The sequence below is a fragment of the Rhinoraja longicauda genome, chromosome 4 (genome assembly GCF_053455715.1).
Source record: "Rhinoraja longicauda isolate Sanriku21f chromosome 4, sRhiLon1.1, whole genome shotgun sequence".
Taxonomy (NCBI): Eukaryota; Metazoa; Chordata; class Chondrichthyes; order Rajiformes; family Arhynchobatidae; genus Rhinoraja; species Rhinoraja longicauda.
Window position 1 is genome coordinate 26,551,302 of NC_135956.1, and position 288,358 is coordinate 26,839,659.

Consider the following 288,358-nt stretch of genomic DNA (forward strand, 5'->3'; position numbering starts at 1 on the left):
GACTGTACGAAGTTTGTACATTCTCCCAGTGACCTGCATGGGTTTTCACCGAGATCTTCGGTTTCCTCCCACACTACAAAGACGTACAGGTGTGTAGGTTAATTGGCTTGCTATAATTGTATACATGTAAAATGGTCCCTAGTGTGTAGGGTAGTGCTAATGTGTGGGGATCGCTGGTCAGTGTGGACTCAATGGGCCGAAGGGCCTGTTTCCACGATGTATCTCTAAACTAAAATCAAGTTGAGTTTATTATCATATGCCCAAGTACAGTGAGGTACAGGTACAATGAAAATCCTGCATGATGCAGCATCACAAGTGCATAGATAACACGCAGAAACATGAATGAATTAAACATAAATTATACAAAACAGTGAAAAGAAACAAAGAACCATACAACAACATGACATTAATGCAAAACACAATTACATAAACAAATCCATGTTAGTGCAAGTGGTTGTGTATAGGGTTTTATAACTGAGGTAGTGTAAAAGTTGAGCAGGACTTTTCAAGACCTGATGGTTGTGGGAAATTAACTGTTTCTGAACCTGGTAGTGTGGGCTCCTGGGATGATCTGAATGGAGAAAGACCCGGCGGGCTGCTGCAAAGAAGGACCGACAGGCCGCTACATGCAGGGGGAAGCTCCGAGCTTGTCCCTGGAGACGGGAGAGTCGAGGAGGAGGTAGCCGTTGGCGATGATGGAAGCAAGGAGTGGGTCGCTAGGAGTGGGACCGTGGTATTGCTTCCAATGCCTTCAAGGTCAGCTGCAGGAGATGCCCCGGGACACAAAGGCGGTCGGGTGAGGAGCGGGAAATTGATTTGCGTGCCGAGCCGGTCTATAATGATGGAAGAGTCCCTACGGCAGCCTGGGGCTTACCTGGGCTTACCTGGATAGGGGGCATTCAGTACATCGAACACATGGACCGGACTTTGGACTTTTTAAATATTGTAAATGGCGTGAAAATATGACGACCTGTGCATATATGAACTATCCAAAAAAAATATTTCACTGTGCAGTGTTACGTGACAATAAAGACAATTGGGACTTCAGGCTTCTCTACTTCCTGCCCAATGGTAAGAGGTATGACCCGATTGGTGTGGGTCTTTTATGATTGATGCAGCCTCCTTGAGGGAGTGCCTCACGTGGATGTTTTCATGATGGGGAGATGGCGAGCATGTCAGTGTCATGTCCATTTGTCACAAAACCGTTTTAAACATCTGATCTCATATTGCTAACAAGTAAAACAGCAAGCAATGTACCAGTAAACAGGTATACAAGCAAGTGAGTGTGCTCCCTCATTGATAATATGTACATTTTATTCCAATTCAATTTTCATTATATGAAAGTTTAAAATGGAATATTAATTAAATTTGTCAGAACACAACAAACAATTTGATAATTGGTGGAACGACAATCATAATGTTTTGCTCTGTGTAATAAAAGTCAAAATATCTAGACACTATACATATTTTCATAACCCTGTTATTTCTCCTCTTGCCTTTATATTTTAGAAACATAGAAAACATAGGATGCTATTTGGTCCTTTGAGCCAGCACCGCTATTCATTGTGATCATGGCTGATCATCCACAATCAGTAACATGTGCCTGCCTTCTCCCCATATCCCTTGATTCCGTTAGCCCCTAGAGCTCTGTCTAACTCTCTTATAAATTCATCCAGTGAATTGGCCTCTACTGCCTTCTGTGGCAGAGAATTCCACAAATTCAAAACTCTCTGGGTGAAAAAGATTATTCTCATCTCAGTTTCAAATGGCCTCCCCTTTATTCTTAGACTGTGTCCCCTGGTTCTGGACTCCCCCACCAATGGGAACATTTTTCCTACATCTAGCTTGTCTCGTCCTTTTATAATTTTGATGTGTTTCCATTCTGTTCATTATTAAATGAAATTCTAAAGTAATAGTTGTTTCAGTATATTTTGCACAGTGCTGTGTCCATTACCAAATTGTGCTCTAACTGTTCTGTGTCTAGGATATTATTTGATATTATTACTTGCTACAGTTTATTAGGTTTATTTGGTTGTATATATCTGGTTAAACATGCACAATAAATGACACTGATTTCCGCATCATGTCATTTACAACAACAATTTGTCTGTTTAATTCCTCCTGGTAAGTCTTTGCCACATGTGTATAAAAGTATTGTACATAGAAACATAAAAAATAGGTGCAGGAGGAGGCCATTCGGCCCTTCGAGCCAGCACCGCCATTCATTGTGATCATGGCTGATCATCCACATTTTCATATTAAATTTTAATTGGATATTTTTGTGGAAGAAAGAGACCACTATTATGGCAAAATCTCTTGATTCAATTGCTTGTGATTTGCACTTATCAATTGGTTCTGTAGTTGTCATGGATATGATTTCAGAGAATCATTGGATATATTAAACTGTGCAGCAGAATTTTCATAATAACGTTGCTATGGAAATATTCATTATTTAGAAAAACTATTTCATGGGTAGTCAGAGGCTTTGTCATAGAATCATAGAACAATCTATGCCTATCTGTCACTTTCATATAGGAGAAGAAAATTCTGAGTATTTGTGTGTGTGTGTGTTAAAATCATAATATGGCGAGTCTGGAAACTTGTTCTTTGTTGAAGTTTATTGCGACAGCAATATCCGATTACAAAGTTTTCTTAACAAGATTACAGACAACCATTAAAAATAACTGTTCTCTTCGAAGACGTCTCCCAACTGACTCTTTTCGGGCGCCAAAAATGCACATGACCACGCTGTCCAATCAGCGGTGTCGCTCTCTGGACCAATCCCTACGGTCGCACCCACACGTGACCTTGCTGGCCAATCTGAGGGTTCGACAACTAGGACCACTCTCTATGGTCGCTACAATAAACTCATTAATAATGTTGTTAGCAATTACACACAGTGGGAATCTTCCCCCATCAACAATTAAAAAAATCTGTGAAAATGTATAATATTGATACAATTTTATAGAGGTGAACTGTGTAATGTACAAAAACATCATGTTTCTACTTCTAAAAAGATATTTAAATAACATAAAACAGAGACATTTGGAAATATAAGTTGGATATTTCATTGTAAAATGAAGTGCAATATCTACATCCCCAAACATTTCTAACAATTAGTACTACTACAATTAAAGCGTAGGAGTAATTTGAATACAGTAACATTTCTGGGAACCCTCAGCATGCACTTCAAAAAATATATAATTATAATACATGTCATAATTTAACTTCTCTCCAGAGATGCTGCCTGTCCCGCTGAGTTACTTCAGTTTTTTGTGTCTATCATCATTTAACTAATATTTTTACTGTACGCTACCAACAACTAATTCATTTTCTTTATAACCTCTTTTCTAAAATCCTAATTTAATTATTTTTCCCTGATTTACTTAATAATCCTATGCAATAATAAAAATGGTTGTTGTAAAAATTACAAATGTTGAATTTTTAACATGACATTGAACCATTGTAGTTTCAGGAGGAAAGAAACATCTTGAAGTTGGAATGCTTAAGAATACTTGGGTAGAAATTATTGAAAGTGACCTTGACAATATAAGTAGCTCAAAAGTAAGGAGTTTGGAGAATGCCATCATGATATTTCTGATGTACCGGGTTAAGACTTTTTGATTGAAGGTGAATTTTACATCCATATTAATCACTACAATGGTACAAGAACTGTAGCCCATTGCCTGGCAATATTGCAACAGAACAGAGCACACCACTCGGTATCAAAGTCCTTTGAGCTGATTCATTTCTTTACCTTGACCAATTAGAGCCGAATAGTAAGTGACAGATTTCAGAATTGTTGACCTTTCTCTTCATCTTGGAAAGGGCTTTGGGGTGGACATAATTATTAAGGTGAGAGAGACAAAGGATCCCAAGATCCTTCAGTACACCAATGCTGCTAAGGATCATGCCACTAATTGTTTTGTATATTTTCCCCTTACATTCAAGCTCCCAAAGTGCAATATCTTCTGAAGAGTCAGCAGATAGAGGATTATTTGAGATTCATTGTATATGCATTCTGGTTGTCATTTTTGGTCCACATTAGGGCGGTACAGTGGCGCAGCAGTAGAGTTGCTGCCTTAGAGTGCCAGAGACCCTGGTTCGATCATGACTAGGGGTGCTGTCTGTATGGTGTTCATATGTTCTCCCCGTGACCTGCGTGGGTTTTCTCTAGGTGCTCTGGTTTCCTCCCACACTCGTACAGGTTTGTGGGTTAATTGGCTTGGTAAAATTATAAATTGCCCTTCGTGTGGGGTAAGATAGTGTTTGTGTGCAGGGATCGCTGGTTGGCTCGGACTTGGTGTGCTGAAAGGTCTATTTCCGTGCTGTACCTCTAAACTAAACTAAATTAAATGAGTACCAGAAGCCATGTCTGTACCATTACCAAAATCTTTGTTACCACCTCTGTAACTTCACCCAGTTGCACCCTGCCTCAGTTTAACCAAAGCCCTCATCTATTTTGGATACCTCTTTCACATATTATTCCTTTACCCTCCCGGCAGCCCCCTTGTGCAACCTTCCATGGGAATTGTAGACCCAACAAAATGGTAAGTGACAGTGCAACCCAACTTCTGTCACCAACTGGCAGGCCTTCCCCAAATTTGTTTGAGAGACAATTAAGCATCACTGCTGCATTGTCATGAAGTCAGTTTGATCTCCCATGTTGACTTAACAACTTCACTTGTTGACCATAATCAGCTGTCAGCATCGTCAGGGAGGTTGAATGTTTGTGATCGTCTCCCATCAAAAGACCAGATGTACCGTGCATATCACAGTCCTTTCGAAGTGGTCAGAGAGTCATAGAGTGATAGTGTGGAAGCAGGCCCTTTGGCCCAAATTGCCCACACCGGCCAACATTGTCCCACTACACTAGTCTCACCTGCCCACGTTTGGTCCATATTACTCCAAACCTATCCTATCCATGTCCCTGTCTAACTGTTTCTTAAATGTTGGATAGTCACTGCCTCAACTACCTCCTCTGGCAGCTTGTTCTATGCACCCATCACCCTTTGTGTGAAAATTAGTTTTCATTATTTGCAATACATCGTATAGATAACTCAAACATGAATATACTTCCAACACAGATTTTGGCTACAAATAACTGGTACACAACAATAACACTGTAGCAGGGTGCTAATACCCATCATGGTCATGGGCTCCCATGGTGCCATGGCCTAAATTATCATGTTAAAAATTGTAATTGTGTGTCTTGTGTTCTTTATTGTCTACTGCCGGACCCTGACGTGAGAGGACGCTGGCGCTATTTGTTCGCCGCTTCTCCGTCAGGACAGTTCGTCTGTTTGTTTTTATGTCTTGACTGTTTTTGTAAAGCGTCTTTGAGCATTTGGAAAAGCGCTATAAAAAATAAATGTTTATTATTATTATTATTATTATTATTATTATTATTATTATGTATGACTAGACAGGTGGCCCATTTTGGGGAAATGGGCCACCTGGGACTGAGGTCAAGATCCAGTGTAGGGTGGGAGAAAGGCAGTGGACGGTATGGACCTCAGGTGTGATCATGAGTGAAAAGGGCAGTTGAACCAACTAGGGTCTACAATCTAAGTCGAGAATGGGACCAAGGATAGGTTTAACATCAGTGTTGAAGATGGGAGTATTAGCGCAGTGAACAGACAAGTGGCATGGTGGATGGACTGATAGAGGTTGGGGGCAAGCTGGATCAGGGACCAAGAGAATTAATAGGAACCTTAATGGGGTTGGAGTTTTGTGAGGATCTGAGAAGTCTTGATGTAGGATGAAGAAGAGGGAGTGGGGCGTGCAATCCATATTAGTAGGGTTGAGGCCTGTGGAGTGGTGGGATTGTAGGGGGGGAGCCTGGAAAGGGCCATCATCTCATTTCATTCTGAATAAAAGATATTCAACAGCAAACTATTCAACAGCAAAGGAAAATCATAATTATGCAATTGAAGATCTAGGGAGGTCTCAAGTAAAATTCAAATTATCCTTTGTGCATCTTGAATGTATGGATTCCCGCTGCTTGCTACATCTTCATTGTACTTGTTGATTGAATTAAACTGCTTGAAGTAAGTTTGGTCTCGCACGTTGGACCATGTTGGGTTAATCACTTCTCTTGACATAATCAGAAAGACTGATGGCGTGTAATTAGACTTCATTTACCTGTAAAAGACAAGCTGCTGTGCTTATCATGATATTTGATGGTAGGAAACTCTCTGGGGACCCACTAATGGGAGGAAATGTCAGAAAATGGAAGCAGTAGGAGAACATTTTAAAGGACATACAATAGCATGAAATTGCATGGAAGCTTTAAAGGTTGGATGGACAAGAAGATGCAGTATTATATGCCTGACCTCCATCCAGTTTGTCTCAACAGCAAAAAAGAGTCCTTTCTAATACCACAATGTAATTAGAAAGTCCTTAGATTCTAAATTTAAGTTTTCCTTAGATTTAAGCAACATCTTTGTTCCACGAACATTGTGTGTGAAAGCTTGAATTGCGAGTTTCATAGCAGTGTTTTTGATTTCACTGCCTTCCACAATGTGTGGCTTTTCCTTTTGTTACATGGTCCTGCAATGCCATGATGTAGCACAGCAGGTGTGACCTTTGCAGGCAACTCTTAATGGAACCCACCACAATACGCGCTGCACTCATCCAGCTGCTGTGGAGTTACGTTAATCAATGAAATTATGTTACAATGATGAATTGAGGTGGGGAAGAGAGACCTGGATAGGCTGGTGAAAAATAGTCAACACAAAGCATGTTATAGGACGGTACGGTTCGATCCTGACCGTGGGTGCTGTCTGTACAGAGTTTGTATGTTCTCCCCATGACCTGCGTGGGTTTTCCCCAGGTGCTCCGGTTTCCTCCCACAGTCCAAAGACGTACAGGTTTGTAGTTGAATTAGCTTGGTAAAATTGTAAATTTACTGTGAAAAAGTATCTCCACAACAAGGAAAGAGATAAATAGATTCCCCCACCACAACATGGTGCAATAAACTAACTAACTAACCAAAAAAAAACAAAATAAATAGGAATAAAATAAGTAAAAATAAAGGGAAAGACGATTGACTGTTGGCTGGCTGCCATGTGCACAGCACATTCCAACAGCCAGCCAACAGTCCGTTGTCTTTTCCATTACTTTTACTTATTTAATTCCAATTTATTTTGTATTTTTGACATTGGACTGATGGCTGTGGGTCTCTGTCCATACTATATGCCCAGGGAATTCTCAAACGCCATTGTGGTGGTGGCTGTTTATATTCTTCCGTCCGCCAACCCGCAGCGCGGGAGGGTCGTCATCCACGCAATCACCGCGAGACTCCAGGCACAAAACCCGAGTGCTTTCATTGCAATCTCGGGGGATTTTAACCATGTGACTTTGGACGCTATCCAACCCACTTTCACGCAGTTTGTTAACTGTCCCACCAGGGATATGAAAGCATTGGACCTGCTGTATGCCAATGTTAAAGAGGCGTACAGCTCCTTAGCCCTTCCATCACTGGGAAGTTCCGACCACAACCTGGTTCACCTCCTACCCAGGTATGTCAATGGCCTGAGACCACAAGGTCAGTAAGGAGGTGGTCACAGGAGGCCTGTGATGCTCTGCAGGGCTGATTTAAGGTCACTGACTGGGACACACTCTGCAGTCCCCATGGAGAGGACATTGCTGGACCTACAGACTGTGTTATCAGCTACATAAATTTCTGTGTGGATAACGTTGTCCCTGAGAAGACTGTACACCATTTCCCCAACATCAAGCCCTGGGTCACCAGTGACTTAAAGGCCCTTCTCAACCAGAAGAAGGGGGCCTTTAGGAATGGTGACAGGGAGGAGGTGAAACGGGTGCAGAAAGACCTGAAGGCAAGACTGAGACAGGGCAAGGATGATTACAGGAGGAAGCTGGAGCATAAACTTCAGCTGAACAGCATGAAGGATTTGTGGAGCTGTATGAAAAGTATTATAGGCTACAATAAGACCAGTGGCCTGGGAATAGAAAGCAATGGGGACTGGATTAACGAGCAAAACCTGTTTTTTAATTGATTTGATGGCGGGGCCACTGCCCACTCTCCCCCCTGCTCCCTGACAGACTCTCCCCCTCAATCCCCTGGTCCACTTCCTCTGCCCTTTCTTTGCCGAGCCTGACCATCAATGCTGAGCAGGTGAGGAAGCTGAGCAGACTACGTCCAGGCAAAGCCACAGGTCTCGATGGTATCAGCCCTAGGGTACTCAAGGTGTGTGCCAGCCAGCTGTGCGGTACCCCAGCATAACCTCAACCTGAGACTGAGCCTGCAGAGGGTTCCTGTGATGTGGGAGACATCCTGCCGGGTACCTGTACCAAAGAGGACGCGCCCCAGCTCCTCCAATAACTACAGACCGGTGGCACTGACTTCACACATCATGAAGTCCCTGGAGAGGCTGGTCTCACTCACCTGCGACCCCTGGTTAAACCCTACCTGGACCCCCTGCAGTTTGCTAACCAAACAAAGATGGGGGTTGAAGACGCCTTCATCCACCTGCTCCATCGTTCCTACACTCACCTGGATAAGCTGGGAAGCATTATGAGAGTTGTTTTTTGACTTCTCCAGTGCTTTTAACACCATCCGGCCTGCACTGCTAGGAAGCAAATAGATGGCAATGCGGGTGGATGCTCCATTGGTGTCCTGAATCATCAACTACCTGACTGGACAACCACAATTTGTCAGGCTATGTGTCTTGGACATGGTGGTGAGCAACACAGGGCCGCACAGGGGACGGTCCTCTCTCCCTTCCTGTTCACCATCTACACCTCGGACTTCAGAATTAACACGGACTCCTGCCACCTGCAGAAATTTTCACATGACTTTGCAATTGTGGGCTGCATCAGTGAGGGGAGGGAAGCTGAATACAGAGGTGTAGTCAACGACTTTGTTGAGTGGTGTGGGCTGAATCGTCTGTAGCTCAACACTGACAAGACTAAGGAGTTAATGGTGGACTTTAGGAGGAGAGGAACACCCCTGTCCCCTTTCTCCATCAATGGTGTGGATGTGCAATTTACCAGGGAGTACAAATACCTTGGAGTGTACCTGGACAGTAAACTGGACTGGTCTAGGAATGCTGCGGCCCTGTACAAGAAGGGATAGAGCCAACTGTACTTTTTGAGAAGTCTCTGCTCCTTCAACATCTGCAGTAAGATGCTACAGATGTTCTACCAATCGGTGGTAGCCAGTGCCATCTTCTTCGCTGCCGTGTGCTGGGGCAGCAGGGCAATGGCCACGGGCACCAATAGGATTAACAAGCTCATCAGGAAGGCTGGCTTCATCCTGGGGGCGGAGTTGGATTCATGGGAAGTGGTCTTGGAGGGAAGGATGCTCCTCAAACTGCGGAGCATCTTAGACAATACACCTCACCTCCTCCACGACACACTGGTCAACCAGAGGAGCACCTTCAGCAAAAGACTTGTTCCAACAAGATGCAGGACAGAACATCACAGGAAATCCTTCTTCCCTGTGGCTATCAAACTGTACAACTCCTCCCCTTCTGTCATAGGGTAGACAGAGACTGACTCCCTCTCTCTCTCCCCCCCCCCCCCCCCCGCCCCCCGCAAACTTTGCACATCCCCAATCCTTTCCACTCGTCGCTTTAATTTCATGTTTCATGTATTTTGTGTTTTAATGACTGTTGGCAGATCAATTTCCCTCCTGGGATACATAAAGTTCCATCATTTCTATCATATCGTATCATAGTGCGCATTGGATTGTGTTAGTGTATGGGAATCGTTGGTCAACACAGTCTTGGTGTGCCAAAGGGCCGGTTTCTGCACTGTATCTCTAAACTAAACTAAATTTAAAATGTTCTTTGCATGCAAGGGCCATTGTATGAAGAAGACTTTTAGGGTTAAACTTGGGTGTCAGGGTGTTGCCAGGGAGGTCCTAATAAGAAAAAGAGTGCAGACTCTGAATGCTTGTATCATGGAAAAACTTGCCATGCAAGCCAAAGCTGATGCCTGCTCCAAAAGGTTGAAGGAAATTTAGATAATGTCTTTCTTCTGTGATTATGAATGCTCTCCCTGATGTAGGCTAATTGTGAGCAAATTATGGCCGGGATCATCAGCAACAGACTGATATGATCAAAAGTTCATAAAGTTGCGAATTACCATGATCTTGGCCTTCATGAGTAAAGTCAAGGTACACGTCTGAGGTTATATTTGAGGGTGTAGGAGAATGCCAGGGAGAGAACGTTTGAGTTTTGATTTGGTTATTCCGCAAATAGATAAGAGTTTTTTTTTTTTAGAGAGATTGAAAGCCTCTTTTTTTAAACCAAAAGTAATTGTACCCTCCACCCCAGATCCCCGATGTAGAGGGGCAGAATTCCTGTGTGGTGGGATCCCCACTGGGATCCAAAGCCTCATTGGAGACAGATGGAGTGTTTTTCACATGTCTTTTGATGTTATTTAGGGATTTTTTAATATCTGAGAATAGGTGATAGAGTGAGTGAAAATCCTGCTGAAAATGAAGAGATCAAGTTTCTAACAGGTAGCAAAATCATAAATCTGCACAAATTACTGTAGATTAGGCCAAACTGATTTTCGGTTGCATTGCACCTTGTTTGTATGGAGATGTGTGAACTAATCTCTGGCCCATTGTGGGCAATAGTATTAGCTGATAAGCTCCTGACAAAAGTGCTATTCAAAATGCTCCATGTTGACACTGAAGAAAGGAATGGGCAATCTTACAGCAGTAAAGGATAGAACGGGCTGAACTACAGGGAAGCATCGCATTGAGCAGTCCAATTGTGACACAGAAATAACAGGCATATTCCTTGTAATTACTGTTAATATCTGCATGTTTCTAGTTATAATCATGAATCATAGACAGCGAAGATGCAGGAATGATTGATATCACATAATGAAGGCATGATGAGTGGCACCGAATAGTGCACGGTAACATGCTTCAAAACATTTCCAGAATCAGATGTTACCCAGTTTTTTAACCCCAAAAAACTGAAATGTTTAAAATATTAAACATTTGAAAAGGAAGCCAATCTGTTTCAAACATGCCATTTTGCGTGTTTCACAGAGTCAGGATGCAAGACACAGAACCAATTTTCTTGCAAAAGACAAACTGGTGTCCTAAAAACGATATTAAGACGGTGCACTTCAGATTTAACCCATCTTTCAAGATAAACTGTGAATGAAGAGATAAGCAAGTCTCAGGAAACAGAGCAGCTTGAAGGGAGGTGAGGACATGAACAATGGTGCATCCTCCAAGACGATCAAGCTGATCTAAAATACAAGGTGCAGGAGTAACTCAGCAGTTCAGGCAGCATCTGTGGATGGAACGGACAGGTGACCTTTCTGGTCAGGGCCCTTCTTCAGATGGGAAGATTGGTTCTGACCCAAAACGTTGCCTATCCATTCCCTCCTCAGATATTGCCTGAGTTACTCCTGCACTTTGTGTTTTACTCAAGATTCCAGCATCTGCAGTTCCTTGTGTCTACCTCACTGTTTCTTCATTTCCTCACTCCCAGCAGAAATGCCCACAATCACCCAAATCACCTTACACGGCAGAGATCACAGAGTACCTTCCACACACAGTGAACACGTAACCTTCCCATCACAATCAGAATCCTTAAACTCAGTCACCGTGATTGGAAAACCTGCAGGCCAGAAACCTAATGCTTCTTGCAAATTGTTATCATCCCACCAAAGTCTAGTCCCCTCTTTCTCCATGCCACTAGTAAGCAGCTGCAGGTTATTTACCCACTTTTAGCTTGTGGCTTCCTCTGGAGTTTTCCATACCCAACATTGAGCCCATCAGCCAAGCTGGCTTTTCATCAAGCCAGGAAATGGCTGAAACAAAAGACGAAAAATAATAACAATAAAACAACCCAGGACATTTCCTCACATGACCTACTGCAATGTTACATCAAGTCCTGAAAATCCAATTGCAACTTTCCAATACCAGGTTTAATTTGTCTTTCAAAACCAAGATGACATCTGCTTTCCTGGACATGGATAAAAGATTATTATTTCAGAGAATAGGAAAATTATCACTGATAATCTGGATAGTTTACTCCTCATTCAAATAAACATTTTAATGGGTAATTATCTGATTGGTGTTTGTAAAAGTTTGATGTGCCTATATTGGCTGCTACTTTTTTTCTACAATAACCATATTTAAAATAGTACTTTATTAGCTTTAAAGCACCTTGTGAAGTTTTGGGAATGAGAAAGTTATATATCTGTCCTAATTTTTACTTACCTTCACAAAGCAAAGGGAGCTCTGTCATCTGAGCTTCAAAGTTTAGATAGCACAGTGGTGCAGCAGTAGGCCTGCTGCCTCACAGCGCCACAGGATGCTGAATGTGTGGACTTTGTACTTTCTCCCTGTGACCACGTGGGTTTTCTCTGGGTGCTCTGGTTTCCTTCCACATCCCAAAGACGTGCAGGGTTTGTAGGTTAATTGTTTCTGTGAATTGCCCCTCATGTGTAGGATAAAACTAGTGCATACGTGATCGTTGGTTGGGACGAACGATACTAGAGGAGCAAGATGAAGCACTCCGTCGAAATCGCCTAGACTGAAATGTAGTACGCAAAGGGGCATAACGTCCGCCATTTTAGTAGGCAAAACCCACCTCTCGCAGTGTAATCAGTGTTTTGGGGGAACAATATGTGTTCAAAGAATAGGGAAATTTTTACCATTATAATTATACCATTAAAATGCAGAATATACCTCATCTATCAATTCACAGATTTTTGTTATTTTTCTTTTAAAATCTTTCTGCAAGTTTCTGCCTACTAAAATGGCGCCATGACATACTACAGTTTTTAGGGTCGAGTGGTCTATCTTGCTTTGCTCTATTATCTTTGGTTGGGATGGACTCGGTGGAACGAAGGGCCTGTTTCCAGGTTGTATCTTTAAACTAAACTCTAAATTAAAGTTTAGCAGGATGAATTTTAGTCTGGTTTACAATTAACATATCCCCTTCACAAGGATGTTGCCTCCCTTCAAGGCACGGTTTAAATTGTGGGATCCAATTTAAATTCCTAGCCTGGGCACATAATGAGAAGAATTCAACAAAAAGGAACACAAAATGGTAAGGAAAAATCTGCAAAATATCACATGCTGCAGGTAAGCAGGGCTGCGTGATGGAAATTAATATTTATAACATTATATCTGCATGTAACTAAAACAGGGATTGATATTTACCCTTTAGAGCATGAAACTGCAGATGAAAAATTAAATTTGCTAGCTAGTCTGAGGAGAACTATTTTCCCGGTTCATTAAGTTGAAAAATGCATGTACTCACCAGCATACAAGTAGCAAAATATCATATATCCATTGTTTGTGACTTTTGTGATCTGATTCACAACTTTCATATTTCAACTTTCTCATTCACTAAAAATGTCCTTTTCCTTCATAAATTTCAATAGCTTATGCTACGTGAAAAGCTAACATCAGCAAGGTTGTTTGCACAAGCAATAGTGGGGAAGGAATCCGAGCTGTAAACAGAACATGGTATTACCATGGCGGCACAAGAGACTGGAGGGACTGGAATCGTGAGTAAAAACAAAGTGCTGGAGGAACTCAGCAGGTCAGGCAGCACCTAAATTGTTAGGCAACCATTCTTCAGTCCCGAGCTGAAATATTATCTGTCCATTTCCCATCCACAGATGCTGCTGGACCTACTGAGTTCCACCAGCACTTTGTTTATTTTAATGATTATTATCATACATAGTAAGTTCTTACCACAACATGGATTTTTAGTGTACTATTTATAGAGTAATGGTAATCAGATATCTTTTTTAGCAATTTTGATATGGAACTTTAGTTTAGTTTAGTTTAGAAATGCAGCATGAAAACTGGCCTTTACTGACCATCGATCACTTGTACACTAGTTCTATCCTACACCCCAGGGACAATTTAGAGAAGCCAATTAACCTACAACCTGCACGTCTTTGGAATGTGGGAGGAAACCGGAGCATCCGGAAAACACCCAACACAGTCACAGGGAGAGCATGCAAACTCCCTACAGACACCAGCCATCGTCAGGATCGAACCAGGGTCTCTAAGGCAGTAACTCTACTGCTGCGCCACTGTGTCGCCCTGAGACCGCTGAAAGGATGCAAAATGAAATCTGATATGAAAATGTAAAATGGCCCAATAGATAGCAGGTGAATCCACACCAGGTTTGAGAAGGTGAGTTTAACATTTTTATTGGGATCATCCATGCAAAAGTTTCACACCATATGTTACCCTCAAGTATTAAGAGCGTGTAATTGTCATGTGACCAGGACCAGAACATTAACAGGTACATTAAATGCAAAAACACAACAAATAAATGCACAATAAATTGTCAGTCATACTATGTAAGCCGTAACACTAATTCTAAAAGTGCAATCCAAACAATACACATCACAACCATATACAAAGTTCAATGCTGAAGAGGCCTTTTGATTGAAGATCAAGATGCTAGATAGGAAGCTTTTCTTGAAACGAGTAATAACAGTTCTCAGGCTTCTGAACATTCTTCCCAATGGCACCATTCAGATGAAAGCGTGGCCAGGGTAATGTGGGTCTTTAATAACATTAACTGCCTTCTTGAGGCAATGCTTCCTGTAGATCCCTTTGATGGTAGGGAGGTCAATTCCCTTGATTGACCAAGCAATGTCCATCAGCTTGTCCAACCTGCCTTTCCTTGTATGTTTCTTTGAGTTTTATTCAATTTTTGTTTTTATTTCAGACTTCTAGGACATGATATTTCATTTAAATTTTGGCTATGAATGTGATCTTACTAGCAAAATTATTTACGTGCTGTTGTCAGTCAAGTGAACCATTCTATCAACAACTAGAGAGCAGTCTTGAGCACCTATCTACCAAATTGGAGACCCCCAGACTATCTTTAAACGACCTTTCCGAGACTTTATCTTGCACTAAACTTTATTCCTTTTATCATGTATCTGTATACTGTGGATGGCTCGATTGTAATCGGGTATTGTCTTTCCGCTGACTGTGTCTTTCCGCACACAACAAATCTTTTCACTCACACATGGTAATAAACTAAACTAACTAACTACTTATTATATCAAATTATAGGAACATCAGAAATCATTTTGATAGCATGTGAATTTTGGATGCTCAGCATATCAATACAATGTGGAATTAAATAACCAGATTTATTTTTTACAGAGTTCTCAGCTTGGAATATCAACAAGTTAACATCAATTGATTCTCGTCATCACATAATTGAGTTCAAAGATTTAACTAATGTCTTACCTTAAATTCCTATAGTTAAAAGTGCATAATTAACAGGAACTTTCCTTTTCCCACTTCTTCCACCAATCCTAATTAAGGGGATCAGCAACCATTTCAGATTATTTGCTGATTGATTTCTGCTGGTTGTTGCTATGATTTCATAAGGGTTTGTTATGAAGAATGTTACACTGCCTCAGGAAATCCAGAAACAAGGAGTAGACGATGTCTTTGTATTGATTTCAAGGCTTCTGCATAAGCCTGTTCCTTACAGCTATGAATGCGTTTTTAAGAACTATTGATAACATTGGGACAAAGAGCAGTTCCAGAAGACTGAGGAGTATGCTGGTTCTCAGAAGTTCAGAGATCAATTATTCTACCTAGCTCTCAATAAAGGAACACTTTCTAAGGCCATTCACGCTGAAATGGGCCACCTTTTGGAGCGATGACCACAATCTCATAACCTTTCAAGGCCTACGTTGTCAAAGGAAGTGATTATGTCTCTACATATTTCTGTGTTGTGTTCTTTCTAAGTTGGAACTTGACGTAGTTTTAACATCTCCCATTTAATCATCAGTTACTAGATTAGTGAATCACTGATGCTCAATATTTCCAACAAGTTGAGCACATTTCAGAAAACAACAGACAGAATAGGTTGTGTAGGAAGGAACCACAGATGCTGGTTTATACCAAGGATAGACACAAAATGCTGGAGTAACTCAGCAGGTCAGGCAACGTCTCTGGAGAAAAGGAATAGGTGATGTTTCGGGTCAGAACCCTTGAAGAAGGGTTTCAACCTGTAACGTCACCTATTCCTTTGGACAGAACAGGTTTGTGACATTGTAAGTTTAGGATGTTTCCCTGTGAGGCAGGGTACATTTGATTCAATGCATGCCACTCTGTGATAAGGTTAGATTTGTCGTTACAATAACAAAGACGAAGTAGATTGAACTTTATTGCCTTCCATCACAGTGAAGAATGTGGATCCACTGTGGTGGATGTTTATGTTAACTTTTATGTGGTTGTGTGTCTTGTTGCTTTTTCACTTAGTATGGCTGTATAGTAACTCAAATTTCACTGTATCTTAACTGGTACATGTGACAATAAACTGACCTTGAAACCTTGAAGTGCATCAACGGCATCCTTACTGAAGCTCAGAAGTTTCAAATACTGTTTGTTCCTGCAGGTTATGCTGAAGAACCTCTCTGAAACCTTGGTTAGATATGGCCATCTGCCAGGAGCTTTTTTCTCAATTTTCTTTGCTTTGTATAAACTCTGTGCATTTATTCCGTCATGCTGCATTCCACAAAGGATGCAGGCCAATTAACCCCATGTCTGTGCAGAAAGCTGCTTTGAGATAAAGTCCTTCAACACCTGGAAGACTTGGCAATCATTGTAGACTTTTGCAACTTTAAAAAAACTGTAAGAGCATCATACTTTTGTAAAACCATAGCAACAGCCATGGTAATTAATCCAGCCTCAAGTATTCAGTGACCACTTTCGAAGGCAGGGAAGGAGAGCACTTTTTTTTGTGTTTTGAATCCTTTCTCAGCTGTGTCAACTCAGAAGAGCGTGTTTGTTTGATCATTGCAGCTAATTTGGCAGCACTGGTGCCAAATCAATATTGATTGTCAATTGATGACATAATCTGCCAATTCTGCATACTTCCAGCCCTCATTAGGGCAAACAAACCAGTGCTCTTAACAATAAAATGCTGGTGTGACAACAAATGTGCTTGCATGCATAGGTTTCGATATATGAACGAGCAATGTTCAAGAAAAATGGTGAAATGGTGACATTTTACAATCATTTCAGTTACATGTTATTCTGCCTTTCTTATGCCATTTAACATTTATTTTGTTTTTAAAACATGTCTTATTCCCTTTTAAATTATGTCGTTCATGATTTAACAAACATAGTCACAGAGTAATACAGTGTGGAAACAGGCCCTTTGGCCCAATTTGCCCACACCAGCCAACATGCCCCAGCTACACTAGTCCCACGTGCCTGCGCTTGGTCCATAGCTCTCCAAACCTGTCCTATCCATGTCCTGTCCAACTGTTTCTTAAACGTTGCGATAGTCCCAGCCTCAACTTCCTCATATGGCAGCTTGTTCCATACACCCACCACCTTTGTGTGAAAAAGTTACCCCTCAGATTCCTATTAAATCTTTTCCCCTTCACCTTGAACTTATGTCCTCTGGGATAGTGGTAAATGAATCCATATTCTACCAGCTGTCTGTATGAAAAATAATCTTCCAACTTTTCGTTCAATGATTCTGTAGTTTCAATTTTGTGTCTTCTTTTCACTGATTTACAAACCCATGAAATAAATCATTAACAGACTGCAAGGGTATTTGTTAACTTGGAAACAGCAATCAGATAAGGTTTCAATTTCATTATTTTCCGTAACATAAAACCTTTTTTTTCTCTATAATGCTTATTTGCTTTAAGGGAACCTTTATTATACCTTTTCCGTTTTCCTTAATGGGGAATCCAGAGCTTCATGTAACATATTAATTGCAACCTAACCAATGCGTTGGAGAATATTGTGTTTTGCTTCCTTGATGTTATTTAGATGCCTTATGTATAACATAATGGGATAAATTTGAACTTGCAAAACTGTGTTGATTGATGTGGCAAAATATTAAAACTTTACAGATCTGAAAATTAGACCCCATGTAGGTACTAAAGGCAATTGAATAATTATGCTCTTTACAGTAGTAGGTGCTAAAGGCAATTGAATAATTATGCTCTTTACAGTAGTTACAAAGATCAATTAGAAGTTTATGAGTTTTAACATGGACGAAAGAGTGAGCTGGCTGTAGGTGAACGTTTAAATGCGTGAAAATGTATATTATCAGGAATAGACATGTTGGGAATTAACAAATTGTTCATTACAACAATTTGATAATTTTGATTTAAACATGATTTTTACGTGTTTCCAGAGCTTTGTAAAAAGTACCATTGCATGTAAAGTGAGAATTTGGAAGTAAATGAGAAGGTTAATCCACCTCATGGAAAGATGGGTCTTTATCAAGCCCACTGCCTTGGACTGGATGGAAAACCCACAATTAAGGTGATAATCATAGTTCTGGTTTCCTGGGTGATCTCAATCAGTGGATTTCATCACTTACTGAAGGAGAAAAGTCCTTTAAAAAAAATAGTTGTTGATGGAATTCTTTACAGCCACACGAGACTGGAGATGCTGGGATTTTGAACAAAAAACAAACCGCAGGTGGAACTCTGCATGTCAAGCAGCAAACTTGGTCAGGTGACATTTTCGGTTGGGACCTTTCTTTGGACTGACGAAGGGTCCCGACCCGAAATGTCACCTGTCCATTCCATCCATAGATGCTGCCTGACATGCAGAGTTCCTCTTGCACTTTGTGTTTTGCGATGGAATTGTTTAGTTGCCTGGAGGCAGGACAAATAGGTATCCAACAGTGATAGTCACTTTTCTGTGTAACAGGGTAGGATTCCAGCTGGTAGATTCCCAATTGATTTTCTTTTTACAAAGGTATCTTGATCAACCAAATATTAGCCTGATGTCAAGGTGGTTACTCTCATTCCATTTTATGAATTAAATTCTTCTGTCATATTTAAATCAATACTGTAATGTGGTTCGGAGCCAAATGGTTTTGCTGAAAACCAAACTGAACACCAATGAGCAGATCCATGGTGAGTAGGTGTAGGTCATAAGGTCATTATGGTTAGGAGTAGAATTAGACCATTCGGCCCTTCAAGTCTACTCCACCATTCAATCATGGCTGATCTATCTCTCTCTCCTCACCACATTCTCCTGGCTTCTCCCCATAACCTCTGACACCTGTACTAATCAAGAATCTATCTATCTCTGCCTTGAAAATATCCAATGAATTGGCCTCCACAGCCCTGTGGCAAAGAATTCTATAGATTCCCCACTTGTAGCTTGATGAATCTGTTGAAACCACCTTTTACATTTGACTGCAGATTCATGAGATGGTAATTCGCAAGATGGAGTGGTCGAGTTTCTTTTGTAGCCTAGATATAAGTGGTAGACACTGAAGAAGGATCTCAACCCGAAATGTCACCCATTCCTTCTCTCCAGAGATGCTGCCTGACCCACTGAGTTACTCCAACATTTTGTGTCTACCTTCGATTTAAACCAGTATCTGCAGTTTTCTTTCCTAGATATAAGTGTGTGACTTTGGATAGTTGCAGGTTTTGTACTTCTGGTGGACCAGCACCATTGAAACTATTGCTATTATGGATATACTGCTTCTTAGCATCACAGCAAGAATATTGTTGAGGCCCATAACACTTTCAGCATCCAATGCACTTATCTATTCATTTGCACCCAGTAGAGTAGGTCAACTTGGCTAAAAGACAGTTGAGACCTAATGAAGATGTCAAAATATTTAATCGCCTTTGGCTGAAGATGCTGTACATAAAGCAACCTTTTTTGTACCTGCTTGATGAACTCAAAGAGGATGGATATTTCCATGAAGCCCCTTTCATTTTCCCATCAGCTGTTTGATTGTACTCCACCACCTGTAATCGGATGTGGAAAGACTGTAGAGATTTATTCTAAGCAACTGACGTAGGATCGCTTAGCTCTCTGCAGTATGATACTTCCGTTCTTTATCATAAATATAATCCCAGGTTGTAGTTTATGGATCAGCACTTCATTTTTAATCATGTGTAAAGCTATTGACATGCTATATTACACTTCTCACTGACACTGCTTGAAGGCCGTCTCACTTCCCAGCTTGAAGGCCGTCATAGAATGAGATTAAACACAAAATGCAGGGGTTAATCAGTGAGACAGGCAGCATCTCTGGAGAGAAGAAATGGGTAATGTTTTAGGTCTCGACCCAAAACATTACCTATTCCCCTCTAGAGATGCTGTCTGTTCTGCTGAGTTACTCCAGCATTTTGTGGCCATCTTCGGTGTAAATCATCTGCAGTTCCTTCCCTCACATAGAGATTACATTGCTAATGGCCACAGCAATTTATGTATGCACGGCTTTGAGCTGCCAGATTTGTTTGGTGCCTGTTCTCCTTCCCATGGTGATAGTGCCATATAAATGGAGTCCTAAGAAGATGGAACATTCATTCCCCTAGGTCACTGTTGTTGATACAAATGTGGACAGATGTTAGGTGCTGCAGATAGATCGATTAAGATGGTCAAATAGGTTCCTCTCTTGCATTATTTCTCTTACCACTTATTGCAGACCAGATTTGGTAACTGTATCCTTCAGGACCTGGTCAGTTCCTTCATCTGTCTCAGAGCAGATCTTTGGGCAAACTAATATTTATAGAATGTGGTTTATTTGGTTTGCTAAATTGGGAGGAAGCTTGCCAAAGATAGACACATATCACACTCAATAGTGCTGAAGGATTATGAATGGACAGACCATCTGTTCTTGGGATTCTAATAACTGCTAATACTAAAGCTATTCATTAGTCTCCAGGAGCACTGCTCTCAAAAAAGGGATTAATTCTTTTCTTACTATTTAAATGCTGCGGAAGATGATTGAATGCGAAATTGGCTTATGAACACATGAATTCAGATGAAGGAATGTTGTGTATTTTTTATTTGTCTCCACAACGGAGATATAAAAATTATAGATAATCTGTCAACCCAAATACACATAGGATAAGACCCATTGTTATTGACTGTAGATAATCCTTTGTTATTACTTCACTGATAAACAGGTTATGAACATAGATGAACCTCTTGCAAGAAAGAGAAAATACAGACAGCTATCTACAGGTGAAAATTAATGTCCAGCTGCAAGATAAATAAGTATATTCTCATCAATCAAAAGAAGATTATATCTGGAGTCCAGATTTCCATCTTCCTTCAATGCAGAGAAGCTTTTTCACTGAGTTCAGAGCTCAGCACTATGCAGAAGGTTGCCAAGCAACAGAAATCATCCAAATTGAAAATGAGCAGAAAAATGAAGAGCTGCGACTACTTAAGGTAAATGTTTTGCAAGACCACTCTAGAAATTTATATGTGCGGTGTTGCCTGCTTGTAACAACTAAATGATGACATTTGATAAAATACTGTTTTCACATTGCTGCGCAGTCAATTATATTTAAAACCACTAAAATCTACTTACTTCAATAATGTTAACAAAGTTGCAAGTTAAAAATGGTGAAATGGTGATAGAAAGTACCACTGTCAGCCCAGTTGAAGCTGATCAGGGAATCATTAGTGGTGGAGAAGAGGATGTGTCTTTCGGGGTGGGTGGGTTAGTGTGAGAAGGGAGTTCAGTGTGGGAGATCTGCCATCTGTGGCTGGGAGCATGGGAGTGGGCACGAGATGTCCTGTGACTGGACTTTGGGAGATTATTGGGTGTGTTTGGGTAGTGAGCTTGGATTGGGGACGGTGGGGGGGGGGGGGGGGGAAGGTAGTTAGAGAGAAGTTGTGATCTGTAGTGTGTGAGGGAGAGGGGCCTCATTTTTCTCATTAGAAAAATAGTGATCATGTAGAGGTGTACAAAATCACGAGATAGATAGATCAGGTAAGCGCATAGAGTCTCTTGCCCAGAGTAGGGGAATCAAGATGCAGAGGATGTAACTTTAAGGTGAGGGGAGAAAGATTTAATAGGAACCTGAGGGGTAACTTTTTTACACAAAGGGTGGTGGGTGTATGGAATGAGCTGCCAGAGGTGGTAGTTGAGGAAGGTACTATCGCAACATTTAAGAAATATTTATAATGGTACATGGATGGGATAGGTTTAGAGGGATATGGACCAAACACAGACAGGTTTCTACGAGTGTAGATGGGGCATGTTGGTCGGTGTGGGCAAGTTGTGCCGAAGAGTCTGCTTGCACGCTGTGTGACTCCATGACTCTATAACTGTTGCTTAACTCTGGTAACCCAGGTTCAAACCTCATTTCCAATGCTGTTCGTGTGGAAATGGCACATTCTCCCTGTGACAACATGTGTTTCCTTCATGAGCTCCATTTCCTTGCCTGCTCCAAAGATATATGGGTGGTAGGCTAACTGGCTAGTGTAAATTTCCCTTGCGTCAGATCTGTGAGGTGATTGCCTGAGGGAAGGGAATTGATGGAAATTTAGGATGAGTGAAACGAGATTAAGGCAGGATCAATGATCAAGTTTAACTCAGTGGGTTAAAGGGTCTATTTCTGTGCTGTATGATTCTGTGAATCTTTAAGTGAATAGCTGATATGTGAAAATATGATTTGTGAGAGTTGAATTTTTGCTTGAATTTTTGCAATCATATAACCACATCAACTTTCCAGATCACCATTTTATACGTATTCAGGGTACGCTATGGAATATCATAGCGATATGGATCGTCCATCTCATGCTAAACCTGACATCTGTGAACTTAATAAATATAATTATTTTGGATTGCCACCAGAGTAAATGCATCAGAAAGTAGAGAGAGGTTTTTGGCTCCAGACCATACGGGCGATGATTATGTCACAGCAATAAAGACATAGTTATTCTATGGAGACATCACAGGCAATAATATATAACTGATAATGTATTCCCAGCATAGCAAATAGTGCAGTGACCATCTCAACACCCAAAAGAGATGATGATCCATAATACTGCAAAAATGCACTGAGAGTACAAATCGAATTCCAAATGACTGCTGGCTTTGTAACGTCTTTATTTTCTCCAAATTTAAGATGGCAGATACAGAATTTATTCTGAGTATTTAGTATTTATTAGGGTGGCACGGTGGCGCAGCGGTAGAGTTGCTGCCTTACAGCAAATGCAGCGCCGGAGACTCAGGTTCGATCCTGACTACGGGCGCCGTCTGTACGGAGTTTGTACGTTCTCCCCGTGACCTGCGTGGGTTTTCTCCGAGATCTTCAGTTTCCTCCCACACTCCAAAGACGTACAGGTATGTAGGTTAATTGACTGGGTAATATGTAAAAAAAATTGTCCCTGGTGTGTGTAGGATAGTGTTAATGTGCGGGGATCACTGGGCAGTGCGGACTCAGTGGGCCGAAGGGCCTGTCTCCGTGCTGTATCTCTAAATCTAAAAAAAATCTTTTAAAAATGGCAGCAAAATAAAGATAATCCTGCAGGGGAGTTCTGTGAAAATGTTAGGTCTTCACCATCATTCACGTTCAGTATTTGTCTATCCTTCAGTATTTCAGGGGGGGATAAACAGTCTGTATCTTGATTTTCCACAATATTAACTTGATTTTCCACAATATTAACTTTAGTTGCATATGTTCAATGAGAGATAATTTTGTTCTATATCTCAAATTTTTGGGTAATGATTTGTGGATTCGGTAAGGATGAATTTCCATGACGCAAATGGCCAGAACATAAGGGTTGTCTGTATCGGTTGACTTCAAAGCCCATTATTTCTGTGGCAGTGGACTGGGAAAAGTTTTATTCCATTTACTCCTGAACCAGATGGTAAATTAGTAAGCTGCATATGAAGATATTTTTTTCAGAGCAGCCTGTTGAATAAACTTTTTTTTGTTGTTATGTGCAACAGACATTTTTTTGCTGATTACATCTGCTATTTGTTCCATGTTGGGCAGATATTTTACCGGCACAGCTTGTCAGATAGGAACGTTTTGGATTACGATAAGATGATTAAGCTTCTGGGAATTCCTTGCACTATATATAATGCCCTATAATTATCATAATCCTGCTAATTGCATTTGTACAACCTTACATGTAGCATCCTTGATAATATTTCTCCTTAGGACTACAACATTTTTACATTAATAGTCAGTGATTGTTTTCATTTCTGGACATTTGTCCATGTGATAATGCAGCTTGATATACTGGAGCCAGGATTTTCTGTGGGTTTGTTTGGGTCACACTATTAATATTCTGTTGTACTTGAGGATGCTTTTTTCATACACTAATAATTTTGCTGAGGTAAAAATTCATCTTCACATTGGTCCTGACCTGAGAGGGGGACTGGGAGTACTAATGGGGTTGTGGATGGGGAACAAGATGCCTGCCTTTTATAAAGCTGGGCGAATGTTCATTATATTTATTTCAAAGGAAGGACAAGCAGGAGGTTGCTACGATTTACTGTACCAAATAATTTTCAAGGCTCTGAACATTTAACCCATTCTCTTTTTACAATATCCAAAGACTTGCTAATTTTTTTTTTAAACCTGTGAACGTTTGCCAATTCCTAAATGGGGAAATGTCTGGGAACAGTGTTTTATCAGCATTGATATTCAATGAATAGTGTTACAGTGTATCAAAAGGTTTAACATAGCAATGTAAAAGTCAGAGCAATCGAAGCAAAAAAAAGATTAAGTTAGAGGTGAACCATTTTTTAAAGAGGACAGAATAGATTTGGCCCTGATTTATCAGAATCAAAGATTGACAGGCAAATCTGTAAATGAACAATGGGAAGCATTGAGAAGCAAAAATAAACTGCCCGAGGAACTCAGCAGATCAACCGGCATCTGTGGAGAGAGAGGGATAGTTGATATTTTGGTCCGGGACCCTGTATCGGGGCGGAGACTGTACAGGAGATAAGCCCAGTGTAAAGAGGTGGGGGGAGAGGGGTGCGATAAGAGCTGGCAGGCAGTAGGTGGAATCAGGCAAGGAGGGGAATGATGAGCAGATGAAGCCAGGTAGGGAGAGAATGGGGGAAGGTGGAGTCGGAGGCTGGAAAGTGATAAGTGGAGACAACAAAAGATTGTAGATTCGTGAATCTGATAAGTAGGGAAGGTGAGCTAAATAAAGAAAGGGTAATGGGAAGAAGCAACCGGTTGAAGGAGGGAATGGAAGGCCAATGGGCTAAGTATATGGATGATGGATTGGTGGAACCAGGTTGGGAAGGGGAAAAAACGTGTTGCCAAGGGGCTGAGGATTTGGGGGAGGGGGGGGAATTGGAAAGAACGCAATAGACCAGAAGGATTGAGAAATGAATGAAAATGCGACAGGTTACCTGAAATTGGAAAATTCCACGTTCTTACCTAACCAGGTGAAATATGGAGCCTAGTTCTTCTAGTTTGTTGAGGCCTCACCCTAACAGGTAGAGGGCCAAGGCCAGGTAGGGTAGTATGAAAAAGGGAAGGGGAATTGAAGTGGCATGTGATTGGGATCTCAAGATGACCATTGTGGACTGAGTGCAGGTGCTTGGCGTTGCCTATTGTTGGTCATGCCAATGTAGAGGAGGCCACGTTTGGAGCACTAATGCATTTGAAGGTTGGGGATCAGCTATGAATGCAATAAATTACAAAGCAGGCTTTGAAGGCCAAATTGCATACTGCTGATCCAATTTTCTGTACTTCAATCTCAGGCAGTTAGCTGAAGGTAAGCTTTGATTTCTTATTTGTGCATAGAATCATAAAGCATGGGAAACAGGCCCTTTGGCCCAGAAAGTCCGCGCTGACCAGCGATCACCCTGTACATTAACATTATCCTACACAACAGGGACAATTTACAATTTTGCCGAAGCCAATTAACCTCCAAACCTGCCCGTCTTTGGAATTTGGGAGGAAACCAGAGTACCTAGAGAAAACCCATGCGGTCACAGGGAGAACGTACAAACTCTGTACAGACCTGTATTCAGACCTTGTCTCTGGCACTGTAAGGCAGCAGCTCTACCACTATGCTAATGTGCTGCGCCTGTGCTACCTGCACTAATCCAATTTTCAGCACCCATCTCGTAACATTTTATACCATGGTGTTTCAAGTGTTTATTTAAATATCACTTCAGTGTTGCCTTTACCATATCATCGGAAGGGTGTATAAGATTTCAACCATTTGTTCTAAAAAAAAAACACTTCCTCAATTATTTACGTTAAACGTATTCCCTCTGGTTCGACATCTCTGCTATGAAAAAGGGTTTCTCGTTATTTATCCTACCTTTGCTTCATTAGAATGTTCCTTAGTTTACTTTAGTTACAGCCTGGAATAGCCCTTCATGTCCACGCAAATGATCGATCACCTGTTCACACTTCTTCTATGCTATCCCACTTTCTCTTCCACTCTGTACACATTAGGAGAAATTTACAGAGGGCAATCAACCTACAAAACAACAGTCCTTTGGGATGTGGGAGGAAACCTGAATACCCGGAGGAAACCCATGCAGTCACAGAGAGAAGGTGCAAACTCCACACAGACAGCACCAGTGGTCAGGATCGAACCCGAATCTCTGGCGCTGTGAGGCAGCAGCTGTGCCACTGTCCCACCTACTCGCCAGCTCCACACCCCCTTAGCCTCTCCAACTTGAAAGAAACCTAATCTGTTCTCTGCAATCGCACCTTCTCACTGAAACACTCCATCTAAGGCCACATCCTGTTGAATCTCCTGTGCACGTACACCAGCGTGACCACATTCTTACTGCTGGTGCTGCTTAATTATATTAATATTTTCTAAGTCTTGGTACCACATATTTTTTTAATAGATTCCTGCATTATTCCAATAACCAATGTCAAGCTAACAAGTCGAATATTCCCAGTGTTGTCTCTCCCACCTTCTTAAATGGTGGGTCTGCAACTGATCCTATGCAATCTGCAGGAAACATTCCACTTTGTATGGAATTCCTGAAGCTATATGCAAAACATCCATTGTCACCCGTCATTTCATTCAAAACTCTAGAACGAAGATCATTAGGTCCTTAGAATTTATCAATTTTCAGGTACATTAACTTCTCTTGGTCATACTTCAGCAGTAAATTCTTGTACTTCATTTGTTCTAGAAACCTCCAGTATCTTTTGCTTTTTCACGCATGAGCACACTGTGTAAAATATTTGTGTTAGTCCTCTGCCATTTCCATATTCCCATCATAAATTCTGCACAGTGGAATCTAAATGATGTAAAATTACTTTGTGCAAAATTAGCTTCAATTTAATTGTTACTTTGACCTGAAATGATAAGTTATCATTTCTTTCAATAGATTATTAGGACAAATTTGAATGTGTTGCTGCAACTTAATGTAATTTTGTCAGTGAAATTTCACATGCATGACGTTTATAAAATAAAGTGTTTAAAAGAGTCTCAATTACTGACATTTAAAATGCATTTTCTTAAATTACCAACCAGTTAGAAAGATAACTTGAGTCAGTTTTAATAGCAAGGCATAATCCATTTGCTTTTTTGAACAGACAAGCTGGAATTGGAAAGCAGTAATCCAATAGTCAGAGATATTCATACAAACTGAACGAGCTGTAGAAACTAGTCTATTTTTGATATTGCATTATTTCTTGATAATTGTCAGTAGCTACTGATAATATTGCATTGCAGTGAGAATTGATCAGAGTAATAATTTCCCTGTGACTCAATTTACTATCCTGAAAATTCTACAAGATTATTAAATTAGATGCGAGGAGCCCCAATCAGAATTTCCTAGATTGAATAATAACAGCAAACCCTGCATAAATTACTCTTAAGTTTGCGATACCTCAGCAATCTCATTCAAAGAATAACTCGAGATGGTGAAAATACCACTGTAGAAAAAAGAGTGGAGGGGGTTTTAAGGTGACGGAGTACGTGCTTGAGAGTGGGTGGGGAGTGAACATGCTGAAACTGATAATGCACAAGAACTCAGTTCCAACTCGTTAACTTCCAGTTTTACTCCAGTTCACTAGGTTGCAAATATACAAACTCCTTGTCAAAAGCAACTCGACATCAGACAATAGACAATAGATGCAGGAGGAGGCCATTCAGCCCTTTGAGCCAGCACCGTATTTCACTGTGATCATGGCTGGTCATCCACAATCACTACCTCGTTCCTGCCTTCTCCCCATATCTCTTGACTCCGCTATCTTTAAGTGCTCTATCTAACTCTCTTTTGAAAGCATCCAGAGAATCGGCCTCCACTGCCTTCTGAGGCAGAGACTTCCACAGATTCACAACTCTCTGGGTAAAAAAGTTTTTCCTCATCTCCGTTCTAAATGGACTATCCCTTATTCTTAAACTGTGGCCCCTGGTTCTGCACTTCCCCAACATTGGGAACATGTTTCCTGCCTCTAGTGTGTCCAATCCCTTAATAATCTTACATGTTTCAATAAGATCCCCTCTCATCCTTCTAAATTCCAGTGTATACAAGCCCAATCGCTTCATTCTTTCAACATATGACAGTCCAGCCATCCCGGGAATTAACTTCGTGAACCTACGCTGCACTCCCTCAATAGCAAGAATGTACTTCCTCAAATTTGGAGAGCAAAACTGCACACAATACTCCAGGTGTGGTCTCACCAGGGCCCTGTACAACTGCAAAAGTACCTCTTTGCTCCAACAGTATATTCAACTCCTCTTGTTATGAAGGCCAACATTCCATTAGCTTTCTTCGCTGCCTGCTGTACCTGCATGCTTCCTTTCAGTGACTGATGAACAAGGATACCCAGATCTCATTGTACATCCCCTTTTCCTAACTTGACACTATTCAGATAATAATCTGCCTTCCTGTTCTTGCCACCAAAGGGGATAACCTCACATTTATCCATATTAAACTGCATCTGCCATGCATCTGCCCACTCACACAACCTGTCCAAGTCACCCTGCATCCTCATAGCATCCTCCTCACAGTTCACACTGTCACACAGCTTTGTGTCATCTGCAAATTTGCTAATGTTACTTATAATCTCTTCATCTAAGTCATTAATGTATATTGTAAATAGCTGCGGTCCCTGCACCAAGCTTTGCGGTACCCCACTAGTCACTGCCTGCCATTCTGAAAGGGACCCGTTTATCCCTACTCTTTGTTTCCTGTCTGCCAACAAATGTTCTATCCATGTCAGTACCCTACCCCCAATACCATGTGCTCTAATTTTGCCCATTAATCTCCGATGTGGGACCTTATCAAAGGCTTTCTGAAAGTCCAGGTACAGTGCATTCAGAACGTATTCAGACCCCTTCATTTTTTCCACATTTTGCTACGTTACAGCCTTATTTTAAAATGGATTCAATTCTTTTTTTTTATCACCAATCCACACACAATATCCCATAATGAAAAAGCGAAAACAGGTGTTTAGAAATTTTTGCAAAGTAATTAAAAAGAAATAACTGAAATATCACATTTACATGAGTATTCAGACCCTTTACTCAGTACTTTGTTGAAGCACCTTGGGCAGCAATTACAGCCTTAAGTCTTCTTGGATATGATGCTACAAGCTTGGCACACCGGTATTTGGGTAATTTCTCCCATTCTTCTCTGCAGATCCTCTCAAGCTCTGTCAGGTTGGATGGGGAATGTCGATGCACAGCTATTTTCAGGTCCCTCCAGAAATGTTCAATTGGGTTCAAGTCCAGGCTCTGGCTGGGCCACTCAAGGACATTCACAGACTTGTCCTGCATTGTCTTGGCTGTGTGCTTAGGGTCATTGACCTGTGTGAAGGTGAACATCCGCCCCAGTCTGAGATCCAGAACGCTCCGGAGCAGGTTTTCACAAGAATCTCTCTGTACTTTGCTCCATTCATCTTTCCCTCAATCCTGACTAGTCTCCCAGTTCCTGCCGCTGAAAAACATCCCCACAGCATGTTGCTGCCACCACCATGCTTCACCGTAGGTATGGTATTGGCCAGGTGATGAGCGGTGCCGCTTGGCATTCAAGCCAAAGAGTTCAATCTTGGTTTCATCAGACTAGAGAATCCTGTTTCTCGGTCTGAGAGTCCTTTAGGTACCTTATGGCAAACTCCAAGCGGGCGGTCAAGTGCCTTTTACTGAGGAGTGGCTTCTATCTGGCCACTCTACCATAAAGGCCTAATTGGTGGAGTGCTGCAGATATAGTTGTCCTTCTGGAAGGTTCTCCATCTTCACAGAGGAACTCTGGAGCTCTGTCAGAGTGACCATCGGGTTCTTGGTCACCTCCCTGACCAAGGCCCTTCTCCCCCGATTGCTCAGTTTGGCCGGGCGGCCAGTTCTATGAAGAGTCTTGGTGGTCCCAAAGTTCTTCCATTTAGGAATGACGGAGGCCACTGTGCTCTTTGGGACCTGCAATGCTGCAGAAATTGTTTTATACCCTTCCCCAGAACTATGTCTCGACACCATCCTGTCTCGGAGGTCTAGGGACAATTCCTTCGTCTTCATGGCTTGGTTTTTGCTCTGACATGCACTGTCAACTGTGCAACCTTATATAGACAGATGTATGCCTTTCCGAATCATGTCCAATCAATTTAATTTACCACTGGTGGACTCCAACCAAGTTGTAGAAACATCTCAAGGATAATCAATGGAAACAGGATGAATCTAAGCTCAATTTTGAGTGTCATAGCAAAGGGTCAGAATACGTATGTAAATGTGATATTTCAGTTATTTCTTTTTAATTACTTTGCAAAAATTTCTAAACACCTGTTTTCACTTTTTTATAATGGGGTATTGTGTGTAGATTGATGATAAAATAAATGAATTTAATCCATTTTAAAATAAGGCTGTAATGTAGCAAAATGTGGAAAAGGTGAAGGGGTCTGAATACTTTCTGAATGCATTGTACACTACATCCACTGGCCCTCCCTTGTTCATTTTCCTAGTTACATCCTCAAAAAATTCCAGAAGATTAGTCAAGCATGATTTCCCCTTCGTAAATCCATGCTGACTTGGACCGATCCTATTACTGCTATCTAAATGTGCCGCTATTAATTGCTCAGTTAGAGATAAATTGGCACAGATTTATGTGTTTTATGTCTTTCACATGCATCCTAAGCTCCTTGAGGTTAAAAATCACAATCGAGTCAAAATCGAGACAAGAGTGCAGCAGAGATCAGTCAATGTCAGGGAAGCTCAGCATTCAATTCACAATACAGCCATTTTCTTACCTGTTAGAGGAAAACGCTGCTTGCAGGACTTTGGCTAAGTATTTACATTTTATACTTTGGAGGCTTTATTTACTTGTTTGTGGTTTGATTCATCTGATTAGGGTGGTGGGAGGAGGTTACAGCCAGCTGGAACAGGACTGCTGCCAGCTGGGTCTCGTAGATCCATTTTACAAGGTCACTGCTCCCGTCAATTTCTTTAGAAGCTTCCTGGATTCTCCTCGAGATGTATCCTGAACCTCCCAGTTAATGGCTCGCAATTAGTAATCAATGGCTCGTTTGCCAGAGCTGGCAATTATGTCAGTTTAGTCTGCAATTTGCAAAGGATGGAATTACCAAATAACCAAAATGGGTTACATTTTAACATTTACTTTTTACATTTATTTTTTAATATAATTTACTGCAATATAATACACACGACATAGGTTATTTTTCATAGGTTAGGGCATTGTCCAATTCACCTTTGCAGACATTGGACGTTGTCTCTGGAACTGGTGCATTACAACGCTGTGAATATTGTAACACTATTCTCATACTATACTCTAAACTTTGTACATTCCCCTTTGTTCTACCTATTGTACCTTGAGTTTGACTTGATTGTATTTATGTATAGCATTATCTGATTTGATTGGATAGCATGCAAAACAAAGCTTTTCATTGGACCTCGATGCACATGGCAATAATAAACTTAAACATAAGCCTAATGTTGATGTTCAATATTTAACAGTGTTACCAGGTAGCTGGGGAGTTCCCCTGTCCTAAGTTCCATCAACTATTCCTTTTGTGAATTTGTGAGTGATGAGAGTACTATGTTTACAGCGTACCATGTTTACATATCTGTTGTGCAAGTCTGACTGCAAGCCAGAATTTCATTGTTCTGTCTTGGGACATATGACAATCAAACACTCTTGACTCTCGATTCTTCACTAATTGGAGGGCCACTTCTGGTTTCTCTCTCTTTCCACTCTCTTTCTGTGCACAAAGGGAAAGAACGATATGTGAGTGTGTGTAAGGACACCACTTGGTAAAAGTAAGAATCAGAAAGATGTGGCATTGTTGAACAATAAAGTAAATTGTCCATGGCGATGAAGTTGTGACAATGGTAGGATAGGAGCAAAGTGTAGATACGAGAGGGGATGCAATGCCATAGTGTAATATGCAGAGCAGAGTGATGGTCTTAGAAGGATGTCATGGGTAATGCTTACTCTTCCTGACAGGGTGGTTAATGTTCCACTCAAGATTTGGAATCATAGAATCATAGAATTATATAGCATGAAAACAGGACCTTTGGTTCACAATGTCCATGATGCTTGTAAAGTACACTAATCCGATTTTCTGTACACCCTTTGGCCTTCCATGCTTTAACAATTCAAGTGCTCAACTACATACTTCTTAAATGTTCTGGGTGGTTCGGTCTCCATTACTCCTCAGGCAATGTGTTCTTTTTTTTCTTCTTTTTTTAATTTAAATTTTAACAAAGCACATACATGTTACAACTCATAGTACCCAATGATGGCAATGTGTTCTTGATTCCAATCACTTCCGGGTGAAACAAATCTTCCTCAGATCGCCTTTAAACCTTCTACGCATTACCTAGAATCCATGTTTCCTTTTTTCTGTTTATCCAGCTCTGAATATTTCCTTGAGATCCAGGATTCCTTATATCTGCCGTAGGATATGTTAGCCCTGATCTCTGACTAATTCATTTTGAATCACTCACACTTGTCACAGGTAGATGTACCTATAAGCAGCTGCTCCCTGTTTATTTTTGTCTGATCCTATCATATAGCTTTTCACCAATTCAAGATCTTAATTGTGGGGCTAATCCTGCCTCTTTCCACAGCTACCTTGAAACTTAGATTTATGATTTTCAGCAAAATGTTTTGCCATTGACACAGAACCTTATTGCCTAGTTACATTCCCTAAAATTAGGTCCAGTAGAACTATTTGCATGCCTGCTCTAAAGGCTCTCCTGGACACACTTTAAGAAGTATATCTTTCTATGTCTTTCATGCTTTCACAATTAATAGTGGGGAAGCTGAAACTCACACTATAACACAATTATTCTTACATTTCTCTGTGATTTGCCTCCATATTTGCTCTTTTATCTTCTGCTGATTGTGAGGGAGCCAGCAATAAACTCCATGCAAAGTGTAGGGTTCAAAAGGCCTAATCCAGCTCCTACTTATGTTGTATAATTAGACACAAACTACTCTACCTCCTTAAGCAGCAATTAAATAAATGACCAGAGCTTCAGTTGCTGATGGAGGAATTAAAAATAGATCAGGATATTATGAGAATACCTCTGTTCTTCTTTATATTGCACAGAGGCAATTATTATAATGATCTAAAGGGGAAAGCAGAGGTTTAGAATAACATCAAGTCAACATTCACAACTATGAAGAACTCTCTATGCTGCACTAATGTACCCATGTACAGCTAGTCAATGGATCTCAGCTTGCATCTACTCATTTTTGTATTCAGGGACAAGAATGCAACCACTGAGCTCTGCATGCACTACTGATATAATAATTACAAGTAGCAGCAAGATCAATCGATCGTCAAGGCAGCTTCATTTTCCCTATTTCTGTGTTAGTGCAAGGATCTGTTATGTCAGAATGACATGAAATCAGATCAGTGGGAAACTGGCCATACCGATCTATTTATTACTTTACCCTTTCATCTTTAGTCAATTTAGTTCATTTTTTTCAATAAAGGCAAAGCTGAAAAAAACCATAGAATATTCTCATCTTGTGATAACATTTTTCTTAAAATAATTGAAGCCATAATTATAATCTAACTTTTGCAAGCAAGTTACCCCTCAGGTTCCTATTAATTTTTTTGCCAAATTCTAATTTTTGCCAAACTCCCTTTGGTCTGACACCACTAATGATATTTCTTACTATTTTCCATGGCAACAAATGAAACACCAACTGCATTCGAAGAATAAAGTCCCTGCTGTGGAGTCGAAGGAACAGAATAACAATAGTTTTTTTTCCACAGAGAAATCTATCTAGAGGTAATGTCACGCTGTGGCCAATCCAGACAGTCAATTAAAACATCCTTCTGTTGCATCTCAAAAATAATGCAGAGCTATAAATTTCTCTTCTGATGCACTCTAAGCTTCTGAGTGTAACTGTTGAATAACCAAAACATCCAGTTGTATTGAAAGTTGACTATGCAAAAAATTAAATTGAATTCAAATTCAGGCCAATCATTGTGCCAATGGTTCAAATGGTTATCAGGGCCTGAAACAGGACTGAACGACACAGTGAAGGAAATGTTGCCGGTCATAACGTTACATTTATTCAGATATCCCCTCACTTTCTTTACAGCTTTCAAAAATACAAAATACAGGCATCTATTGGAAATTCTGAAAGTGGGAGTTTATTTAGGGGAACAACATATCATTTACCTCGAAGAATACCAGATGCTAACAGTGCTTCCCTCTCCATACATAGATTAAATATGTAGATGTGAATATAACTGGTTGTCAATACAACCAGGGCCGGATTAAGCTAGTGCGGGACCCGTAGCATATGTTATGAAGGGGCCTTAAATATGGGACAAGGTGACGCGACCGCCCGCGCCCCACGTGACCTCACCCAGCCAGCGGCCATGTGCCCCCGCTCCACTAATGGCGGCCTCCCGGGCCTGGAGATGGGTTGCTACACAACCTATGTTAGGGGCTCCCAGAAATCCCAACAAAATGCAGCAACAATTAGCGAGGTCCCAAAATCCAGGGTTCAAATGCACAGGCTTGGGCCAACTTGGTGCAAAACTCAACAGAAATGTCGTGGGGATTTCTGCAGAGTATGGGGAGGAAACACACCATGCCCCTGCACTAGGCGGCGATCACAGTGCGAGCGAGTGCGGCCAGCGCATGCTCCAGATGTTCAATGGCACTGGAGACACCAAGGGCAGCTCTCCCAGTGTCAACAACACTGGCTGCACACCATGCTCCCATCGGGGCAGCCCAGTTCCTCCCAATGGCTGACGCCACCCTCTCCCACAAGCCGGGCCCGCCCACCTCAACCACAAACTCCACCGGCATTGTGTGCAGGTTTACCAAGGACGCTGCCCCAGCCTGCAAGCTCTGGGGAGGGGAAAGGAATCGAAAAACCCGGAGACTTCCCGTCCACCCACCCAACTAATCAAACATGCCCTCCAAGACAGCAGAGTCCGGCTCGTTACACCGTCTTCCGCAAGGAACTAAACTGGATTAACAGCTCAAAAGTGACATTATTTTATTTTATCAGGTTTCCTAAAATCTAATCTAGAGCACTCTTAAAATACAATGGACTGTTCAATCTGAATTTGGTGAAGCATTGGATAGCACACATCACAAAATAAGGCTATAATTTGTCAGTAGCACAAAGGTGAAACAAAATTGTTTGCTTCTTTATTTTGTGTCTTTGAAAACCTTTCCATCATTTAGAAAGATCACACAAAAAAACTTGTTCTGCTGATGCAATGGAACAAATATTTGACGCATTCAGTTTCCTGCCTGAACTAATTTTACATAAGTGTCGGTCTATTTAGGTAGATTAATTCCTCCCTTAAAATATCAGAGATGAAGTTAGTGCAAGTATGCTAAATATTCATGTAATTACCTTGGCAATGGTGTTTGGTACCTCACTATCTTAAAGTTAGTTACTAAATTATACAGATTTATTGAAAGTAACTTCATAAGAACAATTCTCATTTAAAGCTCTGAAAACCTAGGTTTGACTTCAGTGCTGTCTGCGTGGTTTGCACATTCTCACTGTGATTTCTTAGTTTCTTCCGGATGCTCCAGTTTTCTCCCATGTGGAGCTTCACAGCTTTTTCGGTGAATGGATGGGACATGAATTTTAATAGATTGAAGGACAGGTTGGAGAAAATAAGAAGATTGATTAAATTAATATAGCAGACCATAACTAGACTTTGTTTGACCATGAACCTTGGCCAGACCTTGTCTGAAGAAGGGTCTCAACCCAAAATGTCACCTATTCCTTTTCTCCAGAGATGTTGACTGACCCATTTTGACTGACTGACTCCAGCATTTTGTGTCTATCTTTGTTTGACCATGATGTGTCAGAAAGAGCGTATAAAATTGCCTCTAGTGCAGGTTGATGGTGGGAGAATCAGGGAAGAGTTGATGGGCTCGTGGAAACATGTAAGTTGCAGGGAAAAAGAAAGGGGGAATGTGACGGAGTATGCTCTGAAAACAAGCACCTGATGGACTGAATGGTCTCCTGTGTCAAAAGAAAACATGAAAAATACAATATGAAAAAGTATAATATTTCTTCCCTCTGTTCATTGATCAAAACATTCAAGGTTGTGCTCCTGTGAAATTTCCCCTATTGAATTTCTGTTTAGATATAAAAATACAATTTTATACGCTCTTTCTATCCACATCGTGGTCAAACAATGATAGACACAAAATGCTGGAGTAACTCAGCGGGTCAGGCAGCAACTCTGGAGAAAAGGAATAGGTGACGTTTTGGGTTGAGACCCGTCTTTAGACAAGGTCTGGTCAAGGCTCATGGTCAAAGAAAGGTCTGCTACATTAATTCAATCAATCTTCTTATTTCCTCCAACCTGTCCTTCAATCTATTAAAACTCATGTATAGAAACACCTAATCAATATTTGAAACATCCTATGTGATCCTCAAATGCTGCAGCTGTATTCTTGGTCTCCTAATTTATCTTGTTGCAGCCCTTGCTCATGTTTTTGTCTGCACTTTCTTTGTAACTGTTTTTGCACTACCTGCTGCACTCATGTATGGTATAATTGTATTCATGTATAGTTTGACTAGCCTGGATTGCAGCAAAAACAAAGATTGTTTTAACTGTGTCTCGGTACATGTGACTATAATCAATTAATTAATACCACCACCAATACTAGAGGTTGGTCGGTGGAATAAGTATGAAAAAATATTCAATAGCTTTGAAATTAAACCATTGGCATCTAAGAACCCAAATGTTGCCTCATGCTGTCGTTTTCAGCTCGTCATGCTGTCGTTTTCAGCTTGTCAATGCAGGTGGCATTATTTTCACTTATCGGACCAAGGATCTGCTGAGAATGAATATAATATCAGTGATTTTACTGCATGATAAGAATCACTTGAAATAATCAGCATTTTTAAGTCCAGAGTACAAGAACCCATGTAGATTCCTGGGAAGGAGAGTATTAAGTTTCCTTAATTATGTGGTGGAGTAAAGGATGAAGGCAGATATAAATGGGGGTCCTAAAATTCCACAGATCTAGTTTGTCTCTTTGATGGTAATTTGACATTTCCATAAAGATTGGAATACATTTCTGAAAATGGGCTATTTCTCTGGAGTTACTCTGTGCACACTGTCCATACTGGTTTTTTTGCGTAGTTTAGAGATACAGAATGGCACCAGGCCCTTTGGCCCACCGTGTCCGCACCAACCAGAAGTCAACCTGTACACGAGCACTATCCTACACACTGGGGACAATTTTCAATTTTACTGAAGATAATCAACCAAAAAACCTACATGTCTTTGGAGTGTGTGAGGAAACAGGAGCACCCGGAGAAAACCCATGAAGTCACAGGGAGAATGTACAAACTCCGTACAGACAGCACCCGGGGTCAGAATCAAACTCGATTCTCAGGCGCTGTAAGGCAGCAACTCTACCGCTGCGTCACTGTGCTGCAGTTCACCCAAACCAAACTCTTCCTCAAAGGAATGAAATCTGACATCCTGACTGGGTGTGGTACACACTTGGCTTCAAACTCCCCAATTTGTTTGATTATTAGAGACACGAGAGACTGTAGATACTGGAATCTTGAGCAAAACACAACATGCTGGATAATCAGTCTCTAGCATTATCCCCTTGACATTTCAACAGGTTATAAGGGCAGTTGACTACACACATATTGGATGGAGTCTGTTTGATTCAATGTCTGTTATTTAAAATTGTTATAATGATGTGGGAATTGCTGGCGCAGCTGGCATTTGTTAATCATTCCTGCTGTTTGATCCTGTCTTTCTAGAGGAAACTACCACATATATCATATTTTTTGGAAAATTAGAAAACAATGTGATTGGATTGACTCATGACACTGACTTGTTTTGCATTGATTGCTCTGAGGATGGCCCATGTCATATTTCCTGACACATTTCCTGCCCTCCTGACACATCAATAACTTGCCAGAATTGAAAACGTGACTGGAATGTGAAAAAAGTGGCAAGCTGGCAATTTTGCCAAGACGCAACTTACAATTGAATAGAGAAATGGAGCTTTGGTAAAAATGTTTTTGATAAAGTCATGGTAAAAGGCAGTGGACAATGGTGCTCCCTGTAGTTGAAGAATGAAGCAAAGGAGCATCAATGAACAAAAATCCTTGAAATTCAATCTGCAACTGCAAACTTCCCCACCACACAAGCTAACCAATGGAACAAAATAAAAATATTTGAAAATATGAAAACAAAAACATTTGTTGTATATCAATTTAAAAAGTAGTTCCATAATTTATTATTAGTTTAGTTTAGTTTAGTTTCATCAGGTTCATCGACAAAGTCCAATATCCACAATGGGGTAGAGCTGAATAGGAAACAAGGTTTAAATTTTGACCAGAGGTCATGGCCAACTGGGTGGCCATGGCAGAGAATCCATAGGTTCTCAGCAAAGTGTAGGTTTACTAGGTTAATTCCCGGAATGGCGGGACTATCATATGTTGAAAGACTGGAGCGACTAGGCTTGTATACACTGGAATTTAGAAGGATGAGAGGAGATCTTATCGAAACGTATAAGATTATTAAGGGGTTGGACACGTTAGAGGCAGGAAACATGTTCCCAATGTTGGGGGAGTCCAGAACAAGGGGCCACAGTTTAAGAATAAGGGGTAGGCCATTTAGCACTGAGATGAGGAAAAACTTTTTCAGTCAGAGAGTTGTGAATCTGTGGAATTCTCTGCCTCAGAAGGCAATGGAGGCCAATTCTCTGAATGCATTCAAGAGAGAGCTGGATAGAGCTCTTAAGGATAGCGGAGTCAGGGGGGTATTGGGAGAAGGCAGGAATGGGGTACTGATTGAGAATGATCAGCCATGATCACATTGAATGGCGGTGCTGGCTCGAAGGGCCGAATGGCCTCCTCCTGCATCTATTGTCTATTGATGGTCTAGTCTGTGCTTGGTCTCATTGATGTAGAGGAGGCCATATCAATGGCACCTAATGCAATAGACTCCCACTCGGTCCCTCTTTCCCTTCTTATTTATCCAGATCCTACATACCCATCTTCCCCACAAACATCTGTGCCTCTAACCTGACTTCTTCCCACCATTTGCCGACCACCCACACATTCCTCTCATCAGGCCTCCTGCCCACCATATCCTCATTTCCCTTTACCCACCTCACGTCCCTTATTTGGTCCCACACTCTATCTTCCCTTCCCATCAGATTCCAGCATCATCAGCCCCTGGTTTCCTCCATCAACCACGTCACAGCCTCTGTTAATATTCTCGACCCTTCTCTCCCCCACCTGACCCCATTCACCGATCCATCCCTCCTCACCTGAATACACATATCATGTGTTAGTTGTTACCCACTTCCACCCCCTCCTCCTCTTTTACAAGTCCCCTCTGACACCCCCTCCCCCACTCTTCCACTCATATGCACAGTGCTAAGAAAATATAATGCAGAGTTGAATCATTTAATGATTTCTAAACTATTCCCATCGGACCAGAACAAAAATTGAAGGACTGTGAAGGGCAATAATTGGAAATCAGTATTCATTTTTTCTATTCTACCCCAAAACTGCCCATGGTAGCAGATTTAAGGTCAATTCAGAAGGGGCAGAGTGCACTGAATATGCCAGATCATATTATGCAGGATTTGGACTTACTTGGCAAAAACGTTGAAGGTGTAACCGTCTTTGTAAATGACCGACGTGTTAGCTTGTCTTTCCAGTGTTATTGAAACTATGAGCATTGTGGAATGGGGAGTGGACAACCTGTGGAGTTTATTAGAATTCAGCAAGTGTGATGACATTTCTCCATAGATCAGAGAAAGCTGAATCAGCAAGGAAAGGGCTGTACAGAGCTAATGGGGTTTGAGTGACTATGTAAACATCATCTAATCTTATTGCACAGGTATAAAAGCTTATCACAAAGTTTTTATTCCTGTGGGATGAAACGGAAAAGTACAGCTCTCATGTATCAGTTTTATGAAACCTTGGAGGAAACCAATTGAAGATTTGCTTTCAGATTTGAGCATCAAACCTCAGGAAAGATACACTGTGATGTTGTGCAAAGAAGAGTCATCAGAATAACACTTTAGTTTAGTTTAGTTTTGAGATGCAACATGGAACCAGGCCCTTCGGCCCACCGAGTCCATGCCGACAATCAATCACCCGTTCACACTAGTTCTATATTACCCGACTTTCTCATCCAATCCCTGCACAATAAGGGGAATTTTGCAGAGGCCAATTGACCTACAAATTCACATGTCCTTGGGATGTGGGAGAAAGCCAAAGTACCCAGAGGAAACTCATGTGGTCAGAGGGAAAATGTGCAAACTCCACACGTTCAGCGACCGAGATCACGATCGAACCTGGGTCTCTGATGCTGTGAGGCAGCATCTCTTGACCTGTAACATCACCTATCCATGTTTTCTGGAGATGCTGCCTGACCTGCTGAATTACTCCAGCAATTTGTGCCCATTTGCCATATTTTGTAATCCCTTGAGGTGTGAAAGTTGAAAGTTAAATTGGTTAAGGGAGTTGATGGATAAAATTGGTTCCTTTGATGGGAGCAATTTTGGAACAGGCGTGCAGGATCTTAAAATAAGATTGAGACCATTTTATGGTGAGAAAACCCAGGACGAGTCGCAACCTGGCCACTCCCATTTCTCCCTTCTCCCATCGGGAAAAAGGTATAGATGTGTGAAAACGCACACATCCAAATTCAGGGACAGTTTTTTCCCAGCTGTAATCAGGCAACTGAACCATCCTACCAACAACTAGAGAGCAGTCCTGAACTACTATCTACCTCATTGCAGAACCTCATTGCAGAACCTCGGACTTTACTGGCTTTACCTTGCACTAAATATTATTCACGTTATTCCCTTTATCATCGGGTGGAGCCACCAGCAGTGGCTGCCCCGCCAACAGTCTGTCTGTCCTTTCTTCTTTTTTGTTATTTTTAGTATGTGTTAAAAGTATGTTTTAGGGTTCCTTGGTTTGTTTTATGTGGGGTGGGGAGTGGGGATGGGGGAAGCTTTGTTTTCAATCTCTTACCTCGATAGAGTTGCGATTTTTTTCCATATTGTATCTCCGTCCCCACTGCGGCCTAACATCGTGGAGTTGGCGGCCTTTCCTGGAGACCAACGGGTGCTCCAAGCCGCGGGAGTCTGGGGTACTTTAACATCACAGAGCTTACGATCCCTTTGCCGGGGATCAAAGCTCCAACCGTGGGGCCTGTGAACTTTAACATCATGAAGCCCACGGATTCTGGTTAGAAGTGACCGACTCAGGAGTTCCATGCCACTGAGAGAGTTTCAACCTCCCCGATGCAGGAGTTTCGATCTCCTCGACGGGGGCTTCGATCGTCGGCTGAGGGGGCTTTGATGGCCCAGACTGCGGATGGTTCGACTGCCCCGACCGCGGGAGAACAAAGAGGAAGAGGGTTAAACTTTATTGCCCTCCATCACAATGAGGAATGTGGAATCCACTGTGGTGGATGTTTATGTTAATTTTTATGTGGTTGTGTGTCTTGTTGCTTTTCACTCAGTATGGCTGTATGGTAACTCAAATTTCATTGTACCTGAATTGGGACATGTGACAATAAACTGACCTTGAAACCTTGACCTTGACCTTGATCATGTATCTGTGCACTGTGGATGGCTCGATTGTAATCAGGTATTGTCTTTCCACTGATTGATTAGCAGGCAACAAAAGCTTTTCATTGTACCTCTGTACATGTGACAATAAACTCAACTAAACTAAACTAACTAACTAACTAAAGAAAATAGGCTGAAAGTAATTCAGAGAGCAGCAACAGAATTCTCCAGATCTCATTATTCTGCGAAAAGAGGAGGCAAGGGACCTCATGAGGAAACTCCAGTAAAATGTACTTCGATAAATTATTAAACAATTAAAATATAAACTGGTGCCAGTGGGATTAGGTACTCTCCTGCATGGAAATAGCCATAAACCTAATGCTTACTGGGAATAGTGCTTCAAAACTGAATGGTTAACATCTATATACTAAAACTCAATTCTATATACTAAAACTCAGATCTTGTGAATATATACATATGTTTGTATATATATTTCACTGATTTCTGCTGATTTCGGAAAAACGGTAAACCGTAGCGCAACGATTTTTGCACCATCATAATCACCACGCGGTTCACTGCTGGAAAATGATGTTTTTATTTAATTCGGTCGCATATTTTTTAAGTTACAGAGGTTTTTAAAGCGCTGCCCCCCCCCCCCCCTGATTTATTGAAGGTTTTCAGGGGGGCGCTGTGGTGCGGATTTAGTCTTCAGCGTGTGTATGTCTGTGATTTCGGCTGATTTTGGGAAAACGGTAAACCATAGCACCACGATTTTTGCACCGCCTTAATCACACCGCTGGACGCTAGCCGAAAATGATATTTTTATTTAATTCGGTCGTATATTTGTTAAGGTTTAAAAGTCAAGACTTTTTTTTCTCAGTTATTTCGGATGATTTCGGCAAAAACGGTGAACCGTAGCGCCACGATTTTTGCACCGCCTTAATCACCGCGCTGAACGCTGCTGGAAAATGATTTTTTTATTTGATTCGGTAGCTTGTTTTTTAAGTTACAGAGGTTTTAGTTTTAAAAAAAACCCAGCCGTTTTTTCAATTGCCTTCAGCGTGTGACGTCAAAAAATCGCGCAACCCCCCTCCTACTGATTTATTGAAGGCTTTCAGCGTGGCGCTGCTGTGAGTCTGTGCGTATGGGCTCACCTCTCCTCTCTCCCCTTGCTTCTCTCCTCTCTCCCACACCCAGGAGACCATCTCCGCGCTATCCCCCCCCCCCGGACCTTTCACTGATGCGCTCCCCGCCCCCCCCCCCCCCCCCCCAGCCTTTCACTGATGCGCTCCCCCGCCCCTCACGGACCTTTCACTAATGCGCACCCCCCCCCCCCCCCCAGGAACTTTCACTGATGCGCCCCCCCCCGGGACCTGTTGGTGCTGGGGGCAAGAGAGAGTAGGGGAAAGGGGTGTGCTGGGGAAAGGGGGGAGAGTAAGAGTGTGTCTGGGAGAGAGAGAATGGTGGCGGGGTCTGAGAATGGGGACTGGGGAGGGGGAAAACAGGGGTTGTCCGGAGGGGGCTTGGTGGTGGGGGAAATAGGGGTACTGGGAAAAGGGGAGGTCATGGGGAAAGGGGGTGGGTGGGGAGAGTAAGATTGGGGTTGGGGGAGGAGAGAATGGGGCGTGTGGGAATGGGCCCAACGGGGGAGAGAATGGTGGCGGGGTTTGAGAATGGGGACTGGGGAGGGGGACAACAGGGGTTGTCCGGAGGGGGCTTGGTGGTGGGGAAAATAGGGGTACTGGGAAAAGGGGAGGTCATGGGGAAAGGGGGGTGTGGGGAGAGTAAGATTGGGGTTGGGGGAGGAGAGAATGGGGGGTGTGGGAATGGGCCCAACAGGCCCTCTTCGCTAGTAATATGATAAAACACGTGTTTCTGAGAGAAAATTGTACATCAAATAAGCTTGGAGATAATGCATAAAAGCTAAAGGGAAGATGCTGCCACCCACTGATTTAATTATCTGTACAAAATCCTAATGCCACAGGAGGATGCCAAAGGAGATGGGAAGGAATTTATTTAATCAGAGATTGGTGAATCTCTGGAATTCATTGCCATAGACGGCTGGGGTGGCCAAATCAATAGATATTTTAAAGGCGGAAATTGACAGATTCTTGATTAATGAAGGTGTCAGGGGTGATGGAGCGAAGGCAGAATGGGGTTGAGAGGAAAAGATAGATCAGCCATGATTGAATGGCAGAGTAGACTTGATGGGCTGAATGGCCTAATTCTGCTCCTAGAACATATGGACTTATGAACACACAAACCTGTGTTGTTTACCTTTCAGTCAATGTATTTGGACATTACAAACTTTTATATGTGTATTTAGGCCAAGAATTAACTCATATTTGTGGAACAATAACTAGTCAGACCTGAGCGGATAAGGGCTATTCAACCTCTCCCAGTTGGTATAAATTAAGTGCACTATGGTCCTGTTCCACTTCAGAAATTCAACTTTATTGAAGTGAATGGAACTGAATTTCAGAAATTAAGTAGATCAGGAAGCCATTGCCTCAGAATATATTTAATGTTATCAACTGGGGATAATTTTCAGAAATGAAGTAGAACATGCAGCTGTTGCTTTTCAATGTATTTAATGCTGCCAACTGAGGATCATTTTGAGCATATTTCAGTAGAACCTTTTGAAATTTTGCTTTAATTCTGCAAAGATTGCTGTCTCTCGTGATACTAGGAAATCAAATTCAATACTCCCAAAACAGAAAATGCGATGAGTAATTCATCTATCTGCTTTCAGTACATTGTAGATGGCAAGCAAACTTTGTGAAGGCTGTTAACTAGAATGAGTGAAGCCAGATGAACCACACTGGTCAATGCCTAAACATTTGGCAAGGGCCAATCTGGTCAATGTTGGGCACCTAACTGAAGAATGGTCTCGACCCGAAACGTCACCCATTCCTTCTCTCCTGAGATGCTGCCTGACCTGCTGAGTTACTCTAACATTTTGTGAAATAAATACCTTCGATTTGTACCAGCATCTGCAGTTATTTTCTCACACTGACTGAAGAAGGGTCTCGACCCAAAACGTCACCCATTCTTTCTCTCCAGAGATGCTGCCTGTCCCACTGAGTTACTCCAGCTTTATGTCTATCTTTGACTTTCTGTCTCTCTCCTGTCTTGAAATGTGGCATTATATTTGTGATTTTCCATTCTTCTGATCCCTATGGAATCCAGAGAATGTTGTTAGCAAGTTTATAACCAATGCATCCACCGTCTCTGCAACAACTTCCTTTAAGCCCCAGAGATTCAGGTCATTGCACATACGATATTTATTGTCCTTTAGCCCTATTAATTGCCTTGTACATTTTTATTCAGGTGATAAGGACTCTTTAATTTCCTCCCTTGCTATAGACCCTTAATTATTGATCATTTTAGAGATATTTTTAATGCCATCTTATATGAAGACAGATACAAAATAATTGTTTAAAACCAGTCATATCTACATTTCACTATATTAATATTAACAATATTACCCTGCTGCACAAAGGAGCAAAGGAGAATAGTGGGAACTAGAGGCCAGTTAATCTGACTTCGGTGGTTGGTAAGATTTTAGAGTCCTTTAAAAAGGATGAGGTTACGGAGTACTTAGAAGTTCACAATAAAATAGGTCGAAGTCAGCATGGCTTTGTGAAGGGGAGGTCTTGCTTGCCAAATTTGCTGGAATTCTTTGAAGAAGTAAATAGCAGGACAGACAAAGGAGAGTCAGTGGATGTTGTTTACTTAGATTTTTAGAAAGCCGCCGATAAGGTGCCACACGTGAGGCTGCTGAGGAAGATGAGAGCCCACGGTATCAAAGGGCAGATACTAGCATGGATAGCAAGCTGGCTGGATGGCAGAAGACAAAGAGTGACAATAAAGGGGGCTTTTTCTAGTTGGCTGCCAGTGACTAGAGGAGTTCTGCAGGGGTCGGTGCAGAGTCCTACTCTTCACATTGTATATTAATGATTCAGATGAGGGGATTGAAGGCTTTGTGGCCCAGTTTGTGGATGATATGAAAATAGGTGGAATGGCAGGTAGTGTAGAGAAAGCAGGGACTCTGCAGAAGGACAAGGTCAGGTTGGGAGAGTGGGTGGAGAAGTGGCAGATGGAATGTAGTGGAGCAAAGTATGGAGTCATGCATTTTGGTAGTAGAAATAAAGGTGTAAACTATTTTCTAATGAGAAGAGAATCCAGAATTCGAAGGTGCAAAGGGACTTGGGAGTGCTGGTGCAGGATTCCAAAAAACTTAATAGAAACATAGAAAATAGGTGCAGGAGGAGGCCATTTGGCCCTTCGAGCCAGTACCGCCATTCATTGTGATCATGGCTGATCATCCACGATCTGCAAATCGAATCAGTAGTAAAGAAAGCAAACTTAATGCATTTATTTCAAGAGGGCTGTATACAAAAACAGGGATGTAATGCTGAGGCTCTATAAGGCGCTGGTAAGTGGAATATTGTCTGCAATTATGGACACCATATCAGAGGAAGGATGTGCTGGTTCTGGAGAGGGTCCAGAGGAGGTTTACAACAAATGATCCCAGGAATGAGTAGGATAACCGATGATGAGTGTTTGTCGGCAATGGGCCTGTACTCGCTGAAGTTTAAAAGAATGAGGGGGGACCTAATTGAAACATACAGAATGGTGAAAGGCTTGGATAGAGTGAATGTGGAGAGGATGTTTCCACTAGCGGGAGAGTCTAGGACTAGAGGTCATAGCCTCAGAATTACAGGATGTTGTTTTAGGAAGGAGATGAGGAGAAATTTCTTTAGTCAAAGGATGGTGAATCTGGAATTCTTTGCCACAGAAGGCTGTGGAGTCCGTCAGTGCATATTTTTAAGGCAGAGATAGATAGATTCTTGATGGGGTTAGGAGGGAGAGATCGATCAGCCATGATTGAATGGGGGAGTATATTTGATGGGCCGAATGGCCAAATCCCACTCCTATCACCTATGACCTTATGATCTTATTACTAATTCCCCCGTCCCTTGAGTAGATCAACAATAGTCAATAGTCGTTTATTTGTCACATACACACAAGTGTGTAGTGAAATGAAACATTACCCGCAGTTGAAACACTAAGACCAATAAGAATAATCAATAAAAAATGCAATAACACATACAATCATACACTAACACTAAACAAAAGAAACATCCATCACAGTGAGTCTCCTCCAGTCCCTTCTCACTGTGATGGAAGGCCAAAATGTATTTTCTCTTCCCTGCCGTCTTCTCCCGAGGTCAGGCGGTTGAACTTGCCACGTCGGGGCGGTCGGGGCTCCCGACATTGGAGCGCCGCGCCGGACAGTGAAAGGTCCACGGCCTATTCCAGGCCGCGCCGGACGGTGAAAGGTCCGCGGCGGGCCGACCCAAGCCCCGCGATTCGGGGTGGGCGAACACGCTGCCTCTGCCGCTGCCGGAGCTCCCGATGTCGGCCCCCATCCAGGGGCCTGCGGGCTGGACTTTAGCAGCATTCTTGTTTCTTTCATGTGGATGCAGCCCAGAAAATCGCACAAACCAACCTCCCTTCCATTGAAGGTAGACACAAAATGCTGGAGTAACTCAGTGGGTCAGGCAGCATTTCGGGAGAGAAGAAATGGGTGACGTTTCGGGTCGAGACCCTTCTTCAGACTGATGTCAGGGGAGGGGGCGGGACAAAGATAGAATGTAGTTGGAGACAGGAAGACTAGTGGGAGAACTGGGAAGGGGGAGGGGATAGAGAGGGAAAGCAGGGACTATCTGAAGTTAGAGAAGTCAATGTTCATACCGTTGGGGTGTAAACTATCCAAGCGTAATATGAGGTGCTGTTCCTCCAATTTGCGCTGGGCCTTACTCTGGCAATGGAGGAGGCCCAGGCCAGAAATGTCAGACTGGGAATGGGAGAGGGAGTTGAAGTGCTGAAGCACCGGGAGATCAGGTAGGTTAAGACAGACTGAACGGAGGTGTTCAGCAAAACGGGCGCCGAGCCTGCGCTTGGTCTCACCGATGTAGTGAAATTGACACCTGGAACAGCGGATACAGTGGATGAGGTTGGAGGAGGTGCAGGTGAACCTCTGCCTCACCTGAAAAGACTGTTTGGGTCCTTGGATGGAATCGGAGGGGAGGGGGGGGGGGGGGAGTAAAGGGACAGGTGTTGCATCTCCTGCGGTTGCAGGGGAAAGTATTTGGGGAGGGGAGGGGAGGGGAGGGGGTTTGGATGGGAAGGGACGAGTGGACCAGGGAGTTTTGGAGGGAACGCTCTCTGCGGAAAGCGGAAAGGGGTGGAGGTGGGAAGATGTGGCCAGTAGTGGGATCCCGTTGGAGGTGGTGAAAATGTTGGGGGATAATATGTTGTATGCGACGGCTAATGGGGTGGAAGGTGAGGACAAGCGGGACTCTATCCTTGTTACGAATAGAGGAAAGGGGAGCAAGAGCGGAGCTGCGGGATATTGAGGAGACCCTAGTGAGAGCCTCATCTATAATGGGAACCCCCATTTCCTAAAGAATGAGGTAATCTCCGATGCCCTTGTATGGAACACCTCATCCTGGATGCAGATGCGGCATAGACGGAGAAATTGGGAGTAGGGGATAGAGTTTTTACAGGAAACAGAATGGGAAGAAGTGTAGTCGAGATAGCTATGGGAGTCAGTGGGTTTGTAGTAGATGTCGGTCAATAGTCTGTCTCCTATGATGGAGATGGTGAGATCCAGAAACGGTAGGGAGATGTCGGAGATGGTCCAAGTATATTTAAGAGCAGGATGGAGATTAGTGGTGAAGCTGATGAAGTCAGTGAGTTCTGCATGGGTGCAGGAGGTAGCACCAATGCAGTCGTCAATGTAGCGGAGGTAGAGTTCGGGGATAGGGCCAGTGTACGCCTGGAACAGGGATTGTTCAACATATCCTACAAAGAGGCAGGCGTAGCTAGGGCCCATGCGAGTGCCCATAGCTACGCCTTGGATTTGGAGGAAGTGGGAGGAGTCGAAGGAGAAGTTGTTGAGGTTAACGACCAGCTCTGCTAGGCAGAGGAGAGTATTGGTAGATGGAAATTGGCTAGTTCTGCAATCAAGGAAGAAAAGGAGGGCTTTAAGACCCTCCCGGTGGGGGATGGAGGTGTAGAGTGACTGAGCATCCTTAGTAAAGATGAGGGTGTGGGGGTCTGGAAAACTGTAGTTATTGAGGAGACGGAGAGCATGTGAGGTGTCTTGGGCATAGGTAGGGAAGGATTGGACCAGGGGAGATAGGGTAGAGTCGAGGTAGGGGGAAATTAATTTGGTTGGACATGAACAGGCAGAAACAATAGATCTGCCAGGACAGTTCTGTTTGTGGATTTTGGGGAGAAGGTAAAATCGGGCCATGCTGGGCTGGGGAACGGTAAGGTTGGAGGCTTTAGAGGTCAGAAAGCTGGAAGTGATGAAATCGGTAATGGTGTTTGAGTTTAAGGCCTGGTGCTCGTATGTGGGGTTCAAGGATAAGTAGGATAAGGTGTCTGACAGTTGACAGCTGGCCTCAGTCCGGTAGAGGTCAGCGCACCAGACTACCACGGCACCTCCCTTGTCGGCGGGTTTGATTATCAAGTCGGCATAATCAGGGAGGAGTCACACCCTGGCCACTCCCTCTTCTCCCCTCTCCCATCGGGCAAAAGATATAGAAGTGTGAAAACATACACCTCCAGATTCAGGGACAGTTTCTTCACAGCTGTTATCAGGCAAATTAACTATCCTACCACAACTAGAGAGTAGTCCTGAACTACTAGGAACCCACGGACTAATTTTGATTGGACTTTACTGGCTTGTGTAAGGAGACAAGGTTAATTTGTAACCGCACTGGGAAAGGCTTGACCTTGCACTAAACGTTATTCCCTTTTCATGTATTTGTACACTGTGGTTGACTCGATTGTAATCATGTATGGTCTTTCCACAGACTGGTTAGCATGCAACAAAAGCTTTTCATTGTACCTCGGTACTCGTGCGTACAAAACCAAAACTGACAATAAACTAAAACTGAACTGAACTGATCTTCAAACTGCATCTGAAATTCTACCATGCTCTCTTTCCCAGTGCGGTTACCAATGAACCCTGCCTCATTACACAAGATAGGCGATGAAGAGCTTAATAACTTAGTGATAAGACTCCTCCATCAATGTCAGCAAGATGAAGGACATAGCATTGACAACAGGAAGCGAGGTGGTGTGTCTGCGCCTGTCAGCATCACTGGTGCCAAAGAGGAGATGGTTGAGAGTTTCAACTTTCTTGTTGTCGATGGTGCGGAGGCTGGTTTGTGTGATGGAGTCGGTTGCATCCACAACTCTGCAAATTCTTCAGGCCTTTGCCAGAGTAGTTGGAAAACCAAGCTATGATGCATTCCGATAGGATGCTTTCTACGGTGCACCTGTAGATGTTGGTAAGAGTTGTTAAAGATATTCTGAACTATCTTCGTTTTCTGAGGAATTGGGTGAACTTTGGTGAGCTTTCTTGGCTGTCGCTTCAATGTGGTAAGTCCAGGACAAACTGTTGGTGATATTTTTGCCGAATAACCATTTCTTTAAACATACCCAAAGTGTTCAGCCATTCTCAGTTGTTTTGCTCCTCGGCGACTTTGCTGGTTGCTTTGAAGTGCAAATTTTATGCAAGCCGTTTAAAAGAAAAGGGTGGCAGAGTGGCGCAGCGATAGAGTTGCTGCCACACAGCGCCAGAGACCCGGGTTCCATCCTGACTATGAGTGCTGTCTGTACAGAGTTTGTACTTTCTCCCCGTGACCTGCGTGGGTTTTCGCCGAGATCCTCGGTTTCCTCCCACACTCCAAAGACGTACAGGTATGTAGGTTAATTGGCTTGGTAAAATAGTAAATTGTCCTTAGTGTGTGTAGGATAGTGTTAATGTGTGGGGATTGCTGGTCGGCGTGGACTCGGTGGGCTGAAGGGCCTGTTTCCGCTCTGTAACTCTAAACTAAACTAAACTAAACCTTGCAGATGCCCAACAGTGATTCCAGCTGCTGGACTCCAGAGTTGGAGCTGCTGTTGCTGGAAAAACTTGCCATGTCTGTTGTTGCCAAGGCAACTGGGAGCTTTCTACTGTTTCCAAATTTACGGGACCTGTATTCCTTTCATGTTTACATTTTCTGGGCCTCTTTTCTTGCTTGGAAAATTCAACATGAAAGAAAGTAGAGTTGTTGGCTACACAAGGTAATATAGATTTGTTAGCAACATTTCTTCTCTCTGGAGATACTGCCTGACCCGCTGAGATACTCCAGCATTTTGTGTCTACCTTTGATTTAAACCAGCATCTGCAGTTCTTTCCTACACATAGATTTGTTAGCATTTCTTGTGGGCCAAGATTGCTTCCCTGCCTCCCCTGCTCCCAATTCCTGAGATGCCTCCTCTGCACAGACCCTGACCCAAGGTCTGATTGCTGGCCTTTTCCCCTCCTGATTACCAAGAAGCATCTATCATCTATCACCTACCCCCCCTCCCCCCCAGGTAAACAGACAGCCTATCACTATGGCTTAAGCCACCCAACTACAACCCTTGGATGTGGAAATGATGTTTTCACTGGTGAGAGAGTCTTGGACCAGAGGTCATAGCCTAAGAATTAATGGGCGCTGTTTTAGAAAGGAAGTGAGGAGGAACTTCTTTAGTCAGAGGGTTGTTAACCTGTGGAACTCATTGCCACAGAGGGCTGTGAAGCCGTCAGTGGATATTTGTCAGGCAGAGATAGACAAATTCTTGATTAGAACGGGTGCCAAAGCTTGTGGGGAGAAGGCAGGAAAATGGGATTAGGAGGCAGAGATCAGCTATGATTGAATGGCGGAGTGGACTCGAAAGGTCGAATGGCCTAATTCTACTCCAGTAACTTGTGAACTTGTGAACTTCCCCTTCCCACTTGGTTTCATCCCTTCCCCCCTCCCTCACCTGTTCCATCTACCCTTTGCCAGATCCTACCTCATCTCTTCCACTGACTTCTTTGTTCTGGCTATTGCCCTTCTGCACTCTCAGTCCTGGCTTGAAAAGTCAACCATCCCGCTGCCCCCACAGATGCTGCCTAACCTGCTGAGTTCCTCCAGCAGTTTGTTTATTTCTCCAGATCCCAGCATCTGCAGTCTCATGTAATTCCAGCAGAACATCACACCAGTCTCAACCCCCTTCTTATTACCTTGTACCCATGCAAAATATTCTTCTCACATGCCCATCAGCTTCACTTGGATTCTTTTGCAATGTACCTACACTAAATAGCAATTTACAGTTGTTGATTAACATACCAACCAAACTTTAGGTTAAATTAGAAAGCAATATTTTTATATGTTGTGCATTTACACCTGTTTTTATTAGCTGGTTCAAATTCTGACAATATATAACAAATTCTGAAGGGAATTTTTATTATTTAATATTATAACAAAAATTAAGGTGGAAGTAAGTACTTTCTTGTTGTGTAACATTGCTTAGGTACATCAGGAAGAACTGTGTTGCATTGCCACCTCCTGGTAGCCACCAGCATCCTATTATTTCTGATGAAATAACTGAAATCTGTTAATGGTGGTTTTTAGCTAAAACTTGCAGGAGAACTTCAAGTTCAGATAGAACTGCATTAATTTGTGATACGATATTAATGTAAGGAATTTGTTTCAATTTTTGTACCTTTGATTTTTTTTTACTGTCAATTTTGCATGTTGAAATTGCAGATCTTATCATTTAACACTTGTGCCCAGCACCTTTTATTATAATTTTAATGATTGTTTGAGCAACTAATTAATTTACTGCAATCTTCTAACATAATGAAAGCACAATACAGAGAGAGTCAGAGGTGGGGAATCATTTAATTGAGATCTCAACGTTTACACTTTCTCCAGAACATATCTGAATAGATATAATCTTTTGCAATAATTATCTGCCCATTGTCAACAAAGCATTAAGTGGGGTCAAGGAAAGAGCATTTACTTCACGGCCCTGTTTCCACCAATACACACAAGAAGTACAAGATGCAATTGTATACAGAAGTTGGTGAAGGTTGTTGGGGACATGCCTGTTTTAATATGTTTTAAAACGCACAATACCTCCTCTTTTATAATTCATACCTGCTCTAAAACATCACAACTCTTATGCTTCATTTTTTAAGCTTCCATGATCTTCTCTTAGTAAAAAAGATGATTTGTTTAATTTATACTTGTGGAGGTATTCGCTTGATTCCGACTGCTTAAATCTGACATATACCTCCTTCTTTTTCCTGACCAGAGCCTCAATATCTCCCATCAACCAAGGTGCCCTAAACTTGTCAACCTTGCCCTTCACACTCTCAGCAACATGCTACCCCTATACTCTTGCAATCTCACTTTTGAAAGCCTCACACTTGCCAGCTGTCCCCTTGCCTGCAAGCAGACTCTCCTAAGTTAGCTCTGTAGGTTTCCACATGCCTGCGAAATCGACCTTGCCCCAATTTATGGTATGGGGAGAAGGCAGGAACAGGGTACTGATTGAGAGTGATCAGCCATGATCGCATTGAATGGCGGTGCTGGCTCGAAGGGCTGAATGGCCTACTCCTGCACCTATTGTCTATTTAGACCTCAGCATGTCCTATTCCTCTCCATAACTATCTCAAAACGGATAAAATTATGGTTACTAGTCTCAAAGTGTTCTCCCACTGACACCAGTAATTTACCCTATCATGTTCTGTGAGAAGATGCCCAGTATAGTGGCTTTTCAGTAATGTCCCCTATTTATGGATTGGGGAAACTTTCATGGACACATTGAACAAATTCTATCCTACCCAAGCCCTTTGCACCGTGGCTCACCCAGTCAATTTTAGGTAAGTTTAAATCTCACACTAATACTACCCCATTGTTCCTATACCTATCTGCAATCTCCTACATCCCAGCTCCTCTACTTGCTTTTGACTATTGGGGGAGTACAATATGGCCCCCATCAAAGTAGTCATACCCTTCATGTTTATAAGTTCTACCCATGTAGCCTCATTGGACAATCACCCAAAAATATCCGCTCTAAACAATGTTGTTATGTCCTCCCTCATCAATGCATCACGGGCGGCACTGCGGTTGAGTTGCTGCCTTACAGCGTCAGAGACCTAGATTTGATCCTGACGTTGGGTGCTATCTGTACGGAGTTTGTACATTCTCCCCCTAACCTGTGTGGGTTTTCTCCGAGATCTCCGGTTTCTTTCCGCACTCCAAAGACGTACAGGTTTTCAGGTTAATTGGCTTGGTATAAAAGTAAATTGTCCCCAGTGTGTGTAGGATAGTTTTAGTGTGTGGGGATCACTGGTCGGCACGGGCTCGGTGGACCGAAGGGCCTGTTTCTGCGCTGTATCTCTATACTAAACTAAACTAAACTAAACTAAAAAGCAAGTTTCTCCACCTCCTCTTGCACCTGTCCCTCTATTACACCTGTAGCATCTGCACCCTGCAACATTGAGCTGGCTGTCCTGCCCTTCTCTCAGTGATGCATAGCTTTTCTTTTGTCTGACTGCCTTTCCCTTCTGTCTCTATCACTGTCACTGTCTCCTTTCTGGATCTGTCCTTAACAGTGCCTCTGCCTGTACAAACGTTGAAAATCAAAATAAATTGTGAAGCAATGATCGGCAATTTTGGCAGTCATATTGAAAGCTGCTTTGGGGGTCTTCTCCCATATGTCACCTTCTGTAGTAGTCAGTATGCTGCTACGTTACTGAACGTTTTGTTCTATCCTTTTCTCATCCCTCAGATACACTCAGTTTCAAGCAATTTATTTGAATGGCTGGATAAATGAGCTCTGAACAGCTGTGACTTTTAGCACTGATCTCTGAGCTACTGTTTAATCAGCTGATGAAAAAAATATGTTTGGCAGGCCAGAGATTTAAATTTCAAGCTTCCCTATTAGTTTTTTTTGTTAGTTATTCATGGGATGTGGACATAACTAATAATGCCAGCATTTATTGTTCTTCCTTAATGACCCCCAAACTGCATTAATTTGGACTAAGGGTGACCCGGTCAATATTAGGGAATGTTCAGGATTGATCACTTCAGATTAAGTTAAGCATCAACCACAGGGACACTAAGTACTGGAGTAACTCAACGGGCCAATCAGTCTGAAGAAGGGTTCCGACCTGAAACGTCATCTATCGATGATCTCCAGAGATGCTGCCTGACCTGCTGAGTAACACGAGCACTTTGTGTCCTTTTATGTGAATCAGCATCTGCAGTTCCTGATTTCTTCATTAAGAATCAACCGCTTTGGTGGGTCTGGAGTCAAATAAAAACCAAGTATGTTTAAAAATGTCTATTTCATTCCTGGAGGGACATTGGTGAACCAAATATCTTTTTTTAGATTGTAATCCTTAGTTTTATGGTTACCACCACTGACTATTCCATCTTGTCCTGAGTAATCTCCTGGACAAGTTTCGATCGCCTAGCTTGGGGTCGGAGAGGAATTTCCCGGATTTTTTTCCCAAATTGGCATGGGTTTTTATCCGGTTTTTCGCCTCTCCCAGGAGATCACACGGTTCTTTTGGGTGGGAAGAAGGGCGATAGTGGGAAGGGGGTTGGGGTAGGATCAGCCATGATCGTATTGAATGGCGGGACGGGCTCGAGGGGCCGGTTGGCCTACTCCTGCTCCTATTTTCTTGTGTTCTTGTATGCCTCTGGATCTCTAGTCTTGGCCTCTGAATTAGTCCAGTAGCTCAAAATTATGCTACTACATTCACCAATAGTCAGACAGGGCAAATTAGACACCTCTCTGATATCCCATCTACACATTCAGAATAATAATTAATATACTGTTGGTTGGTTCAATCTTCAGTGTACTGCCTTAGGACAAGACTCAGAAATATTCTGCACCCACAGGTAAAATAAATCACATCAAGTAAAGTGATGAGAAATGGCATCCTGGAATTCATAATGTATATCCACGATTGGATGAGAAAAACATATGTAGCAAAGTAGATAACATAGCTGAGGGAAATGTGAGATGGGAGGAGAATGTAAAAGAGGGTCCAACAGAGACACAAGTGACTGCAAATGCTGGAATCTTGAGCAAAAAGCAAAGTTCTGGAGGAACCCGTGGTGTCAGGCAACATCGGAGGAGGGAATGGACTAATGATGTTTTTGATCGGGACCGTTCTTCAGACTCAGAGAGGCTCCATTATGATTTAGATAAGTTGGGTGAAGGGGTAAATGCACAACTAAGCAAATATAATTATATGATACAATACAATACCACTTGGATAACATGGATATACAGTATGTGTGGTTTGGCTCACGACTTTGGGTCTAAAAACTGAAAGCAGATTATTTTCTGAATGGTGTTAGCTTGTAAAAAGGGAAAATGCAATGAGACCTGTTGTAGAGTGTGAGCACTTGGTCGTAGCAACATCTGTCTGTAATTCTGTACAATGGAGAGAGTGCAATGAAGATTCACTAGACATAGGGAGGTCAGAAATGAACTCTGAGGGGAGACTGTGACAATTTGATCTACAGTATATCCTTTGGAGTTTCAAAAAATGAAAGGTGGTTGCATAGAATCCCGAAAACCATAACAGGTCGAGATACAATGAGGATGTTCCCAAAGGCTGGAGATTTCAGACCCAGGGGTGACTAATTCAGAAGACATGAATACCTCGGCTTTTATTTTCAGGATTTTTATCAATTGGAACACTCTAATGCAAATACGAAATTTGCTTAATATCGTATAAAATATTGTTGTGAACAAGTTCAATATGCCAAATCACTATCCTGAAGCAGTCGGAGGAATGGAGTTTTTTAATGATTCCAGTATTGACCAAAATAAACAAATGTGACATTAATTTTAGCTTTATGGTGCTTCATTAAACTCATATGCTAAATCAATAAACGACTTAACTTTATGATCCTTTAAATTTCAGTTAAATTTCAGATGTTAAAAGAGTTGAGGTTGATATGCAGCCAATTGGAATTACTGGAGTAGATAAGTTGAATTAAAGGCAGGAAAAGGAAAGTAGAGTAGTCACAGGAGGTTTGATTCAACATAGTAAAGTCACAGCTGTTAGCAGAAACCATGATGTTGGTAAAAGAAGATAGTTTAAATTGGATGAAGATGTCTGGGTTGCCGTGACCTTTAACTAACGGAGTAACTGACCTTGAAGAGGGAATAAGAGAGGCAATTTGAAGTGGGTGGCAACAAGGCCTCTGATGTTCAAATCACTATGCCATTCTGCATACCCTTCTTCTGATCTCCAGACTGCAAAACAGACAGGCTTCTTAATATGGTTGGGAAACATGAAGATGATATCACCACAAGGAAAGCTCTAGACAAAACAGCCAGTGAGCGAGTTTGTGTGTAATAATCTAAACTATTTAACTGGAAATAAATTGAAAACAAAAAATATTCATGGCTGAAAAATTCCTTGCAGTCGCCTCCATTTCTTTACTGTGGTTGCCATTGATTTGATGAATGCAGCAAAATTAGTTTACCACTGCTGAGAATGTAACACCGACTGTGTGCAGCCCTTGGAAATTTCTCATCAGAAGGTTAATGGAAAGGGAATGATGCAGAAAACACAAGGAATGAGCAATAGAAATGAAATGATACAGAAGTGGCCTGCAAAAACAAACAGCTGCTTGTATTTATGCAGCGCTTTTAACAAAGCATTAATAATCCAAAGCATTTTTATGGTAATATTCTCAAGCAAAAATTTGAAAACAGAAGAATAGATAGGGTAGATACACAGTCTTTTACCCAGAGTTGGGGAATCAAGAACCAGGAGACAGGTTTTAGATGAGAGGGCAACCATTTAATAGAAATCTAAGGGGCAACATTTTCACACAGGCAGTGTTGGGTAGACAGAATAAGCTGCCAGATGAGGTAGTTGAGGCAGGTACTATAACAACATTTCAAAGGCATTTGAACAGGTACATGGATAGGAAAAGTTCAGAGGGATATGGGACAAACACAAGAATGTGTGACTAGTTTAGATGGTGGCATCTTGGTTGGTATGGGCAAGTTGCCCCAGAAGGCCAGTTTCCATGCTGAATGACTCTATGACTCTATGACACAATATTTAACAATGAAATGAATAAAGAATTATTGGCCCAACATTTCTTGGGACCAGCAAACTGCTGAACTCATTAATCACCTAACTGCTAAGGTCCCCCAGCAAGCACTTTTTTGCAACGATGTCCTGATTCTCACTGGCAAAACCCTGCACTCCAAATGTAAATACCATCAAGGCAAGAACATGAATTCCAGCCCCAGAAATGGTGTGAAATTCCTTTACAGCCTGCAAGTGATGCAGTTCTTTCCCCCAATTGCTTTACTGACCTAGCCGACTGTCCAAAATGTCTTTGACATTCACAAACGTTCTACACAATTTTCGGAAGTGTTACTGCCACACTGCGCTCAATTGCTTGCTGTGGAGTATTGAACTGCCGTCAAAGTTTCAAAATAAAGGGTAGAGCATTTAGAGCTGAAATGAAGACCTATTTCTTCACTCATTAAGTGATGAGGCTTTGGAATTCTCCATTCTGGAGGGCTGTGGACGTTCAATCGTTGAATTCATTCAGGTTTAGGTTTAGGTTTAGAGATACAGCACGGAAACCGGCCCTTGGGCCCACCAAGTTTGGCTACTAGTAACCCCCACACACTAACACCATTTTACACGTAGTAGCGACAATTTTACAATTATACAAAGGCAATTAGCTGACAAACCTGTATGTCTCTGCTATGTGGGTGGAAACCGGAGATCCCGGAGAAACCCAAGCGGTCTCGGGGAGAACGTATAAACTCCATTCAGATTGCACCCGTAATCAGGATCGAACCCGGGTCTCTGGCACTGTAAGGTAGCCACCCTACCAATGTGCCACACGTCACGCAACAGAGAGATGGCCCAGTTAGTGTGATATTAAAGGAAAATGGATTATGGTTTAGTACTGATATCATCCTTATAAATCTTTTTTGCACCCACCTCCATTTCTTTTTTTTCATCCTACATGTTGCACTGACCAAGTTGATCTGGATGTTAACGATAACTTCATCTTTGAAATAAAATAATCTGCGACGGGAGGAATGCAAAAAGAGAACATAAATGCTGGCAATATATAGTGGATCACACAGCAACCATGGAGATTGTAACCATGTATAGTGTTTCCACTGACTGGTTAGCACGCAACAAAAACTTTTTGCTGTACCTCCCGACACATGACAATAAAATAAACGAAGAAAGAAACGTTTCAAGAAACATGTTAGCATTTCAAGCAAATTACCTTTCATTAAAACTCTTCTTTTCTCTCCACTGATGCTGAATATTTTCAAGATGTTCTATTTTTATTTTAGGAAGAGGGCAATCTATGCTGGGCTATTTTGTGTGCTGGAGGAAACTGGAATCTCAATGCAGAAAGTGTAACCTGTTTATTATCTTTTTAACCTATGTGAATCTGATTATATTTGTTACAGTGTGTTGACAAAAAGTAAAATAAAACTGGCAATTATATCGGGACCAGTCTGATTTATGAAAAGCAGCTCTGCTGGAAGGGCGGTTCACTGGCGTAGCAGTAGAGTAGCAGCCAGAGATCCTGAGTGCTTCGGTTTTCTCCCACACTCCAAAGACGTACAGGTTTGCAGGTTAATTGGCCTCAGTAAAAAATTGTAAATTGTCCCTTTCTTGTAGGATAGTGTTGGTGTACGGGGTCACTGGTCGGCGCGTACCCGGTGGGCCGAAGGGCCTGTTTCCACGCTGTATCTCTAAAGTAATCTAAAGTAAAAGAACTGGTCAGCCATTTGGTTTCTTCCCACATGCCACAGATGATCAATACAATTTTTTACATATTATTTTTCATTTTCAGTGTTGCATTCTACTAATCTCTGTGGAAATTCGAGTAAATCTGCTTCTCCAGGTTCTCATCATGCTTCTTTGTAGTTAGATTGAAGCAGACTAATAGTATTGTTCAGATTGGAGAGATCTCTGTATTTTCCCTCACTTCTTCTTCCCACCTTCCTGCTGAGATGTCAAATATATAATTCTTTGAGGATAGCAGGATAGACCAAGGAGGCTCGGTGGATGCTGTTTACTTGGATTTTCAGAAGGCCTACAATAAGGGGTGTCAGAGGTTACGGGTAGAAGTCAAGACAATGGGATTGAGAGGGAAAAATAGATCAGCCATGATGGGAATGGCGGAACTGACACAGTGGGGCTGAATGGCCTAATTCTGCTCCTATGTTTAATAATCCTTTGATAAACATCTTCTATTAGCTTTAACAGAATGAGACTATGATTTGTCTGGTAGCAAATGACGTGAAGGATGATTGATGCAATGGTCAGCTAGAAAGACTCGGAACATTTACATTGAAACATAGAAAACAGGTGCAGGAGTAGGGCATTCAGACCTTCGAGCCAGCACCGCCATTCAATATGATCATGGCTGATCAATCAAAATCAGTATCCCATTCCTGCTTTCACCCATATCCCTTGATTCCATTAGCCCTAGGAGCTATATCCAACTCTCTCTTGAATACATCCAGTGAATTGGCCTCCACTACCTTCTGTGGCAGAGAATTCCCCAGATTCACAACTCTCTGGGTGAAAAGATTTTTCTTCATCTCAGTCCTAAATGGCCTACCCCTTATTCTTAAACTGTGACGCCTAGTTCTGGACTCCCCCAACATCGGGAACATTTTTCCTGCATCCAGCCTGTCCAATTCCATAAGACTTTTATATGTTTCTCCAAGATCCCCTCACATCCTTCTAAATTCCAGTAAATATAGGCCCAGCCGATCCATTCTTTCATCATAAAATGCTTGGAGTAACTCAGCGGGTCAGGCAGCATCTCTGGAGAGAAGGAATGGGTGATGTTTCGGGTCGAGACCCTTCTTCAGACGAAGAAGAGACCCTTCTGAAGAAGGGTCTCGACCCGAAACGTCACCCATTCCTTCTCTCCAGAGATGCTGTCTGACCCGCTGAGTTACTCCAGCATTTTGTGATACCTTCGATTTGTACCAGCATCTGCAGTTATTTTCCTACAATCTTTCATCATATGTCAGTCCCGCCATCCCATTAATCTGGTTTAATTTTTAAATAGCACAAAAATGGACAATTTAAAAAAAAAAAATTACTTAAAATATTCTGTTTGAATATTTTGTGTTTGTAACTAGCAGAATAAATAACCAGGAACTAGTGAATATGCTCTAAAATTAAGATTGAGTTTGAGTTTAGTTTATTGTCACTTGTACAGTGAAAGGCTTTTGTTGCATGCTAACCAGTCAGCGGAAAGACAATTCATGATTACAATCCAGCCATCCACAGTGTACAGATTCATGACAAGGGGAATAACTTGAATAACAATTAATGCAAGATAAAGTCAGTAAACTCCAATCAAAGAGAGTCTGAGGGTCTCCAATAAGGTGGATAGTAGTTCAAGACTGCTTTGCAGTTGCTGGTTCAGTTACCTAATAGCAGCTAGGAAGAAACTGTCCCTGAAACTGAAGGTGTGTGTTTTCACTGTTCTATACCTTTTGCCAGATGGGAGTGGGAAGAAGAGGGAGTGACCAGGGTGTGACTCATCCGTGATACTGCTGGCAGCCATGCCGCGGCAGCGTGAGGTATAAATGGAGTCAATGGAAGAGAAGTTGGTTTGTGTGATGGTCTGGGCTGCGTCCACAATTCTCTGCAATTTCTTGCGGTCATGGATGAAGTTGTTCCCAAACCATGCCTTGATGTGTCCCGATAATTGCTTTCTACAGCGCATCTGACTTGGTCTATGGCTTTTTAAATGGCATTCCGATAGAAGACAGAGGGTTGTGGTGGAAGGATGATATTCAGGCTAGAGGTATGCAACAAGTGAAGTTCCGTAGGGAGTTGTGTTGGGACCTCTGTTGTTTGTGATCCGTCCGGCACAGCCTGGAACGTGGCAACTTCAACAGCCTGACCGCAGGAGAAGATGGCAGGGGAAGAGAAAAGACATTCTGGCCTTCCATCACAGTGAGGAGGTGACTGGAGGAGACTCACTGTGATGGATGTTTCTTTTTTTTGTTTTGTATTGGTTTGTGATTGTGTGTGAAATTACTTTTTTTTATTGCTCTTATTGTTGGACTGTGGGTAACTGAATTTCGTTCAAAAGACTTGTTTTTTTGGATGACAATAAAGGCTATTCTGATTCTGATTCTGATATATATATAAATTACTTAGGTTAGTTTTAGTTTAGAGATACAGTACGGAAACAGGCCCTTCGGCCCACCGAGTCCGCACAGACCAGCAATCCCCACATATTAACGCTATCCTACACACACTAGGGACAATTTACACATACACCAAGCCATTTAACCTACATCCCTGTACATCTTTGGAGTAGAAACATAGAAACATATAAAATAGGTGCAGGAGGAGGCCATTCGGCCCTTCGAGCCAACACCGCCATTCATTGTGATCATGGCCGATCATCCCCATCAATACCTTCTTGCCTTCTCACAATATCCCTTGATTCCACTAGCCCCTAGAGCTCTATCTAACTCTCTCTTAAATCCATCCAGTGATTTGGCTTCCACTGCCCTCTGTGGCAGAGAATTCCACAAATTCGCAACTCTCTGGGTGAAAAACTTTTTTCTCACCTCAGTTTTAAATGGCCTTCCCTTTATTCTAAGACTGTGGCCCCTGGTTCTGGACTCGCCCAACATTGGGAACATTTTTCCTGCATCTAGCTTGTCCAGTCCTTTTATAATTTTATATATTTCTATAAGATAGAGTGTGGGAAGGAACCGAAGATCTCGGAGAAAAACCACGCGGTCACAGGGAGAACATACAAAAACTCCGTACAGACAGCACCCGTAGTCGGGATTGCACCCGGGTCTCCAGCGCTGCAAGCACTGTAAGGCAGCAACTCTACCGCTGCACCACCATGGCCATTGTTTTTGTGCTGTAAGATTTTGAAACCTCAAATGTATGTGGCCTAGTTAGTAAGTTTGCAGATGACACAAGCTGGGGCCGTGGACTGAGGATGGAAATATCAAATACTAAAGGGTGTAACTTTAAAGAAAGAGGGGAAAAAAGAAGATGTGTGGGGTAAGTTGTTTCATAAAGGGTGGTGAGTGGCTAGAATGCACTGCCAGAGGTGGTTGTGCAGGCAGATACAATAGTGACATTTAAGAGACTTCTGGATAAGCACGTAGATATGCAGGAATTGGAGGGATATGGATTATGTGCAGACAGATAAGAGTTGGTCTTGGCATCATGTGTTCTGTACAGATGTACGGAACTTGATGCCAACTTTGAGGGTATGAGAGAAGGTCTCGCTCAAATTGACTGGAGCAGGTTATTTGAGGGGAAAGGAACATCAGCCAAGTGGGATGTTTTTAAAAGTTTACTGAAGGAGCTCAGGATGTGTACGTCCCCGTTAGAGTGAAAGGCAAAGCAGGCAAACGTAAGGAAGCTTGGCTGACGAGGGAAATTGAGACATTAGTCAAAAACAAGGATGCATGGGACAGGTATAGGCAGCTGAGATCAAGTGCATCCCTGGAGAAGTTTTGGAAACTAAGGAGCAAACTAAAAAAGGAGATCAGAAGGGCAAAAAGGGGCCAGGAGATAGCTCTGGCAAGTAGCATAAAAGACAATCCCAAAAGAAGGGGGAAAAGGGTAACTAGAGGGAGAGTGGGACCTCTCAGGAATAAAAGCAGTCACCTCTGTGTGGAGCCACAGGAGATGGGCAAGGTCCTCAATGAGTATTTCTCCTCTGTATTTACTGAGGAGAAAGACAGTAGGACGGAGGAAATTGGAGCAGTCACTAGAAGTGTCTTGAGAGCAGTCAGGGTTACTGTCGAGGAAGTACTAAAGGTACTGTCGTGTTTGAAGTTAGGCAAATCTCCGGGGCCTGATCAGATATATCCGAGGACATTGTGGGAAACTAGAGAGGAAATTGCGGGAGCCCTGGTTGAAATTTATGAGTCATCCTTAAATACAGGAGAGGTGCCGGAGGATTGGAGGGTGGCAAATGTTGTGCCTCTTTTCAAGAAGGGCTGCAGGGAAAATGCTGGGAATATAGGCCGGTGAGATTAACATCTGTAGTTGGTAGTTACTGGAGAGTATTCTAAGGGATAGGATATTCAGACATTTGGATTCATTAAGGACAGTCAGCATGGTTTTGAACGTGGGAGGTCGTGTCTCACAAATCTGATTGATTTTTTGAAGATGTGACCAAAAAGGTTGATGAGAGCAGAGCTTTAGATGTTGTGTACATGGACTTTAGTAAGGCATTCGACAAGGTTCTGCCTGATAGGCTGCTCTGAAAGGTTAGATCTCATGGGATCTAAGGAGAGATAGCTGAATGGATAGCAAATTGGCTCCATGGAGAGAAGCAGAGGGTGATGGTGGAAGGTTGCTTCTCAGAATGGAGGCCTGTGACTAGTGATGTGCCTCAAGGTTCGGTGCTGGGCCTGTTACTGTTTGCTGTCATCTACATGTTTGCGCCCGTTTACTGTCATCTACATCAATGATTTGGATGAGAAATACAGGGCAAGATTAGCAAGTTTGCTGATGATACAAAAGTGGGAGGTTTTGCAGATAGTGAAGATGGTTGTGAACGATTGCAGCAGGATCTGGATCAACTGGCCAGGTGGGTGGAGGAATGGTTGATGGAATTTAATAGAGAAGTGTGAGGTGTTGCAATTTGGGACTTCAAACAAGGGCAGGGCCTATACAGTGAATGGTAGGCCTCTGGGTAGTGTTGTAGAGCAGAGGGATCTAGGAGTACAGGTGCATAGTTCCTTGAAGGTCGAGTCGCAGGTAGATAAGGTTGTCACAAAGGCTTTTGGCACTTTGGCCTTCATCAGTCAGAGTATTGAGTATAGAAGTTGGGAGGTCATGTTGCAGTTGTATAAGATGTTGGTGAGTCCGCATTTAGAATATTGTGTTCAGTTCTGGGCACCATATTATAGGAAAGTTATTGCTAAGCTTGAAAGGGTTCAGAAAAGATTTACGAGGATGTCGCCAGGACTAAAGGGTATGAGCTACAGGGAGAGGTTAAGTAGGCTGGGCCTCTATTCCATGGGGCTTTGAGGGAGAGGGGAGATCTTTTAGAGGTATACAAAATCATGAGAGGAATAGATTGGGTAGATGCACAGTCTTTTACCCAGAGTTTGGAAATCAAGGACCAGAGGACATAGGTTCATGGTGAAGGGGAAAAGATTTAATAGGAATCCGAGGGGTAATGTTTTCACACTGAGGGTGGTGGGTGTATGGAACAAGCTGCCAGAGGAGGTAGTTGAGGTTGGGACTGTCCCATTGTTTAAGAAACAGTTGGACAGGTACATGGATAGGACAGGTTTGGAGGGTTATGGACCAAGCGCAGGCTAGGGTAGCTGGGACATTGTTGGCCGGTGTGGGCGAGTTGAGCCGAAGGGCCTGTTCCATACTGTATAAATCTATGACTCTATGACTCTATGATGTAGTGGGCCAAAGGGCCTGTTCCTGTGCTGTGTGGTTGTGTGTCCTATGTTTTAACTCACAATAAACTGTTGAGACTGCGAAATTTACAAAATAACAGAGAACAAATTGTTTTTTGCTTTTTCCAAAGTATTTTTACAAATGGCACTGCCTCATAAGGCAGTCAAATGTTAAGTATTCATAATTGTTTAATATGTTAAATGTTGTTTATTGATTGCATTATTCTGACAGCCCAAGCATTATCTTTCAGTGTATGGGAAATAATTATCAGTTCATAAGCAGTTATTCATAGTCAATGATTCAAAAGAGGAATATTGCCAGCAGCTATACTATTATATCTGTCTCTAACAGTGAATATAACTCTGACTATGCAAGAGGCGTCCAGTGCCAATTATGGTTCTTTTTGCTGTGTGGTTGATTTTTTTTCCTTGTCTTGGCAGAGACACTGTGTTGATTCAAAATTTTGCTTTCTGAAAAAAAGGAGTATAAGATAGGGTCCATGTTACTATCTCCTTATGTAGAAATAAGGAACTGCAGATGCTGCTTTACACACAAAGACACAATGTGCTGGAGTAACTCAGCCAGTCAGGCAGCATCTCTGGAGAACATGGATAGGTGACATTTCAGTTCGGGACCCTTCTTCAGACTGATTCATAATCTTTCGGGTCAGGAGACTTATTCAGAGTGATTGAAGAATCAGTCTTAAAAAGGGTCCTGACCCGAAACGTCACCTATCCATGTTCTCCTGAGATGTTGCCTGACCCACTGAGTTACTTCAGCACTTTGGATCCTTTTATTATTTCACCTAATTTGTTTCTTGATTGCAGGTTGAATTTCACCCTCCACACTGTATTATCATTCTTAGTAGCATATATTAATTTCCATCAAATTGACACTATTTTTGCATTTTGAACACTCGTCAAAGTACTCTGAGAAGCTGATCGTGGAATGGTTGAACTCTATGTGGATGGTAATTGACAATCAGATTTTGCCACCATCAATGAGAATATTACAAAGAGGAAAGAAATCATAGCGCGTTCATGATTTCAGTATACTCTCTCTGGCAATCAACTAAGGCATAGAGTATTATTCTCCACATACCCAGCAAGGTGATAATCAAGCATTGATTTTCATGTACAACCAAAGATGACGAATGTTTGAAAATCAAGGTTTGATTTGGTAGAAACCTAGGTCAAAGAGTTGAACCAAATATGGTGGAAGTTAGGGAATGGAGAGTACATGCTAATTGGAGTTTTCAAAGACTGCAGTGTTGGGATGGGAAGTGTACTATAGCTCCATTTCTGATGGTGAAAGTAGGACAACATTTGCAAACATTGACCTCTATCATCCTGCAAAAAATTCAAGTGAAAGATTGTAAGTAAGAAGATTCAAATCTCATTAATAAACTATTTTGTCAAAATGTAAAAGTACAAATTGATTCTCATATTTATATTGACTATGTCGCTGAAAAGATCAGTTTTGACTTTTCTCTACAATATATTTACCTCAAATTGTCAAAATGGTGATTTTATCAATGTAAGCCTGTAGAATCGATAAATAACCTACAACCTTTCGAGACATGGCGAGAATAATCCTCTTTGTCTTATGTTAATTGCCGGTGAGAGCATGCTAAAATCATGAAATGTGCAGCAAAACACAAAATAAAAACTGCATATACTAGAAATCTGGAAATAAAACATTACTGGCCAGGGATACTCAGCAGGTCAGGCAGCATCTGTACAGCGAGAGAGAGAGAGGGAGAGAGAGAGAGAGAGCGAGAGAGTTAATGTTTCAGATCAATGTTTCTTCCTCAGAACTGCCATGTTACATAAAGTTATGTGATGTGCCAATATGATGGCACTTTTTAACATCACAAGATCTTGAAACAAATTGTTTCTTTGTACAGCTAACAATCGGTGGCTCTCGTCCAGTCAGAAAACCTAAATTGGGAAGCTCATGAGAACAGTATACCCATGCACTCACACAACGTTGTGTGGCTATTTTGATGCGTAAAAAACTGTCTTGGAAACTGTCAGCTGATAGAATAGATGCAAGATACATTTCGAGAAATAACCTTTGTGGAAAGAAAATCTGCCTGGGGTATGAAACGATGTCAATTTAATATCACCAGTTCGATATCCTCATCCTGAGAAAAAAATCCCTCTCATATATACCTACAAAATTGCACATCTGATCTGGGCAGCGCATATCAGAAACTTGATATTATTTATTAAAATAACCTCAATAATTTTACACTCATTCAATTAAAGAAGGTAACAATAAGTTATTTGCAATTAGCACATGAATGTTTTGTTCTGTAGCTATGTTAGAACTAAGTTAAAGTCATAGGTTCAATGGCAAACATGATGGAACATGTTAAATCCATTGTATAAAGACTTTATTTTTTTCATAAATGACGATCATAAAAAACATTTTATTTGGTTATCACAGAAATCGGCAACAATTACTCTAAATAGTTTACAGAGAAACTAGATACAATCTTTGACAACAATGAATGTATTACTTTTCTGCATGATATGCAGATTCAGACATGATCTGCTTTGCAATGTGTTATGACTTACTCATTCATGTGATATAGGCACCTCTGGCAAAGTGGGTATTCTTGCACATTTCTAATCCCCTTGGGAAGATGATCAATTATTTCATGAATCATGACAGTCTATCAGTTGAATTAACATTCACAGACTTTTTAGCTAAAGAGTCATAGTGTCATACAGCATGGAAACCCAAAGCCCTCGGTCCAACTCGTCTCTGTTGATCAAGATGCCCCATCTAAGATGGTCCCATTTGCCCGCATTTGGCCCATATCCTTCACAGCATTTCCTATCCAAGTGCTTGTCCAAAAGGTTTTTCAATATTGTTATAGTACCTGCCTCAACTATCTCCGTAGGCATCTCATTTCACATACCCACCACTGTCCGTATAAAAATGTTGCCCCCAGAAGATTTTCTATTAAATCTTCTGCTCTCACCTTAAACCTATGTCCTCTGGTTCTTGATCTCCACACTCTGCATAATAGACTCTGTGCATCCACCCTATCTATTCCCCTCATGATTTTGTACACCTCCATACAATCACCTCTCAGCTTCATGATTTCCAAGGAATTAATTAATTCCGAGGAATTAAGTCCTAGCATGTCCAACCTCACCTTCTCGCTCAGGCCCTCTAGTCCTGAGAACATCCTCATAAATCTACTCTGTGCTCTTTCTCGCTTAATGGGATCTTTCCGATAGCAGGGCGACCAAAATTGAACACAATACTCCAAATACAGCCTCCCCACCATCTGATACAAGGGCAGCACAGTGGTGCAGCTGGTAGAGCTGCTGCCTCACAGTGCCGGATACCCAGGTTCAATCCTGACCAGTGGAGTTTGCACACTCTCCCTGTGACTACATGGGTTTTCTCCCAAATCCCAGAGGCGGACAGGTTTGTTGGTTAATTGGCCTCTGTAAATTGCCAATATTGTGTGGAGCATGGATGAGAACACACACACACACACGTGCGCACACGCGCGCACACACGCACACACGCACACACACACGAAAGGAGAGCTGTTAGAGGAACAGGTAGCATCTGTGAAGGGAAATGGACAATTGACATTTGGATTGTGATCTTTCATCTTGACTGAAAGAAACAAGGGGAAGTAATCAGTCTAAAGACATGGGTGAGAGGAGAGGGGTAAGGCCTAGAAGCAATAGATGAGGACAGGTTGGTTGGCAGATAATAGTCAGGTGGGAGATGGAAAATTGGAGATAGCGACAGAGGCTGGGAGATGATAAGTGGAGAACAAGGCTTTAGTTCTGTCTGACAACGTCCTGGTGAATTTCTTTTGCACCCTCTCCAGTTCAATCACACCGTTCTTATAGTATGGCAACCAGAAATGTACAAAGTTGTCTACGTCTGACCAAGCCAATATTTTGTAAAGTTCCCTCCCTGCTCTATTCTGAGTAGAACTGATCAAAAAATATTTTGAAGCAGTGTGCTGTGCAGTGTGTCCAAATATCACACTCATTTTACCAAAGTGTGTGATATAATGGAATTGATTATGATCTACTGACATGACCTCTGAAATATTTGAATAGAGATGAAAGGCACTAAATTCTTTTCATAGGTTTCATAGGTTTCATAGGCACGGTAGCGCAGCGGTAGAGTTGCTGCTTTACAGCGAATGCAGCGCCAGAGACTCAGGTTCGATCCTGACTACGGGTGCTGCACTGTAAGGAGTTTGTACGTTCTCCCCGTGACCTGCGTGGGTTTTCTCCGAGATCTTCGGTTTCCTCCCACACTCCAAAGACGTACAGGTATGTAGGTTAATTGGCTGGGTAAATGTAAAAATTGTCCCTAGTGGGGTGTAGGATAGTGTTAATGTACGGGGATCGCTGGGCGGCACGGACTTGGAGGGCCGAAAAGGCCTGTTTCCGGCTGTATATATATGATATGATATGATAGGCGCTCTTAGGAACACATCCTCTAAGATGCTTGTTATCACTTTGCTATTGGGATCCTAGAAATTACCTGGGACCCCAAACATTATTTCCATTGATTGATTCCATCCCAGAAAAATATGCTCGCTTGGACTTTGAAATTTCTCATTAAGTGACAGAATATCTGCTTTCCCTCACGATTATTAAATCAAGAAGTAACCATGGGAATAAATGGTTTTAAAACCTGTAATTTCTGAGACACAATTTTCTTGTAAGTGCATTAGTTACAATAAATAGAACGAGGCATCTCTTTTATTAAAATTGGAGTTTCACATCAATGAAGTAATAATCAATTATCTTCCAGTGCAATGTCAGGAATTGAAATGAGTCACCATGCAATCACTACCCATGTCAGTGGGCAGACTCTTTATGGAATGATTAAGAGCCATGGTAAAGTTCAATTAAAAACATAATTATGAAGGAATACACTACTTCACAGTAAAAATCCATCCACAAAATCTTGCTTTCCTTGTAGGAAAGGGTTTCTTTTCTTCACCCCGTTCAGATCAGGCTACATTCTTAAAAACCTACATGGACAAACCTGCTGGAGTTTTGTGGACAATTACAACCCCTCACCACTATAGGTCCCAGGTCCCTACCTGCTTAATAGGACATCCATAATACCGGAGCCAAGAAGAGTAAGGCAGTATGCCTCAATGACAACTGACTGGTGGCACTCACTTCCATTGTGATTGTGCTTTGAGAGGTCGGCTGTGACGCACATAAAGTTCTGCATAATAAGGACCTGGACCCACTGCCATTTGCCTACTGCTGCGGATGTGATCTCACTGCTGCAGATGTGATCTCACTGGATCTCCACTCTGCACTGGATAACTAGGACAACACCAACACATATATCAGGCTGTCGTTCATCGACTATATCTTGGTGTTCAATGCCATAATCAAACTCAGGGATAGACACAAAATACTGGAGTAACTCAGCGAGACAGGCAGCATCTCTGGAGAGAAGGAATGGGTGACATTTCGGGTCAAGACCCTTCTTCTGACTGAAGAAGGGTCTTGACCCAAAACGTCACCCATTCCTTCTCTCCAGAGATGATGCCTGTGCCACTGAGTTACTCCAGTATTTTGTTTCAAACTTCAGTTTAAACCAACATCTGCAGTTCCTTCCTACATATCAAACTCAGGGAACTGTATCTCTGCTCCTCCCTATACATATGAATCTTCAACTAACTCATCGACAAACCTCAATCAGCGTGAATTGGAAACAATGCTTCCTCCTCACTGACTATCAATATAGGGACACCTCAAGGCTGTGTGCTCAGTAATGGACCAGAGAGTTTCATCCTGTATTATTAAGAGAAGCTAAATACCACTGACATAAACATTTGTAATTCAGTGCATAACATTAACTTATCCACAGAGGTGGGGAATCTTAGTTCTGATTAACAGAATGCTTTCTTGGTCTTCTTTTGAGTTGAAGGTATAACTTTAAACAATTTGGAATTAATGTTGATAGGAGCATGTTGTTCACTTGCGTCTCCATTTTACTATACCTCCACCTTCAGATGCGATTTTATTTCTATCTTCCTAGTGGATCTGAACATATGTTGGTAGGGCTTGTGATTGAAAAGTCAAAATGTTTTTACATGAAGTGGTTCACTTGACTATTTCAAAGAATGATAATCTTTATGCTCCTAACTCCAATTTTTAAGAAAGGAGGGAGAGAGAAAACGGGGAATTATAGACCAGTTAGCTTTACATCGGTGGTGGGGAAGATGCTTGGGGCGATTATTAAAGATGTTATGAAATTATGCTTGACTACTCTTCTGGAATTGTTTGAGGATGTAACAAGTAGAATGGATGAGGGAGAGCCAGTGGATGTGGTGTGATTGGACTTTCAAAAAGCCTTTGACAAGGTCCCACACAAGAAGTTTGTGTGCAAAATTAGAGCACATGGTATTGGGGGAAGGGTATTGACATGGATAGAGAACCATAAGACCATAACTGCAGATGCTGGTACAAATCGAAGGTATTTATTCACAAAATGCTGGAGTAACTCAGCAGGTCAGGCAGCATCTCAGGAGAGAAGGAATGGGTGACGTTTCGGGTCGAGACCCTTCTTCAGACTGATGTCAGGGGGGCGGGACAAAGGAAGGATATAGGTGGATACAGGAAGATAGCGGGAGATCTGGGAAGGGGGAGGGGAAGAGAGGGACAGAGGAACTATCTAAAGTGGGAGAAGTCGATGTTCATACCACTGGGCTGCAAGCTGCCCAGGCGAAATACGAGGTGCTGTTCCTCCAATTTTGGCAAACAGGAAGCAAAGAGTAGGAATTAACGGGTCCTTTTCAGAATGGCAGGCAGTGACTAGTGGGGTGCTGCAAGGCTCGGTGCTGGGACCCCAGTTATTTACAATATATGTTAATGATTTAGGCAAGGTAATTAAATGTGACATCTCCAAGTTTTCGGATGACACAAAGCTGGGTGGCAGTGTGAGCTGTGATGAGGATGCCTATGAGGCTGCAGGGTGACTTGGATAGGTTGGGTGAGTGGGCAGATGCATGGCAGATGCAACATAATGCGGATAAATGTGAGGTTATCCATTTAAGTGGCATGAACAGTAAGGCAGATTATTATCTGAATGGTGTCTGATTAGGAAAAGGGGAGGTGCAACGAGACCTGGGTGTGATTGTACATCGCACAGCTGAGAAGGTTGTTGGCTACAACAGAAGGCAGTGGATGCCAAATCACTGGATGTTTTCAAGAAAGAGTTAGATTTAGCTCTTAGGGCTAAAGGAATCAAGAATCAAGGGATATGGGGAAAAAGCAGGATCAGTGTTCTGATTTTAGATGATCGGCCATGATCATATTGAATGGCGCTGCTGACTCAAAGGGCCGAATGGCCTACTCCTGCACCTATGTTTCTATGTTCTATGTTTCTATGTTTCTATGAAGGGATTTGAATGGGAGCAGGGCTGACCAGGATCCTGTCCATATACGTACAAACAAGCTGGGGAAGGTCGGGTGCTCTTCCAATCATCTGACGGCTTGGATAATTATTTTTCATAATATTGGCCAATAAGTTATAAGAGCTGTTGAATTTCATTTGAGAACTTGGGAGGCACAGTGGCACAACGGTAGAGTTGCTGCCTTACAGAGCCAGAGACCCGGGTTCGATCCTGACTACGGGTGCTTGGCAGTACAAAGTTTGTATGTTCTCCCCATGACCTGCATGGGTTTTCTACGGGATCTCTGGTTTCATCCCATGATTCAAAGACTTACAGGTTTGTAGGAGAATTGGCTGGGGAGAATTGTAAATTGTTTCTAGTGTGTGTAGGATAGTGTAAGTGTACTGGGGATCGCTGGTGGGCCGAATGAATGAATGACTGAATGAATGAATGAATGAATGAATGAATGAATGAATGAATGAATGAATGAATTTGTTCATTGGCCAAGTATGCATATACAAGGAATGTGCCTTGGTGCTCCGCTCACAAATGACAACACAAACATACAGTTAACAATTAAGAATAAAGCATAACCACATCAAAACAATAAGGATACATCATTACGGTCTAAACTTTGGTTATTGAGTAGAACTATCACTCATGGAAAAAAGCTGTTTTTATGTCTGGCTGTGGCTGCTTTGACAGTCCGGAGGGAAGTGCTTCGAAGAGCTTGTGGCCAGGGTGAGAGGGGTCAGAGATGATCTTGCCCGCTCGCTTCCTGGCCCTTGCAGTGTACAGTTCCTCAATGGGGGGATGGTTGCAGCCAACAACCTTCTCAGCTGTGCGAACGATCCGTTGCAGCCTCCAGATGTCGTGCTTGGTGGCTGAGCCAAACCAGACCATGATGGAGAAGGTGAGGACAGACTCAATGATAGCAGTATAGAATTGGACCATCATTGCCTGTGGCAGATTGTGTTTCTTCAGTTGCCGCAGGAAGTACATCCTCTGTTGGGCCTTTTTGACTGTGGAGTCAAATGGCCCCTCATTTAAGGTCCCTGGAGATGATGGTTCCAAGGAACTCAAATGACTCCACAGATGTGACTATGGTGTTGTTGATGGTGAGTGGGGGGAGGGGAAGGGGAGCTCTCCTAAAGTCTACAATTAGTTCCACTGTCTTGAGAGCATTGAGCTCCAGGTTGTTGCGATGGCACCAGGACGCCAGCTGTGTCACTTCCCTTCTGTAGGCAGATTCCTCCCCATCCTGGATCATTCCAATCAGGGTTGTGTCATCCGCAAACTTGAGGAGCTTGACAGAAGAGTCTGTGGATGTGCAGTCATTGGTGTAGAGAGAGTAAAGGAGAGGGGAGAGTACGCAACCTTGCGGAGCTCCTATGCCGAGGGTCTGCGGGTCTGAGATGTGCTTTCCCAGCCTCACATGCTGCTTCCTGTCCGTCAGGAAGTTGATGATCCACTGACAGAGGGGTTCAGGCACAGTCAGCTGGGAGAGTTTGTAGTGTAGTAGCTCTGGCCCAATGGTGTTAAAAGCAGAGCTAAAGTCCACAAACAGAATCCTGGCATAGATCCTCTTGCAGTCCAGGTGCTGGAGGATGAAGTGCAGGCCTAGATTGACTGCGTCGTCCACCGATCTATTGGCCCTATATGCAAACTGCAGGGGGTCCAGCAGGGGGTTTGTGATGTTTTTCAGCTGGGCCAGCACAAGTCTTTCAAAGGTCTTCATGACTACAGAGCCTGTAGTCATTAAAACCAGTGATCCTTGTCTTTTTGGGTACAGGGACAATAGTGGAGACCTTGAAGCAGGCAGGGACAGTGCAGGTTTGCAGGGACTGGTTGAAAATGTCTGTGTAGATCGGTGCCAGTTGTTCGGCACAGAGCTTGAGGGTAGAGGGGGAAACATTGTCCGGTCCTGGAGATTTCCGGCTTTTCTGTTTTCTGAATAGTCTCTCCATCTCGCAATTTCTATTGTTAAACTGGAGTCATTCTGTGAGGATGTGCAAATTGTGATTGCAGGGGGGGGGGAGGGCCAGTCTTTGCAAACTCCAGCCAGTCTCTGAGTAGGTGTGAAGGGCCCGTTTCCGCGGTCTATCTCTAATCTAAACTAAATTAACCTAAAACTTATCACGGTAGTACTTGACTGCCACAGTCACATTTAAAAATGAGAGATCACAGTAATCCAAGTAATTATGGTGCCAGCAGACATACTTTCTGTGATGTACCACAAATCTAATTCAAGGGATCATAGTTAGATGTGACCAGTATGGATTTAAAAATAAGGAATTGCTCTTGACAAGTCCAGTAGAATTATTTAAAGAGGTTACAGGTTGATGGATGAAGGAAAACACAGCAATGGGGTATGGATGAACTTGGGGAAAGCTTTTCACAAGTTTTCATGAGAGATTATTTCAGAAGGCTAATAAGGTGTAATATTAGGAAGACAATTGTGATGCAGATTTAAAATTATTAGCAAAGAGTGAAGGTGGAAAAGGAGGTATGTGTGCTTTGTGCAAGATATAGGTGGATAGTGTGGGCCTGGATGCTCAACTCAGTCCACAGACCTTTGCAATGGTTCTGAAATTAACATGGCAGGAGTGGTGAATTCCATCTAGCGATCTAGCCGAAAAAGACAAAACCTACTTGGTAATAGATATTGATACTAAGGGAAGGCTAAAATCGACAGTGAATAATGTTGATACAATTTGATATAAAACATTAAAAACATTGAAGGTAGACACAAAATGCGGGAGTAACTCAGCGGTACAGGCAGCATCTCTGGAGAGAAGGAATGGGTGACGTTTCGGGACTGAAGAAGGGTCTTGACCTGAAACATCACCCATTCATTGGATAGAGATTGGCAGGTACTTGATTCGTAAGGGTGTCAAAGATCACAGGAAGAAGGCAGGAGGATGGGGTCAAGAGGGAAAGATAGATCAGCCATGATTGCATGGTGGAGTAGACTCGATTAAACTGTAGGTTTCATCTGAATAGGTATATCAGACTTTTTTTAAAGGATATTGTGAGCTTATATCACATCTTAACAAGAATCCATTTTGAGAATTGATTGTCCTATTGAGCTGCACACTTGGAAGAATACTGAAGCTTCGTAGAGGACACAATTTTGTAATGCTATCTAAATGAAAGGAATAAAAAAATGATGAAGTGAAATCTATTTATTATTAATTACAGCACCACAAATTGCAAAATATCACGACAGAAGTGATTAAAGTTGTGGGGGATGGGATACTACAGACAGGAACAAACTTTTACAGTTGTTGAAACATCAAAAACAAGGGACCATTGATGCAATATTAATGTGTAAGATCTTTGGAAATGATGGAAAAAAATAATCCCTTTTATGCAGTGAGCGTTCAATTTGTGAAATTCTCTTCAAGGGCTCGTAGGGGAACCAGGCAGTAATGCCATGTTTCCAAGAGCACTGACACTCTCATGTTGGAGCTTTGCACGTGGTGTGAAATCCCCGCCAGTTATGCACATAAATGGTGTTCCTGCCATATTTCCTATACAATTCTGACAACAAAGTGAGAGCAACTCCAAGAAAATTCTTAAATGTTGTCAAGATTAGATTGAGTAGGTGGAAATAGTAAAGGAGAAAAAAAATTGCCATCCCATTTGACTGGTGTCAGGGGTTATGAGAAAAGGCAGGAGAAATGGGTTTGAGAGGGAAAGATAGATCAGCCATGATTGAATGGCGGAGTAGACTTGATGGGCCGAATGGCTTATAGGACTTATTAACATCACTCTAGCTGCTTCACTCTAACTACTTATCACTCTGACCACACACCGGCTGCTTCAGTAATTCCCAGCTACTTCGTTATTTGTTACACCCCACTTCAGCATGTTATTAAACCTTTTATCCGTGTGTTTGCTCACAGGGCTTTAGGCATTAGCAAACATTCAGTAAACCACATCTGTACTATTTACAAAAAATGTATAAAAATATCCTTATATCCTTAGCCTATTATTATTATAACTATTTGTTATAATTCATATATGGATGTATCAGGACTGCAATGGTCCTTTAGGTAACAGATAATGAGCGTTTGACAGCTTTGGGCCCGTACTAGCTGGAGTTTAGAAGGATGAGAGGGTCACTTAGAAACGTACTGTATAATGAAGGGCCTGGATAGAGTTGATGTGAAGAGGTTGTGTCCACTAGTGGAAATGTCTAGGACAAGAGAGCACAGCCTCAGTAAAAAAGAATGTACCCTTACAAACGAGATGAGGAGGAATTTCTTTATCAGAGCACGGTGAATCTGTGGAATTCATTGCCACAGACAGCTGTGGAGGCTAAGTCTTTAGATATTTTTAAACCGAAGATTGACAGGTGATGAGGATATATTGCTGATTTTTTTTCTTCACCAATCCTAAATTTGAGGACAAAGTTTGTGTGTAAAACACCTGCAGTCCTGATACATCAACTTATCAATTATAACAAATAATTAAAAAATCAACAAACTAAGGATACACCATCAGCAATCCCACCTTTAATAATAATGTCTCAGTCATCCAGCAAGTCAGGTTCAAACCTGACTTCAGGTGCTGTGTGGAATTTACTGCATCTGCTTGTGACCATACATTTCCTTCGGATGCCTTCCGCATCCCTTTGGTTTCCACCCGCATCCCTCCAGGAGCTCCCTCCGGTTTCCTCCCTCATCTCAAAGATGGTCAATTGGCGTCTGCGAATTGTCCTTATTGTGTAGGATAGAACAAGTGTACGAGTGATTGATGGTTGGCGTGGACTCAGTGGGCCACACTGTATCTCTAACCTAAACTACTAACAGCAAGTGAGTAAATACAGTTTCAATAGTAACAATTGTGGTTTACTTCAACATTCTGGGTGTAGACTTATGTACAAAGGGAACACTTCTTAATCGACAAGAACAGTTTAGCATATTCAAAGAACTTTGATGGGATTACAGATATCCAAGGCAGCCTTCTTTTACCACAGCATTGAGCGCCAATTATTAGCAGATAATGATGTGCATTCGTGCAGTTATTTGTGCCATAGATTGAAGACTGGTTCTCATTTGTATTAATTGACTGCTTCCCCATCCCATAACTCTTGCAAGGTGTCCCTGCCATCTACAATCAAAGCAGCCAGTCTTCAGTCAGCTCGATTAATTCTTCATATTGATGTGCAGTTGAGCTCAGTGAATGTGAGGAAAGGCAATGAGACGGAATCCAAATAGAATGCTGAAGACTTGCATTCCAGAAATAGCCTTCAGCCTTTAATCTTGAGCCAAGTTGTTTCTTTACAACTGCCGCACTGACATTTATCTGAACAGATGGAGATTTGCCCAGTTATATCCAGTCCACATAAGGTTGAGCATACCCAATGCGGGCAGTTAAAGGCCTGTCCCACTTAGGTGATTTTAAGGCGACTGCCGGCGACTAGGCTGTCGCCGAACGTTCGCCGGGGTGTCGCGGGCATAACCGTGCGGAGTCTTCCAAAGATCGTAGTGGATCATAATGGACAACATGGAGCCCTGAGTACGACTGACCTGAATAGGAAACAATTGAAAACTCACCAGCTGGACTCATACCTAGCATGATGGAAGATGGATGTCGTCACAGATAATCACCACAGCACCTAGTTCATCACTGCACAGTTGTAGCAGGGCAATGGAAAAGGACCAACTATCTTTAAATACTTTATTTACAACTTCTCTTCATCATTCGGGCAAAAATGGAAAATTCCCAGATGACCGAGCAGTGTTCACTTCTATTTCCATCGCCATTCTTACCACCTGACACATCTTCCCCTTTCCCCACACACCAGCAGTCTGAAGAGACCATCCTTTTGTTACTATGCAGTCTCAAGCGCAACATTTGTTGGAAAGATCTCAGCTGGAGCCTTATTTCCTTTGTTGCTTCTGTGAAGGTGTCAGATAGTTATAGAGTCCTAGAGTTGTATGACATGGAAATAAGCCCTACAGACCATCTAGTCCATGTCAACCAAATTGGGATTCTGGGCTAGTCCCATTTTGCTTGCATTTGGTCCATAGCCCCCTAAACCCATCCTATGCATATATCAGTCCAAATGTCTTTAAAATGTCATAATTATATCCATTTCTATTGAGTCCTTTAGCAGCTCATTCCAGATACGGGCTTCCCATTTGAGTAAAAAAGTTGCCCCTGAAATCCCTGTTACATTTCTCCCTCTGACCTAAAGTCTATATCCTCTTGTTTTCGAATTCTCTGACCTCTGGAAAAGACTGTGAGTATTCTCTTTATCCATGCTCACCGTAATCTTGTACACCTCAAAACGGTCACCCTTCAGCCTCTTATATTGCAAAGAACAAAGTCCCTGTTATAGCTCAGGTCCTCAAGCCAAGGGACATATTGTTCAATCTCTGCATCCTTTTCATAGAAACATAGAAAATAGGTGCAGGAGTAGGCCATTCGGCCCTTCGAGCCAGCACCGCCATTCAATATGATCATGGCTAAATATGATCATATGTATAAAACCATGAGAGGAATAGATTAGGTAGATGCACAGAATCTGTTGCCCAGAGTAGGGGAATCGAGGACCAGAGGACATAGGTTCAAGGTGAAGGGGAAAAGATTTAATAGGAATCTGAAGGGTAACTTTTTCAGATAAAGGGTGGTGAATGTATGGAACAAGCTGCCAGAGGAGGTAGTTGAGGCTGAGACCAATGTTTAAGAAACAGTTAGACAGGTACATGTATAGGGCGTTTAGAGGTATATGGACCAAATGCAGGCAGGTGGGACTAGTGTATCTGGGACATGTTGGCCAGTGTGGGCAAGTTGGGCTGAAGGGCCTGTTTCCACACTGTATGACTCTATGACTCTATGGCTGGTCATCCAGAATCAGTACCCTGTTCCTGTTTTCTCCACATATCCATTGATTCTGCTAGTCCTAAGAGCTATATCTAACTCTCTCTTGAATATATCCAGTGAATTGGCCTCCATTGCCTTCTGTGGCAGAGAATTCCACAGATTCACAACTCTCTGGATGAAAAAGTTTTTCCTCATCTCAGTCCTAAATACCCTTTATTCTTAAACTGTGAACCCCTGGTTCTGGAGTCCCCCAGCATCAGAAACATTTTTCCTGCATCTAGCCTGTCCAATCCATTAAGAATTTTATACGTTACTATAAGATCCCCTCTCATCCTTCTAAATTCCAGTGAATATAAGCCCAGTCAATACATTCGGCTTATGAAGGTGTGAGGTGAATAAATGAATCATTGAAGTGAACAATAACATCCTAGAATGTTATTCTAGGGTGACATGGTGGCACAGCGGTAGAGTTACTGCTTACAGCACTTTCTGCATCAGAGACAACGGGTTCGATCCCGACTACGGGTACAGTCTGTACGGTGTTTGTGCGTTCTCCCCGTGACTGCATGGGTTTTCTCCAAGATCTTCCGTTTCCTCCCATTCTCCAAAGACGTACAGGTTTGTAGGTCAGTTGGCTTGATATAAATGTAAATTGTCCCTAGTGTGTGTAGGATAGTGTTAATGTGCGGGGACCATTGGTCGGTGTGGACTCGGTGGGCCTGTTTCTGCCCTGTATCTCTAAACTAAACTAAACTAAACTAGAAACATTGTGTTACAATCATGGATCCAGAACAGTTATGTTCAGAACAGTGGGACATGTGAATAGTATGAGCTGGGTTTGGAATCGGGCATGGAAGCTACATATGGGTTAACTTTTTCAAAATGAATGCCTTTCAGCTTTCTCTCAGAAATATAACATCCTCAGTGTTGCCCCACCCTGAAAACATGTTTTTTTAAACTTGCTTATTGTTGCTTTGAACAATTTTCTTAAAACATACCTTTGATTTCAGTGAACACCTGATCTCAAATCTATGAATTATCCCTTTGCCTTATGGTTGACTCTAAACATCCCGAGTGTCAAATGATTTGATCTTAATAATCATGGAGAATTGCCCAAAGATTGCTTCGATTTATCTTTGTGTTTGTAAATGTTTCTATTTACTCTCTCCCCACTTTCTAAGCATGTCAGAACCTGCTTTTTTTTCCAGTTCTGTTGAAAGGTCCTTGGCTTGAGAATTTGGGCCAGATTTTGTTTATCTGCAGTTGACAATTCCACAGTGAACGGCTGGCAATCAGCCTTTCTGTGCCCAAGATGTGTCAAACTTCCAAGTGTGTGTTGAAGAGGAATTCCCTTTATCTCCAGTGCACCTAGATGATCAGATAGAAAGCAAAGAGTGAGAACAAATGAATAATTTTCAGGTCAGCGGGCTGTGACCAGTGGAGCACTGCTGAGATCAGTGCTACATCCAGCATGTCACAATCTGAGCTGACCAGATGCCATATTTACAACTGTGCTGATGATATAAAAGCAGATGAGATTGTGAGGAGTGAAGAGGAGGTGAAGAGGTTTCAGAGGAATATCGGGAAGCTGAGTGGATGGTGAGGAAGATGACAGATGCAATATTTTAGTTTAGTTTATTGTCATGTGTACTGAGGTACAGTGAAAAGCTTTTTGTTGCGTGCTAACCAGTCAGCAGAAAGACTATACATGATTACTATCGAGCCGTTCACAGTGTACAGATACATAATAAAGGGGATAACATTAAATGCAAGATTATGTCCAGTAAAGTCTGATTAAAGATAGTCCGAGGGTCTCCAGTGAGGTAGATAGCAGCTCAGGATAGCTCTCTAGTTGTTGATAGGTTGCTTCTGTTGCCTAATAACAGCTGAGAAGAAACCGTCCCTGAATCTGAAGGAGAGTGTTTTCACATTCCTGTATCTCTTGCCTGATGGGAGAGGGGAGAAGAGAGAGTGACCGGTGTGAGACTCCTCCTTAATTATGCTAGTGGCCTTTCCGAGGAAGCGTATAGTGTAAATGGTGTCAATGGAAGGGAATTTGGTTTGTGTGATGGTCTGGGCTGTGTCCACAATTCTCTGCATTTTCTGATAGTCTTGAATGGAGCTAAATATGTGAAGTCATGTGCAATGGTGTATAAAACAGAAAAGAGGATTTTTTAATAAAATGTTGAGAGATTGAGTGGTGTTGTTCTAAAGGATTGAGGTATCCTTCCACAAATGCTCACATATTGTTGCGGTAAGTGATAAGGAAAGCAAGTGATAAGGAATGGCAAGTTACCCTTTCTTTGATAAAGGCATTAAGAAGCTTTACAGCAATTGTAGAGACCCTTGGTGAAATTGCACCTGGAGAATCGAGTGCAGTTTTAGGCTTTTTTTTTACTTAAAAAAAAGATATAATTATGTTTGAGGGAGTACAGTGAGGATAAGTTAGTACTAGGGATGGTAAGTTCTTTTCTGTGAGGTGAGGTTGAATAGAGTATGTATGTATTCTCTAGAGTTTAGAAGAATGAGAGGAGAACTGGAGAGCTCATTACAATTCCTGAAATACTGGGCTGAACAAGGGAAATGCAGAGAGAATGTTTTCCCTCGTCAAAAACTCTCAGAATAAAGGACAAGCTATTTAGGACTGATATGAGAAGAAGTCTTCCCTTAGAATGTGATGAAACTCTGGAATTGGGTACTCCAAAGGGCGATGAAGGTTCAGTCAGTGTGTTACTGCAAAACAAAGATCAATAGATTTCTAAATATAAAAAGAATGAATGGATAATGGGAATTGTGCATGAAAATGGCACATATGAAAAGTTCAGGCATGATCTTGAAGAATGGCAAACAAGCTTCTATTTCTTATGTCATTGTCTCTGAATACAGATACTGTTTCGCTGACCAGTACCAGCAGCATTTATTGCTTTAAATTAAGAACAGATAGTCATAGAGAATCATAGTCAGACAGCACGGAAACAGACCCTTGGGCCCAAGTTGTCCATGCCGACCAAGATGCTCCATCTACACTAGTCCACAAGCCTGCACTGGGCCCTTATCCTTCTAAACACTATGTTTTTGTGTTTTTAATTAGTTGTAAGAGTTTTAATGCATTTAAAATTAAAAGCCACCTTTTCACAATCAACTTTTTAAATTAGTTATATCTATTCATACTTTTTCATTAAAATATCTCCATTAGAGATCTTCTAAAAAATTATTCAAAGGCCAACTCCACCAACTCAGGTGGTTTAGTTTAGTTAAGAGATACAGCGCGGAAACAGGCCCATCGGCCCACCGAGTCCGCACCGCACAGCGATCCCCGCACATTAGCACTATCCTACACATACTAGGGACAATGTACACTTATACCAAGTATACAAACCCAAGCCAACAAACCTGCAAACTTGTACGTCTTTGGAGTGTGGGAGGAAACTGAAGATCTTGGAGCCACGGGGAGAACGTCCAAACTCCATACAGACAGCACCCGCAGTCGGGATCGAATCCGCGTCTCTGGCGCTGCATGCGCTGTAATGCAGCAACTCTACCGCTGCGCCACCATGCCACCCCTATCTGTGTCTGACCAATCCTTTCTGCATCAGTGCACATGTGCAAGACGTTCTCCCCGTGGCCTGCGTGGGTTTTTTTCGAGATTTTCGATTTCCACCCACACTCCAAAAACATGCAGGTATGTCGATAAATTGGTTTGGTATAAATGTAAAATTGTCCCTAGAGTTTGTAGTATAATGTTAATGTGCGGGAATCGCTGGTCATCGCGGACTCGGTGGGCCGAAGGGTCTGTTTCCGCTCTGTATCTCTAAACTAAACCCTAAGTTACAGTGTCTCAATCCAACTTCGGTCATCAGAAGGAACGTAAGAAAATAGGATCAGAAGTAGACCACTCAACCATTCTGCCTGTTCTGCACTTCAAAATAATTATTGCTGGGCTGTCCATCTTGTAGGCCGGCACAGTGGTACAGCCGGTAGTATTCATAGCGAGAGGATTTGAGTATAGGGGCAAGGAGGTCCTACTGCAGTTGTACAGGGCCCTGGTGAGACTGCACCTGGAGTATTGTGTGCAGTTTTGGTCTCCTAGTTTGAGGAAGGACATTCTTGCTATTGAGGGAGTGCAGTGTAGGTTCACCAGGTTAATTCCCGGGATGGCGGGACTGACATATGATGAAAGAATGGATCGACTGAGCTTATATTCACTGGAATTTAGAAAAATATAAAATTCTTAAGTGATTGGATAGGCTAGATGCAGGAAAAATGGTCCCAATGTTAGGGGAGTCCAGACCAGGGGTCACAGTTTAAGAATAAGGGGTAGGCCATTTAGGACTGAGATGGAGAAAAACTTCTTCACCCAGAGAGTTGTTAATCTGTGGAATTGTCTGCCACAGAAGGCAATGGGGGCCAATTCATTAGATGTATTCGAGAGAATTAGATATAGCTCTTAGGGCTAATGGAATCAAGGGATATGGGAAGAAAGCAAGGGTTCTGATTCTGGATGATCAGCCATGATCATATTGAATGGCAGTGCTGGCTCGATGGGCCGAATGGCCTACCACTGCACCCATTTTCTATGTTTTTATGTTTAGCGCAGCTGCCTTACAGCACCGATGTATTGGGTGCAATCCTGTTATCAGTTAGAGTCTGTGTGGAGTTTGCAAGTTCTCCTTGTGACCATTTCGGTTCTACTCAGGGTGCACTCATTTCCTTCCACATTCCAAAGTTATGCAAGTTAGTGAATTCATTGGTGACAATCAATTTCCCCAGTGTGTAGATGAGTAGTATTTTCAGTGGTGGGAAGTTCTGAAGAATGTGGGGAGAAAAAAAAAGAGATTAATATAAATGAGTGATTGATATTTAGCCCACATTCAGAAGGCTGAAGGGCCTTTTTTTCTGAGTTGTATCTCATTATACTTTTTCTGTGCCACTTCCTCATAATTTTTACTCTCCTAATCTTTCCATTGCACGTTATACAATTTTCTGTCAGGATTTAGTTTATGTAGCACTCATGGCATTGATACAATCTGTTGAAAATTGGCACTGCTCTGGTATAAGTACCTGAAGGGCCGCAGGCAGCAGAAGCTCCAGGACGAGCCGCGGCCTGCGGCTGTCCCCTGGCGGCAGGCCTGGCTCACCCGCCGTGTAACTGGGCAACCCGCCTGGAGTAGGAAGCCACTGACCCCGGCTCCTGGTCAGCCCTGAGCATCGGGAACCAGAGAGGAGTGTTGGAGGGAGTCGGCGACAGTGGCTAATGGTAGAACAAAGGGCCAGTAAGAAGATATGTGGTTATTACCTTCTGTGACCTCAAGGTCAGCTGCAGGAAGAGTACCCGGGGCATGAAGGCTGAAGGTAGCCAGGCGAGGAGAGGGACAAGGGTTCACTGGACAATCCGGATCATGGCGACGGCTGCAATGGGCCTTTATGGCCAGCTGCAGCTGGGACTTTGGAAATGGTGCCATATCTGGCGACTCTTGTGTGTGGTCTCAGTGGGCTGTTTCTATACATTCTGTACTTAATTGGGAATTGTAGTTATGTATGATAATCATCTTACTGAACTGTTTGCAAAAAAAGGAATTTCACTGTACTTTTGTACATGTGATAAAAAGAACCATTGAACCATTGAACGATTGAACTCAAGCAAGTTCTCCACAGTTATTCTTTTGTTATTGTGTCCCATTGTGAATTCACTTATTCTCCTTATTCCAGTATGTCTGCACCTCAAATTCACCTCCTTGAATGACATGAATAACCTACACGTTTTTGAACCCTTCAGATGTCGAGGGCAAGAAATAGATATTTCTCTGTCAAGCCAGGCACTGGTCCAATAGAGGAGAGGGTAAGACTTCTTGTCCTCCAAAAGACCCTAATTTTTAGGTTAGTTTAATTTAGAGATACAGCGCAGAAACAGGCTCTTCGGCCCACCGAGTCCATGCCGACCAGTGATGCCCATGCATTAGCCCTACCCTACACACACTAGGGACAATTTACATTTATACCAAGCCAATTAACCTACAAACCTGTATGTCTTTGGAGTGTAGGAGGAAACCAAAGATCTCAGAGAAAACCCATGTCTGTATGGAATTTATACATTCTCCCCATGACCGCATGGGTTTTCTCTGAGTGCTTCGGTTTCCTCCCACATTCCAAAGACATACAGGTTTGTAAGTTAATTGGTTTTGGTAAAAATTATACATTGTTCCTAGAGTCATAGAGTGATACAATGTGGAAACAGGCCCTTCAGCCGAATTTGCACACACCGGCCAACATGTCCCAACTACACTAGTCACACCTGCCCGCGTTTGGCCCATATCCCTCCAAACCTGTCCTATCCATGGACCTGTCTAACTATTTCTTAAATGTTGGGATAGTACCTGCCTCAACTATTTCCTCTGGCAACTTGTTCCATACACCCACCACTCTTTGTTTGAAAACGTTACCCCTCAGATTCCTATTAAATCTTTTCCCCTTCACCTGTCCTCTAGTCCTCGATTCACCTATTCTTTGCGTCTACCTGATCTATTCCTCTCATGATTTTATACACCTTTATACACACCTGATATGATATGATTTTATACACCTCAATGAGGTCACCCCTCATCCTCCTGCACTCCAAGCAATAGTCCCATCCTCCTCAACCTCTCCCTATAGCTCAGACCTCTAGCCCTGGCAACATCCGTGCAAATCTTCTTCTTACCCTTTCCAGCTTGAGAACATCTTTCCAAAAACATGGTGCCTAGAACTGAAATCAATACTCTAAATGCAGCCTCACCAAAGTCTTATACATCTGCAATGTGACCTCCCAACTTCTATACCTAGTGTATAGGATAGTGCTAGTGTATGGGGATCGCTGGTCAGTGCGGACTCAGTGGTGCAGAGAGCCTGTTTCCATTCTGTATCTGTAAACTAATCTCTAAACTAATCAACATAAATTGTGGTCACGCCAACGTATCTGTGCAACTGAAGAGTTGTCTGACAGCAGCCTAGGACAATAATGGGACTTGCTGTGATAATGTTGAAACCCAACCTTTGACTTTCTCAGTATGAGCAAATGATGGGGGATAATCTCAAAATGAGTTTATAATGACCGTTGCGGAGGAATCTTGTATTCAACTGCAGTTTCCAGGATAGAGGATAACACACAAGATGAATACTGAGGGAATAAAAGCACGGAGCATTCTTACACGGAGCATTATGTGTACAGAACATTCTTATCATGAGACCAGTAGGGCTGCAGGGGCATTAACTTTAGAATCACAGAATTGTTTCAGTGTGGAAGGAAACAGTTTGGCTCATTGTGACTGTAGCAGCTGTACATGGGAGCAAGCCAGTTGTTCCATTTCCGCTGCCCTCTCCCCATAGACCTATTTTATTTCCCCTTCAGTTACATACTCAACCCTTTTCAAATGCTACAATCGAATCTGCCTTCACTACCATCCAAGCCATATATTCCAGGTGTTAACCCATCACCTCTTGTCATTTTTGGTTCTTTTGTATTCAGATTAATTCTATGTCTTGTGCAGCTTGATCCTTTTGCCATTTGTATTAACTTCTTGCTATTTTTCTTGATTTCAAATTTCTCCATCAGATCCCCCTCACAGCCTTTTTTGATCCAAGGAAAACAATCTGAGCAGCTTCAATCTTTTCACATGACTGGAATAATGTTGGAAAATCTCCTCTACACCCCCTCCAAAGTCTTCAAATCTTTCCTAAAGAATAGTGGCGGGTGCTGGCTGTACAGAGTTTGTACGTTCTCCCCGTGATCACGAGGGTTTTCTCCGAGATCTTCGGTTTCTTCCCACACTCCAAAGACGTACAGATGTGTAGGTTAATTGGCTTGGTATAAAAATGTAAATTGTTCCTAGTGTGTGTAGGATGGTGTTAATGTGCGGGGATCGCTGGTCGGCGTGGACTCAGTGGGCCGAAGGGCCTATTTCCGCTCTGTATCGCTAAACTAAACTGAACTAGATGGGTGGAATATTACATGTGTAACTGAACCATTGTTTTACAAAAGTTCATCAAGGTTTTGTTCTCCCTGTGCCGTGTGCCATTATGTATGAGGCCGAGCATCCTTTTTAACCTGCATTCACTAATGGGCCTGCCACTTTCACAAAACTAGATATACATATCCCCAGATCTTTCTTTCTTACATCCCTTTCAGAATTGTGCTTTTCCGCTTATGTTAGCCATAACGTGGTAAAAATTGTTTTTCTAGAAAAAGTAGTGATAAATTATGCTTGACAATTCACGAGCATCGAATGTAATATGTGCCGCAATGCCTGTGTCTAGCACAGCATAATAAAATAAACAGAATTGATCTGTGCCTCACCTAAACTTGCACCTATTTTTCCCTCCTCCCTCCATTGAAATTCCTCTCTCCTCTGGCTTCACAATTCACAATTCTTCGATCCTTTTGTCTAACACTTTTTTTCATCTCTGGCCTTTGTCCAACCATGTGCCTATCAATATCCCCCCCTCCCTCCCTCCTTGCCTGTGTTCACCTATTACCTGCCACACTTTGTCCTGTCCCTCCTCGCTTTTGGCTTTCTTCCCTGCCGCTACAATCACCACCTGAAATATCCCCTATCCATGTTCTCCAGGGATGCTGCCTGATCCATTGAGTTACTCCAGCACTTTGAGCGTGTTTTTGTAAACCGGCATCTGCAGTTCTTTGTTTCTACATGATTCTCTTTGCTGAATGCAAGGAAATGTAAAAGTAGAGATTCGTCCAACTCCATAAAATGTTTATTTTCCTATCCTTGCTTCGAATTCCTCATTCCATGCCTGTGAACCTCTGCAGCTCTGCATATTTTGGGTCAATCCTAATCTGCAGCGCTATTTGTGCGGAGATTGCAACTCCTCCAGTGATCATGTGGGTTTCTGACAGGTGCTCTATTTACCTACCACTTCCCAGTGACGTGTGGGAAATTAACTGTAGGTTAATTTGTGACTGTTAATTTCTATCAGTGAGTGATAGAATCTGCGGGGATTTCATGGTCATGTACAGAGATAAAGTAGGATTAGTACGATGACAAGTGCAGACATGGCAGGCCGAAGGGCCTGTTCTTTTTTTAGTTTCCTTTAGTTTAGCGATACAGCGCGGTAATAGGCCCTTCAGCCCACCGAGTCTGCACCGACCAGTGATCCCCGCGCATTAACACTATCCTACACACACTCGGGACAATTTACGAGTACATCAAGCCAATTAACTTACAAACCTGTATGCATTTGGAGCGTGGGAGGAAACCGAAAATCATGGAGGAACCTCACGCGGTCACGGGAAGAATGTACAAACTCTGTACAGATAGCAACCGTAGTTGGGATTGAACTCGGGTCTCTGGCGCTGGGTTTGATCCCAACTCTAAGGCAGCAACTCTACTGCTGCACCACTGTGCCGCCGTTTTTGTGTTGTAAGACTCAATTACCTTAAATGTGGCCATGACCTAAAGTATATCATCACTTACAGCAAATTTCATGAACATGCCTCTGCTGCAGAGAAGATTATCACCCTCCTAGAATGCAATTTTTTTTTAAATAGGGTTAGGGTTTTTGTGAATTGATTTTAATGATTTCCCAACTTCCTGTTCTGCAAATATGTCTTTTATTTCACAAATATTTACTATCCAAAACTCAACTGGAAGAATAGCCAGTTGAAGGAACATATGTATGATCCAAGTTAGATTTACTTTAAAAAAAGTAAGGCTAAGTAGAAACAAGAGAATGAACATTAAACGTTGAGACACAAAAAAACTGCATGCGTTGGAATCTTAACCAAAACACAAAATATTATCATATCATATCATATCATATATATACAGCCGGAAACAGGCCTTTTCGGCCCACCAAGTCCGTGCCGCCCAGCGATCCCCGTACATTAACACTATCCTACACCCACTAGGGACAATTTTTACATTTACCCAGCCAATTAACCTACATACCTGTACGCCTTTGGAGTGTGGGAGGAAACCGAAGATCTCGGAGAAAACCCACGCAGGTCACGGGGAGAACGTACAAACTCCTTACAGTGCAGCACCCGTAGTTGGAGGAACTCAGCAGGTCAGGCAGCATCTTTCCAGGGAATGGACTAATGACATTTCAGGTTGGGACCCTTCTTCAAATCAATCAGTCTCAAGAAAGGTCATGACTTGAAACATCGTCTGTCCATTTGTGCCTGACCCGCTGATTTGATCCAGCATTTTGTGTTTTGCACATATAAGGTAGCTTACGATATGATATGATACGATACGATAAAACTTTATTTATCCCAGGAGATAAATTGATCTGCCAACAGTCCTAAAACGCACAATGCATGAAACATGAAATTAAAGTGACGAGTGGAAAGGATCGGGGTAGTGAAAAGATTTGGGGAGAGAGGGGGGGGGAGGGGAGTCAGACTTAAAATTATCTAAGCGATTAATACCTGGATATGCTTTGCTTATGGACGCATTAAGATGCTGAAGAATTGGTCCTATTAGATTGTAATAGACCTGCAACGTGCTACAGAAAGAGAAATTAAAACAGAAAATCTGGAAATACTTAGGGTACAGAGAAGATTTATGAGGATGCTGCCAGGACTAGAGGGTCTGTGCTACAGGGAGAGGTTGAGTAGGCTGGGTCTCTAGTCCCTGCCATGCAGGAGGATGAGGGGTGATTTCATAGAGGTGTATAAAATCATGAGTGTGACGGACTGCAGGTAGACCCAAATGCAGCACATGGAACCAAGGAAGTAGTTTTAGAATGAGCTTTATTTCTACCTGCTCATGGTCGGGGACAGAAGACTGAGGCGTTCACCAGGGCTATGACGAGGCATGAAGGTCGGGAGCAGGCAGGGTCAGCAATGGGAAATCAGTCCAAGAGAGAACGCTGGAGAGTCTTGCATGAGGGCTAAGAACAATCTGGCAAAGAGTGTGTGTGCAGGAAGGGTTTATATGCTGGCTTGATTGGTGATCTGGAGCAGGTGAGTAAACAGGTGAGGAGAGTTGGGTTAATGTGGTGGGCGCTGCTGGCAGGTGAGTGAACAGGACAGACTGTGACAATGAGAGGAATAGATCAGGCAGATGCAGTCACTTGCCCAGAGTAGGTGAATCAAGGACCAGGGAACAGAGGTTTAAGGTGAAGAGGAAAAGATTTAATAGGAATCTGAAGGATAACTTTTTCACACAAAGGGTGTTGGGGGTTTGGAACAAGCTGCCAGAGGAGGTAGTTGAGGCAGGGACTAGTTTAAGAAATAGGTACATGGACAGGACAGGTTTGGAGGGATACGGGCGAAACGCGGGCAGGTGGGATTAGTGTAACTGGGACATGTTGGCAGGTGTGGGCAAGTTGGGCCTGTTTCCACACTGTGTCACTCTGTGACTCCATGACTCGAGTAGAACAAGTATCTGATGGGGAGAAACAGCATTAAAAAATGCATTCTAGGAGGGTGAGGGGAGAAACTCTTTTTCTCTTTCGACGGATGCTATCCGATATGCTGAGTATGGAATTTACTTTTTTAATTTCAGATTTCCGGCAAACGTATTTTGTTTTACATAGGAAGAGAATTACTTGACTGGTGAAGTGGGAGGGGGGGGGGAGGAAAAGCGTATATGAACATGTTGCACTGTATCGCACATTTGTGTGTGTCTCAATTGTTAACGCCCGGTAGAAAACCCCTTTGCACGTTCTAATCAAAGAATAAGCCCTGGAAAGCTACAGTGATACTTTGATGGTTTGAACGGATCAAGCGTTTTTGTTGAGAACAGAGCGAGATGTCGGTGAGGCAGCTATTTTATCTTTTACCCAATACTACTGGTTCCACTCAGTATTAATAACGACCAGGGATCAAATAGCACTGCCAAGCAACGGCTCGGCAACACCTAGTCCCCATATTTCTTGATGTGAGATTTCTGAGTCCAAACAAACAGCGATTCCTCAGCTGGAGCCGCCGGCCATTGGTCACTGGGAACTTCAATCCGTTCAACCCCCAGCTAACTGATTTATTAAAAAAATTAATGTAAAAATGTACCCTCGTTGTCTTCGCGAACAATGCACCGTTCATTTCCACACTGCGGTTTTAGATCGAGTGTATTTAAAATATAATGTTGGTAAATTATTATTGATTGATCGCCCAGCTGTTGCAATATTGACATATAGCTGGGGCTCGAATTGGTTATGTGTGTTCATTCTGCAGATACGGAAGGGCTCCTTGGGTTTGTACTTTGCTGGGCGATTCTGCTGGAGAATGAGGGGAGGTAAGAGGAACAGCTTTCTCTGGATATGGCGAACTGGCGAGCAATAAGAATAACGTTCGCTCTCGTCCCATTTCCCCCAACGACGCAGTATTGCCGGATGCTCTGACCTTTATCCTGTGCCATCCCCACACTAAAAATATTGTCTTTCACAAAAAGAAAAAGGGAAAGGTGCCTTCCGGGAGTGGTACCCCGTGTCCATTGAAACCGACGAGTGAACGTAAAGAAAAACCCGTGAGCTTAAAGCGAATTCATGTGCTGAGCGCTTTCGCCTAGTGATAGGATATCAAACCGGTGGTGAGTACTGAGTCTCTTCATTTCTGGACTACTCTCATCATCGTTTCTTGTTTGAACTTCCATTTATTTTGATTTTTTTTAAATTTTAAACTGCAACCAACAATAGAAGACCAGCCAGTGATTTATTTACTCCAGCATTTTATGAATAAATCGATATATTGTACCAGCATCTGCAGTTATTTTCTTATACTATTTATTTACATCTGATGGTCCATACAATGATTAGACTTGACGGGCCATCTGATTTGATGTTTGTTTGGTGTTCTATTTGGGATTGTAACTCGCAGGGTCTGAACTTTATCCCAGGGATTGTGCATATATATATATATATATATATATATATATTTATTTATTTTTCTCTCGATGTTGTTTAAATTGATAATAATCTGCATCAACAGACTGACACAAAAGGCAGCGGGCCAGTGTACTGTATGTCCGGGTCCTGTATCTCTGTGGAGCTGTATCGCTGGAACGTCAGGGGGTCCTAACTCGGCCAACTCAAGAAACATAAGTGTTATTTGTGTTTGGGTTTTTTGTTTGTTGCCTGAGTGAATATGCGATCATTTTATGTGCATTATTACTGGCAACGGTGCTCTGATTCACTGGCACCGTCCATTTTATGGTTGCTAGGTGCTCGCTCACCTTCTCTCCCGGTTGCCTGGACCACTTGCCTGCCTGCCTGCCTGCCTGTGTAGCCGGTTACATTGTGAGCTCCCTGATTTCTGCTCGGGTGGTTGTGATTTCTCAGTTTCGATTTGGCAAACGAGTGAAAAGCTGTCATCAAATTAAAAATCCTGCAGTAAAAGGCACACAGCAGACGCCTGCTCTGTTTTGTGTAACGCTGCGGAGATATCCGGAGAAAATGGCAGGGAAGCTGTTATTTTGTTGGGGGTTTTTGGGGGGGGGGGGTGGAGGGGTGGAGGGGTGGAGGGATGAAACAACATGAAACAAACCGCGACAACAGAATGGCTCCTCGCCACACAAACGGCGGGATAGGTTTGGGATGTTTGCTGGTTTATATTAAATATAAATCTTCATAATTAAATCCCATTCTTCCCATAATTAAACAGCTGTTTAAATGTGGACAAAAAAATCGTTTCATAATAAACAAGATCCTTCGTCATTTCCAAACACAGACTTTGTGATTCGATGCTTATTTTTTGCGAGTGCGGAAAGTTGATTTCACTTGGCAATAGGGATGGAAATCGCTGTTTCAAGTTCCCACGTATCCCTCGGGTCACAAATGTCCAACTCTAACACTGACATCCCCGAGATGTGATGCAGACAGCGGGGCTGAGCTCTGCACAGACTGAGTGCCGGCAGCCCGCTGCTGTGAGGATCTATCTCCGAGTGCAGTTAGAGCTTCGTTGCTCCGGGCTCAGTGCCATTCACGGTTCATTGCCATTTTCTTCCCGACTCGATGGCTGTGTTTAAAGAGAGCCGCCTCGGCTTTGCAGAAACATCCCGACTTGTATGGCAACAAGATGCAACCTTGAAACGGGAACACTCGCTTTTATTTTGACAGCAGCGAGAAGGAGGGGAGAAAACACGAAATATGGAGATAGGAGTTTGAACCAATACTGTAAAATCCCAGTGTTGTAGTTGTGGCCGGCCGGCCGGCCGCATGCATGCTCAGGCGCTGGTAGCCGGCAGGATACAGGGGAAAGCGGCGGCGAGGCTGCAGGCACCGTGAGTACCGCTCCCTCCACACTGTACCCTGCCCTCCCACACTGCAGCCTGTGTACGGGCGAGTGTGTGAGCGAGGAGGAGAGGAGAGGGTGGGGACCGCACGGAATCCCGCTACGGGTTCCCCCTGCCCCCAGCTCAGCCCATCCCAGCCTGGACTAGCACAGTACAGGACTGCCCAGCCGAGGGCAATCCTAGCCCAGCATCGCACAGCTCAGTACAGCCCAGCCCAGTACAGTACAATACTGCCCAGCCCAGCCTAGTCCAGCACAGTACAGGACTGCCCAGCCGAGGGCAATCCTAGCCCAGCCCAGTACAGTACAGTACTGCCCAGCCCAGCTCGGCCCAGTACAGCACAGCCCAGCCCAGCCCAGTACAGCCCAGCCCAATACAGTACAGTACAGTACTGCCTAGTCCAGCACAGTACAGCACTGCCTAGTCCAGCACAGTACAGCACTGCCTAGTCCAGCACAGTACAGCACTGCCCAGCCTAGGGCAATCATAGCCCAGCATCGCACAGCTCAGTACAGCCCAGTACAGTACAGTACTGCCCAGCCCAGCTCAGCCCAGCCCAGCCTAGTCCAGCACAGTACAGCACTGCCCAGCCGAGGGCAATCCTAGCCCAGCCCAGCCTCGTCCAGCACAGTACAGCCATGCCCAGTTCTACCCAGCACAAGTCAGCACCGCTCTTCCCAGCACCGCACAGCACTGCCCAGCTCAGCTAAGCCCAACCTTGCCCAGTTCTGCCCAGCAGAGCCCAGCACAGCACATCCCAGCCCAGCCCAAGTCAGCACAGCCCAGCTCAGCGCAGCCCAGCCCAATACAGGAGGCGATGGGGCAGCGTCTCCGCCGCCTTCAAACTCATACCCGGGATGCACAGGGGAGGAACTGCGCACTAACTGTGCTGTGCTGCGCTTTTCCTCTGCTCTTCTGCCAGTCCCTCCTCCTTGTGGGTTTCCAGACCCCGGGCATCAGTGTGGTATAGTTTGTAGCATGGAGCTCCACACTGCATGATGCCTCCAGTGAGATATTATCCCCGGCCTCACTGAATGTGGTCCTGATGCTTATTAACGAATGTCGTCTCAACCCACCAATATTGCAGCCACCCAGGCCGGTTTCTGTTGTTAGACACAACATGCTGGAGTAACTCAGCAGGACAGGCAGCATCTCTGGAGATATGGTGTCCTTCTCTCCAGAGATGCTGCCTGTCGCGCTGAGGTACTCCAGCATTTTGTGTCTATCTTTGGTGTAAACCAGTATCTGATGTTCCTACACGGTATCTGTTGTTGGACTGGAGCGAAGCTCCCTTTCACCCAGTGGACAAGGCATGCCAGTAACCTCTCCCTCTTGTATGGTCAGAGCAGTTATCCTTTATTTTAAAAAATCCCTCGGCGCAGTTTCTTCAGATCTAGGCGCGGATTCACGTGGTCACATCATCTCAATTCTTCCCCCCCCCTCCTCTCTTGCTACAATATTAAGCATTCCAAGCGTCCCAATTTGAGTGCCAATTTCCAAATTCCCAATTTGCACTTGCACATTTCCACACAGGCATCCAATCCCCTTCGATTGGCGAGGTATTCAAGAGAGAGTTAGCTTTAGCTCTCAGGGCTAACGGAATCAAGGGGTATGGGGAGAAAGCAGGATCAGCCATGGGCCGAATGGCCTACTCCTGCACCTATTTTCTATGTTTCCATCCAGTACCTGGTAGAAATGTGAAATCCATCATTTCAGGAACAACGTAACTTATTTATCCGCATGGTCGCCGCGCTTAATTCTTCAGGGTAATCTGCACCCACCCAAGCTGTAACTTCAATTGTGGGAAAGATCCCTGAGATTTAAGGCGGCGGTGCCGGGGCGAGGGCAGGGGATCCTCGTGCTCGCTTTTGGACACCCCACTGTAACGTGGTTATGTGTACATTGTGCACATCTGGGACATTTTGAACCGAGTGATGGGATAACATGGTCTAACATAGACATAGGCGTCGGATGTAGTAGTGGCTTCTGTTTTCATCCCATCAAAGTAAACTGGGGGTAAACACGAAATGCTGGAGTAACTCAGCTTGTCAGGCATCATCTCTGGAGAGAAGGAATGGGTGCCGTTTCGGGTCGAGACCCTTCTTCAGACTCGGGTCGAGACCCTTCTTCAGTCTCGACCCGAAACGTCACCCATTCCATCTCTCCAGAGATGCTGCCTGACCCTCTGAGTTACTCCAGCATTTTGTGTCTACCTTCGATTTAAACCAGCACCTGCAGTTCGTTCCTACACAAAGTAAACTGGGGATTGTGTGCAGAGCGAAGGTCACATTCCATGAAAGAAGTGACCGGGGCTGAGATACCAGGGGGGCGACTTCCCGTGGATTGGAAGGCTGTGGTCGTGTTTATTTATAACTGACACGAGTCTGTGGTCTGGAGGGGTTAGCAGTGTCTCTTTAGCTTGAAAAAAAAACTGCGCCCCTGATCCCCACCTTAGGACATCGAAACATGATGGGACCGTCCCGTTATCATTTTTATCTGACAGCGTTAAAACGCAAAGAACAGCAATTATGACCGACGCCATGTACAAATTCCAAATCGAGCTTACTTCGTGCTCTGCTACACCGGTAATATTATTCACTTCTCAAATATAGTAATATTGCCACTCTATCAGTGAATCAAAATATTTAGTCCGATCAGGTGAAAAGTGGGTTTGCTCTGGGTTGCCATCAGAACGACTTACTGACACCAGGGAAGAGACTATTGTACATGTCAGTAAAATAATGCAGTGCAGCCTATAATTCCTCCATTCAAGTGGAAAATATTTTCTTTTAATTAACGCCAGACATGGATAAAATAAAATGACTAAGTTGTAATTTTGAAATTATAATTGAATAACAATTTCAGTAATGAGCTTGCATTTAAACTTGCCCATTTACTACTTCATTGCTAAAGCAGTCAAATACAGCTAATATGTCAGGGGAGATGGGGGTTATGTAATTAATATACTACAAATTTTATAATATATTCTTGTCCTGTCGGCTACAAAAGTGTTCCTATGATCAAAACCGAACAAATAATAAATCGTACTTGACCCATTTGAGGTTATATTTATAAATTTGAATGAAATATATTATTAATTTTAAAGGTGTGACTGATGAAGATGAATGGCATCTTCACACCAGCAAGCACCTTTTCTTTTGCCTATTTCATTTTCAGAAGTCTCTGGCTCATTGGTCTTTGTTAGCAGAACACGAAAGGGGTTCAATTTCGCATAACCAGTTCAATGGTGTTGAGCCTCAGATGGATGAAAAGATAAGAATAACCAAATGTAAGAATGGACAAATTGACTTTCATAAGATATATCTGCTAGCAAGGCACAAATGGCTGGAAAAACTCAGATCAGGCAGCATCTGTGGAAAAAGGAACAGTTAATACTTTAGATCAATGAAGGGACTTTGACTTGAAATGTTAACTTGTTTTTCCACGGGGGCTACCTGACTTGCTAAGTGTTTCCATCATTTTCGGTTATTATTTTCACATTTCCAACATTTGCAGTCATTTGATTCTCTCGAAAGCCTATTCGATTGATAGGTGAAGAATGATATATGTATAATGGCTGCATGATTATTATGTTTTCTGCTACAGCAGACTGGATATTACTTTGTATATATTTAATATTAAGTTGGCATTTACTGGTCTTGCCTACCTGCTGCAAACATACTGAGATGCAGAAATTGCAGTGGAATTGGAAATCAAAGGACCAAAAGATAAATTACTGACATTCTGTAATATTGATTATAGACTATAACAATCTTTAACTCAATTATTCGATAGCTGCGTATTCAGCTATGCACATCTTACACTACAAATAAAATTAAATGATCACTTTCAGCGGTAGTGAGGATAAAAGGACTAACTTGCTGCTGCAGGGAGGAAAAGCTGTCAGCTTTATTGGATATGATAGCGGAAAGCTTTCAAATGAAATATACTGAAGGGATATTTAAAGAATGCATCATGGAAGGGAAATTGGGGATACTTCGAGGGAAACTGGAGCAAAAGCATGAAAGGTGGAAGGAGGATTCTCAATTCTATGGAAGTGGGACAAGATTTTTGAGATGTAAAGATAATAGGAGAGTTATACAAGAGGGATATGACATGAAAGGCCAGAGTCCGGAATTAGAGCTGCTGCTAACAAAGGCATGGCAGGGTAGAAATGCCGATCAAACTTCTGACTCTACAGTTGGTTTTGGAAGGCTTAGAGTTATGTGCACTTGGGAAATTATCCCAATGTAGAAAGAGGCAAAATGGCTAAATTATTCAGGATCTGACATAACAGTTTAAAGGATATAACCAGTTATAGGAAAATATTTTCTTTTCTTAGCATCATACTTAATGGTAAAGCATTGTGGACTGCATATATGCTAATGGTATGATGGTTTGAATTTTCACTCTTCCAATGGCTCATTGAAATAATGTTGCTCAGTAAACTGAGCAACTTCTGGCCGCATTGAGGGAATAGTGAAACTCTGAGATGGTGATGGTGAGACTCTGAATCATGGAGACATCAATGAATCCTCGAGAATCCCCACATTTCATAGAGGTGGCAAGGATAAGAATGGATTATAGAAAAGGCCTAGAAGAAGGTTAACGCACACAAATTGGTTAGAAATCTTTGAACATACGCAGGCGAATATCAAATATCAAGATGCAAATCTTGACCAAAAATAGGAGGTTTGTGGGGAAAATTTTGAAGCCCCAGCAGAAAGGCTGAATATTTATATTCAAAGCATGGATCAGTTCAGAAGATTGGAAGCAAAGTTATTTGTCTTGATAATTATGATGAAATGTTTTAATCCATTCATGTGAATATTGAAACATATTTAATTGTCAGGAAAATATTCTAATGTCTAGGCAGATCATAATTCAGTTTGTTTTGCAGTAATGTGCTATTCATATTTTGAGTGAATCTGGTTCATTATTTTCCCATTATCTTGCCAATAAATTTAGACAGAAAATACATTGCAGTTTCTTTTTATCTCAGTGAAGTAAATTGCATGGTGCAGAAATGGATTCTTGCGCAGTTCCTCTTGCTAATGGCATTTAAAATCCATTTCTTTCATTGAACTACCTTCAAATGAAATACAACAAACAGCAGAAAAGAAATGACTAGTGGAAGGAAAATTGGCTGCTTGATCTTTCAAGCTGTTTTCTGTTGCCCTGTATGGCCGATCCTTGTAGAAGAATTTTGAGAAGCATCTTATTCCAGTGTAAATCATTATCTAAACAATTGCATGTTGAAAAATAAATTCAAGTGCTTACAGCACTCACAAAAGTTTCATATTCCATAAACTTTTTAAATCATGAAGGTGCCTCACTCATTTCTCCAAGATTGATTCCGCGCATTTTCTGTTTTATCGCCACTTCCACGATTATAAAAAGACACACAAAGAACTGCAGATGCTAGTTTACAAAAAAGCACCACTAAGTGCCGGAGTAACTCAGCGGATCAGGCAACATCTCCAGAGGACGTGGACATGGACAGGTGACGTTTGGGGTTGGGTTCCTTCTTCAGACTGATTGCAAAAAGGAGGGGAAAGCTGGCAACAAGATGGGGATGGGACAAAGCTGGCAAGTGATAGGTGGATATAGGTGAGAGGGGGGTTCATTGGCAAATGGGTAGACAAAGGCTAGAGTCAAAAAGGAATAAAAGAGTGTAAGATAAGGAGAGAAGGGGTGAAATGTGAAGCCAGATGAAGGGATATAGATGGGAGGGGAAAGGGGATGGGATACTGGGAGAAATGGATGCGCACCCGAGTAGATCTCAGGCTGTCTTACCTTAAATTGGAAACATAATTGAAATTGAAATGATAAAAAATCAAGCATATCGCCACTATTCTATTACTGAATGTTAGAATGCACTTCATGCCTCTTGTACATCATGTTTCCAGCAATCAGTATTATTACTCTCCACTCTTCAACTTTAGATTTTGTTTGTCTCCTTTAGTTTACTAATTCCTTCAGATGTAGATTTTGTCATGAACCAGCCTTTACCTCCTCCTTTCAACTGCTATCACCATCACATTTATCACAATCTCTCCTGTAGTCCATCCTATCGTAGACCTTTACTTAGTTCTCTTCCCCCCCCCCCCCCCCCCCCCCCCCTCCTCCACAACTTTAGAATTTTCATTTCTAACATTGGCCTGTTTCCATGTAAAATCATAAATGAGAAAATATTAACCCTGGTTCTCTCTTCTGAGAGACCTGTTGAGGATTTCCAGCAATTTATAATTTTATTTAAATGTTCAGTCCTATCCAACAACAAACAGCAATTTGCCAAATCAGGTTGCAAGTGAGCTCAGTAGGCTGCCAGAAAAGAAAATTCCCAGAATGGCGGGACTGTCGTATGTTGAAAGACTGGAGCGACTAGGCTTGTATACACTGGAATTTAGAAGGAGGAGAGGGGATCTTATTGAAACATATAAGATTATTAAGGGGTTAGACACGTTAGAGGCAGGAAACATGTACCCAATGTTGGGGTCCAGAACCAGGGGCCACAGTTTAAGAATATGGGGTAGGCCATTTAGAATGGAGATGAGGAAAAACTTTTTCAGTCAGAGAGTTGTAAATCTGTGGAATTCTGCCTCAGAAGGCAGTGGAGGCCAATTCTCTGAATACTTTCAAGAGAGAGCTGGACAGAGCTCTTAAGGATCGTGGAGTCAGGGGGTATGGGGAGAAGGCAGGAACGGGGTACTGATTGAGAATGATCAGCCATGATCACATTTTAATGGTGGTGCTGGCTCAAAGGGCCGGATGGCCTACTCCTGCACCTATTGTCTATTGTCTATAAAACTTGTGAAACATTTGAGAAATATTATGATTCTATGAAGAGGAAAATCTTGGAGCTTGGAGGTTTTGTCTAATAAATTGCCTCGACCTCAGTCAATAGAAATTCAATGGAATCAATAATTCAAAACAACATTAGAAAATAACTATAGGAAAGTACATTCATTGATAGTCATAAATAAAGACATATATACTTAGCAACTTTGACAGCATCTGTAGAGTGGAAAGTCAATGACCAGAAAAATGGGCAGCGAATTTGACTTTCAACAAAGTAAGGTTTGTTCAACTGATTTAATTTAGTTTAGTTTAGTTTATTGTCATGTGTTAATCCATTCGTGAATATTGAAATATATGTAATTGTCAGTCTAAAGTGAAAAGTGAAAAAGTACAGTGAAAAGCCTTTGTTGCATGCTAACCAGTTATCAGAAAGGCAATACATTTTTGGAAAAATAAGCATTTAAATTGATCACTGAACGTACATGATATAATATTCTTAGGCAATGCAAATGGTCTTGATTGAAATACATACAAACAATTATTTTACAAATTGCCAGTGGCAAACAAAAATGAGCCACGACTGAACAACTGGGAAAAGTAAAGGTGTCAGAAAATAGTTGCTCGTGGATGCAGAGTGAACTGGGTTGAGAGAATAACGTTTCCAATAATAGACCTGTATTGCGAACTTAAGACAAAAGGAGATGAAGATAAATTATTGACTTCTGAAAATTTGTCTGAGCTGCAGGAAATAGAAAATAGCGACATTAATTGTGAGTACACTAATTAGCAGTAAGTGCTGTGTGATAGCATGCGACAAAGATCTGTTTAGGAACCTCAGCCGTTTACTCCATTTACTAATGACTTGGATGACAAAAAAGGAGCCACGTTCTTAAATTAACTTTTGACACCAAGAAAGGTGCCATTGTTAGCATGTACATGAAAGTGTAAAATTACAAAGCAATATTAATAGATTAGATTAATTAAATTCAATGAGGCTATCTGCCAAAAAGATCATTTCCTGTGATCTTCTGCTCTATGTTCTATTTTCTACTTTCTAAATGGTGAAAAGCATGAAGCAATGGAGGTGAAGAGAGTCCTAAGGGTCTACTTATGGCTTTAAAATACCACTAGTATGCAGAGAAAATAATCATAAAGTCAATCGGAATAGAAGTTTTTATGTCTAGTGCTCTGGAATAAAAGAGGGAGTTAAGTGCTTCTCCGACCTCATCTAGAGACTTTGAGCAGCTCTGGATACAACACCTTGAGAAAGATATTTTGGCCCCAGACAGAATGATAAGGGTTCAATTAACCCTTGGGGCCAATGGCCTTCCTCTCAAAAACCACATTGATTATCCCTAATCAGCCTTAGTCGATCCAAATGTATATCTTATCGCTCAGAATCCTCTCCAGTAACTCACCTACCACAGATGTGAGGCTTAGGAAAATAGCTGCAGATGCTGGTTTAAATCGAAGGTAGACACACAATGCTGGAGTAATTCAGCGGGTCAGGCAGCATCTCAGGAGAGAAGGAATGGGTGACGTTTCGGGTCAAGACCCTTCCTCGGACTAATGTCAGGGGAGGGGGTGGGACAAAGATAGGATGTAGTCAGAGACAGGAAGACTAGTTGGAAAACTGGGAAGGGGAGGGGATAGAGAGGGGAAGCAGGGACTACCTGAAGAGGGAGAAGTCAATGTTCAACTACTGGGGTGTAAACTGCCCATGCGAAATATGAGATGCTGTTCCTCCAATTTGCGCTGGACCTCACTCTGATAATGGAGAAGGCCCAGGACAGAAAGGTCAGATTGGGAATGGGAGGGGGAGTTGAAGTGCTGAGCCACCAGGAGATCAGGTTGGTCACGACGGACTGAGTGGAGGTGTTCAGCGAAATGATCACCGAGCCTGCGCTTGGTCTTGCCGATGTAAAGAAGTTGACATCTGGAACAGCGGATACAATAGATGAGGTTGGAGGACCTGCAGATGAACCTCTGCCTCACCTGGAAAGACTGTTTGGGTCCTTGGATGGAGTCGAGGGGGGAGGTAAAGGGACAGGTGTTGTATCTCCTGTGGTTGCAGGGGAAAGTACCTGGGGAAGGGATGGTTTGGGTGGGAAGGGATGAGTGGACTAGGGAGTTTCGGAGGGAACGGTCTCGGCGGAAAGCAGAAAGGGGTGGAGATGGGAAGATGTGGCCAGTGGAGGTATCCCGTTGGAGGTGGCGGAAATGTTGGAGGTTAATTTCTTGTATGCAATGGCTGATGGGGTGGAAGGTGAGGTCAAGGGGGACTCTGTCCTTGTTACAAATAGGGTGAGAGGAGCAAGAACGGAGCTGCGGAATATTGAGGAGACCCGAGTGAGAGCCCCATCTATAATGGAAGAGGGGAACCCCCGTGTCCTAAGATGTGAGGCTCACTGGTCTATAGTTCCCAGGCTTTTCCTTGCAGCCCTTCTTAAATAGAGGAACAATATTAGCCACCAATGTTTTTTCATGTTGGTTAGCAGACATAAGATGACATGTAATAGTCCACAAATTAGAACCAGGCTTCTGTGATGTGCCACTTCAATTCCACATGCAAAGATAGCAATTGTGTCCAATTCTTCATTTTAATTTTGTGATTGGTAAATTTCTCTTATAGAAAATATTAAGGGAAAGGAAAGAAAGGTAGGTAGGTGTACAGGTTGGCCATCCAGATGGCTCTGCATCCAAGCTCATGATTGAAAATTCCAAAAGGGAAAATTAAACATGAAAATGGAAAGAAACCTGGCAACGTTTGCTCATATGTCCAAAGAGGTATAAGACAGTAGTGAGTAAAGCACGCACAGAGGATTATATCTCCAGAAGATAACATCTTCGTGGCCAGATCATAATCATGGTGTGAGTTTCAAAATGCAGCAGCATGTGGATAAAAGCAATGAGACTATTTATGGTGATGCAGGGGAAAGTCATAGTTCTGGTCTCTGGTATTAGAAGGATAAGTTGTGTTGGATGTAAATTGGATTTCCAGTGTTAAAAAGTAGACATTTTGGGAAAGAATCTAACAGGGCACAAAGCTATGAAGTTTGTCCCAAGCTTTTCTCTGTTAATCTACCTTTGGTTTTCTTAATTGTCGCCCACTTTAAGCCGGGGCTGTCGTCTACTTTAAACATGTACAACTAAATCATTTTGTTGGATAATGTGACATTATGCTTTTTTAAATTCATTCATTTTTGGTATGATGACGTAGGTGGTGTGGCCAGCTTTTATTGTGCTGGTCTAATAATCATTGAGTTGATGGTGGCGAGTTATCTCCTGGAATTCCTGCAGCCCTTTTGGTGAAAGTATGTTCACAATACCATTGGGCATGGAGATCCAAGATTTAGATTCAGTGATGATGACGGAATGGCAACATCTATTTCCAAATTGGGATGATGTGTCACTTGGAGGAATCTGGAGGTAGTCGGAAGTATCTTGCCCTTATCCTGATGAATTTGAGAATAGCAAAGGCAAATAACTGCTATGTTATTGTAACTGCTCCACCCACTGCGGCCATGGAGTGCCATAGGTGGAGGGAATCGATGTTGTGGGGGCAACTGATTTGTCCTGGTTTGTGCCGAGTGTCTTGAGTGTTGTTGGGCAAAGCTTACCAGGCATGTGGAGAGAATTCTGTCAGATTCCTGACATTAGCTGGATGCAGAGCCAGTTTTATTTATCCTTTAAAAAGGTAGTTGATATAATATTATAATTTCCGAAATAGAAACAGGAATGCACTTTTTATTATTACGGTTATATTGAATAGTAGCAGGAAGCAGGAAAGTTTTCAATCAGTAATCAGCATCTTACAGGGTTAGCACGCAACAAAAGCTTTTCACCTTACACGTGACAATAAACTAAACTAAAATAAATTATTGAACTATAACAGGGAATGTTGTATAAATTATTTTTTGTTTGTTAATTCTAATTGAATAACTATATTCATTGTAAATTCCCTACTAAAATAAGGTTTCTCATTGGGGCCCCTCTTTCTGTCAATAGGTTTGAGTTCTGGGCTTGTAGTTAATATCCTGTGAAAGAAGAACTACTCTAACAAAACATGTAGGACCAAATTTTCAGACTCTTCCCATTCTGCCTTATCTCACCATATACCTGTACAAGTGTTTTTAATAGGTGATAGTCCATTAGATACTGGATTATCCAGAACAATGTTGCTCATAATATTTGCCAAACCTGCTGAGATTAAGCTGGTCATTATAAAGAGCTCAGTAAAATTAATTGCCTTTCATGAGAATTTGTTCATTTCTATTTTCACACAACAGTAACTTTTTCTTTTACTTGTGTCATTTTTTTTTTTGCCTTTTAGCAGATGATATTATCTGTCAGCATTCCACTGTTTGAGGATAACCTGCGACTTCTGAATGATTATTGTTGCACTGCATAAAGAGCAAATGCTATAATTTTATTGCAAGGACACATTTATAATGTATGTAGCAGGCATACGAGCAGCCATTCATTCCTGGTATTTGGTGGCGAGTGGGGAAAAAATGCTTGTTTCTTCAATGGCTGCAAACATCAGTAAACAATCCCGGTGAAGAGTTATCATATCATCATATCATATATATACAGCCGGAAACAGGCCTTTTCGGCCCACCAAGTCCGTGCCGCCCAGCAATCCCCGTACATTAACACCATCCTACACCCACTAGGGCCAATTTTTACATTTACCCAGCCAATTAACCTACATACCTGTACGTCTTTGGAGTGTGGGAGGAAACTGAAGATCTCGGAGAAAACCCACGCAGGTCACAGGGAGAACGTACAAACTCCTTACAGTGCAGCACCCGTAGTCAGGATCGAACCTGAGTCTCCGGCGCTGCATTCGCTGTAATGTTCCATAATCTCAATGAATATACATCAGTGGGTTGAAGGAAGTGTTATTTATTTGAAACATTGTGCCTTGCTGTTGAAGAATAATGACTTCTTTGTATTCTGTGCACAGGATTATACAAGTTTAGGATTACTTTTATTATTTCCATTATTTATTGTCCCTCCTTGGTTGCCCTGCAGAAGATGATAGGTTGAACAGGGTGGAATGGGGTTCCTGCCATGGAGAGGATATATTGTCATATTTTAATCATTATTTCTTCTTCAGATCCCTCAGTACACTTGGGAGCCTGATTTTAATTTAAATGGACTTGAATGTTGGGCTTGAGAAACACAGAGCTGGGATTAAGTGGAAGAGGACAAGTCACACCCTGGCCACTCCCTCTTCTCCCTTCCCCTATTAGGCAAAAGGTATAGAAGTGTGAAAATGCACACCATCAGATTCGGGGAAAGTTTCGTCCCTGCTGTAATCTGGCAGCTGAATCACCTACCACAACCAGAGAGCAATCCTGAACTGCTATCTACCTCTTTGATGGCCCTCAGACTATCCTTGATTGAACTTTACTGGCTTTACATTGTACTAAATCTTATTCCCTTATCATGGATCAATACACTGTAAATGAATCGATTGTAATCATGTATTGTCTTTTTGTTGATTGGTCAGCACGAAAAAAAAGCTTTTCACTGTACCTCGGTACGCGTGACAATAAACTAAACTAAACTAAAGACTAAACTAAACTGACTGCAGAAGTTCTCTTCTGGAGGGCCAGGAGGAACAGGAATGTTCTTGCCTGACCTTGGATTATTATGATGATCAGAACCACGCTTTTCTGTCCTTATCCCCATCTTCTAATCCCAGTTTCCAGACCTCCTGTCCTGTAATTTGTTGCCACTTTCAACCTTCAAGCTTAATGGTTTGATGATCCCACCTCTCTCCAATCTCCAAACCCAAGTCTCCTGATAATCATCTCCGCTACAATTCAAAGTCATCCCGTCTATCCCTACCCCTCTCCTGATTCAAGTGACAACCCCCCCTCCCCCACCCTTAACCTCTGATCTTTCCCAACTGTTCTCACTGTGGCCTCCTTCTGTTCATTTTCCATCATCTTCTGTTGCCAGGCAGCAAACAGAATAACATACCCATAATCAAGTCCTGCCATGAAATTTATTGGGATCTCCTCATCCTCAAGATTTCTTGCTCCACTCTCACCCAACTCTATCACACCCTCCCATTCATTCATGAGTAACAGGACCATAATGTTCTGATTCAACTGTGTTAGCCAAACTTGTCTTGACTGTCACAGGGCCATTTATTTTACACAGCGACTCTTCTGATGAAATACATTGTATATAATTATTTCAGTAAGAAACACAGTCTCTATTATAATTGCGCTTGATATTATGCTTATGTCACTAATTAAAAAACTGTTCACTCAATTGCAGACCAAAGAATAAATCCAACAGAATTCAGTTTCAGTTAGTATCTTTTTGCAAAATTAGATGTTTTGTGAAGGTAACTATAAAATACAAATTTAGTGGGGTAAAAAGTAACTACTTATAATAAAGTGGTACTTATACTGCAGGCATCAATTGCCAGTACAGCAGGGACTCTTTTATACTTCTCAGTGTATTATATTTAAACAATTGCTCTGCTGCCAAACTTCTTGGCAAAGGCTTTTCATTTAGTATTACTTAATGGGCCTGTGGGCATACTGTAATATTTTATACGAAAAAAATAATCAATAATAATTTACCTGAGTGAAGTAACGTTTAGCAGAATATAAAGCTTTCCTTAGCATAAAAATACTCTTGAGAATCAAAGAAAAGTAGCATTGTAATGAGATGAGCATTCTTTGAGAAGTCAATTTATAGGAAGTAGTTTTACTGAATCTTAAGATCAGCTATGATCCTCAGTTATCAATTTATTGAAATATAAATCAGAATTCTACATAGATGTGGAATGCCCTTCAGGAAGGAGAAGGACATGGAAGATAGCAAGATCAGGGAGAGCATGCTGATATTCTAGTACATCATGATATCAAAGAGGAGGTGTTGAGTCTTTAGAGAAAACTAAAATGAATGTCCTGAGGGCCTGATGGGATCTAACACAGATTATTCAAAGAAGCAAAAGAGGAGATTGCTGGGCCTCTGCATCTGTCTTGGCCACAGGTGAGGCCTCAGGAGAACTGGAGAATGGTCATTGGTGTTCCTTTATTTAAGAATTGCAAGAGGGACAGAGCAGAAAATCATCCCAAAGAGGAGGAAAGATTCTAAGGGGAGTAAGAGGCAGCCGTGGCTGACAAGGAAAGTCAAGGACAGCATAAAAATAAAAGAGAAGTATAACATAGCAAAGAAGAGCGGGAAGACAGAGGATTGGGACTCTTTTAAAGAGCAACAATACGGGGAGAAAAGATGAGGTACGAAGGTAAGCCAGCCAATAATATAAAGGAGGATAGTATAAGCTTCTTTAGGTATGTGAAGAGGAAAAAAATAGTTAAGGCAAATGTGGGTCCCTTGATGACGGAAGCAGCGGAATTTATTATGGGGAACAAGGAAATGGCAGACGAGTTGAACCGGTACTTTGGATCTGTCTTCACTAAGGAAGATACAAACAATTTCCCAGGTGTTCGAGTGGCCCGAGATCCTAGGGTGATGGAGGAACTGAAGGAAATTCACATTAGGCAGGAAATGGTGTTGGGTAGACTGATGGGACTGAAGGCTGATAAATCCCCAGGGCCTGATGGTCTGCATCCCAGGGTACTTAAGGAGGTGGCTCTAGAAATCATGGATGCATTGGTGATAATTTTCCAATGTTCTATAGATTCAGGATCAGTTCCTGTGGATTGGAGGGTAGCTAATGTTATCCTACTTTTTAAGAAAAGAGGGAGAGAGAAAACAGGAAATTATAGACCAGTTAGTCTGACATCGGTGGTGGGGAAGATGCTGGAGTCAATTATAAAAGACGAAATAGCGGAGCATTTGGATAGCAGTAACAGGATCGTTCCGAGTCAGCATGGATTTACGAAGGGGAAATCATGCTTGACTAATCTTCTGGAATTTTTTGAGGATGTAACTAGGAAAATGGATAGGGGGGGAGCCGGTGGATGTGGTGTACCTTGACTTTCAGAAAGCCTTCGACAAGGTCCCACATAGGAGATTAGTGGGCAAAATTAGAGCACATGGTATTGGGGGTAGGGTACTGACATGGATAGAAAATTGGTTGGGAGACAGAAAGCAAAGAGTAGGGATAAATGGGTCCCTTTCAGAATGGCAGGCAGTGATTAGTGGGGTACCGCAAGGCTCAGTGCTGGGACCGCAGCTATTCACAATATACATTAATGACTTGGATGAAGGGATTAAAAGTAACATTAGCAAATTTGCAGATGATACAAAGCTGGGTGGTAGTGTGAACTGTGAGGAAGATGCTGTGAGGTTGCAGGGTGACTTGGACAGGTTGTATGAGCGGGCGGATGCATGGCAGATGCAGTTTAATGTGGATAAGTGTGAGGTTATCCACTTTGGTGGTAAGAATAGGAAGGCAGAGTATTATCTGAACGGTGTCAAGTTAGGAAAAGGGGACGTACAACGAGATCTGGGTGTCCTAGTGCATCAGTCACTGAAAGGAAGCATGCAGGTACAGCAGGCAGTGAAGAAAGCCAATGGAATGTTGGCCTTCATAACAAGAGGAGTTGAGTATAGGAGCAAATGGGTCCTTCTGCAGTTGTACAGGGCCCTAGTGAGACCACACCTGGAGTACTGTGTGCAGTTTTGGTCTCCAAATTTGAGGAAGGATATTCTTGCTATTGAGGGCGTGCAGCATAGGTTTACTAGGTTAATTCCCGGAATGGCGGGACTGTCGTATGTTGAAAGACTGGAGCAGCTAAGCTTGTATACACTGGAATTTAGAAGGATGAGAGGGGATCTTATTGAAACATATAAGATTATTAAAGGGTTGGACACGTTAGAGGCAGGAAACATGTTCCCAATGTTGGGGAAGTCCAGAACCAGGGGCCACAGTTTAAAAATAAGGGGTAGGCCATTTAGAATGGAGAAGAGGAAAAACTTTTTCAGTCAGAGAGTTGTAAATCTGTGGAATTCTCTGCCTCAGAAGGCAGTGGAGGCCAATTCTCACAATGCTTTCAAGAGAGAGCTAGATAGAGCTCTTAAGGATCGCGGAGTCAGCGGGTATGGGGAGAAGGCAGGAACGGGGTACTGATTGAGAATGATCAGCCATGATCACATTGAATGGTGGTGCTGGCTCGAAGGGCTGAATGGCCTACTCCTGCACCTATTGTCTATTGTCTAAAATTGTAAGCTGGTGAGCCTGACAGCTGGTAAGGAAGCTGGTAGGGTTAGAAACTGGTGGAGAAATTATTGCCAATGATTCTTAGGGATAGGATTTACTCATTTCTGGAATAGCCTGAATTTATTAGGGATAGTTAGCATTGGTATGAGTCTTACAAACTTGTTAGAGATTATTTTTGAGCAGATGACAAAAATGATTTACTGTTATTTGGAGTATTGAATCCAAGGCATAATTCCATATGTTAATGTTGTATGTTGGAAAAGCTGTGCCCCATTCAAAATTAACAGGGCCCAGAAGAGAAATGCCAAGTAGGCTAGATGTTCCAACAGCTGCTCTGTACTTTCTAAAAGGAATCTGTGAATCTACATTTGGTAACTGAAATAATAAAAACTCCATTACAAATCTAGTGGGGGTCTTGAAAAACAAAACAAAAAAAACCCCTGCAGATGCCAGAAGTCCAAAAGAAAAACAGAAATTACTGGAAATATTCAGCATGTCAAGTCACACCCATTAGAAAATAAACAGAGTTTATGATTCAAGTCAAAGACCATTTTGTTAATTGAGGCCTTTCTCTCCAAATGGTAGCTGTGTCAAAATATCCCAATGGTATTTTAGATTTGGAGAAAATCTAACTATCAATCACATTTACTGGCATTTCAGAAGAAACCCAGCCATGTAAATCATGGGTTAGGTATTGCAGCATGAAAAAAGGCATATTTAGGAGGTCAAGTGCAAGCTTCATCAGACACAGCAGAATTTTGTTTGTCCTTACTCCAAGCATCGCGAGAAGTCAGAGGGTCAGATGGTGGTGAATCTGTGGAATTCAGAATTTCAGAAGTCTGTGGAGGCCACATCAATGGATATTTTTAAGGTAGAGATAGATAAATTCTTGATTAGTACGGGTGGTCGTGGGTTATGGGGTGGAGGCAAAAGAATGGGGTTAAGAGGGAAAGATAGATCAGCCATGATTGAATGGTGGAGTAGACCTGATGGGCCGAATGGCCTAATTCTGCTCCTCTCACTTTTGTACTGATAATCATTGGTCTTCCTGAGATTTGAATGAACAGAGAAGCAGATGAACAGCTGTGCCGTCTGCTGAAAACTAATCTGCAACTCCATGCAATGAAAGTCAGTTACAGTTTGAAATTTGGCAGCTCTTTATAAGATTCCTCTGTGCTGAACCATGGGGTTCATGGATGGAATGGCACACAGAATAATATTCAGTACTTTACATTCTTCCTCAGTGTCAGTGCATATATCTATCACCCCTTCTTTGGAAGACTGATGCGGTGTATTTATTCAGATGCTACTGCCTCAGTCTTTCGATTGTTCAGGTCATGTACTCTGTCCTTTCTAAGTCCTTTTCTCTTCATATATTTGTAAAGCATCTTCGTGTTATTGCATTTTTACTTGCCAACATTTCTTTGTGCTCTCTCTTCCTAATTTCTTTTTTTAAATTTCACCACTGCATTTTCTATACACCTTCAGGTCTTCTTTGATGTTGAGATCTCAATATTAGTCAGCACATTCCTGCTATTTTTGCTTCATCCTGCTTGTATGTCTTTGAACATTCATGGGCATCCAGAAATGGGAACTTAAAAAAAAGAACATATTGATTTTAGACCTTCATTGTCTCTTGGATGCATCACACTTCATTGACAATGAGTTCACCTTCAAATAACTATTTCTTGTCCACTTTTATGAATTAAAATCTCAAGTCAGAGTTAAAGAGTCATACAGCATGGACAAAGGCCCTTCTGCTCAACTCTGTCCAAGATCTCCATCTACATCTGTTCCATATTTTACGAAGATGTTGCCAGGATTAGAGGATGTGAGCTATAGGGAGAGGTTTAGTAGGTTGGGTCTCTATTCCCTGGAGATTTATTCCCGAGATTCCCTTCTAGAGGTGTACAAAATCATGAGAGGAATAGATCGGGTAGATGCACAGAGTCTCTTGTCCAGAGTAGGGGAATCTCGGACCAGAGGACATGGGTTCAAGGTGAAGGGGAAAAGATTTAATAGGAATCTGAGGGGTAACTTATTCACACAAAGGGTGGCGGGTGTTTGGAACAAGCTGCCAGATGTGGTAGTTGAGGCTGGGATTATCCCAACGTTTAAGAAACAGTTAGACAGGTACATGGATAGGACAGGTTTGGAGGGATTATGGACCAAGCGCAGGCAGGTGGGACTAGTGTAGCTGAGACATGTTGGTCGGTGTGGGCAAATTGGGCCTGCTTCCACATTGTACCACTCTAAGACTCTATGACTCTATATACCTGTGTTTGGCCCACATCCCTTGAAACTTTTCCAACTATATATTTGTCCAAATGTCCCTTGTATATTATTACTGTAACTGCCTCACCCACTTCCTCTGGCAACTCCTTCCATATATGCATCATCCTCCATGTGAAAAAGGTTCCTGTCAGGTTCCTATTAAATCGTTCTACTCTCATCTTAAACCCATGCCCTCTTGATCTTCATTCCACAACCCTGGGAAAAAGCTGTGTGCATTTGCCCCATCTGTGCCCCTCAAGATTTTATACAACACTGCAAGATTTCCACTCGGTCTCATCGGCTCCAAGGAATAGCGACCTAGCTTATCTGCTGCCCTTGCGGCTTAATGGCATCTTTCCTATAACAGGGTGACCAAAACTGAATACAATACTCCAAGTAGCTTCACCAACATCTTGTACAACCGCAAAATAACATCTCAACTTCTATACTCAATGCCCTTACTGATGAAACTCAGTGTGTCAAAAGCCTTCTTCACCACTTTGTACACCTGTGATGCCAGTTTCAGGGAACTGTCTCCTTGTATTCTGAGGTTGCTCTCAAGGGCCGTACAGTTCATTTTGAAAATCTTTCCTTGGTTTGACTTCCTGAAGTGCAACACTTAGGACTTATCTGCCATTCATTGGGCTACTTACCCAGCTGATCAAGAACCTACTATAATTCTTGATAGCCTTCTTCATACTTCATAACCTTCTTCATGCCATATATTTTTGTGTCATTTGCAAACTGACCAATCATTACTTGTTCATTCTCATCCAAATTACTGACATAGATGACAAACAACAATGGGCCAATCACCGATCCCTGAGGCATAACACGTCATGGGCCTCCACCCCAAAATATAACCTTCCACCAGCACCTTCTGTTATTAACTTTAGTGAAACCATCTGCCTATCAAAAATCTCCCTCACCCTCCCCTGTATCCACCTGTCACTTGCCAGGCTTTGTCCTGTCCCTCCTCTCTTCCAGCTTCCCCCACCCCCACCCCCACCCATCACAATCAGTCTGAAGAAAGGATATGGCCCGAAAATGTCACCGATCCATCTTTTTCACCAAAAAAAAAATCTTCAGGTGAAATGAAGCAGAAAATGTTGAAAATATTTAGCAGGTCAGGCAGCAACTGTAGAAAGAGGTTCATCAGATGGGTCTTCAATCTGAAAGAGTAATTCTGTTTTGCTTTAAACAGATGAAAAAAGCATTAGACTATGGAATATATTACCAAGGGATTAGTGTATACAGTTTCAATCATGGCTTTCAAAGAGAAAATGGATAAATACTGAGGAATGGACAGGGAGTGGGACAAAGTAGATGCATTGCAATGGGTTGGTTCAAATCAGCCATGTTGTAACCCTTCATTACTTCTGAAAAAACATTGTGCCTCTATAATTTATTATTCTTACTCTTCCTAAGTCTCACATGTGGTGCAATCCTTCTGACATTAGCAGAGCTGCGAGGATGCTTCTTGTAATTGAGATGTGTGGCATGAAGTTGTCACCTTTGAAGGTCGTAAAGACCCCTACACATGTGGTTGGAGTTATGTGTGGCTTGTCTCATTCTGATTGGCATGGGAGGTGGGAAATGGCGAAGAATATGAGGGCAGTCTGAAGAAGAGATTTGGATGATAATAAGTTCTCTTTTTTTATTGACAAGAACATTTTTCACTTGGTGTTGATGTAGAATTTAAATAAATATGGGAAATGTGTGGATGAACTAGAATTCTTTAATCAGCTGCCATCTGTTTCAATGCTTTGGTTATCTCCAGGGACCGTCTTCAGCAAATGTTGGCTGTGTGATAGCTGGAGGCATACCTTGGGTTCTCTGGTGTTCTGTGCTCTCTTCTGAGTGGGTAAGAAAGGAACCATCAGGAGAGAGAAACAGCATAACCTGGAAGGATGGACATAGAGCTTTGTGAAGCTATCAGGCAAGAGTGTGACTGTGTTTAAATGGTAGTGGTAACCAGGTATTTGGGGATGTGAGGAATCATATAATCAGATAGAGATGTGCACATCTACTATGAAATGGGATATAAGGAGTGAGCTGTTGGAGTTGTTGATAAGCTGGAGTAATATACACATCAGAATGTAAATGAATGTGCCATTACATTCATATTTCCTGTTCCAACTGATTGTCACACTGAATCCAAATGTGGGATCCAACTTCCTGCTGCTGACTTGCAAAACCACCTGCACATTTTCCTAGTATCAGCTGTTAGTTTCTTCCTCTTCTCAACAGGGAAGATTATATCCTGGCAAGTCTCAGCATGACATGCCACAAGGTATTACTCAATTTGCTGCCCATTTCTATTTTCTCATTGAAAGCCGCAGAAGATACAAGTCCTTCTGTTTCTAAAGTCCAGTTGAGAGCATGCATTAAGATTGATGTTTTAGCATTGTCATTGACCCCATAAATGGGTTAATTGAGCGAACTCATCCCCACTAAATATAGAGAGACAAAAAACTGGAGTAACTCTGTGGGTCAGACAACATCTCTGGAGAAAAGGAATAGGTGACGTTTCAGGCCGAGACCCTTCTTCAGGATTTTGGCTCCAAATGTCACCTATTCCTTTTCTCCAGAGATGCTGTCTGACCCGCTGAGTTACTCCAGTTTTTTGTGTGTATCTTCAGTTTAAAGCAGCATCTGCAGTTCCTTCCTACCCACTAAATATATTGTGTGTTGCTTCCATTGGCAAGCTCTACCTGTTCCTAGTACATCAGGAAATTTAAATCATCTTATTTACCACTAGTTTCACTCAGTAATATATTCCACTGTTGAACCAAAGAGAAGTTATTAAAATAGATGACACCAAAACAGAGTTATTTCAAATATTTTAATTCTTCATAAACAAGCAGTATGACATGAAGAAAAATGTATTGAAACTCCTTACTTTTAATGAGCGTGGGTTGACCATGTGATAAGGTGATGCCATTATTTTATGGCATTTCATTCTCCACGACTAAAAATGCATTTTCATGTCATATTGGTGTTTTTAAAGGATGAATACTTGATTTATGAACTTCCTATAGATAATGGATTTGTTAAAATATTTTAAGCGTCTTTCAAGGTAATGATTATGGTAGCATAAAATATTAAATTTAAGTGAAATAAAGAACTACAAGTCAAGTTATAGTTGTAGAACAGGGAGTAGAAAAAAAAAAAGCTAATATTACCTTAGACTTTACTTTAGAGATATAGCGCGGCAACAGGCCCTTTGGCCTATCGAGTCCGCGCCGACCAGGAATCACCCTGTACACTATCCTACACAATGAGGGGCAATTTATAATTTTACCAAAGTCAATTAACCTACAAACCTCCACGTCTTTGGAAGGTGGGAGGAAACCGAAGCTTCCTGAAGAAAATCTACTCGGTCACTGGGAGAAAGTACAAACTCTGTATAGACAGCACCTGTAGTCAGGATCAAACCTGTGTTTCTGACGCTGTGAGGCAGCAACTCTACCACTGTGTCACTGTGCCGCCCTTTTCTTTTGGATGGCCTGAACAAAATTTCGCATTTCAAAGCAACCAGCAAAGTTGCTGTGGAACAAAACGCAGTTGAAAATTTGCTGGTGCGTGGTTAAAACATTTCTGTAACTGAATACCTGAAATTTGCAAAGTAAGAAAGAGAGAGATTATAATTAATCTGTGGAAAATTCATTGTTACCAACTGGGATATAATGACATTTTTGTAGCTCCAAATTGAAAGTAAAAGGTGGCAAAGTGAGAGTATTCTTTGTGAGCTAATAAAATCATGGAATTCCAAGATTGCAATGAATGAGCAAATATTCTATTACACAGTTAAAGTCCATCAAATGGATAAATGATGTGTTTTAGTGTCTTGGACAAGAGAAACTGCTGGAATAACTGAAAGTCTGAGAAAATGAGGAAGTGTCTGGAACAATATTGGTAATAAAGGTTCCTTTCACTAGTTCCTTACACAGATAAGAAAGTGCTGCCAGTTCTTTATAATCTGAGCAAACAAATCTGAATTGAACGCATCTCAATTTTTGAAAAGAGAAAAATAACAAATTCACGGGAACTATTAGTTCCTTTGTGTGATGAGATCAAGCAAATGGAATAAGTAGATTCAACTACCATAAATGGGATCTGGAATATGAGATGCCCATTATTCAGTATTCATAAGGTATAAAATTCAATGTTAACCAAATATTAATTAATGTGTAGATAATATGTTCAACTCCATTGGTTACCTAAAGAAGGAACTTTTCAGGCTACCCTCAAGGAAGTAAGGGGACTCAATACAGTACTTATTTACTTATTTATTAAATGTGAAAAAAAAATCATTCCAGCAAGGTCACAGTTGCAGGGCACTTTAGTGGCACAGTGGAAGAGTTGCTGCCTTACAGTGCCAGAGACCCAGGTTCGATCCTGACTACAGGTGTTGCCCTTACGGAGTTTGTACATTCTCCCCGTGACCACATGGGCTGAAGGAAAAGTAGGTGGTCTCCCCTCCTTTAGTATATGTCTTAGGTGACCTTCTTAATGCCAGAGATCAGCACCCTGAGATGTGGCAGAGATTACCAACGACAGTCTCGAGTGTTCCCGAGGGTAAGTTATGCATGAGATTAGAGTCAATTTTAATGTTTGATGAGAACGAACAATGCAGTTTGACCAATGGCCCTTTAAATAGCAAATGGGGTCAGTAACAAGTAGTTGTACAATGATTAAATGAGAACAATTATTATTCAGACCAGAGAGGTTGAAAATTTCACCACAAATGAATTTTGCACCATGCATTTCTGTTGACTTTTGGTTGTTTTATATCTGAAAATCGTGGCAGGGAAACTACTAGTCCTATTGAAAAATACAAAGGAATTATTAATCTGAAGAAGGTTCTCAACCTAAATGCCATCTATTCATGTTCTCCAGAGATGCTGCCTGACCTGCTGAATTACTCCAGCATTTTATATCCTTTTGTGTATTAACCGGCATCTGCAGTTCCTTGTTTCTAGAGGATTTTTTTTGTTGGGTGCTAAGTTTGCTGGAAATGTGCTCAAACACAATCATCTCGTGGTATTCCAATTTTAATGCCACTATTTCCTTTCTTTATTTGAAATTGTTTGAATTCCTTTCCAGCCCAATATACATAAGTAATCTATTAATTGTTCATGGTTTTCAAAGTAATTGATTACCTAGAAATTTATACTTGCTCTTGAGAATATAATGTCAAGTTTCAAGGAAAATATTAGTAAAAATCAAGAGCAAAGTGACAATATGATGCAACTGTATATTGCAATTTTAAGTAATCTAAATCATACCCATGCCAAATAACTTTTAACTATGTAATATGAAGAGGACAATTTGAAGACAGTAATTCTGAAAAGAGAATGGCATTCATTCCTGGGTTTGCTTTGGGAATTTCCACAGGTTAAAACATGCACCCTCATGAGCAAAACAAATTCAGGCACTTAAGAGAAGATATTTGAAACTTCTCCGTTAAGAAAGCTAGAATGAATGGCCGTGTGTGGTACCCTAGTCCCTTGATAATAATGTTTTGTACTGCTGGAATATTTGCCTACGAGCAAAATCTTGATAATTGTAAGATAGAACTCTGCAGGATTGTGAAGCATAAAAAATTATCAATTGGTTGATTTTGCAGAAACAACTTTTAAAGGTTTTGATAGTCAGAAATGTTAAGAAAATTAAATAAAATCACCTTTGTTGACAGCACTGAGTGATTATTTTCAAGCTCATTACCTGGTTTTAATATATGCAATCACTGTATATTCCATTCTTTATTTATCACAGGATGACAGCAATTTGAGGTAAAACTGTGACAAATGTTTTCCCCCAAAAGAGGAAATAAGCTTTGCCATATTGCAGCATCTGCGATTCTTATTTTAAAGAAAGTCTCAAAATTCCTTTTATTTGGTGCTATTTTTCTCAATTCCAATATTGTTTGCATTCCTGACATAAAAATCTGAATTGTGCTTCCAAAGATATTTTATTTTCTATCACGCTGGTTTTAGTAAGAAGCTTTCAACAACTAAAACTGGATTTTACCTGAGTAAGTTTAAAGAAGGGTCTCGACCCGAAACGTCACCCATTCTTTCTCTCCAGAGATGCTGCCTGTCCCGCTGAGTTACTCCGCCATTTTGTGTCTGTCCTCGGTGTAAACCAGCATCTGCAGTTCCTTCCTACACATTTCACCTGAGTAATCTGCTTGTCACATTTATGACTATATACCGAGTCACCACCACAGGTGTAGCATCTTTTTGTATGTTCTACAATAAAGAGCTTATGAAGGAAAATAGTGAAACGATGAGTTAAAGTAAGCTTGCAATAAACTGCCTATATTGCACCTACCTACACACCCATTCATTATTTTGTTATCTGAAGTAAGAGTCTTGTTGTAAGATATTAGATAACAAGAAGATTTATGTATATATTGTATTGTTTATGATATTGACCTGTTTACCAAGCATGCAGAACTTCATAAAAGATGATGTGTTACTGTGTTTATTCAAAGTGACTGCAACAAAGAAGCTACAAGAGTAACAACAGTCTTTTAGTTGGTCTTTTGAAAATTTCCATTGCACAATTAGACTCCCAACTTCCTGGTGTGAATTAAAAAAATATAAGGGACAGATGTTTTGGGAGGATAGTTCTTTTTATGAATGAAGAAATAAATAGAGCGATTAATGAATTGGGTTATATGAAATGTAAAATATTTGAAATAGTAACATTTGTAAACTTTCACACTGTTGGTTTGCTATTCATTCATTCTCCAGATAGACATTTTCACTAGGAATAAATCTACTGTTCTTTCTGGTGGGGTTTATGAATTTTTGTTCCCACTGCATAGCTTATCCCAGTAACTTGTGCAGCTGATTGTCAACATGTGTTGCTGTGGAAATTTGGTCAGCCTATTGGGAATTTGCATCTCGGAAACATGCTACATAGAAATTTGGTACTTGCTACGTAGAAATTTGGTGCAATTCACTGCTGGAAGTGGAAGTCAGGTAAATTCTCACTGTTTTACTTAAGCAAAAAAAATCTCATGTGGAAGTAATGTAAAATTTATGTGGGGACACCTGAAATGTGAAGTACTCCATTAAAGGGACACTTCTGTGCTCGTGTGTTTTTAAAGAGAGGCATTTCCAATTTTACATTTTCAACAGTGAGGCACAAGTAACTTCAAGGTGCGCATTTAATTCACCCCCACCACGAATCCAATCTAGTAACTGTTTTATTTTGGAGACTTCCTGATGTTTTTTTACAGGTTCTGCTTCTTTGTCAAACTTTCTTGATTTAGAACTCAACATCTAAAAGTCTACACTGGAATCAGCTGGGGCACAATTACTGATGGAGTGGTTTACCAGCCAGACTTTACTCACCTTTTGGATTACAAATGAACACTTAATTCTATTGTCACCAATTTCAATCAAATAACTAAAGATAGACACAAAATGCTGGAGTAACTCAGTGGGTCAGGCAGCATCTCTGGAGAGGAACGGGTGATATTTCAGGTCGAGATCCTTCTTCAGATCCATTCCTTCACTCCAGAGATGCTGCCTGTCCCTCTGAGTTACTCCAGCACTTTGTGTCTATCTTCGGTGTGCACCAGCATCTGGAGTTCAGCCCACTGAGTCTCATCCATTTTCTCGCATCTGCAGTTCTTTCCTACGCATCAATCAAATAACTCTTGGTTCTACAAAACTTTAACATGATTCCTACCTATTTCTGTGAAGTCCCACATGATGCTGGATTCAATTGAAATTGCATTTGTTTTGATTAGTCTTATAATATTTTAACTCAACTACTTCTGTTCAAATCCAGAAGCCAAATTTGATTAAGAAATGTGTAAGTGTAATCTCAATATGTTGCTCTACACTTCAGCAGGAAGTTGGCCAAGTGATGTTTCATGTCAAGCATTGTATCACTGCAATCCTTATTTCATGAGAGCCTCTTTAACAAATTTGACTGCTCGGCTGCTGCATTCGAAGGATACGAAGGAATCAAATATGTCTGATACTATTCCAGAGTTGGCCGTTTACAGACAGAGTCGGTCAAAACTGAAATCTGTGTCAGAAACAGATCCTTCAGGTAACTCACAACAGACACAGAGTCCTCAGCTTATTTATAGTATGGTCAGTTGTGATACATGAACCATGTGATTCACTTCAATCCGTTTTCAATGATTATTGATCAGTAACAGGAAGTTATAATTCTACTTATCGCAAAAGTCTACAGTCTAGTAGGCCATAACCATGATTGCAAAGGAGTTTTTCATCACGAGTTCCTGCAATGTTGGCTAATACCACCTTCATTACTAACTATGCAAGGTCACTGAACAGAGACTTGAATTACAAGAAGCTATGTTCACTGTTCTTGTAATTGCTTTCAGGCTCCTGTGTTTTCAGTTTAAAGCTTAGCAATAATTACTTTCACCTCACTTGATGCATCCTTGCTCACATGACAGCTCATTTTGATGATTGTGGAGCACTCTATCTGAGGAGCACAGTGATGCTAGATAGTCCCGGTTTTGATCTTGACCTGGGTGCTGCTGTATAGAGGTTGTATAGAGGTCAGTTTCCTCCTGCATCCCAAAGACACGAGACATGTGGTTTTTGCAAGTTAATTGGCATCTGTAAATTATCCATAATGTATACGGTGTGTATGCAAAAGTAGCATAACATTGAACTAGTGAGAACTGTTCATAGACCTGTTATGCTGCTGCATGTAAGAATTTCATTGTTCCATTGATTTCTAACTCTTGAACAGGTGATTGAGGTTAGCATGGACTCGTTGGACCAAAGGGTTTGTTTCCATGCTGCAAACTAATCAATCGAATTGGTCAAATTTTGGCCATCCTTTCAACATCTGTAAACATCATGTTTTTCTGCGTCTCCGATCTCAGACATAATCACTGGACTGTTATGGTCCTGAATTTAATGAAAAGCCCATTTTACCTCCCTACATTAGATTCTTCTGCAGAAGCCATTACAGATTGTTCTCAGTGACATTTTGCATAGAATTGCTGTAATCCATTTTGTAGTCTTTTGCAGTAAAATAATTAGCCAAATTTGCAATCTTCTTGTTGCGAGAGTAGGTATCACCGATTTGATACCAGTAATTGTTGTTTATGTTAATATGATAAAAGATTTGCCTATTAAGAATTCATGGGATTTCCTGGTTTCAAAATAATATTCACAGTGTTTCCTTCTCAATTTATGCATTGCTGCAATCATATCCGATGCATGTGCAAGAAGCAAAAGCAGTGGCTTTTTCTTGTAATCAGTTTATAGGACTTTGGCGAGGCAGCATTTGGACTACTGCATGCAGTTCTGGTCATTTCAATGCAGGAAAACCTTGTAGGAAGAAACTGCAGATGCTGGTTTAAACTGAAGATAGACACAAAAAGCTGGAGTAACTCAGCAGGATAGGCAGCATCTCTGGAGAGAAGGAATGCGTGATGTTTTTGGGTCGAGACCCTTCTTCAGACTCGGGAAGAATGTGTTGGCTTTGGAAAGCATGCAGAGGGGATTTACCAGTATGATGCTTGGTGTGGCTTCGGGGATGAGGCCAGGTTCAGCAGTGACTACACTGACACTTGCAGTAGGGTGAACTCGCGTGATATATTTTATTTACAGTGACAAGAAAGTCGAGAACCACAGGGGGCGTGATCTATTGGCGACAGGGCTCATGTGAGGTTGCACTGGCGATCTCAGGCTTGTTCTTGCAGCTCAGTCCTGGTGTTGAAGGAAGAGGTGTGGCAATCTCAGGCTTCTCTCTGCAGTTCACCCTTCTCATGCTTGATCGTGGAAATCTCAGCCTCGTACTGGTAGCTCAGTCTTTGCCCCTGTGTGTAGGTGCAGTCCCTTGTTGCCTATAGGCAGGAAGAGGCACTGGCATCTCAGCTTTGCCCCGGCCACTCAGTTTTAGCCTTAGTAGAGGCGTTGACTGTCTAGGGATTCTTCCCAGCTAACCCGGTCTTGACCACACAATGGCACTGGTGGTCTCAGGTTTGTCCCAGTGGCTCAGTCTTCCTCAAATCTGTGACAGGGGAACACAGTTAGCTGGGAGGAGACCTTCTTCATTCTTCCCTTTTCCTTTCTTTCTTCTTTCTTCTTCCTTCTTTCTTCTTCCTTCTTCCACCTTCTCTCGGGGACTGGAGGGATATGGAATATAGGCAGGCAGAGAAGAGTTTGTTTTGGCATCATGTTCAACACAAACATTGTGGGCCGAAGTGCCTGTTCCTATGCTGTATTGTTCTCTGTTCTGTTTACCATCACATAGATTAGATTGTGCACATCGGGTTGATTGCATTAGTCAATAGACAATAGACAATAGGTGCAGGAGTAGGCCATTCGGCCCTTCGAGCCAGCATCACCATTCAATGTGATCATGGCTGATCATTCTCAATCAGTACCCCGTTCCTGCTTTCTCCCCATACCCCCTGACTCCACTATCCTTAAGAGCTCTATCTAGCTCTCTCTTGAATGTATTCAGAGAATTGGCCTCCACTGCCCTCTGAGGCAGAGAATTCCACAGATTCACAACACTCTGACTAAAAAAGTTGTTCCTCATCTCTGTTCTAAATGGCCTACCCCTTATTCTTAAACTGTGGCCCCTGGTTCTGGACTCCCCCAACATTGGGAACATGTTTCCTGCCTCTAACATGTCCAACCCCTTAATAATCTTATACGTTTCGATAAGATCCCCTCTCATCCTTCTAAATTCCAGTGTATACAAACCTAGTCGCTCCAGTCTTTCAACATATGACAGTCCCGCCATTCCGGGAATTAACCTAGTAAACGTATGCTGCACGCCCTCAATAGCAAGAATATCCTTCCTCAAATTTGGAGACCAAAACTGCACACAGTACTCCAGGTGCGGTCTCACTAGGGCCCTGTACAACTGCAGAAGGACCTCTTTGCTCCTATACTCAACTCCTCTTGTTATGAATGCCAACATTCCATTGGCTTTCTTCACTGCCTGCTGTACCTGCATGCTTCCTTTCAGTGACTGATGCACTAAGACACCCAGATCACGTTGTACGTCCACTTTTCCTAACTTGACACCATTCAAATAATAATCTGCCTTCCTATTCTTACCACCAAAGTGGATAACCTCACACTTATCCACATTAAACTGCATCTGCCATGCATCCGCCTACTCACACAACCTGTCCAAGTCACCCTGCAACCTCATAGCATCTTCCTCACAGTTCACACTGCCACCTAGCTTTGTATCATCGGCAAATTTGCTAATGGTACTTTTAATCCCTTCATCCAAGTCATTGATGTATATTGTAAATAACTGTGGTCCCAACACCGAGCTTTGCGGTACCCCACTAGTCGAAACAGGGTGGACCATGTGAAGGTTGCAATCTCCCGCAAACCCTTCTGGTCTTCAGCCAAATCCCTGGAAGACTTTGACCCCAAGAGTGAGTGGTGCAGAGCCTGGAAAGATGCCAACACCAACAACGGAGAGATCATCACAGACCTCACAGTGAAACCACCGGGATTTGACCTCCATCGCAAGCAATATCTAACCCTGAACAAGATCCGCACCCTCCATGCAAGAACAGCCCATCACCAGCACAAGTGGGGGATGACAGACAACCCTGCTTGCGACTGCGGATATCCAGACCAGACCATCCCTCACATCGTGAATGACTGCTCACTGAGGCTTTTCCTTGGTGGCATCAAGGCCATCCACCCAGCAACTGATGCTGGCCTGGCCTGGATGTCTAACCTTGACCTACAACTTTAGGCTGTGCACGCCATATGCAAGAAGAAGAAGAACCATCACATAGCTTAATACTGCAACGCCAGTATAACTTAGCATATTACATGCTGATTTCCACAATCCATGGTATTGCAACAATCAGAGTGCTTCTTTTCTGGTATTTATTCTATGTTAATACTTGCTCTATGTCCACATCACATCCTTTTTCTACAAGTAATGCATAGCATGTGCATTCACAGAAGATCTGGAAGAAATTGTGAATAAACTGCAACCTCCTTGTAACAATTTTCACTCTATTACATTTTTAGGTTTCAGAGGACTTGCTGATGGCATGTGTTTTTGTTTTTGCTTCATTGGCTGCAGGCCTTTGGCATCAAGCATCAAAACCAAATTACAAGACAAAAACAATCTTCAAATTCACAAAGTGCCCATGTAATCTGCCACAAACGTCCTCCAAAACACCATGTGGATGATAATCAACCAATTACCTTGGTTGCACAAGCAAAGATCCACACTTTGCAAGATTTTGTTCATTGTAGCCTTTTCAGTCTTGAGTGAAAACTTGACTAGTAGGGATAACCTTGTGTATGAATGGAGTCCTTTGTGAATGTTGGTGGTCAGATGCTGCTGACTGGTCAACATTCATTTCTGCATAGATATGAAGGCTGTCCAATTGTATCTCCTGGCTGGCAGATATTGTTCACTGTCTGCAGCTTGATTTAGTGTGAATCTGTAGTCTACCTACGAGGCGGCACAGTGGTGCAACTGATCGAGCTGTTGCCTCACCGTGCCAGAGACCCGCATTCAATCCTGACCACGGATGCTGATTGTGTGGAGCTTGTACATTCTCCATGAGACTGGGGGTTTCCTCTGGGTGCCTCGGGTTCCTTCCACATCCAAAGACTGTGCAGGTTTGTCGGCTAACTGGCCTCTGTAAGTGTGTGAGGAGTTGATGAGAAAGTGGGATAGTATAGAACTGCTGTGAACGAGTGATCAATGGTTGGCGTGGACTCGGTGTGCTGCAATTCCTATTTTTTTTGCTGCATCTCTAAACTAAACTAAACTAATTACAACCACAGGGTTATGTTTGCCTTTGACATAACTAGTGGAGTGGCAGTATGCTGGTCTGTTTTCATAAGAACACATTTTGTTCTTGCCTCTCCAGATCCTTCTCAACGTGACTCTTTTAGAGCACATCAAACTGGTGTGGCCTTGGAACAGGTCATTATTACATCACTGTGCACATTGTTCCCTGATCTGCCAGTGTTGCTGTCTCTGTACATGCCTGTTGAATAATGACTGTTGAATAATGTGATCTTAAAACTTAAGACATCCTTGGGTTGTGTCAGCCACTCCTGCAGAGGTTTAAAAAAAAAGCTAATTTTCATCATTTACTACGATAATGGGAGCTGCACTTACCATCTGCTGTTTTCTTTTATTTCATAGAGTCATACAACATGAAACAGGCCCCTCGGCCCAAATTGCCCGTACCAATTAAGATGCTCCTACACTAGTCACACCTGTCCATCCTCTCAACGTTTCCTATACATGTACCTGCCCAATTGGTCCACCTTTCCTATCCATGCACCTGTTCACTTGATAATGTCAGAAATACTTTAACACTCTGCAGGACTCCTCGATTAGATGGACTGAGGGTATGGTAAGCCAGAGAAGGCATTTTTATTTTTCAGCAGCTTCTTTGTCTGGTCTTTAGTGTAGGGCTTCATAGAAAACATAGGTGCTGGTGTAGGCCATTTGGCCCTTCAAGCCAGCACCATCGAGTCAGGACCTAACAAGTGGAAACATTCTCTCTGGATGTTGAATCGAGAGTTGTAATTGATGACAGTCACTCTCAGCGCCTGGGAAGGTTTGATCAAGGTCTGCTGACCTGGCGTCTCCAGTACTTTGATGGCCATGCCATTGAGTTCCTTCAGGTGGCACTGTCTGTGAGACTGGCTCTGGGACAGGTGGATGGCAGTGATACTGATGTCACAGTCCTGGGCTACCAGCACAGGCCAGCCCCGGCCTTTCCATAGGCCCCGCTGCTACACCACACATCATAACATATTTTGGGTGGCATTATGCATTACATTAGTGCCAAACTCTCTAAAACCCATTGAAAGCAGTCTTGCAGTGTGACTGTGCATTACATCAATGGCATCTGGTTGAATTTGCAAGAGTAAGCAAAACATATTTTTTCATTCATATTAAGTGGTTTTCAGCCATATCAATTTTGTTTTAATCCATGTACTGGTTGTTTGCTGCCATCATTGAATTGATTTGAAAGGCACAGCATGGAAACAGGCCCTTCGGCCCACCGAGTCCAAGCTGACTATCAATCACCCATTTACACTAGTTCTATGTTAGACCCACTTTCGCATCCACTCCCTACACACTAGGGGCAAATTTACAGAGGCCAATTAACCTACAAACCCACGTGTCTTTGGGATGAGGAAGGAAACTGTAGCACCTGGAGGACCATGACTCGGTCACAGGGAGAATGTGCAAACTCAGCACAGACAGTACCCAAGGTCAGGATTGAACCAGGTCTCTGGTGCTGTGAGGCAGACACTCTACCAGCTGTGCCACCATGCCAACCTTATTTATTAGCAAAAAAGCTCATGCTATAGATACTGTACAGTGTCAGTTCCTTATCTTCTGAATGAATTTACAAACTGTGAAGTCCTCCTGTCCATTGTTTCAAATTACTGGTGCAATTTGTTTTATTAATTGCCTTCGCCTGGGGTTTGCAGTACATTGAAATATAACCTTTCTTTCGGCAACTGACATATTTGAGTGTTCCAAACTGAATGGATTGTGGAGTGTAATGGCCATTGTAACATAAACAACTGATTGACAATAGACAATAGACAATAGACAATAGGTGCAGGAGTAGGCCATTCAGCCCTTCGAGCCAACACCGCCATTCAATGCGATCATGGCTGATCACTCTCAATCAGTACCCCGTTCCTGCCTTCTCCCCATACCCCCTCACTCCGCTATCCTTAAGAGCTCTATCCAGCTCTCTCTTGAAAGCATCCAACGAACTGGCCTCCACTGCCTTCTGAGGCAGAGAATTCCACACCTTCACCACCCTCTGACTGAAAAAGTTCTTCCTCATCTCCGTTCTAAATGGCCTACCCCTTATTCTTAAACTGTGGCCCCTTGTTCTGGACTCCCCCAACATTGGGAACATGTTATCTGCCTCTAATGTGTCCAATCCCCTAATTATCTTATATGTTTCAATAAGATCCCCCCTCATCCTTCTAAATTCCAGTGTATACAAGCCCAATCGCTCCAGCCTTTCAACATACGACAGTCCCGCCATTCCGGGAATTAACCTAGTGAACCTACGCTGCACGCCCTCCATAGCAAGAATATCCTTCCTCAAATTTGGAGACCAAAACTGCACACAGTACTCCAGGTGCGGTCTCACCAGGGCACGGTACAACTGTAGAAGGACCTCTTTGCTCCTATACTCAACTCCTCTTGTTATGAAAGCCAACATTCCATTGGCTTTCTTCACTGCCTGCTGTACCTGCATGCTTCCTTTCATTGACTGATGCACTAGGACACCCAGATCTCGTTGTACTCCCCCTCCTCCTAACTTGACACCGTTCAGATAATAATCTGCCTTTCTATTCTTACTTCCAAAGTGAATAACCTCACACTTATCTACATTAAACTGCATCTGCCATGTATCCGCCCACTCACACAACCTGTCCAAGTCACCCTGCAGCCTTATTGCATCTTCCTCACAATTCACACTACCCCCCAACTTAGTATCATCTGCAAATTTGCTAATGGTACTTTTAATCCCTTCGTCTAAGTCATTAATGTATATCGTAAATAGCTGGGGTCCCAGCACCGAACCTTGCGGTACCCCACTGGTCACTGCCTGCCATTCCGAAAGGGACCCATTTATCCCCACTCTTTGTTTTCTGTCTGTCAACCAATTTTCTATCCATGTCAGTACCCTACCCCCAATACCATGTGCCCTAATTTTGCCCACTAATCTCCTATGTGGAACCTTGTCGAAGGCTTTCTGAAAGTCGAGGTACACCACATCCACTGACTCTCCCTTGTCAATTTTCCTAGTTACATCCTCAAAAAATTCCAGTAGATTTGTCAAGCATGATTTCCCCTTCGTAAATCCATGCTGACTCGGAATGATCCCGTTACTGCTATCCAAATGCTCAGCAATTTCGTCTTTTATAATTGACTCCAGCATCTTCCCCACCACTGATGTCAGACTAACTGGTCTATAATTACCCGTTTTCTCTCTTCCCTCCTTTCTTAAAAAGTGGGATAACATTTGCTATCCTCCAATCCACAGGAACTGATCCTGAATCTATAGAACATTGAAAAATGATCTCCAATGCTTGAACCGTTCTCAGCAATCTATTCAGCATTGGTTTTGCAGCCTGGGACTTAGCTATAGCTCTGACAATGGACTCCAGTTCTATGATTAGTCTGTCACGAAGGAAAGTCTTTTAGCTTGCTTGAGTGCCATTCCTATCAAGCAAGCTAAATTGACTTGAAACTTCAGGTGCCATAAATGCACAGTGAACAGAAAGTCCTTGTTTAAAGATATATCACCGTGTGAGTTAATCTCCAGGTGTTCCGTTTCCTCCGACATTCCCAAGACATGCAGGTTAATAGGTTAATTGGCTTCCGTAAATTATCCCTGGTATCGGACTCGTGGGCCAAAGGGTCTGTTTCCATGCTGTATTTCTAAACTAAACTAAACTCTCTTCTACTTCTTTTTCAGTCAATTCTATATTCATACTGTAACTGTCCCTTTAATCCTGGAAGGTTCAGTTCCATTAATCTAACTCTCATACAGCACTTTATGAAATATCCTATGAAAGCCTGTGTAGCTTATGGAAGGTTTCCAACCAACAATATCCAAGCTGGTCTCCTTCAACAGTGTCAGTCACTTGCAGTGCCATTTTATCTCCAGGCAGATAAGTGGTCTTGAACTCTTATGCATTTAGCAGTCACAGACAACGCAGCCAAACACTATGTTATAGTATAGAAACATGCAGCAAGTGACTAAGCTGCTATGCAAAAAAGATATATTTCAGCAGCGGGTCAAATGTTTTGCTTCTCCCATGGTACTGTATGATTGACAGAGAAAGCAATCTGATTATCTCATAGATGAGATCCTTGGGATAATAATCTAATAATGCATAGAAAAATGCTGCAAAAAAAAGTGATTTTCAGGTTCTGTAGGTGTTTAGGTGTTTCATATTGAAAACTGCACCAACCACAGCGGCTTTCATCTTATCAACCACTTTCTTGGCTAGGTTCCACGAGATTTTGAAATTACACCCATTTTCTCATCAATCTTCTTTGAGCTGTTTGAATGAGGCATCTTCAAGAAGGATGTCAGACACAAGATTGTTCTAGTTTCCCACATCATTTATCAAACCAATCTGTGGCAGCTCTTAGCTTCTTTTTTTTCCTGTTCAACTGCAAAATTCAAGTGACGCACATGGCTACTTTTTACCTGTGCACATTTGAATGTCTGTAGAGCATTGAATACATACAATGCATGATAGTTTAGGTTAGAGATAGAGCGTGCAAACAGGCTCCATGTCCGTGCCAATCAGCAATCACCCGCACACTAGTTCTCTCCTACACACTAGGGACAATTTTACTGAAACCAACTTACCAATGAACCTGCATGTCTTTGGAATGTGGGAGGAAACCAGAGCATCGAGAAAAAACCCACGCGGTCACAGGGAGAACGTACAAACTCGGTACAGACACCACCTGCAGTCAAGGATCAAACCCGGATCTTTGACGCTGTACAGCATCAACACTACCGCTGCGCCACTGTAGGCCGCCCCAATCGCAACCTTGAGGTGGCTAGCACCGGCGAAAGATAACAAAGTTTATACCTGGAATTCCACGGCATAATCTTGATTTTACTATTGCCTGCAATGAAATAGTACCCGCTGTTCCTTAGATTTTCCTTTCTTTTTGCCCATTTAATTTCTGTGTACATTTGTCCTACACCTTTTGGATTTGAATAGTCAAATGAGAGGTTTGATGGGAAGTTTTCTTGGAAATAAGTAATCAACCTTGACCAATCATTCTGGAGTGTGTCAATGAACCAACAATATCAATATCAAAATAGATCCAGAAAGTGAAATCCAGGGAGGCAAAGAAGAGAGTAATTACACAATATGGAGGAAAAATATAGAAAAGGCTAAAAGAAATTGGATTTTGAACTGATGCAATTAGTTCCCATATTTGTATAAATTAATTTGCAGTGACAGGGATCTTGTTTGACAGGATTATGACTTATCATGGGATTTAAAAAGTCTAATTAAACAGAAATAGAAAAGCAACTCTTAGGATATTTGATAGAAACAAAATGCTGGAATAACTCAGCGGGCCAGGCAGCATCTCTGGAGAGAAGGAATGGGTGACTTTTTGGGTAGTGACTTCATAAACATAGCACAAAAAGTAAGGACATTTGTGTTTGGTAGATTATTTCTTTGTTGTAACAATGCTTCTTGGCAATAAATCTTATACCGTTGGAAAGCCTGTTTATTTCCCTTTTAAATGGTGCCACATTTGTAAGGAACATGCATTTGTGGGATGAGCAGCAGAGCTGAGTATGTGGGTTACGCCAATGAAAAATCTGCCAAATCTTCTCTGCCAATGCCAAACAGCTTATTCTGCCATTGACTCTTGTTCGGTGTTGTTTGGTGGATTGGATGATTGAAGTCTGAATAAACAAGACATATTGGCAATTTAACAATTTATTCATTTAATAAACAGGAGCCTCAGTAGCGTGTGGAAGAACCATACACAGCCACAACAGCCTGGCACATCCTCCTCATGCTGGCCACCAGCCTGGTCACACACTGTTGTGGGATGGCATCCCATTCTTCAACCAGCATTTGTCGCAAGTCAGCCAACGTGGTTGTGTTGGTCACTCTGGCACGAACAGCACGCCCAAGCTGATCCCACAAGTGTTCAATGGGGATGAGGTCAGGACTGCTGGCAGGCCATTCCATCCTCTCCACTCCCAAATTCTGGAGGTAGTCTCTGAGAAACCCTGCTCTGTGGGGGCGAGCATTGTCATCTTGGAGGATAGAGTTCGGTCCCAGACTGTGGAGATATGGGATTGCCACTGGTTGTAGAATCTCATCTCGATATCTCTCTGCATTGAGATTGCCTCCAACGATGACAAGCCTCGTTTTTCCAGTGAGGGAGATGCCGCCCCACACCATCACACTGCCTCCACCAAAAGATGTTACTCTATCGGTGCAGCAATCAGCATAGCGTTCTCCGCGTCTTCTCCACACTTTGACCCTATGATCCAACTGCCGTAGGCAGAATCTGGACTCATCGCTGAACATAACGTTCCTCCACATGTTCAGGTTCCAGTGCACGTGTTGCCGACACCAGCACAAACGGGCCTGAATGTGAAGGGCAGTCATGGCAGGCCTCCTGGCAGCCCTATGAGACCGGAGATCGGCTCCGAATTGTCTGGGCAGAGAGCCGTCGGCCATATCGTCCTGCAAACCTTGACTGCAAATCTGTAGAAGACAGCCTACGGTTCCTAAGTGCTGACAGGGTGAGGAAACGGTCTTCTTCGGGTGTCGTCTTCTTGGGACGCCCACTTCGCGGCCTGTCTCTGACATCCCCCATTATATGAAACTTGGCCTTCACTTTGGAGATAGTACTAGGGCTCACTCCAAATAATGCCGCAACTTGGTTTTGCGGAACACCAGCTTGAAGTTGCCCTATCGCACGGGCCCTATCCAGATCAGTCAAACGTGGCATGCCGATTCTTGGAGCAGACACCTACTGACCACTGTAGCAGGGCCCATGCTCACAGATGCTGCCAATCAGGTGCCAATCAGGCACCTGATTGTCAGCACCTGGGGGTACCAGAAGCTCAAAACAAGAGTCAATAGCAACAGCAGAATAAGCTGTTTGGCATTGGCAGAGAAGATTTGGCAAATTTATCATGGGCGCAACCCACATACTCAGCTCTGCTGCTCATCCCACAAATGCATGTTCCTTACAAATGTGGCACCATTTAAAAGGGAAATAAACAGGCTTTCCAACGGTATAAGATTTATTGCGAAGAAGCATTGTTACAACAAAGAAATAATCTACCAAACACAAATTTCCTTACTTTTTGTGCTATGTTTATTTGAATGAGGAGCCTAATGCTTAATGTCATTTCTGTGCAATAAGCATTGGACAATACAAAAAGCTATAGATTTTCATGTTTAGTTGCACTCCTCCCAACTTGAAATCCAATTTGTACATAGTAACAGTAACAGCTATCAATTTTGCTGATATTTCTACTATAAATAAAGGCTTTGTATGGAGAAACAAGGAACTGCAGATACTGGTTTATTTTTAAAAAAGGTACAAAGTGTTGAAGTAACTCAGCAGGTCAGGCAGCATATCCGGACAACATGGAAAGGTGTCATTTTGGGTTGGGACCCTTCTTTATACTGGAGTCTGTAAAGAGGTCCCAACCTGAAACATCACCTGAGTTACTGCAACACTTTGTATTTGGCTTCATATGAAGGATCGTTTAGGGCTCAAGAATTGTTCCCAGATAAACCTAAATATTCCTTAAATGGGATAATGAACTTCAAAAGCAAAAAAAAGTTAAATCCAAATGTAATATTTTCTACCAAAATACAGGGTTATCCACGGCCAATAATGTCTAATAAATATATAAATGACATATCCTTAAAATACTAATTACTGAAAGGGGAACAAGAATTCTGGCAGGCAGATAAAATAAGCACAGAAAGATATATTTCTCTTAATCCTGTACTTTCCTGCAGGCCATATGGAATTTGCAACACCTTGACTCCACCGAATGCTTCCAGAAAACCTCCAGGTAATCTTTTAATAATAGCACACCGATCTAACATTGCAAGCAGCTACATCCACCTCAGACAATTCCCTGCTTTCAGCAGCAGCAGAAAATCTGTCTCGCATATTATTTTAATAATCCTATATCTAAACTGATCATTCTACCCTTCAGTGCCCACTAATCAGATTTTCAAACAGCTCAATATTTTGTAATATTTAAACAATATTGGTAAGCGAGGCCTCCTGCTGATTACTGTATCTTCTGATGTAATGCATCAGGATAAAATAAACTGCATGAAGAAAACATGCCCCAATATATTCAAGCCTTGGGCAAAGGACGTCCTTCATTAAGAGCCAGAATCTGTAATTATTATTTCCAGACTATACTTGATCCAAAAACCCCTGTGAAACAACCTTTGGATATGGTTTGTGAATCTCTTGCCTTTTATAATTGGAATAATAAACAATAATTAGACCTGAACAGTAGAGATCTTCAAAGAGGGAACCGAGTGTACTTCTGTTCAGCGTGTACATTAGAGATAATAAATAGAAACATGATCCTCAATCAACAGCCATTCTCTTGCTGCACATGATGTATATAAGCGACTCCTGCTGTTTTGAGCAAAAACACAAAATGCTGCTGTAACTCAGCGGGTCTGGAATCATCTCTGGAGAACATGGATAGGCAATGTTTCAGGTTCAGACTCAAGAAGTCTGCAGAAGGGTCCCGAAGCAGTGAGTAGGAATTAACGGGTCCTTTTCAGAATGGCAGGCAGTGACTAATGGGGTGCCGCAAGGCATGGTGCTGGGATCCCAGTTATTTACAATATATATTAACGATTTGGATGACAAAATTAAATGTGACATCTCCAAGTATGCGGATGACACAAAACTGGGTGGTAGTGTGAGTTACGATGAGGTTGCTATGAGACTGTAGGGTGACTTGGATAGGTTGGGCGAGTGGGCAGATGCATGGCAGATGCAGCGTAATGTGGATAAATGTGAGGTTGTCCACTTTGATGGCAAGAACAGGAAGGCAGATTATTATCTGAATGATGTCAGATTAGGAAAAGGGGAGGTGCAATGAGACCTGGGTGTGCTTGTACATCAGTCACTGAAAGTAAACATGCAGGTACCGCAGGCAGTGAAGAAAGCTAATGGCATGTTGGCCTTCATCGCAAGAGGATTTGAGTTTAGGGTCAAGGAGGTCCTACTACATTTGTACAGGGCCCTGTTGGTGGGATAAAAGAATGGGTCGACTGGGCTTTTATTCACTGGAATTTAGAAGAATAAGAGGGGATCTGAGAGAAACATAAAATTCTTAAAGGATTGGACAGGCTAGATGCAGGAAAAATGTTCCCGATGTTGGGTGAGTCCAGAACCAGGGATCACAGTTTCAGAATAAGGGGTAGGCCATTTAGGACTGAGATGAGGAAATACTTCTTCACCCAGAGAGTTGTGAATCTGTGGACTTCTCTGCCACAGAAGGCACTGGAGGCCAATTCACTGGATGTTTTCAAGATAGAGTTGGATTTAGCTCTTAGGGCTAAAGGAATCAAGGGATTTTGGGAAAATGCAGGAACGGGGTACTGATTTTAGATGATCAGCCATGATCATATTGAATGACGGTGCTGGCTCGAAGGACCGAATGGCCTACTCCTGCCCCTATTTTTCTATGTTTCTATGACCCAAGACTTTGCCTATTAGTGTCCTCCAGAGATGCTGCCTGACCCGCTGAGTGACTCCACCACATTGTGTTTTTTACTCAAGATTCCAGCATCTGTAGTTCCTTGTATCTCCTAATATCTTAATATTTGTAATACTGAAGATGTTTAGCAATAAAATTGTTCTTCCCTCCAAAAATATTAAATAAATTCTGCTGGTCCAATGTAGATTATATATTTGATGATATTTTATGCCAACCTTGTCTCATTTGTCACCGAGCATTTTAAAATGTTTTTCATTTATGTGTCTACTTTTGTATTGGTACCGCAATATATTGCATGGATTTATGTGCATCATGTGTGGCATTTAATCTTAAGAAAAATAGAATAATGCTTTTGTTTCTAAAGGTTATAATTAGTGAAGCATTCACCTTTTAACTTATCGATAAATGTTTGCAATTTTGCCATTGCAATTTAGAAAAAAAAAAGAGAATGACTTTATCTGTGTGATGAAACTAAGAATGTCAATGTTTGAATCCTTGCAAAAAGGAATTAAAATGTGAGATTATTAAATCAATCTAATCAAAAGAAAAAGATATATGCAGTAAACTCCAAGTAAATGGCTTAATAGATACAAATCAAAAAATGGATGTGATCAGAACTCCGTACCTTGGTGCCAGTGAGAGAATGCTATCTAAGTGTTGACAACATGTTTTGTTTCCTCATCTTTCATCAAAGGCTGAATACGCCTGGATAATCTAAACTGAGCAAATCTCATTTTCAATAATCTAATAGAGCATGAATTTAGACAGCTATCTTTAATTTAAACTGAAGGCTTTTATTCTCATGATATCCAAGGCATGTTGATATCTACCAAAATTAAAATTCAGCATTTAATAATTGTCTTTTCTCTCACCTTTAATTTAGTCTGTTTTAGGCCCTTTGGCTCACCTAGTCCTGACCAGCGATCCCCACACACTAAGACTTACACATATCAGGGACAATTTACAATGATATCAAACTAATTAGCCTACAAACCTGTACATCAATGGAGTAAGGGAGGAAACCAGAGCTCCCTGAGAAAACCCACGCAAGTCATAGGGAGAACGTACAAACTCTGTACAGACAGCACCCATAGTCAGGTCTAATGGCAGTCCAGGACGGTAACTCTACCGCTGCACCACTGTGCCGCCATTGTCGCTTGTAGGATTGTAGCTTGTTTGCCATTGAGGATTTAAGAATTTACTCTTCCAAAAAGTGATTTGACTTTATTTATTTGTTTGATTTTCCCACAGTGTAGCAACCTTAACTGGGTCAGGCGTCTATTTTAAATTCACATAGTCTTATTTTGACTCATATTTATCACAGTGAAAATATGACCTGCAGGGCAGTTAAAACAGTGAGCTTCTCCTACGATTTGATGACCGTGACTGAACTCCATCTGCCTTGTTTGTGCCTGCCTATGTCGACCAGTGAAATCAGTTCAGTTAACTTTATTGTCACGTGTACCGAGGTACAATTAAAAGCTTTTGTTGCGTGCATAGGTTCACTAGGTTAATTCCCGGAAAAGCGGGACTGTCGTATGTTGAAAGGCTGGAGCGATTGGGCTTGTATACACTGGAATTTAGAAGGATGAGGGGGGATCTTATTGAAACATATAAGATAATTAGGGGATTGGACACATTAGAGGCAGGAAACATGTTCCCAATGTTGGGGGGATCCAGAACAAGGGGCCACAGTTTAAGAATAAGGGGTAGGCCATTTAGAACGGAGATGAGGAAGAACTTTTTCAGTCAGAGAGTGGTGAAGGTGTGGAATTCTCTGCCTCAGAAGGCAGTGGAGGCCAGTTCGTTGGATGCTTTCAAGAGAGAGCTGGATAGAGCTCTTAAGGATAGCGGAGTGAGGGGGTATGGGGAGAAGGCAGGAACGGGCTACTGATTGAGAGTGATCAGCCATGATCGCATTGAATGGCGGTGCTGGCTCGAAGGGCTGAATGGCCTACTCCTGCACCTATTGTCTATTGTCTATTGTCTATTGTGCTATCCAATCAGCAGAAAAACAATACATGATTCCAATCGAGTCAGTTACAGCGTATAGAAACATGATAAGTGCAAAGTAAAGCCAGCAAAGTCCAATCAAGGAAAGTCCAAAGGTCACCATGAGGTAGATAGTAGTTCAGGATTGCTCCCTGGTTGTGGTAGGATGATTCAGTTGCCTGATAACAGATGGAAAAAAACTGTCCCTGAATTTGGTGGTGAGCGTTTCCACACTTTTACTGTATACCTTTTGCCTGTTTGCATTAATCATGCTTTAGGCTAGAGCTTGCTTCGCTTCAGCTGCACTGCCAATTTTGGTATCATCATCAGATCACAACTATGGCACCTACAATTAAATCCACGTCATTAATTTGAACTCGGTCCTCTGGAATTCCACTGCTCATTGATCTCCCGCTACTAAAGCTGCTGTCAACAATTACCCTCTGCTTTCTGGCAGTAAACCAACTTCATAATAGTACTTGGTAGTTCCCTTCAATCTCGTGGGCTTTTCATTGTCGATCAGTCTGCCAAATGGGACTTTGCCTTAGGGTTTAAATGATATCCAAGCATTTCATGTCAAATGATCAACCATCTATCAACACCAAAACAGAAATGCTGGAAGAATTTACCCAGAAAGAGAAAAAAGTCGATATTTTGGCTCGATATCCCGAGGGACCTTCCTCGGAACTGGAGAAGAGTAGAGGGGTCGCAGTTTTCAAAGCAAAGTTTAATGGAGGTGAGGGGTGTATGACAAAAGACCGCAGAAAGATAGGTTAAGACAGATCAACTGATTAGGTGCATTAGTACTGACCATTAGTGAAGCATCCTGAAAGAAACAAGGTGAGAAACAAACAAGTTGTAGAAATGGGAAACGATGAGAGAGCAGTTTACCATAAGTTGGAAAATTCAATGTTCATTTCAGAGGGTTGCAAAGTGACCAGATGGAAGATGTTTGCCATTAAGCTGAAAAGGATGCAGAGAAAATTGTATTCTGACAAAGGCAATCAAGGTCTATTTTAACCAGAACCAGATGAACAGGAAGATACCCTCTTTGCTAAAGTCCAGAACTGAAGCTACCACGAAGGATGATCCCACACTGCAGTTGAAGGCCAAGTATGATCTTTAGCTAGAAGCTCAGTTCAATCAGCTGATTGAAGACCTGAATACCATCACGGGTTACAAGCCAAAGTCGTGCCCAATCTCTGGCAACTAGGCATCTCTGTCAGATGTGCTCGATTCCTTTTATGCCTGTTTTAAACAGGCAATAAAAAGTTAATCTCAGCTCGTCCCTCCTTTCCCCACTGAATCTGTCCCACTACAAATCAGTGGCAGGTCAGATCTGCTTTAATGCTTTAATGCGGCCATGGTGGCGCAGCGGTAGAGCTGCTGTCTTACATCGCTTGCAGCGCCGGAAACCCAGCTGTTGTCTGTACGGAGTTTGTATGTTCTCCCGTGACCGCGTGGGTTTTCTCCGAGATCTTTGGTTTCCTCCCACACTGCAAAGACGTACAGGTATGTAGGTTAATTGGCTTGGTGTATGTATGAATTGTCCCTTGTGGGTGTAGGATAGTGTTAATGTGCGGAGATCGCTGGTCGGTGCGAACTCGGTGGTCCGAAGGGCCTGTTTCCGCGCTGTATCACTAAACTAAACTAAAAGTACTTTATGGTGAAAGTTAATGATCCATATTTATGTCAGTTTTCCTGACAATCTAGACCACCTGTAATTTCTGAGACATAATGCACATGTCTGGAAGTCAGGAACACGCTGACTATTGATGTCCACCTTGCAAACTGTTCTCATTCAAATCACTGACAAAAAAAAGTATTGGAGTGTAGATCAGTATAGCGCTTCAACCGAAAATACACTTTTGGGTGGCATGGTGGCGTCGTGGTAGAGTTACCGCCTTACAGCGCTAGAGCTCCAGGTTCGATCCTGACTATGGGTGCTTGGCTGTACGGAATTTGGACATTTTCTTCGAGATCTTCAGTTTCCTCCCACACTTTGGGAAACCAAAGTTATTTGAAGAGCAATTCCAAGTTATTTGGCTTGGTATAAATGTAAATTGTCCCTAGTGTGTGGGGGATAGTGTTAGTGTGTGGGGATTGCTGGCCGGTGCAGACTCGACAAGGTGAAAGGCTTGTTTCCGTGCTGTATCTCTAAACTAAACTAAACTTTCTGCTCGGCTTCTGTAAGGCTTCATTCTGCTGCTTTCCCAGTCAACAAACAACACCAATCCCCTGTGGATTGTACCGTGTTCAAACAAATGATATAGAGAAGGTATTCTGTACATGAAAGCCTACTCAATGTTTATGGTCATCTTTTCCAAAGATGAGTGATAAGTGTCATTTCTTCATTGCTGACCACAAAATCTGAACTGGTGAAAATGTTTGCATTGGGGGTTGTCAACAGGGAAACATTACGCAAAGACTCAAATATTTCAAATTGATTTGAACAAATAGTCACCTATTTAGTTTTCCATTTTAATTATAAAAAAATGCTAAATTTTTTAGCACTAATTATTGAACACCTGTTTTATAAGAGCCAAAGAGATTACAATCAGGAAAAAAACTAATGGGTGGCAAAGTGTGGAGGGCACAGTGGCTGAATTGATAGAGTTGCTGCCTCACAGCATCAGAGACCCAGGTTCCATCCTGACCACGGGTAATGTTGTGTGGAGTTTGCACGTTCTCTGTGTGACTGCGTGGGAATCCTCCAGGTGTTCGGGTGTTCAGGTTTGCTCCCACTTGACCTCCACAGCCTTCTGTGGCGATGAATTCCAGAGATTCACCACTCTCTGACTAAAGAAATTCCTCCTCATCTCCTTCCAAAAGGAATATCCTTTTATTGATGTGGTGCTTCTCTAAAGCCTCCTCTGTTCACGTTCTGCTTTCTCCACAGCCCATGGGATCGGAGCGGATGGAGATGCGTAAGCGGCAGACATCGGTGCAGCAGGAGATGCCGGGCTCTACACAACCGCAGCAGGGCGCTGGGAACCGGGGCTCCAATGCATGCTGTTTCTGCTGGTGCTGTTGCTGCAGCTGCTCCTGGTACGTCTCTCTGTCTATTTTCTCCCAGCTCTGGAGAGTGACTGGAAGGTAAATAACGCTACGCTGATCTACTCTCCCATGACTACAGGCAGCAACCAACAGATTCCCATGAGATCAGTGCTTAAACAAAATAGGATTAATCAATCCTTTAATCAAAGTGCATTTTGCTAGTCAGCACAGTCCTGTGGGAACGACTGCAGGCTACATTATAGGTTAGTTTCGAGATGCAGCGCGGAAACAGGCCCTTCGGCCAACCAAGTCCCCACCGACCAGCAATCCCCGCACACTCACACTATCCTACACACTAGGGATAAATTACAATTCTGCCAAAGCCAATTAACCTACCAACCTGTAGGTCTTTGGAGTGCAGGAGGAAATTGAAGCACCAGCGGAAACCCCATGCAGGTCATGGGGAGAACTTACAAACTCCGTACAGACGGCACTCATAGTCAGGATCAAACCTGGGTCTCTGTCACTGTAAGGCAGCAACTCTACCACTGCACCACTGTGCTGCACCAACGTGCTGCCAAATTGTTCAGGACATAATGTCCAATAGGTGTCATATTCACTGGTTTTAAAAACCTGAAATATAATTTTTTGAACTCACCTTTTCCTATTCCACCCAAAGATTAGATTATTTTCACTGCATTGGCTACAGGGTTCCTTGTGACCAAGCTAATCAAAGCATTAAGAGGACAGAAGAAAGGACAGAATAGCCCTCTATGATGAAGGCACACCATTATTTACCCAGTCCCTTCAGTCCCAGCCTCAATTAAATCATCAAAGAATTAAGGTAAGTCTGCAGTTGCAAACTGAAAAACTGACAGGATGTCTTTCATTCAAACATTTGCATTCAGGATTCCTACTATTTTGTAGGGTGGGTCTGATTATAGTTAACTCAAACTGCACGATACACTGAAACTTGCACTCTGTGCAACAGAACCTTTCATAATCCTACTAATCTATCTGGATGGAAAAAGGTTCCCTGTTTTTGCTGTCAGGTGCAATGATCATAACATGAACAACTTTCCAACTCCATATATCCATTAATGATGCCATTTGCGAATATATCATGCTTTAGAATACCAGGAGTGGACAGATCCCCGAATAACCATACACCAGAGATTGCCAATAGGCTCATGCCTTCCCTTCCAAACCATGAAGAATCTGCCTCATTCTAAAGACTAACTCTATTTCTGGACAATGAGAGTGATCATGGTATGGTTCAGAACCACAGCAAAATTAATGGCTTACTTCCCCACTGAATCCATTAAATCATCTATTCACATCTCATATCTCAGACAAGATTAACAGAGGCCCAATGCTCGCATTATAATTGTAAACCTCTTAGCTTGAAGAAAGCTATATACAGTTATGATTTTAATAGATTTTGCATCTCTCTCCAAGCTGGTATGTCTTTATTCTTAAGTAGCCTCTATTCTTAGGCAAATTCCTTCATTTCCTATTTTTCTCTACTCTCTTTTGGGAAGCAGTCTCAACTTGCCTACCACAACTGCACTTAGAGAATTGCCCTGCACGTCACCATCAAACTTTCCCCCCTCTCACCTTGTAACTATACCCTCTAGTGTTGAACTTTTGCACCCTGGGATAAAGGATCTGACCGTCTACCATATCTATGCCTCTTATAATTTTATAAACCATATGTTTGACATCTTTCATTGAGAATGACAAAGTCTTAAACTTTGAAGGGAATCAAAGTTTGGAGACAAACTCATTCGACATAATTACTCCATGCTACCTTATTCCCCTTGCTCACCAACACACCAGCATATTGATGGAGCAATAAATACAATGACCATAATCAATATAAGAGCAGAAAATGAAATAGCAGAAGAATGAACCAAGAATCAACATGCCCTTAAACCTGCTCCACCATTTAATAAAATTATGGCCGATATGATCGACTCTACTTTCTTGGCCAATCTCCATTCCTATTGATTTCCCTATCGTCCAAAAATCCACCAGCATCTTGAATGTTATTTATAACTCTGTCTAATCTCTCTGGACTGAGTTTCAAAGATTTATAATGTTCAGAGTTGATATTCTCGTTTCAGTTTTAAATGTCTTAACCCTAACCTGAGACCATCCCTCTTGTTTCTAAACTGCCTCATTGGGGGAAAATATCCTTGCAGCATCTAATTTATTATCTTCAATCCCATTAGATTTTATTTTGTTTAATAACCTTTTATGTGGCATCTTATCAAATACTGTTTGGAAAACCATGACATGATATCCTTTTAGACATCTTGTTGGTTATATTCTCTATAAACTCAGCAGAGTTTTTAAACTTAATTTATCTTTCATAAAGCAACATTGACATTGCCTAACCATGTTATGCTTTTCTAAATATCCTGCATCGTTTCCCGAATAATGAATTCAAGCCATGTCCTAACAATGGAGGCCCAACTAATTGGTCATGCTTCCTGTGTTGTTCTTCCCTCCTTTTTTGAGTAGAGCATTGCTTTTCACCGTATTGCAATCCGCTGGAACGATGCAAGTGTTCGTTGTCCTCTGTCCCCACACCTACACATTACACTGAAGCTAAACAATCAATGCCATTAATAAAAGCAGTTTAGAAAGGATTAGAGAAATCAAGAATCAGACTCTGGGTTGGCTTCAGCTTTAACAGTATACTCCCATGTTGGCTTGTTCAAACAAAAGAGACAACACTTTTTTTGTATCATTAACTGAGATGCAGTCTAACCTTTTCACCATATATATTTGAATGATCCAGATGAGACACATCTGGACTGCTGCAGGTGTTTTTACTCAAGGAAGAACATTAAAATGTTGTCCCATGTCAAGTCCCTTAAATCATTTTTAAAACCTTGATTAGTTCAGCATTAATGGCTCTGCAGTTCCCCATATTGATCTCCTTAAGTTTTACTATTGCTGGCACTTAGTCGGAATCTGTCGTCTTGCAATTAATTCCCTGCTCCGTCCATTTAATTTGTCATATCTTAGAATTTAATGCCTTCTAACCTTGAATATGGTCTAGATACAGGAAGAGATTATTTGGTCCGTCAAGCCTGTTCTGCCATTTAATATGATCCAAGCTGATCTGATTGTAACCTCAGTGCTGTATTCCCATTTATCCACAGAATCTTTTCAGCCATTTGCTTATCAAGCATCTACCTACTTCTGTTACAAAAACGTTCAAAAATTATTTTCCACTGTCTTTGAGGAAGAGAGTTCCAGACTAATGACCATCTGAGACAAACATTGTGTCTCATATCTACATTAAAGGGTGACCCCCAGGGCATTGGTGAGACCACACCTGGAGTATTGCGTACAGTTTTGGTCTCCTAATCTGAGGAAAGACATTCTTGCCATAGAGGGAGTACAGAGAAGGTTCACCAGATTGATTCCTGGGATGGCAGGACTTTCATATGAAGAAAGACTGGATAGACTCGGCTTGTACTCGCTGGAATTTAGAAGATTGAGGGGGGATCTTATAGAAACTTACAAAATTCTTAAGGGGTTGGACAGGCTAGATGCAGGAAGATTGTTCCCAATGTTGGGGAAGTCCAGAACAAGGGGTCACAGTTTAAGGATAAGGGGGAAGTCTTTTAGGACCGAGATGAGAAAGTTTTTTTTCACACAGAGTGGTGAATCTGTGGAATTCTCTGCCACAGAAGGTAGTTGAGGCCAGTTCATTGGCTATATTTAAGAGGGAGTTAGATGTGGCCCTTGTGGCTAAAGGGATCAGGGGGTATGGAGAGAAAGCAGGTACGGGATACTGAGTTGGATGATCAGCCATGATCATATTGAATGGCGGTGCAGGCTCGAAGGGCCGAATGGCCTACTCCTGCACCTATTTTCTATGTTTCTATGTTTTAAACTGTGACCCACTAATTCTAAATTCTCTAATAAGTGGAACATTATTTCCACATCCATTCTCAGGATCATATATGATTTATCCACGTCCTCTCTCATGCCTGTAAATTTCACCAGATACAAGCCTTGACTATTCAACATTTGTCTTTAAGATAACCTGCCTTCAGGTATTAGTCTTGAAAACATTCTCTGAACTACATCCAATGCATTAATATATTTGGTGAATTAAAAATACCCCTGCTATACTCAGCAGCCCAGATGTGTTCTTGTCTGGTCAAAAAGGCTAGGCTGCAACTCAGCTCTTTATGGAACACCAATTACCATATCCTTCCCATCAGAGAAGGGATCTTCCCTGTTGTGTACCTTCAACTGCTCAATTATTGACTGTTTCATAAGGTTACTTGCGCTGTGCTCCCAGTCCTTCTTTAGTGGCAGCTACATTCCACATGGGCACACATTTATATGCAGTCCTTGTGATCTAAAGCAAAATTGAATTAGCTTTGACTAGCTTTTCAAAGATCCATATATACCTTTGATCACTTTGTTTTAGTCGAATCCAATTGAAACTACCCCCATGATGGATGTGAAGCCAACCAATCATTGTGTACGCCATTCTCTTCGAACATCCTTATACAACAGTGATATTTGCAATTTCCAAACCAAAGGCAATATGCCTGAATTTTCAGGGTTTTTGGAAAATAAATGTACTTGCAATTTTCTCAACAGCTTGGGATCATAAATTTCAGGTCCTGAAGGATTATCTAGCTTAAGTCTCATTATTTTCACCATTACCTTTCCTTACTTCTGTCATCGCCGTTTCCCCCACAAGTACTATGTAATTAAAATGTGTATCAGCTATGTAAATTAATTTTTTGAAAAATGTAATAAAGAGCACTCCTGGCAAATGAAAATAAATTGGCATTTTATGTGCGTAATTAAAATATGTTTCGTATGGGTCAAAAAAAGTAATAGATATATTATTCATATCTCTATATAGGCAGAATGCCATTCTAAACCTGGAATAACACAACTTGTCAGGAATGTAGTTCATAGAAAGGTTGCTGATATAAACTAAGATATAAAACTATAAAAGATCTACTTCACAAAATTATCTATATACCGACTCCTATCCTTTTCCTCCAGAGAGGTTGCCTGACCAACTGAGTTACTCTAACACTTTGTATCTATCTTTGATGTAAACCAGCATCTGCAGTCCTTTATTTCTACGTATCTACCTATGATCTCTAATGGCCATTATTTGGGGGGTTTTGACACACCTGTGCAGTCTGCTCTGGCGACTTATTTCCTCCTTTCAGAAAGAGTATTTCTTTGCCCCTTTGGTTCCATTTGTAAGAAAGTGATAATCCCAGTTTAGATGAGCAATCCTGGATGACCCTCTTTCAGCAGAGTGCAATCTCAACAGGGTTGCCTACTCACCAGGCTTCTGAATGGCCCACGATGCAGGAATTCCTGACAAAAGTGCTTTTTCCCCTGTCCCAGTGTCCTTGTAGGCAAAATATCTTCAGAATTTTTTTCTCAAGAAACTATAAACCTCTATGTCTTTGGAGTGTGGGAGGAAACCGAAGATCTTGGAGAAAACCCATGCAGGTCAAGGGGAGAATGTACAAACTCCATACAGACAGGCTCTCATACTCAGGATCGAACCCGGGTCTCCGGCGCTGTAAGGCAGTTGCACTACCGTAATGCCACCGTGCCGCACCGGTAAATAATATGGACTAGTTGTGCCATTTTCATATTGTAAGTACTGCTATGCAATTGAGCATTACAAAATAACACCCATCTGCTGTAATTTCATTCAGCTTATCTCATCTCTCTTGCAAAGCAGGAAGACACTCTAATGCTTCATCACACCACCACCACCACCACCACCTGCTGCTTTCCACTGATCACTGTGCTGTGCGGAATGATCCCTGCTTTTTTAATAACAATTTTCTGTCAGCTTTCCATGAATCTCCATAAGCCTTGCAACAGGAAATCCTGCTGTTTACTAGTTCCATATCCTTTTTCAGTCTGCCTTTCATTGCACTCAGTCTACATTCATTTTCATGATATAAAATTTGTAAGATAGCAAGAATCGTCAATAGATGTAGTTTGTATTTCCGAAGAAGTATCTAATAACTTCCTGGCAAAGCCTGGCAAGTAATGGGAAGATTCAGATGAGGTGGTGGGAGGAGGGTGAGGCTGATGGGTGGAGTAAGTGACAAAGGCTAGAGGCAAAAAGGAGACAAAGGGAGTCAGATAAGGAAAGAAAAGGAGGACTGAAATGAAAAGCTAGAGGGAGGAAGATGGATGGAAGGGGACAGGGGAGAGGAGAAAGTGGGGGATAAAAATAAAATATGGGACTCCTAGATGGGTGATAAGCACACCTACTCCTTGCCCTTAACCATGATCCCACTAATGAACATCCACCTATGAAAGTAACACCCCTCTACTCTTCAATGCTCAAAAGTGTTACTTCACTCTCATCTCGTTGTACTATTGCACGGCACGTCATTTAGTTTTGAATGTTTGACCTAATCACCGTACCAGAACATTCTTTGCACTACCTGCACCATTCTCAGTTCAATAAGTCTCCTTTGTTCATTCCACAATATGTTTTAGTTTCACCTCATACGTAACCACTTTTCATATTCAGGTATTACTGAAATGCTCCACTCCTAAATCACCACACCTTTCTGCTGCAGATATTAACAGTAAAGATTTAACTTCCATTGATTTAAAATATAAGAACTAGTGGAATCAAGGGATATGGGGAGAAGTTGGGCACAGGTTACTGATTGTGGATGATCAACCATGGCTCGAAGGGCCTCCTCCTGCACCTATTTTCTATGTTTCTATGTTTCTAACTGGATGCAAATACGTACAAGCACTCGACAGTCATTTAACATCTAAAAATGGGATTTTAACAGTGAGCAAGGGAAAAAAAATTATAGAATACTCATCCCTGAAGAATGTTACATCACCTACACATTTAATATTACAAGTGTGAGCCCGTTATATGAGTATCCTGTTAGTTCTTCGTCAGGATAGCAAAATCAAACACTTGTTCTCTATATAATTTTACAAGTACATGAAAATGGTTTAACACATTATGGATTAATAAGTTCTAGACAAATTGCTGATGTTATCTGTGAGACCAAAAGTCGACTGAAATATCAAGAGCGAGAGAAAGCAATTCTCCTTTGAGTACAGCGTGCGTTAATTTCTAGAGGCAAAAGAGCCATGTTTTATTTAAGAATGTCAAAACGCACCCAAAATTTTTATATAATGCTTCCCAAATTCTGCTGGACACCTTAGATAACCTCAGAGCATTGAAACGCAGGGGAAGTTTATCAGCAGCCTTAAGGAAAAGGCAGATATGGAGCAAATAAAATTGTAACATGAAGGAGCAGTTGAAAAGGAAAATGTTCGAAAGGTTCTGGAAGCTGGAAGGAGGTTAGCGAGGTGGCAAGAACTAGGGAAAAAGATCCAGTAATGGTTGAGGAAATGTCCCGTGTCGTAAAAACAGAGCAAGTAAATGGACACAGAAGCCATGAGAATTCTTGTGCAAGGTTGAGGTGAGGAGAGCAAGCAAGAGGATTACAATTAACCTTAGTTGTAAACTGAAATGGATACCTCCACGTGTGTTAGTGTGTCTGATATTTTCCACTGATCATTCGCATACCTAAATGCTTCATCTGTTGTGCACTGCACAATTCCTACCTTGTCACCATTAATTGAGCTTCTTTTTGTGAAAGACTCACAATACAAGTAGAAATGCAATGCATTTGTGTTTGTGTTGCATTTGTGTTGCATTTGAAAGGAAACGCAACTGACATCAGGCAACCTGACTGGGCAATAGGCAATAGACAATAGACAATAGGTGCAGGCAGGGCCGTTTTTACAGCATTATGGGCCCCTGGGCAAAGCAGTGTACTGGGGCCCCTACCGTTACTCTCCCCCACCCCTCTTTTCCTACCAGCCCCCCCCCTGTCGTGCCGGCGAAAAGTACTTACCAAAAAGCACTTAGCGATGGACTTAGGGTGCTACATTGTTGCGGAAAGCACTTACAGATCGCTGTGAGAAGCACTTAGTGACCGAAAATGTTGCGAAAAAAGCACTTATTGAACCTACATTTTTAAAGTAGTATTTATTTATTGCAAGTCACTTAACATACACAGATCAGCATGGGGCCCCTATGCTCGTGGGCCCCCGGGCAAGTGCCCATCAGGCCCATGCGTTAAGACGGCCCTGGGTGCAGGAGGAGGCCATTCGGTCCTTCGAGCCAGCACCGCCATTCAATGTGATCATGGCTGATCATTCTCAATCAGTACCCTGTTCCTGCCTTCTCCCCATACTCCCAGATGCGGAACTGACTGTAGCTAGCCAGGCCCCCTTCAAAATGTCGTGGCAAGTGTGTTTTATTGTCATTTGTCCCAGATAGAACAATGAAATTCTTACTTGCAGCAGCACAACAGAATATGTAAACATCGTAAACATTTTAATAAACAAAAAAAAGGTTCAGTGTGTGTATATATATATGTACACACACACTCATAAATATATATATATATATATATATACACACACATATGTACACATAAAAAACACAAACAATAACAGTGCAAAATACAAAACCATTGCTCCCAAGTCTATGTAGTTCAGAGATTGGAGGTATTGGAGGTTGTAGTGTTTAATAGCCTAATGGCTATAGGGAAGAAGATGTTTCTGAACCTGGACGTTAGTTTTCAGGCTCCTGTACGTTCTTCACGATGGCAGGGGTGAAATGAGTGTGTGCCCAGGGGGATGTGGGTTTCTGATGATGCTGGCTGCCTTTTTGAGGCAGCAGTTCCTTTAAATCCCTTCGATGGTGGGGAGGTCAGAACCCGTGATGGACTGGGCAGTGTTCACAACTTTTTGCAATCTTCATCGATCCTGGGAATTCAAGTTTCCGAAGCAGGCTGTGATACAACCAGTCAATATTCTCTCTACTGTACCTGTAGAAGTTCAAGAGAGTCCTCTCTGACACTCTGTTAAAGAAAACTTGATAACACAACACAAAGATCGGGTAAGACAATTAAGACTTTATTGAAGAGCGCCAAATACAGTGGTCACTGGGAACAATCTAGCAAATTGTTCAACGAACAAAAAATTATCTACTTCTTACATACAGACACTTTCCCTTTGATGTATTGTTTACTGTAGCAAGCACTTTAAGAATTTTCCTTCTTCCCAAATGGTCTCTGACATAATGAATCTTCGCAATCTTTTCAGGAAGTAAAGATTGTGTTTTATTTGCAGCATTAACCTGCTAATGTACTCGTTTAATGAGTGCATTAGGGGAGACACTGCCGACGGCAGTTTATAACTGAAGATGTTACTATGCCAATGATAGGCCCTGCATGGTGGGCAAGAGGCCAACACAAGGATCTCAAGAGACAACACATCCTACGTAAATCTCACTAATGAGCAACGTATTTGCAGAGTCGGTTCATCATAAAAGATCCCACCAATAGTGTAGGAAGGCCTTCGGATATGCCCATCTCCATCCAAGGTTACCTGGACTCTGAACTCCCTCACCATAGAATCTTTCCATGGATCTATACAATGCAGGGTCTAGCATTGAAGAGGATCCTCCAGCCCAATATTCGCTCAGAGATGATTCCATCATTAAAGACCGTGTGGCATCTTGGGCAGTGGGTCTTGGCAGTATTATTGCAGCAGGAACCAGAGGAACAAGAGGATATCTAAGATAGACACAAAAAGCTGCAGTACCTCAGTGGGACAGGCAGCATCCCTGGAGAGAAGGAATGGGTGATGTTCTGGGTCAGGACCCTTCTTCAGACTGTTTAAAAAAAGGAAAACGAGAGATATAAACGGTGAAGTGGAGAGATAAAGAACAATGAATGAAATATATGTAAAAAGGTAACGATGATAAAGGAAATAGGCTGTAAGCTGTTTGTAGGGTGAAAATGAGAAGCTAATGCGACTTGGGTGTGGGAGGGATAGAGATAGAGGGAATGCCAGGGCTACCTCAAGTGAGAAATCAATATTCATACCACTGGGCTGTAAGCTGCCCAAGCAAAATATGAGATGCTGTTCCTCCAATTTGTGTTTAGCCTCACTCTGACAATGGACAGATTGGTCTGAGTAGGGATGGGAAGGAGAATTAAAGTGTCCAGCAACCGGGAGATCAGGTTGGTTCACACGGGCTGAGTGTAGGTGTTCCGTGAAACGATCGCCCAGTCTGCGTTTGGTCTCGCCGATGTATAAGAGTCCACATCTTGAACAACAGATGCAGTAGAGGTGCAAGTGAACCTCAGCCTAACCTGAAAGGACTGTCGGAGTCGAGAGAGGAGGTATAGTGTCAAGTGTTGCGCCTTCTGCGGTTGCAGGGGGATTTACCTGGGGAGTGCGTGGTTTGGGTGGGAAGGGATGAGTTAACCAGGGAGTTGCGGAGGGAAAGGCCTCTGCGGAAGGCAGAAAGGGGTGGAGATGGGAAAATGTGGCTAGTGGTGGGATCGCGTTGGAGGTGGCGGAAATTTCGGAGGATTATGTGTTGTATGCGACAGCTGATGGGGTGGAAGGTGAGGACGAGGGGGACTCTGTCTCTGTTGCGACTAGTGGGAGGGGGAGCAAGGGCAGAGCTGCGGGGTACTGAGTAGACAAGAGTGAGGGCCTCATCTATGATGGGAGAGGGGAACCCCCGTTCCCTAAAGAATGATGACATCTTGGATGTTCTAGTTTGGAACACCTCATCTTGAGTGCAGATGCGGCGTTGAGGGAGGAATTGGGAGTAGGGGATAAAGTCTTTGCAAGAAGCAGTGTGGGAAGAAGTTTAATCGAGATAGTTGTGGGAATCAGTGGATTTGTAATAGATGTCAGTCAATAGTCTATTTCTGGTGATGGAGCCTGTGAGATCAAGAAAGGGGAGGGAGGTGTCGGAGATGGTCCAAGTAAATTTGAGTGCAGGATGAAAATTGGTGGTGAAGTTGATGAAGTCCATGGGTTCTGCATGGGTGCAGGAGGTAGCACCGATGCAGTCGTCAATGTAACGGAGGATAGCTAAGCCTTCCAGGAAAATTCCTAGCTGCACACCGCCTGCTTTATGACTCAGTGGAGCAAAGGATGGAGCCATTGACTGCATGAGCAATGAGCAGCTCTCTGATTAATGCTTTTTAAAAGGAGTGGTTTTTATAATCATTCTCAATCTAGAGTGATTTACCATGTATTCTATTTTTTAACATTAACACAGTTCACCAGTCTCCTTGCAGGACCATCTCCATTGATCATTACAAATCAATGAAGGAATCCCTGATCTAATTAATGAAATGGATTGCCACAACTGCTTTCAGTGGTGATCACTCATCATGACATGCTTTGGAAGGACATGAAATTTATTTCTGCTTTGCTCAAACAAGTGGAGGTCTTTACACCTCGAGGAGACAGCAGGGCCCATCTCCTGCTGGGTCTTAGAAACATAGAAAATAGGTGCAGGAGTAGGCTGTTCGGCCCTTCGAACCAGCTCCGTCATTCAATATCATTCAAAATCAGTAGCCCATTCCTGCTTTTTCCCCATACCCCTTGAAAGAATTAGCCCTAAGAGCTAAATCTAACTCTCTCGTGAAAACATCGGTGTTTGTCCTGGTGAGTCTCCAGATATATCTTTCCCCACCCATCCCAATGGTTGGCATGAAGTACCTCATACCTGACATTTGAATCACCAGTGAGAATGCCAAGTCTTACTAAACCTAGGGACTCTTGTTTAATGCCCCCGAATGTTATGCATCTTCCACATTCATTATAGCGCGTGTCTCTGGCATCATGAGGTTATAAGGCCAATACCCTTTTCAAAGAAATATGCAGCTGTTATAAATTGAGCCTGATCTCTCTGGAAGCCATGCATGTCCTGTTCTAGCATGTCTTGTTGAAACTACGTTTGTGCTGTTTCTACCAACGTTGTAATGATTTCAAAACTTTAATCAAATTGGGCATTGGCGTTACATGTGCTACTTACAGTGCACCAAAAATAGATGACATCCAATGTCTAAGAATCAGGTCTCGAGCTGTTTAAAAAAATGTGATCACAGGTTTTAAAAAAGGTTTAAAAAAACTGGAGTTAAAACCAGCCAACCTTGTGAAGGTGGAAGGAATAATTTGATGGTGGTGCAGATAGCGGGTGGAAGCCAAGGGCAGGCTGAAACCAATCCGTGCACTTCTTAGAGGTTCATTTATTGGGGCCATAGGCACTATGGAGTTGACAGGGGTTAATGAAGATAATTTCTTTGGCAATATTTTGCTTCCCAATTTTTCCGTGCTATTGCCAATTATCAATTTAATCTCCCAAGAGTTTAAATATAATCAAAATAATTAAACTCCAGGCCCCATGTGTTTCCAATTTATGTATAGCAGTAGATAACTATCAAAAAGAACGATGGATGGATGGATGGATGGATGGATGCATGGATGGATAGATGGATGGATGGATGGATGGATGGATGGATGGATGGATGGGTGGGTGTGTGGGTGGGTGGGTGGATGGGTGGATGGGTGGATGGATGAATGGATGGATGGATGGATGGATGGATGGATGGATGGATGGATGGATGGATGGATGGATGGATGGATGGATGGATGGATGGATGGATGGATGGATGGATGGATGGATGGATGGATGGATGGATGGATGGATGGATGGATGGATGAAAGATTCTATTACCGCTTCCATGGAATTTTTTGAGGATGTAACTAGGAAAATTGACAAGGTCAGTGGATGTGGTGTACCTCGACTTTCAGAAAGCCTTCGACAAGGTCCCACATAGGAGATAAGTGGGCAAAATTAGGGCACATGGTATTGGGGGTAGGGTACTGACATGGATAGAAAATTGGTTGACAGACAGAAAGCAAAGAGTGGGGATAAATGGGTCCCTTTCGGAATGGCAGGCAGTGACCAGTGGGGTACCGCAAGGTTCGGTGCTGGGACCCCAGCTATTTACGATATACATTAATGACTTAGACGAAGGGATTAAAAGTACCATTAGCAAATTTGCAGATGATACTAAGTTGGGGGGTAGTGTGAATTGTGAGGAAGATGCAATAAGGCTGCAGGGTGACTTGGACAGGTTGTGTGAGTGGGCGGATACATGGCAGATGCAGTTTAATGTAGATAAGTGTGAGGTTATTCACTTTGGAAGTAAGAATAGAAAGGCAGATTATTATCTGAATGGTGTCAAGTTAGGAGGAGGGGGAGTTCAACGAGATCTGGGTGTCCTAGTGCATCAGTCAATGAAAGGAAGCATGCAGGTACAGCAGGCAGTGAAGAAAGCCAATGGAATGTTGGCCTTCGTAACAAGAGGAGTTGAGTATAGGAGCAAAGAGGTCCTTCTACAGTTGTACCGGGCCCTGGTGAGACCGCACCTGGAGTACTGTGTGCAGTTTTGGTCTCCAAATTTGAGGAAGGATATTCTTGCTATGGAGTCGTGCAGCGTAGGTTCACTAGGTTAATTCCCGGAATGGCTGGAGCGATTGGGCTTGTATACACTGGAATTTAGAAGGATGAGGGGGGATCTTATTGAAACATATAAGATAATTAGGGGATTGGACACATTAGAGGCAGATAACATGTTCCCAATGTTGGGGGAGTCCAGAACAAGGGGCCACAGTTTAAGAATAAGGGGTAGGCCATTTAGAACGGAGATGAGGGAGAACTTTTTCAGTCAGAGGGTGGTGAAGGTTTGGAATTCTCTGCCTCAGAAGGCAGTGGAGGCCAGTTCGTTGGATGCTTTCAAGAGAGAGCTGGATAGAGCTCTTAAGGATAGCGGAGTGAGGGGGTATGGGGAGAAGGCAGGAACGGGGTACTGATTGAGAGTGATCAGCCATGATCGCATTGAATGGCGGTGCTGGCTCGAAGGGCTGAATGGCCTACTCCTGCACCTATTGTCTATTGTCTATTGTCTATTGTTACAAGTTAATGCAGTGTTATTTAATTAAAATATTACAATTAGTCCAAGTGGGTGTGTTCTACATGTTGTTACAGTAGGTGTTGCCATTGATATTAACAGTGTTGTGGCAACATCTGCAAATGGTAACCCTGGCAAATATGAAAGAAGTATGCATGACCTGTCTCAGTAAGCACTTAATAATGATGGTATGCTGATTCTGTAACGACAATGAATAGTTAGAAATTTAGTGTATATAAAAATACACTTAATGATTCTCCAAATAAATTATAAATTAAATTCAGGATAAAAATCCACATGGATGTTATAGCTTTCCAATACACTTGAAATACATTTGCCATTATAGTTGATTGATTATTTATTTTCTGGATGAAGTTAGTACTTTATAAATGGAACATAAAACATGCATAGAATAATGCAAAGAAAGAAAGAAAGAACTCATATTTATATAGTAGCTTCTCAAGCCTTCTGATGTTTCAAAGTGTGATTTTTTGTTTTACTGAATTTTAGATGGTGTTGAATAAGCAAATGATTTTGCTCATTCATTTATATACCACAAGGTTCCATGAATTGTGCTTACAATATGTGACCAAGTTACCTGTACATAGAGACCCGATTGAGGGAGGGTATGTTGGCCACAATAGTGGGCGAATATTCTACTCTTCCTCAAATTGTGCTGTGGAATCTTCCAAAGTGACCATCTGAGGATTTTCTTTTCAGTATTTCATCTGAAAATCAAAGTGTTAAATAATTAATTATACATTGAAGCATGTGCAAGAAACGGCTTGGAATCAGTGATCACCAATGCAGGTTTCTAGCTGTGCCATTTGCATGGGTTTTTCATGTAAGGAAGTGTGTGGTTTAGCGACACACATCTCCACATTATCATATCATATCATATATATACAGCCGGAAACAGGCCTTTTCGGCCCACCAAGTCCGTGCCGCCCAGCGATCATTATTGCATCAGGAAAGGGTGCGGCATGTCAGCTCACACTAACCTGTGCCATTTGACAGCAATCCCAACATTTTTAAAGGAGGAGGTGATTGCTGACGACAAGTCGTATTGCAGTTTGGAATTAAATATTTATAAGAATGGCAAGGCCGATGTGGAAGTGAGTATTCCGTTTCAGTCCGAATGTCTTGCTGGAAGATGTGGACTCCCATAATGGGGGCTTGCAAGCTCAGCACCACAGGGAGCCTTTGAAATAAGAGGCAGTGGGAGGCTGTGATGGTATGGGCAGAGCAAAGCACAATGGCTCAAGAAGGTAGTCCCAGTGACTAAGCAATTGAATGATCTCACACGCATGTCTAAGGTCAATTTCAGCAGAAACAAAGTCTTTGCCAACAAATGCAAAACTGCACTTACACGGTGCTCCTTGTATCACATCTACCTCATGAATCTAAAAATTAACACTTCACTGAGTATTCATAAGCCCCACTACATACTCATGCATTTCTCCACCACACACATCTCACACATTACACATACTTTCAACTATTCAGCTGACAGGAACATCACAAAACTATATTGCCACACTCCCATGGATTCTTCCCTTTCCCCTGCAGAAGACAATATGCAATTTGCTCTAGGAACAAACTGGAGAGAGTGCTTGCTGGTTTGTTGAAGAGAAAGTGTTGGCTATCATCAGTTAATGGTCGCAGAGTTTGTGGGTAAGATTATTGAGGATGGTGCCGTGCCCATTTCTAATCCTCTCTCACATCCCACATCCTTCTCGTCCTGCACATTTTTCAGCCTTATAAGATTCAGATGGTTCATCCATGCACTCTTACCTGTCCCCGAAAGTACAGAATGACAATGGCCTTGTGCCATTCCTATTGCCAAGATGTACAACCCAGATCATCCCATTTGACAAGTCGCCAGGGACTCAAGAACATGATGTCATGCCTCTGCATCTGACACACCCATCCATCAGCTCAGAGCTTGGCACTTTTCATAGATTAGAGCATAACTTAGAGTCAAGACCTCTAAGTATTGAGTCATGAGAGAAGAGCGGCCAGCAGCCAATCTGGGGGAGGGATATTTTATACATCTATTACCTAGAAGTCAAAGTCATACATTACTTCTTCTTCAGAGAACTCCGATGATGAGTTCCATGCGGCAGCCTCTTGATAATTATCCAGGTAGAGATGGGGTGGCACAGTGGCACATATAGTAGAGTTGCCACTCATCTGCAGGCCTCATCTGCAGGCCTCATCTGCAGGCCTCATCTGCAGGCCTCATCTGCAGGCCTCATCTGCAGGCCTCACCTGCAGGCCTCATCTGCAGGCCTCATCTGCAGGCCTCATCTGCAGGCCTCATCTGCAGGCCTCATCTGCAGGCCTCTCCCAAGATGAGAGCAACTCACTGCTGCTTCCACTGCCGTTCTAGATTGAGGGCTTCTTCTCACAACTCATTTTATCACCACTGTTGTTTTCCCTTTGTATGTCTGTATGTGATAACATCACCAATGTGCCAATGCCCATTGATTATTTTATGACCGAAACTGGATCATAATGACATTACTTTTAACCTTAATAATTAACTGTAAATAATGCTTAACGTAAATAAAACAAGGACACCATAACTCCAAAAGCAAAGAATTTAAAGGGTGATTTAAAGGGACATAATTTTTTATGTTTCTATGTCTATGTCTATGTCTATGTCTATGTTTTATATATCGGCCTATATTAGACTTGAATGTGGAATGAATTCAGTTTATGAATTTTGCAGTGGTCCCAACCCGAAACGTCACCCATCTTTTATCTCCAGAGGTGCTACCTGACCCACTGAGTTACTCTAGCAAATTGTGTTTTCATTCATTACCTTATGAATTTTGCTTTCATTTTCATAAGATTCTGTAATCGTTTTGCCCACCAGGTCTCTGAGATTCTTCCTATTCCTTGCTTCATGCTCATTCTGCAACTATTCCATCTCCATCTTATAGAATGCCCCATTAGCTCTCTACCTGTTATTCTACACTCCTTAAGTGTTTGCCAGTGTCAAAGAGAGTTTGCTCTTTCTTCTTTTCATTCTTCTAATCAGCATCCATTTATTATTCATTCGGCCGTAAAGCACTCTGCCCTATGTTTCATTACATGAGCAGCTCCAAGGAAACTAGTTTAGTTTTAGTTCAGAGATACTGCATGTAGCCCTTCGGCCGACTGAGTCCAAGCTGACAAACGATCACCTGTACACTAGTTCTATGTCGTCCTAGTTTTGCATCCTACATCCTCGGGGCAATTTACAGAAGCCAATTAACCTACTACAAACCTGCACATCTTTGGAATGTGAGAGGAAACCAAGGCATCTGGAGAAAACCCACAGGGAGAACGTACAAATTCTGTGCAGACAGCACCCGTGGTCAGGATCGAACACGGGAGTCTGGCACCGTAAGGCAGCAACTCTACTCCGGTGCACTCCCGTTGCATATCTCTGCACAATGAAGTTGCGTGAACAGTGATTTACCTGGGTACTGGCTGAGCAGTGAGGCACTGAACGATATGATAAATATAGTCACAAAGTAGGTCATTGGTTTTCTTGGTTATGGACTTCTTCAATCATCTGAGGTGCTCGTTGGCAGATCTATTTCATGGGTATTTGACTTGGAGGTTGGAAAATTTAAGGAATGTAGAAAGTAATGGAAGAATTATGTTTTGATTTAAATTTTATAGGAGTTCAGGATGGATATATAATTTCACGAAAAATTACACAAATAGAGCCAAAAGCATATGATAAATCAAATGTAGTGTTTGTTAAACTGTCACAAATATATACATCCAATATAAATGCCCACTATGCAGGACCATGTATGGGCAGGGCTAACTCGGGGCAGCATCTACCCTCACCCCCAGCTCCCTCTGCATGCATACATTATATATATATATATATATATATATATATATATATATATATATATATATATATATACACACATATACATATATATATATATACACACACATACACATATATATATATATATATGCATTTATTTAAAATTTCCCTCAAAAGGCAGTCAAATTTAATTTCCTGTACCCACCCTGGTTATTCGAATTGCCTGGTTTGTCCTGTAAGGTAAACTGTAGAGTGAAATTAGCAGCATGAAATAAGTTTAAAAAAAAGGGGAAATCAAAAGTGAACCCTTCACCAGTGACAAATTCCAATTAACCAAAGTAATTGTTTGTATTCATGTCATTGTTTTGCCAAAGTAAACCTTTTACATGTATTTGGTTGTTGAACTGGACAATAACAAGGTACTAAAAGATGGCACGGCGGCATGGTGGCGTAGTGGTGGAGTTGCTGCCTTACCGCGCCAGAGACCCGGGTTCACTCCTGACTATGGGTGCTTCTCTGTATGGAGTTCATACGTTCTCCCTGAGGCCGCGTGAGTTTTCTCCAGGTGATCCGGTTTCCTCCCACACTCCAAAGACGTACAGGTTCATAGGTTAATTGGCTTGGTAAAATTGTCCCTGGTGTGTAGGATGGTGTTAGTGTGCGGGGATCGCTGGTCAGCGCAGACTCGGTGGGCTGAAGGGCATGTTTCCAGGCTTTATCTCTAAACTAAACTAAACTAAAAGGCCTGCTGCCCTGTAAAAAGAGCCCAGGGTAAATTAACCAGCTCTCTGTTTATGCACATCATGAAAATTTTAATGTTTAATTCTCCACATTGTCATTGGTTTGTATTACCTGTATGATCACATAGCTACCATGTATAGTCATCAATGGTTGGACTGTGATTGGAATATTATGCACATTTTTGGATATATCTATTTTCCCATCCTGGCTCCACAAGAAAAATATTCATATAATTGTTTTTGAAAATAATTTTTTGATGGAAGTTCCACGGCTTAAAAATGTCAGGCAGACCAGTTCTGAGTTCCAATAAAATGGATGATGAGTCAGGAGCTAAAGTGCGCAAATGTAATACAATCACCAAAGGAAACAAATCATTATTTAATTTACAAGGGAATTGTCAGGAAATTGAATGTTTTACGATTATTCAGGATAATAAGTAACCATATATATATAACCATATAACAACTACAGCACGGAAACAGGCCCGTTCGGCCCTACCAGTCCACGCCGACCACTCTCCCTGACCTAGTCTCATCGACCTGCACTCAGACCATAACCCTCCAATCCCCTCCTATCCATATACCTATCCAATTTACTCTTAAATAATAAAATCGAGCCTGCCTCCACCACTTCCACCGGAAGCCCATTCCATACAGCCACCACCCTCTGAGTAAAGAAGTTACCCCTCATGTTACCCCTAAACTTTTGTCCCTCAATTCTGAAGCTATGTCCCCTTGTTGGAATCTTCCCCACTCTCAAAGGGAAAAACCTACCCACGTCAACTCTGTCCGTCCCTCTCAAAATTTTAAAAACCTCCATCAAGTCCCCCCTCAACCTTCTACGCTCCAAAGAATAAAGACCCAACCTGTTCAACCTCTCTCTGTAGCTTAAGTGCTGAAACCCAGGCAACATTCTAGTAAATCTCCTCTGTACCCTCTCCATTTTGTCGACATCCTTCCTATAATTTGGTGACCAGAACTGCACACCATACTCCAGATTCGGCCTCACCAATGCCCTATACAATTTTAACATTACATCCCAACTTCTATACTCGATGCTCTGATTTATAAAGGCAAGCATAACCAAACGCCTTCTTCACCACCCTATCCACATGAGATTCCACCTTCAGGGAACAATGCACAGTTATTCCCAGATCCCTCTGTTCCACTGCATTCCTCAATTCCCTACCATTTACCCTGTACGTCCTATTTTGATTTGTCCTACCAAAATGCAGCACCTCACACTTATCAGCATTAAACTCCATCTGCCATCTTTCAGCCCACCCTTCCAAAAGGCCCAAGTCTCTCTGTAGACTTTGAAACTCTACTTCATTCTTAACTACACCACCTATCTTAGTATCATCTGCATATTTACTAATCCAATTTGCCACACCATCATCCAGATCATTAATGTAAATGACAAACAACAGTGGACCCAACACAGATCCTTGGGGTACTCCACTAGACACTGGCCTCCAACCTGACATACAATTGTCAACCATTACCCTCTGGTATCTCCCATTCAGCCATTGTTGAATTCATCTTGCAACCTCACTATTAATACCCAACGATTTAACCTTCTTAATCAACCTTCCATGTGGAACCTTGTCAAATGCCTTACTGATCTTTAGTTGTAAAGAAGACTGAAAAAACAAGAGAATGGAACTGAAAGAAAGGATAGCTGATAAAGAGGCAACACAGAAATGACAGACTGCATAATCTGCCAAGATTCAATATTTTCTTCTTTTTTTTAAATAAATAAAGAACCTGGATAGAAAACATACAGAGATTACAAGAGTAGGATACACAGTAAATATGTGGTGTAGCATTGTATAAAGAGACAAAAGTAAAAATGGAATGAGTCACCAAGAATGAGGAAGATGAGAGATAAGAAGGGCTATTACTTGACTAGCAAATGTGAGAGAGATATTAATCTACTTCTAATTTCCATTACCATGAGAAAATTAATATACATTACAATTAGCAACACATGTTTTAATTGGCCTACTTAGTATTATCACGGCAGGTGATAACAAATTGTAATTTGAGTTTTTTTGTATTATCATCAAAGATTGCCAATGCTTGTTGGCATAGCAAGCATGACAAGCATTGGTTTACATGGATAAGACAGGTTTGAAGGGATATGGACCAAGCGCAGGCAGGTAGGATTACTGTAGCTGAGACATGTTGGATGGTGTGGGCAAGTTGGGCCGAAGGGCCTGTTTCCACGCTGTATCACTCTACGACTCTATGTTATTGATCTGAAAACTACTGTTCAAGCCAGGAGCAAACATTTTGGAGATTCTTCCCTATCAATATTTTCAGTAATCAAAAAGAGTACTGCTGATCAATCTGAATTACTTTTGTGAATAACAAACCATTGCCATCTGCTCCTGTGCCTCGATAAAATGATTTTATTTACTACCTTGCAGTCTTACTGTTAGGAATGAAGATGACGAAAGAGCAAGAAGGATGTCTCAGGAAGCCAGAGGAGAAGGCCAGCCAAACTGTGAAGAAAGGTACACTATTACTTAACCAGTTTCTGTGTGCTCCGAAAAGTATTGCCATTGTTCTTTGCTTAGGGCTTTTGAAAGAGGATGAAGTGAAAATACCAGACAGAAAATATTTGATGATTCTGACCATGTCAACAGAGATTTGGTACGTGGAGCAAGTTCTAATTTTTAAAAATGAGCAGGGTTTAACTTTGGTTCGGACAGGTAACCGGTTCTGACTAACCCAGTCCGGCTGGTTCAGTCGGTTGTGCATAAGACTCTTATTCTCAGGGTCGTGAGTTCGAGCCCCACTTTGGACGACACTCTCTTTGGTGCCAAAATATGGCGATGAGTGCAAGAATTTCACTGTGAAGTGTATATGTGAAATTATAAAACATTGAACCAGGTGGCAGTGGATTGATCAGTTTGTACACATCTCAAATGATATACCTCTCCATTGGCTTTAAGAAAAGATAAAGTGAAAAGCAACTCCAGTCCTTCTGTAAAGTAAACATAATATCAAGAATTCAACATCATGAAAGATAGAGGTTAATAGTTTGTGTTGGTTAATAATAGATTAATAATAGTGTTGGACTTCTCTTCAAAATATTTCAGACCTTTATCACAACCCTTCTCTCTTAGTAACACCAAAGTTAATTGAATGTTCTATTGTTTGTCGAACAGCAAAGCACAGAGCAACAAAAATGTCCACTCAATGTGTTTTGCCATGACCAACATACTGCCTTTCATACATTTTGGTATTTAGTTCACCTTTCCAACAAGCTGTAGTTGCCAGCAGTCAGGGTATTTGTTGTGGAACTCAGGAAAGAGGTCTTAATTGATGCGTCTGAAACCAGGTAAGGCAGTTGTGTGAACAAATATGGTCAACTTCAACTGAGAATGTTTGACAATAGACAATAGACAATAGGTGCAGGAGTAGACCGTTCGGCCCTTCGAGCCGGCACCACCATTCAATGCGATCATGGCTGATCATTCTCAATCAGTACCCTGTTCCTGCCTTCTCCCCATACCCCCTGACTCTGCTATCCTTAAGAGCTCTATCTAGCTCTCTCTTGAATGCATTCAAAGAATTGGCCTCCACTAGTTGATTGTGCAAAATCTCATGTAAATACCTTTTGGTAAACATTTTAGCTCAGCCAAACTTACTGATTTATTTACTATGGACTAACCTATTTACTTTGATAAAATTTATTTACCTTTCACCAATTTCCTCAATAAAACTTGTAGTCAGATACCCAAGTTTATTTTATTGATGTTCTGGGGAAACTGCAGTTTCCAGGACATCACTGCATAACCAATACAAATAAGGAATTAGATAAATGGGTTATTGTATTCAGGATATTGAAATTTTGAAATATTTTAGTGACGTTAGCAATTTACATTCTTCGTATTGGAAATAAAGTAAGAGAATCATTCAATTATCCTTTTGCATTCTATGTTGTCGATATTTTCAGGGTTCAAATAGCATTCTGTGCCCAATGTTTTAGTATATTTCTTTAACTCATGTTTATTTGCTACTTTCTAAACAAAGATTAATGAAGAGGCTTGTGTGGGAAGTTGACGTAAAATAAGACAAACTTTTCAAAATGATAAATTGAGAGATAATTTCCCTTTACTTTCTCACTTCAATCCAAATGTGTTCAGTGGGATCCAGAAAGGACTCTGTGGAATAAAAATCTTGACATGAATATTTACCAGGCAGATTATCGAGTGCCTAGAAATTCATTAATGTGGCACTATTTATTTTTCCGTTCTCTGTGTATGAAAATAAACGTGTTTTAATGTAACACATGGTGGCAATGATTTCCTGCACCTTTCCAGGAATTGCCCAGTTATTTTCTGTTGTGAATCTGGTAGGCGCTGATTACATGTTTAATGAAGTCCATGCTCATTTATAGTCCTGCTGGAGGACATGAGCCTGCATTGTTCCAAAACATGCTTGCAGGACACTTTCAGCCAAAGAGAACTGGCACTGCAGCAGTGTGATTTAATGGGGCCTTTCCTGAGTAAATCCCAGCTCATGACTGGGTAATTTACTCAGGTAAGTTTCCTTTAAATTGCTTAGAAGTACCAACCTCCATACACCCAGGCTCATAAAACTGCAGACCTCATATCCAGTAAAATTGAACCCCTGGCTCTTCTCCATGCTAGTGCTTTTGATTAAATCATATGAGAGCATCCTCGTGATATTTATATACTTTCCTGAATTTATTCCCTTGTAGGTATATTTTGGTAGCACTCCAGCTGTGCAATGTTGGTGTTGATCCACACTTCTTCTACCTTCTACTACATAAATTAGTGAACCTTTATGATAGACACAAAAAGCTGGAGTGTCTCAGCAGGACAGGCAGCATCTCTGGAGAGGGAGAGAAGGAATGGCTGACGTTTCGGGTCTCAGATTCAGATTCAACCCAAAACGTCACCCATTCCCTCTCTCCAGAGATGCTGCCTGGCATTTTTACACTTCAGTTCCTTTATGCCTGCAGGGTAGACAAAAACAGCATAAAGTCTTACCTTATCAAAGTCAGTTTTTATAAATGCCCTGAAATTGATACCTGCTGTGCCTTTGCATTGATCTGCTTAATTTATTGGAAAACACAGAACAAAAGAACTTACAAGAAAACTGGGTTTCCCATCCACCATCAAGCAAGCACAACATCTGCCCCACTTCCAACTCACAACCAATCTCTTCTCACATACAAACCTTTAATCACTTCCTAAATTTATATATCCATTTCCTATTCATTGCCCAGTTTTCTATGGATCAGCTCATGCAGCAGCCTTTGGTATGATACTTTGGTCAAAGATCTTTGGAAATCTGCTAAGAACATTTCTTACTATAGATACACATTAAGAAGAAATAAGGTTAGGTGTTTTGAATGTATCCATTAACAAGTTTGTTAATGTATTCAAGAGAGAGTTAGATGTAGCTCTGAGGGCTAACGGAATCAAGAGATATGGGGAGAAAGCAGGAACGGGGTACTGATTTTGGATTATCAGCCATGATCATATTGAACGGTGGAGCTGTTTTGAAGGGCTGAATGGCCTACTCCTGCACCTATTTTCTATGTTTCTATATTTCTATACGAGGATGGTACCTTTCACGAGGATGTTGCCAGGGCCTGAGCCACAGGGAGAGGCTGGGCAGGCTAGGGTTTTATACCTGGGGTGATCTAAAAGAGGGGTATAAGATCATGAGGGGAATAGATAGAATAGATGCACAGTCTTTTACCCAGACTAGGGGAATCAAGACCCAGAAGTCATAGGTTTATGGTGAGAGGGGAAAGATTTAATAGGAACCTCAGGGGCAGCTTTTTTACACAGAGACTAGTGAGTAAATGGACGGAGCTACCAGGGGAGGTAGTTGAGATAGATACTATAACACCATTGAAATGACATTTGGACAGGTACATGGGAGGGATATGGGGCAAATGCATGCAGGCAGGGCTAGTATAGATAGGGCATCTTGGTCAGCATGGGCAAGTTGAGCTGAAGGGCCACTCACTATCCATGCTGTATGACTCTATAGGTAACATGTAAGTTGTTTTTTTGTAACCAATTGTCATGTCATCTTATATTGATTTAAATCTGTTGTATAAAATGGTTTGTTTTATGTTGTTTCATACACCGATCAGCCAAAACATTATGACCTGATGAGCCAAAACATTATGACCACCTGCCAAATATGCTGTTGGTCCTCCGTGTGCAGCCCCATACGCAGCAGGGTGAGATGCACTGTGTATTGTGACATATTCCTCCCATGACCACCATTTAACCTATCTTGGAGTTTCCTTTTATTGATACTGAATTGACACTATAATTTGGATTATTATTAATTGTTGTGAGCACATTGGTTTCATACTCACCACAGAATAATGGGGAGAATGAACATTTAAGGGATCATTTTCATACCTCTGTTTACATTCATCAGTGCATGCAAACAAAAAAGCCTTCCTTTATTACTCAAAGCATTTGGGTATTCTAATTTATAATTAGTTGATCAGGCATCTCTAAACGCTCAGAGATATACAAAGCATTCACATATTGTGGTGTGCATTTAGATGTTTTCCTCCATTAAAGTGGCTTTATAAATATTTTCAGATGATACTGATGATCAAAAGATTATTTTTCACTCAAGATTCCAGCACCTGCAGTTTCTAACATCTCTATTCTCAGATGACATTCTCCTATAGCATACATCTGATGCAGTGTCTTGCACAGACCCCTCCACCCCTCAGCCCCACCTCCCCCTCCCCCCCACCTCCCTCCCCCTCCCCTCTCCCCCCTCCTTCCCTCTCCCCCTCCTTCCCTCTCCCCCTCCCTCCCTCCCTCCTCCATCCTCCCTCCACCGTCCCTCCCCCTCCTCTTCCCCTCCCCCTACCCCCTTCCACTCCCCTCTTCCCCTCCACCCCACTCCCTCCACCCACTCCCTCCCCTCTCCCTCCCTTGGAGATAGATTCAAACTTTAAAATGTGAATAACTTTTAAAATATAACACCAATTTCAATGAAACATCTTCCATTAGCACCAAAGGGGTGACAGTGAGTAAGGTGGGCCTAAAATTGTCGCGCTATCGTGTACCGTTTAATAATAATAATAATAATAATAATCCTTTATTTGTCCCACAATGGGGAAATTTGCAGGATTACAGCAGGAAAGTGGATAACAAAAATAAATAAGCATTCATTAAAAAATAAAATAACAGTAACTATCTTTATTTACTGGTCTGCTGGGAGCAGTGCTGATTGTGCAGTCTGATGGCAGCAGGAAGGAAGGACTTTCGATATCTCTCCTTCACACACTTGGGGTGAAGAAGTCTGTCACTGAAGGAGCTGCTCAGCACAGTGACAGTGTCCTGCGTGGGGTGGGAATCGTTGTCCAGCAGTGATGATAGCTTTGCCATCATCCTCCTCTCTTTAGTTCAGGAACAAACAAACAAACAAGAGTTTTAGTATATAGATGTATATACCGAAACTCCAAAAGTTAAACTAAACTGAACAACTAAACTATTTGTAGTTATGTCCCTTGGAAACCAGATATTTAAGAAGATTTGACTGGTTTTCAAGACTTTAAATGAAATAGGTAGATAGAAACTAATTCCACTAATTAGATGGTCTATGTTCAGAAGACAGTCTAAAAGTTAGAGCTTGTCCTTTCAGGAATGAAGTTATGAATACATGTAAAAGGCTGTTGAAGTTGGATGTTTATTCCCTAAAAGGGAATTAATACCAAGTGAATCAATCTGATGCCCACAATTGATAGATTTTTATTAACCAGAGATATTAATTTATTTGGAGCTAAGACATATTTATGAAGCTAGATTGCTGATCATCCATTAATTGATCAAATAGTAAAATAAGCTGTTGCAGCAGAAAGTCTTGCTCACTGAACATTATCAACCAAAATCTGACAACAATCAACAAATTACGAGGGCACATAGTTGGGAGCTTCTTACAGGATGACGGAAAGGTTTAGCTAGAGGAATGCAGAGCTTAGGGCTTTGGGAGTTGAAGACTCAAAATTCAACAAGGAAATAATTAAAACTGGAACTCCACAAGAGACCAGAATTTGAGGATCTCAGATGTTTCATGGATCTCGGGTTGTAGGATTGGAGGTAATTGATCAAATACATAATCTACCTTGATTTGATGCCATGATAAAATAGTTTTGTGTGAATTTAATAAAATGTTATTGAACAAATTTTGTCAAGCTCCTTATGAAATCAACTGTGTAGTTCTAAAATGTGTTTTTCCTTGTTTTATTTCTAACATTTTGAGTTTCAAGTTGTTTCCTGAAATATTCATTTAAAAAAATCCCTGTTAACAATTGCTTCCTTCACTTTTGCTCACTTTGCTCATACAGTCCAAAGCCAACACTTGAAGAAGTGCAGTCCTGGGGACAGTCTTTTGACAAGTTAATGAAAAGTCCTGCAGGAAGAAATGCATTCCGAGAGTTTTTACGAACAGAGTACAGTGAGGAAAATATGTTGTTCTGGCTGGCTTGTGAAGACCTTAAAAATGAAGTCAACAAAAAACTTGTTGAGGAGAAAGCAAGATTAATATATGAGGATTATATATCCATCCTTTCACCGAAAGAGGTGAGTTTAAGTTGCATTAAATATTTTGTGGATGTTAAATCTAATATATTAACAATGGTAACCAAGTTCTCTTCAGGAATACCTCATAAATGCACTTAATAGTTCCAAAATGTGAATGCACAGAAAAGATACAATCTAATTGCACAGAAAAGATGCACAAATAATGATGGATGTAGGCAGGATGAATGCAAGTTTCTCCCATTGGTTAATGCCTCCAGGACAAGTCGTTAGCAGCTGAAGAAAAATAATGCAGACAGTGCAAGTTTCAGTAAAATAAGATGTAACTATAGAAGCAAAAATAACTAGACTAAAGCCAAAATGGTCTGGATGGTCAAGGACTAAAAAAACTTATTTAACTACAATAGCTCCAAATGAATGGTATACATTCATAAAGTTAGTTTAAAGTGTATTAACTTTGGAAGTAACCTTCCCCCTTTTCTCCTTGATCCATAAATGTGCATTAAATGTTCATGTTTCTCAAAGGTCAATCTTTACGTTTGAAACAAGGAAATGGTTATGCAGCCTATTGAGCCCATTAATTCCACAATTAAAATATGTCATAGATTCCAACAGAATGCATTTAATGATGCAAGTAGCTAGAATATTTCCCAGAAAAGAAAACTGTAAGGAGTTTGTACGTTCTCCCCGTGACCTGCGTGGGTTTTCTCCGAGATCTTCGGTTTCCTCCCACACTCCAAAGACGTACAGGTATGTAGGTTAATTGGCTGGGTAAATGTAAAAATTGTCCCTAGTGGGTGTAGGATAGTGTTAATGTACGGGGATCGCTGGGCGGCACGGACTTGGTGGGCCGAAAAGGCCTGTTTCCGGCTGTATATATATGATATGATGATATGATTTAAACCTTCTTAAGCCGCACAGCAACTTTTTAAACAAAACACTGAAAATTGGGAATACTTATTCTTTGACCAAAGATTGGTCAAACAGCATTAGTGTAGAGAGAAAGAGGGTTAATGTTGATGACCTTTCATTGGAATACAAAACTAAGTGACTTAAGAGTTGCGATATCAACTCTGGGCGGCAGGGTGGTGCAGCGGTAGAGTTGCTGCCTTACAGCGCTTGCAGCGTCGAAGACCCGGATGCTGTCTGTACGGAGTTTGTACGTTCTCCCGTGACTGCGTGGTCTTTCTCCGAGATCTGCGGTTTCCTCCCACACTCCAAAGACGTACAGGTTTGTAGGTTAATTGGCTTGATAAATTTAAAAATTGTCCCTAGAATGTGTAGGATAGTGTTAATATGCGAGGATCTCTGGTTGGCACGGACTCGGTGGGCAGAAGGGCCTGTTTCCGCGCTGTATCTCTAATCTAATCAACTAACTTGTGGCCAATGCTCAATCCTAATTCAGCTGAGCAGTGGAATCATCAGTAAGAAGTGTTGCTCTGAGATGTTGTAAGACTATCTCTACAATTCTGGGACTTTTGCAAGAGCTGCATATCGGATTCTGAGATATTACTGAGAGCATTAGCTGGACAGGAATAAAGTGGGGCCTCCATCACACACACTATGTTAAAGGAATTGACATAATATTAAATCTGTGGTCGTGTCGGAGTAAGATGGGGATTTTTGTAATCGCTATTTACTAATCCCTTGAAAGCATTTTCTACTGATGTAAAATATTGCGACAGATTATCAACACCATAATAGTCTGTCAATGTTTGAAGCAGATTGCACCAGAAATTGAGTCCGTCTGAATTAAAATCCTTTTAATTCACTTGGTCCTAATCTAAAAAGAACAAAAAATAGGTGTTGTTAAAATATTCTTCGATCAAACAAATACCATGGTTGCAACAATTAACCTCATCGTTAAAAGATCACAATGTAATAATGTGCAAATGTGAGTAAATTAATTGCAAGTATTGTCACCGTTATATCAACGCATTCACCAACATTTTTTAAAATAAAGAAATGGATTTTTGTTCTGTCAATCCAAGTAGAATTAAGCGGATTTCAGTTTCTTGGATAGAATCTGTATAATACTGACATATCAGATACAATTAAAATAGACCTTCCACTAGTAACAAGATGTGAAGAAACAACTAAGGCTGAGTTGCCACTGCACATGCAAGAAAAGATTGAGATTAAAACCAATTGCTCTTTTCACAAATATTGTCAGAAGTAAGAATGGCGCACAAAATGCTAAATAATAAAATAAAACTGCTTTAAAAAAATCTATTCATCTCTTAGATGAGCTCCATAATAAATCTTGGCAAATATGGCTAGCATTATTCACTCCTATTCAATTGGGAGATGTTATTCCTATCCCATTCCTATGTATAAAGAATTTAAATAATTAAACTAGAATTTCCTCGATAGAATTTCCTGAGAGAAACATATAAAATTCTTAAGGGATTAGACAGGCCAGATGCAGGAAAAATGTTCCCGATGTTGGGGGAGTCCAGAACCAGGGATCACAGTTTAAGAATAAGGGGTAGGCCATTTATGACTGAGATGAAGAAATAATTTTCACCCAGAGAGTTGTGAATCTGTGGAATTCTCTGTCACAGAAGGCAGTGGAGACCAATTCACTGGATGTTTTCAAAAGAGTTAGAAAATGGAGTTAGAAAGAGTTAGATAATAGCCCTCTTAGGGCTAATGGAATTAAGGGATATGGGGAGAAGGCAGGAATGGGGTATTGATTCTGGATGATCAGCCATGAAGAGCCAAATGGCCTACTCCTGCACCTATTTTCTATGTTTCTATAATGTTCAGATGTCTTCCAGATCACCTCTAGAGGGCTCTATTAGATAGGCTGCACAAAGACATTCGGTGAGCTGGACCCATGAACAAACTGTGGGTATCTGCAAGCGTTCGTACATTATTGACAGCAAAATATGGACCATAATATTTAAAGTGCGATAGTATTATTTTATTATCTTCTGCACAGTAGTGTTTAACTGTATTAAATTTCAAAATTAGCACAAGCTTAAAACAAGGTTAGGGTTTCAGATTGTTTAACCTTAACATTGTCGGCTGAGTCAAGTCTAGAACCTGAATAATCTTCAACGCTGTTGAAAATTACAACAATTTTTTTTTAAAATTCATCTACTAGCAGATGATGTTTTTTAAAGGTGGTCTTATTGAAAAGAATCAATTTTTCTTTGTAATCCCAAAAGTCAGTATAATTAGAATATATATCCTATGTAACCAAACCTAGTAGCTCCTTTGTGGCATTAAAACACGTTTGAATGAAAAAGTTAATACCTATGTAATTGCGAAAAGGATTTTATAAATCAAAGATGATTTATCTAATTAAAAACAGATTAGGAAATATAATTAAACCACTCTCAGAAGAGCGATAAACCATCAAAACAAAGAGAAGAAAATAATATTGATATGTTAGAAATGAATACATATGTTTAACCAAAGTAGAATATCAAGAAGTAGGAAGAAATATGTGTAAGTTTAGCCCAGGTTACAGTTACAGTTTAGTTTATTGTAACATGTAATGAGGTGCAGTGAAAAGCTTTTGTTGCGTGCTATCCGGTCTGCTTTTACATTCCGTAAATCAGTGACAAAGCGCTACCAGTTGTTCTGCCTGCAATCCCATCCCGCCAAATGCTTGGCCAGTGAGGAGCTGGCTAGATGCTTTTTCTGGGCAAGAATTGCCCTCACAGCTTTTTCCACTGTTTCTAGATTTTACACAGTTGACTGTAAGAAAATAAGAAATTCATTCATGCAATTTAGACAGACTCAGGAATGTGATGTTATTGAGGATGGAATAAACTTCATTACAGTTAGAATTTATCTACACTTACAGTTGGATTAAAAAAACTCAAAGTCCCTTGCAACCTAGACTTTTCATCCATCATTTACATTTCCCAGCATGGCTGATCCAAGAAAGTAGATTCTTCCTCACAGTTCAGAACACCTGGGATAAAAAGATCTTGGAATTGGTTTTCTAAGATGAAGTGGAGTTACTATGCTCATTCAGATAATCAAGGGCAGTTCAAGGGGATTAGGACGGGTTTCTAGATGGCATCAGAACTGAAAATCTGTATTGATAAGTACAAAATGTGTGAAGACTCATCTTCTGTGGATTGCATACCATGAGTAAAATGTAACATTCCAATGTTTATTTCTGTGCAAGAGTTTTCCAATGAACCTGCATGTTGGTAGTGGTTCTATTCCGTAAGTGTCTGAATAATACTTATACAGGTCTTGATAGATGAGAATAATTCAATGATAACGCTTTGGAGATGTATCTAGTAAATTAAGTCCATAGTTTTAAATGTTAATTAAGTTCTAGCTGTTGTGTATTGCCCTGCATTTAAATAGATACAAACTCATAAGTGCGTATTCAATAATTGGGAATGAATGTAAGAATATATCTATAAAAATACAAACCACCTTTATATTGTATGGAAGCTTTAATCACAATGCATTTAATTCTTCAGTTATTGCTGCTTTGATAATTTAGTAGAGACAATCACCCTCAAAATCCAATATTTTCTTTAACTATTGTTAAATTACTTAATTATATTGCCCTATATGTTTGGATCAGTGATCTATATTGAAGTCCAGTCCAAAGATCGGAAGAAGGTTCCTTTCCATAAATTCTTCCATCTCCTAACTCCTCCTATGGCTGCAGTCTCCATTACTCCTAATTCCACTCCTAGACCCCTTGTTATTATTTTATTAGTTTCTGTGCACTGCCACTGCTTATCAGATTCATTCTTTCGATCCTCGTAGGGAAATTTCGTAGGGAATTTTTTCAACAACATGAGGTCTTCATAAAAAGCATCAGATTGATTCTTGTTCCTCTAATATTATTTTCATTACAATCCTACTCTCCTTCCTGGTTCATCATCCAAATGAAACATCTATTTTTGTGTTAATAGTATGTAAATACTATTTCTTATTGAGATCATCCATGTTATCGTTTTATTGCTCCAAAGTCCAATAGATGTTGCCTGCAGAAATAAAGGACAAAGAACATAAACACAGAAGCAGGGTTAGGCCAGTTGGCCCAACTATCCATTTTGACCTCTAATATGATCATTTATTCACAAAATGCTGGAGTAACTCAGCAGGTCAGGCAGCATCTCGGGAGAGAAGGAATGGGTGATGTTTCGGGTCGAGACCCTTCTTCAGGCTGATGTCAGGGGGGCGGGACAAAGGAAGGACATAGGTGGAGACAGGAAGATAGAGGGAGATCTGGGAAGGAGGAGGGGAAGAGAGGGACAGAGGAACTATCTAAAGTTGGAGAAGTCGATGTTCATACCTCTAATATGATCATGGCTGATCCTCCAGGAAACTTAAGCTAACGCAAATGGATGTCTTCTCCAATCTATAGAGTACTTAAAAGTAGCAAAGAGGGACAGTTCATGTGCCTCTGCCCCTGATACACATTTTTAAATAGGTATCTTTATGAGTTCAATCAGGTAGTAGATTCTTCTTGTACTGAACAAACAAGGGCAAATTTATATATTTTCTATCCTGTTATTAGCTATTCTACCAGTAAAATGGTGTTACAGAAATGTAGTATTCTGAAATTAATATTTCATTAGTTAATATAAAAAGCACATTATATCTGAAATAGCTGGTCCTTTTTTTTTGTATTATTCTAAATTTAGGTCAGCCTTGATTCCAGAGTCCGTGAGGTCATCAACAGAAATATGCTTGAACCTTCCCCTCATACATTTGATGATGCACAGCTTCAGATTTACACATTAATGCACAGAGACTCTTATCCAAGATTTATGAACTCTGCAGTCTACAAAACCCTGCTTCAATCCTTAACTGATACATCGTCAGAACCTTAAGCCTTCCCGACTTTGTTTCTGAAAATGAAATAATGAAATGTCTGTGGGCTATTATTACTCGCAGGGACACTGGAGCTATTTGATCTTCACCAGAAAGTAATACTCAGGCAAATTTTACTAAGGATTTTAATGTCTATCTGCAGAGGGCTCTGAACACAGGCCAAAACACAGCTTCAGATCAACACAGCAAGATTCTCCAAAGGATGACTGGTGAAATGTTAGTCATTTTAAAAAGTCTGTAGTTGTATTTTTTACATGAAATACTAATAAGATGTACTCGAAGACAAGAGTTTGTGTGTGGAAGTGCCTTGATGTTCCTCTAATGACATCCTCACCTGAGCGACATATGCTACAAAACGGTTTAAAAGTCTCCTACCATTGCACATTATGATAATGATGCCACAACCACATTGGGCAGTACTTCCACTTGTCTTGGAGTATATATACTTGATATATGTAAACATAACGCTGATGGAAACAAAATGGATCAACTTCAAGTATCTAAGCCAATGTTTTGGAAAACTACTGAAATACTGCCTATAAAACATGGTTTGTTGTAAGACTTCTATTATTTTAATATCAGAGTTTTTCTTCAAACGCAAATTATTTCCTTATGATTTGTGAATATTTATAAAAATTAATTAAAAAAATGTATCCCTTGTTTTATTTTGCAAATGGAAAACGGACAAAGTGTGGGCGTTTCAATTCTTTTCAAAAAATAAAGCACAAATAATGTTAATTTACAATTGTTTCGTGATCTGTCAAAACTGAATTAGTGTACACAATGTGATTAAAATCATTTAAAAAGTTATATCTTGTTTATGTATTGTGCACAGCATAAAACATTTCTATGATTGTACAGAATCACCCACCTCTTTTGGGAGAAAAAATGCTTTCCGCACAATTTGCAAGGTGCACTCCACCATTTGGATGATGTGGATGTAATATTGATAAAAGCATTGATAGTTTGCGGCACGGTGGCACAGGGAGTAGAGTTGCTGCCTTACAGTGCCAGAGTCCCGAGTTCGATCCTGACTACGGGTGCTGTACTTATAAATGATAGTAGAATTAGGCCATTTGGCCCATCAAGTCTACTCCAATATTTAATCATGGCTGATCTATCTCTCTCTCCTAGCCCCATTCTCCTCATTATCCTTGACATCAGTACAAATCAAACTGTACTAATCAAATTGTACATACTGTACAGGGTTTATACGTTCTCCCTGTGACCTGGGTGGGTTTTCTCCAAGATCTTCGGTTTCCTCCCACACTGGAATTTAGAAGGATTAGAGAGGATCTGATAAAAACATAAAATTATAAATGGACAAGTTAGATGCAGGAAAAATGTTCCCAATGTTGGGGGAGTCCAGAACCAGGGGCCACAGAATCAGAAGAATCAGAATGGCCTTTATTGTCATACAAAAAACATGTATTTTGGACGAAATTCCGTTACACAGTCCACCAATAAGAAAATAAAAACAAAGCAATAACACACACAATCACAAAACCAACACAAAACAAAAAAGAAACATCCATCACAGTGAGTCTCCTCCAGTCACCTCCTCACTGTGATGGAAGGTCAGAATGTCTTCTCTCTTCCCAGCCGTCTTCCCCCGTGGTCAGGCTGTTGAAATTGCCACATCGGGGCGGTTGGGGCTCCCGATATTGAAGCCCCCGCCGGGTGGAGAAAATCCCGTGGCCTATTCCAGCCGCGCCGGACGGTGAAAGGTCCGCAGCAGGCCGACCCAAGCCCCGCGATTCGGGGCGGGTGAAGACGCTGCCGGAGCTCCCAAGGTCGGCCGCCACCCAGGGACCTGCAAGCTTTCGACCTCCACGCGGCCCGCGGCCGAAGCCTCCGGAGCATCCGAAAGCGAGTCGCAGCCGCACTCGCAGCGCCACCACAGCCTCCAAAGGCAGCCAGCTCTGCAGATGGCGAGTACAGTCCGGAGCCCCAGGTGGTCCCAGCTGCAGGCCACCAGCTCCAGGTGTTAGGCCGATGGTAGGGCGCCGCGAGAACGGAGACACGACCCAAAAAAAGGTCGCGTCTCTGTTCGGAAGAGACAATTTTACAGTTCGCCCCCCCCCCCCCACCCCCCATCCCCACCCCCCACCCCCACACATAGCACACAACCACAAAAAACACTGCATCACATCTAAACACTACAATTAAGACAAAACACAAAAGACAAACGGACTGCAGGTGAGCTGCAGCTGCTGCGCAGCGCCACCACTTCCTGTTCTAGAATAAAGGGAGGCCATTTAAAACTGAGGTGAGAAAACACTTTTTCACCCAGAGAATTGTGAATTTGTGGAATTCTAGGCCACAGAAGGCAGTAGAGGCCAATTCACTTGATGAATTTAAAAAAGAGTCAGATAGAGCTCTTGGGGCTAGCGGAATCAAGGAATATGGGGAGAAGGCAGGCATGGGTTACTGATTGTGGATGATCAGCCATGATCATAATGAATGGCGGTGCTGCCTCGAAGGGCCAAATGCCCTCCTCCTGCACCTATTTTCTATGTTTCTATCTTTCTACTCCAAAGACATACAGGTTTGTTGGCTAATTGGTTTGGTATAAATCTAAATTGTCCCTGGTGTATAAAGGATAGTGTTAACGGATCGCTGGTTGGTGTGGACTCGGTGGGCCGAAGGGCCTGTTTCCACGCTGTATCTCTAAACTAAAAAACTAAAGTATTGGAGAAATTTATCACCAGAAATTAATTTATTTATCTTCCATCTCTCGAGTACAACATAACATAGAAGTATTGGAGAAATTTATAACCAGAAACTCCTTTCATTCCCAGTTTCAGGAAGCTAAATAGAATCACATCAGGACGCAATAGAGGAAATAGTATGGTCTTCTCATTTTTAAATCAATTGCTATCCTACTTCATGCTATAGTTTACTGGTGATTTTAAGTTTCACAATATGTACTTCAAAACCATACAAAAACAAATATAGCACATCAGTCATACTGACAAAACAAATAGCAAAAGTTAAATCTATTACTCCAAGTAATTATGTAACTGAAAACAATGTGCAGGAAAATATGATATACACAGTATTGCTAGATTTGTATATTGATAATCGGAAAAACAAAACAAAAATGATGAATGCACAACTAAAAGTGAGATAAAATGTAACATTAATGATGCTTAGAGAATAGAACCTCCACGAAATAGGTCACAAGGCAAAAGGTTAAGGGATAAGTTGTTTAGTACAAGAATGTTTTGCTGTACGAGGTGGTGTTACTGTTCAGCACCAATTTGCCGCATCTCGTTAATATGAACGTGGTAGGAAGCAGCTGCCTAATTGCTCCAGTTCGAAGCAAATTATCCAATTTTCTTTTGTCCATTTGTGAAGCTTCATGTAGCAGCAGATTCCTGGTAGTCACCACATATATTTTAAAACCTGTAAGTATAATTGATAAATGTTATAAACACAAGGAAATTCATTAGGTATTGAAAGTTTTCATATTTTGTGGTTTATACAATGCGTTCACATTAACATCTGAGGGAAATTATCTTTGGTAAGCTTATAATGCTGACTTTTTTGGAAAGCCATCTGAATTTATATTTTGATTCTCTAAGAGGACTACTGGTGGAGTATCAGAGCATTATCTCAATATGTCATTATCTTACCTTTCAGATGAAGATAAATCTTGATTTTACTGCAATTCTATTCTCTATTAAAGCTCAAAATTGCACCACACTGCAGTGCATTCACTTGGATTAGGATTTGCGGAATTAAACCACAATCATAAAGCAATATTAAAAATAGAAACAATAACCAAAAAATTGCATCAACAATGTAAAACAAGAAACAAAAATACATTTTATCATTTAAATTATAACTGAAGTATTTTTTTAGCCTACATCTGTTTTGCCATGTATTTTTACAATACTAATGCAACATTTATGAAACATCGATTGAAGAATTTTAATGCTAGTTGTTTGTAACAATAACTGAGAAATTAGATTGCGTCAAATGTTTTTGTTTATGCTCAATAGTCTCTTAAAAGCTACTATCATATTTGCTTCCACCACTACTCCTGGCTGTTCCAGGCACTTACCATTCTGTATATTAAAAAAAAATTACATGACTCATAACATTAAACTTCCACCTTGATCTTAAAGTTTGTACTGTCTAGAGTTTGACATTTCCACCCTGGGAAAATAGTTCTAACTGTCTACCCTACCTATGCCTCTTATAATTTTACATACTTCATTCGGGTCACCCCTCATCCCCCAGAAGTTCCAGAGAAATTGCAGGTTTGTGACCGCACGTCTTTACTGCCACGTTTTAGCATTTCAGTAAAGATGCCACCTGAAACAATGTCTTGTTATTTTTAAGTTGGGCTGTGATCTTCTCCTTTCCAGTCAAGGCTGCCCTGAATAGGTTGCTTATGGGATGGAATCCTGGTTGCTTCCATCAAGGACAATCATGGTTGAGGTGGGCTTGGAATGTTCCTAACAGCAGGCATTGACTGCCTCCAATAATGAATTTACGCCCATTCTTGGTTCTCAGTGGGATCAGGCCTTGGATGTTTGAACCACTGATGGTTTTACAATGCTATATAAACCACGTGCCTGCCATGGATGTGGACAATTTGGTGAGCCTCTTGCGCTCACCTCAACCACTATCTGCAAATCATTCACAGGTTTTCTGCCATAACTGTCTTCAGCTATATCTTTATCCTTCAATAAAATAACCTTCCTATTTGCCTATTTATTTTCCTATTTAGCCAACCTGATCTCCCGGTGGCCGAGCAGTTCAACTCCCCCTCCCATTCCCAGTCTGACCTTTCTGTCATGGGCCTCCTCCAGTGCCATAGTGAGGCCCACTGGAAATTGGAGGAACAGCACCTCATATTTCGCCTGGGCAGTTTGCAGCCCAGTGGTAGGAACATCGACTTCTCCAACTTTAGATAGTTCCTCTGTCCCTCTCTTCCCCTCCCCTTCCCAGATCTCCCTCTATCTTCCTGTCTCCACCTATATCTTTCCTTTGTCCCGCCCCCCTGACATCAGTCTGAAGAAGGGTCTCGACCCGAAACGTCGCCCATTCCTTCTCTCCCGAGATGCTGCCTGACCTGCTGAGTTAATCCAGCATTTTGTGAATAAATACCTTCGATTTGTACCAGCATCTGCAGTTATTTTCTTATACTTCCTATTTAGGCATGTCTTAGACATGGCTGATTAGCTGTTGATCTCTGGTTATTTATTAAAGCAGTCCTGATAGAGAAGCTAAAAATCTATTCACAGGTGCCAATGATGGAGGTTTTCAGGGAAATCCACAGGTTGTGCACACGATGCAGAGGTTGCATCCTGGGAGTTGACAAATGTTGGCTGTAAGGTACTGAGTTGATGCCTTTATGGATCCTTGAAATGTTGAGCATCTTGCAGCAATACTCTGGGGCCATGTAGATGGAAAGAATAGCACAGATTTGGTGGTAATCAGTCCAACTTCACTGTAGAGAACCAGGCATTATTACCAATCATGGCATGGGTGATGCAGACATCTTTTTACTCCCTCCCTCAGCCAGCAGAATAAATTAAGAGTGTAAACCAGCATCTGCAGTTCCTTCCTACAGAATAAACAAAGTGGCGTCAATGCTTAGACCCGAGGTGTTGTCACCATGCCTCGTGCTTGTCCTTCCAATGACACTGGGTTTTGTTATGCAGGAAAAAAAACCCTGCAGATGCTAGTTTAAATCGAAAGTATACAAAAAATGCTGGAAAGCAGGGACTACCTTAAGTTAGAGAAGTCAATGTTCATACCGCTGGGGTGTAAACTACCCAAGCGAAATATGAGATGCTGTTCCTCCAATTTGCGCTGGGCCTCACTCTGACAATGGAGGAGGCCCAGGACAGAAAGGTCAGATTGGAAATAGGAGGGGGAGTTGAAGTGCTGAGCCACCGGGAGATCAGGTTGATTAAGACGGACTGAGTGGAGGTGTTGAGTAAAACGATCGTCGAGCCTGCGCTTGGACCCGCCGATGTAGAGAAGTTGACATCTGGAACAGCGGATACAATTGATGAGGTTGGATGAGGTGCAGAGCAGATGAACCTCTGCCTCACCTGGACTGTTTGGGTCCTTGGATGGAGTCGAGGGGGGGGGAGTAAATGGACAGGCGTTGCATATCCTGCGGTTGCAGAGGAAAGTACCTGGGGAAGATGTGGTTTGGGTGGGGACGAATGGACCAGGGAGTTACGGAGGGAATGGCCTCTACGGAAAGCAGAAAGGGGTGGAGATGGGAAGATGTGGCCAGTAGTGGGATCCCATTGGAGGTGGCGGAAATGTTGGAGGCTAATTTGTTGTATGCGACGGCTGATGGGGTGGAAGGTGAGGACAAGGGGGACTCTATCCTTGTTACGAATAGGGGAAGGGGGAGCAAGAACGGAGCGGCGGGATATTGAGGAGACCCCAGTGAGAGCCTCATCTAAAGAATGAGGACATCTCCAATGCCCTAGTATGGAACACCTCATCCTGGGCAAAGACGGAGGAATTGGTTTTGTTATGATAAGCAATCACCTAAGCATTCTGTTGATGATCCCATTAGAATTAGCCTTGCCTATTCCTTTCTTGGTAGATGGTTGCTACCCCTTCCCACCCCGGTATTGAAGATGCCCAGGACGGTTGATTTGTTTGTGAATCCAGAGAGATTTTTCAGCATTAGAGTAGGTCCTCCTTCATTTTATCTGAACCGACCAGGTTTGGGGCATACACACTGACAACCTCAGCAAATTGTTTTTCATGTTTAGTTAGGTGAGGGATTATAAGTATTGGCTAAATCTACTGAGACACAAAGCTTGTTCCATGAAGATGGTGAAAATCATATAATATGTCCCTCTGGGTGCCATGTACATTAAACTGGCATTCTCAACTTAACAAATCTAACTTTACCACACTGAATAAATGTCAAAGCATCCGAGTTCCTCAGCTGTAGTAGCAGAGCAGAGTTCAGTTTGTTGCAGTTGGAACTCTCCATGAAGGTCCTGTTATTCCTGGTTTAGAAATTCATATTGTGGAGTGGAATATGCCTGTGTGTGTTTTCTTTTGACATGGAATAGTTGCAGTGGGCTTCAGAGAGCAAGGTCTCGATTTAGTGGCAGAGGGGACCAAGCCAACTATAGATGAGCCCGCATGCACAGTCCACCCCTCACTCAAGCCACACAAGCAGACAGCATTATGACTCCAACCCCAACAGAATAACCAACACAATTGGCATCGGTATTATACAAGTGTAAAATCAAATTATGTGATTACATCCCTGTAACTCAGAGACAAGCTCACCAATGACGGAGCTCCTTGGCAAAGGATTTGAGAACCATGAGTGCAGCACAGTGGCACAGTTCCTGCCTTAAAAGTGCCAGAGACCCGGCTACCATCCTGACCTTTTTTTTTTACAAATACTTTATCCCAAAACAAAAACAAACATACAAAGTAGTAACACGATCAAATCAAAAGCTGCCTATGTTGGCAGTTTGCAAACAAAACGGTTATCAAATTAAAATTTCACCAACTTTGTCAGTAATATTCGACCTCCCGCGGCAACCAGCATTCACGGAAGGCCTCCAGCGTCCCGTGGACACCGCGTGTTTCCTCTCCAGGGACACGCAAGCACGGATGTAACCTCGGAAAAGGGGCAGCCGACCCCTGTGCGGCCGTCAACTACCCGCTGCCTGGACCCGCAAATGGCCATCTTGGCCAACGATCCTGACCTTGGAGGTCTGCATGGAGTTTGTACATTCTCCCAGTTCCCTCTGGGTGCTCCGGTGTCCTCACACACTTCAAAGACGTACAGGTTTGTAGGTTAATTGGCTTCCGTAAATAGTTCCTGATGTGTGTAGCATAGTGTAGGTGTGCGAGTATCACTTGTCGGCACAGACTCTGTGGGCCGAAGGGCCAATTTCCATGCTGTATCTCTAAACTTAACATCAAAGATCGGGGTGAACATCAAAATACCATCCTCAAGCATCCCATTAAAAAAATGACATTCTTTTATAGAGGCATGGGAGATGTGCAGATCTCCCTTTCCAAAGCATGGGATTGACTGACCGCAGTTTCATAAAAATCTCCAAACCAAGTATGCATGGCCCCCCAAATAAATTCATTTCTAAAGCTTTCATCAGAATGGAGTCTATTGTGCAGATGAACGTTTTCTTCCATAATCTGCCACTCGTACTATTCTGAATAAGATGGACAAAGATTGTGGTATGGTGGTCTGAATGATGAAATGCTCACCTCTGAAGAAGGGTCTCGACCCGAAACATCACCCATTCCTTCTCTCCTGAGATGCTGCCTGACCTGCTGAGTTACTCTAGCATTTTGTAATACCTTCGATTTGAACCAGCATCTGCAGTTATTTTCCTACACAAATGCTCACCTTTTAATCAGTTTTCATTGCACTTGTCTCCAGATTAAAGCAGATAAGAGGAAACAATAAACATGCATATCATAAGACTATAGCAGGGTAGCAATACAAAGCCCCTAAGCAAGATTAGAGAGAGTTGCGTTTTCAACATCGTGGGATTTTGCAGAATATTTTATTTTATCACTGACAAATTATAATTCTGAGCACTGCAGTCAATGCTGATGTTGCAAACATTCAGGGATGGCTACTCAACAATCGTAAGTGAAGCAGATAACTTTCCTCATTTCCCCGAGTCAAAGTAATATGGATCCAATCTTGAATTTAAGACATTTTTTCCTCTCACTATGCAGTACTATCAATTTCAAACATTTGGAGGGTGGTGGCAGACTAAAATTAAATTTAAACTTGAATTTTAGCACCAATGAAACCTATCTGAAATTATAGCCCCAGGAGCAAGAATACATTAAGGCTGTGTTTATTGATATGTTCTCATCTGTACCTATTTGCAAATTAAAGAATTAAAGAGCGAGGAAGCAGGGTGGGTTTAAACTGCACATATTTTAATGCAAGGGGACGATGGGATGGGTAAGGCAGATGAGCTTAAGGCATGGATAGGTATGAGCGACTAGGAAGTTGTAGCCAAGACTGAAACCTGGTTAAGGGAGGGACAGGACTGGCAGCTCAATGTTCCCGGGTACAGGAGCTTAAGGAGGGACATGGGTGAGGGGAAAAAGTGGAGTGGGGGGGGAGTTGCATTGTTGGTTAAGGAAGATGTCACGTCTGTGTTCAGAGGTGACATTATGGACGGTTCGTCTAGTGAGGTTATATGGGTGGAGCTGAGGAACAAGAAAGGGATGATTACCTTTTTGGGGGTGAACTACAGACCCCCGAAGTCAACTGGAATTAGAACAAATGTGCTGGGAAATTGCAGACAACTGCAGGTCAAATAAAGCTGCTGTGGTAGGGATTTTAACTTTCCCAATATAGACAGGGAAAATCATAGCGTGAAGGGCTTAGATGGAGTGCAATTCCTCAATAGTGTTCAGGAGAGTTTTCTTCAGCAGTATGTGCAGGTCCCCACACGTGAGAAGGCAACGCTGGATCTAGTATTGGGAAGGGCAAGTTAAGGAAGTGTGTGTGGAGGAGCCTTTTGGGACCAGTGACCACAGTTTGATTAGGTTTAAGATAGTTATGGATAGGGATGGAGAGGGTCCATGTGTCAAAATGCTCAACTGGGGTAAGGCCAACTTTGAGGGTATGAGAGAAGGTCTCGCTCAAGTTGACTGGAGCAGGTTATTAGAGGGGAAAGGACCATTGTCCAAGTGGGATGTTTTTAAAAGTGTACTGAAGATAGCTCAGGGTGCATATGTCCCTGTTAGAGTGAAGGGCAAAGCAGGCAAACGTAAGGACAATAGACAATAGGTGCAGGAGTAGGCCATTCAGCCCTTCGAGCCAGCACCGCCATTCAATGCGATCATGGCTGATCACTCTCAATCAGTACCCCGTTCCTGCCTTCTCCCCATACCCCCTCACTCCGCTATCCTTAAGAGCTCTATCCAGCTCTCTCTTGAAAGCATCCAACGAACTGGCCTCCACTGCCTTCTGAGACAGAGAATTCCACACCTTCACCACTCTCTGACTGAAAAAGTTCTTCCTCATCTCCGTTCTAAATGGCCTACCCCTTATTCTTAAACTGGCTTGGCTGACGAGGGAAATTGAGACATTAGTCAAAAACAAGAAGGATGCATGGGACAGATATAGGCAGCTGGGATCAAGTGCATCCCTGGAGGAGTTTCAGGAACTAAGGAGTATAAAAAAGGAAATCAGAAGGGTAAAAGGGGGCCAGGAGATAGCTCTGGCGGAAAGCATTAAGGACAATCCCAAAACATTTTATAAATACATAGGGGGGAAAAGGGGTAACTAGAGAGAATGTGGGACCTCTCGGGGATCAAAGATGGATCAAAGGAGCCACAGATGGGCAAGATCCTAAATTAGTATTTTTCCTCTGTATTTACCAAGGAGAAAGACAGTAGGACGAAGGAAATTGGAGCAGTCACTGGAAGTGTCTTGAGAGCAGTCAGGGTTACTGTCGAAGAAGTACTGAAGGTACTGTCATGTTTGAAGGTAGACAAATCTCCAGGGCCTGATCAGATATATCCGAGGAAATTGAGGGAGTCCTGGTTAAAACTTATGAGTTGTCCTTAAATACAGGAGAGGTGCTGGAAGACTGGAGGGTGGAAAATGTTGTGCCGCTTTTCAAGAAGGGCTGCAGGGAAAATGCTGGGAACACTGGAAATGAGCTTAACATCTGTAGTTGGTAAGTTACTGGAGAGTATTCTGAGGGATAGGATATACAGGCATTTGGATGGGCAAGGGGTGATTAGGGATACTCAACATGGTTTGTACGTGGGAGGTCGTGTCTCACAAATCTGATTGTTTTTTGAAGACGTGACCAAAAAGGTTGATGAGGGCAGAGCTGTAGATGTTGTGTACATGGACTTCAGTAAGGCATTCGACAAGGTTCCGCATAGTAGGCTGCTCTAGAAGGTTAGATCACATGGGATCCAAGGGGAGATAGCTGAATCGATAGCAAATTGGCTTCATGGAAGGAATCAGAGGATAATGGTGGAAGGTTGCTTCTTAGACTGGATGCCTGTGACTAATGGTGTGCCTCAGGGTTCGGTGCTGGGCCCATTACTGTTTGTCGTCTACATCAGGGGCCTGCAAACTTTTCAGCATGAGGGCCACATTATATATTTGGCACATTTTTGCGGGCCATAGGAAAAATTAAAGAATGTCTGTTTTATAAATTTAATGAACTCAAAAAAGAACTTAAGTAAAACAAATGGAAGAAATTCAAGCCATCTGGAGTACATGGCTGCTTCCAGCATACACTAGTAACACATACGTTCTTACCTTGAAAAAATTGCCAAAATGGTCAATTTTGTGCTGTAAAAAGCGAGGAAGTAGCTGGAGGATCCGGCGGAGAAAGAGGGACCGAGAGAAGGGCTGCAAAGCCCGCGGACGCAAGAAGCAGCTGGGAAGACGTCTGGCCAGCCGGAGGGAGAAGGGGAAACGCGGCCGGGAAGGGAGGCCGGGAAGGGAGGCAGGAGAGCAAAGCCGAAAAGCAGGGGCCGGCCGGCGGGGGGAGAAGAGGAGGAGGAGGAAAGGACGGAGTTGAGCGAGCTGGGAGAGGATCAGCAGAAAGAACTCAAGCTAAAGGACCTGGAGGGTCCGCAGGGGCAGAAGCAGCGAGCGTTGGAGGTCAGCGACCCGCCGGGGGCTGAGGGTGAAGGGCCCAGGGAGTTGTGCTCAACGGCCTTGGAGGAGGAGGAGCAGTGGAATGTCGAGCCCAAAGAGGAGGAAGAGGAGCCGGGGAGAGGCCGATCGGCAGCGGTGGCCGAGCAGCAGCGAGAGCTTGGCTGGGCACCGAGGCAATAGGTGGAGGACTAGGCCACGGCTCTGCTCGGCGGCCCCAGCCTCGAGTGCCGGCCAAGTGAAAACGGAACCCGGCTGAAGGAGATGGCGAGCAGGGAGAAGGGCTAGAGTGCCAGCAGGAGCGGAGAGGGGCCAAAGGGCCGCAAGAAGCGAGGCGCGGAGCAGGAACGCAGAGCCTGGAGCAGCGAGGAGCACAGGAACGGGGAGAGGTGTCGGGACACTCGGAGCGCTGGGAGGGAGCCGGAGACGCGCTGATGGGATGAAGATGGGGGAAGCCAAGCTGCAGAACGGATCATGTTAAAATCTCTTGGCAGGCCGGATAAAATCTCTTGGCGGGCCGGATGTGGCCCGCGGGCCATAGTTTGGAGACCCCTGATCCACATCAACGATTTGGATGAGAACATACAGCGCAAGATTAACAAGTTGACTGATGATACAAAAGTTAATGATTTTGCAGACAGCGAAGATGGTTGTGAACGATTGCAGCAGGATCTGGATCAATTGGCCAGGTGGGCAGAGGAATGGTTGATGGAATTTAATAGAGAAATGCGAGGTGTTGCAGTTTTAGACATCAAACAAGGGCAGGACCTACACACTAAATGGCAGGCCTCTGGGAAGTGTTGTAGAGCAGAGCAATCGAGGAGTACAGGTGCATGGTTCCTTGAAGGTCCAGTCGCAGGTAGATAAGGTGGTCAAAAAGGCTTTTGGCACTTTGGCCTTTATCAGTCAGAGCATTGAGTATAGAAGTTGGGAGGTCAGGTTGCAGTGATTTCAGAAGTTGGTGAGACCACATTTATAATATTGTGTTCAGTTCTGGGCACCATGTTATAGGAAAGATATTGCCAAGCTTGAAAGGGTTCAGAAAAGATTTACGAGGATGTCGCCAGGACTAGAGGGTGTGAGCTATAGAGAGAGGTTGAGTAGGCTGGGTCTCTATTCCATGGAGCGCAGGAGGATGAGGGGAGATCTTATCGCGGTATACAAAATCATGAGAAGAATAGATTGGGTAGATGCACAGAGTCTTTTGCCCAGAGTAGGGGAATCGAGGATTAGAGGACATAGGTTCAAGGTGAAGGGGAAAAGCTTTAATAGGAATACGAGGGGTAACTTTTTCACACAAAGGGTGGTGGGTGTATGGAACAAGCTGCCAGAAGAGGTAGTTGAGGCTGGGACTATCCTGTCGATAAGAAACAGTTAGACAGATACATGGATAGGAAAGGTTTGGAGGGATATGGACCAAGCACAGGCAAGTGGGGCTAGTGTGGCTGGGACATAGTTGGCAGGTGTAGGCGAGTTGGGCTGAAGGGCCTGTTTCCACACTGTATAAACCTATAACTTTCTTTCTTGCTGTCACAAATTGATGCATTGCTTTAATAGGTCACTGCCAAAAGGGAGATAAATGAATACAAAAATAAAAGGGAGCAAATCTCCACAGCAGCATCACACATTTCATATGTAGAAGCGAGAGAAAAAGAATCAAACTCTAAATGCATTTAACAGTAACACAATGTTAACCTTTTGGTATTCCATCCATCACCCACCACTTGCCCCACCAAGGCTAGCAGATATCAGTAGAAGGGTTTTATATTATAATCATTAACATTACAGTTAGCATACTTATGAAGTGTATATCAATACCTAGATTCATTTCACAAATTGATATGAAGGTAATGGCCAATTAGCAATTCCCAAAAAGAATAAAGAATCAAATTTCAAGAGACCAAGAAACAAAGATAACACTGAGGGAGTTTTAAAACTTTAATGTCAAACTACATATAAAAAGAAAAAAAAAATCGTACATTTAGATACTGCCTGGTTTACAACTGAAAGTTTTTGTTTCAGTGAACTGTTCTGCAGGGGGAAAGACAATAAAATGGTGTTAAGGAAATTAAATTTATACAAAAATGTCACAGGGTTGTATTGTTCTACAAATATTCTTGTTGAAGTTCTAACATCTCATTTGCACAACTAATTAGAAACTGAAAATAATTAACTGTTGGTCCAAGGAAGTCTCTTCTGGAGTTTCTTCAGGATCTCAACAGAACTGTGAAAAGCAAACAAAAACATTATCTGCAGCAAAATACCACAAACAGGAGTCAAGTTAGCCAGCCATGGCCACAAAGCAGAACAGCATCAATGCTAGAAATCCAAAATAAAATAGAAAATATTGGAAATACTCAGCCGGTCAATGACTTCCCATTACAATGAGGAAGATTTGGAAATGTGCTGAGCTGTTTGGAAAAGCGGTTAACTAAACAATTTGATGTTTGATCTTTTAAGTATTTCCAGCATTTTGTGCTTTAACCAATCATATCTTTAAAATGTGAAACCCCAACGATCTGAACACAAAAGGTTCTGACCAAAGATACCCAACCAAGGAAGAATAGTACTCTCCAAGCTGCTTCCTCGTGGACGTTTGCTATTTCAGGTTGCTACAAAATTGGCAGTCCAAGGTTTGGATAAATGAGTAGACACAAAATGCTGGAGTAACTCAGTGGGACAAGCAGCATCTCTGGAGTGAAGGAATGGGTGACGTTACTCCAGCATTTTGTATCTACCTTAGTTAAACCAGCATCTGCAGTTCTTTTCTACATATTTAGAGAAATTAGGAACTAGGAAGTAATAATTATAATTCATAAAAATGCCCTGGAGAAATTAATAAAGTTACATTTTTAAAGTATAAGAAAATAACTGCAGATGCTGGTACAAATCGAAGGTATTTATTCACAAAATGCTGGAGTACCTCAGCAGGTCAGGCAGCATCTCGGGAGAGAGGGAATGGGTGACGATTCGGGTCGAGACCCTTCTTCAGACTGAGAATACTTTTTAAAGTATTGGTCATAAAAGTACATGGGTACAAAGTAAATTGGTTATAAAAGTTGATGCAAGATGCCACATAGGTGCAAGTAGTTTTTATCTTTCAGGAATGACCAGGGGTTTTACAGGGTGGGAGTTTTGTACAGGGTGGGATGGGGCATTGAAATGCCAAGTGGGAAACTGGTTGTTTGCATACCTGTTAAAACTGAAAGTGGAGACATTCAAGATGTAAAAGGTTTGGGCTTGAGATTTTTAACATTTTAACGTTCCCAGGCAAACCCACCAGCTTAAAATCCTCTTTAGTTTCATCAATGCCTGAAACCTTACTGCATCTACATTTATTGCTAATTATAAATGCACATATCCACGATATACACAGAGAAACATAGAAAATAGGTGCAGGGGGAGGCCATTCGGCCCTTCGAGCCTGCACCACCATTCATTGTGATCATGGCTGATCATCCACAATCAGTGCCTGCCTTCTCCCCATATTCCACAAATTCACAACTCTCTGGGTGAAAAAGTTCCTTCTCACCTCAGTTTTAAATGGCCTCCCCTTTATTCTAAGACTGTGGCCTCTGGTTCTGGACTCGCCCAATATTGGGAACATTTTTCCTGCATCTACCTTGACCAGTCCTTTTATAATTTTATATGTCTCTATAAGATCCCCTCTCATCCTTCTAAACTCCAGTGAATACAAGCCTAGTCTTTTCAATCTTTCCTCATATGTCAGTCCCGCCATCCCAGGGATCAATCTCATGAACCTACGCTGCGCTGCCTCAATTACAAGGATGTCCTTCCTCAAATTAGGAGACCAAAACTGTACACAATACTCCAGATATGGTCTTACTAGGGCCCTATACAACTGCAGAAGAACCTCTTTACTCCTATACTGAAATCCTCTTGTTATGAAGGCCAACATGCCATTAGCTTTCTTCACTGACTGCTGTACCTGCACGCCAACTTTCAGTGACTGGTGCACAAGGACACCCAGGTCTCGCTGCACTTCCCACTTACCTAATCTGACACCATTAAGATAATAATCTGCCTCCTTGTTTTTGCCGCCAAAGTGGATAACCTCACATTTATCTACATTATACTGCATCTGCCATGCATCTGCCCACTTACTCAACCTGTCCAGGTCACCCTGCAACCTCCTAACATCCTCTTCGCAGTTCACACTGCCACCCAGCTTTATGTCATCTGCAAACTTACTAGTGTTACTTCTAATTCCTTCCTCCAAATCATTAATATATATTGTAAATAGTTGCGGCCCCAACACCGAGCCCCGTGGCACTCCACTCGCCACTGCCTGCCATTCCGAAAAGGACCCGTTTACTCCTACTCTTTGCCAACCAATTCTCTATCCATGTCAAGACTCTACCCCCAATACCATGTGCTCTAATTTTGCTCACCAATCTCCTGTGTGGGACCTTATCAAAGGCTTTCTGAAAGTCTAGATACACTACATCTACTGGCCCCCCTTCATCCATCTTATTTGTCACATCCTCAAAAAATTCCAGAGGATTAGTCATGCATGATTTCCCTTTCATAAATCCATGCTGACTTGGACTTATCCTTGTACTGCTATCCAAATGCACCATTATTACCTCTTTAATAATTAACTCCAGCATCTTCCCCACCATCGATGTCAGGCTAACTGGTCTGTAATTCCCCGTTTTCTCTCTCGCTCCTTTCTTGAAAAGTGGGATAACATTAGCTATCCTCCAATCCATAGGAACTGATCCTGAATCTATTGAACGTTTGAAAATGATCACCAATGCGTCCACTATTTCTAGAGCCACCTCCCTGAGTACCCTGGGATGCAGACCATCAGGCCCTGGGGATTTATCAACCTTCAGTCCCATCAGTCTACCCAATACTATTTCTCGCCTAATGCAAATTTCTTTCAGTTCCTCTATCCCCCTAGATCCTCAGTCCCCTAGTACATTTGGGAGATTGTTTGTGTCTTCCTTAGTGACGACAGATCCAAAGTACCTGTTCAACTCTTCTGCCATTTCCTTGTTATCTATAATAATTTCACCCGTGTCTGCCTTCAAGGGGCCCACATTTGTCTTTGTTAATCTTTTTCTCTTAACATATCTAAAGAAGCATTTACTATCCTTTATATTCTTGGCTAGCTTCCCCTCGTACTTCATCTTTTCAGCCCGTATCTTATAGCCTATAATAGGATATTTCTATATATTCTATAGCCTATAGAATATATAAAGGCTAGATGCAATATAGTCATCTACTTTTCTAAACTATATTTTTCAAACCCAAGCAGAAAAAAATCTTACCTTCCATCTATTTCCGCAGCTATTGCATACGACAAATGTAGTCATTGGTTCATCAGCACTGCGAGTTTGAACCTGAGAGAATGCGTTAACAGTTCTGTTAGCTGTTCCCTCTTCAAAATGTTAACAAGAAAAATCGATCAAGAAGGGCAATAATTTAACAAAATATAAAAAGTGATTTTAAGACCTTCTGCATATAAAATTAGTGCAAATGAAGCAGAAACAGATGCAAAAGATATTGCCTGGTGGCCAGTGCAGCATCATCACTAGTTAGAATTGGTTACTAAGCAGGGACAGAGTCTAGTTTGGGAATTTTAACCAGTTCAAGTACCAGTGGATTTTGCTGACCTATGCAGCAAACAACATGGGAGTCTAGTTTCTCCAGAGTTTGAAACTTGAGATCTTGGCATGTGGGGGAATTTGGTGGTGAGAGAAAGAGATGCTGTTCTGCCACATTATTTATTAGTGAGGTAACCTAATAAAGATAGGCAGGACAGAGCCATCAGACCTGTGAAACGTACATCTAGTACCACGTGAACTCGAGGATGTTGCCTTGTTTTGGACAACTGCAGGCATATATACAGATAGTGTGGTCATCTGGGGGAAGACTGAGGGGAATTCAAAACTGGGTAGGTGCTTGATGGAAAATAATTTGGAGAATTATGGGGAAGAGAAGGGAATGGATCTGACAGAATTCCTCTATCACAAGCAGGCACAATCTCCTCCATGTCATAGACAGAAAAGCTGGAGTAACCAGCAGGACAAAATCATCATCTCTGGAGAGAAGGAATGGGTGATGTTTCGGGTCAAGACCCTTCTTCAGACTGGTTAGGGATAAGGGAAACAAAGATATAGACAATGATGTAGAGAGATAAAGAAAAAATGAATGAAAGATATGCAAAAAAGTAACGATGATAAAGGAAACAGGCCATTGTTAGCTGCTTGTTGGGTGAAAATGAGAAGCCAGTGCGACTTGGGTGAGGGAGGGATAGAGAGAGAATGCTGGGGATCAATGCCATGACGATTTTATAATTGGGTGAACACAAAAATAAACAATAACTACCTTACAAACTCAGACTGCAAACTGTGATTTAAAATGTTACAAAAATAACAATATGCTAGCAAGTATAATTCTGAAGGTTAATTTTCAATTAAAATGTTTTGTTTGTAGTGTGCCTGGAAAGCGGTGGGTCATATAAAATGGCTTATGAATTTGTGAGGTTGGCTCTTTTACAATTCCCCCATCATCAGCAGCATGCAGTGCTTATCCAAAACTCTTACCTGGGTATAGGAGCAATTTTTCTTCTTACATTTGCCACACTTGAACAGATCACTTTCTGAGCCACCTGTCTTAGCCATTTGATGTTCTCGGATAGCTTCTTTGGTTAGAGCTTTTCGCATTTCTTTAAGTTCATCGCTTGCCATTTCCTGGAATAATTTAAAGAATCAACAAAGACCACATTCCAGGCAGATAATCCAGATCCTGAAAAATCCCTGGTGGAAAATATTCTTATCTTCCTTTTAGATGTTTGCCGATCAATTTGTACACATGGCTCAATAGCTACCGACTAAGTCATTAAAAAAATAACTTCTCTAAAACATGAATATTAGGTTAAAAGTCTTTATTAGGTCATCTCAACATTCCAAGAGTCAAGAGTTTTATTGTCATATACTAGGACAGGGTGGACCCGTTGGGCCCAAAGCTCTCCTGCATTGGTGTTGCACCCTCCCCCCCACTCCATCCCCCTCAACCCCACTTTACCCCCCCCCCCCCCCCTCCATTTATTAAAGTTTCAGCTGGCAGCAGCAGCTCGTTGGCTCAGAAGCCCCCCCCCCCCCCCCCCCCCCATTGGCCGCCACTCCTGTCACTCGGGCAGGTCCAATTTTGATGTCAAACGCGCTGACGGCCACAGTAAGTTGAAAAGTGATTTTTTAAACTTTAAAAAGCACAACAGAATAGGTAAACATAGTACACTGTAAACAATACAATAAACGAGGAAAAAAAGTTCAGTGTGTATAGATATATACATACGTACACACATACACACGTATACATAAAAACAAACAATAGTGCAAAAAGACAAAACCAATGCCCCCAAGTCTATCTAGTTCAGAACTCATTGGAGGTTATTGTGTTTAATAGCCTGATGGCTGTTGGAAAAAAGCTGTTCCTGAACCTGAATGTTACAGTTCAAGCTCCTGTACCTTCCTCCTGATGGCAGGGGTGAAATGAGTTTGTGGCCAGGGTGGTGTGGGTCTCTGATGATGCTGGCTGCCTTTTTGAGACAGCGACTCCTATGAACCCTTTGATGGTGGGGAGGTCAGAACTCGGGATGGACTGGGCAGTGTTCACTTTCTGAGGCCTTCTTCGCTCACGTGTATTCAAGTTGCTGAACCAGGGCGTGATGCAACCAGTCAATATGCCCTCTACTGTACGCCTGTAGAAGTTCTCTACTGTACGCCTGTAGAAGTTCAAGAGATATCGACAGGTTTGTAGGTCCTCATTCTTCCTCTTCCAAAGTTCACAATTAGTTTCTTGGTCTTACTGACATTGAGAGCCAAGTTGTTGTGCTGGCACCACTTGGTCAGTCGATCAATCTCACTTCTATACTCTGGCTCATCATAATCTGTAACTCGTCCAACAACGATCGTGTCTTCGGCGGACTTGAAAAGAGTTCACACTGTGTCCGGCTGCACAGTCACGAGTGTAGAGTGAGTAGAGCAGGGGGCTGAGCACGCAGCCTTGAGCTGCTACTGCACTGGTGGTTGTTGAGGAATAATTGTTGCTGCCAATTCAAACAGACTGCGGTCTGCTGATGAGGAAGTCGAGGATCCAGTTGCAAAGAGATGCACAGAGAACCAGTTCCCCAAGGATAACCAGCTTTATTTTTTAATCAAAAATATTTATTCAAATATTAAAATATATACAATACAATAAAACCAAAACAGAACTCACCACCAGAATACTATACAAACAAATATACCAATTGAAACTATTATACAATTATATTACAATCCCCATCCAGGGTACATCCAATCCCCCGCGGTCCCGGAAATCCTCCAGGGTGCCCGTGGACAGCGCATGGTCCCTCTCCAACACCACCCGGGCGCGGATGTAACCCCGGAAAAGGGGTAGGCAGCTGGCTCGGTCAGAGCCCTCTTCCGCCTGGTGCCGTGAGTCGCGGATGGCCTGCTTGGCCAGGCCCAGGAGCAGCCCAACCAGGACATCTTCGGCCCTACCCTCTCCCCTATGGGGTGTCCAAAAATGAGGATGGTGGGTGAAAAGTGCAGCCAAAAGGCAAGGAGCAGCCCCTTTAGATATTGAAACAGGGGAAGGATAACCAGCTTGGAGGGGATGATGGTATTCAACGACAAGCTGTAGTCTATAATCAACAGCCTGTGATTTTATTGTTCAAGTGGTTCAATGCAGAGTGGAAAGCCAGTGAGATCGCATCCTCCAGTGACCTGTTGTCACTGCCTCAACTACCTCCTCTGGCAGCTTGTTCCATACACCTACCACCCTTTGTGTGAAAAAATTACCTCTCCGATTCCTATTAAATCTTTTCCCCTTCACCTTTATCCTACGTCCTCTGGTCCTTGATTCACCTGCTCTGGGCAAGAGAATGTGCATCTACACAATCTATTCCTCTCATGATCTTACACACCTCTATAAGATCACCCCTCATCCTCCTGCGCTCCAAGAAATAGTCCTAGCCTACTCAACCTCTCCCTATAGCTCACACCCTCTAGCCCTGGCAACATCCTTGTAAATCTTTTCTGTACCCTTTCCAACTTGACATCTTTTTGTAACATGGTGCCCAGAACTGAACACAATACTCTGAATGCAGCCACACCAACGTCTTATACAACTGCAACATGACCTCCCAACTTTATACTCAATACTTTGACTGATGAAGGAAATGTGCCAAATGCCATTTTGACCACCCTATCTACCTGCGATTCCACCTTCAAGGAACCATGCACCTGCCCTCCTACATCCCTCTGCTCTACAACACTCCCCGAGCCCTAACATTCACTGTGGGGGCCCTGCCCATGTTAGACTTCCCAAATTGCAACACCTCACATTTCTCTGTAGATCTAGAGTAAGTCACTCTAGATTTTCAATATTTTTAAGAATATAGAACGGATAAATGTGGCTAACTTCCTTGTAGTACTGGTCTGGGCCAGAGAAAGCTAATATTGACCCTTTATTTCACTTTGAGACTGCAAATGTCTCAGTTCCTCTCTCTGATGGCATTCTGAGTTTATTTTGCAACAATAATTGGTGTTGTCTGAACTATGAGGTTTAGAGTAATATCACTCAATGGGAGTGATTTTTGTAGGTTCAAGATGTGGATTCTGTTATAATTGCTTTTTTATTTTTCTACTCTTATGAACTGTTTCTGGCCCTTTCATTATACATTCCTGAACATTTGGTCATTTAAAATTTGATCAAATGCCATTCAGTCATAGGATATTCGTCATGTGATGCTTAATGACATGACCTTTGCAAATTGCACCATGCTGCTCAGCTGTGCCAGTTAAAGTTAGAAGGTTTTACTGTTCCAATATATTTTTTACAAGATAATTAAGGAAACCACAGCTAATGTTGATAGTTGTTGGAAACCATTCTTGGTGCAAGTTAGAGATTAATCAGTGAAGAGGTGTGGGATTTTTCTAACTAATGAGGGAATTTTTAAAAATAATAAAATGTTAAGGTGGAAAACTAGATGTTAGATAAAGAAATTTCAGAAGTCAACGAAGTGGATGTTTTGGATAGGCACAGTGACGCAGCTGGTAGAACAGCTACTTCACAGTGCTGGAGGCCCGGGTTGGAGCCTGACCTAGGGTGCCATCAGTGTGGAGTTTACACATTCACCCTGTGTGACCGTGTGGGTTTCCTCCAGGTACTCTGGTTTCCTCCCACATCCCAAGGACGTGCGGGATTGTAGGTTAATTGGCCTCTGCACAATGCCCCTTAGCTTGTGGGAATGGATGGCATGGAAATAGTGTGAAACGATGATTGGTGCTCAGCTCGGACTCATTAAGCCAAAGGGACCGTGTCCATGTTGTATTTCTGAACTAAGGGTATTTAATTTACTACTCCAGAATGTGTTGATTTCAGCTGTGTATCACGGTATCAAAAGGTCCAGTGGGACATTTGACGTTTTGCTTTAAAGTCGAGTGGAATTAACTCAATCAATTAAATAAAATATATATTTTTAAAGCTGCTTCTCATATTTCTACATCAGTCACAATGAGAAACCCACTCTCCCTCTCCCCCTCCCTCTCTCTCAAAATTTAAGTATTTTCTATTTGATTTCCATTGGTTTTTAATACTATCCTCCAGAACAAGGTTGATATTTTGAAATAAGTACAGAACCAACAAATGCAAACAAAGTGGCTTGGTACAACTGGGCCACATTGCATGTGTAAATTGCACATAGTCTTTGGTCACTAGTACAGGTAGTTCTGCTATAATGTGCATTTCTATACCACAAATTAGATATAACACAAACAATTAATTAGGGAACACTATTTGCATCATGCAGGGCCGAATTGGTTATGATGTGATTTAGCTGGGAACTAGAGAACAACTTAAAAGTTACTTTGGAAATTGACAAACCAGGTTTAAAAAAAGCTGTCTTAGGAAAAAGATAGGCTTCCCTGCAATAATTAGACATTGTTGTCTCTTAAGAACACAGTTGCTACTTAATCTGTGTGTGATCATCGAAATTGACAAGCAATCACTTCTAATGGCACTTGTGGGATGATACTCTGTTAAATAATGTAACAGCCTTTAGTATTTTTAGTTTATAGTAACAACGTATTATTGAAAAGACATTTATATTTGAAAATCTTGCATGAAAAATAACTTTGTTATTGCAAGTCTGCAACACTGCCACACTGCCGTCTCTAACCCATGACCTTTATAGTGAGGTTTTCTGACATGAGATTTCTTGGGAACACAACTATCACATTATACAGACATTACCAGTAGCCATCCTCAAGAGTCCTACTGGTTGCAAAGCACATTTTTGACTGACATGAAAAGTTCAATATTGTTCTGGATAATATTACAAGTGGAAATCAAACAAATGTGCCTACCTCTGCAGACATTTTTGCCAGTCTATCTGGTGCAATATTTCCACAAAGGACATTTCTTCGCAGATTAGGGTTCTTCGAGTCTTTCAAATTTGCGATTCTGCTCCTCATTCTGTTTTTATATTTCATATCTGTGTTTTTAAATTCTTGATATACACGTCAGAAACTGTTAAGGAAACTCAAGCAAGTTGTAACTTTTTTTGAAAATAATATTAATTGAATACCAGAAAGATTACATATGCAATAAATCACCCCAGGGCCATCCTAATATTACTGCTATTATAATTACATACAATGAAATATTTTAACAATAAACTTACCAACTATCTTGTGATAATGTGCAAGTGACACTTATTTTTGTTTATATACTTTGTACAAAGTGTTGTATTTATTTACAAGCAGAAGCTTGATTCAGGGAGATGAACAGTTTCTGCCCATTGGTTATTTTGCTGACCTTGTCCATTAACAGAACTAATTTTGTCAAGAAATCACAACTGGGACCTGGTTAAATACATGTACTTCACAAAATTGTGTCAAGCAAGACATTGGTGAGGCCACATTTGCTGTATTGTGTTCAGTGTTGGCCTTCCTGCTATGGGAAGGACGTCATTATGCTGGAAAGAGTACAGAGAAGACTGATGAAGATGTTGCCAGGACTCGACAGCATGAGCTATAGGGAGATGTCGGGCAGGCTAGGACTTTATTCCTTGGAGCACAGGAGACGGAGGGTGATCTTATAGATGTGTATAAACTCATGTGGGGAATGCACAGAATCTTTCACCCACAGTATAAATTTAAGGTGAGAAGGGAACGTTTTAACAGGGATGTGAAGAGCTGATTTTTCCACTCAGAGGGTGGTGGGTATATGAAACAGGTGCCAAAGGAGGTTGTGGAGACAAGTACTATAATAGCATTTAACCGACTCTTGGACAGGTAGATGGCTAGGAAAGGGTTAGAGGGATATGGGCGAAATGCAGGAAAACGGGACTAACTTAAAGTGGCATCTTGGTCAGCATGGACTGGTTGAGCCAAAGGATTCTGTCTCTAGATATCAATATTCTTCCTTGATGAGGAAAAGCCCAAATGTAGTTTGTTTTGTCCTGAATTGTAGTTCATGGATTTTTTCTCACTCATTTATACTGTGGAAGCACATGCTTCAGCACAATAATGGGAGAGGTGGTGGGTGGGACAGGGTATTTTTTTGGTAATGGTGAAAAGTACTCCTGACCTAAAAATGGAAGAGCAGCTCAGGCCAAAACAAGACCATTGTACAAAAATGGCAAATTTATTGAGGGGCCTCGTCAGCTGCAACTATGCTTCTGGGAGTCCGATCAACTGACTGTTCTGAAACAGCCCCTGTGCTGCACTGCATCCAAGTATTAGGCACCCAGTGGAAGTGGCTCAGGGGAAAGTGCCCATTGATATGGGGCAAAGGAAGATCAGTCTACATCAATAGAGAATCATACAGAGTACAGGCCAGCCTGTAAACCACTTTGTAGATTCAATACAGAAAATGGTATTGCAGGATCAAAACCTAAATTCCTTAAATATTGCAGGACCTGAGCAGAGGTATTCTGTGGCAGGTGACACACATGGCCTTGAAATTGCTTCGTTTTTTTTGGATGTGGAATCAGTGTTGTGGGTCACACAAAACATTCGTGAAAGTCGCTTAGACAGCAAGAACTTTTATTGCTCAGAGAATAGCATTGTTTGGTTGCTTTGTATTTGACATTGTCAGTTTTAGAGCAGCTTACCCCAGTGACAAGTTGAAAGTTCTCGCATTGCCAGCATGGGATACAGCAGGTCCAATCTCTTTGGAAGCCGTTAAAGGGATGTATCACAATACCAGACATAATATTCCAGCTACAACCATGTTTGCTACTAAATGAATGGCTGCTACCATGATGGGAGATGGCTGGGAAGATACTCCCAGTGTGTCCAAAAGGACTAGCACAGGCTGATGGAGAAGTGGTCTGGCAGTCAAGACATGTGCAAGGTTGCAATTAAGGTCATAGTAAGTCACAAACACAGCGGAGGATTAAAAATGCTGTGTAGGCATTAGGCCTTTAAATAGCACCAGTATCGGAATCCAAATGAGAAAAAGTAAAATCTGATTGTCAGTAAATAAGAAGAATTGTTTTTCAGAGCAGAATTGTTTGTGTGCTGCACAATTATTGGTGTCATGAAAAAAAACCTGTTAGACCAAACAAAAAAATCCAATCGAATTTTTTTTTTTTTAAGGCGCTAAGGATCCCAGAAATATGCATAGAATTGCTCTGCTCCGAGTTTAACCCGATTTTCAAAAGACTGCAGATACTGTAATCTGGAGCAAAAAACAACAAACAACTGGAGGAGCACAACGGGTCAAGTAGAATCTGTGGAGGGAAATGGCCAGTCGGCGTGTCGGGCCGAGATCCTTCCTCAGGACTGAAAGAGTGGAAAAGAGGCAGCCAGTGTACAGAGGTGAAGGGAAGTGGGCAACAGCTGGCATACAATAGGTGGATGCAGGTACAGAGTGGATTTGTGGAAACAGTCTAGGAGGGGAGAGACAGGTGGAGGTAAATTTTTCAGTCTCCGCTCTTTCAGACCGTAGGAAGGGTCTTGACATGAAACAACTATCCATTTCCGTCCACAGATGCTGCCTGACCCACTGAACTCCTCCCAAGAGGTTGTTTTTTGTTTCAAAGCAGGGCACCATCGTTCTCCTTGAGCAGAGCATGTTTCAGCCCGAACAATTTCTAGCTCTTGACTTTATAAAACCTTTCTACCATCCACAAGGTAAATGCCAAGAGTGCAATAGAATATTCTCCATTTGCATGAATGAGTACAGTTCCAACAATACTCAAGAAACTCAACATCACAATGCAGCCCACTTAATTGATGGATTGCTAAATATCATCTTCAAACATTCATTCTATCCACCACTGGTGGATCTGTTGTTGCAAAATACGGCATCTACCAATGCATTGTTATAACTTACTAAAGGCTTATTTGACAGCAGCTCCCAAATAATCAATCTTTATGACTAGGAAATGGTCAGCAGACGTGCAGCACAAGAATCTACAGCTATCTAATTCAACCCTAATTGGAACTGCATGGTAGTTCTCCCGTCATTTAGGAATACAATCCTAAACATCCTAATGGTTACCACACTATGGGATTTTGCACGATACTCTAGACACTGTAAATCTGAAATACAAACAAGACTGTTCTATCTCTGTATTATCCACCCTGTTTCTCAATCATGGTGGCAGAACCCAGATGAAGGGAAATAAAAAGCTGAATAAATTGACCAATATATATTAACAAGAGCAAATTCACGTCTCATAATCTTGCTTAGTCCTTTAACCACTGCCCGTCCCTCACCACCCGCACAACTTGGTGATTCTGCATCCAAGGTCAGTTATTTTGAAGTTTAGGGCGGCACGGTGGCGCAGCGGTAGAGTTGCTGCCTTACAGCGAATGCAGCGCCGGAGACTCAGGTTCGATCCTGACTACGGGCGCCGTCTGTATGGAGTTTGTACGTTCTCCCCGTGACCTGCGTGGGTTTTCTCCAAGATCTTCGGTTTCCTCCCACACTCCAAAGACGTACAGGTATGTAGGTTAATTGACTGGGTAAAAGTAAAAATTGTCCCTCGTGTGTGTAGGATAGTGTTAATGTGCGGGGATCGCTGGGCGGTGCGGACTCGGTGGGCCGAAGGGCCTGTTTCTGCGCTGTATCTCTAAATCTAAAAAATCTAATATGGTTACACAGCCAAATTCAGATCACTGTAACCGCCAAGGACCGAGATTATTTCTTGTGAAGGATATTTTCCTCAATTTGCGCTCCAAGCTCATCACAATCTGAGCCAATGGCAATGTGGTCACCTAAACAGAAAAGATGGAAAATACATGAGAAAATACATCCATACTAATGTCCTCCTTTAAAAGTGGGGATTCCCTTTCCCACCCACACCAAACAGCCTCAACACAAATACCACCATCCCTGCCCCCAACATATCCATCAACTCTCCCTGACCATCAAACACAATTTTCACCACAATATTAACAATTTAATCACTGAATACCAAATATAGCATGCAAAAGCTCATTAATTTAAACTGCATAACCGAAACTCAAAATGCTTATGACTTCGGTTAAGAGCCAATCATAAAACCACAGGAAACATTACACAGGAAGATCTTCTCAAAGTCTCCATGCTAACCAATTAAGTAGACTAGGACTAAGGATTTTTTTTAAATGTGACATTATTTCATAAAATTCTTGCGGGGTATGATACGGTAGATGGTAGAATGATGTTTCCCCTAAATTTCTTCATCCAGAGGGTGATGAAGCCTTGTAGCTCTCGACAGTAAGAGAGCAGTGATTACATTGAGATGACGACGAAAAGATTTTTGGATATTAAGGGAATCAAAGGATATGGAGCTAGTATAAGAAAGCAACAAAGAAATAACAATCAGATGAATGCATAGCATAGAAGATGCGATGGACAACCCACTCTTGCTTCCATTTCTTATATTATTATGACAGATTTGTAACTATATTTATAGCAGGCAATATATAATTTTGCCACAGTTGGCAAACATTAAATTTCCTCATTCCCCTACTTTCATATTCCAAATACATCTTAGAAAAATTGCATTTATACAATTTACATTGATATTCACACAATATTGATAAACTGCACATTTCATTCACAATAGTGCCTTCTTACATACTTCAGAACAATGAAGTGAATGAATCTCCATTCCTGCACAACGAAACTTATTAACCCATTACCTCTGAAACTGAAACAAGGGCAAACAGGAATTTCGTTGCCATGGACAATATGACTACTTTATTGGTTTCTGCAGAGCCTGGTTCACGTGGTCCTGAACTGCACAACTTCAGTTTGAGATTGGATCTAACTTGATTTTTAAAGGAATAATGATTTAAGTGGAATTGTTTTGTTGGATGTTTAGTGAACTGACAGCCTGCAAATTAAGGAATGCTGAAAAAACTTGAAGGATGTTAGAACAAACCATAAATGCATCCAACAAATAAAAAAACCCATAAATTATTCTATTTTTAAGTACAGTACCCTCCATAATATTTGGGACAAAGATCCATCATTTATTTATTTGCCTCTGTACTCCACAATTTGAGATTTGTAATAGAAAAAAATCAGGTGGTTAAAGTGCACATTGCCAGATTTTAATAAAGGCCATTTTTATACATTTTGGTTTCACCATGTAGAAATTACAGCAGTGTTTATACATAATCCCGTCATCTCAGGGCACCATAATGTTTGGGACACAACAATGTCATGTAAATGAAAGTCATCATGTTTGTTGCATATCCTTTGCTTGAAGTTTGCGATTCATGGACATCACCAGTTGCTGGGTGTCTTCTCTGGTGATGCTCTGCCAGGCCTGTATTGCAACCAATTTTAGCGTACGCTCGTTTTGGGGGCTAGACCCCTTCAGTTTTATCTTCAGCATATAAAAGGCATGCTCAATTGGATTCAGATCGGGTGATTGACTTGGCCACTCAAGAATTGAATATTTTTTAACTTCGAAAAACTCCTTTGTTGCTTTAGCAGTGTTTGGGATCATTGTCTTGCTGTAAAATGACCCGCCGGCCAATGAGTTTTGAGGCATTTGTTTGAATTTGAGCAGATAGGAAGTGGCTTTACACTTCAGAATTCATTATGCTACTACCATCAGCAGTTGTATTATCAATGAAAATAAGTGAGCCAGTATCTTCAGCAGCCGTACATGCACAGGCCATTACACCTCCACCACCGTGTTTCACAGATGAGGTGGTATGGTTTCAATCTTGGGCAGTTCCTTCTCTCCTCCATACTTTGCTATCACTCTAATACAAGTTAATTTTCGTCTCATCTGTCCACAAGACCTTTTTTTCCACAACTGAGGTTGCTCTTTTACGTAATTCTTGGCAAACTGTAACCTGGCCATCCTATTTTTGCTGCGCAGTCTCTATATTTCTGTTCGCGAAATCTTCTGCGGACAGTGGTCATTGACAAATCCACACCTGAAGAGTGTTTCTGATCTGTCGGACAGGTGTTTGGGGATTTTTCTTTATTACAGAGAAAATTCTTCTGTCATCAGCTGTGGAGGTCTTCCTTGGTCTGCCAGTCCCTTTGCGATTAGTAAGCTCACCAGTGCTCTCTTTCTCCTTAATGATGTTCCAAACAGTTGATTTTGGTAAGCCTAAGGTTTGGCTGATGTCTCTAACAGTTTTATTTTTGTTTCTCAGTCTCAAAATGGTTTCTTTGACTTTCATTGGCATAACTTTGGTCCACATGTTGATAAACAGCAATAAAAGTTTCCAAAGGTGATGGAATGACTGGAGGAAAGACTAGCTCTCTTATACCTGCATTAAGGAGGTATTTAAACACACCTGAGCAATTTATAAACACAGCTGTAATTTCTACATGGTGAAACCAAAATGTATAAAAATACCCTTTAATAAAATCTGACAATGTGCACTTTAACCACATGTGTTTTTTTTCTATTACAAATCTCAAATTGTGAAGTACAAAGGCAAATAAATAAATGATGGGTCTTTGTCCCAAACATTATGAAGGGCACTGGGGGTGTGGTTTTGTTAGGGAAATTAACTAGTGTCCAAAAAAAATCTCATATTTTCTTTAGGACACAGAAAGATGCATTTGGCCGATCAAGTCCATGCAGGTGTTCAACGCTAATGCATCTGGCCTATTCTCTCCAAGTCCCTGTGACCTGTTCTCGCTCAGACGCCTGTCAACTCAAGCCCGATTTCTTACATCTTCCCAAACTAACGGCAATTTACCGTTGCCCTTTAACCCGCCAGCACGTCTTTGGGATGTAGGAGGAAAGTCGAGCATCTGGGGGAATTCCAGTCAGGGAAGGTGCAAACCACATACAGACAAGACCGAAGGTCAGGATGATCCCAGCTCACTCGAGCTGTGTGGCAACAGCAGCACCACTGCACTGTTTAACTTGTTAAATGGGGAAATACGGGATAATTAACGTTAAAAATATTTTCCAACTTATCCCCTTCTCTCGGTCACGTCTGGCTGCTCAATTCAATTTAAACATGACTGATCTATGTTGGCCTCAATACCTCTTCTGTGCCAGCTCCTCATAAGGCTTAATTCAAATCTTTATCCATTTCATATATGATCAGGTTTCCACCACACTCAGACAGACAATTCCAGTGATTTACTATCCTCTGAGTAGTTTCTACACATCTGAGCTTTGAGTGACAGGTCCCTTATTTTGTGATTCTTCCACTTGATGAAATACCTCATCCCATATTATGTAATATCATACACAGGTACTGTCAAACCTGTTTTATGTTGTCTACTGCCGGACCCTGACGTGAGAGGACGCTGGCGTTGTTTATTCGCCGCTTCTCCGTTAGGATAGTTTGTCTGTTTGTTTTTATGTTATGATTGTTTATGTAAAGCGCTTTGAGCTTCTGGAAAGGCGCTATATAAAATAAATGCTTATTATTATTATTATTATTATTATTATGATATAACATGTCTGAATAAAGTCACCTTCAATCATCTAAACACCAAGTCCAAACTGGAACACAAATCCAAACTGTCTAATCTCTCCTGATCCTAGGAATTAGCACGGTGAACGTCCACCAATGACGTTATACCCTTGCTTCAGTAAAGGGGCTGGAACAGTATTCCAGGTGAGGATCGCCAAGCCTTATGGGCGGCAACCCTCATGGGCGGCATGGTTGCACAGCGGTAGAGTTGCTGCCTTACAGCGCCAGAGACACGGGTTCGATCCCGACTACGGGTGCTGTCTGTACGGAGTTTGTACCTTCAATTCCAGCTGGTTCTCTAGGAAAGGCACGCGAGTCATATGTATAACGCCAATTACAATGAAGGTTGGTAGTCACTTAACTAAAGCTCTCCACTGCCTGCCATTCTGACAGGGACCCGTTTGTTCCTACTCTTTGTTTCCTGTCTGCCAACAAATTCTCTATCCATGTCAATACCCTACCCCCAATACCATGTGCACTAATTTTGCTCACCAATCTCCCGTGTGGGACCTTATCAAAGGCTTTCTGAAAGTCCAGATACACTCCATCCACTGGCTCGCCTTCATCCATTTTACTTGTCACATCCTCAAAAAATTCCAGAAGATTAGTCAAGCAGGATTTCCCCTTCATAAATCCATGCTGAATTGGACTAATCCTTTTATTGCTATCCAAATGCGCCGTAATAACTTCTTTAATAATTGACTCCAGCATTTTCCCCACCACCGATGTCAGGCTAACTGGTCTATAACTCCCCGTTTTCTCTCTCGCTCCTTTCTTGAAAAGTGGGATAACATCAGCTACCCTCCAATCCACAGGAACTGATCCCGAATCTAACGAACATTGTAAAATAATCACAGTCTACCCAATACCATTTCTCGCTTAATGCAAATTTCTTTCAATTCCCCTGTCTCCCTAGATCCTCTGTCTTCTAGTACATCTGGGAGATTGTTTGTTTGTGTCTTCCTTAGTGAAGACAGAACCAAAGTACCTGTTCAACTCTTCTGCCATTTCCTTGTTCCCCATAATAATTTCACCTGTTTCTGCCTTCAAGGGACCCACATTTGTCTTTACTAATCTTTTTCTCTTAACATACTTAAAAAAGCTTTTACTATCCTTCTTTATATTCTTGGCTAGCTTACCCTCATACTTCATCTTTTCACCCCCATATTGCCTTTTTTGTTACCTTCTGTTTGAAAGTTTCCCAATCCTCTGGCTTCCTGCTACTCTTTGCTATGCTATACACCTTTTCTTTAAGTTTTATTCCATCCCTAACTTCCCTTGTCAGACACGGTTGCCTCTTCCCTTAGAATCTTTCTTCCTCTTTGGAATGAAATGATCCTGCATCTTCTGGATTATGCCCAGAAATTCCTGCCATTGCTGTTCCACCATCATTCCTGCTAGGATCCTTTTCCAGTTGACCTTGGCCAGCTCCTCTCTCATGCCTTCATAGTCCCCTTTGTTCAACCGCAACACTGACATTTCTGATTTAACAACTGACCTCAGTCAGGCGAACGACAACAAACAGAGACAGCAGAAGCAGAAGCAGCTTCATAACTTCTGCTGCCTCAAACGCAAGAAGAAGACTACCTCCTAGCGGTTCCTTTACCTGGAGTTCCTTTATTAAATCTGGTTCATTAGACAACACTAAATCCAGAATTGCTTTCTCTCTGGTAGGCTCCAGTACAAGCTGCTCTAAGAATCCATCTCGGAGGCACACTACAAACTCTCTTTCTTGGGGTCCAGAACCAACCTGATTTTCCCAGTCTACCTGCATATTGAAATCTCCCATAACCACAGTGGCATTACCTTTGTTACATGCCAATTTTAACTCCTGCTGCAACTTACACCCTACATCCAGGCTACTGTTTGGGGGCCTGTAGAAAACTCCCATTAATGTCCTCTTATCTTTACAATTCCCCAATTGTATCCACAGCAACTCTACATCGTCAGTCCCTATGTCACCCCTCGCAAGAGACTGAATTTCATCCCTCACCAACAGAGCTACCCCACCTCCTCTGCCCACCTGCCTGTCCTTTCTATAGGACGTATAACCCTGAATATTCAGGTCCCAGTACCGATCCTCCTGCAGCCACGTCTCTGTAATCCCCACAATGTCATATCTACCAATCTCTAATTGGACCTCAAGCTCATCCACTTTACTTCTTATACTTTGCGCATTCATATATAATACTTTTAATCCATTACTCGCCTCACCTTTCACATCGATTCCTATTTCACTTGGTCACACTCTCCTACCCCTTTGGGAGCTTTCTGTCCCATTAATTCTGGTGTCTTTCTTTTCCTATACTCTCTTTCCCTTTATCTCCATCCTTGTATTTCCAATTTGTCTCCCCCCCCCCCCCCCCAAACAGTTTAGTTTAAACCCACCCGTGTAGCAGTGGTAACCTGCCTGCCAGAATGCTGTCCCCCACCTATTAAGGTGCAACCCGTCCCTTTTGTACAACTCACCCTTACAGATCCCAGTGGTCTAAGAATCTAAATCCCTGCCCCCTGCACCAGCTCCTCAGCCACACATTCACACCCCCTACCTCCCTGTTCCTGCGCTCACCAGCATGAGGAACTGGAAGCAAACCGGAGATAATCACCCTGGAGGTCCTGCTTTTCAGCCTCCTTCCGAGCTCTCTAAAGTCACGCTGCAGAATCACGAAAGTCAAGCCAAAGTCCTGCAAGATTCCACCACTTTTCAGAATTGAAATGCCCAAGGCTGCTTGCTAAGGTTTTCTAGAGTTAGATGCGAATGTATAGATGGGAACGTTGCCACTGAACTGAAGTTTTTTAAAAATTGTATTTGTTTATGAAGTTAATTGAAGCATGACGTACCGTCCGTCTTCATTGCGGCCGCTAACATTTCTCGACACTTGATCCGTACTGAGTCGGTGGTAAAAGGAGCCTGAGGGTAACTTTTAAGTTGAAACGGTGATGGAGTATATAATGCTTCATGCGAGTTACTGGAATTGCTTCCTGAACTAAAAAACAAAATTCAAGTTTTTAGTCAGAATCTAAATAGGTTGATTTACTCTGCTTCAAGGACTTCTACATGAAGAGTTTATCTGACATACTATACATAATTCTTCCTGTATCTGATTATTGTATCCAAGTTTTAACAAAAATCTACATTTATCCACAGAAATGTCCCTTCGTTCACAGGACTTGTTTGTCAAAAGAAAATTATTGTCATTTTTCAAATCTGTGGAGACCTGAATGTGAAAGAGCTTGTTTAACAAGGGAAGCAAAAGATTATACATCCAAAGCAGAGACGGTCAAATGAGGGGGAAGTGGACACAGAGGAGGAAATGAAAGAGGGAGAGTGAAAAAGTGTTCCACAAAAGCTCCAAAGCCACAATTAAATTGTTTCCTTTCCTTAGCTAGCCCAAAAGCATACCTCATTCAGCTGAGGATGGATGTCAAAATTCAATGGAAGCCATCATGTATTGATTTTCTTACTCATTTTTCAGGAAACTCGTACCTTTCTTCTTTTGCTTCTGGGCTGTTTTGTGCCAAGGAATCTTTTTTCTTCTCTTCTGTAGATTTCTCAACCGTTGGTCCATCTGAAAAATAGCATTTGAATCAAATACCATTTCATAGTGTTTCTTTTCTCTAAATCATAAAGATCTCTCATCACAATGAACAAGGCAGTAATTAATGGGTGGAATTTAAGATACACAGCTACTGAACCATACATTTGAACTGGAAGGAATATCATTGTAAATCATAGGACGTATTATTTAACCATTCAGAAAAATCTACCGAGTTAGGTTTTTATCATTTCCTTCAAATTTGTAAATAATTCGCAGTTATATCTGTGCAAAAATTCCGTCAATTGCTCTTGATAAGAAAAACAAATTTCAGCAATACATTCTCTCTGTGCCTGTAAGGAAATAAAATAGAAGGGCATTCACCTCTGTGTCTTCTTAATACGATCAGGGCTGAACTTTTACCTCAGCACTACACTATTGCATTATCACATCCCTTGATTCACTTAATATGTAAACTTCCATCCATCTCAATGTTGAATATACTCAGCAATTAAGCCTGCACATCCTTTCTGGGATGTGAATTTTTAAGATCTCCCACCCTCCATGTGACGATGTTTACTCTTATGAGCCCTGAATGGACAACTCATTAGCCTGGCCCCTGGTTGTCAACATCTCAGCTAAGACAAACAGACACGCCAAACTGGTCAAGCTCTGCAAGAGATCTGTACGTTTCAGCAAGGTCAATCTTTCTTCTATTCAGGACACTACAGGCTTCTTCTGTTTAACATCTCTTCAAATAGCAAAACATCCTCCCAGGAATCATTCTGCTGTACCTCCTTGATTACAACTTTATTCTTCTTCAGCTGGAGAGACCAGACCGGTACATAATATTCCAGACGTGGTCTCGCCAGGGTCCTGCAAAATTAGAAAAGATGTACCTGGCTCGCAAGACTAACATACAGTTTATCCTTTTCATTGGTTTCTGAACTTCCTTCTTAACTTTCAACCATTTGTGGACAATGACATTCCAGTTCATCTGAACACAAACACTTTTCCCTTTTCTCATCACTAACAAAAAAACTTTCTACTTTTTTTTTTGTTATAATGTCGATGATCTCATTCTTTTCCCATCTTATCTTTCGTGTGCCTTGACCTTGCCTGCACACCTAGCCTGTCTGCACCCCGTTGAAGCATCTCTGCACCCTGTTCATAGCCCACAATGGTTACTTGGTTTGTGCAGTCAGCAAACTGGGATATATTACACTTTTTCCTCTCATGCAAATTATTGATATAGATTGTGAACAGCTGGGACCTCTGTACCAACTCCGGTGGATTCCAGCCTTTTTACTCAATAAGTTCAATTTCCATTCTATATCCATGATTCTCAATCCACCAGCATAAATGCACATTCATACATTGCCCTTAATACAGTGCCTTCTAAATATGATTAACAGCCTTTTATGTTCTAGCTTATCAAAGGCGTTCTGAGCATCCAAATAAAATAAAAATCTGATTCATCCTTACCTATACTGTTAGTTACAACTTCAAAATATTCTTTAAATTTAAGGGTTACGATTCTCCAGACCCATTATTGTCCACCCAAGCATCCAGTGACCACTTCCTAAATAATAGATTCCAGCACTTTCTCAACAATTAATGTGATTTTCCATTCCTCGTTTTCTATCCCACTCCAGTCTTAACAAATGGAGTCATTTGTTACTTTCAAATCTGTGGAAGCCATTCTACAATCCATGAAATTGTGAAAACTGGTTTGTGCATCCACTATCTCCACAGTCATCATTTTCAAAAATCCTTGTTGCAATCTTTTAGTACTGGAGATTAATTGACTTTCAATCCTTTTCATTTCTCCAATACAGAGGTTCTGAGGTATCATGACCCCATTTAAAGAAAATCTCATTATATGCAAATTGTCACATATTTTTGAAAACATTTTCCAAGATAATAATGTTTCATGGTATTGATAACACAATACAGCATATATTTCATTAGATTAAACATTACTTCGTTTTTCTTAGAATAACTGACAATCTATTGTATATTTATTGACGTTGTTGTGTACTTTGCCTGTAAAACTGCAACAAGTAAGAATTTCATTATTCCAGTTCATATGACAAATAAACAAAATTGACTCAATCTTGTTTAGGTGATTTTTTTTTAATGAAATGGAAGAATTAAAGTGTATGTAGAGCGATTTAATACGTAACTAGAAAAAAGAAGTTTACAATTTATGGAAAATCTGGACATATCTTGGGAACGGAACAATTACATAACCATGGGGTGCTTGTACAAAATTATTTTTTAAACAAATGCTCTCCTCTTCTGGGTGATGTTTCCCGTGTCATCTTAGCATCACAGAAATACACAATAGATAAATTCACCTTTTGGCCCTACACCAACACATTTGCACAAATCCTGCATTCTTTATTCTCCTTACATTTAACTCTCCCCAGTTCCCAATACTCATCTAAACTCAGGGAGCAATTTAAAACAATTAACCTAGATTTAGATATAGAGATATAGTGCAGAAACGGGCCCTTCGACCCACCGGGCCCGCGCCGCACAGCGATCCCCGCACATTAACACTATCCTACACCCACTAGGGACAATTTTTTAAAAACATTTCCCCAGCCAATTAACCTACATACCTGTACGTCTTTGGAGTGTGGGAGGAAACCGAAGATCTCGGAGAAAACCCACGCAGGTCACAGGGAGAACGTACAAACTCCGTGCAGACGGCGCCCGTAGTCAGGATCGAACCCGAGTCTCCAGCGCTGCATTCGCTGTAAGGCAGCAACTCTACCGCTGCGCAACCTACATCGTCCTACTTTTCACATATTACACTGTGAGATCTTCTACAACAAGGCTCTTTCCTTTTCAAGTTTCGAAGCATATTTTCCATATTTGTTTCATATTTCTAAAACAACAATAGTTACGCAAGTACAGAAGCAAAATTCCTCAGCAGGAAATATATGCATTAAAAATTTGAGAATGTTCTGGTAACTTTTCATTGTCAGCTTCAATTTGACAGATGCTGAGCACTAAAATATACTGAAAAAACAAAGCGCTGGAGTAACTCATCAGGTCAGACAGCATCTCCGAAGGACATGGATAGGTGACATTTCTTGTCAGGACACCTTGTTCAGACTGTTTGTAGGAGTCTGAACAAGGGTCCCTGAACAGAGTCTGAACAGAGATGCTGCCTGACACATTGAGTTACTCCAGCACTTTGTTTTTGTTTTTTAAAACTCGCATTTGCAGTTCCTTATGTCGACTAAAATGCAATGGAACTACAATGCCCTCCATAATGTTTGGGACAAAGACCCATAATTTATTTATTTGCCTCTGTACTCCACAATTTGAGAATTATAATAGAAAGAAATCACGTGGTTAAAGTGCACATTGTCAGATTTTAATAAAAGCCATTTTTTTCATTTTGGTTTCACCATGTAGAAATTACAGCAGTGTCTATACATAGCACCCCCATTTCAGGGCACCATAATGTTTGGGACACAGCACTATCATGAAAATAAAAATAGTCATGTTTAGTATTTTGTTGCATATCCTTTACATGCAATGACTGCTTGAAGTCTGCGATTCATGGACATCACCAGTTGCTGGGTGTCTTCTCTGGTGTTGTTCTGCCAGGCCTGTATTACAGCCATCTTTACCTTATGCTTGTTTTGGGGGCGTGTTGCCTTCAGTTTTCCCTTCAGCATATAAAAGGCATGCTCAATTGGGTTCAGATCGGGTGATTGACTTGGCCACTCAAGAATTGAACATTTTTCAGCTTTGAAAAACTCCTTTGTTGCTTTAGCAGTATGTTTGGAATCATTGTCTTGCTGTAGAATGGCCAATGAGTTTTGAGGCATTTGTTTGAACTTGAGCAGATAGGATGTGTCTATACACTTCAGAATTCATTATGCTACTACCATCAGCAATTGTATCATCAATGAATATAGTCTGATATCAGTGGTGGGGAAGATGCTGGAGTCAATTATAAAAGACGAAATTGCGGAGCATTTGGATAGCAGTAACAGGATCGTTCCGAGTCAGCATAGATTTACGAAGGGGAAATCATGCTTGACTAATCTTCTGGAATTTTTTGAGGATGTAACTAGGAAAATGGACAGGGAAGAGCCGGTGGATGTAGTGTACCTTGACTTACAGAAAGCCTTCGACAAGGTCCCACATAGCAGATTAGTGCACCTTGACTTTCAGAAAGCCTTCGACAAGGTCCCACATAGGAGAAAATTAGAGCACATGGTATTGGAGGTAGGGTACTGACATGGATAGAAAATTGCTTGGCAGACAGAAAGCAAAGAGTGGGGATAAATGGGTCCCTTTCAGAATGGCAGGCAGTGACTAGTGGGGTACCGCAAGGCTCGGTGCTGGGACCGCAGTTATTTACAATATACATTAATGACTTGGATGAAGGGATTAAAACTAACATTAGCAAATTTGGAGATGATACAAAGCTGGGTGGTAGTGTGAACTGTGAGGAAGATGCTATGAGGTTGCAGGGTGACTTGGGCAGGTTGTGTGAGTGGGCGGAAGCATTGCAGATGCAGTTTAATGTGGATAAGTGTGAGGATATCCACTTTGGTGGTAAGAATAGGAAGGCAGATTATTATCTGAATGGTGTCAAGTTGGGAAAAGGGGACGTACAACGAGTTCTGGGTGTCCCAGTGCATCAGTCACTGAAAGGAAGCATGCAGGTACAGCAGGCAGTGAAGAATGCCAATGGAATGTTGGCCTTCATAACAAGAGGAGTTGAGTATAGGAGCAAAGAGGTCCTTCTGCAGTTGTACAGGGCCCTAGTGAGACCGCACCTGGAGTACTGTGTGCAGTTTTGGTCCCCAAACTTGAGGAAGCATACTCTTGCTATTGAGGGCGTGTAGCGTAGATTCACTAGTTTAATTCCCGGAATGGCGGGACTGTCGTATGTTGAAAGACTGGAGTGACTAGGCTTGTATACACTGGAATTTAGAAGGATAACAGGGGATCTTATTGAAACATATAAGATTATTAAGGGGTTGGACACGTTAAGAGGCAGGAAACATGTTCCCAATGTTGGGGGAATCCAGAACCAGGGGCCACAGTTTAAGAATAAGGGGTAGGCCATTTAGAACGATGAGGAAAAACCTTTTTCAGTAAGAGGGTTATAAATCTGCGGAATTCTCTGCCTCAGAAGGCAGTGGAGGCCAATTCTCTGAATGCTTTCAAGCGAGAGCTAGATAGAGCTCTTAAGGATAGCGGAGTCAGAGGGTATGGGGAGAAGGCAGGAATGGGGTACTGATTGAGAATGATCAGCCATGATCACATTGAATGGTGGTGCTGGCTCGAAGGGCCGAATGGCCTACTCCTGCACCTATAGTCTATTGTGAGCCAGTAGCTTCAGCAGCCAGATGTGCCCAGGCCATAGCATTCCCACCACCGTGTTTCACAGATGAGGTGGTATGCTTTGGATCTTGGGCAGTTCCTTCTCTCCTCCATACTTTGCTCTTGCCATCACTCTGATGCAAGTTAATCTTTGTCTCATCTGTCCACAAGAACCTTTTCCAGAAATGTGGTTGCTCTTTTAAGTACTTATTGGCAAACTGTAACCTGGCCATCCTATTTTTGCAGCTAACCAGTGGTTTGCATCTTGCAGTGTAGCCTCTGTATTTCTGTTCATGAAGTCTTCGGCAGACAGTGGTTATTGACAAATCCACTCAACTCCTGAAGAGTGTTTCAGATCTGTCGGACAGATGTTTGGGGATTTTTGAGAAAGAGTGGATAGAGTCTCCAGTTTCAGGTCCCTGAAACCCACATCTCAGATGATCTCACATGGTCAACCAACACAAACTCTCTGGTTAAGAAGGAACAACAGCAGCTTCACGTCCTAAGAACACTCAGGAAAGTCAACCTGCCACAATAGCTGCTAGTGTCCTTCTACCGCTGCTCCATTGAGAGTGTCCTGACACATGGGATCCTGGTGTGGTCTGGCAACAGCTCTGCAGCTGACAAGAAGGCTCCGCAGAGAATCATCATCACAGCCCAGAAGATCAGCAACACACATCAGCCTGCCCTGGAAGACATCTATAGCTCCCGTTGCCTGCGGAAGGCATCCTGCATCGTAAAGGACCAATCTCATCGTGCCCATCTCTTGTTTGCCCTTCTGCCCTCAGGAAAGCACTACAGGTCCATCAAAGCGCACACCACAAGACTAACAAACAGTTTATACCCAAAGGCAGACCTCCCAACATTTGATTTTACAAATTCATAATATTGATGTCCAAAATTCAGAATTTTACATCAAAATTCATAATATGGCGCGTTATGCAACTTTTCAGCAAAAAAAAGTATGCACGCTAAATGCGCAGACGTGTTGCACTACATTCATGTGTGAAAAATGACTATTATTTCCAACAGCCTGTAGTTCTTGGACTATATGTACAATGTCAGGCCTATCATGAGTATATTCTGCTATTTATAGAAAGGTTATTGAACAGAAATACTTTTTACAACACAAAGAAAAAAATGTTTTGTTTTGTTTTTTCTATTTTGCTTTTTCCTTACACATCCCAATTCTCTTGGTATTGAATAAAAGAACAATGGTCATAAAATGTATGACTAAGTTAGGAAGAAAGAGTTTCATTTAAAACTGCACATACCTAATTTCATTGAAGATATACAGTGGTCAGTGGCGGGGCATGTGTTTTGCGGAAAGATGTGAAGCGAAATGGGAATGGCGGAATTGAAATAAGAAAGCGGAAACTTTCCGCCAAATTCAGAAGGGTTGGGAGGTCTGCAAAGGACATCACCACACTGAACTCTGCACTGAAAGCACCCCCCCCTCTGTAGACAATATTTATACTGTACAATACCGACTGTGCAATACTGATATATTAATTTATATTTATTTTTATACTATTCTGTGCAATATCTTATATTCTGACAAGGTGCAATATCTTGTACTCTGATAAGGGTTTTTATTTTCCTCACTCTTTTACTGTTATTTTGTTATTTTTTATCTTGTACAATTGAGCCGCTCAGGCAGTGCACCTGAATTTTGTTGTATGCACCACTACAATGACAATAAAGAAATTTGATTTGATTTTCTTTATTATAGAGTGAATTCTTCTGTCATCAGCTGTGGAGGTCTTCCTTGGCCTGCCAATCCCTTTGTGATTAGTAAGCTCACCAGTGCTCTCTTTCTTCTTAATGATGTTCCAAACAGTTGATTTTGGTGAGCCTAAGGTTTGGCTGATGACTACAGTTTTATTCTTGTTTCTCAGTCTCATAATGGCTTCTTTGACTTTCATTGGCACAACTTTGGTCCTCATGTTGATAAACAGTGATAGAAGTTTCCAAAGGTGATGGAAAGACTGGAGGAAAGACTACCTGCCTTAAGGAGGCATTTAAACACACCTGAGCAATTACCAACACCTGTGAAGCTATGTGCCCCAAACATTAAGGTGCCCTGAAATGGGGGGGGGGGGGGGGGTTCAGCAGTGTTTGTGGGGGGGGTGGATTTCAGCAATGGGGGGGGGGTGATTTCAGCAATGAGGGGGGGATTACAGCAGTGTTTATACAGTATATAGTTGTCGTCCCCATTGGGGGGGGGGGATGACTATATACTGTATAAACACTGCTGTAATTTCTACATAATGAAACCAAAATGTTTTAAAATGGCCTTCATTAAAATCCGACAATGTGCACTTTAACCACGTGTAATTTTCTATTACAAATCTCACATTGTGGAGTACTGGGGCAAATAAATAAGTGATGGGTCTTTGTCCCAAACATTATGGAGGGCACTATATATTGCAGTCCAAGTTTTGTATCCCAATAAAAACAGAGGATGGTGACAACAATGATGACAACTGTATCGAAATAGCCCCAAGTAAACTTTCAACAGATGTAGACCTCATGTCTGAAGAAAGATCTCGACCCGAAACGTCACCCATTCCTTTTCTCCAGAGATGCTGCCTGACCCGCTGAGTTACTCCAGCATTTTGTGATAGACCTCATGCAATCATTTATAAATAATTTCCCACTCCAAATTAATCTGACTGTTTAGAAAACAAATTTAGATAATGCTCAAAAAAATCTGTTTCCAATTTCAATCTCTCCTGGGAATTTAAGATAAACATAAATGTTTTATTAAAAAAATGGTGACACTTTAATCTTTCAGCATTTCCAGATCTTACTCTCCATAGCAACACAGGGAGATCAGAAACACTTGCCCTGTTTACTACAATTTTTAATTAAAATTGAGCAGGATTATCGTATTAGCTCTCTTGTCTGCAACTCTGACTAACTGTTTACAATAGTATACTCCACATATCATCTGCAGGTTTTCATGATGAGATTGATTCAATTCAATATGCAGCCATATTCATTGATAAAGATCAAAATATGTACTTAGGGCAGGTCATTAGTGATAGGAGCAGAATTAGGCCATTCGGCCCATCTCATCTACTATACCATTCAATCATGGCTGATCTATCTCTCCCTCCTAACCCCATTCTCCTGCCTTCTTCCCCTAACCCCCAACACCCGTACTAATCAAGAATCTATCTATCTCTGCCTTAATAAATATCCATTGACGGCCTCCACAGCCTTATGTGGCAAAGAAGTCCACAGATTCACCACCCTCTGACTAAAGAAATTCCTCCTCATCTCCTTCCCTAAGGAAGGTCCTTTAATTCTGAGGCTATGACCTCTAGTCCTAGTCCCACTAGTGGAAACATTCTCTCCACATCCACTCTATCCAAACCCTTCACTATTCTGTACGTTTCAATGCGGCCCCCCCCTCATTCTTCTACATACTAGCGAGTTCTGGCCCAGTGCCTTCAAATACTCATCATATGTTAACCCACTCATTCCTGGGATCATTCTTGTAAACCTCCTCTCGACTCTCTCCAGGGCCAGCACATCCTTCCTACGATATGGTGCCCAAAATTGTTCACAATGCTCAAAATGCAGCCTGACCAGCATTTTGTACAGCTTCAGCATTATATCCCTGTTTTTGTATACAAGCCCTCTTGAAATAAATGCTAGCATTGCGTTTGCCTTCTTTACTACCGATTCGACTTGCTGATTAACTTTTTGGGAATCCTGCACAGGCACTCCTTTTGCACCTCCGATTTCTAGATTATCGTCTCGGTCTTTATTCCTACTAGAAAAATACATGACTCCAAACTTTGCTACACTATATTCCATCTGCCAGTTCTCTGCCCACTCTCCCAACCTGTCCAAGTCATTCTGCAGAGTTCCTGCTTTCACTGCACTACCTGCCCCTCCATCTATTTTCGTACCATCCGCAAACTTGGCCACAAAGCCTTCAATCCCCTCATCAAAATAATTTAAGATGATACTTAAACAAGATCATACTTTTAAGATGTCCAGGTGTGTTTGCATAATGCTACAAGAGATATAGGAATTCGACAAGAAGTGATGAAGCAGGACTTTGGATGTTGTTCGGCTGCATTTGTTTACTTCTCATGAACATAGATTCCTTGTGTGAATCTTATAACTCTACTCAGATTAAAACAAGAATCTCATTATCTCTACTCTTTATGTAAATTATTTTAAATGCAGCAATCAACATACCAGCTAAAAATGGTGAACAGAACAGATTAATCCTCAGAGCATTACAAAACAAAAAGGTACAGAAAATGCAAAAACACTTTTACTAATTGTATTCAGAACAGGCACAATACACAGCAGGGGAATTTATATAATTCCTCATCACACAAACCCCCACATTGCATGGAGGAGAAATTTGGAAGAAGATGTGATTTATACAATTCCCTGCATTTTAACATGCATCACTGGGAATAATTATTTGCACACTGATTGTATGTGCACTTTCTTGTATTCAGAATTACACATTGGAAAATAACTGCAAATTGGCACAATTCCTTAAAAGTTTTCGATTGCTTGCAAGGTTGTTCAGTATCAATAGAACCTACAGAATAACAACTGATGGATTCAGAGCTTCATTATCTCGTCAAACATGTTCTGTAAATTATCTTTCATAATTTACTTTAGAATGTAAGGTTTTCTTGCAACTTTTAATTCCAATTTGACATTAGTTGTGATACACAACCTAATTTCTCTTATCTCTCCAGTATGTACAGTTTACCTTCAGCTAGCTAGTAATTAAAAACGCCTCAGGAAAACAAAAGATCACATGCCACACTAAACACAAGACAGCTTGCAATATTCTGAAATTAATTTGAGATACCTCCTGGAACAAATTACTTCAAACCAACAATAAACTCTGTCAAATCTACCCATGACAATTTTGCAGTTTCTGTTTTTACCCTGAAGGTGACTACTTCAATCATTAAACAAAACATTTGAGGTTTAAAGAGACAACAATCACTTGCTCTTTTTCGAACGCATGGTCAAATTATACAGAAAAGCAATACCTTAATAACTACTTAGAATTTATGAGCATAAACAAAAAGGCAACGAAAGTTAATTCAGCTAGTCCTCATGAGATAGATAATTATGCATATTTTGAAAAGAGGAACAAAATAACCTACAGAGCTGGGCCACTGGCAATTCATTTTTGTGTTTGTTGGATCTTATTACTCCTGACTTGTATTTTCCCATTTAAAGTCAGATAAAATTCGAACACCCCCAGAAACTGGGTAATCAACTTTGTTTTTGCTATGCATTTGGCAGAGTTCCATAAAATTCAGTTTAGTTTATTGTCACATGTACGGAGGTACAGTGAAAAGGTTTTGTTGCCTGCTAACCTGTCAGCAGAAAGACTAAACATGGCTACAATCAAGCCATTTACAGTGTATAAATCCATGATAAGGGAATAACGTTTAGTGCAATGTAAAGCCAACAAAGTCCAATCAAGAATAGTCCGAGGGTCACCAATAGGTAGATAGTAGTTCAGCACTGCTACATCCATTTGCATGAATGTTATGTGGATTATGACAATAGCTCACAGGTAATCTTTGCAAGATGGAAAGTTACTGGTGTTAGACCAAGACTTGAGTGTGCAGTCCCTTACCCAAGAGTTTCTTCCAGGATTTAATGAGGGATTTTGCCAAGGATATGACGTCTTCTTCTTTACTTTGCTTCCTGATGGCATTTACAGACATCCCAATCCTGGTAGACTGTAAAACAATGAATACATATTACTTACCAAATTGATTAGATCCAACGTTTTGAAGAACTACAAAGAACTACAACACATTTCATTCCCATAGATAGACTTTGGAATAGATTAGGATCATTTGGCTGAGACAGTAATGGAGCATTACCACAGATGGAAACAGCCCACCTTTATGATGAAACCACACCTAGTTAGAAATTCAATTTGAAAATACATGGGTACTGGGCTATAGAACTCATTGGTAGGTTAAATATTGATACAATGAAATGAAGAGCCCAAGAGCAAGAAAATAATCACACCGATCTTCGATGTACAACTGAAGGAAACTGCCTGATCCAAAACTAAACGCAAGACAACACAGGCTCATGATACAAAGATCATTTGAGAAGCATAGCACTAAGAACCAGAGGTCATGCCTTCACGTGATGGTGATAAGGAATGAAAGGGCTGCTTTGAAAAGAGCTCAAAGACAATTTGTGTCTAACAATTGAAGGTAAGGACAAGCATCCAATAGTTAGGGCCCAACACAATAAAACTGATAATTTATTGTATGGTTGTTTGTTGTGATAGTTTGCCTGCAAGGAAGAAATTCATTGTTCCATTCCCAGAGCATATCACAATCAAACACTCTTGACTTAACTCTTGAACAGGCAAGAGAAATATTGGATGGCAATAGTCCCATTCACTTGGAAAATGGAGGAAGATGTCAGTTAATAAATTTTGTTGGAAGAATGAGGAAGTATACCAGACCAACACCACAGTCAATTGGTATTTCATTTAAAACTTTCAACAGGACTATTTCCCACATAGCCAGGAATGGAAACATGATAAGGAAGTCTTATAACTGCAGTGAAGATTTGAGATGCTAATGTATGGTTAACTGCTTTGAAGAAACAAAACAGGAGATGAGCTAGCAAATCCACTGCAAGGCTCCTGAGGGAAGTTGGAGTCAGAGGGCAGGCCCAAAGGAGGGCAATCAAAGAATTTGCAAATGCCGCCGAACGGAGCAGTCACTGGCTGTGGCTGAAAAGAAAAGATACTGTCTGGGCTGCCACGTGACCATCTAGAGGCTAACCATAAGACACACACCCAGGTCTGATCACCCTGCGGTGGGCCTGCCTCAACTGAGGGTGTCTTGTGATAAAAGGCCGAAACACCCAGTGACGTTGAGGTACACAACTGAAGATGTGTCGGAATGGTAGCAACATTACCTAGTGGTCACCCCCAAGAACAACACCAGTCAATTGTAGTGCAAACCTTAGGGATTGTAACATTTAGTCCTACTAATCAATATGGAGAATATGAGGTTTATGAGATAAGGCCAATGATAGTGATATCGAATAGCAAGCAAATGATGACTATCGAACATTGGAGAGAACACACCTAGAGTGCTGGGTACAATTTAGGTCCTGGTAGTCAAAGAAGTATATGCTTGTCTCGGAGCTAATGCAGTGGCTATCTATCATAATGATTCTCAGGATGGGGAACTTGCTCCAAGCGGTGAGACAATGAGTAAAATTGGCCTATATTCACTTTAGAAGAATGAGAGGCAATCTTGAGGCATTAAAAATCATGAAAGAGATTGAAAAGATAAATGACAGAAGGATGACTGACAGGAGGAAACTAGTTCATCCAATTGGAAACTCAAGAGTGTTTTATTGTCATAAGTCTCGAAATAGAACAATGAAATTCTTACTTGCAACACAACAGATATGTAAACATGGAACCAATGCACTCAGTAGATACCTTAATGAACAAAGGAGTTCAATAATATATTAAATTATTAAATAATATATTAAATATATAAATTAAAAGTTTGGAATTAGGAGGGGCAAAAGTCAACGAGAATGATTATTTCTGCACACTAGAAGTTGCAAATTTTTGAATTCTCTACCCCAGAGGACTGTGGTTTACTTAGTCTTGGATACATTCAAGATTCTACATTCAAGATTATATTTTTGAACACAAAGGAAATCAGGAATAAAGGGGACTGAGCAGCCACTGCTGAAGGTACAGAATCAACCACAATCGTAAGGCATGGCAGAGCACATACAAAGAGTGCTATGTCCTGGTTCCAATATAATTAAAATAATTAATAAGAGTGGAAAGTATTTACAATATCTCGCGGGAGGATGGATGAAATATACTGGAGAATAATTTAATGAATATGTTGGATAATAGATCGTCAATTCTGTCAATATTTTTTAATTTTTCATTTTAATGGCAAATAAATAGATTCCTTGTTGAACGTGGACCTTTTCTCCTTCATATTACTGTGGTACCAGAAGGAAAAATAGAGAAATAATTATTTGAAATTAATAAACTTTGGAAAGGCACCTTGCATTTCACCTTCTCCAGTTTAGTCTCACAAACAACATCAATTTATACAGATTTAAGAGTTAAGTCAAGAGAGTTTTATTGTGATATATACCAAAATGGAACAATGAAATTCATACATGCAGTCGCACAATACTCAGTATTATATCATCAGTAAATATAGAACCCCACTAAAAGCTATAAATGAGACATGTGTTAGGTAGACTTGGATTGCAACTAGCCCCAAAAAAAAATCAATGATTCCATTTTCTTGTAAACAAAATATATAAGTGTGTGAAATATTTCAAACTAAAAGTAGTATTAACATTAAACTTCAGCAAATTGTTGAAACTGAATAGAAATTAATTTCTAGGCAGCTGCCTACGTGGTTGTGTAATGGCAACTTTCCAACTCTTCCAGTAAAGTCTTTTCTAATTGCCATTACTACACGGAGTCGGAATGAACTTACACAAACCCCAACAGAACAGATCTTCCAGTTGTTTTTCCAGTTTAATTAGTTGTTTATTGAAGTAGTTGTACAAACAAGGAGATGAACATACCAGGCTGTACTTATTTCACATACAAGTCTGCTCTGTTCCCCTGTATGCTCACAGCTCTGGTCGCAGGTCTGGTACGAAATGTATCCTCTCCCTCCCTCTATCTAACTCCTCCCAGTCCCTGTACCCATATATACACCTCCTCCTAGTCCGTTATGCCTATATATATATATATATATATATATATATATATATATATATATATATATATTCATCTAACGACAGCCCCCAAGTGTCCAAAATAATACGGCAAGATATATCTAGACAAAATAGTATAAGATGCTAACAATAGCTAGCCTAATCATAAATGGCTCCTGCACACCGGCCCCTAACTATTCTTTTATATAGCGCTTTCCAAATGCTCAAAGACGCTTTACAAAAACAGTCAAGACATAAAAACAAACAAAAGATTTGTCCTGACGGAGAAGCGGCGAACAAACAGCGCCAGCGTCCTCTCACGTCAGGGTCCGGCAGTAGACAGTAAAAAACACAAGACACACAATTACAATTTTAACACAAACAACCATCACAGTGATTGCTCCAGGCACACCCTCAATGTGATGGAAGGCAAAGAAAAGTCTTATCTCCTCCTTATTCTTCTCCCGTGGTCAGGCAGTCAAACTGCTGCCTCGAGGCGAGCGAGGCTCCCGACTTTTGAAGCCCCCGCCGGGCGATGGAAAGTCCCAGGCCGAGCCGAGCAGGCCGATGAAGGTCCTAAGCCCCCACCGGGCGATGGAAAGTGCCACGGCTGAGCCACGCAGGGTGATGGAGGTCCTGCGAGCGGGTCGATCAAACCTCGCGCTTCGGGGCAGTCGAAGCTGCTACGGCTGGAGCTCCCGAAAGCCGGTCGCCAGCCAGGGACCTGCGAGCTCCCGATGTTGCGGTCTGCAGGGCCCACGGCCGAAGCCTCCGAGATGGAAAGTCCAGGCCCTGCAACCGGAGTCTTCAAGGTCGATCCCAGCTGGAGGCCGCCGACTCCACAGTGTTAGTGTTAGGCCGTAGCGTGAACGAAGATACGACACGATAAAGGTCGCATCTCCGTTGAGGAGATTAGAAAAAAAGGTTTCCCCCACCCCTCCACATATACAGAGCTAAAAATAAATCAGAACATACATTTAAACGATAACAATAGACAAAGACAAAAAGACAGAGAGACTGCCGGTGAGCCGCAGCTATAATAGAGCTATAAAACCTTTACACATAATGAAAAAAGGTATGTATTATGTGTTGGCATCTAATCTACTTTAGTGATTCTTCAATCTTTAGGGTCTCCAGTTTTTGCTGTACTCAGGTATCAGCTTCTAGGAGCAGACATATCTTAGTTATCGGTCTTTCCAAGATGTTGCTTTTAGTCTGAAGTCGAACTGTGCGCACAAGACCTTGTGCATCTGGTATGGTCTCCAATATTCTGCCCATTCGCCAGGAGCCTCGTGGAGTAGTGGAATCAGCCACCACGACAATGTCACCTGGAACAAAGCTTCTTTTTTATCTTTTCCTTTAGTTTGCCAGGATCTTTTTCAAGGCTACTCACAACAGTCTGAATTTTCTTTCTCCTTCGAGTTAGCTGAAAGAGTGTTGTCTTTACTTTAAGAAGCCAAGCTACGGCAGTCTTCAGATTCCTCCATGATGAGAAATAGGTGATCAAAGAGTTTGCGGAATTCAATGGATTTTTGACAATGACATTCATTGTGATGTCTTGCTTGATTTCTGGATCATTTGCAGAGATTAGATTCCAAATGAGGTTTTGGTCATTCTCTGTCTGGCTTACATAGAAACTCTGGTCTCTTGATCCATCTTTTACAGCTTAAGAAGCGGTCTGCAGCTAGTCCTCTAGAGGCTTAATCTGCAGGATTTTCCTTTGTGCTAACATATCTCCATTGTGATACATCAGTAGCATCCCTTACAAAAGAGATCCTGTTTGCTACAAATGTTTGAAAACGTTTGGTTTCGTTGTTGATGTACTTAAGCGCTGTTGTGCTATCGGGCCAGAAGATAGATTTGTCCAGTTGAAGCTGTAATTGTTTTTGCAGCATTGTGTCAACTCTGACAGCTAGGACTGCAGCTGTAAGCTCCATTCTGGGAATCGTCATTTGTTTTACTGGTGCCACTCTGAATTTTCCCATTATGAATGCAACATGCACTTCTTTGCTGTTGTCTTCCAGTCTTAGATATGAAACAGTACCGTAGCCTCTTTCGCTGGTGTCTGAAAAGTGGTGCATCTGTGCATATCTGATTTGACCAAAGCTAGTGGGCTTCATGCACCGCTCCACCTTAAACTCCACAATCTTGTTGAGATCTGTTAGCCATCCTGTCCATCGCTGAGAGAAGGTTTGGGGTATGTTTTCATCCCATCCAAGTTTTTCCTTGCAGAGCTCCTGCATAATTAGCTTGGCTGGCAGACTAAATGGTGCTAGAAATCCTAAAGGGTCGTATATAGAACCGACCACGGACAAGATGCCATGTCTAGTGTATGGTCGTTCCTGTGCAGCAATTCTGAACTTGAAAACATCTATTTCAATGCACCAGCGCAATCCCAGTGCTCTTTCCATAGGCAGATTGTCTTTGTCCAAGTCCAACTCCTTGATCTCTTTGGTTCTGTTTTCTTGTGGAATGGATGCCAGTACAGCACGGCTGTTGCTGATCCATTTTGACAGCATGAATCCTCCCATTTGGCAGATTGCAGTCAGGTCTTTCACCATCTGAACTGCTTCCTGTTCTGAAGGCATGGATTTTAAACAATCATCTACGTAGAAGTTGGTCTTTACTGTGTTTGTCACCTCTGCTGAAAAGTGAGTTTTGTTATTTTCAGCAGTTTTCCTAATGCATAGTTTGCACAACTTGGTGACGACACAGCTCCAAAAAGATGTACCTTCATCCGGTATTCAACAAGGCCTTGCTGCACATCACCATCGGGCCACCACAGAAATCGCTGATAGTCAATATACTTTTCTGATGCCCTGACCTGATGAAACATTGCCTTGATATTGGCCATCAATGCAAACAATTCTTGTCTGAATCTTATGAGAACTCCAATGTGAGCTGGTTAGGGCTGGACCCTGCAGCAGTTGGCAGTTAAGTGATGTTCCTTTCAAGACTGCACCACTGTCAAAGACCACCCTTAAAGTTCCTTTCTTTAGGTGATACACCCCGTGGTGAGGGATGTACCAGAGTTCTCCATGACTTTGATTCAGCTGGTACCCTGTCAGCATAACCATTGTCAATCATTTCTGTGAGGAAGGATGTACATTCATCGTGTAACTGCTCATTCTTGCCAAACTTGCGTTTCAAGCTCTGGATGCGCTGCTCTGCAATGCAACGGTTATTTGGCATGCTGGCTTGCTTGAAAGGCAAGTCTAGACAATAGTGTCCATCTGGCATCCTTGCTGAGCGATTCATAATGTCCAAGAACTTTACATCTTCTCTGGACATTTCCTCTATTTCCTTACTGGTTCTTTCACTGAAGTCGTGATTGTAATTGTTTGACCAGTAGCTCCTCTAGGTTTGCGATGGAAATTCGATTGACAGCAGCAGCAGGGCAGCCATTTACATTCCGAATGGCCTACTCCTGCACCTATTGTCTATTCTCAGGGGGCCATAGATGACCATAGATGACCAACCCCTGGAGGGTTTTTACAGCGTATGGTCCATCCCCTTGGCTATTGACCAGCTCCCAAGGTTCCAATACCTTTAAAGCATTTGTCTCGATGAGTAGGTCAATGCCAGAGTCTATTTCAGGAATCTTGATATCCTTCAGGTAAGGCCATTGTTTCAAGTCTTCTTGTCTGGGAATGTTTAGCTGAGAAACAGGCATGGTCTTATGTGTGAACACATCAGATAGTTGAATAAAATAGTCTTTGGCCAGGCTAGACGTTTCCAAACCTGAGATAAGACGAATGATCACAGGCTTCACTTGGTTCATGGTACGCAAGAGAATTTTGGTCTTTTGTCTTGTAATGTTCAGCCTTCCCATCAAGCTTTCTGTGCAAAAGGTAGATGAACTTCCATGATTCAAAAATGCATATGTTTGCAATACTGTGCTCCCCTTGTGGCTCTTCACTTGTACTGGTACAATGGAGAAGATGCAGGTTTCATCACAGGCCCCAATATGCCCACACATTTGAGATGGGAGAACAGCATCACTCCCATTTGACAATAGACAATAGACAATAGGTGCAGGAGTAGGCCATTCAGCCCTTCGAGCCAGCACCGCCATTCAATGCGATCATGGCTGATCACTCTCAATCAGTACCCCGTTCCTGCCTTCTCCCCATACCCCCTCACTCCGCTATCCTTAAGAGCTCTATCCAGCTCTCTCTTGAAAGCATCCAACGAACTGGCCTCCACTGCCTTCTGAGGCAGAGAATTCCACACCTTCACCACTCTCTGACTGAAAAAGTTCTTCCTCATCTCCGTTCTAAATGGTTTTTCATTCTGTTCTGTATGTTCTGGTTTCTTTTCTTTGTCCTTTTGTTCAATGTGAAGTATTTCAGGATGATTTTCTTTGCACACATCACAAGCCAAACGACTCTTGCAGTCTTTGCTCATGTGACCTATTTTCAGACATCCAAAACAGACTCCCTTCTCCTTTAAGAAGTCTATCTTTTCTTTGTGCCCCTTCTTCTTGATCTGTGGACACCACCCGAATGTGTGACCACTTTTATTACAGAACAAACAAGAACCTTGTGGTTTAGCGGTAGATACATCTCTTTTCATTCCCTTTGTTGTCAGATTTTCTTGCACCTGTGCTTCTACAGGTGTTGCATTTGTTGCAAATCTGCTTCCTCGTAGTTGCTGCCTTTCTCTTGCCTTAGCAAAAGTAGAGCTTTTGACAGTTGCAACTTGCTTAGCATCCTGGATGTTTCCAAAAAGTGGATCTGATAGTTTGTCCCGCCCCCCTGACATCAGTCTGAAGAAGGTTCTCGACCCGAAAAGTCACCCATTCCTTCTCTCCTGAGATGCTGCCAGACCTGCTGAGTTACTCCAGCATTTTGTGAATAAATACCTTGGATCTGATAGTATCTTCACCTGTTTCTCTATGAAGTCTACCAGGTCAGAAAATCTAGCTCGATGTCCAAGCTTTTCCTGTAGCTTATATGCCCTATCCCTCCACTTGTCTCTGAGCTTGTAAGGCAGTTTTAGAAGGATAGTCTTCATAGAGAAACAGGTGAAGATACTATCAGATCCACTTTTTGACAAATCAAATTCTATCAATATTGACAATATTGATTTGTTGTAAATGTTAAAGATGCACCTCTGCATTGGCAGGAAATATGACACAATTAAAATTAACTTAAAATGGTGACCTTTAGCTCAGGTCAGACGTAGTAAAATCTGATTACAGTTAAATATGGAATTTTCCCCCACTAATAAACTGATGTTAATTTTACACTCTTGCCCTGATCTATCACAATCAAGAAAAATATGGACGTTATACATTTTATGTACCTTTAGCAGTTAATTGCACTTTCACAGGTGTATTTGCTCTGCACTGCTTTCTTTTTGAAAAATATACTTCAGTTTATTAAAAGTTCCAATTAAGAACCCACCCTTAATCTACATGATTAGAAATTAAAATCTTAACTAAAAGTAGTTTCAAGTAATATTTTTCTGGATGTTCTGGAAGAATGGGAACAAAACAAGGAGAACATCATGGAGACACAAGAAAGTCCAGATGCTGGAACCTTGAACAGAACACAAAGAGTTGGAGATATTCAGCGGGTCAGGTAGCATCTGTGGAGGGAATGGACAGGTGATGTTTCAGGTCGGGACATTTTTTCATGTTTGGTTGCTGCTTGTCTTGATATTTAAAGAACAACCTGCGAAATCAGGAGATCTGACATGTTTTGTCTGCCCTGTGTGGAGGGCAAGTGAATCTGCTCAGTCAGATCTCCTGATTCCAGCATCTGGACTTTCTTGTGCTCAAATACTTTACAAAGTATAAAATGTGATTAATCTAACAGCATATGTTTTGTCTGACATAGCTGCAGAGACTCTCATTCCATGGGTGTCTCAGTAGTGTCAAGTTGGCAGCAATCCATTATTGGAGGTATTGTCATGTCCATGGTTGGCCACAGAGTGGGCCAAGGATCTTGTGGTGAGGACAAAAAAAAAGACGTACCCATCAGCAATGTGGCAACTCCCAAAGACCTCACCTAATGATTAATGCATTCAGGGGTTCAGGTCCTCCCCAATCACATAAGAAACGAGACAATCTTCAGGAGGACCTTCAACCACACTCTCATGCCTCGACAGCTCTCTCTGTGTGGAGGGCAAGTTCACCACAACACAATTTCTTTACTGTAGGATACTGCCAAGCATCCATGGCAGATCCCCACCTCGCCAGCAAATCCCTGCTGTGCTTCTCAATCTGCCGTCTCACAAGGTCATCAAGGTACTCATCTCATCTATTGCGATTTCAGTGAGGAAAAAAAAGTAGCTACTTAGGCACTGGGATTTGCCAAAATTGCTGACTTTGCACAAGTGCAGGCTACCATTGACTGCGTTCACTTCCCCATTTGAAGTCAATGAATACAATAGACCTTTCATCAATAGGAATGGTTTACACTCATGCAATTTGGAAATGGTTATGGGTCATGAGAAGCATTTCCTCTCTGTGAATGCCACATATATAGAATGTTCACAACTCCATCAATCTAAGTTTAGGTTTATTATTGTCACATACACAGATGTACAGTGAAAAGCTTTATTTTGCATGCTATCCAGACAGATCAGATAGATTCAGTTCAAACTCAAGTACAATAGGTGGAGCAAAGGGGAAGATAGTGTGCAGAATGTAGTTTTCAGAGTTATAGCGCATCAGCTCCGTGGACAAAGAGCAATGTCCTCAGTGAGGTAGAGGTGAATGGAACAGTACCGTAGCTCAAGGAAAGACCACGTTATCAGAAGCGTGATAACGGAGGGGAAGAAGGTGTTCTTGAGTAAGGTGGTGCACGCTTTCAAGATTATGTACCTTCTGCTGGATGGGAGCAAGAAGGCTGAGGAATGATCAGGGTGGGACAAATCTTTGATTATGTTGGCTGCTTTTTTGAGGCAGCATGAAATGTAAATGGAATTAATGATGGGAAGTCTGGTCTGTATGATGCAGGATTGATCCGTGAGTTAAGGGCAGGGGTAGAGATGGACTATACCTCCTCAGCTGCAAATGCCATTAATTTCAAGAAGAAGTGATGATACTGAAGATTGACACAAAATGCTGAAGTAACTCAGCAGGACAGGCAGCATCGCTGGAAAGAAGGAAAAGGTTTCAGGTCAAGACCCTTCTTCAGACTCTGAAGTCTGAAGGAGTCCGAAGAAGGGTCTCGACCCGAAATATCGGCCATTCCTTCTATCCAGCGATGCTGCCTGATCCGCTGAATTACTCCAGCATTTTGTGTCTATCTTCGGTGTAAACCAGCATCTGCAGTTCGTTCCTACACAGAAGTGTTGACATGTCCACAGGTACAGTACGAGTCAAACAGCCAGTTGTGTGAACTGCAAACCCAAGACAGACACTGCCGGACAATGAGCAGCACGAAGACTTGAAATGTGGGGATTACGTCAGAGTATGACGAGTTGGAGAACCAAAAGGAAGATTCCACTATCATACGGTGATCTCATTCAACATCCAGACTCAATAACAAAATGCAACATACTACATGGGTCCAAATGGTAAAGAAGTGCTTCTACTAAAACGTCTGCTGAATTAGTCCACAGTGCAAGCCACGTGATCCTCTCCATAGTCCAATCGCCACCACCAAGCAAGTGGTGGAGCCAAGCACTCAATATCTGAAAGGTCACAGAGGCAGGAACTTGCGTTATATTTAAGTCCTTAGATGCAGAATTGAAAACCTATAAACTGCAAGGACACAATCCAAATGCTAAAAAGTGGGATTAAATTGAATAGTTCTTAGGAATGACACAAATATAATAATCTGACTGGCTTCCATCTGTGTTGCAAAGTTCTATGTTTCTAAGCATAAGGTACCCTAAATAAAGAAAATGTACATCATGTAATTACTTATTGATTCAATAGACAATAGACAATAGGTGCAGGAGGCCATTCAGCCCTTCGAGCCAGCACCGCCATTCAATGTGATCATGGCTCCGTTCTCAGTACCCCGTTCTCCCCATACCCCCTGACTCCGCTATCCTTAAGAGCTCTATCTAGCTCTCTCTTGAATGCATTCAGAGAATTGGTCTCCACTGCCTTCTGAGGCAGAGAATTCCACAGATTCACAACTCTGACTGAAAAAGTTTTTCCTCATCTCCGGTCTAAATGGCCTACCCCTTATTCTTAAACTGTGGCCCCTGGTTCTGGACTCCCCCAACATTGGGAACATGTTTCCTGCCTCTAACATATCCAACCCCTTAATAATCTTATACGTTTCGATAAGATCCCCTCTCATCCTTCTAAATTCCAGTGTATACAAACCTAGTCGCTCCAGTCTTTCAACATATGAGTCACGCCATTCCGGGAATTAACCTAGTAAACCTACGCTGCATGCCCTCAATAGCAAGAATAACCTTCCTCAAATTTGGAGACCAAAACTGCACACAGTACTCCAGGTGCAGTCTCACTAGTGCCCTGTACAACTGCAGAAGGACCTCTTTGCTCCTATATTCGACTCCTCTTGTTATGAAGGCCAACATTCCATTGGCTTTCTTCACTGCCTGCTGTACCTGCATGCTTCCTTTCAGTGACTGATGCACTAGGACACCCAGATCTCGTTGTACATAACCTCACACTTATCCACATTAAACTGCATCTGCCATGCATCCGCCCATTCACACAACCTGTCCAAGTCACCCTGCAACCTCATAGCATCTTCCTCACAGTTCACACTACCACGCAGCTTTGTATCATCTGCAAATTTGCTAATGGTACTTTTAATAATAATAATAATAATAATAAACATTTATTTTATATAGCGCTTTTCCAAATGCTCAAAGACGCTTTACAAAAACAGTCAAGACATAAAAACAAACAAACGAACTGTCCTGACGGAGAAGCGGCGAACAAATAGCGCCAGCGTCCTCTCATGTCAGGGTCCGGCAGTAGACAATAAAGAACACAAGACACACAATTACAATTTTTAACACAAACAGCCATCACAGTGATTGCTCCAGGCACACCCTCACTGTGATGGAAGGCAAAGAAAAGTCTTATCTCCTCCTCATTCTTCTCCCGTGGTGCCACGAGGCGATCGAGGCTCCCGACTTTTGAAGCCCCCACCGGGCGATGGAAAGTCCCAGGGCCGAGCCAAGCAGGCCGATGAAAGTCCTGAGCCCCCACCGTGCGATGGAAAGTGCCGCGGCCAGGCCACGCAGAGCGATGAGGGGCCTGCGAGCAGGTCAATCAAACCTCGTGCTTCGGGGCGGTCGAAGCTGCTACGGCTGGAGCTCCCGAAAGCCGGTCGCCAGCCAGGGACCTGCGAACTCCCGATGTTACGGTCTGCAGGGCCCACGGCCGAAGCCTCCGAGATGGTAAGTCCAGGCCCTGCGACCGGAGTCTTCAATGTCGATCCCAGCTGGAGGCCGCTGACTCCACGGTGTTAGGCCATAGCGCGAACGGAGACACAACACGGTAAAGGTCGCATCTCCGTTGAGGAGATTAGAAAAAAAAGGTTCCCCCACCCCCCACATATACAGAGTTAAAAATAAATCAAAAGAAACATTTAAACAATAACAAAGACAAAAAAAAAAAAAAAGACAGAGACTGCCGGTGAGCCGCAGCTGCAGAACGCAGCCACGCCATCAAGTCATTAATGTTTATTGTAAATAGCTGCGGTCCCAGCACCGAGCCTTGCGGTACCCCACTAGTCCTTGCATTAAACAATTCACACCGTTTCTTTTGGCGATAATTTTTAAAAATGCACAATTTTTTAATTATAAATGAAGACTTGCATTTCCATATTGTCTTTCATACTGCTTTCAATACATTGTAAAGCAGTTTAGGAACAATATCGATCACACGGTAATACGGGAAACGTGGGAGCCTCTGCACACATTAAGATCCGACAAACAACGATTTGGTTATGTACTTTACAGTTGTATAACATACCATGCAGATTCACAAAGGATTTTTTTTTGTTTTTTTCATTAGATACAAATCAGGAATGGGCTGCTTTTATAAACAAGATACGGAAGCCTATTGTTATTCATCTGGGCCAGCAATGCAAATTACAAGAACAAATTTGTAGTCAATTATGGGCCAGCACCAGTATAAATACTCAGGAACTTGTATTTTGTTATTAAAACCCAGGCGACTCATGAAATAGAGCCAGCCATCCCTACCTTCTCTGGCCTACAAGTGATTCCAGTCCCACGCTACATGCGTCACTCTTAATGCCCTCATAGTAGAATTCAGTAGATTCTGGTGGGACAATATGATAAAGACTTTGATATATTCCTTTAGTATTTGGTGGTCCTTGGTTAAAATGGCAATTCCAGTTATGAACAGACTAGTTAGAAAAAATTAGGCAATTTAAAAAATGTAAAGACAAATGTTATTGCACTTAATAAAAACCATACTCAATTAAAATTAAGTTTGTTCTTGATATTTGTAAAAATGAAAAAGTGTATTAGCAGCCTATTGTACATCCCTTCCAATTTGTACTTGTATCGACTTCAATTAAATTAAAAAAGGAGTGAGATGTTATGTTATGACAATATATTCTAATTCATTTTGCATAATCTCACAAAATCAAATCTCCTCCCTTTCAGAAATGAAAGCTTCCCAGGTCCATCACCAGAGCAAAACAAGATGTAATAGAGTAGTTAAAGGAGGTAAATGGAATAAAGAAAGTCCATTTCAGGCACAGATGATAAAAAGCTCGACTGAGAATTTTAAGGTGGGAAATAAGATAACAAGGTGTAAGGATTTAAGGTGCAAGTTTCAGGGCAGGGAGCCATACACATTTTTACAGAACTGTGTATTGAACAAAGTGAGATAAAATGCAATAATGGAATCCATTATTGTTACTTCCTAAGTTTTGCTTTTGTTCCCAAGACAACATACCTGCAAAAGCTCCAAGTTCATAGGAATGCTCTTCAGCTCCTTCAGTAAGTCCAATGCACCAACCTGTAAAATACAGTTCAACCTTTTAGAATGTGAAAACAGAGATCCAAATAGTCATCCACATCAAATAAAGATATTGCAAACGTACAAATAATACTTCATGAAACAATCTTGGTTGGTAAGTTATTCCAGAAATAAATGGTAACAAACATTTTTGTAAGGTTGCGTCCCAATCGAAACTGAGACATCAGATTGTCATACCGCTGCATGCGAGTTTAAAACTTAAGTCAAACCAGACAGGAGTTTATGCAGAAGATGGTGTTGAAGTCATCATTACTGCCAGTTGTGCTTTGTTTTAAATCATTAGGGTTCAAAGGTAGAAAAGTTCTTGACTCGAAACATCACATCCATGTTCGCCAGAGATGTTGTCTGACTTGCTGAGTTATTCCAGAACGGTGCCCTTCACTGTTAGAAGAATTGACTCGGATCATAATTTCAGATGGCTTCACACCTCTTCTATTCACAAGATCAGGTCTACAAGCTATCTTTTTATGTCCATAGAAATCCACAAGAAACTCTTTTAGCTTTCTATCTTTGGTTGGCATGTCACCACATATTCAAAACCAACCATTTGTCATCGACATCTAGTACAAAACTACTGACTCCCACAGCTATCTTGACTACACTTCTTCCCACTCTGTCTCCTGTAAAAACTCTATCCCCTACTCCCAATTCCTCCGTCTACACTGCATCTGTGCCCAGGATGAGGTGTTTCACACTAGGGCATCAGAGGTGTCCTCATTCTTTAGGAAAAGAGGTTTCCCCTCTCCCATTGTATATGAGGCTCTCACTAGGGCCTCTTCTATATCCCGCAGCTCCGCTTTTGCTCCCCCTCTCCCCATTCGTAACAAGGATAGAGTCCCCCTTGTCCTCACCTTCCACCCCATCAGCCAGCGTATACAACAAATTATCCTCCAACATTTCCGTCACCTCCAACGGGATCCCACTACGTGCCACATCTTCCCATCTCCTCCCCTTTCTGCCTTCTGCAGAGACCGTTCCCTCCGTAACTCCCTGGTCCACTAGTCCCTTCCCACCCAAACCACCCCCTCCCCAGGTACTTTCCCCTGCAACCGCAGGAGATGCAACACCTGTCCCTTTACCTCTGCCCTCGACTCCATCCAAGGACCCAAACAGTCTTTTCAGGTGAGGCAGAGGTTCACCTGCACCTCCTCCAACCTCATCTATTGTATCCGCTGTTCCAGATGTCAACTTCTCTACATCGGCGAGACCAAACGCAGGCTCAGCGATCGTTTCGCTCAACACCTTCGCTGAGTCCTTCTTAACCAACCTGATATCCCGGTGGCTCAGCACTTCAACTCCCCCTCACTCCCAGTCTGACTTTTCTGTCATGGGCCTCCTCCTCATAATGAGGCTCACCGCAAATTGAAGGAATAGCACCTCATATTTTGCTTGGGAAGCTTACACCCCAGCGGTATGAACATTGATTTCTCCAACTTTAGATAGCTCCTCTGTCCCTCTCTTTCCCCTCTCCCCTTCCCAGTTCTCCCACTGTCTTCCTGTCTCCAACTACATCCTTTCTTGGTCCCGCCCCCTCCCGACATTAGTCTGAAGAAGGGTCTCGACCTGAAACGTCACCCATTCCTTCTCTCCTGAGATGCTGCCTGACCCGCTGAGTTACTCCAGCATTTTGTGATACCTACGATTTGTCATTTCTGGAGTCTTTTCTCCAAAGTTTATACTGTTTTCTTGCATATTATGCTGTTGTGATTGTTTGGACTGGAATGGTCAATTTAACAAAATGATCTGGAATAGACACAAAGTAACTCAGCGGGTCGTGTAATCTCACTGGATAACATGGTATGTGATGTTTTGCATCTGGATGATTTGCATCATTCCTTCATGAGACCGATTGTGTATGTATGTGGTGTGGGGAGGGACGAAAGAGAGAGAGATAAAGTGGAAAGTTGGAAGAGAGGAGCAGCAGGACAAAGCCAGGCAGGTGACGGGTGGATACAGGTGAGACTGGGTGGGGTTGTTGATCAGCAGATTGTTGGACAAAGGCCAGAGATTGAAAGAAAACAGATGTGATTTAAGGATAGAAGAGCTGTAGTTTGTGAAGCCAGAGGAAGGAATATAGATGGAAGTGAGGTAGGGAGGGAAGAAATTAGTGCGAATCCAGGCAGGGAACAGGGAAGGAGGGGTTAGCGGGAGAGAGGGGGGGAGGGAAGAAAGAAGGAATGGAGAAAAAAGTGGGGTAGGTTATGTAGATTATGGAGAATCTCCTAAAATTGGAGAATTGAATTTTCATACTGTGCGAGCTCTGAATATAGATAAAGTGACGGTGGTTAATTTACATAAACATAGAAAATAGGTGCAGGAGGAGGCCATTCGGCCCTACGAGCTAGCACCGCCATTCATTGTGATCATGGCTGATCGTCCCCAATCAATAACCCGTGCCTGCCTTCTCCCCATATCCCTTGATTCCACTAGCCCCTAGAGCTCTATCTAACTCTCTCTTAAATCCATCCAGTGATTTGGCTTCCACTGCCCTCTTCCACAAATTCACAACTCTGTTTTTTCTCACCTCAGTTTTAAATGGCCTCCCCTTTATTCTAAGACTGTGGCCCCTGGTTCTGGACTCCCCCAACATTGGGAACATTTTTCCTGCATCTAGCTTGTCCAGTCCTTTTATAATTTTATATGTTTCTATAAGATCCCCTCTCATTCTTCTAAATTCCAGCGAATATAGGCCTACTGCCGTCAAATGCTCATTATGTGTTCACCTACTCATTTCTGGGATCATTCTTGTAAACCTCCTCTGGATCCTCTCCATAGCCAGCACATCCTTCCTCAGATATGATGCCCAATATTGCTCACAATATTCCAAATGCGGCCTGACCAGCGCCTTATAGAGCCTCAGCATTAAATCCCTTTTTTTGTATCTAAGCGCTTGCTTTCTTTACTACTGATTTGACTTGCAAATTTCTTTACTACTGATTTGACTTGCAAATTAATCCTGCACCAGCACTCCCAAGTCCCTTTGCACCTATTTAATCTGTGAAAGAAATAAAGTATGATGGTGCGGCTTTAATTTAACGTCTTAGATGTTAAAAGGATTTGAATAATTTGCACTTAATTTGTACTCAAATGTAATCAATAAATGAGACAGCAAGACTTCCATCGATATGATGCAATAGAAACATTTTCTTCATTCACAGTATCTATTTTCTAAAAGCGCCCAACAGATTCTCAATAACCAGCTTTTACATATATACCAAAGCAGAATTGAATGTGCCTTCAATCTAGAAAAGAAAAAGCTGAATGTCCTGGCAGCTTGACAACTGATCCTAGCAATATCCAGAGAAACTGTAGTTGTTGTTAATTGACCGAAACAATGTGTATTGCTTATATCCACATCCAATGCATCCCATTTCCCTAAATGTATTTCCAAATCACCCTCAATAAAATAGCTAAGCATCGTATTTCAATTGGGAGGTGTGTGATTTATGGCACTGATCAGCTGATGCATTTTACTCAGTTAAAAAAAATAATGCTAAGAGTAACCTGTGTTCTTATCGAAAAATGTAGTCTTGTGCTTTCAGTACATTATGTAACCATGAGGTGACCAGGTAATGCAAAGGCATTTCTTCCAACATTTATTTTAGCCATGTATTGACAAATTGTAGCAGCAGGAAATCAACTGTTCTTGCATTTCAGATTCTAATGTAGCCTTGTTTCCATTACAATTTCTGATGTATTTCAGATAAAGTTAGCTACCGCCAATATGCACAACCCCCTTTGGCAAAATCCACAAGTGGGAAGCCAGAGAAAGCTGCGGTACTTTGCTGTACGAGATCTGTGGCAAAATTGAGAAGGATCGAGAAAACCAGAGACCGAAGATCACACATAGGACATCTGACTGACAGATGGATGCAGGACATGGTTCTTATTGTACACTAGGAAGAAAACACCTGTTTCTCATAGCATGTCTTTGGGAAATCATTCTTGCAATCAGCTCCTGCTTCACTGCTAAAGAACCAAATTTCTCATTGAAGAAGTCTGAAGAAGGGTCTCGACCCGAAACGTCACCCATTCCTTCTCTCCAGAGATGCTGCCTGAGTTACTCCAGCATTTTGTGATACCTTAAATTTCTCACTCAAGTAATTACTTGCTAAGCATTGACTCCATCGACACAAAATTCTATCTGTATTTGGATCCCTTGTCTGAAGTACAAGTATCTGCAATTGACTTGCCACAGGGGCACGACATATCCCGAAAGTGAAGACACAGCACCCATTTTGACCCACACATATTGTTTTTATTTCTATTAACAAGATATGGCCTTGTCAATACCAGCATATATTATTTGGACCCAAAATATTCTCGAGAAGGTGGCGATGAGCTCTTCCTTCAACCATAGCAATCTATCCAGTGAAGGTAAAATTAGAATGCTGTCATGTTGGGCATATCAATATTTGGACTTAGCCACAATGAAGAAATGGCAACATATTACCAAGTCAATGGGGACAGGAACTGGCCAACGGTGGCATGCACATGTGTCTGTCACCTTTGTTCTGCTACCGGTGTTGGTTTATTAATGTCATGTGTACCAAGATCAGTGAAAAGCATTTTTTTGCATGCTATGCAATTAAATCAACAAGTACAACAGATAGTCCAAAGTGAAAAATACCCAAGGGGAAAGTATTGTAGCATTACAGTTAGAAAAAAAAGTCCAGCATCCACAATGAATATAGATTAGAAGATTGAGACCAGCTCCTAATCTATGGAAGGATGGGTCAGTAGTCATAAGAGTGGAAGAGGCTATTCTCAAGTCTGGCGATACCCACATTCAAACTTTTGTATCTTCTGCCTGATGGGAGAGGAGAGAAGAGGGAACAACCGAAGTGAGGAAAATCCTTGATTGCGTTGGTTGCTTCCCCGAGGAAGCGTACTGTGTAGATGGAGTTGATGGTGAGGAGTCTGGGTCAGTCTGATGGATTGTCTACATCCACAACTCGGCAATTCCTTGCGGTCTTGGGATTCTTTGGCAATTGGTAAGAGTTGTTGGAGAGATACCGAACTTCCATAGTCTCCTGATGCAGTACAGGCTTTGGTGTACTTTTTTAGCCATAGCTTCAATATGGTTGGTCCAGGACAGAATGTTGGTGATATTTACACTTACCAAATTGAAGCTCCCAACCATTTCCACTTCATCACCACTGATGTTGACTGGGGCATGTACTTCACCACGTTTCCTGCACTTCATCACCATTGATGCTGACTGGGGCATGTACTTCACCACGTTTCCTGCAGTTTAAGTGGTTGAGACAATGGATGGGGAGATGTAACTGAAGTGACTTTGGCATGTAATCACTGTATTTTGTAGAAGGTACAAGGGCCATCACAATCAACTGGTGATGGGCATGAAAGCTTAAGATGGTGGATAGGGTGTCAATGAAATTTGTTGCCTTGTTCTGGAAGGTGTTGAATTTGTTAATTTATTTGTTTTTAATCATCATTGTGCCCAGTACAGATCTGGGCAATTTGTAGGATATTCCAGCATCTACATTTGACATTATGGAATACTTTTGGCAGTTACGAGGTAAATTACTCACAGTACATCTTGGTTGCAACCTGCTCTTGCAGCCACAACATATCCAGTTGTGCATTTGATCAATGATACATATGTTTACATTTCACAGGCAAGCCTTTACGCATTGATTGTGGATCGGCATCACCTGTACATACTCAACATTCACTGTGTGCACACAGATCTTGCACAAGGCTGAGACCTTGATGGGTCTGTGCCAGATATTTATGCAATACCATGGTAACTTACCACTCAAAATTCCAAACACAAAACAGAATAGCAAGATCTGACAGCATTGTAGTCAGACTACGAGTTTGTAGGCAGTCAGTAGAATCGGAATCTCCGGGCAATTGAACCCGTGAGCACATCCAGAGGTGGTCTCATCTCCATCTAAAGTTTCTCTCCTCCTTGTTCCAGCTCCTTCTGCTTTGCTGAGGCAAGAACGGTATTCAATTGTTGCGAGTAGTTTTCAATATGTCCAATGTGTGCCATTATTTGCTGTTTGCAGTTAGCAAACTCTTTTTTTCACCACGGAACGGTCACACAGCACTTAAAAGGAAAAAAAACACAAGCACTACAGCGTGGCCATGAATTTCCTACAGGCTTATCCATCTATGTCGATGTGCTTTCAAATAACTACGCTGTACCACTTTAACAACTCTGCAATTTATCTAAGTGATTGGGCCTACTCGTTTTAGTAGATTATGCACATGAAGAACACGTGGAAATAGTGGGGGGGTTTTGCAGCTGTAAAGCCCACACAAAAACGAAATGAACTGAAAATTTCGAAGCGGAGCACGTTATCCTCTCCATCCAAAGGCGCATACTCTCCCGCTGGTTTTCGAGTTCAGGAGCCAGTGGAGGTGAGCTCACTCAGCAGTTGGCGTCGGTTTCCGGTATCAACTATTACGGCGCTCAGCAAGCTTCGAGCTCTGAACTGACTTTTGCGAGGACCAAGAATGGGGAAAGTTGCGCGCCAGGCCCGGGACGTTCTACCGATTGTCCGAACGAATCGCGCGCCGGACCCGGGACGTTCTATCGATTGTCTGAGCGAACCGCGCACCGGGCCCGGGACGTTCAATCGATTGTTCCGAGCGAAGTGCGCGCCGAGCCCGGGACGTTCTATCGATTGTCTGAGCGAACCTGGCTCGGGATGTTCTATCGATTGTCTGAGTGAACCGCGCGCCGGGCCCGGGACGTTCCATCGATTGTTCCGAGTGAAGTGCGCGCCGGGCCCCGGGACGCGAGCCCATACGCGCGCTGGGCCCGGCTCTCTCCTTCTGTGACAGTTCCTGGCCTCAAACAACTCACCGTGTTCTTCTTCGACACCATCTTGTCCATCTTTTTTGCAATTCGGACAATATCTTCTTCCTCTTTTTTATTCATCACGCACGCACGCTCGTTCGTTTGTTACCGGCTGAAGCGTGTGGTTTTAACAACAAATCCCCCCCCCCAAAAAAAAAAAATCCCTTGATCCGCTGCCACAGGCGCGAACCTCTCACAGAGAGAAAGCCCAAAGTAGTGGAACCGCCATCATGTAAATAAAGGGAGCGATATGAGCAGCCGCAACTAATCAATAAACATAAAAAACATAAACGCCGGGTCGTTGAATGTTGAGTATTGCCAGATTTTCCGATCACTGCAAAAACAAAATTGTTTTAAATGTGCAGTTGAACACCGGTAGTGCAGATTTCGGGACAATATTTGTACTTGTGAGAGCTTGTCCTTCTGTCACCTGACTGATTGTTTGTAGTGGGAAGGAGGGAAGGAAATTCATGGCCACGCTGTTATTTTTCTGTCGTTCCCACACAGGTGTGTAGAATTGTGGTTATTGGGTGATCTTGTGGGATAATTATACCAAACTGCATTGCTTCAGGGTTTAAAAAAAATACTACTACTATCATTTCGATAAAGCGTTGAAACTAACGGGAAACCTGAAGCCAATCTTAGTTGCTGACGACATGATTTATGGGGCCGCTTTGAGATGTGCCACATCCACATAAATTGCATTTAAAATTCCAATGTTGATTGTTTTTATTCTTAAAACGGTGATAAACATCCAGAAATGGTGTATAAAATTGGAAAATGTGGTCATGATCTAAATGACTACTTCATTGAGGAAAGGAATGCCTACAATTAGAACTTAATAACTTGAAAATAGCATATGCAAAGAATAGTTTTCATTCTGTAGAACATTTATTGGAAAAGAAACAGCATTTGGGGTAAATTTGGAAAACTGACAGTAAAACTGAACGGGCATTGTGTAAGATTAAAATGTCACCCAAGTGTACAAACTAATCAGTCCAAGAATATATTCAAGATTAATACTGATATACTTTTAATCACTAAATGAGTCTAAATTATGGGGAGAGGATTGCTGGTAAATCAGCCATTATTTTACAAAATGGTAATGGTAATTACATTTTATATAATTACTGAAAAGAAAAAAAAATGTGTCAAGGTTGGAAATCTGAAATATGATCAGTTATGCTGAAGCGTTTTAAATTTAAATAATTATTTTTTCCACAAATGCAGTGGTTCTAGAATTTTTCCAGTTTTTATCTCGTTATTTAAGATGTAGTACAGTTCTGTCTCTTTGAAGGAAGTTCATTTGAATTTGCTGCAAAGGGGTAAAAATACAGTGTAATTTGGCAGTGTTGAATTTATGATGAGGAGATCATAACATCCTAAAAACCTATCAATGGATCCTCAAATAATTCTAATATGCTAGTATTTTTTTAATTAACTTTTTCCTTCATGATGTCTCAACACAACACAAATGTCTCATTGATAAATAAGATAAGTCCTGGTTTAGATTACCAATGTTTCTTAGTATCAACAACATTAGATATACAATTTAATGCCGGCATGGATTTTAAAAATGTCAGCGAGCACCTCCATGATATGCATCAGAGCAGCTCATACAAAAAAATGAGTAGCCAAACAGTAATCTTTAATGTTTCCTTGCAAAATATTAAAGCAACTATCCATTCCTGTTTAAATGTCTTTTTTACTTTTAGCATTCCAAATTGAATAATTATATTTTAAAAATCCTCATGTAACCAATATGAAGTGGCAAGCAAATAATGAGTCAAACATGTGGAAAATGACACACAAGATAGAAATGTTGAAAGCGCTCAGCAGGTCGAGCACCCGATGTAGAATAAACACGTATGCATTTGAAAAATTAGTCTTTTATCTGTTTTTATTTAGTATTAGACCAAGTGGAGCCGTTGGGCCCAAATCTCTTCTGCATTGGTACAGCAACCCCCCCCCCCCCCTTCCCCCCATTCCCCTCCCCCCTTTAAATAACTTTAAAAATATAACACCGATTTCAATTAAACTTCTTCCATTAGCACCAAAGGGACGACAGTGAGTAAGGTGGGCCTAAAATTGTTGTGCAATCGTGTACCGTTTTGGCTGTAGTTCAGGAACAAACAAACGAGTTTTAGTATATAGATTATGGTCTTTTAACTTCACAGGAGGCCATTGGGTTCTGAGTCCATACCAGCACTCTACCAAATCATTGTAGCTAGTTCCAATGCTTACTGATCAGCTCGCAACAAAAAGCTTTTCACTGTACCTTGGTACACATGACAATAAACTAAACTAAACTGGAGTATTGTGAGCAATTTTGGGCAGCATATCTGAGGAAAGATGTGCTGGCTCTGAAGGGTCCAGAGGAGGTTTACATAAAAGATCCCAGGAAGGAGTGGGTTAACATGATGAGCGTTTAATGGCATTGGGCCTGTACTCGCTGGATTTTTTACCGAATAGTGAAGGGCTGTGGATGTGAAGAGGATGTTTCCACTAGTGGGAGAGTCTAGGACTAGAGGTCATGGCCTCAGAATTAAAGGATGTTCCTTTAGGAAAGAGATGAGGAGGAATTTCTTTAGTCAGAGGGTGGTGAATCTGGAATTCTTTGCTACAGAAGACTGGAGGCCGTGAATGGATATTTTTACGGCATAGATTCTTGATTAGTATGGGTGTCGGGGTTATGTGGAGAAGGCTGGTGAATGGGGTTAGGAGGGAGAGATAGATCTGCCATGATTGAAGGGTGGAGTAGACTTGATGAGCTGAATGGTCTAATTCTGCCCCTATCGCTTATGACCTTATGAGGTCCGCAGTTCTTGTTCCCTCAAGTACTCTTCAAATTTTCTTAATATAGCTTCAATTAAATGTGCTTTCACCAGCCTGTCATTTAATGTATACAAGTGCCTACCATATATATGCAGAAGGGTCATGACCTGAAACGACACCTATCTATGTTCTCCAGAGGTGCTGCCTGACTTGCTGAGTTACTCCAGGACTTTGTGTCCATTTTGGTAAATCAGCATCTGCAGTTCGTCATGTCTCTAATGATTCATTGTGTAGGTTACCTTTTCCTCATGCCACTTTTAGTTCTATTGTTAATCATCTATACCTGTCTCCTAGTTCTCAATATCAGAATCCGTTTTCATCCATCCTAAAGTGCTGTGCCCAGAATTAGATGCAATTCTCCAGTTGTGGTTCTTCAATATTCTGTTAACAAAAGACAATAAAACACATTATAAATTTAATCATATCATATATCTACAGCCGGAAACAGGCCTTTTCGGCCCTCCAAGTCCGTGCCGCCCAGTGATCCCCGTACATTAACACTATCCTACACCCACTAGGGACAATTTTTACATTTACCCAGCCAATTAACCTACATACCTGTACGTCTTTGGAGTGTGGGAGGAAACCGAAGATCTCGGAGAAAACCCACGCAGGTCACGGGGAGAACGTACAAACTCCTTACAGTGCAGCACCCGTAGTCAGGATCGAACCTGAGTCTCCGGCGCTGCATTCGCTGTAAAGCAGCAACTCTACCGCTGCGTCATTTATTATAAACATCACTTCACAAGTACACTAAAAAGATCACTGATCTTGGAAGGGATGTTGTATGAACAGTGACTTAACATATGGACACACATATGGAGAGTCTATGCATGTTCTCCAGAATGGATCTACAGCTGATGGGGAGAAAGCCAGGGAGTCAGATTATTGGCATAGCAAAAAAGTGCTAATAATTCATTTCTTGATTATTTCTGTGTATGATCATAGGTAAAAATTCACCAATTTTAACCAAAACATAAACTATATTAAAAAGTAATAATCAGGCAATTTATTTTTTTTAATTCTTGAAATTTTTCACTGTGACCATGTAATTCTGTGCTCATACAGAAGATAACAAGAACATTAATGAGCTTGTGTATAATTCTGTTCCTTTTCAATCCTGACAAGCTTAAGATGACTAATTGGTATTCTACAGGTGTACAATGGAGCGCTACAAAAATAGCATTAATATTGATTTATCATATACTGATTTTTTCTAAATGCACCTGAAAGCTATTAGAGCAACAGACATATGCAAAATTGTACGAATATGGAATGGTTTGCTCAGGCTTTGGTTTAAGACAGTATGTTATAGAGCAAAAAAATAATATTTATTTACAGCTAAGGAAGGTTGACAGCAGGATAATGAGACCAGTGTTATATTGCTGCAGTTATGACCTGATATCAGGAGTTTGAAAAACTGATCTTGTTCTCTAATTGGAAACTATTTTAAGGTACAGATTCTTATCCCTCACATACAATGGTATTTTAAATTGTACTCTCAATCAAGGTGTGAAGAATAGAAATCCTGATGCTCTAGTAAATGAGAGTTAATTTCTTAGGATTTATTTTTCATTCAATTGCTGTTTTACTTAGTGACATGGAATCTCTAACAATCAACCGTGAAACAATGCTTACAAATTACAAACATAAATGTGCATCTGGTAATTAGATGAAATGTAAGGTTATGCAGGAGAATATTTGCTTCTCAGGTGCCAGAATAATTTGTTCATTTTGAACAAATAATTTGTTCATTCATTCCTTGGGCTTTTTAAAAATAGGTGACTGATGGGTGGAACCAAGAACAAAGCCTGCTATCTTCATCCTGATTCGGTTTACCTCAAGAACAGTCAAAGATGTTGGCTGATCAAAATATGCTACAATAATCACCACCACCTTCCCCCTCCAACATCCACCATCATATTGGCTCAAAGCAGTGCTTGAAATACCCAGTTCATAAATACTTCATAGTCTTGTATTCACCACCAGTCACAATTGTACAATCACATCTCCTAAGATGCATCACAGTTAATAAATAGACATCAAATTTTACACATTCAGTTTTCTATAACCAAACCAGATCATGAGCACCAATACCCCATGCTGCACGATGCTGAATCTAAAATTGGTTCAATCTGAGCTGAGGGGGTGGAGTTGACAATCATCTGGGAGATGCATTTTCTGAGGTTGGGGATTCCTAGCCTGAAACAAGATGGTCGTCGCCACCGATCAGCGCTGGACGCATGGGGCCCAGGTCTCCCGGCGGACCCCACGCCTGAACTTCCTCCTCTGGTGCAGGGCGGCGGCAGAGTGTCCAGCAAGATGGCCATCGCCGCTGTTCCCTGCCGATCAGCGCTTGACGCACGGGGCCCACGTAAGTGGCTTTTCCCTGTCCCCCCTTGCCCGCCCACGGACCTGGGGGACACTCCCCGCCTGACAACAGATCCACGGGTTGCCGGGCCCGCAGGATCGTCAGTTGCGGGAGGGTTACCTGGTCCCTAGGTGAGGCCTGCAGGAGAAATGTGGGCGAGGTTAGTGCCTTTTCCCTGTCCCCCTTCGCACGCCCACGGCCCCGGGGGACGTCCCAGCCAGCCAACGGGTCCACGGATCGTAGGGTTGCTGGGCACGTAGGAGAGGTTTGCACCCAACGGGGGTTGCCGTGCCCGCAGGACCCTGCAGGAGATGTTTCGGGTCCACGGCTCGATTTGCCTGTACCACTGGCCACACGGGACAGAGCTGAGTGGCTCCCTTGCCCGCCTACGGCCCCGGAGGACACTCCCCGGACCCGTTGGGTCCAAACCTCTCCTGCATTGGTCCATCACCCTCTACTCCCCCTTCCCCCCCACTCCATCCCCCCTCAACCCTTCTTATCCCCCCCTTCCTCCACACTCACCCACTCCATCCCCCAGAACCTTCCTTTTCCCCCCCCACTCACTCCATCCCCCCTCAACCCCCCACCTCACCTACTCCATTCCTCCTCAACCCTCCCTTGTCGTCCCCCCCTTCCTCAGCCATGCCCACAGGACTGCCTGCAGCAGAGATTTGCACCGAATGGGTGCACACCTGTCTAGTTTGTTTTAAAGTTCAGCTTTTACCTCCCATCGTCTCCATTAAAAACTTGTAGTTTAAACAGGATTGGTGTTTCAGATCCAAAATTTAGATAAAATGAAACACAAAACCTGCTTCATATTTTTCTCTAAAAAGTATAAGGTAGTGTGTGATTATAAGCTTTCTTTTCATCAGTTGCAGGGGTATATTTCTGCATACTTCTAACACATGGTCTCAAGGTTCTCATTATCAACTCCTCTCCACTTTCAGCAGTTGTAGACCAGATTCCAAGAAGTCAGTGGGAACATTTGGACCATTCAATGAAATAGAGACAATGCCCTGCTGAAATTCACATTGCAGCAAACTTTCAGCGGTAACTGTGCAAGAACTGAAACAAACCCTGCTGTAACCGCGTGGATAAGATTTGATAGCCAAGGTTGCAATCAGAATAAGGCAATTCCACCAAAACGGACTTGGCAGTCCCGTTTGTGGATTTTGGGAACAAGATAGAAGCAGGCAGTGCAGGGCTGGGGGAAGATAAGGTTGGAAGCACTGGAGGGGAGGCTTCAGAATATCCTAGCGAGGGAAGGCGATCAACCGGAAGTAGTTGTGCACGTGGGCACGAACGACGTCAGGAGGAAGAGGAAGGAGATACTGCGACGTGAGTTTAGAGAGTTAGGAAGAAGACTGAGAAGTAGGACGTCGAAGGTGGTTTTCTCTGGACTGCTACCTGTACCTCGTGCTAGTGAGGGCAGGAATAGAGAGATCGGGGATATGAATGTATGGCTGAGGGGCTGGTGCAGGGAGCAGGGATTTAGATTTCTAGACCACTGGGATCTCTTCTGGGGTAGGGGTGACCTGTACAAAAGGGACGGGTTACACCTTAACAGCAGGGGGACCAACATTCTGGCAGGTAGGTTTGCTAGTGCTACAAGTGTGGCTTTAAACTAAGTAGTGGGAGGGAGGGGTTGACAAACTGGGAATATGGAGATGGAGTTAAAGGGGAAGCAAATACAGGAGAAATTGCAAAGGACTCTCGAATGAATGGGGAGGGAAGTAATAGAAGGGATAAGAGAGTAAGGTCGGGGCCAATTGTGACCGGTGTGAGAGGGAAGGTGAATACAGAAATTAAAGTGTTGTATTTAAATGCGCGAAGTATAAGAAATAAAGTGGATGAGCTTGAGGCTCAGTTAGACATTGGCAAGTATGATGTTGTGGGAATCACTGAGACATGGCTACAAGAGGACCAGGGCTGGGAACTGAATATTCAGAGGTACACAACATATAGAAAAGACAGACAGGTGGGCAGAGGGGGTGGGGTCGCTCTGTTGGTGAGGAATGATATTCACTCCCTTGCAAGGGGTGACATAGAATCAGGAGATGTAGAATCAGTATGGATAGAAATGAGGAATTGTAAGGGTAAAAAGACCCTAATGGGAGTTATCTACAGGCCCCCAAACAGTAGCCTCGACATAGGGTGCAAGTTGAATGAGGAGCTAAAATTGGCATGTCGCAAATATAATGCTACGGTGGTTATGGGAGATTTCAATATGCAAGTAGACTGGGAAAATCAGGTTGGTAATGGACCCCAGGAAAGAGTGTTTGTGGAGTGTCTCCGAGATGGATTCTTAGAACAGCTTGTACTGGAGTCTACTAGGGAGAAGGCAATTCTGAATTTAGTGTTGTGTAATGAGGGGACTCGAAGTAAAAGAGCCATTAGGATGCAGTGATCACAATATGATAAGTTTTACTCTACAAATTGAGAGGGAGAAGGGAAAATCTGAAGTGTCAGTATTACAGTATAGCAAAGGGGATTACAGAGGCATGAGGCAGGAGCTGGCCAGAATTGACTGGAAGGAGGCCCTAGCAGGGAAGACGGTGGTACAGCAATGGCAGGTATTCCTGGGAATAATGCAGAAGTTGCAGGATTAATTTATCCCAAAGAGGAGGAAAGATTCCAAGGGGAGTAAGAGGCACCCGTGGCTGACAAGGGAAGTCAAGGACAGCATAAAAATAAAAGAGCAGAAGTACATCAAAGCAAAGAAGAGTGGGAAGCCAGAGGATTGGGACTCTTTTAAAGAGCAACAGAAGAAGGCAATACGGGGAGAAAAGATGAGGTACGAGGGTAAACTAGCCAATAATATAAAGGAGGATAGCAAAAGCTTTTTTAGGTATGTAACGAGGAAAAAAATAGTCAAGGCAAATGTGGGTCCCTTGAAGACAGAAGCGGGGGAATTTATTATGGGGAACAAGGAAATGGCAGACGAGTTGAACCGGTATTTTGGATCTGTCTTCACTAAGGAAGATACAAGCAATCTCCCAGATGTTCTAGTGGCCAGAGATCCTAGGGTGACGGAGGAACTGAAGGAAATCCACATTAGGCAGGAAATGGTGTTGGGTAGACTGATGGGACTGAAGGCTGATAAATCCCCAGGGCCTGATGGTCTGCATCCCAGAGTACTTAAGGAGGTGGCGCTAGAAATTGTGGAAGCATTGGTGATCATTTTCCAATGTTCTATAGATTCAGGATCAGTTCCTGTGGATTGGAGGGTAGCTAATGTTGTCCCACTTTTTAAGAAAGGAGGGAGAGAGAAAACGGGAAATTTGGATAGTAGTAACAGGATTGTTCCGAGTCAGCATGGATTTACGAAGGGGAAATCATGCTCGACTAATTTTCTGGAATTCTTTGAGGATGTAATTAGGAAAATTGACAGGGGAGAGCCAGTGGATGTGGTGTACCTTGACTTTCAGAAAGCCTTTGACAAGGTTCCACATAGGAGATTAGTGGGCAAAATTAGAGCACATGGTATTGGAGGTAGGGTACTGACATGCATAGAAAATTGGTTGACAGACAGAAAGCAGTGGGGATAAATGGGTCCCTTTCAGAATGGCAGGCAGTAACTAGTGGGGTACCGCAAGGCTCGGTGCTGGGACCGCAGCTATTTACAATAAACATTAATGACTTGGATGAAGGGATTAAACGTACCATTAGCAAATTTGCAGATGATACAAAGCTGGTGGTAGTGTGAACTGTGAGGAAGCTGCTATGAGGTTGCAGGGTGACTTGGACAGGTTGTGTGAGTGGGCGGATGCATGGCGGATGCAGTTTAATGTGGATAAGTGTGAGGTTATCCACTTTGGTGGTAAGAATAGGAAGGCAGAGTATTATCTGAATGGTGTCAAGTTAGGAACAGGGGACGTACAACGAGATCTGGGTGTCCTAGTGCATCAGTCACTGAAAGGAAGCATGCAGATAAAGCAGGCAGTGAAGAAAGCCAATGGAATGTTGGCCTTCATAACAAGAGGAGTCGAATATAGGAGCAAAGAGGTCCTTCTGCAGTTGTACAGGGCACTAGTGTGACTGCACCTGGAGTACAGTGTGCAGTTTTGGTCTCCAAATTTGAGGAAGTTATTCTTGTTATTGAGGGCGTGCAGCGTAGGTTTACTAGGTTAATTCCCGGAATGGCGGGACTGTCATATGTTGAAAGACTGGAGCGACTAGGCTTGTATACACTGGAATTTAGAAGGATGAGAGGGGATCTTATCGAAATGTATAAGATTATTAAGGGGTTGGATATGTTAGAGGCAGGAAACATGTTCCCAATGTTGGGGGAGTCCAGAACCAGGGGCCACAGTTTAAGAATAAGGGGTAGGCCATTTAGACCGGAAATGAGGAAAAACTTTTTCAGTCAGAGAGTTGTGAATCTGTGGAATCCTCTGCCTCAGAAAGCAGTGGAGGCCAATTCTCTGAATGCATTCAAGAGAGAGCTGGATAGAGCTCTTAAGTATAGCGGAGTCAGGGGGTATGGGGAGAAGGCAGGAACGGGGTACTGATTGAGAATGATCAGCCATGATCACATTGAATGGCGGTACTGGCTCGATGGGCCGAATGGCCTCCTGCACCTATTGTCTATTGAGATCGCCAGAGGTGATAAGCTCAGTCTATGAAATAATGCTCTGCTGTTCATCTGTGGGGTTATGGTCAACGAGTAGGTATGAGGATGTGTCCGAGAACTGGCGCCCGGCCTCAGCACGGTAGAGGTCAGCCTGACAAGACTACAATGGCACTCCCTTGTCGGTGGGTTTAATGACAAAGTTGTGATTGTTGCTGAGTGAGCCGAAGGTTGTGCATTTGGAAGGGGTGAGATTAGAGCGGGTAAGGGGAGTGACGTCAAGACACTTGATGTTGCACCAGCAGTTGGAAATGAAAAGGGCCAGAGTGGGTAGAAGACTGGTATGGGGAGTTCACAACAAGGAATGTTGGAACGGGAGAAGGAAAGGACTCCCAACCAGAGAAAAAGGCCCGGAGGCGAGGCAGCAGAAGAGTGCAAGAACTTGGCAGGCTCAGGACTTGGAGGTGTGGGCATAGGGATACAAAGGTAAAGCCTTTGCTGACGACAGACTGTTCTGCACCAGTAAGAGGGAGGTCGGGGAGGTGGGGGGGAAAGGGGGTGTATTGACAAAACTCAACAGGGATAAGGGCGAGGGTCAGACCTGGTGGGATTTGAACTTAGATCTTTAGATTGCCAATCCAGTCTTCTCGGTTTCATTTTAACCACAGTACCACCACCATAAAACTTAAGATGAATTCCTGTGCTTTACCATTAATTATTTTCCAGACCTCCAATGCTTCTTTCAATTTGTTCATTTGGTGTGTTCCTTCACAAGTTTGCAAAGTCTCACAGTCTACACAAAGTTCAAAATTATTGATACAAACAAATCTTTCTTTTTTAATTTTGGATTTATTCACCAATTCAGACAATGGCAATTAAGGACAATCTTATGTAAAGTTCCCAGCCCACAAAATTCCAACAGGACATACCAGCAAATAAGTACAAGTAGAACAGTTAGAAGTCCATTGGTGTCACAGCCCAGACATTTTAGACAAAGCCCCTATCCATCTGATCCACACTGGATTTTGGTTTGAAAATATTTTTAAACAGTTTCAGTCCATGAAAAAACAAATAACCCAGAAGTAAATAACCAAAACACATCGTCCATGTGAGCTCATAACGGTTCAGTATCAATTGTGGTTTATTTTGAAGTAGTTTTTAGCCTATTCTTTGAAATTAATATCTGCACTAAAGCAGGACAGATCTACCTTAACCGTGGCAAATATTTGTGAATTAGCTGTTAATAGCACATCTCCACAATTACATGCTGTACAGAAACTGCAGGACTTTTTCACAGTAATGATTTTAAGTAACAAAAATCATTACACACCTTAGTTTTAACTTAGGAAGTCAGGTTCCTTTCTTGTGACAATAGTCTAAACATGTTTTTATCTGCCACACAAAATTTATTTGCTTCCAAATCCAGTCTAACATTCCTTTACATTTTCATATTCGTTCAATTGAAACATAATTTATTTTTGAAAATATTTCGAACTTGATGGTAAATTGCATCTGTTAGAAGAGGAACTTCACCTTGTTCCATGGAAATCGACTTTTTTTTAAAATGCAATTCTGTACAAAAGCCATATTTTTCAGAAATAAATGAAGCATTGTACCAATTGTGACAGTTGGATGGTTCTATTGAATCTCATCATGCTACTTTGAAAACTATGAAGCATGCTTGCCATTGAAACCTATTTGCATTCTAGAATTATCTGTGTTACACAAGCCACGTATTTGACCGAGATGAATCCATTTTCTTATTTTTTAAAATGTAGGTAAATTCCACATTATACAAAAAGGAAATAAGAATACACAAGGCTCATCCATCATTACAACTTTGCACAAATCTAAATAGTAATAAATCATATAGATATCCCTGCGCAGTTTAAAACTTGGAAATTAATATAATCAAATAAAACCAATAATTATCCAATTTAGAATTGTTTCTTTGACTGGTATATTGGATTACATAATTAATAATGCCTAAAAGATGCATTTATTCAAGTGTGCAAGTATCAATTGTTATGGTGCTCCTGGCTTCATGCAGTTTTGACTACGCCTTAACTTGGAAACAGTAGTTCCATTAGAACACTTATTCCTACTATTTTTTATACTGTGCTATATGTCAAATGCTTTTTAGAGAAAAATATACTTTAAAACTAATCAGAACGTCACACTTATACGAAACAAACCATTGGTTATCAAATATGACCTTTATTTGATTTCTATGACAATATTTGCTGCAGTAAAACACAAACAGCAAGTGACTTTTTGGGAGATTATAGACACTTGCATGTTGTAACTTTTTTCTTCTAAATGTTCATACACTCACCAATACCACACTTAGTCAACGTAGAATGAATCTCAGGCTGAACAAAACAAATAGTACCTGTACAAAGTAAAAGCTGGAATGGTTACATTGTAGATAAGCTTTTTAAATGCTGCTTGCAATTACTGCATTGCTTAGTATAAACCAGCAGGCAGCCCAACCTCAATGTAACATAAAGTTACTGTGACAATTACAGAATAGAAATTGAGGAAAAAAAAGTGCAAATGTTAAAATGATGGATGACTTGCATCTTATGTAGGAAAGTGAAAGGAAGAATAGGGTCTATCATGATCAGATGCTGGTGTAGCTTCTTAGAAAAATGTTTCTGGCTTTTCATTAGTTGATTGGAGGTAGCAGCTTTTCAATGAACTCTTGGACATCAGACATTTCCTGATTTTAAAACAAAAGACAAAATTATTTTAATGTAATCAAAAATTGGCTTTAACATATCAAACAATCAGAATATTGACATGTTCCCCACTGAAGCAAGGCAAACATCAAACAGAATACATTTCAAGGAATTAAACTAACATATTATAGTCCCTTAGTACAGCAGGCTACTTATTAACCACAAGGACCTCGACTCCAAACATGATTATCAAAGTACTGTGCTCCACCGCACCAATGAAACCAAAATGTCCCCATGGAGACACAAGAAATTGCAGATGCTGGAATCGTGAGCAAAAATAGTGCTGGAGGAGGCAACATCTGTGGAAGGAATTGACAAAATTATGTTGTGGGTCAGAACCCTTCTGACTGTCTTGGCTTACTGACTTCTAATTCAAATCTTAGGTAAAAGGCGTAATGTTTTTACAGAAAGCTTCATGACCAAATAATAGATGTGATATTAAGTAAATAACAAAATGCATGTATCCTTAATCCCCAAGGCTTATTTAACAGTCTACTTATGGGTTTTTTTCTTGAAAATGGCGAGTGCTGATCATGAATCTTTCCAGCTACTCATCATTGCATTTGAATGTGGGCATAATATATGGCACCTCTAAACTACATTATCATTTCAAATCATATACCAGTAAATGCAATCATTTTGGTAAAGTTTTCTTCCCCATGATGCTTGAGTTAACTAACTTTTTGATTGCTAATTTCCCAGCGATATAGTATCAGAGAAATAAACTTATTGAGGAATATGAAGTAGTATTGAATGCACTACAATTTTCTTTTAAAAATAAAAATGGCATTCAGCTGGTGCATTTTTATTTCAGTTTACATATACAGATGCTCCCCGACTTACAATGCTTCGACTTACGATATTTCAACTTTGCGATGGTGCAAACGCTGGGCAACGGCAGAGCCGCAGCTCGCTTCTGGCCACATGATCGGCTGTATGAAATGCATTCGACTTACGATATTTTCGGTGTACGGTGGGTTTCTCGGAACGTAACCCCATCGTAAGTTGAGGAGCACCTGTATCCATTTAGGAATATCATTCGACTAGCACCAGCAGCCCTTGGGCATCTCACCAAAATGATTATTCTTCACACAACCCAGTGCTTATGTGAAGAATACTGTAGCTTTGCTGGGATGTACTGGTATGATAAAAACAAAGAACTAATGCTATCCACGGTAGCGCAGCGGTAGAGTTGCTGCTTTACAGCGAATGCAGCGCCGTCGACTCAGGTTCGATCCTGACTACGGGTGCTGCACTGTAAGGAGTTTGTACTTTCTCCCCGTGACCTGCGTGGGTTTTCTCCGAGATCTTCGGTTTCCTCCCACACTCCAAAGACGTACAGGTATGTAGGTTAATTGGCTGGGTAAATGTAAAAATTGTCCCTAGTGGCTGTAGGATAGTGTTAATGTGCAGGGATCACTGGGCGGCACGGACTTGGTGGGCCGAAAAGGCCTGTTTCCGGCTGTATATATATGATATTGTAGTGTGCCAAGTAGGCCGAAATAACGACAAGTAGTCAGGGTTAACGAAAGTGTGTTTACTGTATCTAGCTGGAACTCCAAGGGGGATGAGAGTCATGCGATCCTTGACCTTTATACTCCCGGCCGAAGTCCGCCTCCTTGGATCGACCCATTCCCGTGCCGAGGGGTCGTGAGTGGTATGGCCCGACCCTCGGGAGCCGCCACAGGACCCCCCCCCCCAGAACCAGAGGCACGAAACGCACCGGTGGTCGCACTAGTCGACCGAACCGTGTACGGTACCCGTCCGACGGGGGGTCTGGCGGGGGCACAGCTGGAGGGACAACCGGGGGGGCTGGCGGGGGCACAGCTGGAGGGATAAACGGGGGCGGAGAAGGGGGTACAAATACCGGTCGAGATGAGGGGATCGGCGGGTGCGGTGTTGGAGGCACTTGCAAAGGGGGGCGCCCGTGCGGCCGAGGCTGTGCGACCTGCACCGGCTGGTCAATGTCCAAGTGCGCTGGCTTAAGGCGATTAATTGACACGGCCTCCGGTCGGCCCCCCATGTCCAACACAAAAGTTGTCCGCCTCCTTGGATCGACCCATTCCCGTGCCGAGGGGTCGTGAGTGGTATGGCCCGACCCTCGGGAGCCGCCACAATATGATGATATGAAATAACTTTCAGTAGCACAAACCAAGGTGGGATTTTGCTCATCACATTCAGACATGAAGGAATATCTGATACTTCATTCATCAGTCTCGCCAGTACCAGTCTTGGTATTGATGTATCACCCAGTAGATCTTTCTGGTCTATAAATCTGTACCATAGAGGATGAATATTTAATACGAGCCAATGTGAAACACACAGGACTTCTTCAGGTGAAATTAAGGTCAAATGGGGAGTGCATAAAAATCATGAATATCGCAGAATTCAAAAATAATTATTTAATTTCTACCTGTAATAATGCATTTTAAAGATCAATCTTGCCTTAATAGATTATCAGATCTGTAATTTTTAGACATATTAAAATGCTGAGACAATCCTTTTACTCATCCAACACAACCTAAATTTTTCAAAATCTTTTTGGAATATATTCAACCAACATTAAGATTTTCAATTACTAACCTTGGAACAAGAACTATGCTGCATGTCTGGGTAGGACTTGAAAATAACATTTTCTGGATTGATGAGAGTTTTTAATTTTTCTGCAGTAAGTTCTCCAAATGATAGAGGCACTAGGGGGTCCATCACTCCATGACATTGAAGAACATGAATATCCTTGTTTGGACTATTAGCAGCTGCCTTGGGAACAAAGACAATAAACTGTTCAATAAAAAAATGTGATAAAAGTTATGAAATTATGCAATTTTTGTAGAAATTAAAATTGGTGCTATTCATTGTATCTATGCTCCTCGTGATCTTACAAACCCCTATAAACGTGATTCCTTAAGCCTGCACTCCAGGTGGAAAAAAAAAGTCATCCATCCTTTCCTTGTAACTCAAACGGTCTAGTCCTGGTAACATCCTCATAAACCATTGGCCCAGTTGATCAAGATCCTGTCGTATTATTAGATTATCTGCATGACCAATTTTACAGGCTGTGGCGGCAGAGGCCTCCCATGAGGCCGCAGAGAAGCGAGTCGGTGATGGGGGGGAGAACAAAGGAGGACCCAGTGTGGGGGATGGGGAGGGGGCAGAATAAGGGGGGACCTGGCGTGGGATAGTAACTTTGTCGGCGCCATTTATACGACGATTCTTTGCATACGGTGGGTATATATATGTATATGTATAAAACAGCGGCCTAAAACCGATCACTATGGCATGCCATTTGTCAGACAGCCAGTCCAGGAAACCACCCTGTTTTCCACCTTCAAGCCAACTTTGTATCCAAATGGCCACTTCGATCTGGATCCCAAGTGATCTAACCTTCCAGACCCTCGTATCTTGTCTAAGGCCTTGCTAAAGTCCATTACACAATGTCAACTGCCCTACGATCATCAATAATCTTGGTCATATGTTCAAAAAACTCAAATCAAATTTGTGAGACAATTTTCCAAGCACAAAGCCATGCTGAACTTCCCATATCAGTCTTTGGTTTTCCAAATGATGATCCTGTCTCTTAGAATCTCCTCCAATGACTTACCCACTCTTGTGAGATTCGTGGACTGTAGTGTCCTGGCTTTTCCTTGTCATCTTTCGTTAATCGAAGCACAATGTTACCCACCCTCCAGTCTTCTTGCACCTCATCCAAGACCATTGATAATACAAATATCTCTGCCAAGGAACCTGCAATTTTTTCGCTAGCTTCATGCAATGCCCCAAGATACATTTGAACAGTCCTGGGGATTTATGTACCTCTATGCATTTTCAGAACTCCAACACCTCCTCTTCACACCACACATCTCATGTAGCTCCACACAACCTTGTTGATCTTGAAGAAGCTCTATTCTGCCATAGTTACTCATTTGCCCTTAATATCCGTGGAATATCTTTGAATTCTCCTTTACCTTGTATGCCAAAACTTTCCCATGTCCCTTTTCTAACTTCCTGATTTTCATCGTGAATTTGGTTAAAATACTAAGTCTGTATGTTTACCATCTTGGTTTTAAGATGGCACCTTTTTGTTTAACGAATACTATGATTTGTACTTATTCTATGATTGTCTTCAATAATGGACCAGTGACCACACTTGCGATGCCACATGAATTATCCACATTACGTATCACCAAAAAAGGGCAGACATGAATATAACAGTTGCCAAACCAAACCAACGCATTGTACATATGGTGTTACCTCTTCAAAATCTGGTCTTTGTGGTTTTCAGTGGAATTGCTTTTTCTTAAAATAAAATATCCACTATTACACCATGTTTAAGCTTTCCAATTTCTCCTTCTTATATAGTATAGAACAAAGATACTAGAGGAACAAGATAGACCACTTGACCCTAAAAACCATAGTATGTCATGGCGCCATTTCAGTAGGCAGAAACATTTAAAAAGAAAAAGAACAAAAATCTGTGAATTGATAGATGAGATATATTCTGCATTTTTATGGTATCATCACACATACTTTTCCCCAAAACACTGATTACACGACGAGAGGCATAGCGAACGGTGGGTTTTGCCTACTAAAATGGCAGACGTTACGCTCCTTTGCGTACTACACTTCAGTATAGGCGATTTCAATGGAGTGGCCCATTTTGTTCCTCTAATATCTTTGGTATAGAGTGCCAAAGATCTTTGTCACTCATTTCATAATGATCCAAAGGAGAATAATGGCTAGTACCAGTGGAAAAGCCTTCCGAAGTGGAAGCCAACAGCTAAGGCCAATCACACCTCCAAGCTTCTGACGTGTTGTCAGTGCTGTGTACAATGACAGAGCACCTCCCTATAGAAAAAATCAAATCAACAATTTACCCATTGTTAAACATTATAACAAACTACTCATTCTGACATTTTCTAGCTGAAGCTTCAATTTTCATTAAAAAGCTCTGTGTATAATTTGTTGATCCAACGGCTACAAACGATTAATGGTTGTAAAGAATAAAAATAGAAAATGCTGGAAGCATTCAGCAAAGAATGGGCAACTTGTCTAAGGTTGAAGAATGCAAGATCGAGTCCAGAAGGTGACAATGAGCCCCTGTGGCATTGTTCCTCAAGCTTGCCTTGGGCCTCATAATACCACAAGAGGTCATAGACAGTTTTATTGTTTTTCCAACCTGTATCAGAGCTGGCCATTGATCTATGATAATGGCTATTGCCCCTTCCTCATTAGTGTCTGGCCTGCTGGGCTTGTTCTACAGCACTGCTATTATCATCTTATAACGAAACAAAATGTGCTTTTAACTGTCAATGAACCCATTTAATCTCATCCTATCAGAGATGGTTCTACCCATCACCCCTCCTTCCTCCCTCCCCCCCCCTCCCACAAGTTAACTCTTTGTTCTAACACAAGATCTTGGATGCGAAATGTTAACTGTTTTTGTTTTCTTTCCACAGATGCTGCCTGACTTGTTGAGTGTTTCCAGCATTTGTTGTTTTAACTTTAGTTTTTCAGCATCAGCCGTTTTTGTTTTATACATTCATTTACGGTGAAATACAAAATATTTCTAACTTTAATTAGGAATTCGATAGCATAGTCTATGATTCAACCAAACCCCATGCATTATGTTAGAATAAACAATATAATAAAATTAATGTAACAATACTTCTCAGAATAAATACAAGAACCAATCGCTGTATGTGTTTCCTAATTTTACGTTGTTGTCTAACAATATATTTAATATGCTGATCATAATGAATATAATTCAGAAAAATTGAAAAACTGCAAAAATAATGGACTAAATAAATATGTCAGAAAAATTCAAACACTTAAGACAAACCATTGGGTCACAAGAGCAAGTTCTGGAAAAAAAATGCCTTAGCTGGTACATCTGCAACAAAGCCAAACTTGAAAATGACTGCAGGGGGTCAATGATTGCAAAATAATTGCAATTACTGCATTTAAAGTTATGGAACAATTCTATTCCAGTTCGGTTTACAAAAATGAAGGCTAGCTATACATTTTGGTGGTTGTTTTCTACATTGCTTTCTAAGAGCCAATAGATCGTTTTATATTTAGTGACATCCAATCTCTATCTTAAAAGAAACAAAACAAAAACTGACCTAACGTTTTGTGAACATATCTTACCTGAGAAAAACCTCCCAAAACAATTCGATTAGATGGTATCCCATTTTTAACTTCCATATCTATCATTGCTTCAACTGCAAAACAAAAACAGAATATACACGTTTCATTATTTCATTCAATGTATCAAAAATATGAACAAATCTGCTTTGTTGCACCTGTTAAATTTAAATTAGAATCTTAAAGTGTGAACTTACAAAATTGTATCAACTTTCCCTGCCAACACCCTACATAAATAATGCCATTGATTGTGATAACTTTGTAAAATATGCAAACCATGTAAAACTTTCCTTTCTCCAATACATTCCAAAATCTCACACCACTAATACAGGCTGAAGATAGGTCTCGACCCGAAATGTCACCCATTCCTTCTCTCCAGAGATGCTGCCTGTACTGACCGCTGAGTTACTCCAGCATTTTGGGTCTACCACTAAAATACATGGTTATCTTTCCAACTTTTTCTGCCCGGGCACTAAAATTTCAGTTATCCAAAATCACAGATGGATTTCCATTACTCCGACCAGGCGGCTTTACTTCCTCTTAGCCTCCCTTTGTTCATCGATATCACACTACTCCTCGGCCAATGCTTCCTCCCAACTGTCTGTTACTTCTCTTGCATGATTTAATTCCTTGAAACTGAAAAGCAAACAGAAAAATTTACATGCTGGAAATCTGAAATAATACCAAGCTGATGTCTTGACTGTTTTCCATCTACAGATGCTGCCTAACTTGCTTAGTACCTCCAACATTACATTTTAACTTCTTTCTTATGCTCTCTGATCCTAGCTACAGTTACCTCCACCAATGCATGTTTTCCCTACTATACTGCAATTACTTTTAAGTGTACCAAGTATTCAGTCATGGACACTGTCCCTTCATTCTTCCTTGAGATGCCCTCAGCAGACCAGATATACTCTGATGATAGCCAAGACTGAATTCCTCCACTGCCTCATCAGATCAAGTGGCATCCATTCAGGCAGAAGAAATCAAAGACAAATCTTTTGACTTTTGAAACTGTACACAAAGTAAAGCGGCTGCACCAAAAATACAAGACTCAAATAGCGAAGATGTACAAAAGAATGCAGTGAGCATAAGTAACCTACAGCTATTATTGAAATAACTACGTAATGAGATTTGAACTTCATTCCTTGGGGTGCAAAGAATTAACAGTTAGATGAGAACAAAAGTGGATGTGGCTAGTCTTGGTCAAGAGTCTGGATTAGTTTAAGCCAAAAGGCCAAGGAAATGGCAGGTTCATAAATTTCATCGTCACATTAAACGCTAAAAGTTGCATGTTAAATATACCCAAGCATTAAGCCAAGCAGACTGATGAATTTAGCATCAAAATGAGGCAGAAAACATGAATTACAGTTCGTCGTATTGGATTTTAGGTTTATCAATAATAACTATTCATAGATTCTCCTGGAATTTATATTATTGGTGAGGTTTACACCTATTAGTGTGCATAGTGTGCATAACTAACCCCAAGGTTATAAATAGTGTCAAGAAAAAACATTCAAGGCAGATATTTAAATTCAAGGCTCCAAGACAAATGCTGTTATTAATGCTTTCATCCAGGGCAGCTATGGGGAATGTTGGAACCAAATAGTTCAAGAAATCTCTTTTAGCATATTTGTTAATTTCAGAAAGTAAATCCTATTCGCGTGCACAAATAGTCCTGAAAATGGAACAAATACTTTACACAAACATAAATGGTCCTTGTGAAAATCAATTATTTTTCCATATATATAGAAGAAAACATGAGAGGTAGGGCAGTAGAACAAGAGAAGCTGATTTTGTGGGCTTAAGACAAAATATATGTTAAGTGACAACAAAATTTTGGTTATTAGATAGCAGAGGGAGGATATAAAGGCAGAGGAGGCAGCATTTTGAAAGCAACCTAGTTTTAAAAAAACTCCACATGGCTATAAAACTCCACATGGGTCCACATGTCTATCAACAACAAAGTAAATTATTGTATTAATTAGGCAATGTTAATTAGGCATTCATCTCTCACCACTGTCAGCTGCCTTCTTGATGCCTCCCTCATCTTCACGAGAATCCACAGTTAGTCCAAAGATATCAAACCTATGGGAAGAAAACATTTAATAGATGAAAAACTGGATTTTGCTCAAGGTTTCAGTTTTAGAATGCTGCTCAGAATGTAAAGAATGTTCACAAGAAAACATTGAGTATGAGAGCTGGGACATCATGTATAAAGCATTGGTTCGAGTACACAGAGTTTTGTGTACAGTTCTGATTGTCACATTAAAGGGAAGTATGACAGCAATAAAGAGAGGGTGCAGAAGAAATCCACTTGAACCTTGCCTGGAATGGAGGGTTGTAATTATAAAGAATGGATAGGTTTGGTTTAATCTCACTACAGCGTAGGAGGCCGAGGATTAACCTTATGAAGGTTCAGAAAATTATGACGGTCATAGATAGAATTGACAGTCAAAATCCTTTTCCCAGGGTAGGGAATGTAAAATTAGAGGTCAAAATTAGAGGGGAGAAATGTAAAGGATATCTGAAGGGTTGGTTCTTCACACTAAGGGCAATTAATTTTTGGAACGAGCTGCCAAAGGAGGCAGATAGTTATTGGCATTGGTCTATTATTGTTATTTGTATAGAGATACAGCAAAAAACGTAGTTTTCACGCTAAGTTAAATCATCCATACATGATCACAATCAAACCATACACGAGCGCAACAAGCAGTGCGAAAGGAGAAAGGAAACAGAATTTAGAATAGTGTTACAGCTGTAGAGAATGTGCAGACTTTAAAAAAGTGTTACGGTAACATTGAGATAGATTGAGAATACATCCTTAACTATGAATGGTCCATTCAAGAATCTGATTAACAGCAGAGAAGGTCTTCTTGAACCTAGTTGTATGTGCTTTCAAGCTTTTGCATATTCTACCCATCCGGAGAGGGGAGGGAAATGATCAGGGTGTGAATGGTCCTTGATTATGTTGGCTGCTTTTCCAAGACAGCATAAAGTGTGGATAGAGTCAATAGGGGCCACCTCAAATCCGATACCATCCATGTAGCATGGGGAATGTACTCCACCCTGTTTTCTGAATTCGGTCACTAACTCCTTTATTTAGCTGACATTCAGGGAGAGTTTGTTATCTTGACACCATGTTACTAAGCTCTCTTTCTCCTTCCATTACTCCATCGTTGTCATTTTCCGAGATCCGGGCTCCTATAGTGGTGTCATCTGCAAATGTGTAATTGGAGTTAGAGCTGAATTTGACTGCACAGTCATGAATGTACGAGTGTAGTAAAGGTTTGAGAACTTAGCCTTGCGGGAAGGCGGTCTTAAGAATTATTATGGATGATGTTCTGTCGCTTGTGCTTACTCACTGCAGTCTTTGGGTCAGGAAGTCAAGGATCAGCTGCAGAGGAGGGCGCTGAGATCTAGGTCCAGGAATTTGGGGACGAGTCTGATTGGAATTACGGTGTCGTCGAAATGGGTGTTCTTGTTATCCAGATGTTTCAGGGATGAGTGAAGGTCCAAGTAAACGGCACCTACCCTGGACCTGTTGTGGCAGGAGGCATATCTCAGTGAATGATGGTTGTATGGAAGGCTGGAATTGATCCCATGACCAGTCTTTCAAAGCACTTTGTGACTATGGATGGCAGATCCACCATGGGGTAGTCATTAACGCATGCTACCTTGCTTTCCTTTGGCAACAGAATACTTGTGGACTTCTTAAAGCAGGTGGGATCCTCACAATAGAATAGGGAGAGGTTATAGATATTTGCGAATACTTCTGTCAAATGGTCTGTGCAGGTTGAGGACGTGGCAGAGGACTCCATTTGGGCCAAGTCAAGTCAATTCTATTTGTATAGCACATTTAAAAAGAACCCGTGTTGACCAAAGTACTGTACATCAGTTCAGGTACTAAGAAACGAACATACAATGGCACACAAATATAACAGCACATACATAAACAGTTCACAGCGCCCCCTCAGAGGGCCTCAAACGCTAGGGAGTAGAAATAGGTTTTGAGCCTGGACTTAAAGGAGTCGATGGAGGGGGCAGTTCTGATGGGGAGAGGGATGCTGTTCCACAGTCTAGGAGCTGCAACCGCAAAAGCGCGGTCAGCCCTGAGCTTAAGCCTAGACCGCGGGATAGTGAGTAGCCCCAAATCGGCCGACCTGAGGAACCTGGAGATAGAGTGGTGGGTTAGAAGATTTTTGATAGGGGGGGGGGCAAGCCCGTTTAAGGCTTTCTAGCTTTCTATGTGAATAGGAGCAGCTTGAAGTTGATTCTGTACCGTACTGGGAGCCAGTGGAGAGAGGCCAGCATCGGGGTGATGTAGTCCCTTTTACGGGTACCTGTCAGGAGTCTCGCTGCGGCGTTTTGGACCAATTGCAGGAGGGACAGGGGTGATTGTCCGATCCCAGTGTATAGGGAGTTGCAGTAGTCTAGGCGGGAGGAAATGAATGCGTGAATGATTTTTTCAATGTTGTCAAATTGGAGGAATTGTTTCATTTTAGCTATGGGACGAAGCTGGAAGAAGCTGGCTTTTACCACAGCGTTGACTTGCTTGTCAAACTTTAATGCAGAGTCAAATATCACGCCAAGGTTTTTGACATGCGGTTTGACTAGGGAGGATGGGCTTCCAAGGCTGCCCGTTATCGTTTTGATGGAGTCGGGGGGGGGGGGGGGGGGGGCTGAATAGGATGACCTCAGACTTGCTCTCGTTTAGTTGAAGGAAGTTCTGTGCCATCCAACATTGTATGTCCTCAAGGCAGTGCATGAGGCTGATTAAATTTGATCGGTTGTTGGGTTTCAGGGGGAGATAAAGCTGTGTGTCATCCGCATAGCAATGGAAAGAAATGCCGTGCCTTTTGAATGATTTGACCGAGGGGGAGCATGTATAGAGAGAAGAGACTGGGGCCTAGGATGGAGCCTTGTGGAACCCCACTGGAGAGGCTAGCTGGGGAAGAGGAATAATTGCCTATGTTGATGGAGAAACTCCTATTTTTGAGGTATGAAACGAACCAGCTCAGGACAGTGCCATCAACGCCAACCCCGTACCGGAGACGGTCAATAAGGATGGGCCAGTTGCGCTCTGCCTGTTCACTCTCAAGGAAACCAACCTGATGTCTGTGGTGGTGACTATGGGCATAGGTGCACCCGAGGCTGATGGTTCGGGTGCCCAACATTCATTATTACTTTTAAAAGACATTCGAACAAGCATTTGGATTGGAAAGGAGTACAGGGATAAAGGACTAATGTGAGCAACTGACATCATGGCTGGCAAAGACACCATGGTCTGTAATGGCATATTTCTGTGTACATTTCTGTGATTAACATTACTCATGCACTCAAAAGATGGTGCCCCTCCCTCCGATTTTCTGTATTACAATACTGATTATGAATAATATTAATCACTATCACTTACCAGGATGACATAGTCATATTGAAGTTCATTGTGACAGGAGCAGCAGGCCTACAACAAAAATGTCACTTAGGTTATCAAAGACCAGTAACATTCTCTCTTAAAATAAATTCAAAATGGTAAAACCTTTCCTGGAACAACTCAAAGGCAAGCTATAGTACATATTGAAAGTTCAAATTTTTCAGTGAAGTACAACGTTCAATTGTTGACAAAAATCCAAAATGATCACTTCCAGCTTTATAGCAGAAGAGAAGCTGTCATTTATGGTTTTGTTCATGGAATTCACATCCCATGAATTTAATTGAGTTTTTTGAAGTTACCGAGAAGGCTGATGAGGCAGAGCCATAGATGCAGTCTATGATGTAGTAAGGTCATTAACAAGGTTACGCATGATAGGCTACTCTGCAAGGTTAGATTGCATGGGATCCAGGAAGAGCTAACTAGATACAGATTTGGTTTTAAGGTAGTAGGCAGAGGGTAGTTGGAGAGGGTTATTTTATTGATTTAAGACCTGTGACTGGTGGTGTGCCTCAAGGGTCGATGTTGGGTCCATTGTTGTTTGTCATCAGGATCAACGATTTGGATGAAAATGTACAAGACATGACTAGTAAATTTACAGATTACACTAAATAGTTGGTATCGTAGACAGTGATATGGTTATCAAGAATTACAACAGGATTTTGATCAGCTGGGCAAATGGGTCGAGGAATAGCTAATATAGTTCAATTCAAGTAATTTGGGAAGTAAAACCAGGACAGAATCTTCACAGGGAACATTAGCACCTGGAGAGTAGAAGAATCTAGGGGTGCAATTACATCATTTCCTGAAAGTGGCATCGCAGATAGTGCTGGTGCTGAAGGCAGCTTATAAAAGTTGGGATTTTAATTTATAATTGTGCCAGACGTTGGTGAGGCCACACTTGGAGTACAAATTTAAATTTTGGTCAACTTGTTACGGGAAAGTTGCTATTAAGATGAAAGAATGCAGAGGGGTGATCTTGAAGTGCATAACATCAAGAGGGGAATAGAAACGATGAAGGCATAGTCCTTTTTCCCCCAGTGTAAGGGATCAAGAAACGGAAAGCATAGGTTTAAGGCAAAAGGGAAAGGTTTCATAGGAGCCCGAGGGGTAACCTTTTCCACAGAGGGCGGTGGGCATGGAGAACTACCTGAAGGAAGTGGTCGAGGCAGGAACAATAACAACATTTAAAATACATCAGGACAGGTACATGGATAGGAAAGGTTTGGGCCAAACGCAGGCAAATGGTTGTAGTATAGATGGGGCACCTTGGCCGGCATCGACGAGTTGTACCGGTGAATGTATAAAATGTTATAAAAGTGATAAGAAATATGATCATATTTGAATACAATGATCAGAGATTTTATCAAAGGAAGAGAACACCTTATTAGGTAGTTTCCTATTACAGAATGTGGACTATGCTGGCAAACTCAGCATTTATTGCATATCAGCAAGTGCTTGAGCGAATAATGACGATCGCCGATTTTTTACACTGCTGAAATATGTTGAAGTAATTCAATATCAAAGAAAACAACAGAAGGATTCTGACAAGTGGACAATGGGTGATATGTTTTCCAAGTTAAAATTGAGAGCATCGAAGAATGGAAAATGTAGGTGCAAGTGATCTCCTGCTTGCTGATTGTGACCCTGATGATTTTGGAAGAACAAACAAAGGAGGCATGGCAAAGTACTGCAGTGCATGGCTGTGGATGATTGAGGGCAGACAACAATTACATTGTCATGAGACCAGTGTCACATAAAGGCCAGAACGACACATTTCCTTTCCTTGAAATTAATCAGTGGGTTTTGACAGAAGCAGAATAAATTCATGGACACCATTATAGTTAGAAGTATTTCCTTTAATTTCAAATTTTATTTGATCATATTAATGGGATTTGAATCCATGGCCCTCAATAATCAGATCATGTACCCAGATTATTAATCCTGTATTGAACTGCTAGGTCTGATTGATTTGAATCCTATCTCTGATAGATTTGGAAATGGGAGATTCTAGAGAAAACAGACACTGAAAATAAAAGAGAAAGCAGCAGGATTTTCATGTTGCAGATGAGGAAGTTAGTTTAAGGATTACATTTGGAGAAGCACAATATCTTAATGGCCTGCAATTACATCACTAATGAGCTTAGCTTTAATTAAAGCAATTTTTTAGATTTGAACTGATATTTTTATAGAACTAGCTAAATTATTTATCATATTTTTTTCAAACATAGGAGGCTGTAGGTTGGTCTATTGAGTCTATGCTGGCTTTTCAGAACATCCACATCTTCTTGCCTCATCTATATCCCTGTAGCCTACTCTCCCTCACATGCTCACAGCTGCTCCTGATTTTCCTGTCACCCACATACACAGAGTTATTTACAGGAGCAAATTTATTGCCCTGCATAATTTTCTGAACATGCTAAGAAACCAGAACATTTGAAAGGTAACCATACAGACACAGGCAGCACCTGAGATCAGGATAGAATCTGGATTACTGGGATTATGAGGCAGCAGCAATAAATGCTGTGCCACTTACAATAAGCAAACTACCACAAGACACAATTGTCATCCTTCCCCAGCATTTCAAAGGAGTTATCATTCCTAGTCACTTTCCCTTGGGAAAACCAAGGTGAAATATGTTTGGCTCACATGTTACTCTGTCGGCACCCTTATGTGGCGACTTTTTGCATACCTTGGGTGACAGTAAAGTATTTATTCGTTCATTGTAAATGTTTTATTCTACTTTGCTGTCAATGTTTAAGCAAGTAAAAATTGGTCCATATAAACATTTTTATTTAAGTACTTACGCATGTGGACAAATGTATTTCACATGTGGTGTCTTGATAGTTGACAGTACATCAGCCCAACCATGTCTGTCAAAGGCAAACATGTAAAGAACTATAAAATGTTGAATAAATAGAGTCCCATTAAAACAGATTGTTGATACACAGCAGCTCCCCAAAGGTATAAAATAGGTTGTGGACAAATATCTTCTGAATCTGAAGCTCGACGTACGTATTTGCGCTACAATGGAAAATAACACAATTTCCCCCAATTCTAAACTGCAAGGACAGTTCTGCAACTACAGAATGCTAGAGCCATTTGACCAACAGAAATTATATACATTGATAATATAAAATAGATTTCACAACGTTATTTCTTGTGCCATTGTTTTAAAAGCTAATAAATTGAAATAACAGTCTAAACTCTATTGTGAGTGTTTGGCAGTACGGCTTTTAGTAGTGGAAGATTTGGGTGTTAACGTGGAACCAGGTGCATGATGGTCAGAATAACAATAATATGGATGGCTGCCCAAGACCAATCGTCACAATATACATTACATTATTGCCAATAGTTCCAACAACTTGAGCAGTATATTGTGAAATAGAACATAAGGGATGATTTGTCCATATCACAGTCACGATCTCCGTTCTCCCACTTGTCCCATGTGGCCGCACACCAAGGCTACTGCTTGGTCTGCAGGCTGGCAATAAAACTCTGGGATCCTCTGAGCATAGGAGCAGGAACCCAACTAAACATGGATTGCTTATAGCAGCAGTTTTATTTTCTTCCCACTCATATTTGGTAGAAATTTGCTTATTCAGAAGCATGTACAGTGAATTAAATTTATTGTTCATAATAACAGGACAAGGCAGAAAATACTCACCAGGAAACGCATCGATAAATATCACTCCTAGATGCGAATCACACTGTCAGATAAGTAATTGGGTTGAGAAATGTGGAGGGAATCGGTTAACCATTCAGGCTGATGACCTTGCATCAGAACTCAATTCCAAAGATACTGACAGACCTGCTGAGTACTTCCTGCATCCTTAGTTTAGTTTAGAGATACAGCATGGAAACAGTTCCTTCAGCCCACTGAGTTCACACCGACCAGGGATCACCCGTACACGAGTTCTATCCTTCAGACCAGGAATTAACCTACAAACCTGCACGTCTTTGGAATATTGGAGGAAACGGAAGCACCCGGAGAAAACCCAGTCACAGGGAGACTGTACAAACTCCATTCAGATAGCATCGTAGTCAGGATCGAACCCGGGTCTCTGACACTTTAAGGCAGCAACTCTACTGCTGTGCTGCCAAAACATTGTTTCAATTTCAGATTTCCAGGATTTTGACAAAAAAACATCGTATATCAAATATTTCATTTGCATCATGCTACTTAGAGCAATAAAATATTCTCCAATGTATAAAAGTTTTAAATGGTTTGTGTTGAATTAACTTCATTAGAAAGGATTTCCAACTATCACTTCATGTACATTTTCAATAATTAGCTATTATGTGTTTTTGTCTGTTTTTTTAATCCAATTTTACTTTTAATTTAGTAACCAAAAGTGAACTGTCATGTTTTTGTGTATAATTCTGAAAATAAGGAATAATTCAATAATGTTCATATTACATCTTGGCAGTCCTTATCCTTGTAGTCCTAACTCATCGCATACATGCCTAGAAAGTGATCTCTACGTTACGTCTTGATAGTGGAGAAGGAACACAACTGGACCCCCAACATTTATCTTCGACACAAACATGGACCTTTTCACACGTGTGATCACTGAAAAAAAATGTATAGGAATCCTAGTTGATTTTAGCTGAGGAAAACAAAGCCAACTAAATTAAACATAACCTTATTGACCTTTATTCCACACTAATTGCCCAGCTGATAAACTTGGCACTACTGATTAAAATTTAAGTTTCATAGTAATCTGTCCATTGCACCTGAAATATATATATATTTTTTAAATCTCCTCTTACCCAGTGTCTCCCAGTCCATGGAGAAAGATAACCTGCAAATAAAAATAGGAAAAACTCTGTAAAAGATTTATATTAAATGAGCTTTAATTGTAAAAAAACAATCAGTTTGGGTCTACATTGAAATGTAAATTCCCTAATGAAAATTGTCTCAAATTCTCCTTGCATGGAAAATATTCATAAAATTGACAGAGACCTTTATTTGAATGTTGCAGTCCAAATTCATAGCTCCAAACTTTAGGATCACTTAATTTTTGTTATTTGGTAACATAATTTCCAGTCATATTTATTACTTTATGACAATATGGAATTTGTATACCGAGTAGCTCACTAGTCTAAAATTAGTTCTGTATATGTACGAGTTTGCTCCATTGTCAGAATGCAATCCGACACCGATATTTCATTTTCAGAGTACAGACATTTATCATATTTAACACCTCAAATATAATTGCAAAATACTACTTGCGTACTGCCAATTAAATATTTACCTAGGCAACCAAAATGATAAATATTAAAATAAACACCCAGTTAATAATTATGGTCAAAAACTTGGTAACATAAAATTAACCAGGAAACGCATCAATACAGTATCCTCCATAATGTTTGGGACAAAGACCCATCATTTATTTATTTGTCTCTGTACTCCACAATTTGAGATTTGTAATAGAAAAAAATCACGTGGTTAAAGTGCACATTGTCAGATTTTAATGAAGGCCATTTTTATATATTTTGGTTTCATCGTGTAGAAATTACAGCAGTGTTTATACACAGTCTCCCCATTTCAGGGCACCACAATGTTTGGGACACAGCAATGTCATGTAAATGAAAGTAGTTATGTTTCGTATTTTGTTGCATATCTTTTGCATGCAATGACTGCTTGAAGTCTGCGATTCATGGACATCACCTGTGTCTTCTCTAGTGGTTGACACAAAATGGTGGAGTGACTCAGCAGGTCAGGCAGCATCTCTGGAGAGAAGAAATGGGGACGTTTCGGGTGGAGACCCTTGCTTAGTTAAACCAGCATCTGCAGTTTTTTTTCCTACACATCTTTTCTGGAGGTGAGCAAGCAAATAAAAAGCATGCTCAATTGGGTTCAGATCAGGTGATTGACTTGGCCACTCAAGAATAGACCATTTTTTAGCTTTGGAAAAACTCCTTTGTTGCTTTAGCAGTATGTTGGGATTATTGCCTTGCTGTAGAATGAACGCCGGCCAATGAGTTTTGAGGCATTTGTTTGAACTTGAGCAGATAGGATGTGTTTATACACTTCAGAATTCATTATGCTACAACCATCAGCAGTTGTATCATCAATGAAGATAAGTGAGCCAGTACCTTCAGCAGCCATACATGCCCAGGCCATAATACCCCCACCACCGTGTTTCACAGATGAGGTGGTATGCTTTGGATCTTGGGCAGTTCCTTCCCTCCTCCATACTTTGCTCTTGCCATCACTACGATATAAGTTAATCTTTGTCTCATCTGTCCACAAGACTTTTTTCCAGAACTGTGGTTGCTCTTTTAAGTACTTCTTGGCAAACTGTGACCTAGCCATCCTATTTTTGCAGCTAACCAGTGGTTTGCATCTTGCAGTGTAGCCTTTATATTTCTGTCCATGAAGTGTTCTGCAGTGGTCATTGACAAATCCACAACTGACCCCTGAAGTGTTTCTGATCTGTCAGACAGGAGTTTGGGGATTTTTCTTTATTATAGAGAGAATACTTCTGTCATCAGCTGTGGAGGTCTTCCTTGGCCTGCCAGTCCCTTTGCAATTAGTGCTCTTTCTTCTTAATGATGTTCCAAACAGTTGATTTTAGTCAGCCGAAGGTTTGGCTGATGTCTCTTAACAGTTTTATTCTTGTTTCTCAGTCTCATAATGGCTTATTTGACTTTCATTGGCACAACCTTGGTCCTCATGTTGATAAACAGCAATAAAAGTTTCCAAAGGTGAAGGAAGATTGGAGGACAGACGAGGTGCTGAGAGCTCTTGTTAAGGAGGCATTTAAACACACCTGAGCAATTACAAACACCTGTAAAGTCATGTGTCCCAAACATTATGGTGCCCTAAAATGGGGGGACTATGTATAAACACAGCTGTAATTTCTAAATGACAGGTCTTTGTCCCAAACATTATGGAGGGCACTGTATATATCACTCCTAGATGCGAGTCGCTCTGTCAGATAAGTAATTGGGTGGACACATCAAGGATGTTTGGAGAACAAAGTTGCAAAGATGTAAACAAAGATGTAAACAGTAATTCGAGACTAGAGCCGAGGAGCAGGAATGTGACCGTAGTTCCGTATGAGAGGAACATAGCTTTTAAAGTGATAATTGTAAATCGAGAAAATAGAGAATCAAGTAAAGCGCAGAGTGCTGGAGGAAATCAGCAGGACAAGCGAGGTTTTACATCGGAATCCTTCCTCAGACTGATTGTAGTAGAGGGAAGAAAGCACGAAAAGAGAGTTCATCAAGTGACTTGGTAAATGACTGCATCATTAAATTATTGAATGAATGACAGAACAAAAGTGTTTATTCATTGTAATCATGTGCTATCTCTTTTAAGAAGCAAATTTTTATTCCTCCACATATTAGACATTTTTCCACTGTGTTCTTTCAAGTAATTAATTCGTGACCACAAATCCCCTCCAATTATTTTCAAAATTTAAACCCATCTCCTTTGGTTGTTGAACCTTCTGCAGCTCCAAACACATCTTCTCCAATGAAAACTATGTAGAAACAAGGAGCTGGTTTATAAAAAAAGTGGTGGAATAACACAGGTCAGGCAGAACCTCCAGAAAACATGGTTTGGGGCCTATCTTCAGAGTCTGAAGAATAAGTTACAGGGAAAATAAGCAAGGAAAAGATGTAGTTGAGACTGCTCAGAAAAACAGCATAGATTTAGTCATAGAATGATGCAGTGTGGAAACAGGACCTTCGGCCCAACTTGCCAACACCAGCCAACATGTCCCAGCTACACTCGTCCCACCTGCCTGCGCTTCGCCCATATCCTTCCAAGCCTGTCCTATCCAAGTACCTGTCTAACTGTTTCTTAAACGATGAATAGTTCCAGCCTCAACCACCTCCTCTGGCAGCTTGTTCCATACACCCACTACCCTTTGGGTGAAAATGTTACCCCTCAGATTCCTATCCTTTTCCCCTTCACCTTGAACCTATGTCCTCTGGTCCTAGATTCCCCTACTCGGGGCAAGAGACTCTGTGCCCTCTATTCCTCTCATGATTTTGTACACCTCTAAGATCACCCCTCATCCTCCTGTGCTCCAAGGAATAGAGACCCAGCCTACTCAACCTCTCCCTACAGCTCATACCCTCTAGTCCTGGCAACATCCTCGCAAATCTTTTCTGAACCCTTTCAAGCTTGACAATATCTTCCTATAACATGGTGCCCAGAACTGAACACAATATTCTAAAGGCAGTCTCACCAATGTCTTACAGAACTGCAACATGACCTGCCAAATTCTATACTCTGACTGATGAAGGCCAGTGTGCCAAAAGCCTTTTTGACCACCTTATCTACGTGCAACTCGACCTTCAAGGTCCTGCACCTGCACTCCTGGATCCCTGTGCTCTACGACACTCCCCAGAGGCCTACCATTTACTGTGTAGGTCCTGCCCTTGTTAGACGTCCAAAATGTAACACCTCACACTTCCCTGTATTAAATTCCATCAACCATTCCTCAGCACACCTGGCCAATCGATCCAGATCCTGCTGCAATCTTCCACAACCATCTTCACCATCTGCAAAACCACTCACTTTTGTATCATCAGCAAACTTGCTAATAGTGCCATGTATGTTCTCATCCAAATCATTGATGTAGATGACAAACAGTAACAGGCCCAGTACCGAACCCTGAGGCACACCTCAATTTGATGGGCCAAATGGCGTCTTTCCATATTTCCGGGAGATACGAGAAATTACAGGGCACAATAGCATTACTAAAGTCCAACATCACTCTGACTATTATAAACTTCCTCTGCACATTCTCTGAACTCTTGCCATGCTTATAAAAGTGAAGTGCCAAGAAGTAGCTGGAATACACCAGGTAGGAATGTGATTACTATTAAAACACAAAGTACGCGCTATAACACCTAAAAAAGTGCTCAATCAAGAAAACCAAGCCCAAAGTAGTATCTAAACTGCTTACATCCACTTATGCGAAAGGACAATAACGAACCCCATATGTAATAGTAAACTATCTACATGTCAACAAGCATATAAAACTAATTGTGTAGATGCCTGTATATCATTGGGGTTATCAAGTGGGAACCTCCCTTCACTGATGTTTCGTTGAGTTTGGCCTACTTAATGGCCCATCTATAAAATATGTTGTGATAACTTGCATAGACCACTTTAACCATCAAGCTTTAACCATCAAGCAACTTTAGATAGTTCCTGTCCTTCTCTTCCCCTCCTTCTTCCCAGATCTCCCTCTATCTTCCTGTCTCCACCTATAGCCTTCCTTTGTCCCGCCCCCCTGACATCAGTCTGAAGAAGGGTCTCGACCATAAACGTCACCCATTTCTTCTCTCCCGAGATGCTGCCTGATCTGCTGAGTTACTCCAGCATTTTGTGAATAACTACTTTCGACTTTAACCATCAAGCTCTATTACCGATGACGACACATAATATATCACAACATGCATGTTCCCGCAAAATCATACAACTCCTGGTGCTTTCAAGGTCATCATTCAGTGTAAATCTTAGAACCTTTGTCCAACAACATACTGCACTCAAAGCAATATCATACTTCAAAAACAAAACCTTTGCAGACAATGGAGAGAAGCCTTGAGCCAGTTATATACACCTGATATACAGAACCAACTATTTATTTGACACTCAGAATCAAAAGAGCAGGAAGAGGTCAACGGCACAATAAAAAGGCTACAAATATTCAGGGGAGAAAGTATAATGAAAGATTATCCTAGTTTTGTAGAAACACATCAATATTTCTACAAAACTAGGATAATCATTCATTATAGGCTCAGAATGGAAATGGACTGTAAATCATAGCGAAAGGAAAGTGATCCGGGTGAAATCTTGTCCCACACTCAACAGCTCAGGAGTTAATTTGCTCTTCGGTAACCACTGCACACCACTAAGAATGTAGTATAGTTTACTGACTCGCAATAACATTAGTTTACCGTACTAATTTACAACTTGAAAGTACCTTTTGCATTCAAAGTCCATTACAGAACTCCTGTCGGAATGAGGGGAACTTGGTATACCTGAGGAGATTTTGCAGTGGAGCAGTAAAATGTAGAAACAAGGAACTGCAGATGCTGGTTTATAAAAAAAGATACAAAGTGCTGAAGTAACTCAGCAGCTCAGGCAGCACCTCTATATAAAGCATCTTTATAAATTTTCCTCTCTTTAAAGAGGTAGTTTGGTTGATGACCAAGTTAAAGGGAAAATACGGTTACAGCAAACCCGCAAGAATTGATAGCAGAGAAATTACTGGAAGCTGTCATTAAAGCAAGAAGAACTATAAGGCGATCAGAGTCAGTGCTGATCTTTAATGGGTAGGTTGTCCCTGACTAACCTAGCTAGATTTGGGACTGCAATAGCAAATGCTTAAAATACACAGTGCAGGCCTTTTTTTATAACACTCCCTGAAGCTTAATTCTTTGAAGAAATTAGCGCTCTGAACAGGCTATTCATTCGACAACAAAGAAACTGACATTTAATCCCCAACCTATTTTACCCCTGAACCAATACGCTACTAATTGAAACAATTTGTCAGTGTTCAGAGTGCAGTTAATTTTATGATTCCCATCTGGTCTAGTTAATTTCATGAAACTTAATTAAATCATCCGTTTATATTTCTCTGAACAGTGTAAACCCAACTTTGGAACCTACATTATTTACTCGTATTTTAGACCCATTATGAGCTTTCACTAGAACTTTATCAAAGCCTCAGTATCAGCCACCATCTTATGAAGACCAGGATGAACATAGTTAATCGAGAAGAGGCTTAGTAATGGCTAAATACTACAACTAAATTATATTTCTTATTGTAGTGCATAGACCATTGTATGCAATTTAGCAACCCATTATTCTGACCACAGTAGTGCATGAATCTATTAGACACGTATGAACTTCTTTTCTCCCCCAAACAAGACTTCAGTTCTGATCCTTACAAAGTACAAATATAGTCTGTGGTGATCCTGCCTGCTGCATTAACTGTTTGCCAAAATAGAGCTATTTCCTTCCTGTTTCCCAAACGCGTCAATATTTCTACAAAACTAGGATAATCTTTCATTATCCTGAACCCAGCACAAATCTTCAATGTAGGTAGGAACTGCAGATGATGGCTTACACCGAAGAAAGACAGAAATTGCTGAGGTAACTCAGCGGGACAGGCAGCATCTCTGGATAGAAGGAATGGGCGACGTTTTGGGTTGAGACCCTTCTTCAGTTCTTCCCAATATTATGACCATTAAAAAAGGAACTAGCAATAATCCAGACATGACACTAAAAGCAACTGGGTTTCTCAGAAAATCAAGATACACCGCTAAATATTGTCAAGAGGAATGCAGCCAATTCTTTACACATGGTAGCAACTTACCACTAATTCCATGGATTCTAATGTGAGAGAAACCAACTGTGCTGCCCCTGTATGCCAATTTTTCCAAGCTCACCAACTCAGGAAATGTTCCAATGGGTGGTGTCACGTCTTCGCCTCTGATGTGGAATAATGATACCAACACAATCTTTGCAGGTTACATTCCTTAGTCTCTATGTTTATTATCTCTGCCGACCGTGGCCTCCTGCTTTGGCTTACACAGCACACACACCTTCTGAACTCCAAGTCAGCTGATACAAATGCCAAGATATTTGCATATCATTATCATGACTCATCGTCATGACATCCCTCCTTTACCAGAATTAAACTTTAAATTAACATGTGTTTTTTCTAATATACTTTCCAATTAAATTCTTACAAAGCATATTTGTGCTTCTTTGTGTTTTCATTTGTGTTCTAATAACTCACAAAACAAATGCATTACAACCACAAAACAAATGCATTACAACTGTTTTTTTCCCACAAATAAACAATTCTTTACCCGTAAAATTTATAATGTTGGCTTTATTAGCCAAATACACCATGGCCTATGAAATACGAACTAAATACTTGTACAAATACAACACAAATTATTTATTTCCCCTTAATACTAATAATAACTTTTATGCTTCCTTTGCCTCTAACCAAATGTCATAATTACTAAGCTATAACCTATAACACAAAATCGTCATCGCTTGGGGACTCTCCTTTCATGTTTTGGTCTACCAGCTGGCACAAGAGCATCAGAGCCTGTTGAATCTGCCAAAGTGTTGTCATCCAGACGCTGTCTCTGCTCACCACCTGCGTTGCAGCGTGCTGCCTCTGGAACTCCAGTCACCACCTCAGAAATGCTGGTTGTCTCAGGAACACCAGTCACCACCTCAGGGATATTATCTGGCCCCTCTGAATCGGTAGCTCTCGGTGGGCTTTGGGCCACCTCGATTCGAGTGTCTCTCGACATGTACATTTTGACACTCGATAATTCCTCTTGTAGATAACACCTTCTGGAGACTTGACTGTCACCCTGCTGCCGCTCCTCGATACAACGTTGTATGGAGTGTCTATCTTACAGTCATCGTCTTGCATCAAGCACGTCATCACCAAGCATTATTTCCGAGTGCCTGGCTCCTCGTTTCAAATCTGCATACCATTTTGCCGCACCTTTTTTATCGGCATCACGGCCTCTCAGCTCCTGGTCTTCCGTGATCTCTCTCACTTCTGGCATTTTAGTGCGAATTTTCCTTCCAAACAAGGCTTCTGCTGGGCTTTTCCCTGTCGTTGAGTGAGTGGTTGCCCGATATACAGCTACGTATGCTAGCAGTGCCTCTTTCCAGTTTTTCCCTTTCGCATGGCCGATTCGTGTCCTCTTCTCTATGGACTGGTTGCGTCTCTCTACTTCTCCGTTAGCTTGTTTAGGAGTCACCTTGTGATGATGGATGCCTGCGATTCTCATGTACTCAACAAACGCCTCAGAAACAAACTGTGGCCCATTGTCAGAGTACAATGTAACAGCAACCCGTGTCTGGCGAAAATCTCTGCTAATGCCTGTAGTCTTTTCTGGTATAGTTGACTTCATCACTGCATACTCATACCTGCTATAGTAGTCTACCACTACCATAATTGATTCACTTGTTGGAAGTGGTCCAAGAAAGTGAACAGCTGCATCAACCCATGGTCCTGTTGGCAACTTTGTACTTCTAATTGGCTCTGGTGGGTTGCTCCTGCTTGTGATTTGGCATCCGTGGCAGGTCTTGAAAAAATCAACACAATCCTACCTCAGGACTAAACCACAGCGGGTTTTACACTACCACAGTTGTTCTATGCACTTGGCTTTTTTGTGTGTACTATCATAGTTTACTTAGGATACACTCCTGGAACTGTGCATGTTCATTTACTCCAAAACTTGCATTTCAAAGTCATATAAGTACATACCAGTGTCAGATATCCATCATGGCATTAATCATCTACCTTTACCATACGACTTTGAGTTGAAAGTATGGGATTCAAGTCCCATAAGTACAACATTTTGGCAAGTACAGTAGAGGTACATTACACTACAAAACTGAGGAGATCCTTTGGGGTGAAAAGTTCTTGTCTGTAGGGTTAGGTGAAAAAGTTCTCGTGACACTATTCTGAGCATCTGAGCCCCAGTGTTCAACAATATTTATCTCTCATTCGCTTTTACTAAAATAAATTATCCGATTGTTACTCATGCGAATGCGGAAGCTATGAGCAAACTGGCTGCCTTTTGTAATATCTACACATCAAAACGTAATTAATTAACTGTAAAACGCATTAGGACACCCTGTAAAGCGTTATATAAATAGAGATTGCCCTCATTTCATGGTAAATACGTGGAAGCATCAGTAACCTTCCTCAGTCACCACTTACTTCCCTTTAATCCCGAGCACCTCGTTTCTTCGCGACGTGAATTATTAATCGGTATCTCCGATTCAGTGCACTGCACGGTGAACCGAATAATAATAATAATAATAATAATAATAACAATAATAATAATCAATGAAACTGCGCCCGTCCTTTGTCCATCGCCCTTCAGTGACTCACCGCAGCCGTTGCTTTCTTGGTAGCGGGGATAATGATAGGAACCTGCAATGACATATTGTTACCGCACATACACAACAAAAATAACAGTTGTCCAGCTAAGCCCCAGGCCAACTCCACGATAGGGTCCGCGTCGCCGCAAAGCCCTGCTCCTGGGCCGTGAAAGCTCGAGCTCCAGCTCCACCCGCAGCACCGCAGCCGACAGCTCTCGGCGGAAGTCCCGCCCCCGACGCCGCCCCGCCGCTTCGCACTCCCATTCGCCTTCTCCGCAGCCGGAGCCGTCGCCGCCAGCTGTGGTTGGCTGGGAATGACGTCAATCAATTGAAGGACAATCCCCAGCGCACTGAGCAGGCGCGGCCCCTCGCCCATCGCACGCACATGCGCACTCGGCGACCGTGCTCAGACTTTTGCTGCATTTCTTCGTCCCGATTTTAGGGAGGGGGGGGGGGGATAGAGAGGGATGAACGCGAATAAATGTCTCGCTCAATTTATTTTAAACTAATTATCTGCTGACATAATAGTAGTCGGTTACTGTGACCGTATTAGAAATAAAAGATCCAGAAAAACCCCCAAAATAAAAGGGCAGCACAGTGTGGCGGAGCAGCAGTTGCTGCTTGCAGCAGTTGCTGCTTGCAGCGCCAGCAGCGATTCGGGTTCGAGCCTGACTCCGGGTGGGTGCTTGGTGCACTTTGTTTTTATTTAACTGTCATTGTTTACTTAGGATACTTGATGATTTCTCACATTTGTCTGGAGTTTGCACGTTCTCCCTGTGCCTGGCCCGCGTGGGTTTTCTCTGGGGTCCGGTTTCCTCCAACACTCCAAAGAACACGTGCAGGTTTGGCTTCAGCCTCATTATAAATGTCAATGGTCAATTTATTTGTCACATACACATAAATGTGCAGTGAAATGAAAGATTACCCACAGTCCAACAATAAGAGCAATAAAAATACGCAATAACACACACAATCATAAACCAACACCAAACAAAAAGAAACATCCATCACAGTGAGTCTCCTCCAGTCACCTCCTCACTGTGATGGAAGGCCAGAATGTATTTTCTCTCCCCCTGCCGCCTTGACATGAGTGTGTGTAGGACAGCCAATGACAGTGCTAATGTGCGGGCCGGCGGGCCAAAAGGCCTGTCAGTGGATTAAAATAAATAAATGAAAGGACAAATAGGTCAATTGGCGGGAGCCATCGCCCTCAGACAGTTGGCGCTCGCCGTAAAGTGGAGCCGGCCGCACTGCACTGCACTTTGCGGCAGCGCTTTGCAGCAGCGGTAAAGTGTGTGGCGGCCGGGCCGTTGCTAGGAATGTCGTGGAGCGGGGTCCGCTCCGGCCTCGACTTACTGCGGTGTCTGCCGCGGGTCTCACTCGCCAATCTCCGGCCCAACCCCGGTGCCAAGAAAAAGGTGAGAGCGAGAGAGAGAGAGGGGGAGGGCAGCTGGTGAGGGTTCGGCCGGGCTGGGCTTTAGTCTAAGACTGCAAGCCTCGCTCAGTGACAGTGTCCTCCATCTGCCCTGCCTCGGACCAGCTGCAATCGCCGTTTCCAAGACAAGTCCTGTTGCAGGCGCCCTGTGCTGTGTGAAATAGTCGTTCGGTTTATCGGATGGCACAGCTGGTAGAGCTGCTGTGTAACGGCGCTAGAGATCCTGGTTCAATGTTGACCTCGGCTCGGTTGCTGCCTATGTGGAGTTTGCACGGTCTCCACTGGTTCTAGATAACACAGCATGAGGAAATTTAAACTCTACACCTACCCTGCATGCTTCATGAGACTTGAAAGGGTAGATGTGAAGTTGATGTGTGTCCTTCTGAACTCGAGTATAAGCACAGTCTACTACATCTTTCCTGATGTGACAACTCTGGTACCTCAAGAATCAATCTGGTATATCTGCCCACTCTATGCTGTGCTGCAGACCTGGTCAGACCTCTGCTGTCCCTTTGCTGCTTATTGCTGTGGCAGAAACCTGGGGAGATGGAAATGGGACACTGGCTCCTACTGGCCTGCCCTACTCCTCCACACAGAACTTGGCTATCGAGAATCTGGAGTGAACACATGCCCTCCAATGGTGCTTGTGTCAATGAACTGCCCACAGCTTAGTCTGGAGAAGTTGCTGGTGTTGTGTGGGATAAGTGGTGGGGCTGCTCATGACTGAGATGTGGACATCTCAGGGTTGCATCCTGGCTAGTATCAGAGAAAGCGATTGGTGAGGACTCAGTGATTGCTCCATATGTTGACTGGCTGCCAGATCATTTGGTCTCTCTCGTGTTGAAAACAAAAGCAAAATACTGCATATATATGCATATTTTAATGTATGTAGCTACATATGTGTTGTCTTTGCAAATGCACATACAGGTAATTGAGAACATTTGAGTATGTGCCTTTGTGAAGATATTAGGCATAAGTGCAGGTGTTTATTTGGGCCATGATGCAACCAATTGGGATACTCTACAGTACAGCTGTAAATGTCTGTCGGAGTATCCAGGGACATACTGAATCCTTTTAAACTTCCAAGAAAGCAGAGGTGCTGATATGCATTTTTTTGTATTTGCATCAATATGCTAGGCCTAGAACTGGTCATCCAAGATGTTAATGCCCAGGAATTTGAAGCTGCTATCTCTCTACACCACCGACTTATTGATGAAAACTGGGGCCTACTCTCCCAGCTTCTCTTTTCTGAAGTCAACGATCAGTTTCTTGGTCCAATGGATATTGAACGAGAAGTTGTTGCGCCACCACTCAACCAGATATTATGTCTCCTGCACCCGAATCAGAGACTCAACTAACTGCAGTGGTGTCTTTGCCGGATTTATAGATTGCATTGGAGCATTGCTTAATCACACAGTCATGGGAGTAAAGAGAGTAACGCCAGGGTCTAAACGTGCAGACTTGCAGTGTTCCTCATTCTTGTTATGGAGAAGTTAGTGTTGGATTGAAAATGGGCTTTTTGATAGAGCTAAAAGCAACAGTTTTAGCCTTTCTAATACTTCAACGAAAGATTTCTGCTCGTCAATTATTGGATATTGGTGAATCTAAAGACTGGAATATCAGAGGTGGTACTGAGATGAAACTGGGCATTGTCAATGTGTACGTAAAACACATAAATACTGTGAAGCACCTTGAGATATTTTTTACTTTATTATAGGTACAATATAAATTAAAGTTGTTGGAGTTGTGTTTCAGTTATTCTGCAAGTAACATCAACAATGTTACTTGCAAAGCTTCTATAATTGATTTGGCCAAATTAAGATTATTATTTACCTGTAATTTTATGAACAAGGGCAAAGTAACTTATTGTGAGCTCTGAAAAGGATTTTGCTGCTACTTGTTGGGGGGAAAAAAGCAAACATGTAGACGATTTATTGCAATTTACAAGAAGGAAAATCTGACCTGCATCGCTATTGGTAAATAATGCTTACATTCCAGGAAAAGAGACGTGGTAGGGGCATACATGGAGGGAAAAAAAGTGGCCGAGGGCACAAAGGCCAGACACAACGTGGAAACCGCCCACGATTGGGATTTGAAGGTGGTCAAACTCCATTTTATATTGTTATTCCAAAATATGGATACAACAAGGGACACAGGTTGGTGAATATATACTTCTGTGACTGTAATTATGGTTGTTTTTATTCAAAGTTTTAACCTTCTTCAAAATGCCACATCATCCAAAATTGTACATTTGTGTATACAATGTACACAAATTGTATGCATTGTACATACAGACATTTTGTACACAGACATTTTGTATGTAAACAGACTAATATAGACGTTTTATGTAGTTCCTTTTGTGATACCCAAGCACCCCAAACTATCTACAACAAATGACCTATTTCTGAACAGTAAATATTTGAGAGGTTCTCCATCCATATGGATAAGTAGATAGGATCTTGGTTTGGGTCTGAATAGTGTTGGACTGAATGCCAGTGCTGATGTTACGGATCAATCATTTGAAGCTGGATCCTTCAAACTCAGAGGTGAGAGTGCTATAAATTATGCAACAGCTAATGTATGCAGACCTGGATGTACATACAATCTGGTTGAACATTTACGCAAGTTCAGCTGTGTGAATTTGCACACATTTACATGCATGCATACATGAAATTGATACAAATATTTGCATGCATATCAGTTTATGAATAAGTGTAAAAGAATGTTGAAAACAAAAGCAAAATTCTACATATATATCAGCATATTTTAATGTATGTAGTTACATATGTGTTGGCTTTGCAAATGCACATACAGGTAATTGAGAACATTTGAGTATGTGCCTTTGAAGATATTAGGCATAAATGCAGGTGTTTATTTGTGGGTGTACGTGCCTAACTGCAGGTACAAAAGGATGTCGGCTGTGGCACAGTTGTACCATTTTTAGTCTCTTCAGTGATAGGTGTGTGGGTTAAAGTTTACCCTCGATTTTGAAGGCAAGTCGTCATCACCTCATGCCATTATTTAATCTTTGCAGTGCATTAATCATCTCCCTCCTCATTTCCAGTGTATCATTCAATAATCCATATGTGATTTGTGTTACAATGACCTTAAAATAGTTGCTATTTGTATGAGCATTTTCCATACATGCATATTTATGTGCACATGTATTTCTGTGTAATTGTACATGTATAATAGCTATGACAGTGAATGACAAAATTTTGCTCCCTTGAGGAAGAAGCATGTGACTTAAAAGACAGGATGGGCATATATTAAACAGAATTTTATATATTTGTGCTAAGGGAAATATTAATTTATTTTCTCAGTTATCGGCGGCAATACCAGCCATTAAGTTTGAATCGACTTCAGTATTTGATAGATCTGGGTAGAGTGGATCCATGTGAACCTATTGACCTGACCCAGTTGGTGAATGCAAGAGGAGTTACCATCCAGCCATTGAAACGAGACTATGGAATCCAGCTAGTCGAGGAGGTAATTGAAACCAAGTAGTGATCTTTGTTGACCATGAAGAGTAACAGCACAACCCTTTATTACTCCGTGGAAGCCTATTTTAATATGTAATTAGTCGGAAATAAATCTGCCATGTAAAGAATCCTTAGCAGCTACAGCAGCTAGAATTTCAAAAATTAAGTTTCATTAATAGATGTTTATATTAGGAATCCTTAAAATTTTGTATTGCAAATTTCTATTCCTCCCATATATTTCTTAGAGAATGCACTTAACCACTAATTGCAAGGCGTTAATCCAAAAGCAAATACAAATGCTAGAAATCTGAAATATCATCAGAAGAAGATGGAAATAATTAGCAGGTCCAGCAATATCTGTGGCTGAGAAAAACAATAGAATTGTATTTCAAGCTAACGATCTGTCATTGGATGTCTTTGAATATGAATGTTTCTCCTGAATTTTAGAGAACACATTTCTAACGTACTCTAAACATTCTAGATAAGAGATGGACAGTTCCACTTTTCCACTCATCTCTTCCCCCCCCCCCCCCCCTCCATTTCCTGCTCCCACTTTTCCAACTGTTTCCCTGTTCAACTACACTTCCAACCAAGCTCTTTTCTCTCTGTTCTCACTCCCTTGCAGTCCTACCTTTTTCAATATCTCCTTTTCACCTTCTTTCTTTCATGCACTACTTTCCTCTGTTCTCAGCTCCTCAATTTCCCGATTCCCCCTTTCCCATCATCCATTCCTTTACCCTTCCATGTTGTTGTATTTACAAGTGGATACTCCTTAATCCAGAGTATTAGACAAAATGGATACTGAACAATATGGTACTAGCAAAGTGCTGGGCAAATTTAAGAATTATATGTGGAAGGCAGGGTCTGAAGAGATTGTTTTGAAAAACATTCACAATCAGTAATGGTTGAAAGGCAAATAGTGAGTAAAAGATGAGAGAGATATGGCAGTCAGAAGAATAGGAGTCTCTGGGTTTGCAGAGATAGAAGAGTGTTTACATTTCCAAACCCAGAAAGAAAATGATTAGTTTTAAATTTGAGTATGTGGGGAGAGTAGTAATGAATGAGAAAATGGAATAAGAAGAGATAGCAAAATTGTAGAAAAGCTAAAATGCAATGTACAAAGAAAATGGGAAGATAGTTAGGGGAACATTGGAATCTGGTGGAGGAAATAAAAATTTGGATGGGAATGTCAACAACAGATTTAATGCAAATAGATTGAGGCTAGTTAGATGCTCAAATTTGAAGTTGATCTTACAGTTTTGGTTTACTTATCAGTAGCTTTATTTTTCTTTTGTTCCACCTAACCTCTGTAAATCATTTAATAAAAGGAAAAAAATGGTAGCTGCAGTTCATTTGAACAGTTATTTTTCAGGCTGCCATTAGATGGAAGCAAAAGCATACACTTTGAGCTTGTAAGACAAACCTTCCAGGAGAGGTATTCTCGTACGGATGTTGGTGTAGTCTGGGGAATATTTGTCATTCAGATGGGTAGTCTTTTACATAAAATACCATAAGATATAACCCCAGATTCGATAATTAATTCCTATTGTGAAAATTATTGACTGCTGTAATTAATTGTAATTTTATTAATTTTTAGGGTGCTGATAACTTTGCAGCAAAAATAAACATCGAAGTCCAGTGGGCATCAGAGCTTGCAATAGCTGCAATTGAAAGGAATGGTGGAACTATAATTACTGGATTCTATGATCCACGAAGTTTAGGTAAGTACTGTTTTTAAACCAGTTGTGGTTAAATCAGTCAGAGCCTCTTATTGTATGTTTCAAGAGCTATTTGAAAATCTTTTTTTTTCTATGGTATTGATTCTTTGGTTAGAAATTTTATCTTGTCTGACTTTGATGTGTTAAGTGGATCTTTAGGTGTGAAATACATTATGTGTGTAGCATTTTAAGCTCAAAGTGTGCCACTAGTATTGCTTAACAAAAAGAAGGCCTGTTTCCATGCTGTATCTCTAAACTAAAACTAAACTAAACCTAAGACTGTCCTCAGGCTACCTCGCTGTATTATTGGGCTGGTTGTCTGTTTGAGTGAAATTAAGTTATCCAGATGACAAATATAGGTTAAGGAAACCAAATGTTTATGCAATCTAACCAGCAGTCCCTAAAGGATGGCCTTCTGATCACCCCCTCTCAGATTGCATTGCTTTTCAGTTGCCATCATCATCCGTTTCTCTTCCATTTTATGCATTTGACCTGATATGTCTGAGCCATAGCAGAATGGAATTCAAACTCCATTAACAGTAAATTCAGTCAATCAAGTTGAAAGGAAAATGGCATGTGGTGGTTAAGTTTCAGTTTAATTTATTGTCACGTGTACCAAGGTACAGTGAAAAGCTTTTGTGTGCTATCCTTGTGGCCCTTGTGGCTAAAGGGATCAGGGGGTATGGAGAGAAGGCAGGTACTGGATACTGAGTTGGATGATCAGCCATGATCATATTGAATGGCAGTGCAGGCTCGAAGGGCCGAATGGTCTACTCCTGCACCTATTTTCTATGTTTCTATCCCAGTCAGCAGAAAGACAATACATGATTGCAATCGAGCCATTACAGTGTATAGATTGATGATACGGTTAAGGCGGACATATAATGGGTTGACTGGGCTTTGTATTCACTAGAATTTAGAAGAATGAGAGGGGATATTATAGAAACTTAAAATTAGAGGATAGGACAGGGTAGATGCAGGAAAAATGTTCCAGATGTTGGGGGAGTCCAGAACCAGGGGTCACAGTTTAAGAATAAGGGGAAAGCCATTTAGGACAGATGAGGAAAAACCTTTTTCACCCAGAGAGTTGTGAATCTGTGGAATTCTCTGTCACAGAAGGCAATGGAGGCCAATTCACTGGATGTATTCAAGAGAGAGTTAGATATAGTTCTCAGGGCTAACAGAATCAAGGAAAATGGGGGGAAAAGCCAGAACGGGATATTGATTTTGGATGATCAGCCATGATCATATTGAATGGCGGTGCTGGCTCAAAGGATGGCTTACTCATGCACCTATTTTCTATGTTTCTATGAACCTTCACTTAAAATTATGTGCTTATATAATTGATTGTGCCAGAACTAACTAGAAATGCAAACTTGCATAATGTGGATATAAATAACTGAGCTGAAATCCATGGTTTTGAGTTATTTAAACTTCATGTATCAATATGTACTGATTTTGTTTCTGCATTCAAACAGATGTTTTGTGCAAACCAGTTCCTTTTTTCCTAAGAGGACAACCCATTCCAAAACGTATGCTCCCACCTGAAGAACTAGTTCCTTACTATATGGATGCTCAAAATCGTGGCTATTTAGCAGATCCAGCAAAGGTTCAAAAGGAACGGTTAATACTTGCCAAGAAATATGGATACATTTTACCAGATATAAGCAAGGATGTGATGTATAGCATGTTAACAATGCGCAAGGATCCCTTGCAAATTTTCTTTGGTCTTGCCCCTGGCTGGGTGGTGAGCCTCCCTGAAAAGAAAATTTTTAAACCAAGCGATGAAGAACTATGTCGTTACTATAGGGATGAACTGTGAGGAATGTAATTGTAACTAGAAATATCAGTGCTGATTTCTCATCTGTGTATACTTGAAAATTGTATTAAAAAAGTGATTTGTTTTCTATTTGCTTCTGGTTATGCACTTGTTACATATACACTTAGTCAACTATGCTGTTGTTCCTGAGGAAATTTAGCTTACAAAAAGCTACATTTTCTTCTATTTTACTTAATTTACTCCTTTCCTTATAAATTTAGTAAATCTGTTTGTGAATTTGTCATTTTGTTTTCAGTCTTCTTGGCCTTTTTTAGTCCACTGTGGTGTCTACTTAATTTTCCCTCAGTATATTTGCCTATTTTTTCTCCCTCAAAATACTTACATTGGTATATCTATCTATTCTATATTTTTGCAATATGTCTTCTCAATAGTCAATAGTCGTTTATTTGTCACATACACATAAATGTGTAGTGAAATGAAACATTACCCGCAGTTAAACAATAAGACCAATAAGAATAATCAATAAAAATGCAATAACACATACAATCACAACTAACACCAAACAAAAAGAAACATCCATCACAGTGAGTCTCCTCCAGTCCCTTCTCACTGTGATGGAAGGCCAAAAATGTCTTTTTCTCTTCCCTGCCGTCTTCTCCTGCGGTCAGGCTGTTGGAGTTGCCACGTCGGGGCTCCCGATATTGAAGCCCCCGCTGGACGGTGAAAGGTCCACGGCCTATTTCAGGCCGCGCCGGACGGTGAAAGGTCCGCGGTGGGCCGACCCAAGCCCCGCGATTCGGGGCGGGGGAACACGCTGCCTCTGCCGCTGCCGGAGCTCCCGATGTCGGCCCCCACCCAGGGGCCTGCGGGCTTCCGACATGCACGCGGCCCGCGCCGGAGCCTCCGGAGACGAATCGCAGCTGCTCCCGCAGCATCCGCAGGCAGCCAGCGCCGCAGGTGGTGAGTCCGGGCCGCGGGCTCTGCGAACCAGAGCCCCAGGTGGTCCCAGGTGCATGGCCGGTGGTAGGCCGCAACGGGAACGGAGACACGACACAGAAACAAAGGTCGCGTCTCCGTTCGGGAGAGAGAATTTTACAGTTCCCGTTTCCCCCCCCCCCCAAACATAACATACAAACACTACACCATATTAAAACTACAATTCATACAAAAACAACAAAAAACACAAAAGACAGACGGACTGCAGGCAAGCCGCAGCTGCGACGGCAGCGCTGGCTCTCTCCTCTTCCTGCCTCTCCCTGTGGCAACGAGCACTTCTTTGCTGGCCTCATCTCCTCTTCCTCTGCCAGAGCATGGTTCTCTATCCAACTGGACCCTTTAACTGGTGCCACTCTGATACAACTCTATGTGTGGTGCAAATGCCAAAAATTGGTAAAACTGGTTAAAAAAAAAAATTACAAGCAAAGTCATGGCAGTATATTCCCATAATCATTTATTGAAATAGACCCTATGCAGTTCTCTTTGGGAACTGAATGAAAAGTTCCCACATGATATAGTGGAACAGCTGGAAAGGGTTGCTGCATCGGTGAAGGAAAATTCGAGAATGGAGTGACATGGTAAACTGTGTGGAGGCACATGTCAAGAAAATGTTTGTCATGCCGCAAATAGCCCATAATATTTTGAGATGAGGATTGAACAAGTTAGGTAGAGTTTACAGCACGTGCTCTGTGCATTGTACATATATGCCTGCAGTGAAGAATTTTCCTGAGAATTGAAAACGTGAGGTTGATAGATGCTTTATGCAAGATGTCTATCTCAGAGGAACGGTGACCTTGTAATTGTCAGTTACATGTTAGGGGTGTTAGAAGGCGCAATCTCACCAGCATCCTCCCCATCCCTCGGCATTGTTACATTACTGAAGCATGGTTTATAAATATCCATGCTAATTCAAGAACACTCATCCTATCCTGGCTCACATGACCAATCCTGTGATTTTGCTCTGCTCGATCACTATAACAACAAGGCAATGAAGAATGTTGGGCTGGGAATGTTGAACAGTAAAGTTATTTTTACATTAGTGGCTCTGTTTGAGATGGATATGTTTGGAGGCAAGGGCAAAAACCTATGGATACTGATCACTGATAAGGTTTATTATGGGTAGGTGATGATACCCATTACTGGTAAGGTTTTTATGCTATTGAGAGCAATCTCAACGACTGATGTTTCTTGTAAATATAATTCAGAGTAGTGCTCCACCCATCGCCATCTGCTGGTCATGGTTGACTGTAGTCTCCCCTTGGTGGATTTCAGAGATGCTGTCCTTACTCTGGGACCTACTGCTCTCTTGATGCCATCATACATGCGCCGTATGTTCCCGCAGTCAGCAGAGGGCTGGATGTTTGCACACAGTTTCAGCCACTTCCTGGCAGTACACTGCAGTGCTCCGTGACACTCTGAGAATAGATAGGGTCTGCTCACATGGATTGCTCTTGTAAGAAAGTAGGGCAGTGCGCTTGGCTTTGATGATTGGAAACATCTCCTGTAGACTGGTGCTAAACCAGTCTTGGATTGGTCTCATCGCCTTGCTAAAAGTGGAGATGGCAGCTTTGTAGATGGTGTCTCTGAAGGAATGCAGTGGCATTCTCCGGGAGATGACACAGGGACTGCACAAGGATGCTCTCAAACATTTGACTCCATTACATTTGCTGTTGGCAGTGTTGATGCAAGGACGACCCTTATGTTTAGCTTGTGCAGTTGTAGTTGCACTTTGCTGCACACTAGGGCACGGTCAGTATCACAGTGATAGCTCCTCATTGCTGGTACACTGCCCAACACTAATTGCCTTGTGATGATGAGATCCAGTTGGTGCCAATTATGGAATCTGGGGTGCTACCATGACACTTTGGCAATGTTTGCTTTGAAAAAAGGTGTTGGTGATACAGAGGTCATGGTGAGAACACAACCCCAACAGCCTCTGCCTATTTGCATTAATCCTCCTAGTGCCATGGTGACAGGCATGGGGGCCACGACAGGTGGTCTAGCATATGCTCTGTGCCACCTGTAGGGGGCTCTACTGATGCCAGGAATGTATGTTTGATAGCGAAACCTACACCATACAAGTCAAGTCAAGTCAAGTCAATTTATTTGTATAGCACATTTAAAAACAACCCACGTTGACCAAAGTGCAGACGTGGTTCCTCCAATTCCTTGCCTTTCCAGGGACCCTGGAGACCTCACCGTAGTGCAAAATCATAGTCTTTCGAGACTGAGAGCTGCCAATGGGATGTGGCACCGTTTAAGATGGATACCTTTGGTGGCAAGGGCAAAAACCTATGGATACTGATATGGATTTCAAGGAAGAAGAGAGGTGTAATTCTAATTGTGGATCAAGCACTCATCTACACCTAGGGGTGCCAACTATCTCACTCCCAAATAAGGGACAAGGTGACATCACTGCCCTGCACCCCACGTGACCTCACGCAGCCAGCAGCCACGTGCTCCCGCTCCACCATTGGTGGCTGCCCGCTCCGTTAGGGGACCTCCGGACCTACACTGTCCGGACCTACAGCGTCAGGGCCTACAATGCCCCCCCCGGCCTAATATGGGACAAATCAATTTAGCCCAAAATACGGGACAGTTGGCAACCCTATCTACACCCCAGCTGAAGACTTGAGTCCCTGCTGACTCCCATCACATACATCATCAAAACATGAATAATGCTACTCTACTAAGACCTCCAGTCTAACCACTTGAAGTTGTTTCCTCATGGGCCAATGCACAACCAGAATAAATTTGGCATTACTACATGGTGTTACGACATGCTCTGAATAGTTATATCAACACCTGGGTGCCTACATTAATTGTACATGGTTGTGAGTGTGAAATAAAAGGCATAGAATTTGTTCTAGGATATTAAGAAATGTTAAACAAATTTATATTTAATGTAATGGTATTGTAATACAAACTGTAATGAGGTTAAGAATCTGAACCCACCACCTGTTATTAAATAACACAACATTGTTTTTATATATATGTTTCTGATATGTTTCCT

The 288,358-nt window shown here is 41.8% G+C and overlaps 3 protein-coding genes across 19 annotated transcripts; 2 read left to right on the top strand and 1 right to left on the bottom strand.

The window, feature by feature from the left end:
- Positions 1–20,978: 20,978 nt before the first annotated feature.
- On the top strand, positions 20,979–172,689 carry rgs20 (regulator of G protein signaling 20). Of its 10 annotated transcripts, none has more exons than XM_078398548.1 (6): positions 91,029–91,082; positions 91,499–91,853; positions 138,981–139,129; positions 159,957–160,043; positions 165,899–166,133; positions 171,725–172,689. In XM_078398548.1, the coding sequence occupies exons 3-6, from the start codon at positions 138,984–138,986 to the stop codon at positions 171,911–171,913; spliced, it is 657 nt and encodes a 218-aa protein (XP_078254674.1). In that variant the 5' UTR covers positions 91,029–91,082; positions 91,499–91,853; positions 138,981–138,983; the 3' UTR covers positions 171,914–172,689. The 10 variants fall into 10 exon arrangements, with proteins under 10 accessions (XP_078254671.1, XP_078254669.1, XP_078254670.1 ...); XM_078398546.1 differs by lacking the exons at positions 91,029–91,082; positions 91,499–91,853 and adding exons at positions 93,168–93,542; positions 132,351–132,406; XM_078398545.1 differs by lacking the exons at positions 91,029–91,082; positions 91,499–91,853 and adding an exon at positions 20,979–21,181 and having other exon boundaries at positions 172,057–172,689.
- Positions 172,690–185,522: 12,833 nt separating this feature from the next.
- On the bottom strand, positions 185,523–276,158 carry tcea1 (transcription elongation factor A (SII), 1). 8 transcript variants are annotated; one of them, XM_078397395.1, is made up of 17 exons: positions 275,945–276,158; positions 266,805–266,836; positions 264,839–264,904; positions 262,017–262,064; positions 258,618–258,688; positions 256,604–256,677; positions 255,200–255,301; positions 253,040–253,216; positions 231,021–231,083; positions 217,026–217,131; positions 205,975–206,056; positions 205,329–205,474; positions 198,753–198,809; positions 194,946–195,100; positions 190,119–190,265; positions 188,841–188,912; positions 185,523–185,767 (listed from the first exon to the last, which is right to left on the bottom strand). In XM_078397395.1, the coding sequence occupies exons 1-17, from the start codon at positions 276,011–276,013 to the stop codon at positions 185,759–185,761; spliced, it is 1,476 nt and encodes a 491-aa protein (XP_078253521.1). In that variant the 5' UTR covers positions 276,014–276,158; the 3' UTR covers positions 185,523–185,758. The 8 variants fall into 8 exon arrangements, with proteins under 8 accessions (XP_078253521.1, XP_078253514.1, XP_078253515.1 ...); XM_078397388.1 differs by lacking the exons at positions 253,040–253,216; positions 255,200–255,301; positions 256,604–256,677; ... (3 more) ...; positions 266,805–266,836; positions 275,945–276,158 and adding exons at positions 236,227–237,183; positions 237,946–238,262; XM_078397389.1 differs by lacking the exons at positions 253,040–253,216; positions 255,200–255,301; positions 256,604–256,677; ... (3 more) ...; positions 266,805–266,836; positions 275,945–276,158 and adding exons at positions 236,227–236,351; positions 237,946–238,035.
- Positions 276,159–277,183: 1,025 nt separating this feature from the next.
- Positions 277,184–284,476, top strand: mrpl15 (mitochondrial ribosomal protein L15). Its single transcript, XM_078398555.1, has 5 exons — positions 277,184–277,352; positions 279,368–279,525; positions 280,693–280,858; positions 282,449–282,572; positions 284,048–284,476. Exons 1-5 carry the CDS (start codon positions 277,254–277,256, stop codon positions 284,389–284,391), a joined length of 891 nt encoding a protein of 296 aa, XP_078254681.1. The 5' UTR covers positions 277,184–277,253; the 3' UTR covers positions 284,392–284,476.
- Positions 284,477–288,358: the final 3,882 nt, after the last annotated feature.

Coding starts and splice junctions, on each gene's coding strand:
- rgs20 (XM_078398543.1), top strand. CDS start 21,065: ATGCAGAGAAGCTTTTTCACTGAGTTCAGAGCTCAGCACTATGCAGAA. Junction 21,182..138,980: donor AAGAGCTGCGACTACTTAAG/GTAAATGTTTTG, acceptor CTTTCTCCACAG/CCCATGGGATCGGAGCGGAT. Junction 166,134..171,724: donor CCATCCTTTCACCGAAAGAG/GTGAGTTTAAGT, acceptor TTCTAAATTTAG/GTCAGCCTTGATTCCAGAGT.
- mrpl15 (XM_078398555.1), top strand. CDS start 277,254: ATGTCGTGGAGCGGGGTCCGCTCCGGCCTCGACTTACTGCGGTGTCTG. Junction 277,353..279,367: donor ACCCCGGTGCCAAGAAAAAG/GTGAGAGCGAGA, acceptor CTTACATTCCAG/GAAAAGAGACGTGGTAGGGG. Junction 280,859..282,448: donor GAATCCAGCTAGTCGAGGAG/GTAATTGAAACC, acceptor ATTAATTTTTAG/GGTGCTGATAACTTTGCAGC.
- tcea1 (XM_078397395.1), bottom strand. CDS start 276,013: ATGTGCGGTAACAATATGTCATTGCAGGTTCCTATCATTATCCCCGCT. Junction 266,837..275,944: donor CCAAGAAAGCAACGGCTGCG/GTGAGTCACTGA, acceptor TTTTATTTGCAG/GTTATCTTTCTCCATGGACT. Junction 264,905..266,804: donor CATGGACTGGGAGACACTGG/GTAAGAGGAGAT, acceptor TGCCTTTGACAG/ACATGGTTGGGCTGATGTAC.